General features: G+C 39.2%; 3 protein-coding genes and 2 long non-coding RNA genes across 8 annotated transcripts; 3 read left to right on the plus strand and 2 right to left on the minus strand.

The window, feature by feature from the left end:
- The first annotated feature begins 3,404 nt into the window (after positions 1-3,404).
- Positions 3,405-128,662, plus strand: LOC118624726 (activating transcription factor 7 interacting protein). Of its 3 annotated transcripts, none has more exons than XM_036253199.1 (15): positions 3,405-3,503; positions 47,352-48,955; positions 60,781-60,858; positions 61,465-61,610; positions 63,482-63,619; positions 75,405-75,470; positions 80,941-81,020; positions 82,132-82,220; positions 85,283-85,921; positions 96,841-96,905; positions 105,614-105,692; positions 107,662-107,817; positions 109,622-109,801; positions 113,430-113,542; positions 117,198-118,080. In XM_036253199.1, the coding sequence occupies exons 2-15, from the start codon at positions 47,359-47,361 to the stop codon at positions 117,615-117,617; spliced, it is 3,846 nt and encodes a 1,281-aa protein (XP_036109092.1). In that variant the 5' UTR covers positions 3,405-3,503; positions 47,352-47,358; the 3' UTR covers positions 117,618-118,080. The 3 variants fall into 3 exon arrangements, with proteins under 3 accessions (XP_036109092.1, XP_036109093.1, XP_036109094.1); XM_036253200.1 differs by lacking the exon at positions 3,405-3,503 and adding an exon at positions 37,175-37,198 and having other exon boundaries at positions 117,198-118,072; XM_036253201.1 differs by lacking the exons at positions 3,405-3,503; positions 117,198-118,080 and adding an exon at positions 128,606-128,662.
- Positions 122,653-181,342, minus strand: PLBD1 (phospholipase B domain containing 1). Of its 2 annotated transcripts, none has more exons than XM_036253204.1 (11): positions 180,982-181,342; positions 167,221-167,440; positions 155,392-155,475; positions 153,941-154,079; positions 150,259-150,399; positions 149,623-149,767; positions 129,472-129,672; positions 129,225-129,365; positions 125,924-126,109; positions 125,158-125,264; positions 122,653-122,953 (listed from the first exon to the last, which is right to left on the minus strand). In XM_036253204.1, exons 1-11 carry the CDS (start codon positions 181,088-181,090, stop codon positions 122,771-122,773), a joined length of 1,656 nt encoding a protein of 551 aa, XP_036109097.1. In that variant the 5' UTR covers positions 181,091-181,342; the 3' UTR covers positions 122,653-122,770. The 2 variants fall into 2 exon arrangements, with proteins under 2 accessions (XP_036109097.1, XP_036109098.1); XM_036253205.1 differs by lacking the exon at positions 180,982-181,342 and adding an exon at positions 180,605-180,638.
- Positions 130,968-162,690, plus strand: LOC118624729. Its single transcript, XR_004958422.1, has 5 exons — positions 130,968-131,371; positions 134,700-134,789; positions 135,082-135,156; positions 136,682-136,843; positions 162,346-162,690. It is a non-coding gene; the product is annotated as an uncharacterized LOC118624729 (long non-coding RNA).
- Positions 181,343-193,235: 11,893 nt separating the features above from the next.
- LOC118624730 lies at positions 193,236-210,454 on the plus strand. The gene is made up of 4 exons (XR_004958423.1): positions 193,236-193,352; positions 201,404-201,501; positions 202,796-202,918; positions 210,417-210,454. It is a non-coding gene; the product is annotated as an uncharacterized LOC118624730 (long non-coding RNA).
- A 728-nt stretch (positions 210,455-211,182) lies between these two features.
- Positions 211,183-275,549, minus strand: GUCY2C (guanylate cyclase 2C). Its single transcript, XM_036253202.1, has 27 exons — positions 275,333-275,549; positions 268,476-268,588; positions 267,149-267,213; positions 264,088-264,303; positions 262,881-263,002; positions 261,243-261,339; positions 258,643-258,754; positions 256,448-256,583; positions 252,349-252,434; positions 251,773-251,884; positions 245,703-245,784; positions 242,489-242,594; positions 241,631-241,693; positions 240,897-240,968; positions 240,338-240,442; positions 235,663-235,749; positions 233,922-234,054; positions 231,534-231,671; positions 230,672-230,760; positions 228,186-228,277; positions 225,355-225,513; positions 222,414-222,606; positions 220,284-220,458; positions 217,274-217,372; positions 215,777-215,871; positions 212,430-212,506; positions 211,183-211,357 (listed from the first exon to the last, which is right to left on the minus strand). The coding sequence occupies exons 1-27, from the start codon at positions 275,547-275,549 to the stop codon at positions 211,183-211,185; spliced, it is 3,216 nt and encodes a 1,071-aa protein (XP_036109095.1).
- Positions 275,550-288,358: the final 12,809 nt, after the last annotated feature.

Here is a 288,358-nt window from a genome sequence, read left to right on the forward strand (position 1 = left end):
AAATGTCCTTGAGTGAGGCTAGATAAAAAAAAAAAGTTACCAGAAAGAAGCTATTTTTATCATCTCCATTTTATATTTCAGGAGCCATTTGCATACAGAAGTTTAGAACATGCAGCAAGTAAGAAGTAGAGATAAAATTCAAATTCAGATAGTAGGCTTTTAGAGCCTATTTTTGTAAGTATCATATTAGGCTTCCTCTTATATTATAGAAACTTCAGTTTTCTTTTTCAGCTGTTTCTTTTTCGAGCTTATGATATTTTTCAAGTTCTGTTTTCCTTATTCAATTTCTTCTCAATTGCTACAGATGAAAATCATTTATTTATATTTATTATTTTAGGTATTTTTGCTTTTCGAATTGTTTTCTGTAAGAGATTCTGAGGTCTTGTTTTACTCCAGCATTTTTTTTTCCCTAGAAGCATATCCAGACAGTATGTATTAATAAGGCTATAATGGTGAATGAAATATGAAAATCCTTCATTACTGATTGGTAAGTAGCTGTTCTACCCCTGAATACTATTCCTACCATTTAGTCTGTCTCAGTCTCCAGCTGAAGAACCCTTGGATCTCTCCACAATCCTCAAACTAGATGATTAACATCTGACAAAGTAGGGGATCTTTAAGACTGGTTCCACTCTAATTGGTCAGTGCCTGGTGTCGCAAGAATTGACAATTATTTTGAATATTAGCCTACATAGAAGTTGAAGCAATGCCTTTTACTTTCTTCAGTGTCTTTGCATTTCTGTCTTACCTAATTTGAATTCTTTGTTTTGTATCTATTCTGACAGTACTTTTAGTTATACATTATAAGTCAGGTCAAATATCACCTCTTCTGTGAAATTTTCCCATATACTATGAGGAAGATTTAGGTCCTCTGGTTTTATATTTCTTTTCTACTTAGTGTATATCTCCATAATAGTAATAATCTCATATTGTTTATCTGCATATATAACTCCCCATTAGAGGCAATGTCATTTTCTCTGGGCACCCTCAGTGCTTAGAATAGTGTTAGCACATACTAGATACTGTACTTGTTGAATGAAACAATAAAGTCATTGGTTAGATCAACTAGTAGGTGAAATATAGTTAAAGAGACTATAAATGATAGAGGATATTTGGAGATATTCAAATACAATAAAACTGTTGAGTTGGAGTCTTAGGGAGGCAAGTCTAGAATATGAGCATATCTAAGAAAATTAATGAATTGTTCAGTTAATGCTGAATTATTTTTCCTTTTGTCATTAGCCTGGATAATTGAGAGTGAACTATTATAAAAATGATTCCTTTTTATTTCTTATAGAGGACATATAAACAGAAACCTAATGGACTCTATTATTCCAATCCTATTTCTCTTATTATGAGTAGAACTTTTAATATCAATATTAATATTTATTATTTACTGAGCATTTTCTAATTGAGCACCTATATACTAAATGAATTATAGCACACAATGTTAAATTGAGCCTCTATTTAAAATGTATTGAATACCTATGTTCTGTGCTAAGTACTTTACAAAGCTTAGCAATTAAGCAATGCAAATCTAGTTACGTTTTACGTAAAACACTAATTTGAAAGAATATATGTACCTCTATGTTCATTGCACGGTATTTACAATAGCAAAAATTTGGAAGCAGCCATGTGCTCATCAGTAGATGAGTGGATAAAAAAGCTGTGGTACATTTACACAATGAATACTACTCAGCCATAAAAAGAAGGGAATCTTACCTTTTGCAACATCATGGATGGACCTGGAAATTATCATTCTAAGTGAAATAAGCCAGTCAGAGAAAGACAAGTACTGTATGATTTCACTTATATGTGGAATCTAATCAACAAAATAATCTAATAAAGTGGAGTCAGACTCATAGTTACAGAGATCAGATTGACAGCTGTCAAGTGGGTGGGGGTGGAGGCTGGGTGAGATGGATAACGGGATGAAGCAAAAAAAGAAAAACTGATGGATACAAGGGTATGATGATTGCCAGAGGAAAGGGGGTGGGGTTGGGGGAAGGTAGAAGAGAGTAAAGGGGGGATACATGGTGATGGAAGGAGACTTGACTTTGGTGGTATACGCACAATACAATATACAGATGATGTATTGCAGAATTGTATTCCTGAAACCTATATCATTTTATTAACCAATGTCACCCCAATAAATTCAATTTAAAAAATCTAATTGTGTTCTTTCCTGACTTAAACCTTTTAATTGATTCCTCATTGCTCTCACAATAAAGTTCATCTTTATGGTAAGAAATCTATTAAATCAGTTCTCACATTAGAGATGACCTCTTCTGGGAAGGCATTACTGATTCTCCAAGTCTGGATTAGGTGGTCCTCCTAAAAGTTACTCAGTATCAACTAAATTGAGAGGCCCAAATTATGAAAATAAGTACTAACCACTTTGCACAAAATTTCTCATCACAAAAATTTCCTGTTTACTTTTCTGTCTCCTCCACTATAGTACAGATTTCTTGAGGACAGGCCTGATATAGAAATTGTTAAATATTAAATGAATAGCTTAATTTAACGAAGAAATTACATTAAAATTCAATAACCAAACTCTACGATCTATTTGTCGGGCTCTTTTTGCTTTACAAAACACAATCACTTTTCCTATCATTTAGTCTTCCCAATCAATTTTAACTGCAGGCATTCTCACCATTTTAGAGAGGAGAAAAACTGAGTAACACATTTATTCCAAGTAACAGGCAAGTAACCCCAAGTGCTTGGATTTGAGCCCAGAAGTCACAATCAAGTAGCACCTTTTCCACTACATCTCATTGGCTTTCATTAAGGGTTGGCTCCCAGTGTAAAACTGAAAAAGAGGGATACAACTTCTGGTGGAAGTGTATGATGGGAAGTGCCTGCTCTGGCACAAAACAACCGAAAGAAAAGATGTTTTCCTCATTACCTCATTACTTCTAGTTTAAAGCACACTTTGTGAATTTTTCTTATAAATAATGAACAAATCAACATCCTCTAAGCTATTCTGAAAAACTTTCCCTCAGGTCTTTAACTTTCACCTACCTATTTCCTTCCTTCCTTCTTTCTAAAACTCATAGAGGGCGCTCACCAAGTGCGACTCAATGGTTGAGGGAAGTTCCACTGACAAACACACCTCACACTGCAGCTGAAAGGCGCAGCGCCACCACCTCAGACCTCCTCTTTTCCACGACAGGAGGCGGGGCCAATTTTCCTCATTCAAATAAAAAACCAGGCAATTTGCATGGGGACCAGTCAGTCTGTGAGCCTATTGGCTGATAGCACAGAAGGCGTGGCAAACAGTACGACCATCTAGCCCCGCCCACATTAATTTGCATAACGGCCTCCCGCGTGCAAGGGAGAAGCGGGTTTGTTTTTGAATCTGCGGCGGCGGCGGCGGCAGCGGCAGCGGCGGCAGCGACTGAAGCGCGCGAGACACTGAGGCGGCAGCGTTGGGGACGGCTGCGCTGATCGGCGCTGTGGGAAGGAACTTGGTTCCCCCTCCCTCATCTCCCCCCGGAAAGGTATATGTGCATACTAGGGGCTGTTATGACCAAATTTTCTTAAATTACTATTGTATTTCTGAAGAGTCAAGACCGCATTATGGCGGCTGCAGGAGTTGTGTTTGCGCGTGCGCGGTTGCGGAGCTGCGGGCTGGCGCTGCATGGGAGCACGTGATCTTGCGGGGTCGGGCTCTAGCTGCAGTTGTGCAGCTGGCGGGGCGGTGGCTGCGCAAGCGCAATATTCATTTTCAAGATCTAATGTTCTTGTTGGACGCCATTTGGGTTCTAGATTTAATTTTCCTCATTCTTGAGGGGTTACATTTTGTTGCCCTCAAATTCTCACTTTTTTTAAGAAAAACGTTTCGCTTATGTTGTACTTCTATGCAGACCTTAAACTGTTTTCTTTTATTTCTCCGATTCTCTTGAGAGACTGTGGACTTAATTTTCTGTAAAAGTGATTGTCACCTATGGTTCTTGATTATAATGTCACTTTTAGAGTTTTGCTGGATTCAAGTTTATATTTAGAAAGGTGAAGATCAGCACCTAGTGGTGTTCACACAGGAAGTGCATTTATTTGAGTTGCATATTTGCAAAGACATTTTTAACCCTGTTTTTACCAGTGCTGTTATGGAATGTTTACAAAACAGAAACAACTTGAGTTTTGGAAATATGAGGGGGAGGGGGCATTGGAAAGACTGTATGGTGTTTAAAAAGAAATCTCAATCTCTTTGGGTATTTATTTTTAGAAAATATTTGATCCTAAGTCAATGAAGTTTTAATTTCAATTAGTTTGTGTCTCTTATCCTTGCATTTGAGTTTCACATTTTTTCGGTCTCTGATCACTTGTCTATTAGTGCTTCAGTTAGATCACTTTATTATTCTTTTAAAATTAAGTCATTTTCTTAGTGTTTTATTTATGATCTATAAAATATAAAACTTGGTAAATTTTTCTGATAATTCTGTAAAGAACTTCCAACTACACTGAGGCCTTTAAGAGGAAATTAAGTGAAAAATAAGTAAAAAAAATCAGTTAATTTACAAAATACACTACCAATCTACATATGTATAAGATAAACTGTGTTTGTTGTTTTAAATTGTAAGTGCGTTCCTGGTTTTACTTCATTAAAGAAGGTAGTTATAAGTATGTTATTGATTATTTTAGTTTAAAATGGTAGTGTTACTATATTTGAATCTTACATAACACCCCTGGGAGAAGTTTTATATGATTTGATATAATTCTGCCATTGTGCAAATTATTTCTTACTGGGCTAAAAACTTGTAAATGGTTTTCATATGCTCCATCTGTGGTTTGTATACATAACAATTAGTTTCTTGGTAAGTTTAAATAAGTCCCCTGTCAAATGAAGAAGTGGCTATTGCTTTATAATCTTGGTCGCTTTAGGGACATTTTTATTGCGTAAAACAAGTACTATTAGTAGTATTAACAAGATGTAGTTGAAAGGAATACTGTGCTTGGTGGATTAAAAAAAAGTGATATATATGAGGTAGAGTGGAATAGGAAATATTCTTTTTTCTTGACAGAAAATTTGTTGCTGATATATAATTCCTGGGCTTCTGGATTTTCCTACACAGAAATATATTTAGAGGGCAGTTGTGCAGTCTCTCTTCCCTTTTATGCGTCTAGGGTGGTTTACCCAGAAGACCCCTCCCCCACCTCCTTTGACATTGTTTCTGGTGTTTTTTTAGAGTTAAAAATACGTTGCATTTTCTGTATCTGTGTGTATGTGTAGACACATAACATATTTAGGTTAAGAAAAGAACTTTGATCTTAGGGCATGGTACACTTTGCATTTCCAGGAAAGTGAAATATTTTGGTTTATGTATTCAAGCTCATGTTTTCATTTGAATATACAAAGGATTGCCTCTTAGGTTAATGTTGAAGATCATAAGAGATACTTGAAAACACTGAAGAACATAATGAACAATGTAAATATTGGTGGGACAGTTTTGCTGTCATGTTTGTTAGAAAGGCAAACATAGATCTATAAACTTAAAACTAAGATTAATGAATTGTCTGAACATCTACTCTGTTCATTGATACTCTGTCAATAACAAGCTTGTTTTGAAATTTTACTTTGATAGTTATGATGCCACAAAATTTTGACACATGTACAGCCTCTATAAGTTTTCAAACTAGGTTACTCTAGGAATGAATAAAAGTTACTGGGGTTATTTTTAATCCTTTTAGTTATGTCAATTTTAAGCATTATACAATTTAGTTCAGATAAAAAGGTTTGATTAAGCCATAAACCATTAAAATTGTCCTTTTTCTCTATAATTTTATTGTGATATAAATAGAAATTTTTTTACTTATAGCACATTTGGAACATTGAAATTAACATTTAGAAATAAGTACTCTAAGTGTTTTGGTGATTTTTGTGACCTTTTCATGGTTGATAAATTGATCAATAATAATTGATTGATCTGCTTTTAGTTAGATCATAATCTTATTCCTGTACTTTTAACTTAGTATTATATTGTGGATATTTTCCCATTTTATTCTTTCAGAATGTGTTTTTTAATGATTATATATTATATTGTGAAAATATTAAAAATTATTAAATACGTTTTTAAATGGCCACATAATATTATCTCTATTTAAGAGTGTTCTGTGACTTACTAAACCTTTTTTCTTGTTGACCATTTTGCTTGTTGCCCGTTTCACTATTATAATTAATGCTAGGGTGAACATCCTTTTACATGAATCATGATCTACATCTTATAATATTTCTTTGAAATTACTGTTTCAAAGGGCTTTTAAAATAATTTACAAAATTGATAAAAAGTTAATTTTTTTGAACAGCATTTTTCATACCATTAGTTTGGTGGTTGAAAATAGTATCTCATTAACTTCTTTTTTTCTATAAAAGATGAACGTGAACTGTTTTTTCATTTTAAATATTTATTTTATTTTCTGTTTTCCATCACTACTTATCCCTTTCTGTCCTCTTCCATATCCACTAACCCCCTTTCACCTCCACACCATCACCACACTGTTGTCTAAGTCCATATATTCTTTTTTTTCCCCCCTTTTTTGCTCAATCCTCCCCTCCCCCACAGCTGTCTGCCTGCTCTCTCTATGAGTCTGTCTCTATGTTGCTTGGTAATTCAGTTTATTAAGTAAATTGCACATACGAGTGAAATCATATGGTACATGCCTTTCTGTGACTGGCTTATTTCACTTAGCATAATGTTCTCCAGATTCATTCAAATGGTTTTGAAGGGTAAAATTTTCTTCCTTTTTATAGCAGAGTTATATCCCATATTGTAAATGTACTACAGCTTTTTTATATCCACTCATCTACTGGTGGACACTTGGGCAGTTTCCAAATCTTGGCTATTGTAAATAATGCTGCAGTGAACATAGGGGTACATATATTCTTTCATGTTAGTATTTTGGGTTGAACTTGCACTTTTTTGTTTTTGTTAGAGTGGAAGGAAGGGAGTTAGAGAGAGAGAGAAACATCATTGTGAGAGAGACACATCGATTGGTTGCCTCCTGCATGACCACCACCAGGGCCAGGGGTCAAAGTTGCAACCCAAGTACATGCCCTTGACTGGGAATTGAATCTACAACCTGTTGGTATGTGGGCCAGTGCTCTAACCACTGAACTCTGGCCAGGGGCTGAACTTGAACTTTTTAATGTTTAATATATATTCAGTTTTCTCATCATTTTGTGAATTAGCTGTATGACCTTTTTTGTGGCAGTTATTTTTCTTATATATTTGTAACAGCTATTTATAGATTAGCCTTTTTTCATATTTTGTGCAGGTTTTAAAATTATATTGCTTTTTAAATTGCTCATGGTTTTATATGTTAAGTGTTCCATTTAAACATTTTTTTAAAATAATTTATTTTTTAAATTGATTTTAGAGAAAAGAAGGGAGAGAGAAACATCAATGTGAGAGAGAAACATCAATCAGTTGACTCCCCTCAATCAGGAATCGAACCCACAACCTGAGTATGTGGCCGGACCCAAAATGGAACCCAAGACCTTTCATTGTATGGGACAATGCTCCCACCAACTGAGCCATACTGCCCAGTGCGAGAAGCATTACATTTTTACATAGTCAAATGCACTGGTTTTTTGTTTGTTTGTTTTTTTTTAATCCTCACCCGAGGACATTTTTGCATTTATCTTCAGATGAGGGGCGGGGGTGGGGGGGTGGGGGTGGAGAGAACATCCATGTGAGAGAGAGAGACAGATACCAAGTGGTTGCCTCCCACACGACCCCAACCAGGGTCAGGGACAAACTGCAACCAAAGTACATGCCCCTAGCGGAAACCGAATCTGGGACTCTCTGGTCCACAGGCTGATGCTCTAACCGCTGAGCCAAACTGGGTTTGTTTTTTGTTTTTTAATCCTCACCCAAGGATACATTTTCTTTTTTTTTATCCTCACCCGAGGATATTTTTCCATTTTTTGTACAGATAGAGTGGGAGGGAGAGAGAGGAAGGAGGGAGAGAGAGGAAGGAGAGAGAGAGAGAAACATCGACGTGAAGGGACACATCTAGTGGCTGCCACCCACACGACCAACCAGGGCTGGGGACAAACTGCAACCGAAGTACGTGCCCTTAGCGGGAACCGAACCCAGGTCTCTCCGGACCGCAGGCCGACGCTCTAACCGCTAAGCTAAACTGGCCAGGGCCAAGGATACATTTTCACTGATTTTTAGTTTTTATCCTCACCTGAGGATATTTTTTCTATTTATCATCAGAGTGGGAGGGAGGGAGAGAGAGGAAGAGAGAGAGATAGAAACATTGATGATGGAGGTATCACCTCACACCTGTCAGAATGGCCACCATCAACAAAATCATCAAACAACAAGTGTTGGTGAGGGTGTGGAGAAAAGGGGACTCTTGTACACTGCTGGTGGGAATGCAGACTGGTGCAGCCACAATGGAAAACAATATGGTGTTACCTTAAAAAATTAAAAATTGAACTGCCATTTGACCCAGTGATCTCACTTCTAGGAATATACCCTAAGAAGCCTGAAACACCAATCAGAAAGAATATATGTACCCCCATGTTTGTAGCAGCACTATTTACAATAGCTAAGATCTGGAAACAGCCCAAGTGGCCATCAGTAGATGAATGGATAAAAAAGTGGTGGTACATATACACAATGGAGTACTACGCAGCTGTAAGAAAGAAAGATCTCTTATTCTTTGAGACGACATGGAGGGATCTGGAAAGTATTAGCCTAAGTGAAATAAGCCAAGCAGAACAAGACAAATACCACATGATCTCACTTATTTGTGGAATATAATGAACAGTCTGAGGAATAGGGTGGACCCAGACACGTGGAAGTAGGGTAGAGACTGATGACCCTCAGAAGAGGGTTCGTGGGGGGAGAGAAGAGATAAACCATAGACTTACATGCATGTACACATAACCAATGGACATGGACAACAAAGCCAGGGATGGGGTGGGGGGGATGGAGAGGAGAGTGTCACTGGGGAAAAAAAGGAGAAACATCTGTAACAAAAAGAAAAAAATAAAGAAAAGAAACATGGATGACAGAGAACATTGATTGGCCACCTCCTGCATGTCCCCCATTGGACATGTGTCCTGACTGGGAATCGAACCAGTGACCTCTTCATGCATGGGTCAGCGCCCAACCACTAAGCCACATACCAGGGTTCTTTTCATTAATTTTTAGAGGGAGAGAAAGGTCAGGAGAGAGAGAAACATCAGTTTGTTGCCTCCCATACTTGCCTTGATTGGGGATTGGAATCGAACCCGCAACCTTTTGGTGTATGGGATGATGCTCCAACCAACTGAGCCACTTGGCCAGGACTGCACTGTTTTCTTAGAATTTTGTTTTGGTGAGCCATCTCCTTTCTCACTGCTTTGAGTTGTTTCTTTTGATCCTACAAGGTTTAAACTAAAGCTATCAGTTCTGTTTCATTTACTAGGGATATTTAACTTGGGGGTCTGTTGGCTTTGGGGTTCTTATAGATGGGCTTAAAGAATTCCTTAGAGCCCTGGCCAGTTTGGCTCAGCGGTTAGAGCGTCAGCCTGCGGTCCGGAGAGACCCGGGTTCGGTTCCCGCTAAGGGCACGTACTTCAGTTGCAGTTTGTCCCCGGCCCTGGTTGGTCGTGCGGGTGGCAGCCACTCAACGTGTCCCTTCACATCGATGTTTCTCTCTCTCTCTTCCTTCCTCTCTCTCCCTCCCACTCTATCTGTACAAAAAATGGAAAAATATCCTCGGGTGAGGATAAAAAATAAAAATAAAAAAAAATAAAATCAATAAAAAAAAAAAAAAGAATTCCTTAGATTCTTCATGTACACCAATATTATATGAATGTGCATATGTGCATTTTTTTCTGGGGAAAGATATAGTTCTCATTAGCTTCTCACAGTAGTACGTGATACGAAATCTAAAAGCAGGTTAACAACCACTATATCCTGGGCCCTTTTCATATAGCTGTACTAAATTGTTTTATTTGCTGTAGTGTTATAAACTACATAAATGTATACTCATAATTTCTTTTCACAATTTTTAAAGCTAGTCTTCCCTGTTTTTGCACATGAACTGTAGATTCATTTGGTTAAATTTTTAAAAAGCAACTATTTGAAGTTTTATTTAGAATTGCATTAAACCTAAATTGAGGTAAGTTTAAATCTTTATAATATTTGTTTTTCTGTATTCATGAATATGATATTCTTTCTACAGATCCCACAAAAATGTATTGCTTTTAGGAACTCTGGGGAAATTTGTGATACCTGTTACTTTTTACTAAGGTATTATTTACTGGTATTGTAGTGCTGATATGTTAATAGGGATGAATTGTTAGAGTATATAGGACTACACTTCTATTTTTAATTTGCTTTAGGACATGGTGACATGAAAATAGTGCAAATATGAAGTTAGAAGCAGGAAAATAGGTTTTTATGATAAAATGTTCTATAATACTGAAACCACAATTTTTCTTCTTTGGTTAACATAGACATTTAAACAAATATTTTTTTCTTTATTGATTTTAGAGAGAGAGAGAGAAACATCGATGAGAGAGAACATTGATTGGGTGCCTCCTGCATGCTCCCCTCTGGGGATTGGGCCCACAAGCTGGGCATGTGCCCTAACTGGGAATAGAACTGGTGACCTCCTGATCAGGTTGTGGGCCTGATCCCCAGTGGGAGACATGCAGGATGAGGCCAATTCATGTTCTCTCTTATCAATGTCTCTATCTCTCTCTCCCTCTCCCTTCCATTCTCTCTAAAACGAGTAAAGAAAAAAAAATTACTTCACAGCCCTGGCTGGTGTGGCTCAGCTGGTTGGGTGTTGTCCTGTGCACCGAAAAGTTGCCAGTTCGATTCCTAGTCAGGGCACATGCCAGGTTGTAAGCTTGATCCCAGGTAGGAAGTATGCAGGAGGCAGCCCATTGTTATGCTCTCACATCAATGTTTTTCTCTCATACTTTCCCTCTTCCTTCCCCTCTTTAAAAAAATCAATAAAAATATTTTAAAAAATTAAGCACAATTAAATCCGTTTATTTAATCCTAGGTAATTTTTGATATAGTGATCTAAGTTTTAAATAATCTACTTAACACAAAATTGCACCAAACAGAATCACAGGAATCTTGACCTGTTCTCTTGATACAGTTTTGACATATATTGATTAATGGAGGTAATGTCAACTTTATATCAGAATATCTATATCCATGAGTCTCTTACATATAGAAATAGTTAAGATGATTTGGTACAGTCCTTTATAAGTATCTTTTGATGTTTATTTAGAAGATACATTTTACCCCTTAGGTATAGTGGCAGCAAGGATCTTGACTTCATTTTTGTTTCTTGAGTCCCATTGCTCAAGTCTAGCCTAGTTGTTCTCTATATCTGATACAACATTGTCTTCCTTAGAATTTTATTCACCATTGTGGGGATTTCCTTCACCTCTTTTCTGTGCAGAATGCTTGTTTTTTATTCCATGCCTTTTTATTTACTTCTGTCATCAGGGGGAGCGGATCATGTTGCTGGTAACTTTTTGAGAAACTGTATGGGAGATATATTTTTTGAGCCTGTGTGTGTCTGAAAATTGCCCTTTATTTTTATACTTGATTGATAGTTTGGCTAGGTATAGAAATCTAGGTTAGAAATCATTTTTCTTCAGAATTTTAAAGGCACTGTTTTATTATTTTCTTGCTTCGATTACTACTGAGGAATATGAAGCCATTCTTATTTCTGATTTTCCCCTCATTAGAAGCTTGTAGAATCTGTTATTAGTTTCCAGTATTCTGAAAGTTTATCATTGGCCGGCATTCATCAGATCCTTTCAGTTTGGCAACTCTTGCCTGAAAATTTTTCTTTAATGATTTCATTGGCAATATCTTTCTTCTGCCATTTTGTCATTCGAATGTGAATTTTTGGTTGGGTACTCTAATTTTCTTAGTTTTTCTCTCATTTACAATACCCCCCGCCCCCCAATTTGTTCAGCTTTATCATTCAATTCTTCTATTGAGTTTTTTGTTTTTTTTCTATAGTGTTCTTTTGTTTGTTTGTTTGTTTGTTAATCTTTACTCAAGGCTATTTTTTCCATTGATTTTTTTTTTTAGAGCGAATGGAAAAGATGGAGGGAGGAGGAGGAGGAGAGAGAGAGAAACATTGATGTGAGAGAGACACATTGACTGGTTGCCTCCAGCACACACCCCAACTGTGGTCAGGGATTGAACCTATAACCCAGGTATATGCCCCTGATCGAGAATTGAACCCTTGACCCTTCTGTGTGCAGGCTGACACTTTAATAACCATTTACCCACACTGCCATGGCTGTCATGTTCTTAATTTGTTTTTCGTTCCTTTCCCATAGTATTTAGTTCTTGACACATGAATGCAATACTTTTTTCTATTTGTGGATATTAGTTTTTTTGATGTTTTCCTGCATAGTTGATTACTTTGTGTTTTTTTATTTTATTTATTTTGTTAGTCTTTGTTGTCCATGTTAGACTTTTCTTAGTTATGTTCCTTTTCTTTGTCTGACTACATAAATACAATGGAACCTTGGTTCTCAAACTTAATGCCTTCTGGAAGTCTGTTCAAGAAGTGATTTGTTCAAAAACTGAATACTTTTTTTCCCTATAGAAATAATGTAAATTGAATTAATTTGTTCCAGACCTCCAAATGATGCTGTTTTAACCTTTTCTTATATATAGTACATGTCTAATGTACTGTTTAATCTATAAATAACCATTCATTTTCATAAATTTATCAAACTACCCCCTAACTAGCCTTAAATGAATCACTCTCAGCACTAGTTCCAAGGGTGTCTTTCAGAAAGTCAGTATGTGGCATCTTTGCTTTTTCACATGTTACTGCCTCCAAAATGCTGTCACCTGCTAACTGCTTTTCCTTTATTTAAATCAACAACAGTTTTTTAGTACCTCTTTAATTGCCTGTGATCGTTTCTTTTACACCCTTAGAAACATTAGCATTCTTGATGGCCTCTTCATGTTTTAAAATTGTACTAATCGTCTATTTTGCCAGCAACTGAAGCAAAAAAAAAACACACAAAAAAACCCCCACAAAAATATTCACAGCTCAGGTTTAGCAGTAAACTGACTCACATTCTCTCCTTTGTGGCTTGAAAGATGCTTTTTGTCTTGATGACATGTCAGCATGAAAGTGTTGTCAGGTCCAGAACTGAAGTTTGCTCAGTGACCGAGACATTTTTCTGTGAACAACTTGGTTGAGAATTCAAGATGGGAGATGCTTGAGAACTGCGTTTTACTGTATGTTGTGAAAGATTAAAAATGATTAGGCCCTGGCCAGTTTGGCTTAGTGGTTAGAGCCTCAGTCTATGGACCAAAGAGTTGAGGGTTTGATTACTGGTCAAGGGCACATACCTCGGTTGCAGGTTCAATCCCTGGCCCTATTTGGGGTTGTGCAGGAGGCAACCAATTGATGTGTCTCTCTCATGTTCATGTTTCTCTTCTTTCTCTTTTCCTTCTTCCCTCCCACTCAAAAAAAAAATCAATGGAAAAATATTCTCAGGTGAGGATGAATAAAAAATGTAATGGAACACTAGTTGAGTGAGACAGAGAGATATCTTCTTTAAAAAAAAAAGAGAGAAGAAAAAAAATTGATTAGAATATTTAAATAAAATATTTAAACTTGTCAGTTTTGAACTTCACTATAGGATGTTCTGGGTGGGCTGTTTTTGGGAGCTCCCAAGATCTTAAGATCTTGTATCTTGGGCTTGTTAAATGCCACCAGAGAATAGTCTTCCATGTTCATACATAGAGACTCAAGGTTTGATTGCCTGCATTCTTGGAGAGTAATGGAGCTAGAGGACTAAGGGTCTCTGTGTTCAGCAGACAATTCTCTCCTTGGTATGTTGCTTTCATTTTTTTTCTTTTTTCTTTTTTTTCCATTTACCTTCAGATAGAGTTGGAGGGAGGGAGGGAGAGTGAGAGAGAGAGAAACATTGATGCGACAGAGACACATCAACTGGCTGCCTCCCCCATGACTCCAACCAGAGCTGGGGGCTGAACTGCAACTGAGGTATGTGCCCTTAACCAGAGTCGAACCCCTGACTCTTTGGTCCTCGGGCCGATGCTCTAAGTGTTGATCCAAAACCCGCCAGGGCTGTTGCTTTCATAAACTCTAGATGTTGTTTTCAGTCTTTTGCTAGGATTTGGGGAGAACAAGTATTCAGTGGAATGGGATGACGGCATTTAAGGTATATTACTGCTATACAAACAGCTTTCATTAGTCCCTTTTTTAGTTATACTATTCTACTATTTGTTCCCTTCACTCCAGTTTCCAAAGTACCTACTTTGTCTAATCCTATGTTTTTTGAAGTTGCTGTCATGTTAATCAAATTGGTTCATTTTAACCTATTCCCAGTGCAGCATGGAATATAATGTTTTAGGAACTGCTAGGTTAGTTACCAGTTGATCTGCTTATTTTCCATCACCCAAAATCTTTCCCGCTATTGTTTCTTTTACTTTTCTCCCTGTTCTTGGCCATATGGGCAAATGCAGGAGAGCCCCACAAGCCTGGAGTCACACAAGTCCCAAGAGTCCCAAGTGTAGCAAGAGCACATGAGGAACACAGAGCAACAAGAGAATGAATTCCTTTTTTTAGGGGATTAAATATTTCTAATTTTGCTCCCTTGGAGTGGCCACACCCATTCTAGCCTTTGACCTTTGTTCTCAGGTGTGACTGACTGTAAGCACCTTACCTATACCACTCCAACTTTACTGGGCATGTCTATCTCCCCTTTGATGGACCCCTGGGGAATGTCAAGTTGTAGCTTCCTGGCAAAGCTTCCCAATTGACAAGACTACGATGTCTGGCTTTCCTTTTGCTCCTTTCCTATTATCAATAAGTAGGTTAATTACAGTGATATAAATAAGATAATTTAGGTTGGATCATGACTAGAATATTTGAGGGTGTGTTACATAATTTAAATCTTTTTGGTACAGACTTCCAAAAGAAGCTGCTTCCTGAATATCAGAAACTGTTCATCAAGCAGCTCTGATTTGATCGTCTCTTCATTAACCCTAGTCCTATTCCAGTGCTATAGTAAAGTCTGTTCTGTGCTAATCTTTCCCAGTTTACCAACCTCTTGCTTTGAACAAATAGATTTGAGCCACCTCAGAGAATTGGTTATAATTTTTGAAGAATTAATATAGCTTAGATCAAATATAATTTTTTTTTCTGATAAAGGACTTACATACATTATCCAATTTGCCTCCTGGAGAACAAATAAGAACCTTTTAAAAGCTGTTTTTGTTTTTTACTTTTATTACTGGAAAATGTAGAATGTATAAAGAAATAGAATGAAATAATGAACTTCATGTGCCCATCACTCAGCTTGAACAGTCATCAATTTATGGGACCGGTCTCCTTTTAGCTATACCCCTAACCCCCTGCTGCCCTTATAAACAAGTTTTAATAAGTACCTACATCAGGTGGTGAATAGATAAGAGCACAGGACAGCTAAATTTTAGGAAGATACACCAAGGAAGAGAGAAGGAAAAGGTGGATTTCCTAGCTGATGTGAACTATCAAGAAAATAGGTTCTTTCTCTGCTTTTGTCCTTCACTTTTCTTGATGAGTAGGTTACTGCCAAGACACATTTGTTGGGTTCACTCCCATATTTGTCTTGTTAATATACCCAGTTTCAGGTTGAATTTTACCCTTTTTTCTCTATTTGTACCCCCCCCTCCCCAAGGGTATCTACATTCTTTATTTTATTTGTTTTTCACTTATATTAAAATGTTGGGAGGTCTGTGGAGAGGCATGAAATTTAATTTTCCCTGGGACCAAACACTTACCTGAAGATGTCTTTTTGACTATCTGGATTACAGAAGAGAAATGCTTTCATTTTTATAGCAGATTAATCAAAATAAACTTTGTTGCCATCGTAGTTCTAATGACTAGTCCTTCCCCAGCAGTTATTTAAAATTATTGTCAAGATTCAAATATTTGATTGCAAGCTTTAACCGTTCTGCTAGATTTGAACACTTTGGGGCTTAGATTCTAAGAAATAATCTTTTTAATTAGTCTTGTAAAAATGGAAATTGACTATCAGGATTTAAATAACGTATTTTTCCAGAAATTATACAAATTGGCATTCATTTTGTGATAAAAATAATATAAAATATTTTTTAAAAAGGGCCTTGAGCAGAGTTTGACTTTTTTTTCTGGACTGAAATGGAGGCTTTCTTTCAAGCGAATTCCCTGATGTTTGCTGTGTGTGATTTGGCTCCATCTCTGTAACTGCTAATATGTGGCATGGACTTCCAGCTGTCTGGGATCTGGATGTGCCCAAGGTCTGTATTGCAAGTCCGGATTCACAGGCATTATGTTACAAAACTGGCTTGCTGCCTTCTCTGTTTTCTATGTCCTGAGTAGCTGCATTGTTTGTTGCAGTATATGCATTAGCTGTTGTCTGTGTTCAGTTTCCTGCAGGCTGACAAAGTGGGAGGGGCTTTGTTTGATACATAACTGAGTTTTCACTGTGCTAGTTCTTGAGTGCACGTTGCAGCCATCTTAATTACACTTTAGTGCAACTGAGACAGTGCAGCTGTCTCAAAATGGCTGCTAGCCTAGTCTTTGTAGCTGCTTAGGCAGCCACTATGCCAGTGTGGAGAATTGTCACATGCATCAGACCAGAGGTAAGAAGCAATTACTCTTTATTTTTGAAGACTTTAATTTAAAAATATTTGAATTTTACTGAATTTATACAGGAAAGCGAACTTAGAGCTTGCTTGCTAGGAAGTTGAAATGTTTGCTGATAGAACCTTTAAGCCTCTGTTGTGGAAACAGTGAATAGAATGGTGAGGTCAAAGGTTAAATTCCTGTAATTTCTCACCATTTTATGTTCTGTCATTGTGAGAACATTTGATCACCCAATAGTGTTTTTCTGGTTCTAATTAACAACATTCCTTTTGTGTTGGATATTTTAGTTTGCTTGATATTTATTTGTAGAGATTAAAAACAGTATGTTAATCTGAATAGAGTTTTAAAAAGCCATAATTAAATCTTGTTTTGTATGAAAGAGTGATTTTTCTTGGTGTGTGTGTGTGTGTGTTTGAAGTATTGTTTGGTAGATTTCTGGGAAGAATGTTAATTCTCTGGATATAAATCATAGCTACAGAAATAACTTTTTTAAAAGCACTGTTAGACTTTTTTTGTACAATGGATTCTAATTTTTTCTCATTATCCTGCCTCCTTCCCGCCATCCAATTCTTTCACATTTTAAATAGAGCCAACTTTGTATCCTAATTACTTTTTGCTTTAATTGGCATTCAAATGTAGATTTTGAAGTTAGAAATAAGTTCACATCATCTAGGTTTGGTTATCCCTTCTTTATAGCTAATGTATTCTAATTTAACAAAACTGAAGTATTACTCATTTGTTTTAGTTAATTAACTGATTAATTGTTGATGTTCACTTTCATTTTAGTTTAAAGTTGTGGTATATTTTAAAGTAATATAATACAATAGTTTTGTAAATTTAGTTTCAGTATTTTCAGAAGTAGAAACATTTATTGAGATATTGTATGTCCACAATGACCCAGAAAGGCAGGAGAATGAAATTCTTATTCACGTAATATTTCAGATAGCAGAGCAGTTATACTATCAGCACTAATGTTTAAATTGAAGTACTTTAAAAATTTTTTCTAAATGGTATAGTAGATTTCTCTAGCTTTGTCAATACAGTATTATGAATATATCCCTGACTAATATGACATAGAACAGTAAGTTTTGAACTTTCTAAATACAGCAACGTTTTAAAAAAACAGCAACTTTTGCACATTACATTCTTTTGAAGGCTCCCAGTATATAAAAGGATACATGTTATTTTATTTTTGTGTTCTTATTTTAGAATGTAAATTTATAACACATTATAAGTTTGATAATAAAATGAGAACATTAGGCTATGGTGAAAATAAAAATTTGAAACCAGATCACATATGACAATTATGATCTTATATTAGTTTTAGGATGTAGGCTGTTTATTTGTAAAGCTCCAGGCGCTAAGGGACTGGAATTTAGTTTTGAGAGTGTTCTAGAACATATATTTATTTATGTTCTCTTTTTATTTTCATGAGAGTATTATATCTATATTTACATGATTCAGCAATTTAAAATTGTTGCCTTCCCACAAAGTTGTGTTCATACCTGTTCTTAGTTTTTTGTTTTTTTTTAATAATTTTTTTTCTCTCTCACTAAGTATTGAGTAGCCTAAAATGTTTGGGGTCACTCTCTCAGTTTCATCAACATTTTAGCATGATCATTTCACTTTCATTAATTACTTTATGAAGTTTTTGGGACTCTTTTATGTAATATGGGTATATTCTTATAATCTGAACATTACTTTATGTAATTGTCCTAAAACAGAAAAAGAAATTTAATTCGTGTGAAAGATTCTAGCCACCATGCCTTTCAGTAAGGTTGTGCCCTGGAGAGAGTGTGACAGGACAGTGAATGTGCTGTGACCTTAATCATCCTTTATTGTCCTGCCTCTCGTAATATGAATAACTCAATGTATTTCAAAAATTTCAAAATACAAGCTGTGTATTTGGTTTGGTATTCTTTACTGCTGGAGAAAAACTGGCTAGGTTGAAATTATTGGTCATTTATGTTGATCTTCAGAGTATGACTTCAGGAAAATTTTAATGATCTACTCTTTTTGCCTTCTATTGTGGACTATAACATTTACCTCCACCCCCCACAAGATGACTCCACTGATTACTACTTGTACATGAGGAAACACCAACACTCTGGTTACTCAGCATATTATTGTTAATTCTTTCAGTGCCATGCTGTGTTTTTGCATCTATGAGTATAAACTAGACCCCACTGGGATTATTACTTTTGGGATTGGTGACAGTCTCATATTTTCAGTGCTGAATTCCAGGTTATTTATTGTGTTGAATAACTGAGGGCATAATAAATCTGGGACCGCCCTGACCGGTTTGGCTCAGCGGTTATAGCGTCGACCTGCGGTCCAGAGAGACCTGGGTTCGGTGTCCGCTAAGGGCACGTACCTCGGTTGCAGATTGTCCCCGGCCCTGGTTGGGTCTTGCCGGAGGCAGCCACTCGATGTGTCCCTTTCACGTCGATGTTTCCCTCTCTCTCTCTTTCTCTCTCTCTCTTCCTCTTTCTCCTTCCCACTCTATCTGAACAAAAAGTGGAAAAATGTCCTCGGGTGAGGATAAAAATAATAATAATAGTAATAATAAATCTGGGACCTAGATAATTGAGGTTTTATATTATTATTTTCACTTCTTGTTCTCCCCATTTGTTTACCCTTTTTCATAAGCCATTTCATTAACATAGGCCTTTAAGGGAAATGTTGAGGTAGTGTAAAGAGACTAGACCAAGAGTTCAAACCTAAGTGTAAATTCTATTTTTGCTACCTTTTTCTTACATTTGCCAATATATTCCATTTTCTGACTCTTGTTTCCTCATCTATAAAATGGAGAGGAAATTCCCATCTGTTTGGCAAGGATATGCTGAAGATCAGTTTATATGAAATTTCTTATTAGTACATGAAATACTCCACAAATATCTGGCATGCAAATTTTCCAGTAATATTGAATGCTTTTCAGTTTATTTGCTTCTCAGATGTCATGTGCTTTATCAAATGTGATTGGATCAGGGAGTATGATATGTTTATAAAGTATGAGAAACTTCTTACATAACACACTCAGAAGCAAGAAGTGCTAACTAATATATCAACTTAATAATACATATTCACTACTGGGCTCTACTCTTTTAAATAACTTAGCTAATATAGAATGTTTACATTGCACAGAGGAGTAGGAGAAATGTTTCACTTCTGGTCTGGCTGAGTTCTCCAAATATACAGTGACAAAAATATTTCTGTAAAGGGATGATTTGAATTCAGGGCCTAGAGTTTTCTATTTTGTACAGATGAGACTATTAACAGCGTAGTTCTCTTTCAGTGGTCACAAATTGGCAGCCAACAGACTTATTTTATTCTTTATCCGCTGTCCTGTTTCTCTGGTTGTTAACAATTAAAGCTGTCAGATTTTACACAAAAATGTGGGTGTTTCATCTCTTGAAAAATAGATTAGGCAGTACTAGGAGTGTGTTTCTGATTGAGAAAAATAATTTACAGTTGAGTAGCTACTGTACCCTTCAGATAGGGCCTAGTCTTCACATCTGGTTCTCTTCTTTTCATTAATTCACATTACCTGCTATGCCCTATAAGCTGTTCCTTTTACATCGTTATCCTACTTATTTGACAGATAGTTGGCAGTCTTTAATATTTAAAATAAAGCTTCTAACCCAAAGTAAACATAAGTAAAATCTAGCCTACTTCACTTAATAGGAGAGGTAGCATATGTAAAGTCATTTTACTCTTTAGAAGATATGGCACATTTACTAACCTTTAGCCTTGTCCTGATTTTTATATTAGAGTACCATATTCGCTGATTGAAACAGATACAGTAACATCAGCAAGAAGAGATTAGAGAAATACTAAGGTCTTTTAATATGTTGTCTTTTCTTTAAAGACTATCATTGTGTTTAAAGACATCATTTATCTCTTGGTATTCTTAATGATGATAGTAAATAAGAAAAAGTTATATTCATGATATGACGTTTACCACATAAATAAATGAAATATATTTTATAAAAGAATTTTGTCTAAATTGGTTGAGCTGTTAGATTTTATCACTTAAAATGAGTAAGCTAATAGACTGCACTAGACTAGATTATTTCAGAGGCTACTGTAAATGTAGTTTTTGTTAAAATTTGTATCTATATTTATATTTATATGCCATTCACAGTCTCAAGTATGTGAATGAGGTATACTGTAATATCCATGAAATACGGTAGTTTATAAACATGATCTGATGTGAATTTTTTGTTGTTACTGTTAATCCTCACTCAAGGATATTGTTCCATTGATTTTAGATGGAGTAGAAGGAAGGGAGGGAGAGACAGGTATAGAGGTAGAGAGAGAGAAAGAAACACATTGATTGGTTGCCTCCTACATGCATCTTGACCGGGGTCTGGGGTGGAACCTGCAACCAGGTCAGTGCCCTTGACTGGAAATTGAACCTGGGACCCTTTGGTATGCAGGCCAACGCTCTAACCACTGAACCACACTGGTTGATATGAATTTGAATTTCACATTTTCCAGAGTGAAAGCCAGCTTCTTAGTATTCATGTAATGCCATGACAATGGTAACTCTAGGAAAGTGCTAAAAGAATGTTGTTTTCCGGAAGATGGTTTTTAAGTTAGAGAGAAAACTAGTGAAAATTGAAAAAGCAGTTAACTTGCGCAGGAAACATTGACTCCCCTGCTTTCCTAGTTCTCACACTCCCAAAAGAGAAAGTGATTTGGGAGAAAGCTTAAAATCTATTCAAATAAGGGACTTAAAAAACTTGCTCAGGTTAGAACTTTCACAAATTGCTCTATTAGTAATTTGTAGCAATCTGTTATTAGTCATTAATGTGTGAATATGAAATGATGAAAACAGTGTTCATTGACTCAGTGAATTTTTTAGTTTAATGAAAGAGAGAGTTTAATACAAAGAGAGAAATCTGAGGAGTTGCTTTTGCATTTGTCTAAGGGCTACCTTCCCTGAAGAAGTAAACCAGACACAACTGTCCAGCAGAGCCATCTGACCTGGTGCTTTTCTTTGCAGACATTAGAAGTATCATAGCATGAAAAGTAGAAAGTATTAGTATAGAAGTCAGGAAACAATTATTTTTATCTGGTAATTCTATTGTTTTAGATAAATTACACTCATAATGCCATTCCTTGAGCATTCAATGAGGGAGGTGGTTGGACTAGGTAAGGAGCCAGGGAAGAACACAAATTTTGTTGTCAAACAGTTAAGATGAATTCATGTTCTTCCACTCACTAGTTAAAAGTTTATATGAGAACTGTATATATAGTGCTCAAAGTATAATGCCTGTTTATATTAAGTGCTCAATTAGTCTCACACGTTATGTTTTGCAGAATGAGGCTAGTTGCTTATTTTTATAACCTCAGTTGTCGTATCTTTATTTTTATGAATAGAAGTAAGGTATATTTTAATGATAAAAGGGTCAGTTCTTTAATAAGACATAATCATTATCAATGTGTATGTACCTAGTAACAAAGTTTCAAAATACACTAAGCAGCCCTGGCCAGTTTGGTTCAGCGGTTGAGCGTTGGCCTGCGGACCAGAGAGTCCCGGGTTCAGTTCCCGCTAGGGGCACGTACCACACACACACACACACACACACACACACACACACACAAAAGCAAACAAAATACACTAAGCAAAGATATAGAACAAAAGGGAGACAGATAAATTCACAATCGTGTTTAAAGAGTTTAATATCCCTCTCTTAGTAAATGGTAGAACATGGAGGCAAAACTTTAGTAAAGACACAAAATATTCCAACAATACTATTAAGCAACTTGATCTAATTGGTTGTTGTATCTTTAAATGGGGATAAAGTCTACCATACAGAGTTGCTATTGGAATTTAAATGAACAGAAGAAATAAAAAGTACCTAGTGCAATGTGTAGCACAAAATAAGATATGAATAAATATTGGATTCTTTTGCATCACAAGGTTTTCTCCACAATTTTCTTCTTTTGTGTTACCCCCCCCCCCCCAATCATTATGGAATTGGTAGAAATATAGGTTACTGGGTACTTGAGAAAAGGATCTTTAGGGAGAGGAGGTCGTTAGGGGCCTGGTTGATTTACAGTAAAAATACCAGAGAGCAAGGTGTTTAATTTTCAATGTGAAGACTTTAAAGAGCTCCCAGAGGACAAAACAAGAAATCTTGTTTATGCTAAGGCAACATGATGGAGTGAACACAAAAATGGTCTGTGAATTGATCACGTGATTCAACAAATTTGACACACTTATTATGTACCGATTATTTGCCAGGCACTATTTTCATGGTTGGAATACAAAATACAAGATCCCTGCCCTCAGTGAGTTTACATTGGGTCAGGAGACATGTGAAGACAGTAAATACAAGAAGGTTAAAATGCTGAGGGATTGAGAATGCTTGGGGTAGAGTGGAAAAGGCAGCCAGTAGCCAGATGAGTGCTAGTTATATTTGTCCTTGTCCTTTCATCTGCTGCTTGGGGAGCACAGATCCTGACAAGACAGTTATATGAGGAAATCTATTACTGCTTATCAAAGATACAACCCAAGTAACATTTAGGATTATCCAGTTATTAAAGTCTACCAATTCCTGTTGATATATAACTTTATTATCCCCTTAACTCAGAGCCAGTTTAATTTTTATTGTGTAATAAGGATAATTTAAAGACTATGTTTTAAGATGGCTGAAAATATGATTTAAAAATAAGGAACATATTTTGGATAACCCCTAGTTAGTGTATTAAATACTTTTCATTTTATCATTTTAGATGTGGCTCTAAACTAGTGACTGGATTATTATTTGAAAATGAAATTTAATATATTTACATTCAATAAAATAAGTGGAAAAATAGAAGTGGAGTTAATAGAATTATTTATTAATAGGCCATAAAGCAATACTAAATTTTTTTTTAAAGGACTTTATAGATAATGACTCAACTCTTACCCAGTCGTATCTGGCCAATTAAAACAAAACACAAAATTTAACATGCCTAAGTTTGATATTGAGTACATGCTTTAGTAATATTGAGTGGTATATATGAATTATTTAACCATCGTAATAGAGATTCCTGTAGATGCATTGTCTTTTATTTGGTGAAACATAAAGTACTATGGTTCTTAAAGCAAATCAATTTAATGATCATTAAGTGATTGATTAAAATTTAAAAGGCAGTTGTAGAGTAAAATGAGGACAGCTTTTAATGAAGGTAAATTATAATTTATATTTTAATGATTGTTAAAAAAATAGGAATCATTGGATTTATGTAATCATACTGGTCCATGTCACAAATAAACTAAGGGTTTTGAAAATTTCTGGGGGGTTAAACATTTTCCGTGTAGTGGGCGTAGAATTTCAAGTTATATAAGAATTATAAGTTGATACTCTTCTTTTACTTAGATTTGAATCATATTAGTAATAGGTAACTAGATACATTCTAGAGCCAGTCAGTGCCTGTGGGGAACGATTGGGGGAGGGTTTACTCAGCAGTATTCTCCTTTAGTTTGGTCATGAAATGAGGTCTGCTTTATGTAAATCAGTCTTACTGGCGCCAGCTAGCTGTAACTGCAGTCTGCCTGTGCTAGGGCAGCAAATAATATGTGTCATGGATTTTCTGTTTGGAGTGTATAAGAATTCAGCCTTTTGGATTGAAAGAACAGAGTTGATACTTTAGAATAAGAGTACTGAGACCTCCACAGTTGACACATAAATATGTAGAATAATGAGAAGCTATAATAAGCCTTTTAAGTATTAATTCTGCTTTTATAGATTTATGCCTATTGATACTATTGGGTAATATGTGGGAGGTACTTCACTGCACACAGTTGCTGCAGACCTAATAGTTGGCAGCATAGAAAGCAGTACAAAAGAATTCTGATTCTAGACATCTTCACTTGCAACAGTCCTTTGGAAAAATGTGCTTTGTGTGTTCTGTGAGCTTCATTGACATACTATCTGACGTTTTTTTGGTTTTTGTGGTTAATGGGATGTTTGCTGCACAAACTACACAACAGATGTTAACCACTGTTTGAAAGGAATTTTAATATGTAGCCAATCTACTGTATTCCTGTTTTTCTTAAGAATATCAACCAAACAAGGAATTTAGGTTCAAGAAGGCTGATCTAGAAGTCTGCATTAGCTTTCAATGTTTATATAAATGAACTAAGTAGCAGTGATTTACAGAAGAGGAAATCCTTTTCACAATATCAAGCTGCCCACAGGTAAGAGATTCAGGTCCTTTTTCTGTACCTCCCCCCCCCCCTTTCCTCAGGCCTTACCTCTCTGTCTCTTACCACTGGAAAGTTTTTTGTTTTAGTTTTAGTAATAGGATTTGTAGATGGTTTAATGTTAATTTTCAGGAGATTTTGAATGCCATATTTGAATTTGGTCTTTAAAAAAATTGTCTTCATCTTCTGATTTTCCTCAGGTTTGAATTGAACTAACAGTGGGCTTCAAATATGAATATTACTCATGCATACAGGATGTTTATATTACATAGAAATCAGTTTTAGATCTCTTTTCATTATAGTCCTGTTACTGTGTTCTCAGTTGTAGTGACACCAACTGGTACATACAGAGAGATGACATTTTTCTGACCTTAAACTATAAAGTTTTAGTGTAAATGTACCACTTTGAATTCACCATCAAAATCAGAGTGCTTATGTTTTCACAAGTGGCTCCTTGACATTCATTAGATAATGTATATACATACAACATGGTCAAGTTTTCCAATACCACCCTTATCAGTTCCATTTCCATTTATTCAAATTTATCACCATTTTAACAAAATGAATTTAAGAGTCTAAAACTAAAGTGAATGTATTAATTAAAAATTCAATTGAATCTAATATTTTACTCCTTAAGCTAGGTGAAGGGTGCACAGGCATTTGTTATATTATTCTTTTTTTTGGATGCATGAAAAATTGCATACAAAAAACTCACTGAAATAAAAGTAAAGAACTATATAAAATAAAAAATATATAATTAGTACTGTAAAGATACGAAGATTATATTTATAAAGAAATGCAAGTATTTGTGTGTCAATGTCACTATGGCCAATGATAAAATATATTACTGATATAATAATTTTGGAACTGAGTGTGGGGAGGTAAGTAGGATGAAGTGAAGAATGGTAGGGAGGCTAGCTTAGAGAAGTGGAGGAAGAAAGTAATTACATTAGGCAGTTCTCTGCTCTTTGCCTCCTCTCTATGGAAGTTAAGCAGCAGGTTCTTTCTGCAACCTAGAAGTGTTAGTTTTAGGTGGGACTTCTATTTCTCTTGATTCTGAAAGGCACTTGGTCATTTATTACTGCATGATTGGGTAATTAAAAATTAGAGACCAGCTGTAAAGAAGCCACACTTGTGTTTCAGGGGCACAAACTGTTTTCTGTTGACTTTTGATAGTGTTGCTTAGGCATTTAAAATTTATTGTTTTAATAAATGTTCTTTTAAATTATAAAAATTTATGTTTGTATTTTTCTTCTCAGTAAACAATTTCACTAGGATTGGAGAAATGGTGATAGTAGAAAGATAACAATTTAAAAAAAATGTTTTTATTGATTGTTAGAGAGAGAGGAAGGGGGGGTAGAGAGTGCGAGAGCGAAACATTGATTGATTGCCTCCTGCACGAATCCTGACGGGAATGAACCTGCAACCTGGGCATATACGCTGACCGAGAATTGATCCTGAGGCCTTTTGGTGCACAGGACCAAACTCAACCAACTGAGCCACACTGGCCAGGGTGAAAGAAAACAATTTTGATTAATGTGCTTGAGGTTGGATAGAGAGAAGGTCATGCTTCTCTTGGTGCGGAGAACACACAAATCTAAAACAGTTGGAAAATGTTTTCAGACTTCTCTTGAGCCACTGTTTGGGAAAATGTTGGGTTGGGAAGATAGTTGAGATGGAGTGACTGGGTTTTATATATAAGTAGAAAGACAAAGAGTTGTTAGACCAAAACAGAGGAATTTATTGAATGCGGTTGGAATTGGGGGTCATAAGACAGTGGAGTATTGTGTATAGACAAGCCTAAAAGAAAGCGATAAAAATCACAAGCATAAAGATGTATAATCTTTGAGCCCTGGCCAGTTTGGTTCAGCGGTTAGAGCGTCGGCCTGTGGTCCAGAGAGACCCGGGTTCCGCTTCCGCTAAGGGCGTGTGCCTTGGTTGCAGTTTGTCCCTGGTCCTGGTTGGGTCGTGCGGGTGGCAGCCAGTCGATGTGTCCTTTTCACGTTGATGTTTTTCTTTCTTTTCTTTTCTTTTTTTTTAAATCCTCACCTGAGGACATTTTTTCCATTTTTTGTTCAGATAGAGTGGGAAGGAGAAAGAGGGAGAGAGAGAAAGAAACATCGACGTGAAAGGGACACATCGAGTGGCTGCCACCCGCGCGACCCAACCAGGGCCAGGGACAAACTGCAACCGAATTACGGGCCCTTAGCGGGAACCGAACCCAGGTCTCCGGATCGCAGGCTAATGCTCTAACCGCTGAGCCAAACCGGCCAGGGCTCATGTTGATGTTTTTTTTTTCTCTCTCTCCCCCACTCTATCTGAACAAAAAATGGAAAAATATCCTTGGGTGACGACTAGAAAAAAAAAAAGGATGTATAATCTTGTAGACTATTGAAGTTGATCAAATGTGGATGATCCAAAAATCTGAGGGATAAAATCTGAGTTTTTAGTTTTTATGTTCCTCTTAGGCAACACAATTTATTTTGCAAAGCCATGTAGAATCATAAAATTTTCTATATGAATGGACCTAAGTGGTCAATTAGTTTAACATCTCATTTTGCACTGGAATCTACTATTTGGTTTTCCCAACAGGTAATTATCTAGTTTCTGCTTCAGCATTTCTCATGACGGAAAGGAACATCTCTAATTTCATAAGACAGTTTCTTCTTTTGTTGGACATCTGAAAAAATTAACATTTGTTGATTTTAAGACAAAGTTTGTCTTTCATTGCTTTTGTTTCTGCCCTTCCCCCACCTGTGTCTATCTATCTCTATTTTACAGACACATCTGCACTATTTAAAGAAAGCCATAACAATTCCCTTGTGTTTTCTAGGCTAAATATTCTCCATTTTCCTAACTATTTCTCATACAACTCGTTGTTCTGTTTCATTCTTTAGCCTTGTCATCCTCTCCTTTGACCTACTATTTTTAAAAGTTTCTGTTTACCTATGATGCTTAGAACTAAATGTAACAGTAGAACATGGCCCTCTTCTCTTTGACTGTATACTTCTGTTCTGCAATTTAACTTAGCATCGACATTTTTGGCAGCCACCTAGCACTGTTGAATTTTCTTGTTTGCAATAAGTTAGAAATTCCTCAGTCTTTTTCACATATTTAATGAATCAAGTGTATTAACATAGTTATGGTTATGTCTCCATTCAATTCTAATATTGTTTATTGTGTTTTCTTAGATTCTCCTTGCTATATTTCCACCTTTTTTTTTTGTCCTCACTGAAGGACGTTTGTTTTTTTTTTTTGCATTTATCTTCAGGTAGAGTGGGAGGGAGAGAGGGAGAAAGAGAGAGATAAACATCGATGTAAGAGAGACACTTGGAGTGGTTGCCACCCACGGGACCCCAACCAGGGCCGAGGACAAACTGCAACCGAGGTATGTGCCCTTAGCCGGAACCGAACCCAGACTCTCTGGTCCGCAGGCCGATGTTCTAACCACTGACTGAGCCAAACTGGCCAGGGCTGTTTCCATCCTTTTAATAGTGGTTTGAAAAACTGGCTTTTGGTTTTTGGTTTTAATCATTGCTTGATGTTTTGAGTTTTTTCTCATAATTTTCTGCTTTTATTGTAATTCCTTGCTTCGGGTTTATAACTTTGCTCCTTTACTTGTTTATGGGTTTGTGCTTTTTAAAAATAATACATGTATTTAGGGCTATAATTTTTCCTTTAAGTATCTTTTTAGTTTAACCCCCCTAGTTGTATTCTGTTAATACTTACGGAAATACTTTTCCTCTCATATTGTTCTAATTTTATTATGTTATAGCCAGAGAATGACCATGTGTGACTTTTTTTGGTCTTTGAATTTATTAATTCCTTGTCACCACATGCTGGTCAGTATTAATGTATGTTGGATGTGTTCATAAAAAATGCATATTCTGGGTTTGTTGTATATACAGTTATATTTATTTTTCTACCATGTTATTTGACAATGCATTTTTTTTCCTTTATTGATTTTATAGAGAGAGGAAGTGAGAGGGAGAAAGAGATAGAAACATCGATGAGAGAGAACATCTATTGGCCACCTCCTGCATGCCCCCCACTGGGGATCAGGCCTACAACCTGGGCATGTGTCCTGGCTGGGAATTGAACCGATGACCTCTCGGTGCATGGGTTGTTGCTCAACCACTGAGCCACACCAGCTTAGCTCTTCCTGAAATTTTTAAATCTGTTTTTGTTTCATGTGATTTGAAGTGACATTATTTAGGTACATCAAAGATACATGTTTTTAGTGGATTGTACTTTTTATCAATAGGAAATACTGCCCTGGCCGGTTTGACTCAGCAGTTAGAGTGTTGGCTGGCGGTCCAGAGAGTCCTGGGTTCGGTTCCCGCTAAGGGCACGTACCTTGGTTGTAGTTTGTCCCTGGCCCTGGTTGGGTCATGCGGGTGGCAACCACTTGATGTGTCTCTTTCACGTCGATGTTTCTCTCTCTCTCTCTCTCTCTCTCTCTCTTTCCTTCCCACTCTATCTGAACAAAAAATGGAAAAATGTCCTTGGGTGAGGATTAAAAAAAAAAAAAAAAAGGAAATACCCTTTTTTGTCCCATTACTTGATTTTCAATTTGAATTCTTTTTGTATGTTATATGTATGTTTTATATGTATATTTTATTAGCAATTGCTTAGTATATCACTTTTCATCCTTTTTTTTTTTTTTTTTTTTTTTTTTAATCCTCATCCGAGCACATTTTCCCATTTTTTTTGTTCAGATAGAGTTGGGAGGGAGAGAGAGGAAGAGAGAGAGAAACATCGATGTGAAGGCACACATTGAGTGACTACCTCCCGCATGACCCAAGCAGGGCCAGGGACAAACTGCAACCGAGGTACGTGCCCTTAGCGGAAACTGAACCTGGGTCTCTCTGGACCGCAGGCTGACGCTCTAACCACTTAGCAAACCGGCCAGGGCACTTTTCATCTAATTTCAGTCTTTCTACATTATTTTATTATAAGGTGTGTCTCTTGTTTATAGTACATATCTGATGATATTTTTGTTATTTTACCCAGCTTGAAACCTGTTATTTTTAGACTGATAGTTTCCTTTATTTTTGCTCCATATTCCACAACTCCTAAATCTGTTAATTTTCATTTTGTAATTATCTGGAATTTTAATTTCAGAATATTTATTTTAAAGATGATGGATCATTAATTGCTTAGGCCTACCTATGAGTTTTTACTTAATTTTTGGAGCATTGCTGTTTCCCTTATCTGAGTTTCTTCTTAGGGTCTTTGTTGTTTTTATCTGTAGTATATCTTTAAAATGGTCTGTTTTCTTAGTCTTTGCTCAGAATAATACTTTTATTTTTTTTTTATCATTAGTGATTGCTAGTTTTTAACAGTAGCATTTTAGGCAAAAATTAATTTTTCCCCTGAACTTTGAGGATAGTTGATTTTAGCATTCAGCATTGCTGAAGACAAGTCTGATGCCAGTTTGTTATTTTTTTGTAGTTAAATGATTTTTTTTACTCTGTTGTTGGCATTTTCTTATGCCTGTGTTCTGAAATCTTATCACTTTACATCTAGGTGTTAAAAATATTTTCAATTGTTTTATTAATATTTTTTTTTTAATAATTTTTTTCTGTCTTCAATATCAATTCTTACAAGGATGTTGATTTTAATTTTTTTTCCTTTATTCATTTTAGAGAGAGGGAGAGAGAGAGGGAGAGGGGGAGAGAGAGATGAACATTGAGGAGAAAGAACATCGATTGGCTGCTTCTTGCATGCCCCCCACTGGGGATTAGGCCAACAATATGGGCATGTGCTCTTACCGGGAATCTAACCAGCGACCTCTTGGTGCATGGGTCAACGCTCAACTACTGAGCCACACTGGCCGAGCTAAAAAAATTATTTTCGATTGTACTCATTTTCGTACTTGAGATTTCCTATTTTACCTTGGGTGGATGTTGACTCAGGTGGTTGTGAGGAGTGGGCAAGTAGTACTTGCTACTTATGGGATGTGCTGGGAATTTGTTTTTTGGATGTTACCCTTCCTTCTCTGTCTCTTCTGGAGCTTAGTGTCTGTGTGGGTCACTACCCTATCCACATTCATAAATGTCACTGCTGCCCTGGCTTAGCATTAGCATGGAAGAGATTGAGGAAAGTTGAATGAGTTTAACTGTTAAGATACAAATTACTCTATGAATGTATTTTCATTGTGAGAATTGAAATGGATGTATCAAGTCTGAGTCTCTGTTTGTTCTCTTTGCTTCACCCCAGTGAACTGCTACAACTAGTTTGTCATTTATCCTTCCAGACTTTTAAACATCAGTTGAATAAATACATGTATAAATGTTTAGAAGGAGAAATTATTTTATGTTTTAAAACATAACATAAAACTGGAAACATTTATTGACTGCTTATATATGTATTTAAGCACTTTTTATTTATTTTCTCATTTAATCCCCTTAACATTCATCTGAGAGCAGGCATTATTATAGTCTCAGTTTCATAGATGAGGATACTGAGACAAGGAGAGGATTAATATCTTGGATAAGTAACTTAACTAGGAAATGATACTGATTAATAAATATAAGTCTGGCTCCAGTATTTGTATTCTAAGTACTATGTGTTCTTTTTTTTTTTTATTTTTTAATTTTTTTTATCCTCACCCGAGGATATTTTTCCATTTTTTGTACAGATAGAATGGGAGGGAGAGAGAGGAAGGAAGAGAGAGTGAGAAACATCGACGTGAAGGGACACATCGAGTGGCTGCCACCCACATGACCAACCAGGGCCGGGGACAAACTGCAACTGAAGTACGTGCCCTTAGCGGGAACCGAACCCGGGTCTCTCCGGACCGCAGGCCGACGCTCTAACCGCTGTGCCAAACTGGCCAGGGCAGTACTATGTGTTCTATAGCTACTTTGTTGTACAGTTAAATTCATGCCCATGAAAGAGAGGTACTACATTCTTAACTTTCGTGTCCTTTACTCTTGAATGTGGATGCTCTAGTGTTTTAAAAAAACTGTTAGTGATGGGTGTTAAATCTGTTTTGCTATTAAGTGCAGCAGTAGTTAATCCTGATACATTATCTTTTAAAACATGTTAGTGTATCTTGATATATATATATATTAAATTGTCTTTGGTGTGTCATAGTGATGCACAATTCCTGCCTATTTGCCCTTAAAATGGTTATGACAATGAAGTCTCCTACCAATAGTGTATGAAACTACTCATTACTATACATTGTATAACCGTAAATAGTTGCCAATCTGATGTATAAAAATGTATTTTCTTTTTGTTTTGTCGTTCCCTGGTTATTAGTGATATAGAACTATATTTGTTGTTTTACGAATTGCCTGTTTATGTTTATTTTTCTTTTGAATTGTTTGTCTTTTTTTTTTTATTGACTAACATGTTATTTTTTATTTTGGATACTAATCCCATATCACTATGGTTTTTCTTTTTTCTTTTATTGATTTTAGAGAGAGAGAGAACATTGATTGGCCGCCTCCTGCATGCCCCCCACTGGGGACTTGGCCCCCAACCTGGGCATGTGCCCTGAACCAGGAATCGAACTGGCCACCTCTAGGTGCATGGGTCTATGCCCAACCAGTGAGTCACACTGGCCGGGCTATTTTTTAATTCTTTCTCAAAATTTGGTTACTTGTACTACTTTCTGTGCTTTTGAAATGGATGTTTTTTTTTTCTATATTGAATCTTAGGTCCAACATAGATATCTAATATTTCACATATTTTCATACCTTTTTTCATACATGTAATGTTTCTAGATACCTTTTTATTGCTATTTTGAATTAAATGTTTTCTTCATTGTATCTTCTGACTGAGCTCTTACTGCTTTCCAGGATTTCTAGAACAATATTGAATATAGTATCACACTTTTTGTTTTTGTCCTTAGTGGAAATGCTTATGGTGTTTTACAAAACAATATGAAGTTTCCTGTTGATTTGAAGTAGCCATTATCAGTTTAAGGAACAATCTTTATGTTTTTAATTTTTATTTTTATTAGCAAATGAGTGTTGAACCATATTCAACATCTTTTCAATTTCTGTTGAAAAATGACCATTTTTGTAACTGTTTTGGGTTGTTAATACATTTTTGAATATGCTTAACTTTTGAGTAGAGGTGTGTAAAATGGAAAAACTACAGTTTGGGGTAGAAAATTTAACTTTTTTTTACTAGTTAACTAGGCATATGGGAATAAAGGAATTTGAACAAAATGTATAGTTTTTCTGTCACCTGGCCTAAAAGATCCAACATAAAAAAATCTGTCATTCCCCACAGACTGCTCTCCTAGTCTCTCCAAGGGCTGTTCTTTACACAATATATTTGTGTCAGTTGTTACCACATTAACAGTGATGTGTCTAATTATAATGTCTTCTGTTTTCCAGGAGAATAGCTTCAGAGTCTTAATTTCAACATTAGAAAGATGATAAACTTAGAAGAGAAATATAATAAATACTTATAAATAGAAAATAAGGTTTCTCATCTGAATTTGTAAACCCATGCAAAGAACTTGGTGTGATGTACAGTATCTATCACTGTATCATTATATTTCTTTGGTATTCCCCCCACCCTTCTTGTCTTTTTTAAATTCTGGAGGCGCTAGGCTCAGTTAAATATTTTCATGTGGCAGAAAGCCAGATTTTCAATAGCCCTGAACTCAGCATGTTGCTGTTGCTTAGCAACTACTTGTGAAGTCTTGTGGATATAACTGAATTATAAATAGAGTTATGAGCAGAAGTGCAGTTGAAATTGAGATCGGAAAGAAAGGCATACTCGTTTTTCCCGCATCCATTGGAATTTGAGTGATTCTTCATGCAATATCAGTTTTCAAAAAAAGCACTGGCTCACAAAAATTGGGAATAAGTACTAACCCTATTAGGAAGACAGTAAGGGCTCTGTAGAGGTATTGTTCGTAATTGCACATTTGAAAGCATGTTTTTTTATCATTAGGACTAAACAATCTATATTGGAGAGATGTCGGTAAATAGAAAATAGAGAACTTCTAATTTCCATGGTCTTTCATGTAGAAAGATATCTGTACATTGTATTACTGTTTATATTTCTCTTCCACATTCATATATATATTTTAAAATTTTTTTCTTTATTGATTTTAGAGAGAGAAGAAGGGAGAGGGAGAGAGAGATAGAAACATCGATGAGAGAGAATGTCAATTGGCTGCCTCCTGCATGCCCCCCACTGGGGATCAAGCCCACAACCTGGGCATGTGCCCTGACCGGGAATCGAACCCGTGACCTCATGGTGCATGGGTCGATGCTCAACCGCTGAGCCACACCGGCCGGGCATCTTTGACGTTTGTATTAAAATCTACGTGCAGTAACACTTTAATGTTAGTCTGTATTTTTTGTACTTTTGATCACATTGTTTTTTAGTGCGTCTTCAATATTATCCTATAATTGTGACCTATGTGGCATTTGATAAATATTGAATACATGAACACAGCAATCTTTCTTTATCATTCCTCAGTAGAGCAGTGTATTTTGGAGTGGAATTTATTAAAATTTCATGTAAGAATCAAAACTTAAAAGATCCTTTCAGGTCTTCTAATAAAATTTCTATTTAGTCTAAACGACATAAAGATGTTAAATGATGTGCCTAAACCAAACCTCATAAGCTGTGTTTTTTCTGCATCAGTTTTTCTTACTGATGCTTAACTAGCAGTTCTTTATTTTTTATACTCATATTTCATCAGTTTACACAAAATTTAATTATATTCGATAATTTATAATAAAACTGTACAACTGAATTCGGTAATGAGCTCAACTAATATGAATAGGTTTAGATGAGGGCAGAGGAACATGGGTTCTCAGTGTATTTGTGGTTATCAGTCAACATGTGTATAGAAGGGGTAGAGAGTATTGGCTCATTGGGTCAGCAGTTAAACGAGTTTCCAAAGTGTAGTGTTATTTGGTCAGATGTCTGCAGATTTGTTTAGGTTCTACAAAGATGAAACAGAGGGATAATTTTGGTTTTGGATAATGGAACTCTGTATTTGCTTAAAATACATCATAAATGTTTGATAATAGCTTCTGACAACCCCAACCTATGAAACTAAAATCTTAGGAACATTTGCCAGAAAAGCAGATTGTAGTCTCATGCATTGTTTGCCCAGAAAATTTTAGAATGGGAATGTAATTTTTCTTCTTTTGCTCCCTGGGGAAGTACTGGTCCCAACTGAAGGAAGATAAGATTTATAAATAGGATTAACTCAGAAAGTTGTGGCAAAAAATTTTAATTAGATTTACAAGGAGTGATAACGTACCAGCAGTATTTCTTGACTACAGAATAGAAAAATAATAGCTGAAAAGAGGAATTTGAGTTTCCTCCGGGATATGAAAGAAGATTAGGGTTCTTCCTTTGGTTATATTTGGTTATTAAAATTAGGCTTTTGTACACGTAGGTGAGGGCCGTGGAACTTCTGGCTCTTAGCTGACATTTTGATCACCTGTGGGTTCTTGGGGGAAGGGTGAGAAGGAGATAATAGATGGAATGTGAAGTTTCTGGAACTATTGAAATTTTACAGGGCATTTTATTTGCTGTACTAATTGTTAATACAAAGCTGCCATTTATTATTCAGTCTACCTAAAATTCAGAATGATGTGACTACTTTAAATAATATTTAACAGACATTGTGTTTTTTCTCTTCTCTTGAAATAAAACTGGACAGTATAAGTAAAAATTAAAATGTATATAACTGGTTTAAATAATATCTAAGAAAATAGGAAATGTGCTTTATATTTAAAGTGATATTTGATTTACATTATAAATTTTCCCATGTGTAGTGCCTTGTTCTACAGATTGACCCATTTGTTATAATCTTCCCCACTAGATGTGACTCAGGTTTTACTTCATATTACTTTCTTTCCCATGAGATAAGATCATAGTTTATTTGTTCAGATATGTAAACAAGATCTATGTATATAAGATTTAAGTTACCTTAAAGATGTGAATACAATTGTAGTTAGATTCTGGATAGCCAAGTCACATATGAATACATTAAGAAAGTAATTAAGACAATAAGCTAAGTTTCTTTTCATCCAGGCCAGTGTTAAAGTAACAGTATAGTTCAAAAAGCTTGGTTACAGTTAATTTTAAAATCTACTTATACTTAAATATTGACTAAGGAATTTTTAATCAGTGGATTGCTCACTTCATTTTTCTCCCTCCTCACTGGAGTTCCTTTAGTTACTTAAGACTGTCTACGTTTCCTCTATGTTTTAAAGGCATTGTTTCTAAGCTTTTTTCATGATTAAAGTAAGTCCTTTATATATAATTTTCTTAACTTTCCTAGTATTGAATATATGAATTCATTTTGCATTTTTTATAATAGTGACCAAGAAAAGATCTTAAAATTAATTTACAATTTCATTAAAACAAGTTGAAGGAAGTTGATGTAAGAAATGCATACACCATATACTTTAATAAATAACTTTGTCTTGATGTGACTTAACTGGTTTAACCAGTCTTTCATTTTAGAAGCTATAACTTCAGTTCTTGAAATTAAAAAGTTTTTTTCCCTGTGCTTTTTTCTCCCCATGATTAGTTCATTTTTTACTGGTGCATAATCCTCATAGTTATTACATAGTCTGCATATTGTTTGCTTCAACAATTTGTTCTCCTCACTGACAGGAATTATTTTCAATAGATTGAGGAAATAATCACTGAAAGTCTGTGTAGAAGATATTACTATATGTTGGAACAACGTTGTGTTAAAAATGAATAAGGCATAATCCTCACCCTATTTAAAGATCTGCTGTGATAAGTTATTTAATCTTTGTATTTTTAATACATAGCAAACAGTCTCTTTTGTGTAACTCAGATTCCCAAATAATTGCAGGGGAAATGGGCTAGAAAAAAATTCAGTGCTGTTCAGATTTTGAGAGATTTCAGATATTAGAAAACTATGATTAAAGTACTGTATTATTTTCCTGAAAAAAGGAAAACAAATATTTATGTACATGTACAAACATATTCACATATTAAATAATTTAGACAATGGTATATCACTTGAAAGTGCCTATTGATTTAGCTTAGCATTTATTTTTCTATAATTGCCACTTAGAAGAGGTGCCAGGTTAATATTTTAGATGATGAAATGCAAAGCACATTTTTCCCCCCTAAGAAAATAGTGTTAAAAAAAAAATAGAGTGTTTTTTACTGGTAGTTTTGCTCTTATATTTACATCTATTCAGGGATTCATACTAGCTTATTTCTATTTTTAGGCTGTTGCCAGGCAGATTTAAAATCTCTCCTCTTATGAGCTGTCCAGTTTCCTTCTTTCTGATTGGTTATAAGAGCTTGCTTTCTTTAGCCAACCACAGTGACTATGCAAATTGTGTTTCAGTTTCTGTTGCTGTGAGAGAACTGGTAAGATGGCTGCAGGGGGCTTAATTTGTGGTATGTTTATTATTTTAAAGAAGATTTCATCATCATGTAGTTACAAGCAAAAGTAGATTTCTTTGAAAATGGTGTTTTAGTTTTTTGAAATATGAATTCAAACTACTTAAAAAGTTTTATAAAGACTGAAAAATGCTTCTCATGTTATATTTGATTAATTTTAATGGTGCTATGTATTGTACTCTGTCAGAGGCAGCATAAGTGGGCATATGTTGTTACCTTTTTTTTTTTTTTTTTTTAAGTAAATAAGGATCCTGAACTCCCCAAAGAAAGGTATCTTCTGTGTGTAAATTTACTGTATATTAACATGCCATCATGTTAGTTTACAGTTCTGTCAAAAATATTCTAGATTACTACCTTTGCTTCCTAAAAGAATCATTTAGGTTTCTCATTTAAAAATTATTTTAGATATTAGTTATGTATGTATAATTCATCGTTCTTTTAACCAATATTTACTAAGTATATCTATGCGCCACACTATGTAGCTCATTACTATACCAGAATACTTACTTTATTTTTATTTTTTTGTTGAAGTACATCATATCATAATGATACAAACATATTTTAAGATGTTTTATGAAAACAAAACTTTAGACACTTAAAATGTATTAATCTTTTTTTTTATAGCTGAAAGTTTACAGATGTCCCCTCCTTCCCCCCAAATGTATTAATCTTATGATAGGTATGTGATGAGATGTGCCAAAGTGTTTGATTAAACAATACATAAATATAGGTATTAAAGTCCATTTATGATAATTATTTCTAAAGAGATACATGTAAAATACTGGCAAATACAGTAGATGGTGGCCAGATACATTATATGAATAAAAACAATATTGATAAAATGTGACTAAGCCTTATGTTACTCCAGGAAGTCAATCGCATTTTAAAATTAACTTCTCAGCATTAGTTACATATAAAGGCTTTGGTTGTAGTGCCAGTTTATAATAGAAGAGAATGCTTTTTTTTCCACTTAAAATTGTCCAGTCCATCTGGTAAAAGATAGTTAATTGCATTTTCTGTGTGTAGAAGACTTCCTTAATATAGGTAACGGAAGGTTCATATGCACCATGCTCAGCACTGTTTTTTTGTTGATAAAACTTGTGTTCTTTTATGTGTATCTCATGCCCACTATTACCATCATGTGAGATAAGCATACTATAGATTATGTCCATTTAGGACAGGAGAAAAGAGTAATTGTCTTATCTAAGACGAGCACATAGAGAACAAGGTTGCTGTTATTTAACATGTATTCCTTTCATTACCATTAAAGAACAGATGTACTTGTTGGCCTAGAAACGTAAACTCCCTAAAGTATGAACCAATGCTCAGTTCTCTTAGTATAGTTGTTTTGTCCATGTTAGAAGTGTGATCCAGTAAAGGGAGATTAGGTTAAAAACAATTGGAAAAACAAAAATATAACTGCAGTTCTGCTGTACTTAAAAATAAAAAAAACAAAAACCCCCAGATTTATTGAGATACCTTACAGTTTACCTGTTTAAAATGTATAATTCAGTGGGTTTTAAATTTTTATTTATTTTAATACAGTGGTTTTTAAAAAAATATTCGTTTATCACTACAGTTATTTTTAGAACATTTTTATTACCCCATAAAGAAATCCTGTACCCTTTAGCAGCCACTTTCCATTTCTTCTCCAACCCCTCATCTTGAGGCAATTACTAATCTGCTTTCTGTCTATAGATTTGCCTTAGTACTTATATTAAATGATTTCATTTTCAAAGAGAGCAAGAACAAAATTGTGGCAATATTATATAGTTTATTGCTTAACATTATCATACAGTTTATTGCTGATAAAATAGTATACCCCATGGTAGCAAAATTCAAAGGCTGAAATGCTTAAGAAGGGTGCTGATGCTGACAAAAACAACTTTATGCTGAATTGGATGTCTGGTTGACTTTACTAAGCTAATGTAATGGAATGCATGATAGCAGTATGGTTATTGATCTATCAATTCAGATCATTTGTAAAGTTGAATTTATATAAATTGTCATTTAAATGAGGAAGGAATATGCCTTGATATAGTGTTTGACATATAATTGCTCCTTGACAAGTGTCAGTTAAAAACATGGCCTTTTGTAACTTCCCTCATGGTCAGCATTGATGGTATTGGAGTTTGGTAAGTGGGACAAGCTAGAAGACAGGGCCTTGATGAATAAATAACTAGCTAATTTTTCGAAGATGTAATTTGATAAATGTATTCTAAAATTACATTTTAAAAAATAACAGCCTATATCACAGCATGATCCCCAAAAATACACTTGGAAAAGTGATTTTAAGGTATCTTGAATTTTTTCTTGTACACTATCCTAGACTTTCTCAAAACAGAGCTATGGATACAACAAATTAATGTAGTGACCATTCTTGTTTTGATGTAACCAAAATTTCAAGAGCATGATTTGCTCCTTCTTTGTTCAGGGAATTGTTGGTAAATCAAATTTCCTATTTCCTTCATTGTTGATTATTTTAAAAAATTTAGTTTGAGGATATTCCATTCCACATTTTGGTGCCCAGATAATATCATTAGGTTGATGACAGGCAGAATGGGTTATTTGTTGAGGTGTCAGATATCATGATCACTCAGTACTTGACTGAGTGCTCTCTTCCTCAAGTAAATATTGCCAAGTGCTTTGTGATTGGGAGAGAGAACATCTAGAAAGCAAGAGAATAGAAATATGATGAAACAGAAGTAATGAAAGTAGTGATCATGTTTTACTAAAGCTTTAGGAAAATAACTATTAACAGAGATGATAAGATATTTAGTGTTTAAGATAAAAAATTTGAAAGTCTATAGACTAAATTTGAGCAGATAAGCAATCAAGTGGATGAACCATTTGATGTCTTTTTTTTTTTTTTGGTACGTGACCCTAGCAGGAACCGAACCCGGGACTCTCTGGTCCATAGGCCGATGCTCAACCACTGAGCCAAACTGACCAGGGCGGATGAACCATTTGTATTATCAGGTTCACCAGTCTCATCAATGTGCAGGAAACAGTAAATCAGATTATTAGCATTTATTGTGCAGTACACTGATTATTCTTTATGATTTTATTTTCAGAATTACTGCAAAATTCTTAAAATTTAGGGATGCAAAATAAAATCACAGTTTTCAACTGGGCACTTAAAAATCTAGTAGCAGAGTTGTGTTTTTTAAAAAGTCTAGAAGTCATGAACATAAAGCAACTATTTATAAGTAGGCCATTATTAGTCGGATCTAATATTTATTTAAGCCATTTAATGAAAACTCAAAATTTGAATTAAAATTATTGTTAGCATCCCGTTCAGAATAGTGCTATAACTGATGTCACTTAACAATATGAATGTAATTGGAGTGCCTGTGTCAAAGATGGAAGTGTCAAGTCCACTCAAATGGTTTTAACATTTTGTTTTTGCTAAGTTTTATTTTTAAGTATACCTTACCAAGTATCCAAAACTTTGGTTTAATATATTGTTTGTATGTGTGTGAATTTTGAACCAACAGTCCTGGTACTTGCTGTTTTGTCAGCTAAGGCTGCTTGGAAAGCAGTCATACAGGCCCTTTTCATTTAATCAGAAAAACCCTGCTTTAGGAGATGTTATTCAGACAAAGAATCTTGGGGTATGTTACAGATTGTTTCAGTTTAATTTTTCACGTATGTTTTCATATTTCACACTCTTTGGAATCTTGGTAAATCACTTGCCCGCATCTGCTTCCCCTGTTGCTGGGCAAGCTTCTGCTGCTTATATCTGATTGGTTTTAGCAAGTAGGGCTTTAAGCCAATCAGACAGTGAATGTCATGTCTCTCGCAGGACTGAAGCATTGAAGCAGCTGCTGATTTATTTTGCCTATGGGGAGATTATGTAAACCAAGAGTATGGCTGCAGCACGCTCCCTCTTGGGTATGTTTTGAAAAAATGACGAGGCTCATCTGTAACAAAAGGAGAAAAAAAAAAAGAGGTTTATTTAAAAAAACTTGTTTACTAAGGAAATTTGATAGTGAATTTGAGAAAAAAATATATTCTTAGGATGGATTTCCTATTTTCATTTTACAATTATACTTTTAAAGGAATGTAGAATATTGTAACAAGAGAAAAAAATTCCTTGCAATTTACATGAATGTTTGTTTACTGTGTAATATACACATTTGCTTCACTGCTTCCAAAGGGGAAATCTCATAAAACCTTTTTGCAACTTGCTGTGAAAGGCAGGTATGGAGAAAAGGTTGTAGTAATTGTACTTACAACACTTAATATAGGTTGTCAGTAGACAACAAAACATAATGCTATCCATAATAAACCTTTGGGTCCACAGTACTGTTGATTTTTGGAATTGGAAATCTTTAACAATAGTGATAGGTGGGTATGAAAATAATCTTTGCTATGTGGATTTAAGGTTTCGCTGGAATTTTAGTTATAAATGTTTTATAAGTTTTAATGACCATGGATTTAAAAAAATAAATCTACATTTGAATTTTGCAGATTCTAACCCATTGTGTGGGAAAGTAGGTTCTTGTTATGTATTGTCCATGTTTCACTCATTCCCCAGGTAGGGAATTAATTTGTATTTCTGGAAACATTCATGGACACTTAAAGGAAGATACATTAAAATAGCATAAAAGGTATAAATCTTATTTATTTATAGGGTATATTTAATGTATTTTATATGGATTTAGGATTTTATGCGGTTATGTTCTAGATTACTTATATCAGACAAAGAAAAAGAACCTTACTGTAGTATTGCAGGTCCAGGGTTTAACTATGTTTCTCTAACCTTATTGTCTGTCTCCTGTTGCTGGGCAGGAATCAGAATGCTGGCTCCTGATTGGCTGGGTTTGTGAGCAGCTCTTGAACAGCCACTTAAATTCTTGAGCTTTCTGAGCAGGCAGATTGTAGGCTAAGACATTACAGCTTTTGGGAATACTTCCCTTTGTTGTTTCATAGCTGTGATCTCTTTGCTAGAAAGAAGAGTGAAAGGAGTGGGTGGAGGGGGGGATGAAGCAGAGAAGAAAATATTTTCACTTAAAGAAGAAGAGGCTCATTGGGCTTTCCTTTAAAAACAATTTACCCAAAAATTGAGAAATAATTCCAAGACATAGAGACTTATTTGCAGGTAACACACCCTTCTTGGTTATTTAAATATAAATTCCTCTGGTAAAGGTGATTAATGCTGTACAAAAAGATTTTATTAGTGGTGGTATTTCCCTAGAGTTCTTGAATCTAAATATATAGAGTAAGGACTTAAACACATTTAAAAAAAACTATCTTCTTTATGAAAATACATTTACCTTAAAAACATTTTTTTATTATCTTCCTCATGAAAAAATATTTTCAGCAGAAAGTTCATCACATTTTACACATTTACTTCTAGATATGGCAGACATTTTCTACTGTAAAATATAAATGCTTCTTCCTGGAAAAATGTATTATAGGCATATAAGAGCTTCAAGATTGTAGTTTTGCCACCTAAAAAAGTAGTATTTCTTTTGCAGAATAGTTTTGTGAATGGCATCTTAGTTACAGATGACAGTATTTAAAATGATTCTTAGAAATGTTTTGCTCCCGTAATATAGCCATGGAGATTTGTTTGCAGTTAACACGCCCTTCTCTAATGGGTGTCTTTCTTAAATATATTTTGCTTATGCAAAGTAGATTTTAAAAAACTTACTGCTGATTGGTTTGCACGGATATGGCTGAACTAGTTTGAACTGGTTGTTCATGCTACTTCCTTATTGCTTTGTCTGTTTTTCATTATACTTAGAACCCATAAAAGATCTAGTAAATGGCTGTAGTATGCTCCCTTGTGGGTATAGATGGTAGTTATTCTGTAATTCTTTGTACAGTACTTTTATTATTTCTGAATTGAATGGCAGTTTTGCTGATCAAACTAGCTTGCTTGGGTTGCATTTATTTTTATTGTGTTATTTGGTGGTGGCAATTTATTAAATGTTATTTGGTGGTGATGTTTGCATGTTGAGTTTTCTAGCATACAAAATATTTAAGAGAACTTTGTCTCAGATTATCTACATTATGCCTTAAAACATTCTGAATATGCATAGACAATTATAACATTTTTTGAGTGCTTACAATATTCTAAGTGCTTAAAATATACAGCTTCATTTAATCACCACCACAACCTCTGTTGCAGGTACTTATATTCTCCTTTTAAGGTAGCTGAAACAAAAAACTGAAATGTTAGGTAACTTACCCTGTGTCACATAAACACATGGGAGAGCTGGAGTTCAAATCCATGTTTCTGTCTGTAGAATTCATGTTCTTAATGGGGTTACTAAAAATTACGAAAATATACTTTTTAATTTTATTTTCCCATTGATTTTTAGAGAGAGTGAAAGTGAAGTGGGGGGAGAGATAGAGAGAAACATTGATGTGAGAGAGACACATCCACTGGTTGCTTCCCACACATGCCTGACCAGAGCCAGGGATTGAACCTATAACCTAGGTATGTGCCCTTGACTGGGAATCAAGCCAACAACCCTCCGGTGTGCAGGCCCATGCTCCAGCTGCTGAGCCATACCGGCCTGGGCAAAAATATACTTTTTTAGAGGACGGCTTGCCTTTTTTTTTTCTTTCTTGATTTTTAGAAGGAGAGGGAGAAAGAGAAAGAAACATTGATGAGAGAGAACATTGATTGGCCGCCTTCTGCATGCCCCTCACTGGGGATTTGGCCCACAACCTGAGCATGTGCCCTGACCAGGAATCGAACTGATGCATCTTGATGCATGGGTTGATGCTCAAACACTGAGCCACATTGGCTGGGCTAGGACTGTTTGCTTTTAATGCTACTGGTAATGACTGCCAACTATTCATGTAACAGCTGAGAAATGTGGATTTTATGAAGTCAAAGTCCAAAAGAATTGTAGTTTAGTATTTGAAAATATTCACAGGGTAACCATACTCCTTCTGTTGTAAATGTGATTATTTTGTATCTTTGGAGTCAGCAGAAAAAAGTGACTACAGAATTTACATTGTATCTTTGCAGAAAATTTTTCAGTTAGCATGAGTTTGGAGTGGATAGTGGGGTGGGAAAAAACTACATTTTAGGCTATAATTAATCTTAAAATAGTGCCTATAATAATATTGCATTGATGTTTCTGCTCACTTGTAAGATACTTTTTCTAAATAATTTTACTCAGTTCTATAAGTTAAAAGCCTAGGAAGACTAAGAAAAATGTAAGTAATTTTCTTAACATGACATAACAAATGCAGAATGTGCCACAATCTAGAAGTACTGCGGCAAACTGGTAGGTTCTCAAGCTGTACTGGTCTTTAGCAAATAGGCTAGGCCATTGTTTTATGCCTTGCAACCAAAGGAAGGAACAATGGAACACCAGAAACATAACTGTAATTGAACAAGTTGGGTTTATTTTTTGTTGTAGTGAGGGAGAATGCTCACCATAGGGAAACTGAGGCACATTAGTAAGAGAGTGTTAGAAAACCTAGAGTTGGATTTGGTTATAGGTTAGGTTATTTTGGGGAGGGTTTCAGGAAATAGAACCTCAGTCTGGAATGGGTGCTGTCAGAAAGTGGGAGCTAGTCTATGCTTGGGTATCTCAGTAAATCTTATCTATAGTGAGGACAGACTACAGTGAGGATAAAGCTGCAATTGATAAAGAAGTAGCCATCACTCATTTGTTTTTTTGTTTTTTGTTTTTGATTGTTGAAAGTATTAGAGATGTCCCCCTTTTGCCCCTTTGACTCCCTCCTTCCTGCTCCCACACGCCATCACTCATTTTAGTCAGAGAGGGGGGTGTTTGATATTTTATGGGTTGCACTGTGACCTTACCTAATTTTAATGGTAGTGATGGTTTTATGTCCAACAGAACAAAATGACTTAGCCCTAATCATTAAGTCAGTTTATAATAACATTAAGGCCTGCCTGTGGGCCTCAAATAAGTTCCAGTACCTCAGCTTTTTTTAATTTATTTTTTTCTTTTCCAGCCAAAGGAAGTGTATCCTGCTATCATTCATACTAAGTAGAAGAGTGTGAAAGCAGTATTCATGCTCCCTGTACATTTTAGTCCTTAAAGGACTCTAGTTTTATTTCACTATAGACTGGTGACATTGTCCTTTTCTAGTTCCAAATCCTTGTCCTCTTTTGCTTGCCTTACTACACTGACCAGAAATGGTAAGAGAGAGAGCATCCTTGTCTTGGTTCTTATCTTATTTCACAATTCAGTATGATATCTGTAGTTTTCTTTGTAGATATCCTTTATTATATTTGAGTTGTTTCCTTCTATTAAGTTTTCTGAGCATTTTAATTATTAGTCTATGTTGATTTTTTTCAAATGAATGAATATTCTGTATCTGTTGAGATCTTTTATTTCACTATCTATTCTGTTTATGATGAATCACATAGCTTTTTCCCCTTAAATAACAGAAATTTAGTGTCTCACAGTTTTGGAGGCTAGAAGTTTGAAATTAAGGCTTTGGTAGGGCTGTGCTCCCTCTGAAGGAGCTAAGGAAGGATCTGTTCCATACCTTTCTCCTAGCTGTGGCCTGTGGCAGCATAACTCCAGTCTTCACGTGCTGTTCTTCCTATGTTTGTGTCTCTGTACAAAACTTCCCCTTTTTATAAGGACACCCATCATAGTGGATTAGGACCCGTGCTAATGACATTATTTTAAATTGATTATCTCTGCAAAGACCCTAGCCAAATAAGGTCACATTTGGGACCTAAGGGCTCCAATTTTTATCAAGTGGATACCTTGGTTGGGCCTGGGGGCGGAGAAGCTATAATGCTTTATGATTCATTTGTAATCTATAGTGCTTGCTTTTTGAATATGAGACCATCCTTATATTTTTTTAATGAGCCATAATGTGTTAGTTTTTAAAGAAATGTACTTTTTTTTTTTTTAAATAAATTTTCTTCTTTATTGATTTTAGAGAGGAAGGGAGAGGGAGAGAGAAACATTGATGAGAGAGAACATTGATTGGCTGCCTCCTGCATGCCTCCCACTGGGGATTTGGTCCACAACCTGGGCATGTGCCCTGACTGGGAATCAACCTGGCGACCTCTTAGAGCATGGTCGTTGCTCAGCCACTGAACCACAGCAGCCGGGCAAGAAACATATTTCTAAATAACTCACCAAGGAAAGAAATCATAATAGAAATTAAAATATATTTCAACAGAACCACAATGAAGAGATTACACATTAAAATGTGACATGCAGCTAAAGCAGTGCTTAGGGGGAAATGTATAGCTTTGCATACATACCTTACCAAAAAAAAAAGAAAAAGATCGAAAACAAATGATGAATGTTTCACCTGTTTATTGTTTATTCTTTTTTTCTTAATTAATTTTTGTTACAGATGTTTCTCCTTTTCCCCCCACTGATTCCTCCCTTCCCCTCCCTCCCTGCCCTTTTATTGTTTATGCTTTATTGGCTATTTGTACATCTTTTAGAGAACTGTCAATTCAAGTCCTTCGCCTATTTTTAAATTGTGTTTGTGTATGTGTTTTTCTTTTTTTGATTGTTGTTATTGAGCTGTAAGAGCATTTTATATTTTCTAGATGCAAGTTATCTCATCAGATACATTATTTGCAAATATATGATTTGCAGATAATTCCCTCTATTGTGTGAATTGTCTTTTCACTTTCTTGATGGCAATCTCTTATTAATATATTTTCAGTTCTGTTCATTTAGATATACTTGGTTACAAATAAAATCTTTCCATATGTGTTTCTTAATTTTTTCCTTCTTTCTTCCTATCTTTCTCTTTCCCATTCCACTACTGTTTTCATTCTCTTATACTGTTATTTTTCTTTCTCCATCTGTTTTTTATTTCCATCCACTTTCTTAAGCTTTTATATTACCACCAGGCTTTCTGAACCCATTAGCTTACTGAGAATGAAAATTAGAAACTAGTCAACTTTTTCCTAATGCTTCCAGTAATTGATCTTCTGTGGACTATATCTGTTATCAGTGTTACATTACATAAGTCTAATAAATATGAAAATTAATATATAAGAAGGATTATTATGCTTTCTATAGATCGTTTCAAAATACATGGAGTGCTGCTTGCTTATAAGATCAGTTTGCAATAAGTCTATAATTAGGTGGTATCTGTTTTGATTATTAAACACACTCTCTCTCTCTCTTTTTTTAAGATTCAAAATGGATAGTATAGAAGAACCTCAGAAAAAAGTCTTTAAGGCCCGAAAAACAATGAGAGTGAGTGATCGTCAACAACTGGAAGCAGTGTACAAGGTCAAAGAAGAACTGTTGAAAACAGATGTCAAGCTCTTAAACGGCAGTCATGAAAATGGAGATTTGGACTCAACTTTACCTTTGGAAAATATGGATTATATTAATGACAAGGATGAGGTGAATGGCATTGAAGAACTTTGTTTTAATCCTGAAAAAAGTAAATCAGAATGGAAAGAAACACCTTGTACCTTAAATGTTAATGTAAAAAACAAGCCAGATGATAATTTAAAGTATGAACCTTTGTCTCCCAGTAATATAACTCCTGAACCAACCTCTAAAGTGACCACTGAACTAGCTTCTGGTGATCAACCTTCAGGTGATCTGGCTATTGGAGATACGCTGGTCTCTGGAGATCTGGCCTCTGAACTATTAACCCCTGGTGATTCCACCTCTGGTGATTTCACCTCTGGTGATCTTGCATCTGGTAATCCCACCTCTGGTGATCGGGTCTCTTGTGATCCAGTATCTTGTGAGCCGGTTTCTGGTGAGCCAGTTTCTGGTGAGCCAGTCTCTGGTGAGCTGATGTCAGGTGAACCTGTCTCTGATGAACTGATCTCCAGTGAACCAGTCCCTGGTGAACTGGTCTCCAGTGAACCAGTCACCAGTGATCCAGCCTCTGATAATCTGGCCTCTGATGATCTGGCCTCTGGAATACTGGCCTCTGATGATCCAGCCTCTGATGATCTGGCTTCTGGTCAGCCAGCCTGTGGTGATCTTACCTCTGGTGATCCGGTCTCTGGTGATCCGGCCTCTGGTGATCTGGTCTCTGATGAACTGACTGCTGATAAACCAACTTCTGAATTAGCCTTTGATCCTACCTTTGAACCAAGCTCTGTACCAGTTTGTGAGCCAGTTCCTGACACTGATAATACAGAACCTAGTAGCAATAAAGGTGATGATTTTCTTGAGAAAAATGGAGATGATGAAAAGTTAGATGAAATTTTCTCATTTGATGAGAAAAATAAAGCAGATAGTAATATTGATGCTGATGAAGAAACTCTAGAAGCACAGGATACAATTATTTGTTCGGCTCTACCTCCTGAAAATGAAAAGAAGGTAGAGGAAGATTCTGTCCCAGAACCTGCTCTTGGAGAGGAGGCTATATCTAGCAGTATGGAAATTGACCAAAGTGAAAAGAATGAAGATGAGAATTCTACAGACCTTGCAGAAACCATTAGTGAAAATGTTATAAAAGATGACAAAAATGAGGATATCTTAGAAAATACAGATTCTATGGAGACAGATGAAATTATTCCTATTTTGGAAAAGCTTGCACCTGCTGAAGATGAACTTACTTGCTTTTCTAAAACTTGTCTCCTTCCAATTGATGAAACAAATCCAGATTTGGAAGAGAAGATGGAAGGTTCTTTTGGTTCACCATCTAAACAAGAAAGTAGTGAGAGTTTACCAAAAGAAGCCTTTTTGGTCCTCTCTGATGAGGAGGATATTTCAGGTGAAAAAGATGAGCCACAAGTTGTATCACAAAATGAGACATGCTCTCCAGGTTAGCATATTATTTAAATTTAAAATTTTTTGATTCGCTTTAATAAAACACTCAAATTTATAAATTCTTTTAGTTGCAGAGAAAGTTGGGAATGATGGTGGCTTGAATGATATCTTAACTTGATTCTTAACTTCACAGAATTCAGAATTACAAAGTATCCACTCTGTGAGTGGCATTGTGTGAAGCGCTAAGAAGATACATAAAGTAAGAAGAAAAAATGGCCCTTGACCTTAAGGTATTTATGTCTAGGAAGAGAGATAAGATGGACCAACATAACACAATGAGATAGCAATTTCAAGTCACTGCATACTTGATTAAAGTCCTAGCAGTTGTTCTTGCTATCACTTAGCAACCAAATAACTTAGAATATAAAAACCTACTGGTTTATTTACTTCAAGTGTTAGAAATCACATTTTACAATTAATATTTCCATTGACATCTGATTTCTTTTTTTTTCTTTCATTAATCCTCACCCAAGGATCTCTTTCCATCGATTTTTAGAGAGAGTGGAAGGGAGAGAGAAACATCGATGTGAAAGAGACACGTCAATTGGTTGCCTCCTGCACAACCCCAACTGAGGCCAGGGATAGAGCCTGCAGCCCAAGTATGTGCCCTTGACCAGGAATCAAACCCGCAACCCTTCAGTCCGTGGGCCAGTATTCTAACCACTGAACAAACTAGCCAGGGCAGCATCTGATTATTTAAAATATTTTTTTGTTTGGGGAATGACACCAGTGTTGCTGAAAGCCAGAAACCTTGAAACCTGGTTACCTATTGATGAAGACCTCATCCATTTGCTTCCTCACCCCTCTTGATTTTACCCAGTCTACTCTCTTCCCTGTCATCTTCTGAATGATTTCTCTATAACCTAAATCTCTAGAGAAAATTCAGAAGAGAATCAGAAAAATCCTGCTCTGCTTTTGTGGTCAAACTCAAATATTCATATATGAAACGTTCTTAGTTCCTTTCAAAAGGTGCTCCCTTTTATGTTCTGTTGCATCACATTCTGTTAGAGTGTTCTTTTAATTAAAAAAAATTATTACTGCCCTGGACCATTTGGTTCAGTGGTTAGAGCATTGGCTGCGGACCAGAGAGTCCCGGGTTTGGTTCCCACTGAGGTCATGTACCTCTGTTGCAGTTTGTGCCTGGCCCTGCTTGGGGTCCTGTGGATGGCAGCCACTCGGTGTGTCGCTCTCACATCGATGTTTCTTTCTCTTTCCCCCTCTCTGCCTCCCACTCTGATGCAAAAAAAAAAAAAAAAATTATTGATTTGTGAGAGAGAAGTCAGAGAGAAAACAATTCGTTGTTCCACTTATTATGCATTCAGTGGTTGATTCTTATATGTGCTCTGACTGGGGGTCAAACCCACAACCTTGCTCTATCAGGATAATGCTCTAAGCAACTGATCTACCCAGCTGAGGCGGTTAAAACTTTCTGAGAGGAGTGACCTTATAGCGTGAAACACCGCATCTGGTTTTTAGTTTGTTTAAAGAATGAAACATGAGGCAGACCTAGGAGACAGAGAGGATGCCCCCCCCCCCCAATATATCATGCCAGCGTTGGGAGGTAGAAATTTTTTTATTATTAAAAGATGGCTTTATTTCCAAAGAGCATTCATTCATTCTGTAAACCTTTATAGTGACAAGTCAGGCTCTTTGTGATTCTGGGATTTATTTTATTTTTCTCTCTTTTTAAAATTCATCTTTATTGTTGAATGTATTACAGATGTTCTCCCCCTTTTTCCCCCATTGACCCCCTCCTCCTCAATCCCACTCCCCTTTAGCCTACCCCACACTATTGTCAGTGTCCATTGGTTATGCATATATGCATAGAAGTTCTTTGATTTATCTCATCCTGCCCTCCCTCCCCCCTTCCCTTTGAGGTTCATCAGTCTAACAACCAATTTGTACTTCTTACTTCCTTCATCCTTTTCACCTACCCTCAGCCCCCACCCTTCTGGCAAGCAACAAAAAGTTCTCTGTATCGCCCTGGCCAGTTTGGCTCAGCGGTTAGAGCGTCGGCCTGCGGTCCAGAGAGACCCGGGTTCGGTTCCCGCTAAGGGCGCGTACCTCGGTTGCAGTTTGTCCCCGGCCCTGGTTGGTCGTGCGGGTGGCAGCTACTCGATGTGTCCCTTCACGTCGATGTTTCTCTCTCTCTCTGTTCCTCTCTCTCCCTCCCACTCTATCTGTACAAAAAATGGAAAAATATCCTCGGGTGAGGATGAAAAAAAAAAAAAAAGTTCTCTGTATCTATGAGTCTCTTTCTGTTTTGCCTGCTCATTTTGTTTGTAGATTCAATTGTTGATAGATATGTATTTATTGCCATTTTATTAATATTTTTGTTCTTCAAGAAAACCCTTCCACATTTCATATAATATTGTGGTGGTGATGAACTCCTTTAGTTTTTTCTTGTTTGGGAAACTCTTGATATGCCCATTGATTCTAAATTATAGCTTTGCAGAATAGAGTAATCTTGGTTGTAGGTTGTTGCTTTTCCTCACCTTGAATGTCTCTTGCCACTCCTTTTTGGCCTGCAAAGTTTCTTTTGAGAAATTAGCTGACAGTCCTATGGGAGCCCCTTTGTAGGTAACGAACTGCTTTTCTCTTACTGCTTTTAAGATTCTGTCTTTGTCTTTAACCTTTGGCATTTTGATGATGATGTGTCTTGGTGTGGACTTGTTTGGATTCATCTTGTTTGGGACTCTGTGCTTCCTGGACTAGTATGTCTGTTTCCTTCACCAAGTTAGGGAAGTGTTCTGTAATTATTGTTTCATATAGGTTTTCAATTTCTTGTTCTCTCTCTTCTTCCTCTGGCACCCCTGTGATGCGACTGTTGGCATGCTTAAAGTTGTCCCAGAGGCTCCTTACAGTATCCTCATTTTTTTGGATTAGTTTTTCTTTTTTGATGGCTTGCTTCTTGGCTTTACCTACTCTACTTTTGATTTCCTGTAAATCATTCTTTGTTTCAGTTAGTGTATCCTTCATTTCTGAGTGGTCCTTTTTTATGTTGTTGATGTTCTCACTAAGTTTCTTGGAATTCTCCTTAAGTTCCTTGAAGGTCTCACTGGTTTCCTTGAATGTCTCACCAAGTTCCTTGAAGCAACCTTTTAACCAGTGTTTTGAACTCTGCATCTGATTGATTGCTTATCTCCATTTTGTTTAGTTCTTCTACCAGAGTTCTGTTCTTTTCTTTCATTTGGGACATGTTTCTGTCTTCTTATTTTGGCTGCTTTCCTATGATTGTTTCTATTTATTAGGTAGAGTTGCTATGTCTCCTAGGCTTTGTAGGGTGGCCTGTTGTTGTAGGTGTCCTGTAGGATTCAGTGGCACAGCCTCTCTGATACTCCCAGCTCCGCCCTCGAGGTGCACCCCTAGTGTGGACTGTACAACCGTCAGTTGTAATTGAGTCTTGATTGCTGTTGGCACGTCAGTGGGAGGGATTTACTCAGGCTGATCAGCTGTAAGGACTGGCTGTGCCCACTGACCACTGGGCCCTGACTCTCTTGGAGGATCAACTGTGTAGGGACCCATGATACAGAGCAAGACTTACTTCATCAGGGCTCTGGTACCCACTGAGGCCACTCATTGAGTGTGTCACTTGTGGAGGTGGTTGGGTGGTGGTGTTTTGATGTGGTCTGAAGCCATTCACTGGGTGTGCTGGCTCTAGGGCAAGGTCAGCCGCTACCTGTGTTCTATCCAGGGCCACCCATCATAAGCTACAAAGTGATCTTCAGATGGCTGCTTCTTATGTTAGGCTTGGAGGTGCCCAAGAAAAGCCAAGTTGTGAGCCAAGACTGGTTGCTTCTAATGCCAAGCCTGGGGCCACTTAATGAGAGGTATGGGGCTCTCTGAAATCAGATGCTGCTTGTTTGAAATATTTAAGGAACTTCTGAAGCAGGAGCCAAGACAGGCCAATTCTATGGTAAAGCTTTGGAAGCAGCTTGGGTGGGTCTGAAAGGTGGGTGTGGCAGGACCTCAGGGAATCACCAGGGCAGGGCAGTGTGAGCCAGGTTGCTGGAGTTCCAGCCCCCCCAGGGAAGGGCTCACCAAAGGAACATCAGCCTCTGCCAGCATGTCTTTCCAAGAGAAAGCTGCCCCTCCAGCCCTTGTCCAGAGACCAAACAGCTCAGTTCTTCCCTGTATGTCTCTGGTGCCCCTCCAGCTGCCTCCCTTTCGAGCTTAGAGGGAGCAAGTCTGAGTAAATTGGTGTGCGGGCCATTTAAGAGGAACTTCCTGAGGTTCCATCAGCCTCAACTCCTCTCACTCTCAGTTCCCCCTGGTTTTTCCAGCCAGAAGTTATGGGGACTTCTCTTCCTGGCATTTGAACCCTGAGCTGGGTGCCTGGTGTGGGATAGGGACCCCTTACTCCTCAGGGAGGACCTTTTCAACCGAAGTGTCTCTCCTGGTTTTTATGTGCCACAGGTGGGTGTGAGACCAGTTGGTCTGTGCCTCTGCCCCTCCTACCAGTCTTAACGTGGCTGCTTCTTTAGATTCGTCGTTGTAGGACTTCCATTCAGCTCGATTTCAGGCAGTTCTGAATGATGGTTCTGTTGTAGTTTAATTGTAATTTTGATGTGGTTGTGGGAGGAAGTGATACCTTGTTTACCTACACAGCTATCATGACTGGAAGTCCTCTCCTCCTGTCCTTTTGATTCTGGGGATTTAAAGATAAAATTTAGTATTTGCCCTCAGGGTGCAGATAAAAAGGAAACACAGGTCATTAAATACAAAGGCTGCGAAGACAGTAATAATGTTAAATTGGTATTCTGGGAGTTTATAGGAGGATAACTTCATGAGGATATAAGATGTATTCAGGAAAGTACTTGCCTTTCACTCTCTGTATAGCATAGGGCTTTAAGGAAGATAATCCCTCTTTGTTCTACTTGCTCAGGCCATAAACCTTGGAGTCATTCTATTTTCCCCCTTCATATCCTATATCCAGTCCAATCCTGTTGGCTTTACCTTCAGAATAGATCTATAATCCAGTGGGTTTTTTTTTTTACCATCTTCGCTGCTCTTACCCTGTACTGAGCCTCTACCATCAAGCCAACATAATTCTTTAATTAGAGTAAGTGCTCAATCAATATTTGTGGAGTGAATTGGTGCTATAAGAGAAGTATATCATGGAGACCTTGGTTGTTAAATGCTGAAGTGTTCAGATAGCACGAGGGAGCCATTGAATGATTTCAAGCAGAGGTGAATGACATGGAATTTATGTTTTATATAGAGAATGATACTGGGCAAGTCCTTTAAAAAACCTTTTGGTAGTCTGTATAAGAAAGTCATAGGAAATTGTAGCTTATTATTTAATGAGTTTATACATTTTCTTTTTATGTCTGAATCTTTATATTGGAGACCATCTCTCCCATACAATGCTATAAAATTCAGAGAGATGAATATTAATCCATCCATGTTGCATACTTCAAAAATTCAAAGTTGGTTTTATTTTTGGTTACTTACTTTTAGACTTTTATCTGATTGTATGCAGTTATAGTAACTTTACTGATAGATTTTAATTTCTTAGCTGGTAACAACTTTGATTTATTTGTTCTCTCCCAAAGAAATATTGTGTATTGTGAATTGAAGTATAGTTTCTTCATTGGATCATAAACTATACTCTGTTCTCTTTATTTGGTATCAGAGTCTATGTCCTATATATTGTTGTGCAACTGCTGAGGTATTTCTTTAATCAGATTCTTTATTCTTATCTATTAATGTTTTCAGAACACAGAATTATAAATGGAAGTACTGAAGTCTTGCTCTTCCCTCTAACTATTAAGATTTATGTACTATACTAATTGAAGATCTCTTATTTCAGGCACTTCTTTAGCAAATTTGTTTTAAATAAAGCAGTTATAATGGGTCTGAGCAGCGACAAAATATAACGAAAGATATTAGAAAGCACATAGAAAAGCTATTTTAATTGTACTAAGTTGGAAGAAAGACATAAAAAAGTATTGCAGATGTACCTTAAGCGTGAAGACACTGTCATATTGTTGTACAATAGTATATAATAACTAATACTCACTAAATGTTTAAAATAATCTAAGAAGCCAAAGGAAACAGATTTCTCTCTGGGAAAGTTCAAACAATACTAGAGGAAGTACACATATTAGTTGTACCCTCCATTGTATGCTCCATATCAGGTATTCTAACTACTGTTCCAAGTCTTTCCTCTCTTTTAGAGCCAACAATCTTCAAATTATGTTAACAGAGTTAGCACCATTTCTTCTCCTCCCATTTACTCTTTAACTTAATTTAATTTTGATTCCACAATACCAGCTCCCCTCCTAATTGTTCTCAGTGAGGGGACACTGATGTTCATGTTGTTAAATCCAGGGGCACCTTTTTTTGTCTTGATTCTCTAATAAAGTGGTTCTCAACCTTCCTCATGCCGTGACCCTTTAATATAGTTCCTCATGTTGTGGTGACCCCCAGCCCTAAAATTATTTTCGTTGTTACTTCATGACTGTAATTTTGCTACTGTTATGAATTGCCATTGGAAATATGTGTTTTCCGATGGTCTTAGGGGACCCCTGTGAAAGGGTCGTTCGACCCCCAAAGGGTTGAGAACCACTGCTCTAATACTTGGATAATCTCTTTAATTTATTTTTTTTTCCCTTTATCAATTTTAGAGAGGAAGGGAGAGGGAGAGAAAGAGAGATAGAAACATCGATGAGAGAGATTGGGTGCCTCCTGCATGACCCCCACTGGGGATTGGGCCCACACCTGGACATGTATCCTGACCGGGAATCAAACCTGCGACCTCTTGGTGCATGGGTCGATGCTTAGCCACTGAGCCACACCAGCTGGACTTGATGCCCTCTTAAATAGTCCCTCCTTAAGACTCTCCTTAGCTTTTGGGCTACTGCATTCTTTGTTTTTTTTCCCCACTCCTTTTTAGGCTTCCTTATTCTATTTCTTTTGGAGAATGGGAGGGAGAGCTCTTCTCTACTTGCTTTATACTTTTTAAACAATGCTATTAATGTTACTGAGAAAAATCTGTTTTAGAGTAGAACAGATTTTGTATTAAATTCTGACATCATTTTCTTCCAGATTTTATTTTCGTTTAAAAAATATCAGTGCTTGATTTGTTTTTCCCTGTTCATTGAATATTTAAGATAAATAAGATGAGCATAAATGCTTATGGGGATAATTGCATGGGAATAGAATTCAACTTTTTTTTGTATTTTTGCTCTAGGTTAGTAGTGATAGAATTATCTTGGTTTAGAAATTAAAATTTAATAATTTGTTGTCACTATTGTGTTCAGCTGCAGTTCTTAATTATTTTTACCCATTTATATTCAACTATTTGAGGAACCTGTTATTCCTTACATTAATATGTAAGCTCCAGGTTTTTCTTTTCAGAGTGGAGGAAGATAAAAAATGAAACAGGTTTTAGAAAAGGGAGTGAGTATAGGAGGAAGAGCAGTTTCAAATGACTATTGTTTCCCAATATATATATGTCTGAATTTCAGGGAAAAAGCCTTGGACTATCTAGAAAACTTGGGAGTAGACAGCATATAGTCAGACATTAATTGAAGTTGATTAACAAGATTAGATCAGCTCAAAGTGAATAAAAATGGAGACAAGAGGATATCCAAGAAGTGAGCTCTTGGTATTCCAGCCTTTACTAAAGGTTGGGAAGATGAGGAGGAACCAGCAAAGGAGACCAATTGAGCAGCTCTTCAGGTAGAAAGAATAACAGGAGATTTGTTGTCTGAAAAGTCAAGAAAATGTTTCAAGGACTACGGCATAGTTAACTCAATGTATCAAATGCTGCTATTTGTTCACGTAAAGTGAAAGACATATTTAATGACTTAACAAGGGACAGTGGAATTGAAAGCCTAATTGAGATTGGGTTTCAGAGAGACTAGGAGGAAATGAATTGAAGACAATAAAATAACACCCCCCCCCCCCCCCCCCAGTTTTGCTTTAAAGGAGCACAAAAATTTACTATGAACTTTGTACCAGTTAAGTAAAAATTCAAAAAATTTTCTGGAAAAGTTGTATTACTAAGTAATACCACCATATTTTTTTCTATATTGTGTGGTTGAGAATCTTTATATGTTTATTGGACAATTGTATTTCCTTTTATGTAAATTGCCTGTTCATCTCCTTTCCCCATTCTTTTAATGATTGTATTGTCTTTAATTAATCTGTAGGAATTTTTGTTTTGTTTTAAATGTTTTTACAGAGCCAATAATCTAAGGTGGAGGATTGGCAAACAATGGCCTGTAGGCTTTGTGTGTTTCGTCAGTGAAGTTTTATTGGGACATAGCCAGACCCATTTGTTTACATATTATCATTGATTAAATAAAAAACAATGTTTGCCAGTCCCTGATCCAAGGCAATAATAGTTTTGTCCATATTTCCTTGGAGTAAAGTTCTAGAAAGGGTAATTCTGAAAATGGGAAATTTAACTCTCTGATGTAAATTCTGTGTTCTATCCTCTACAACATGCTTTTTCTACCTTTATTTAATGGAATCTTATTAAAATAACGGTCAACAGATAGATATTAAACACCTATTTTGTTTCAGCTCTTTCCCAAAGATTTTAGGACTACTGAGATTATAAGATGTGGTATCTACTCCTAATGAGTTTACTGTCTAGTTCAGTGATTCCAGCCCTTTTCATCTCATGACACACACAAATTACTAAAATTCTGGGGCATACCAAAAAATGTATTTTTTGCCGAGCTAACAACAAAAATAGGTATAATTTTGATTCATTCAGACACATATTGTGTTGGCTGTTATCAACTTTATTTAGTTAGTTATTTTTATCATCACCTGAGGACATTTTTGCATTTATCTTCAGATAGGGAGGGACGGGGGAGGAAGAGAGAGAGGGAGAAACATCTATGTGAGAGAAACACATAGACTGGCTGCCATCCACAGGACCCCAACTGGGACCAGGGGAAAAACTGCAACTGAGGTACATCCCTTTGGTGGGAACCGAACCCAGGTCTCTCTGGTCTGTGAGCCAACGCTGTAACCACGGAGCCAAACTGGCCAGGTCGGCTGTTACCATTTTTTAATTTGACAGTCTAAGGGAAAAGAGGTCAGTGCACCTGACTAAATAGTAAGGTATTGCATGTTTTTAAAATTCTTGCAGCACACCAGTTGAAAATCACTGATGTAGTCTGACTGAAAGAATTCCACACATAGAACTGTATATTAAAACATGGCAACTTGTAATGAGGCTATACTCAATACCAGAAGAATTATAACAGAAACTATCTGTGAGTGAAGGCAGATTTTTACTTAAGCTTTCAGATGAATTTCAGAAGTCACAGGAACTACTTGAAATTATATATAAAAATGTATGTGCATGGGCCTTTGGTTATTATTTCTGGTTGAAGGAGGTGCACTCAGATTCTCTTGAGATGTTGGGAACAAAAAAAAAATTAAAGAAATATAGCACCTTACTCCATTCTATAGAATCTGTTAATGCCATTTTTCTTATCCAGAGTTCTTTCCATTAAATAAAACTCGAGCATACATTTTAATTCTATGTGTCTATTCTAAAATTCTAAGGAGTGTTTTGATTTGTGTTGAGAATCCAGTCATACCCTCTAAGCATATCTAGAAAATGGAAATTAGGTGAGAGGAGGAGGTTTTTGAGTAAAATGAGGGAATCTTAAGCTAAGCTTGACGTTTCTATTAGACAAGAGGGAACTAACATGCATATAAGAGGCAGACCAAACCAGGCCAATTGGCTCTACTGTGTTCTGGATTATCTGGCTTGCAGTTACCCTAATTGGAGCTATGGCTTATTTTATTCTTTGGGTGGTATGACAATTTGCTAAATAAAGACTGTAAACGTTCATTTCAAGTAACCCAATTATTCTGTGTCTCTGGGAACTTTGGGGACTAGGAAACGTAGGAGTCATCATTTTCAGTATTAAAATCAGGAATATTTGGGAAACTACTATATACAAAAAATGCTTTGTAATAAGTTTGCAGTCTACAAGAGAGCAAAACAATTTATTTAATTGGAACGGGTTGAAGCATGAGATCTTAAAAACATTTCTAATGAGCATAGGGTGGTAGATGAAAAGTTAATATTCTAAAACTTACGTTAAAGTTTAAAAATAGCTTTAATACTATATATGTACTGTACTAGCTTTTTTTTGTTTTGTTTTACTATAGTCATGTTTTACAGTTTTATTGTTTTAACTTAGTGTGAAGAACATATTTGTAAGAGCCTTGATAGATTCATCAGTGAACCTGGTCTTTGCCTATTTTCACTTGAAAGATCTTCTAAGTTTTTTTTTTTTAATTTTGTTTCTTTATTGATTTTTAGAGAGAGAGAAAGAGAGGGGAGAGAGAGAGAGAGAGAGAGAGAGAGAGAGAGAGAGAAACATCCATAAGAGAGAATATTAATTGGCTGCCTTCTGAATGCCCCCCACTGAGATCGGGCCCACAACCTGGCCATGTGCCCTAACCGGGAATTGAATTGGTGACCTCTTGGCGCATGGGTCTGTGCTCAACCACTGAGCCACACCAGCTGGGCTCTTTTAAGTTTTTTTTTAACTTGACTTTCTACCCTCAGGGCTGTTGGGATTAAAACACTGGTGTTTTCATAATAAATGCCATATCAAAATTTTTATATAGTGTTATATACTTTGTGATTGCTTACTTAATTTTGGTTTGGAATATGATTAAACAGCATGCCTTATTAAAGCCACTAGGGAACCAGTTGCAGTGATGTTGGGGAATAAACTAGAAATCCAAACATATTTGTGATTTGTTCTGTCCTATTTAATAATTGATTAGTTGATGAGATGCAGGTTGATTGGCCAAAAGCTATTTCTGATACCTCTGGGATTTTGTTGTAGCAATGAAATTGTGTAGGCACTTTCAGCAATCTCTCTCTCTTTTTTTTTAATCCTCACCCGAGGACATTTTTCCATTTTTTGTACAGATAGAGTGGGAGGGAGAGAGAGGAAGAGAGAGAGAGGGAAACATCGATGTGAAAGGGACACATCGAGTGGCTGCCACCCTCATGACCAACCAGGGCCGGGGACAAACTGCAACCGAGGTACATGCCCTTAGCGGGAACCGAACCCTGGTCTCTCCGGACCACAGGCGGACGCTCTAACCGCTGAGCCAAACCGGCCAGGGCAGCAATCTCTTTTTTGATAGCACTCTTTAATTGTTATATTTTAAAATACTTCTTGTGAAAATACTTTTTTGAACTTTACTTTTCTCATCTGTATGATGGCAAAAATAATGTTTATTATCAAGTAAGATTATATTGAAGATATGAAATAATATATGTTAAGCACCTAGCTTGGTTATTGGCACTGGTATCAAAGTAGCTATTACTTTTAAGTAACACTTTTCATTATCTTTAGAATAGCTTTTTCATTCCTCTTTTAGGAACTGTCCCATGACCATTGAGTAACAGTGAATAACCTGTCTGGTCAAAAATAATTCGGTCTTTTGACAGTTGTTTGCCAGTGGTTTGTAATTGAATGTAAGGAGTCTAAGTGCTTTATGGTAGCTGTTTTCACATTTTATTAATCTGTGGGTGACAGTAAATTATTAATTCTAAATAAGAGTGTTTTAAAAATTCTACATTATTAATTTTTTTTCCATGGTAAGAAATTATTATGAGTTTGCAGCAACACTTAAAAGTTAACTTGGTCTTTCATTTCTACTAGTTCATGCTCCCTTTTCATTCCCAAAATTTTATATTTTGAGACTCTAATTTCATGAAAAATTATTAACTGGATAGTTACACCAGAAGTGTAAATTACAATGTGCTGTTATGAATTCTAATGGAAGTAAGGTTTCCTATTCTCTTTTTGCTAACAGAGGTAGAAAATAATGACAGGGACAGAAAACCAGAGGAAGAAGAACAAGCAATACATGAAAATGAAAGACCTAAGAAAAGTAAGCATGTACAAAAAAACAACTAGTTTGAAAAAATAGTGATTCATTTATTGTACTTTAAAGACTGTGGAATATACTTTTATGTCCATAAGACGATTATAAAATTTTGCAATATAAGTAAGCAACTGTTAAATTATTTTGTTGATGGCTAACCCAAGAATCTTTCAGAGTATTAATTATTTTATAAATTTCAGTGTTTATTTTGTTTATACTTTTTATTGTTCCATAAGAAAGATTTAAGCTTAATATTTAGTTAAGTACTATCTGAATATCTTGAGGGAAATTGTTTTAGATTTATGTTTAAGTCATGGGACTATAAGACTTTTGTCTGGGGTGATATAAGTGAATGAAAGTATGTGTCTCAGCCTGCTTAAGCTTCATGGGAAGGGGAAGTGATGGGACTGAGTGTCATTAGGTTATAGGAAAGTCATTGGACTAGGAGTCAGGAAACCTGGATTCTGTAAGTCTCCCTGTCATACTGCTCTCTCCATGTCTAACTCTGTAAGTCACGATTATAAGAGAAGTCAGAAGAGGACTGGATAGAGCATAGACATTAAGGTCTATAATAAAAAACATCTGACAGATCATTATGCTTTTTGTTTATAGTTGAATTTTCCAGAAGAAAACGTTCTAAATCCGAGGACATGGACAATGTACAGTCTAAACGTCGTCGATATGTGGAAGAAGAATATGAGGCAGAATTTCAAGTAAAGATTACAGCCAAAGGAGATATTAATCAGAAGCTACAAAAGGTGTTACAGATTACATATTAAAAATCCTAAGTAACAAGCACACTATCTTTATTTTTCTAGATTTTTGAAAATTTTCTTTATTTTACTGACATACTCAGGTTGTTCATAGAAAAAGAGAATTTGAAGAAAGTGATTAAGCTTATTATCCTTCATAATTTAATTTTTTTTTTTTTATCCTCACCCGAGGATATTTTTCCATTTCTTGTACAGATAGAGTGGGAGGGAGAGAGAGAGAGAAACATCGACGTGAAGGGACACATCGAGTGGCTGCCACCCGCACGACCAACCAGGGCCGGGGACAAACTGCAACCGAAGTACGTGCCCTTAGCGGGAACCGAACCCGGGTCTCTCCGGACCGCAAGCCGACGCTCTAACCGCTGAGCCAAACCGGCCAGGGCCATAATTTAATTTTAAAATTTTCTTTTTTTAAAACCTATATAATTTATTTTAGATATTGTAGTAATTATCAAATTGGAAGAGAAATAGATGATGTCTTTTATTTGATTTAGTAACTAAGGTGAACATTAGTTTTCAGATTTTATTTTTTCTCCCGTATAAAACATTATTCTAATAGAAACATTAGTTAGAGTCTTATATGTTAATATTTTAATCTTTATAATAAGATGATTTCATGGTTGTAAGTCCCTACATTCTGAAATCTTTGTTATTACTTTAGGTTTAGTATTAAAAATGGTAGAGACAAGGCTTTTAAAGGACTCGGGAAAGGGAGTATAAAGTGTAAACTTTGACTCCCCGCCCCCAGTCTGCTAAACAATACATAGAACTGAAAATATGAAGTATTTAATATATTTTTTAAATGTTTTTACAAATTTTTATGACAAATTCCTTTTTAAGAGAGGAATATGAAACTCGTGAAATTTATTTTTCAAGGTCTTATCAATTTAATGATAAAATTATAAATCTAAGTTTTAGACCAATATTCTTCTGCTAAAATAAGTATAAATATTCATACTACGAAAAGGAATGTGAGGCAGTATAAAAAAGTGGTCTTTTTTTTTGTTCCAGTTTTTTTATTTGTCATATGTAGATAAATAATGTTTATTTACTGTTTCTTTTTTCTTTTTTTTTTTACTCCTCACACGAGGAAATTTTTTCGTTTATCTTCAGATAGAGTGGGAGGGAGAGGGAGAGAGAAAGAAACATTGATGTGAGAGAGAGACATTGATTGGTTGCCTCCCGCAGGACCTCGACCACGGCCTGGGACAAACCGCAACTGAGGCACATGCCCTTGTCCGGAAACGAACCTGAGACTCTTTGGTCCGCAGGTGGACACACTAACTGCTGAGCAAAATCAGCCAGGGCTATTTACAATTTCTTATAGAGTTGGTGGAAATATGAAGATAGCTATGTGAAAGAATTTTGAAAACATTGTGTACTGAGAGTTTACTCTTGAACAGTATCATTCATGTATGGTTCATGGATGTGTACCATGTGTCCTCTTTGTTATGGGTCCATAATGAAATAAATATGGAAATTGTGATTAGGCATTTTGAAATGTTTTATTGTGTAGTGATATTCTTGTGTTTCACAAAAATATCTGGAACAGCTTAGAAATGTAAAAATCTGGTTCTTGTTTCCGTAAATCACGATTGAGTGTATGGGAAGAAAAGATTTAAACTTCAATTTAAAATTATTTTAAATTTAACCCTCTGGAAATTTCCTACTTTTGTATATATTATTCTTTTGTGGCAGATATTATATATGTAGAAGTGGAGGCTTTCAGCAGATAGCATTTTGTTATGGATGCCAGCCTGTTTTTCTCATTAAGCTAGTTGTACATAGTATTAAGAATATTTACTGTTTGCTGAAATGCCTTCTTTGCTATAACAAAGGAATATATATTTGTTTAGGTTGTACAGTGGTTGCTGGAAGAAAAATTGTGTGCGCTACAATGTGCTGTATTTGATAAGACTTTGGCAGAATTGAAAACACGAGTGGAAAAGATTGAATGTAACAAGAGGCATAAAACAGTTCTTACCGAATTACAGGTTTGTATACTGATGTGAATTGTATACCCATTTTATTGCTTATTTTTCATGGTACATTTTTGAAGTAGACAATAAAATGCATTTAACTTCTGATTTTTTTTTTAATTAATTATTTTTTCAGATGTTTCTCCTCCCCCTCCACTGATTACCTCCTTCGCCCCTCCCCGCTCTGTTCCCAGCTTTGTTGTCCATGTCCATTGTTCATGCATTCATGCATATAAGTTCTGTGGTTTATCTCTCCCCTACCACCCCCTTTTCTGGGGATTGTTAGGCTGTACCCCACTTCCATGACACTTAGACTATCCCATTCCTCAGAATGTTATGTTCATTATATACCACAAATAAGTGAGATCATATGATACTTGTCTTTCTCTGTTTGGTTTGTTTTGCTTAGGATAATACTTTCCAGGTCTCTCCATGTTGTATCAAAGAATAAGAGATCTTTCTTTCTTACAGCTGCATAGTACTCCATTGTGTATATGTACCACAGCTTTTTTATCATTCACCTACTGATGGACATTTCGGCCGTTTCCAGATCTTAGCTATTGTAAATAGTGCTGCTACGAACATGGGGGTACATATATTCTTTCTGATTGGTGTTTCAGGCTTCTTAGGGTATATTCCCAGAAGCGGGATCACTGGGTCAAATGGCAGTTCGATTTTTAATTTTTTGAGGTAACACCATACTGTTTTCCATAGTGGCTGCACCAGCCTGCATTCCCACCAGCAGTATACTAGACTCCCCTTTTCTCCACACCCTCGCCAACACTTGTTGTTTGATGATTTGTTGATGGCCATTCTAACAGGTGTGAGATGATACCTCATTGTTGTTTTAATTTGCATCTCTCTGATGATTAGTGATGTTGAGCATTTCTTCATATGTCTCTTAGCCATTTGTATGTCCTGTTTGGAGAGGTGTCTGTTTAGTTCCTCTGCCCATTTTTTAATTGGGTTCTTTGTCTTCCTTTTGTTGAGTTGTATGAGCACTCTACATATATTGGAAATTAACCCCTTATCTGATAAATTATTGGCAATTATGTTCTCCCACACAGTGGGTTGCCTTTCCATTTTGATGATTGTATCTTTTGCTGTGCAGAAGCTTTTGCGTTTGATGTAGTCCCATGTGTTCATTTTCTCCTTTGTTTCTGTTGCCTTAGGTGATGTATCAGTGAAAACTCTGTTGCATCTGATGTCTGAAATTTTGTTGCCTACATTTTCTTCTAGGATTTTTATGGATTCACAGGTCACATTTAAGTCTTTTATCCAATTTGAGTTTATTCTTGTGTAGGGTGTAAGGTGATGGTTTAGTTTTATGTTTTTGCATGTATTTGTCCAATTTTCCCAACACCATTTATTAAAGAGGCTCTCTTTACTCCACTGTATGCTCTTGCCTCCTTTTTCAAATATTACTTGAGCATATTGCGTTGGGTCCATTTCTGGGTCCTCTGATCTGTTCCACCAGTCTATATGCCTCTTCTTGTGCCAATACCAGGCTGCTTTGATTTTAGTCGCTTTGTAGTATAACCTGAAATTTGGTAATGTGATCCCTCCAACTTTGTTCTTGTTTTTGAAGATTGCTGTGGCTATTCGAGGTCTTTTTTGGTTCCATGTGAACTTTTGAAGTATTTATTCTAGTTCTGTGAAATATGTTGTTGGTATTTTGATGGGAATTGCATTGAATCTATAGATTGCTTTGGGTAGTGTGAACATTTTAATGATGTTAATTCTTCCAATCTATGAACAAGGTATGTGCTTCCACTTTTTTTTTATATCTTCCTCTATTTCTTTTTTCAATGATCTGTAGTTTTCTGTGAATAGGTCCTTTATTTCTTTGGTTTATTCCTAGGTATCTTAATTTTTTTGCTGCGATGGTAAATGGGATTGTTTTTTTAGTTTCTCTTTCTGTGAGTTCATCATTGGTATATAAGAATGCCGTCGATTTCTTGACATTAATTTTGTATCCTGCTACTTTGCCAAATTAATTTATTAAGTCCAGTAAGTTTTTGATGGAGTCTTTGGGGTTTTCTACATACAGTATCACGTCATCTGCGAATAATAACAGTTCACTTCCTTCTTTCACATTCGGATTCCTTTTATTGTTTCTTCATGTCTGATTGCTGTGGCTAAGACTTCCAGTACTATGTTAAATAAGAGTGGCGAAAGTGGGCGTCCTTGTCTTGTTCCTGTTCTTAAGGGAAATGCTTTTAATTTTTACCCATTGAGTATGATGTTGGCTGTAGGTCTTTCATATATGGCCTTTATTATGTTGAGATATGATCCCTCTATTCCCAGATTGCTGAGCCTTTTTATCAGAAATGGGTGCTGGATTTTGTCTAATGCTTTTTCAGTGTCTATTGATATGATCTTTCATTTTGTTTATGCGGTGTATTGCATTGATTGATTTGCGAATATTGTACCAGCCTTGCATCCCTGAGATGAATCCCAGTTGGTCATGGTGAATAATTTTTTTGATGTATTGCTGGATTCGATTTGCTAGTATTTTGTTCAGGATTTAGCATCTATGTTCATCAGCGGTATTGGTCTGTAGTTTTCTTTCTTTGTAGTGTCTTTTTCTGGTTTTGGAATTAGAATTATGCTGGCCTCATAAAACAAGTTTGGAAGTCTTTCTTCTTGAATTTTTGGAAATAGTTTGAGGAGAATGGGTATTAGTTCTTCTTTGAATGTTGGGTAAAATACCTCCGTGAAGCCGTATGGGCCTGAGCTTTTGTTTGCTGAGAGAGTCTTGATTACATCTTCAATTTCATTTGCTGTTATTGGTCTGTTCAAGTTTTCTATCTCTTCCCGGTTCAGTTTTAGGAGACTGTGTGTTTCTAGAAATTTGTCTATTTCGCTTAGATTGTTGAATTTGTTACCGTATAATTGTTCATAATATTTGTTAACAGTCCCTTGTATTTCTGTGGTGTCAGTTATTATTTCTCCTTTTTCATTTCTGATTTTGTGTATTTGGGTTCTCTCTCTTTGTTTCTAGGTTTGTCTAGCTAACGGTCAATCAATCTTGTTTATCTTTTCAAAGAACCAGCTCTTTCATCCATTGATCCTTTGAATTGGGTTTTTGGTCTCCATGGCATTTATTTCTGCCCTGATCTTGACTTTGTCCTTCCTTCTACTTGCTCTGGGGTTTTCTTTCTGTTTGCTTTCTAATTCTTTAAGTTGTGAAGTTAGATAGTCTATTAGAGATTCTTCTTGCTTCTTGAGGTGGGCCTGTAGTGCTATGAACTTTCCTCTCAGGACTGCTTTTGCTGCATCCCATAGATTTTGTGTTGTGTATTCATTTTCATTGGTTTCCAGGAATTTTTTAATTTTTTCCTTGATCTCCATGGTAACCCATTCATTGTTAAATAACATGCTATTTAGTCTCCATGTGTTCAAATGCCTTTGCATGTTCTTGTTGCAATTGATTTCTAGTTTCATGCCATTGTGATCTGAGGAAATGCTTGATATGATTTCAATCTTCTTGAACTTGTAGAGATTTAGTTTGTGCTCTAACATGTGGTCTGTCTTTGAGAATGTCCCATGTGCACTTGAGAAGAATGTGAATTCTGCAGTTTTGGGGTGTAATTCTCTGCAGGTATCTATTAAACCCATTTGATCTAGAGCTTCATTTAGAGTCTGTGTTTCCTTGTTAATTTTTTGTCTAGAAGATGTATCCCGTGATGTCAGTGGGGTATTGAAGTCTTCTGCTATGATTATATTGCTGCTGATTTCTTCTTTGAAGTCCTCCAAAAGTTTTTTAATATATGTTGTGCTCCTATATTGGGTGCATATATGTTTACCAAGGTTATATCTTCCTGTTGGATAGATCATTTCAATATTATGTAGTGGCCTTCTTTGTCTCTAGTTATGGTCTTCATTCTGAAATCTACTTTATCAGATATGAGTATTGCTACCACAGCCTTTTCTTCCTTTTCGTTTGCTTGCAGGATTTTTTTCCACCCCTTCACTTTCAACCTATGTGAGTCTTTTGTTGTGAGGTGGGTTTCTTGTAAACAACATATATGTGAGTCATGCTTTCTTATCCAGCCAGCTACTTTGTGTCTTTTTATCAGAGCATTGAAACCCGTCACATTTAATGTGATAATTGATATGTACTTACTTATTGCCATTTTTGTTTAGTGTGGTTCTATTTCTTCCTATTTTTTCTTCTAATTACAGCAGTCCTTTTAGCATATCTTGCAGTGCTGGTTTGTTGTTAATATATTCCCTTAGCCTTTTTTTTTTTTTTTTTGTCTGGAAAGCTCTTTATTTGACCTTCTATTTTGAATGATAGCCTTGCTGGATAGAGTAATCTTGGATTCAGATCCTAGGTTTTCATGACGTTCATTACTTCATGCCACTCCCTTCTGCCCTATAGTGTTTTTGTTGAGAAGTCACCTGGGAGCCTTATGGGGTTTCCTTTGTAGGTAACCTATTGCTTATCTCTTGCTGCCTTTAGGATTCTTTCTTTTTCTTTAAGCTTTTGGTATTTTAATTACTATGTGTCTTTGTGTGGGCCTGTGTGGGTTTTTCTTACTTGTGGCGCTCTATGCTTCTTGAACTTGAATGCCTTCTTCCTTTCACCAAGTTAGGAAAGTTTTCTGTCACTATTTCTTCATATATATTCTCCAACCCTTTTCCATTTTCTTCCTCTTCGGGGACTCCTATGATGTGAATGTTATTACGTTTCCAGTTGTCCCACAGTTCTCTTAAGCTGTCTTCCTATTTTTTAATTGTTTTTTTCTTTTGGTTTTCTGATAGGTTGATTTTTTTTCTACCCTGTGTTCTAATTCACTGATCCTCAGCTTCCTCTACTCTGATGGTTTGTCCTTCCAATGTTTTTAATTTCTGGTATGTCATTCCTCATTTCCACTTGGTTGGTTTTCAATGTTTCTATATCTTTACTCATGCTGTTGAAGTTCCTCAAGATCATGGCTCTGAACTCTACCTCTGATAATTTACTTAGCTGCATTTCATTGATCTCATCTTTGATAGAGTTCTCTTGTTCTTTCCTTTGGGATTTGTTTCTTTGTTTCATCATTTTGGCTATCTCAGTGGGTTTTGGAGCCTGCCAAATTTTTCCTGTGTGTGTTGGTGTTCTGCTGTTTGTGGCTCCCTCTACTGGATTTGGATGAACCTGTGTGGGCCCACGTTAAACACCGCTTTGCTGTCAAGTCTTACTTTCCTGGGTAGATTTGCAAGCCCAGGAAACATTCAGGTATCCTCTATCTTTTTCCTGGTGGCTAGTTGTCTTAGTTATTCAGTGCCTTGGAATGTAGCCCCTGGTGTTCTGTATAAGAGGATTTCCAGAGAGTGGGATAGATGCTGGTTGTTAATGAACCTCAATTTGCATTTCTTTGTCTCACCTGGGAAAGGCTGAATCTCCGAGTGGGGGGAGCTGCTGCTTTTCCCCACAGCTCTGGGAAGGAGCACTCTGGCCACCGTCCTTTGTGGCCGCAACTCAGCAAAAACTCTGAGCGCCCTCCAAATCCCGGGTGTCCCCACAGAGTTCCAGCCCAGTCTGCCCTCCTTCTGCCATAGACCCCAAGTGAGTGGCTGTGGCTATTTTAGTGCTCTGTCCCGGCTCTCTGTTCTGTGGATCGGGCTTCATCTTCATTCCCCAAGGGTGCTGGTCACAGCTAAGACTGCTGCTGTCTGTGGGCTCCTAGCCCTCCACCCTGTCATGTTTTATAGACAGTTGTTTTTAAATCTATATTAATTATTACTACTTTCATTGTAGTTATATATTAACATACAGTGCTAGAACTCTTAATTGGCTGTAATGGTCACATGATAACATGCTGTAGTGGTTCATTTTATTCCAAAACTAAGAAACTGGAACTTTTAAAGAAAATCCTCACCCAAGGATATTTTTCTGATGATTTTTAGATAGAATGGGAGCAGGGAAGGAGAGAGAGAAATAGAGAGATTGATGTGAGAGGGACAATATATACTGGTGCCTCTTGCATGCCCTTGACTGGGGTCCGAGGATTGAACCTGCAACCGAGGTATGTGCCCTTGACTGGGAATCAAACCCGTGACTCGTTGATCTGCGGGCCGATGCTGTCAACCCTGAGCCAAACTGGCCTGGGCAGAAACTGGAACTTTTTATTGGTTCATTCAGTCGTACATAAATGTGTGATTTCTTTTAGGCTACCTGATATATGAGCATAGTCTGCAGGTGCTGAGTTGCCAACCACTTAATGAGCTTTATTTTACAAATAAGGGAAAAGTGGTCAATGAAAATAAAGTCACTATTTCCCAATTATGTTGCAAATTGCAACCAAATGTTGCATTATATTATGTTGTAAATTATATAGAATTTATGCGTTATATTTTTCTTTTTGAAAATATATTTAATTGCAGTGTTTGAAATGTTGAAAGTTTAAACAGTAGTACAGTCAACATCTATAAACTCATTTAGCTTCATCAAATGTTAATATTTTGATGACATTTAAAAATTTTTTGTTGTTATTTTAAGTATTAGAGATGTCCCCCATTTTTCTCCATTGACGCCCTTCTTCCCACTCCCATCCACCTCCTACTTTCCCCAAACTGTTGTCTATGTCTATTGGTTATGCATATATGCATATAACTTGTATTATATTTTCCAATCTAAAAGTTATTTTCTTGGTTTTATGTTGTTAATTTTGTTCGAAGTGAAACTTTATTAATGGTAAGGTCTTTGTAGTAATTATGTAATGAACTATTTAAAATAACTCTTGTTTCATACCTTTAAGAGGTCTTTCTATAATGATAGTATTATCTAATTATTAAACTTAATTTATTGCTACTGTTGAGAATTTTGAATTTGAACTTGAAAATGTCTGAATAGATTCTGTGTTTTTAGAATCTGAAAGTTTTTACTTCTATATTCTCACTTAAGGTAAAAATCCAGATCTCTTTTAACATTTAATAAACGTTCACACCTGGAGGTTTCTTTGTAGCCTCAGTATCTGAATCTAATACCAAACCAATCTTTTCCTCCACAAACAAATCCCTATTCCCATTATTATTCTTACAATTCTTGAATTCTTGGAAAAATTTTTAAGGACTATCTTCCCATTGCTGTTATTATTGACAGGTTTTGAATTTTGGAAACGGATTCCTCTCAGTCATTTCACATAAACATTGCCATACTACAACTTATTTATTTCTTATAAAAGTCAATCTTTTGCTCACTGTTACTTTTCACAAGACTGTTGTTACTCTTTTTCTTAATTATAGTAATAGCTTTTTATGTAACTACTCTGTCATAAAAAAAGCAAGTACTACTTTTAAGTCCTTGTTGGCCTTTCCAAGCATTATACCTATCTTTCTAAAATACTGCTTGTTTGATTCTCCTGTGTGTGTCTCAGTTGTGTACCATTTTAAGTCAGTACTCATTTTCTAATTTTTAATTGGGATCTCCTAGTTTTTAATCCACTTTTCCTAATACCTACCAGTTGCTTCACTGTCCTACAGAGTTACCAGTGTTCAGAGTATTTTTATTTCAGGCTTCCGACTTTATATTGATTCTCTCATTCACTCACCTATAATGGTTTGCCCTTACCATGGTGCTTATTTAAATTTTACTAAGCCTAATTTAGTTTGTGGCTCTTTCTCTGTTGTTCTGATATTTAGTTTTTATTGGAGTAAAATTCAGATAGCAAAATAACTTTTAAAGTTTACAATTCAGTGGCATTTAGTACATTCACGTTGTTGTGTGACCATCATTTCTATCTAGTTCCAAAACATTATCATCAACCCAAAAGAAAACCTCGTGCTCATTTCAAAAGTCATTCCCTATTTCTTCCTTCCCCAAGCCATTGGCAATCACTAGTCTTTTTTTTTTTTTTTTTGTCTCTGTTGATTTACCTATCCTGCATATTTCATATGAAAAGAATCATACAATATGTAAACTTTTGTGTTGGGTCTCATTCTCTTAGCATAGTGTTTTCAAGGTTCATGCATATTGTAGCTCATATCAGTATCATATTCCTTTTTATGGCTGAGTAATATTTACCTATATTTCTATACTATTGAAAATATTGCCCGGCCAGTATGGCTCAGTGATTGAGAGTCGTTCCATGGACTGAGAGGTCCCGGTTCGATTCCCAGTCAGGGCACATGCCTGGGTTTCAGGCTCGATCCCCAGTAGGGGGCGTGCAGGAGACAGCTGATCAATGTTTCTTTCTCACATGGATGTTTCTTATCTTTCTCTCCCTTCCTCTCTCTCTCTAAAAAGATCAATAAAAAAAGGAAATATTTGTTATATACTGTTTGAAATAAGTAGATAATTCAAGATATTAAGTGTAATTCCCAGAGAAATCACTAAAAACTAAAATATATGCTATATAGATACGTACAATATAATATATAATGTAATGGATACACACATCTTGTTCATGAATTCTTCCATCGAGGTCATTTGGGTTGTTCTTTTAGATATTGTGGCTAGTGCTGTTATGAACATTCATGTACAACTATTAGTTTGAATACATATTTTCAAGTCTTGTGCATATACCTAGGTGTGGAATTAATAGATCATATGGTAATTTTTTTTTTAGTCCTGAGGAAATTTTACCATTTATCTTCAGATAGAGTTGGGGGGGGGGGGAGAAAGAAAGAGAGAAACATCGACAAGAAAGAGACACACACACACACATCAATTGGTTGCCTCCCTCGTGACCCTGATCAGGGCCAGGGACCAAACTGAAATTGAGGTATGTGCCCTTGACTGGAATCAAACTCGATACTCTTTGGTCCATGGGCTGACGCTCATGCTGCTGAGCCAAACTGGCTAGGGCTCATGTGGTAATTCTTTGTTTAACTTATTGAAGAAGTACTCATTGGTTTTCCAGAGCACCTACCCCAATTACATATAAGTGTGAGGGTTTGTCTACTTTGCTAAACAAGGCCCAATGTGTATGAATCCCAACAGTTATTCGACTTATAATTAAATAGCTACCATTATTATGCCATTATCAAGAAATTATAGATGTGCCCTAAGGGAGAAACCAAGAGCAAATGAAATAGAAGTAGTAATCAAATACATATTAGAATATGACTTACCCGAACTAAAAAAAAAGTTTTTTAAGAAACCTCACAAAGCACTTGCCAAAATAGAGATCCAGTCTTAGACATATGATGATAGATATTTTGAATTAATATTTAGAAAAAAATTGTACATTTGATTAAAACAACAAAAAGGCTGTTCTTTGATTTTCTCTTTTAGAATATTAAATGACAGAAGACAGTCAATGTTTAGACTTTGGTTTTATTTCTCTGCTAATAGTTTAGTTTTTTAAGAGCTACAGCTCTTTTTTTTTTTAAATCCTCACCCAAGGACACTTTTTGCATTCATATTCAGATAGAGCGAGAGGGAGAGAGGGAGGAAGAAAAAGAGAGAAACATCAATGTGAGAGAGACACATGAACTGGTTGCCACCCACATGACCCCAGCTGGGGCCGGGGACAAACTGCTACTGAGGTATATGCCCTTAGTGCGAACTGAACCCAGGTCTCTCTGGACCACGGGCCAATGCTATAACTGCTGAGCCAAACCGGCCAGGGCAGGTACAGTTATTTTTTTTTAAATGTTTGAATACTACTGATGTATATGATGTGAAAATGAAGTCCTTCTCTTTACATTCTCCCTCATTGTCTGCTGCTGATCCTGGTCTGTGGAGTAACTACTTTTACTTTGGTATTTATCCTTCTAGACCTTCCCCCATATATAACAAACATAAAAGGATTTTTTTAAAAAATTCTCACCCGAGGATATTTTTCTGCTTATCTTCAGATAGAGTGGGAGAGTAGGAAAGAAGAGAGGGAGGGAGAGAGAAACATCAACATCACAGGGACACATTGACTATTTGCTTCCCACATGACCCCAGCCAGGGTGGGGGACGAACTGTTACCAGAACCGCAACCAAGGTACATGCCACCTTGACTGTAATTGAACCCATAAGTCATTGGTCCATGTGCAGACGCTTTAACCACTGAGCCAAACCAGCCAGGGCACAAAAGGATTTTTTAATTTGTTTTCATTTTTAAGTAAAATTAGTGTAATATTAATATACATACTATGCAATTTATAGACTGCCCACCAGATAGTCTGAGTCTGACTAAAATAAAAATGAAGGATTCTTTTATAAGTTGGGCTACAAAAGAACACCTTCCTAGAAAAACTAACTTGAAATATTTTAGTCACAGAAAGGTAAATCCGTATTAAGAATAAAAAATTATGCTATATATCCTTGGGTGTCAATAATATTTATAAATAACTAAATCCTGTGGAAAATCTTCATCTTGGGAATCAGGTAATTGCTTGGGCTTTATCAGTGGACTTAAATAAGTTGGAAAGTTTGGGATCTACTTTAAACTGATGACTTTCTGAAAGAAACTTTAAAAATAAATAAATAAATAATACCATTTTTAAAAATGATATGTTCATATTAGATATATTCTCTCGAGGAGCTCTTCCATAGGTCTCATGAATAGAAGTTTAGTTTATAAGTTTTGAAATTATACTTAATATAAAATGGCAGTAGCAGTAATGGTAAAAAGAATTGACTGCCCAGCTTGGTGGATCAGTTGGTTGGAGCATCGTCCCATAGACCACAAAGGCTGCAGGTTTGATTTCTGGTTCCATAGCAGTCATGGTGTGTACAGGAGGCAACTGATGGATGTTTCTCTCTCTCTCTCTCTCTCTCTCTCTCTCTCTCTAAATCAATAAACATATGCTCAGGTGAAGATAAAAAATAAAAAATAACTGAATATCACATCTGTGCCTTAGTAAAAGACTTAAAGGAAATACAAAGAAAATATGCATGTGGTAATGTGATAACTTTAATTTTTTTTTTCTTTCTGCTCTGTCTTCATTTTTCAAATTTTCTGTGAATATGTATTTTGGCAAAATATGTGATCAGGCAGTTTATGTAAGTAGTACAAATGATTAATAAAATAATTTCATTGACAGATGTTAACACTAACAAGGTAACATTTTTGTCAAATTATTAAAGAGTAACAGAATAATGAAATTAAATGTTTCAAGGAGTAATATTATATGAATACCTATGTAAGTGCTATTGAAAGTATTAACTAGCAAAACCTTTCTGAGAAACAGTTAGACAAGAGCCTTAAAAGTGTACTCTGTTTTAGGCATTCTATATCTGTGAATTTTACCTAAGGAAATAATCTGAAAGAAAAAAAAAACCTCACAATGATTAATTGCAGTGTTATTTGACTATAGCAGTACATTGAGAAACATTGATATGTCTACCAGGAAAGTGGTATATATATATGATATCATTTTATATATATACATATATATATATGGTATATATTGATTCAATATATTATACATATACTCATAGGTAGTACTGCCAAGGTATCTTTATGACTTACAGATATGCTTATTATAACTACTACATAATTCTCTGTGAGAAAGTTAAGTGTGATTGCAGCTATGTTAAAAATAACAGAAAAACAGTGTACATATTCAGAAATGTACTGGTTTGTGAGCAAACATCCTCAGTTCTAGGAGGAAAAAAGCGAACGTTAGAAAATTAAGAGTGTTTACCTGTCGATATCAAGTTCAAGGTCATTTTAGTTTTCATTACAATTTTTTGTATTTTTCAGATATATATTTTACTATCTGTTTGCCTTAAAAGATAATTTTTTTTTTTTTTTGCTGTTAGCCATCTTTAGAGGATCCTGTTACCTGTGAATTTCTTGTTATGTATGCATGGGTTTTATTTTAATGCCATACCACCACTTGATTTCTGTATTGTTTTTGCTTTTTATAGGCCAAGATAGCCAGGTTGACAAAACGCGTTGGAGCAGCTCAAGAAGATCTTAAGAAAAGACAAGAAGTAAGAATTTTTGTTCTTGCACAATTAATATTTAGGCCTAAGTGATAATCTTAGGAAATGCTAAGTTAGGAGGAAAATCTTTCTTTATTACAGGTCTGAAATTTGCTTTTATACTCTGTACTTCCTGTATATTGTTTCTGGCACTGTAACTCTAGAATTTATTTTTATCCCTTTTCTTTCTTTCTTTTTTTTTTTTTTAATCCTCATCCAAGGACATTTATTGTTCAGGTAGAGTGGGAGGGAGAGAGAGGAAGAGAGAGAGAGAGAAACATCGATGTGAAAGGGACACATCGAGTGGCTGCCACCCGCACGACCGACCAGGGCCGGGGACAAACTGCAACCAAGGTACGTGCCCTTAGCGGGAACCGAACCCGGGTCTCTCGGGACCGCAGGCCGACGCTCTAACCGCTGAGCCAAACTGGCCAGGGCTTTATCCCTTTTCTAATCCTTATTTACTGTTTTCATAATTCAACACTTATATTAATTAATTTTATCTTATCATTTTTGAAGCTGTGTTTTCTATGCATCTTTAATACTGTTTTTTGGAATTTTTCTTACCATGTTTCTTTCTTTTTACATTCTTGCCAGCGTCCTAGTCTCATCCCTTACCATTTTCCCCAAAGTATTTTAGTTTTCCACTGCCTTCAGTGGCCCTGTTCTCTCCTTCCTTTCTTATGCTATGTAAAGTTCAAACATCGTAGCATAACATAAACTCTAGTCTGTAGTCTAGCCCTGCTTTTTGTTGTTTCCTTAGTTACTCTGTAGTAAAAAAGATTTTTAATATGTTTTCATTGATTTTTAGAGAGAGATGAAGGGAGAGGTAGAGAGAAACATCAATTAGTTAGTTGCCTTCCACATGCACCCCCATGAGAATTGAGTCCAAAACCTGGGGATGTGCCCTCATCAGGTATTGAACTGGCTACTTTTTGGTACAAGGGGATGCCACTCAATCATCTGATCCACACTGGCCATAGCATGTAGTACATATTTTTAATATAGCATTTGTATGTTGCTTTATAGTTTTCAGTTGAATTCCTTTCTCTTCCTCTTGACTTTTTTTCCCTCTGGGCAATTTACATTTTTTGTATCTTGATAGTTCCATTGTCTGGCACACGATAATTGCCAATAATGATTATTTCAGTAATAACCACTATTCCTATAGGATTTTTCTTATTTTTTGTTGTTAATTCTCACTCAAGGTATTTTTCCAATGATTTTTAGATAGAGTAGGAGGGAGGGAAGGGGAGTGAGAGAGAGAAAGGGAAAGAGAAAAAACATTGATATGAGAGAACACATTGTTTGGTTGCCTCTTGCATGCACCCCCAACTAGGGCCAGGGATTGAATCTGCAACCCAGGTACGTGCCCTTGACTGGGAATAGAACCTGAGACCCTTCAGTCCTCGGGCCTACACTGACCACTGTGCCAAACCCGCCAGGGTGGATTTTTCTGTCTAGATTCACTTTCATATCTTCACTAGATTTAAAAATTTATTGTGAAATAACTGTAGACTCACAGGAAATTGCCACAATACATAGTTATACATGTGAACCAATCCTTCACCCACCTTTCCCCAGTGGTGAAGTGTTATATAACTGCAATATCAAAACCAAGGAATTGGTTTAATTCTCTTAATTAGTTTATAGACCTTATCAGTTTTTACATGAAGTAGCCAGTTCCAAAAAGTAGCCAGTTCAATACCTGATGAGGGCCCATCCCCAGGTTTTGGATTCAATTCTCATGGGGGTGCAGGTGTGTGTGTGTGTGTGTGTGTGTGTGTGTGTGTGTGTGTATGTGTGTGTGTTGTTCTGCCTAATTTAATTTTATGTATAGATTTATGTTATCCCACAAGATATCAAACTGTTCCATCACCATAAAGGCACTCTCTCTGCCTTCTTAATAGTTTCAACCTTATCTTGTACCCCCATCCCCACTCACTCCCTTGTCTCCTGGCAGCTGATACTTTGTTCTTTATCTCTATATTGTTTTTTACTTAACTTAAAAATATGTTTTTCTTTATTGATTTTAGAGAGAGAGAGAAAGGGAGAGGGAGAGAAATAGAAACATTGGGATGAGAGAAAACATCAATTGGCCACCTCCTACGTGCTCCCCATTGGGGATTTGTTCACAACCTGGGCATGTGCCCTGATGGGGAATGGAACTGGCGACATCTTTGTGCATGGGTCAATGCTCAGCCACAGAGTCACACAGGCCAGGAACTCTGCTATCTTCTTTCTATTCTTGGACTCCCATATTCATGTATTGGTTCATTCAAAGTATCTTATAAATTCTAGGCTCTCTCCACTTTAAAATATTTTTTAATTTTTTTCTCTGTAACTTAATAATTTTAAATGACTTTTCTTCAAGTTCACTGATTCTTTATTTTGCTTGGTGCAATCTGGTGTTGATCTCCTCTAGTGAATTTTTTTTTCATTTCAGTTTTCCTTTAGCTTCAGAATTTCTGTTCCATTTTAAAGTTTCTCTTTGTTAGTGTTCTCATTTTTTTCATGCATCATCTCCCTAATTTTATTTAATTTTCTGTCTGTATTTTCGTTTATCTCATTGAGGCATCTTAATGTCAGTTTTTTGTTTCGTTTTGTTAATCTTCACCTGAGGATATTTTTCCATTAATTTCCAGATAGAGTGGGGGTGGGAGGGGCAGGGGTGGAGAAAGAGAGAGAGAGAGAGAGAAACCCTGATGTGAGAGAGAGACATCAATTCATTGCCTCATATACAACTGCAACCGGGGCCGGGGATTCAACCTGCAACCCAGATACATGCCCTTGACTGGGAATTGAACCCGCAACCCTTTGGTCCACAGGCTGACACTCTAACTGCTGAGCCAGGGTGTCAGTTTTTAAAAATTCTTTGTTAGGTAATTCATAGATCTTTGTTTCTTTAGGGTCAGTTCCTAGAGATTTTTTTCTTTCATTGGGCTATATTTTTCTGTTTCTTTGTGTGTCTAGTTCTCTTTTGCTGAAATATGGGCATTTGTAAAAACAGCTACCTCTCGGCTTTTCATAATGTCTTCATACAGAGGAACACCTTTACTAATCAACACAGGTGGATAATCTGGGATCTCTCAAATCTTTTATAGAGATTCTTTGTCTCTGAACTTGTGCATGTAAATCTCCCATCTGAAGAGGTTTGTCTGTTTATAATATGGAGCTCCCTCTGGTATCTGTCTTCCATATTGCAGTGTTGGTTTTGTAAGCCATGATTTTGGAAGTCCCCCTGCTGTCTGTCTGTGTATATAGTTATTCTGTTGTTGTACCAAGCTGAAAATCCTGGCTGTGTTCTTATCTGGACTCTAGACATTCAGTGTGTGCCACTTTCTCCAGGTCAGGTGAGACAGAAACCAGTACCTTGGGTAGTTCCCCAAAAAGCCAGAATATTACCTGCATGTTACACTTTTGTCTTTCTTTCCTGAGGTAAAAGCTACAAGTGGGGAATTTTCTCGTGATTGTGCCATCTTTTGTTGGGAGGGGGATGGGTTATGGTGGGGCAAGTGCAGTAGACCCTTCTAACCAATATAGTGCATTTATACTTCTTAGCCTTGCTCTTGCTTGGAATGTAATAACCTCTGAATTGTTTCTGGAGTTCTCACAAAGAAAATTTGGACTGTATATTGTTAAGTTATTGTCTCGGTGAGAAATGGAAGGTGTGTGGGGCTTTCTAGTCTGTCATTTTGCTGATGTTGCCAAACAGTAATGTATAAGGTCCTTTGTTTAATGACTCCATACTATGTTCTAGGCCAGTTGTATTTACTGGTTTATTATGCTTTACTCCTTTTTTTTCTTTTGGTTTGTCTTCCTGAAATGTTTCTTATCTTCATCTTAACTATTTTGAGTGTAGTAATTACTCAAAAGTGCATTTGGGGGAAAAAGTGTTTTTCCCCCAAAAGTTGAAAAACATTTTTCCCATTGACACTACACTGTTATTTTAATATGCTATTCTATTGATTTGAAATGTGTTTGTGTCCATAGCCAGATTTCAGACACCTTTAGAGCAGTTTATTTTGATTCTATCATTTGTCTATTTATATACATAACTAGTATAGTGCTATCATGGTTGGTTAAAATTATCTTATTTCCTTATAAAATGCAGCAGGATATATTTGCTGTTCAGAAGGGAAGAGTGATTTTTTAAAAAATTTTTATTATTATTTTTTTAATCCTTACCCGAGCACATTTTTTGCATTTGTCTTGAGGGAGAGAGAGAGGGAAACATTGATGTGAGAGAGACACATTGAGTGGTTGCCACCCACACAACCCCAACCAGGGCCGGGGACAAACTGCAACCGAGGTATGTACCCTTAGCAGGAATTGAACCTGGGCCTCTTTGGTCCGCGGGCCAACGATCTAACCGTAACTGCTGAGCCAAACAGGCCAGGGCTAGTGGTATCTTCTTGATGTGATCCTCAGCACTTACACCTTTGGTTTTAACATGTATTATTATTACACTTAATTAAGTCTTGAGTGGAATTATTTTGTTTTTGTCAATTTAATATATATACATGGTGATAGTGTCATAAATGATGGAGACCCAAATAATGGTAATTAGCATGTAGATATTACAGTTTCATTTCTATGTTCCCTGTTTTGAGGGAAAGGCTAAATTTAGTTGGTAAGTTTAGAACTGAGACATTTTTATGAAATTCTCACACAGTGACAATTGGTCATTTTTTAAACAAAAGTTGTAAAAATAATTTTTTTTTTGTTGTTTTTTAATCCTCACCCGAGGACATTTTTTCCATTTTTTGTTCAGATAGAGTGGGAGGGAGAGAGAGGAAGAGAGAGAGAGAGAAACATCGATGTGAAGGGACACATCGAGTGGCTGCCACCCACACGACCAACCAGGGCCGGGGACAAACTGCAACCGAGGTACGTGCCCTTAGCGGGAACCGAACACGGGTCTCTCTGTACCGCAGGCCGACGCTCCAACCGCTGAGCCAAACCGGCCAGGGCTGTAAAAATAATTTTGATTTGAGAATTTTTAATTGTGACCTAAGATGCTACTTAATTGATAACCCATTGCTTCTAAGGAAGAATAAATATATCATTGAGTTTCTGATGGTAGACCAGTGCCTGCTATGCTTAGTATAGTATATGTAGACATTCACTAGATAATTATTGAATGAGTGTGTCTGGTTTATTATTTATATTTTTATTGTTTTGTTGAACCCTTACAGCATATAAATCATTTTGATATTTTTTATTTTATTTGTTCATATCAAAGAGCTGAGGTATTAGAGTTATTATATTAATTTTTCATATGATAAACAATTGTTTCAATTGATTTATACTGTGCTTAAGACAGCAAGAGGCAATTGCAAGATTCATATTCTTAACTCAATATTTTTCAATATATTATAGAAGTTACTATATTGATAAAGCATCTAAGGTCTTACTGTATTTTTAAAAATTTGTTGTATATTGGGCTTTATTTTACTTTGGTATTTTTGTCTCTCAGAATCCACCAAACCCACCTGTACCTGTATCACCTGGAAAGTCTGTAGTTGATGTCAACAGTAATAACAACGTGCCCTACAGGTGAGAATAATAAGCAGTCTATTTGTCAAGTTTTTATTTCCTCACTCATTTCTGCCACCCACCAACCCCCATCTTTGGTAACCACCAATCAGTTCTCTGTACGCGTTTACATTTTTTCTTTTAGATTTCACATATAAGAGTGATCATATGGTATTTGTCTTTCTCTGATTAAATTTACTTAACAGAATGCCCTCAAGGTCCATCCATCCATCCATGTTGGGTCATATGGGAAGATTTTATTCTTTTTTATTGCTAAGTTATATTCCTGTGCATGTAGGTATAAAAGGTTGTTTATCCATTCATCCATAGTTTTACACTTAGGTTGTTTCCATTCTTGTTATTTTAAATAATGCTACAATGAAAATAGGGGTGCATATATTTCTTCTAATTAGAGTTTTTGTTTTCTTCAAATAAATATCCAGACGTGTAGTTGCTGGATCATATGGGAGTTCTATTTTTAATATTTTGAGGAAGCTTTGTACTATTTTTCGTAGTGGCTGCACCCATTTACATTTCCACCAATAGTGTGCAAGAGTTTTAAATAACAAGTGTCAAGTTTTTGAATAAGAGAACAAGGTTCTGATTTTATTTTATAGAAACATCTTGGAATCTAATCTTATGAATTTGTGTAGAGATAAGTGGCATACTGGATTAAGTATATTTCCTTCTTTTTGCTTTGTTACAATTACTCATCTTTGGACATTGGTTTTGCCAATCTATTATAAGGCTTTCTTTGGTCATTGCAGATTTCTTTCATCACTTGTACTAAATAATTTTCTCTCAAGTAATTGAGAGATGCTTTGGTCAGGGGTGATAAAAACTAATGTCTGCACATATTAGGACCTACATTTGGTTTTCAGATAAAAGTATTGAGGGCATTGGAATATAAGGGGAAGAATCTTTCCTAATATCATAGCCCCCCCCTCTCATCCCCCAGCATTCTGAAATCTTTTGTGTTCCTTTCCCTCAGTGCATTCACTTGAAATTTAGTGCTGCAATACCCAAGTCTAGCCACTCTTTTTTCCTATGGGCCACTGCTTTATCTGTACATAAATTGATGTTCCTCAGAATGGCATATCCATGACTATTTTTTTGTGTATATATTTCATAGAAATACAGGTACAGTGAGACAGTTGCTGGAATCCAAAAGAAATGTAAGCGAGAGTACACCGCCATCCTTTCAAACCCCTGTGAATACAGGTAATAATATTTTTTAACACTGAAATACATATTTTAGTAATTGAAGGCGTTGGTTTTCTTTTGACTTTGTTTTGAGGATGAAATTTGTTAAGAAACAGCATGCTGATCTAAAATTGAGTGCTAAGTATAAAATGTTATTTAAACATTAGGATTACATATACATGGAAGTACAGAAATTGAAATCTCTACTGTAGTGGTTCTCAAACTTTCTACTCACTATACCCCAAAGTTTTTGTTTATGTGGGTTAACATTTACTATAGTAAAAATTAAAACAAAAAGTTTAAATGTTTGCTTATTCATTAAAATAATAAACACCTATTTTTGGAACACATATAACACGTTTTAATGAAAAATAACTTTTCTGAGCTTAAAAAATAATGAAAAGAGTGTAATTGCCTTACACTTTTATAAATTTCTTTTATACCGCACATAAAAAATTAAAATGACCTATGAAAGCTGGATTGTCATCTATATCTGCATTCAATCTGTTGCAGTTTGTTTTGATTGAAGTATGAAGAGAATTCAGCCTCATACAAATATGTAGTTAGAAAAGGATTAGCTCTTTTAGAGAATTGTGGTTATTTTCTTTGAAAGTCAGCTATTAACTTATTAAAGGTTAGTTGCAAAGTGGATTCTGAAATCATGACAGTGAATTTTCCTAACTTTTTTATTATACTGCGTTTATCTTTCTGGTATATGCGTGGATCTTTTACTAATACCATTCATTGATCATTTGGAAAATGCTCACTGACTTATATAAATTGTCCAAATGTTGTCACACCTCATTAATAATTTTTAAAAATTACATTAACTTATTTCACTATTGATTCTTCTCAGAAGAGTCTTTAAATATTTGGAAAGCTGCCATGCTCTCAGTGGCAGATAGAAGTTTTTCCAAAGTTCTAATTTTTGTTTTTAAAACTCATATTTTATTATTGTCAATAAATACTCTTGGTCGTTCTCTTTTAAGTGACTGTCTTTCTTGATCTATTTTCAAGAAATGATTTGCCACATACCCAAGTGTGAACCACAGTATGTCTGTAAGTCATCCTTTCAAGTGAAAGTGGTCTTCCATGAAAAAGGCTGTTAGCTTAGCCTTCAAGTTGTACAAGTACTTTTCCTCGAGCCAGCCATCCCACTTTGTCATGCAGCAGCAATGCTTTCTGTGTGCTTTCTATTTCTTTACACAAAATGTTAAGAAGACCTGTACTCAGTGGTAGAGATTTAGTAAAAGTAATATTACTACTTCATCCTGGACATTCTTTGTTTTTTTTTTTAATTTAATTAATTTATTTTTGTTACAGATGTTTCTCCTTTTTCCCCCACTGATTCCCCCCTCTTTCTCCCTCCCCGCCCTGTCCCCAGCTTTGTTGTCCATGTCCATTGTTCATGCATACATGCATAAAAGTTCTGTGGTTTATCTCTCCCCCACCACCCCCTCTTCTGGGGATTGCATCCTGGACATTCTTTTTTTTTTTAATTTATTTTTTTAATCCTCACCCGAGGATATTTTTCCATTTTTTGTACAGATAGAGTGGGAGGGAGAGAGAGGAAGGGAGAGAGAGAGAGAAACATCGACGTGAAGGGACACGTCGAGTGGCTGCCACCCGCACGACCAACCTGGGCCGGGGACAAACTGCAACCGAGGTACGTGCCCTTAGCGGGAACCGAACCCGGGTCTCTCCGGACCGCAGGCCGACGCTCTAACCGCTGAGCCAAACTGGCCAGGGCGCATCCTGGACATTCTTAAGTGAAACTAAATTTGTTTGCTTTTTACTGGGAACATATGATAGTCAAGAATGTAGTGATAGTTTAGTACCACTACCTTGATTTTTGTACTGAAGCATCAGAAGTTTTACTCACCATTGCTTTTGTTCCATCAGTGCAAAGATGTATGTGGTAAAAAAGTAAAATAAAGCTTTATTATTGTTATGAAAGTAATTTTGATATTGCAAGCTCCTGAAAGGGTCTCCAGTTACTCCCAAGTGTCTTTCCCCTGGACTATACCTTGAGAATTGCTGCTTTAAGTGTGCCTGTGATTTTGGAAGAAAGACTAGAAATCAATGAGAAAGATACTTGGCCATATATTTCAAACCTTTTCAAATGAGAATAAACACAAATAGATGAACCAAAATTACCATAAAACTTTAGAGATCATTATTTTGATTTTGTCTGGTTTTAGGGATTAGCTCCCTTATTTCTTAGTTCATCTCCAATCTTCACTCTATCTTCCATATCATATAATGTCAATAGAGTGTCAGTACAGGCAGCCTTCTCTCTCTAGTTCCTGTCCCAGTACAACTTGAGCCACAGATCAGGTTTCACATATTCCAAATGATAAAATACATGACCTATCATTCATTAATACTTATGATGCTTACTAGATTTTCTGTTTGAGATTATATATTGCCAGTGTCCTAAAGCATTAGTGATGTCTTTAGTGTGGTTTCAAAAATATCTATACAGCCCTGGCCAGTTTGGCTCAGCGGTTAGAGCGTCGGCCTGCGGTCCGGAGAGACCCGAGTTCGGTTCCCGCTAAGGGCATGTACAGTACTTCGGTTGCAGTTTGTCCCCGGCCCTGGTTGGTCGTGCGGATGGCAGCCACTCGATGTGTCCCTTCACATCGATGTTTCTCTCTCTCTCTCCCTTACTCTCTCTCCCTCCCACTCTATCTGTACAACAAATGGAAAAATATCCTCGGGTGAGGATAAAAAAAAAAAAATTTATCTATACACTTTTACCAAGTTTTCAGTGTTTTTAGTTACTTTTCCAGTTGCTCTGTAGTGATTATAGTAATTTTCAGAAACTGTTTTGATAATGAGATAGCAGTCCTCCATATTAAACACAAACCATGTGATGTTTTTGTAATGTACCAGTCATAGATGCAAAAAAGCTTCTACAAATTTAATTCTAAGAAGTACAAGAATTTAAATCTGGAAAAAATTGTATTATGAAGGACTTTACTGTATCTACTACAATGCATTAAGTTTGTATTGTACTTTATTATCCTAGCTGATAAATGGCAATAGACATTTAAACTGAGACTTATTTCTTTCTACAGTGTCTTCAACCAATCTTGTCACTCCTCCAACAGTTGTCAGTAGTCAACCTAAATTGCAGACTCCAGTGACTTCGGGTTCTCTGACAGCAACATCAATTCTTCCTACACCCAACACAGCTACAGTAGTTGCCACTACTCAGGTGCCTAGTGGAAATCCCCAACCTACAATCTCTTTACAGTCATTACCAGTGATTTTGCATGTACCTGTTGCGGTATCCTCCCAGCCTCAACTCCTACAGAGTCATCCAGGGACTTTAGTGACTAATCAACCATCTGGCAATGTTGAATTCATTTCTGTCCAGAGCCCACCTACAGTGAGTGGTCTTACCAAAAATCCAGTATCCTTGCCGTCCTTGCCAAACCCCACTAAACCAAACAACGTTCCTTCTGTGCCCACTTCAAGTATTCAAAGGAACTCTCCTGCCAGTGCTGCACCATTAGGAACAACACTTGCTGTACAGGCTGTTCCAACAGCACACTCTATTGTACAAGCCACAAGGACTTCTTTACCCACAGTAGGCCCATCAGGACTTTACAGTCCATCAAATAATCGAGGTCCTATACAGATGAAAATTCCAATTTCTGCTTTTAGTACTTCGTCTCCTGCAGAACAGAGCAGCACTACAACCCCAAGAATTGGTAAGTCACTGTGTAGGTTTAATACTAGAAACAAAAACATGTTAATGACCTATAGATAATTGAATTTTTGTGTTTCTGCGTTTGTGGAAGTGGCTAGCAGTAGTGGAAGAACAGAGTAAATAGAATATCCTGGAGGTCATTTTTAGGAAGTTTTCAGTTACATAAGAAATGAAGTTGTTAAAATGAGAGTTTATTTTGAGTGAGAAGCTAGCGTTTGTATTTATCTTTTAGGAATTTTTCTAATTTGGGTGAATTTTGTATTTAGGCTTTGTAGCAAGCATTATGAATTACTTTTATAATACATTTGCCAGGAATATCTGAATAGAACAAATTTATTTCAAAGTATCTAATTGATGTAATATATGTTTATAAGAGGAAAGTAAACATCACATATTTTCCCTACCCATTTGGAAAAATCGTTTGTGTGCTCATCACTCACATGCTTTAAATTTGAACAGTTTAAAAATAGATTCTGGCCCTGGCCGGTTTGGCTCAGCGGTTAGAGCATCGGCCTGCGGTCCGGAGAGACCCGGGTTCGGTTCCCGCTAAGGGCATGTACCTCGGTTGCAGTTTGTCCCCGGCCCTGGTCGGTCGTGCGGGTGGCAGCCACTCGATGTGTCCCTTTCACGTCGATGTTTCTCTCTCTCTCTCTCTTCCTCTCTCTCCCTCCCACTCTGTCTGTGCAAAAAATGGAAAAAAATGTCCTCGAGTGGGATAAAAAAAAATTAAAAAAATAAAAATAGATTCTGCGCTCTGTAATTTATTATGAAATGTTTGATTTCTCAGTTGTGTATTTTTCCCTGTGACATGATTAAGTATGTATTTATCTGTATACTTTGAAATGTTGTAGAATCTGTTAAACTCTTTTTGTTCTTAGAAAGCATACATTCTGTTTTCTTTTAGAAAGCATACATTTTGTATGCATTCTTTTTTTTCAATTATAGTTGACATTCAGTATTATTTTATATTAGTTTCAGGTACAGCATAGTGGTTAGACATTTATGTAATTTATGAACTGACTCCCTTGACAAGCCTAGTAATAACCACCTGGCACCATAAATAGTTATTACAGTATTATTGACCACATTCCCTATTCTGTACTTTACATCCCTGTGACTGTTTGTAACTACCAATTTGTATTTATTAATCCCCTTACTTTTTCACCCAGCCTCCCAACCATCCTCCCATCTGGCCGCCATAAGTTTGTTCTCTGTATCTGTGAGTCTGTTTATTTTTGTTCTTTAGATTCCACATATAAGTGAAATTATATGGTATTTGTCTTTGTCTGATTTATTTCACTTAGCATAATACCCTGTAGGTCAGTGGTTCTCAACCTTCCTAATGCCACAACCCTTTATTTATTTTTTATATTTTTTTAAATCCTCACCCGAGGACATTTTTCCATTTTTTATTCAGATAGAGTGGGAGGGAGAGAGAGGAACGGGGAGAGAGAGAGAGAGAGAGAGAGACATCGATGTGAAAGGGACACATCGAGTGGCTGCCACCCGCACAACCAACCTGGGCTGGGGACAAACTTCAACCAAGGTACGTGCCCTTAGCGGGAACAGAACCCGGGTCTCTGGACCGCAGGCCGATGCTCTCATGCTGAGCCAAACCAGCCAGTCTTCTGCCTATTTTTTTTTATTTTTATTCCTCACCCGAGACCATTTTTCCATTTTTGGTTCAGATAGAGTGGGAGGGAGAGATAGAAACATCAATGTGAAAGGGACACATCGAGTGGCTGCCACCCGCACAACCCAACCAGGGCTGAGGACAAACTTCAACCAAGGTACGTGCCCTTAGCGGGAACAGAACCCAGGTCTCTGGACCGCAGGCCAACGCTCTAACTGCTGAGCCAAACAAGCCAGGGCTGCCCATTTTTTAAATTGGATTCTTTGTCTTCCTTTTGTTGAGTTGTAGGAGCACTCTATATATTTTGGAAATTAACCCCTTATCTGATGTATCATTGGCAATTAAGCTCTCCTGTACAGTGGGTTGCCTTTCCATTTTGATGGTGATATATTTTGCTGTGCAGAAGCTCTTGAATTGGATGTAGTACCATGTGTTCATTTTCTCCTTTGTTTCTGTTGCCTTAGGTGATGTATCAGTAAAAATTCTGCTGCGTATGATGTCTGAAATTTTGTTGCCTACATTTTCTTCTAGAATTTTTACAGATTCATGAGTCACATTTAAGTCTTTTATCAATTTTGAGTTTATTCTTGTGTATGGTGTAAGTTGATGGTCTAGTTTCACTTTTTTTGTTGTTCTTGTTGCATATAGCTGTCCAGTTTTCCCAACACCATTTATTTGTTTTTTATTAATTAATTTTTGTTACAGATGTTTCTCCTTTTCCCCCCACTGATTCCCCCTTCCCCCTCCCTCCCTGCCCTGTCCCCCAGCTTTGTTGTCCATGTCCATTGTTCATGCATACATGCATATAAGTTCTGTGGTTTATCTCTCCCCCACCACCCCTTCTTCTGGGGATTGTCAGTCTGTACCCCACTTCCACGTCTCTGGGACTACCCCATTCCTCAGACTGTTATGTTCGTTATATTCCACAAATAAGTGAGATCATATGATACTTGTCTTTCTCTGTTTGGCTTGTTTCACTTAGGATGATACTTTCCGGGTTCCTCCATGTAGTCTCAAAGGATAAGAGATCTTTCTTTCTTACAGCTGCATTGTACTCCATTGTGTATATGTACCACAGCTTTTTTATTCATTCGTCTAATGGTGGACACTTGGGCTGCTTCCAGATCTTAGCTATTGTAAATAGTGCTGCTACAAACATGGGGATACATATATTCTTTCTGATTGGCCAACACCATTCATTAAAGAAACTGTCTTTACTCCACTGTATGCTCTTGCCACCTTTGTCAAATATTAATTGAGCATAATGTCTTGAGTCAATTTCTGGGTTCTCTGTTCTGGTTCATTGATCTATATGCCTGTTCTTGTGTCAGTATCAGGCTGTTTGGTTTACAGTGGCTTTGTAATATAACCTGATATCTAGTATTGTGATCCCTCTTACTTTTTTCTTCTTTTTCAAGATTGCTGTGGCAATTCGGGGTCTTTTTTGGTTCCATATAAACTTTTGGAGTATTTGTTCTAGTTCTGTGAAATATGTCATTGATGTTTTACTTTTTTTTTTTTTAATCCTCACCTGAGGATATTTTTCTATTTATCTTCAGATAGAGTGGGAGGGAGAGAGAGGGAGAGAAAGGGAGAAAGAGAGGGGAACATTGTTGTGAGAGGGACACATTGACTGCCACCCGTGTGACCCCGACCAGGACCGGGGATGAACCACAGTTTGAGGTAAGTGCCCTTGGTCGGTATCAAACCCACGACTCATTGGTCCGCAGGCTGATGATATACTGCTGAGCCAAACCCGCCAGGGCTGTGCTTCCACTTTTTTATATCTTTCTCTGTTTCTTTTTTAATGTCCTTTAGTTTTCTGAAAAATAGTTTTCTTTACATCTTTGGTTAAGTTTATTCCTAGGTATGTTAGTTTTTTTGCCACGATGGTAAATGGGATTTTTTTTTTTTTTTTTGTGAGTTCATAATTGGTGTATAAGAATGCCGTTGATTTCTTGATGTTAAATTTGTATCCCTGGGATGAATCCCATTTGGTCATGGTGAATAATTTTTTTAATGTATTGCTGGATCTGTTTTGCTAATATTTTGGTAAGGATTTTGGCCTTTATGTTCATCAGGGATATTGGCCTGTAGTTTCCTTTCTTTGTAGTGTCTTTATCTTATATTGAAATTAGAATTATGCTGGCTTCATAAAAAGAGTTTGGAAGTCTTTGCTTCTTCTTCAGTTTTTTGGAATAGTTTGAGTAAAATGGGTGTTAGTTCTTTGAATGTTCGGTAAAACTCCTTTGTGAAGCTGTCCAGGCCTGGGCTTTTGTTTGCTGGGTGTTTCTTGATTACCTCTTCAATTTCCTCAGTTGTTGTTGGTCTGTTCATTTTTCTGTCTCTTCCCAGTTCAGTTTTGGGAGACTCTGTGATTCTAGAAATTTGTCCATTTTGCCTAGATTGTCCAATTTGCTGGCGTATAATTGTTCATAGTATTTTTTAATGATCCTTTGTATTTCTGTGGTGTCAGCTGTTACTTCTCTTACATTTCTGATTTTGTTTATTTGGGTCTTTTCTTTTTGTTTCTTGGTGAGTCTGGCTACCGGTCCATCAATCTTACTTACCTTTTCAAAGAACCAGCCCTTTGTTTCATTGTTTTTTTTTAATCCTCACCTGAGGACATTTTTCCATTTTTTGTTCAGATAGAGTGGGAGGGAGAGAGAGAGAAACATCGACGTGAAAGGGACACATCCAGTGGCTGCCACCCGCACGACCAACCAGGGCCGGGGACAAACTGCAACCGAGGTACATGCCCTTAGCGGGAACCGAACCCAGGTCTCTCTGGACCGCAGGCCCACCCTCTAACCGCTGAGCCAAACCGGCCAGGTCTCATTGGTCTTTTGAATTGTTTTTGTAATTCTATGTCATTTAGTTCTCTTTTGTCCTTTACTATTTCTTTCCTTGTACTTGCGATGGATTTTTCTTTTGCTTTACTTTCTAGTTCTTTAAGTTGTAAGGTTAAAAAGTCAATTAGAAATTTTTCTTGTTTCTTGAGGTAGGCCTGTAGTGTGCTATGAAGTTTCCTTTCAGGACTGCTTTCACTGCATCCCATAGATTTTGTGTTGTTGTATGTTCATTTTCATTGGTTTCCAGGAAGTTTTTAATTTTTTTAATTTCTTCTTTAATCTCCTTGGTAACTCATTTATTGTTTAATAACATGCCATTTAGCCTCCATGTGTTTGAATGTTTTTGAGTGTTTTTGTAATTCTTTTCTAGTTTCATGCCATTGTGATCTGAGAAGATGCTTGATATGATTTCAAACTTCTTGAACTTGTAGAGATTTAGTTTGTGTCCTAACTTGTGGTCTGTCTTTGAGAATATCCCATGTGCAGTTTAGAAGAATGTGAATTCTGCAGTTTTGAGGTGTAATTGTCTGTAGACATCTATTAAATCCATTTGTTCTAGTGCATCATTTAGAGTCTCTGTTTCGTTAATCATTATTTTAGAGGATCTATCCAGTGATGTCAATGGGGTGTTCAAGTCCTCTGCTATGACTGTATTGCTGTGATTTTCTTCTTAGAAGTACTCCAGAAGTTTTTTTAATGTATTTTGGTGCTCCTATATTGGATGCATATTTTTAGCAAGGTTATATCTTTCTGTTGGATAGATCCTTTCAATATTATGTAGTGGCCTTCTTTGTGTCTAGTTATGGCCTTCATTTTTAAGTTTATTTTATCTGATATAACTATTGCCAACCCAGCTCTTTTTTCATTTTTGTTTGCTTGCACAATTTTTTTCCATCCCTTCACTTTCAACCCATGTGAGTCTTTTGTTGTGAGGTGAGTTTCTTGTATACAACATATATATGAGTCATGCTTTCTTATCCATTCAACTACTCTGTGTCTTTTGATTGGTGTGTTTTACCCATTTACTTTTAAGGTTATTATTGATATGTACTTATTTATTGCTGATATATTTTTCTTCCTATTTCTGCTGCTAATTACAGCAGTTTTTTTTGTTTTGTTTTTTAACATTTCTTACAGTGCTGGTTGGTGCTAATATAGTCCCTTAGCTTTTTTTGTCTGAGAAGCTCTTTATTTTATCTTCTGTTTTGAATGATAGCCTTGCTGGATAGAGTAGTCTTGGGTTTAGATCCTTGTTTTTCATTACCTTGATTACTTCTTGCCATTTCCTTCTGGCCTATAGTGTTTCTGTTGAGAAGTCAGCTGATAGCCTTATAGGGATTTCTTTCTAGGTATCCTGTTGTTTATCTCTTGCTGCCTTTAGGATTCTCCCTTTGTCTTTAATTTTTGGCATTTTGATGATGATGTGTCTAGGCGTGGGCCTCTTTGGGTTCCTCTTACTTGGGGCTCTCTGTGCTTCCTGAACTTGTATACCTTTTTCCTTCATCAAGTTAGGGAAGTTTTCTGTCACTATGTCTTCAAATATATTCTCTCCTTGCTCTTTTTCTTCTTCATGTGCAACTTTTATGATGTGGATGTTGTTATGTTTCATATTTTTCTACACTTCTCTTAAGTTGTCTTCCTGGTTTTTACTTGTTTTTTCTTTTAGTTTCTCTGACTGGGTGATTTTTTTTTTTCTACCCTGTCTTCTAATTCACTGATCTAATCCCCTGCTTTCTCTACCCTGTTGGTTATTCCTTCCAATGTATTCTTTATTTCTGCTATGTCATTCCTTATTTCTGCTTGGGGGTTTTTAATTTCCAATTGGTTGATTTTCAGTGTTTCTATATCTTTACTCATGCTGTCACGCTCTTGACTCATGCTGTTGAACTTCCTCATTATCATTACTCTGAAGTCTACCACTGATAACTTGCTTAACTTGGTTTCATTTATCTCATCTTCTGTAAAATTTTCTTGTTCTTTCATTTGGGATTTGTTTCTTTTTTCACCATTTTGGCTGTCTCAGTGGGTTTTGGAGCCTGCCAAATTTTCCCTGTGGGTATTGGTGTTCTGCTGTTTGTGGCTCCCTCTACTGGGTTTGGATGAGTGTGGGATGATCCATGTTAAATACCACTGTCAAGTCTTGCTTTCCTGGGTGGATTTTCAATCCAAGTAAAGTTTCATTTATCCTAGCTTTTTTCTGGACGCTATTAGTCTCATTTACTTGATGAGCTTTGATTTGTAGCCCTCGGACAAATGAAAAATCAGGTGTAAGAGAATTTCCTGCGGATGCGGCAGTGGCTTGCTGTTGGACTCTGTATGTTAATGAGCCTCAATTTGCTTTTCTCTGGTTTGGTCTGGTGGTGTTGAATTCCTGAGGGTGCAGCCCTTGCTTCTCTTCAGGGCTCTGGGAAGGGGCTCTTTAAGTAATATGGCTACTGTCCTATGAGGGAGTGATTCAGCACAAAACTCCTGGTGTCCTCTTCTCCAGCTCTCTCCTGAGCCAGGAGCCTCGTACTCTCTCCACACAGTTTCAGTACAGTCTGCCCTCCCTTTTTCGGGGCACAAGGTGAGTGGCCGTAATGGATTTGTTGCTTTTTAAAACCCCTGCTTACTCTGGAAACCTCTCACAGCTAAAACAGCCCTCAGCTGCTGTTCATGGGTTTCCAGCCCACCCTTTTATGCCTCTACTGTTTCTACCAGGCTCAATTTGGCATCCGCTTTCTGTCCCTGGTTATACAGGTTCTCTCCAGCTGCTTTTCATTTGTTTTTTTCCAGATGAGTTTTCTTTATTTTAGTTGTAATTCCAGTTTGGTCCTGGGAGACGGTCTGTGTACTTTCATTCATTCTGTCGCCATTTTTCCTCTCCTCTTTTACTCTTTATTAACTTTAAACTTTTAAAAGCTTCAGAGGTCCTGGTAGAATCAAAAGCTCATTAAAATATCAAGACAGGTGAGCCTTTTCAAGTGCATATTATTTCATTTGTTTTGGTTACCATGACAAGGCCCAAAAGAAACTTAGCAGACTTTTGTAGATCAAAACAAAGGTGTTATGAGAGAAACCCTTGGCCTATGCATTGTCACCCATAGTGGAGAAAACAGCAGGCCCTATGGAGCCTCCCTCAGCAGCAGCTCTGATGGGCAGGTAGTCTCAGTGGAGAGAGCACAATTGGGGAGCTGTCCTTCCTTGCCTGCCTCCTCAGCGAGGCCTGGCTGGGCTCCCAGGACTTTTGGCAACTTTCTCTTGTTATTTTTAAAAAATGTGTCCTTTTTTTTGAAAGTACTACAGATGTCTCCCTTTTTTTTCACACATTGACCCCTTCCACCCCACTTTGGCCCCCCACCCCAGGCTTGAAGAAAGGGGCAGGGGACTATTAATTGAAAATCTAGCTTAAGGAATATTATTATAGTTCGTTGAGTAATTAAGTCTTAGCCTTGAGACAATTAGGTGAAAGAGAAGATCATGCTGGGTAACAAAACTCTTATAGTTATTTTAAAATACAAATATATGTGTATGTATGCATGTCTGTGTATATTAAAACTGTATTAATCAGTCTATGTCTTTTCTGAGTGTTGAGAAATTTTTTGTATGAGGATATTTTAGCAGAAAATAAAAATGAAGCCCCCTTTATCTGTTTTTCTGAAGTTACTTTTTATATTCACTTGAAAATGAAAATAAGTTTCAAATGTAAAAGAATGTAGTCTAACAAACTTCAGTAGTAAATTACTGATGTTGTGTTAATGTCATCAGTGTATTTTAATACTTTGCCATGTAGGATCAGTAACCTGGGATTCGTTTTTTATTTAAGTAGTATTTCAGAAACTCCACAGTCCAACAAAACAGATGTTGATTCATTATAAATGAATTAACTTACAGATATTTTTAAAAATAAGTGTAATATAGTCCTGGCAGGTTGGGCTCAGCAGTTAGAGCTTCAGCCCTTGGACTGAAGGATTGTGGGTCAAGGGCACATACCTGGGTTTCAGGTTCAGTGTCAGGCCTCTTTTGGGGTCATGTGGAAGGCAACCAGTCAATGTGTCTCTCACATTGATGTTTCTCTCTCTTTCCCTCACTCCCTTCCACTCTCTCTAAAAAAATCAATGGAAAAATATGCTCAGGCGAGGATTAACGACAACAAGAAAAGTAAATAATATATTACCATTTTTCATACAATAAGAACTAAGATGCCCTGGCCGGTTTGGCTCAGCGGTTAGAGCATCGGCCTGCGGTCCCAAGAGACCTGGGTGTGGTTCCCGCTAAGGGCATGTGCCTCGGTTGCAGTTTGTCCCCGGCCCTGGTTGGTCGTGCGGATGGCAGCCACTTGATGTGTCCCTTTCACATCGATGTTTCTTTCTCTTTCTCTCTCTCTTCCTCTCTCTCCCTCCCACTCTACCTGAACAAAAAAATGGAAAAAATGTCCTCGGGTGAGGATTAAAATAAAATAAAAAAAAAAGAACTAAAATACTTCAGATAGGTTAGGAAGAAATTGTAAGGGCCTCCTTTTCACTTCTGTAGCCCAGAAAAACCTCTTCTAACAGGTAGGTGTTTATTCTGATTATTTTATTTACTGGTTTATATATGTATATATGGAAATACATAGTTCAGTCTCCTGTGTGTTGTTCTTGTTGTTTTTTATTAACATAAATGGTTTACTTTGCATGTGTTCTGGAGACTTGGAAATGAAAGGAATGGCATATTATGACTTGCAATTTTATCTGTAGAAAGCAAGGATGGGATGTTTCAACATTAGAAAACTCCTATTAATGTAATTCACCACATCACTAAAGAGGGAAAACAAAATAATCATCTCAGTAGATTCTAAAGACACTTGATCAAGTTTAATACCTTCTCTTTGTATATTGAGACAGAAAAACATTGGTTTACTTTCTGTGCTGTACTGGAAGTAACTTTGTGTGTACACCACAAACTCAGTTCAACTATTTGAAAGATGAATAAAGAAAGAAAAGTCATCTGTGAATACTGAGATTATGCATGTATATTTTCTCAGAATCTATTTTTCTAATGAATTACATTTTTGCCACATCATAAAATGTTTTTCTAATGGTTTATTTATACTATAGAAGCAATGGTACTTTATTGAACCATTCACTCATGTTACAACATTTGTTTTGCACATCTTAAATTATTTCTGTAAGTATTTCTTAGAGTAAGAGTTAAAATTTCTAAGTCAATGGGTATGTGAAATTTTTTTTCTGTTTTGGCTTTGCCCCTCTGAAATATATTGTGGCAATGTTCTATGAGAAAGTCCATTTACATACATGACATGTTGGTAGACAAAAAAAAAATTGGAAAAAGTTATATGCATTTTTACATATAAAGCGCAACCCAGGGTTTCCCACTCTTAGGGGCTTTTAAAAGTGGCTGACTTGCCCTGGCCGGTTTGGCTCAGTGATAAGAGTGTTGTCCACGGACCAAAGAGTCCTGGATTCGAGTTCAGCCAAGGGCACATACCTCGGTTGTAGTTCATCCCCAGCCCTGGTTGGGGTTATGCAAGTGGCAACCAATCGATGTGTCTCTCACATCGAAGTCTCTCTCTCTTTCTCTTTTCCTCCCTCTCTCCCTCCATCTCTGTCTGAAGATTAATGTAAAAATATCCTCGGGTGAGGATTAAAAAGAAATAAATAAAAAATGACTGACTTGCCCTGGCCAGTTCAGCTCATTGGTTGGAGCATATGCCTGCAGACTGAAGGGTCGAGGGTTGGATTCCTGTCAAGGGCATGTACCTTGCCTGGCTGGTGTGGCTCAGTAGTTGAGCATTGACCCATGCACCAAGAGGTCACTGGTTCAATTTCCAGTCAGGTTGTGGGCCAGATCCCCAGTGAGGGGCATGCAGGAGGCGGCCAATTGATGTTCTCTCTCATCGGTGTTTCTGTCTCCCTCTCCCTTCATCTCTCTCTCAAAGAAAAAAATGTTTAAAAAGGGGGAGGAGGGATGTACCTTGGTTGCAGGTTTGATTCCTGGCCCTGATTGGGGTTGTGTGGGAGGTAACCAATCGTTGCGTCTCTCTCTCTCTCTCTTTTTTTCTTTAAATCCTCACCTGAGGATATTTTTCCACTTATCTTCAGATAGAATAGAAGGGAAGGAGGAGGCGGGGGAGAGAGAAACATTGATGTGAGAGAGACACATTGACTGGTTGCCTCCCACACTACGTCGGGTGACTGAACTGCAACCAAGGTACCTGCCCTTGACTGGAATCAAACCAATGACTCTCATCCGTGGGCCAATGCTCTAACTGCTGAGCCAAACGGACCAGGGGTAGTGTGTCTCTCTTACATCGATGTTTCTCTCTTTGACTCTCTCCCTCCCCTCTCCTACTCTTTCTTAAATATCAATGGAAAAAATATCCTTGGATATGAATTAACAAAATAAATAAAACAAAATAAAAATGACTGACTTTATTTTTTTTTGACTCCTCAGAAAACCAAACAAACAAAACAACAGATGCTTCTGTTAATAAGAAAGCAGCTGATAGCACATCACAGGTAAGATTTCCCTTCAGTTTCAAATTACAGTTATATTTATAGTCCACAAGAAAATGGATTCCTATCATTATTTTTGAATACAATGAAAATTATTCTGTTCTTTACAAATCTTCAAAGATTTTCAAACAACGTCTCTGTAATATCTGAAAATTGAGTTTCTTTGCATAGTAATTCTCCTAGAGATAATGTTAGTTTACTATATTAACTAAATCTTTGGCTGATATAATTGGCAGCTTAGTTATTTGCCTTCATATACTGTAAAGATTCATTCTGTCAGAGCCAGTGTTGCTCAGTGGTTGACCATCGACCCTTGCATCAGGAGGTTGCCCGTTTGATTCCTGGTCAGGGCACATGCCCAGGTTGTGGGCCCAATCCCCAGTGTGGGGCATGCAGGAAACAGGCAGTCTGTGTTCTCTCTCATCAGTGTTTCTATCTCTCGCTCTTCCTTCCTCTCTCTAAAAATCAATAATGAAAAAAAAAGATTCACTCTTGTAGTTTCCTTCTGCCTCATCTTATTAAGGGTCTCACTGGCTCACCCCACCCCACCACACACACACTCCCTGCACATGTTATAGAGGCAGTTTTTTAGTTTCTTCAAAGCTGATCAGAAACAGCTTTTTAGGAAGAAAATAATTTTGATAGCTTATTAGCACTTCGCTATTCATGGTACTTTTTTGTTTTAAATCTTAATTATCCAGGACTAGAGTTACTACTTTTTTCCTGTATTACCAATGTTATTTCTACATCTTTCACAATATTGTTTTAGGTATAATAGATTTTTAGAAAAGTTTTTGGGTTATTGATAGTTTTATTTTCTGCCCTTCCTCTTAATCATTTCAAGAAACTTATTTTTCCTAGAATAAATCAGCCATGAGTAAATGACATGAATTTTAAAACAAGGACATAATGATCTTTAGTTATGACTTTTGCTTTAAAATGAAGGATTTTTTGTTACCAAAGCTGAATCTACACCGTGGTTTATAGATCAAATTAAAGGTATGAGAAATATTTCAGTCTCAGCTTCCAGTTAAGATGGTGCCATAGGTAAATTTGTACTTGCATCATTCTACAATCACATCAGAATTACAACTAAACTACAGAACAACCATCATTCAGAACTGCCTGAAATCTAGCTGAAGAGAAGTCCTACATCTAAAGATATAAAGAAGAAGCCACATTAAGACTGGTAGGAAGAGTACTGGGCATCCTAACCACAGCAATTAGACATGAAGAAAAAAAATAAAAGAGATCCAAATTGGAAAAGAGGAAATGAAACTGTCATTATTTGCAGATGACATGATCTTGTACTTAGAAAACCCTAAATATTCCATCAAAAATCTAGATTTAATAAACAAATTTGGCAAAGTAGTAGGATACAAAATTAACATCAAGAAATTGACAGCATTCTTACACATCAATAATGAACTCACAGAAAGAGAAACAAACAATCCCATTTACCATCGTGGCAAAAAAAACTAAGATACCTAGGAATAAACTTAACCAAAGATGTAAAGGACCTATTTTCAGAAAACTAAAGGACATTAAAAAAAAAGAAACAGAGGAAGATATAAAAAGGTGGAAGCATAGCCCTGACTGACTTGGCTCAGCAATAGAGCGTCGGCCTGTGGACCAGTGAGTTGCTGGTTTGATTCCGGCCAAGAGCACTTACTTCAGTTGCCATTTGCCCCCAGGGATGTGAAGTACAGCATAAGGAATATAGTCAGTAATACTATTAATAACTATATGGTATCAGATGTGTGTGAGATTTATCAGGATGATTACTTAGTAAATTATATAATATTAATCACTGGGCCTGAAATGAATATAATATTGTATGTCAATTGTAATTGAAAAAAAATTAAAGTAAAAAAAAGTTTTATTTTGTATAAATTTTGGTAGTCTTTGTGTGTGATATTAAAGATCAACATTGTGATTATTTCTGAGGACATTTTGTGAATTTTAGCTATATATATATATTTTTTTTATCCTCACCTGAGGATATTTTTACATTTTTTGTACAGATAGAGTGGGAGGGAGAGAGAGGAAGAGAGAGAGAGAAACATCGACGTGAAGGGACACATCGAGTGGCTGCCACCCGCATGACCAACCAGGGCCGGGGACAAACTGCAACCGAAGTATGTGCCCTTATCGGAAACCGAACCCGGGTCTCTCCGGACCGCAGGCCGACGCTCTAACGGCTGAGCCAAACTGGCCAGGGCTTAGCTATATTTTTAATTAAAAGTATATAGGGTACTTTTTGGAAGATATATGTGGTATATAAAATGTTGATATATTTAGTGGCTTCTAGGTGACATTTATTGGAAGTCTAGGTTTATTTAATAAAGTAAACCTAAGACTAAACCAAATATTCCTAAACATATTTTTTTCCCTCAGTGATCTTTGTTGTTTTGACAAACTAAGTAACATTTTCCGGACAGGAAGATGGACATTGTTATGGCTATGTTTATTAGAAATGATGGTTCTTCTAAAGTTATACTGTCTTATATGATAGTCACTAGTCAAGTGTAGCTTTTCAAATTAAATTTAAATTTAATTTAAATGAAAATTTTGCTTCCTCTGCCACAGTAGCTCCATTTCAAGGCTCAGCGGCCACGCGTGGCTAGTGACTACTCTACTGGAAAACACAGATATAGAACATTTTCATCATTGCAGAAAGTTATATTAGATTACTGAAATGTAGTGTGTATGTAATATTGTAAATATTTAAGTGAAATTAAAATTGATATAAAAGTTGCCATACTTTTGAAATTTAAGAAATTAACAAAATTATATAAAATCCATTTACACTCAACTGCTTATTATATTCTAGAAAATTCAAAATATTAATGTATTATTTCATATTTCACAGGTTTTAGAATCAAATATTTTGCTTTATATTCTGTACTATATAACTGACATGTTTGATGAAACAACTTGTACCAGGCAAAAGTGACTGTATCAGACAACAAAGAGTCTGTACAACCAAATATATTGAGCTCTCAGTGGATATTTTATTTGGCTTAGAGGAAGAGGAATTCAATACCAGTGAATGAAAAACACCACCAAACAGTTTGCTACACAGCTAACCTGCTAAAGAAATGCTTTGTGAAAAACAGCAAAGTTTTGCCTTGGCTGGTTTGGCTCAGTGGTTAGAGTGTCAGCCTGCCCACCAATGAGACCTGGGTTCGATTCAGGCCAAGGGCATGTACCTCTATTGCAGTTCGTTCCTGGCCCTGGTCGTGGTCACTCGGGAGGCTGCCAGTCGATTGTCTCTTTTGCATCTATGTTTCTCTCTCTTTCTTCCCTTCCCTCCTAATCTGACTAAAGATAAATGGAAAAATGTCCTCGGGTAAGGATTAAAAAACAAAGGGCAAAGTTTCAGCTTTGAATGAGTGCCAGTTGTGAATATGAGGAATAATAAAGTTTTATTATATAATGAGAAACGATTATGGAAATAGATATGTGCTGCCAGTTATGAATCAATGCTTTGTTGGCTTGACTTTTCTGGTACAAATATAATTTTTGCCATTGTGCTAAATTAAGTTACCACTTGGTTTTTTTGAAGATTTATTACGAAATTATTGTTTGCTATATGCCACTTACTGGCAAATAGAAAGTAGTGTGAAACAGCCTGTGCTTCTTTAGAATATCACTTTCTGAGTACTTGTGGTCTACTTATTTTTCTATGACAAATCTTACTTAGTTGTACTTCTGAACACTTTAAGGTTAGTAGAAATTAGAAGGAATCTGAATGGCTTGTATGGAAATTGTTGTTTAATCATAACTAGTTTGGAACTTGTTAAATATGTAAAATACTATCTTTTTTGTAGTTATTGATTGAAAATTTCTCTAACGTCCTCCAAATAAGTATCTGCTGACATATTTCACATAGAATAACATATTTCACATAGAATGCATTAGTACATATTTTATTCATATATCTCATTTCATATAATACATCATTAATGTATTTCATATAGTGAAAAAATTATTTACTTATTCAAATTATCAGCATACACTAAAACATTATAGGATTTTTTAAATGCTGCTATCTGTAGTTAGAGAGCTATTTTGAGGGACTCAGGCTCACTCTCCAGTGTGTTGATTTGCTAGAAGGACTCATAAGGCCCACGGCAGGAGACTCACACTTTGCCCAGCGAAAATAACAGGAAAAAGATATGCATCAGGTAGGGTTCAGAGAGGTTGGGCACAGGCTTCTAAATCTTCCCTTGTCCAACATTGCATGGGATGTGCTTTCTCATTATCTTCAGGGACAAGTGCCAAAAGTCTGTGGCCAGAGACGCCTGATTTGAGTCTCAAGGTCTGAGGTATTTTAGAGGCTGGTTACATAGCTATATCTTTCCATATAATCATCCATAACAGTCAAAACGCAGGAGCACAATTGTAAAATCATATGTACATCAACAATCTTGATATTTGTGTAAGTCAGTCTTGACAAACCAGTATGACACAGTCCACTTTTCAAGGTGTACATAAGAAAATTATAAATCATTAATGGAAACTTCCCAAGGGCCACATTCTTGGTAGCTAACCAATTCTTAGTTATGGTGCCAGGTTCCCTGGAAGATCTGCAAAGAGGGAACAACCAGGTCTTCTGTGTTAACTTTCTTCACAATTGTTGACATGTCCTACTATATAACCTTTCATATATGTTCTTTTTGTTTCATTACAAAAAAAAAAAAAAAAAAACCCTACAAAGCCAACATCTTTGCTCTCTTCAAACTTAGTGTTCACTTGAGAGTGGTCATTTTGAAGAATTAGAAAACTATTTTTTTTTTAATCCTCACCCGAGGACATTTTTCCGCTTTTTTTTATCAGGAGGGAAATATAGGAAGAAAGAGAGAGAGAGAGACATCGACGTGAAAGGGACACATCAAGTGGTTGCCACCCGCACGACCTAACCAGGGCGGGGGACAAACTGCAACCAAGGCATGCACCCTCAGTGGGAACCGAACCCGGGTCTCTCTGGACCATAGGCCGATGCTCTAACCGCTAGCCAAACTGTCCAGGACTAGATAACTTTTAATAAAATAGATTTTTAGTATTAAAACCTACTTGACAGCAACTAAGATTGTTTTTGATAGTTTCAAATTGAGAACTTCAGTAATATTTGTAAATGCAGATATAAATGTATGATGTCTCTGATTAGAAAGTTTTCTCAGACATGATGTCAGAAGAAATGTAAAGACACATCTAGTGGCCTAGAAACAGTGAGCTCTAGAGTCAGACAACCTGGCTTCTGTCATTTAGTGGATAGCCTTTGGGCAAGTTATTAACACCTTGCATTTTTCACCTATAAAATGTGACTAATGCCTTACTACCCACTCAGGATTATTGTAAAGATTAAATTTGTTAATGAATACAAAGTATTTAACACAGAGCCCAATAGCAATAGTGCCAGTTATCATCTTATAATTGCTGTTAATAATTATTGATTAATAAAATTACCAATTTTATTTCTCAAGAAGAAAATACAGCCAGGAAACTACCTGTAGTATGTGATAATAGATAATAAATTGGATGTTAGGTTATGACCCATAAAAATATAATTCAGCATATTAGATTTGATTGTAGACCTTCTTGTTCTATTATAGAGTATACATTATAGAAAATATGCATCTTATAATAGAGCATCAAAACATGAAGGCAATAAAATTAATGGGAGAAATAGACAAATAGGCCATTTTATTATTATAAAGTTTCCCTCTTTGTATCTTGTCTAGTATTTACATAGTCACAGCAGCTTTTTTTATGCTTACATTTTTCAGTATATTTGTGTCTTTGTATTTAAAGTGAGTATCTAGGAGAAAAATTATAGTTATTTCTTGATGTCTTATCCCATCTGACAATCCCTATATTTTGATAGGAAATTTTTGTCTATTTACACATAGTATAACTATTGATATGGTTGTATTTGGGTCTGCTGTTTTGTAATTTTTTAAATTTGTTTCATCTAGATTTTGTTTCTATGTGCTTTTTTATTTGCTTTATTTTGTATTAATCTTTTGTTATTTTAACATTTTACCAAATTATTCTGTTCTTTCTATATTTTTCCGTTTCTACTTTTTTTTCCAGAGTAGGAGGGAGGTGGGGAGAGAGAGAAACCGATGTGAGAGAGACACATTGATTGGTTGCCTCCTGCAAATCCCCACCCAGGCTGGGGATGAGCAGCAGCTGAGACACATGGCCTTGATCGGAATCAAGCCCAAGACTCTTTGGTTCATGGGCGTACGCTCTCACTGCTGAGCCAAACCCTCCAGGGCCAGTTTCTACTTTTTAATAGCGAACTCATTATTGTATTTCTTTTAATTCTTTGAACGTATTTTTAACAGCTTTGCAATCTTTGCTAAATTCAACATCTGGCTTCACTTGAAATCATTTTCTGTTAACTATCTTTTGTCTTTGGTTGTATTCTACTAGTCTTTGCATATTTGTCTAGTAAATTTTGTTGTTTTTGAGGCTCCCAAATCCCCTCAGTGAATGTCCTTGGGCCTCCTTGGACTTGAACAATTCTCTTCTGCTCTCTACAGACACTCTCATTGACCCTCACCTACTTACCCCACCTTCCTTCAGGGCCTCCGTTTAAGATAAACACTAAATCTCGGGTCTCTAGAGGGGGCTATCTGTGGTGTGTGGAGCTCCAGGGGTAGTAGTAGTACTGTGCAGGAGGCTTCTAGGTCAGGAAGGCGGTTGTAGTGGATGGAGTTCCAGGTTCGGGGTTTAAGAGTCTAGATTACCGAAAGGGCTCAGGATGGAGGGAAGATAGAGTTCTGGACAAAAGGTCGGTGACGTCCAGATTGGTGGTGGGGAGAGGAGTCAGTTGAAATCCAGAATGGGAGAGTATGGGTTCCTGAGGATTGCCTTGGGATCTGGAACCCCTGGATGCTGGAGTCTGAGCCCGAGGCTACGTTGCAGGGGAGGGGGTAGAATGGCAAGCAGCCAAAGAAGGCGGTACGGGCGGCTAAGGGTGGGCTTTGGGGCCCCTGGGGATCACGCAGCGCGCAGGGGGCGGTCACGCAGAGCGCGGCCACGCAGAGCGCGGGAGGTCACGCAGAGCGCGGGAGGTCACGCAGAGCGCGGGAGGTCTCGCACAGTGCCGAGGCAGTCGCTGGGAGTCGGAGCTTTTTCTAGAGATGGTGAGCGGTTCCAGCTGCTTAGTACGAATCTCCAGTTTACCCAGCTCCTTGGGATGGGAGGTGGAGACGAGCCTAGAGGTCTGAGGCCTGGAGGTCCTGAGGTGTGGGGCCGGGGCCTGGGAGCCACCTCGGGCCTGCGGCGAGTAGAAGCGTACAGAGGCTCATAGGAAATGGAGGCCAGCCAGAGGGCAATGGACACGGGCGCTTGCTGGGGGCCACCCAGGCTGGGCGGCGGAGGTGTCGGGCCAGGGTGCTTGGGGCAGGGACCCACGTTTAGTGGCAAAAAGAGCTGCTTCCCGACATTGAAGTCGCTGAGTGGAAATGAGATGCCACGTGGTAATAGAGGGGCGGGGCTGGTCCCTTGTTCTTTGTGGGGCTCTTCTAGTGATTTTTGATAAATTTAAAACTTAGTAAATTTTGAAAAGTGGACCTTAGACATATGTTGTAGTGACTGGGTTATGCTACATTCTTTGAAGATTTATTAAATATTTTTAGTATTGGATTTTACAGACTTGCAGTGTTAAGTAATGTATAGGAAATCATTGTAAAAGAAAGGTTTGTAATTGTAGTATTTAGAAGTTATATCTTTTGGGATTGGGCTTGAATTTTCTAACTTCAAGAAGTTACTTTCTTTTCTTTTTTTTAATCCTCATCTGAGGACAGTTTTGCATTTATCTTCAGAAAGCAGGAGGGAGAGGAAGGGGGAGAGAGAGAGAGACATCGATGTGAGAGAGAGAGAGACACCGACTGGTCGCCACCCACACGACCCCAACCGGGGCTGGGGACAAACTACAACCGAGGTTCGTGCCCTTAGAGGGAACCGAACCTGGGTCTCTGGTCTGTGGGTGGATGCTCTAACCACTGAGAAAAACTGGCCAGTTATTTATAAAGAAGAAGTTATTTTCTTATTAAGATCTCTTCTATCCCTTTCTGGGGAGTCAGGAAAGCCTCTTTTCTTTTTTCTTCTTCTTTATTAATTTTAGAGAGAGATGGAAACATCAATGAGAGAACATTGATTGGCTGCCTCCTGCATGCTCCCCACTGGGGATTTGGCCCACAACCTGGGCATATGCCCTGACTGGAATTGAACCAGTGACCTCTTGGTGCATGGGTTGATGCTCAACCACTGAGCTATACAGGCCAGGCAGAAGTTATTTTCTTTAACTTTATAAAATTTTAGTTTTGCAGGTGAAAACTTGACTCTAGTTGATCTGCAGTGTAATACTTTAAGTAATTACAATTAGCATTTACAGTCATGTGCCACTTAACAACTGAGATACCTTCCGAGAAGTGTGTCATTAGGGGATTTTGTCATTATGCGAACATCATAGAGTGTGCTTACAAAAACCTAGATGGTGTAGTTTACTCTACGTGGTATGCTATTGCTCCTAGGCTATAAACCTGTACAGCATGCGATTGTACAAAACAACGCAAGAGAAAATGATTCAGTCATTGAACCAGGCTGATGTCTTCATTTCTCCTTAGTATTATTTCATTTATCCTTTATGTCTGCCAAAGTTTCTTTTGCAAAATGAAAGTTTTGTTTTTCAGAGTGGAAAAGCCACAGGCAGTGATTCAAGTGGTGTCATTGATCTCACAATGGATGATGAAGAGAGTGGAACTTCACAAGGTATTTAAATATAAGTAATCATACTAAGTGATGTTTTGATATCATTTTTTTCTCTTAATTCAGTATAATATTCAATGAAAACAGCTCATGCTTGATATATTTATAGTCTTTCTAGAATGAGAATTTTTTAGATTAGAATGAAAATGAAATCTTGAGTGAATATGAACAGGCATGGAGGAAACCAGAGCAATCTCTTTTTCATCTGTTATCTCACATAATCTTTATAATAATAACCCTGTAGAGTTGAGGATGCCCATTTTAGAGTTGAGGATAGATTCATACATAGATCATAGCGTATGAGTCAGTAAGGGAACTGGGAATCCAACCCAGGTCTTCTGACTCTAAGAGTGTGTGTGTGTTTTAATGTAGTTACTTTTAAGTATGTATACATTTAATTTTGGTTATTTGAATTAATTTCCTTTAGTGTTATTTAAGTGAAAATGAAAGTAATGTTAAAAAGCATCCACACCCCAAATCCTCAATATTGTTCTGAGTTTACAATATTTAAAAATAATATTGGATAGATATTAACCAGTGTTCCAAATTCTTCTGCAGTATTAATAGGAAATCTATAAAAAGTTTTATCTTAGTAAGCAAAATTATGTTTTTTTAATATAGACTTCTCTGAGCCTTTTCTCTGCTAATGTATAATGTAATTATCAAAGAACAATTTAAGGTACACAGTATTTCTCAAACTTATTTGACTGAACAAAATAACTTCTTTCACAGACGTATCTGTAAAACTCTGTGATGATAATTATATAATATATGTGGAAGATCTAGTATGATAAGGTGCTAAGTTGATTATTACCTTAAAGAAAGATGTTAAGTTTAAGAAACCTAAACTTTTAAAAAATTATATACTAGAGAGTAAGATAGTTCATTTGGTTTTAAGAAAACAAAATTAGGTAACTAATACAATTCACTATGTGACAGTAAAGTCAGTTACTTTTTTGTATAAAACTGCTATAAAATTAGAATTTTTATGCCATCATTTGTTGGGGTTGAATTCATACCAGTATGACTATTCCTAAAAAGTTTAAAATTATCTGTATTGTTTTTACCATATTTTATTTTTATTTTTGTTAACAAGTCTAAGTATAATGAATTCCTAGAGGACAAAAATAAATACAGGTCATTTTTGAGAGGACTCAGGTAGGGCTATGCTGAATAAAAAAGTAAAGTAAGCATAGTTTATTGAGGTCTTTTTCCATTGCTCTATTTTTGAATGTACCTTAAATTCTTACTGTAAAGTGCCAGCACCCAATGATAAAGCCTTAAATTTTATTTACAGTTTAAAATTTTATTCACAGTTTAGAATTTTATTCGCATAAGAAACTTACTTACATTTTAGAATTTCATAGGACAGAAACCAATGGGAATTATTTTAGAAAGAGGCTTACCCTCTTCATATTACACTGTATTAGTGGTTACCTGTTTTCAAGAGTTTTTTCTGAGATGCAAACATTATTTCATAGGCTATTGTAGACTGTTTTTTTATTTTAAAGACTGAATAATGTAAATAAGCAGCCATCTGTGTTATTAAACAAAATAATCTAAATAATAGAAATTGGAATTCAAGATATCTGGTGGAAATCTCATCGGTTAATAGGTATGAATGTCTTTGATATAGCTACATAGATACATATTAATGAAGGAAGTGAAGTTACTCTACTTAACATGATATCGTATTGAGTTCAGAAAAAGGATTCTTCCATAATAAAACAAACAAAACATAAAACTATATTTCTGTAAATGTGAATTAGAATCTGTGATAGCATCAACAATGAACTATTTAAGGTCTTGACTTGCTTATTAAATTGGCAAATATATGTAATTAAAATAGAAAGAAATTGTACTCTAAGTGTGACTTGGTGGCAGACAAAAGTAAAATTTACCCATAAAGGAAAAACCTGTTTTTCTAATTTTTTCCTATCAATAATTGTAATGTCTCACTTTTAATTAACAGACACTAAAAAGCTAAATCACACTCCTGTGTCAGCCATGGGTTCTTCTCAGCCTGTCTCTCGACCGTTGCAACCTATCCAGCCAGCACCGCCTCTTCAACCATCTGGGGTGCCAACAAGTGGACCATCTCAGACAACAATACACTTACTACCTACAGGTAAATTTATTGAATTACTGAACTGAAGCCTTAGTTTTGTCTACAGTGAAATATGACTATGGAATCAAGTGGAAAGATTGGACAGAGAATTCTCATTGTTATTTTGAAGATAATTGTCTTTTTGAATGCAGTATAACTTAGTTTTCCTGACTGAAGTAGCAACACTTATTTAGAATGGTTATATAGAAGACTTTAAACTATTTGCCTTTGTCATCTGCTACTGTAAACAGCAGAAATGAATATTCTTTCTCTGGAAGGGATGAGTGTAATGATTCATTCTGATGATCACCAAGAAGTTCTAACTAATTAAATAAGAATTTAAAAATAATTCTTAAATTGAACTGGTTTTAACTGGCCTAACACTACCAATAGGAGATATACACTAACATTTTATTTGTAGTTTCAAGAAAGTGTAAATGAGACATTTTCAAGGTGAAGCCTATTATCTCCTAAACTGTTTGGAAGTTGATCAAGACAGTTTTTTCTTCATAAAATAGCTCATTGCTTAGAGATTTATCTTCAAAATACTTACGAAAGCACATTTCTCATTAAGGAAAACATTGAGTTCACATGAAATTGTATCCAGTGGAATTAAAATGGTAGTCATCTATTTTAGATAATTTAGAAGGAAATGTCATTATGCAAACCCATGTGCAGTAAAGATAATAAGACAGGGAATAAAGAGATGAAGAAATCAATATTCATCCTTGTATACTTTCTTACATTACATTTACGGCTCAGTTTTGACAAATGTATATTAACATCACTCAAGGCATTAATGCTGTACCATAGATTAGGAAGAATGTCACAGTAGAGAAAGAAGACATCTGTATTTCAAAGGATATTCTAATGTTTTGAATAAGAGATGGTTTGGCTCACCTGAAGAAAATGTCAGTTACAATGGCCAACCAGTTTCTTTAACTGTGGGAATACAGAGTTACTCTTTTGGATTTATACCCATTTGTAGACTGTCTGGAGGGCCTAAAATTCCACTCTGTCAACAACAATTTAATATCAAGGAGGTAAAATCTGCTCTTTTTTTTTTTAAACCCTCACCCAAGGATACTTTTTTTGCATTTTTATCTTCAGATAGAGTAAGGGGGAGAGAGAGAGAGAAACATCCATGTGAGAGAGACACATCAATTGGTTGTCTCCAGCATGACCCCGACCGGGGCTGGGGACCAAACCACAACCGAGGTACGTGCCCTTGACCGGAATTAAACCCAAGATGCTTTGGTCTGCAGGCCGACGCTCTACTTTTGAGCCAAACTGGCCAGGGTGGTAAAATCTGCTCTTTTAAGTCACTCGCTGGAGTCTAAACGTTTTTTTAATCTTCATGCTTATTATCTAGTCAAATTAAAGAGTGGAAAAGGCATTGGATATTGTCTTTTTGTCTGAAGTTTGTGTTGAAGTAATATTATTAATTCTGATTGGCCCTATCTAGATTGCAAAAGGAGCCCGGCCAGTGTGGCTTAGTGGTTGAGAAACGACCCATGCACCAGAAGGTTGCTGGTTTGATTCCTGGTCAGGGCACATGCCCAGGTTGTGGGCCAAATCCCCAGTGGGGTGATGCAGGAGGCGGCCAATTAGTGTTCTCTCTCATCGATGTTTCTATCTCTTTCTCTCTCTCCCTTCCTCTCTCTCCCTAATATCAATAAAGAAAAAAATTTTAACAAAAAGAAAAAGATTACAAAAGGAGACTCTTTCTCTATTAGAGTTAGTGCACAGTTAATTAACATTTAATACTTTTCATTTAACATAGAATATACTGCATTTCTTATTAGATTTTTCTGCTTTATATTAGCTCCCACTACCGTGAATGTAACACATCGTCCAGCAACTCAGGTGACCACGAGACTTCCTGTACCAAGAGCTCCTGCAAACCAGGTGGTTTATACAACTCTTCCTGCACCACCAACTCAGGCTCCCTTGCGAGGAACTGTTATGCAGGCTCCTGCTGTTCGGCAGGTCAATCCCCAAAATAGTAAGAGACTCTTTTCTTGTATGTGGTCCAAGTTACATGTAGTTCTTAAGCATTTAGTTGGAGTAACTTTTCATTGGCATTAGATTTAGCAAAAAGTATATCTAATATTGTATGAAAACTATTATTAATTCATTTTTCCCCAATTAGGACAGTTAACCAGTAAAACAGGACACGTGTATTATATAACTTGTTTTCTATGTGTTGTCTTTAACTTTAATTATTTATGGCCTGTATAATTATAATGTCCTGTTTGATGTTGGTCTACACTCCACTCTATTAAGAAATACCTTGCCTAATTAAAGTGAGAATGACTAAATGTGACTTAGCCCAAATGATGGAAATAATGGTAATTGATACCCTCTAATGAGAGAGAGTCTTAAAGGTGTGGAAGATAGCTGAGAAATAAGAGAAGGGAAAACGTTAAAGGAAACTTGTTTCCACGTGTAGATGGTCCCTGACTTAAGAGTGTTTTACTTTATGATGTTATGAAAGCGACACATATTCAGCTGAAATCATACTTCAAATTTTGAATTTAAATATTTTCCTGGGCTAGTGTTATTTTCCTGTGATGATAATACTCTCATGTAATTCTGGGCAGCAACAGCAAGACAGCTCTCGGTCACCCATGTGTTCATGTTGGTAAACAACTGATAATCTACAGTGTACTGTGTTGCCAGTGTTCTTTGGATACCGTGTTTTGTGTTTTCACATGCCATCATATCCACAAAATGCCCATCTATGTCTCCTGCTTCTGGTGAGAAGAAGAGGAAGGCAATTATTCTTGAGATGAAACTCAAGATAATTGCCAGACTGTAAGCTTATGCACATTTAAGCTAGACTAAGCTATGATGTTCAGTAAATTAGGTGTATTAAATACATTTTTTGTTTTATCCTCACCCGAGGACATTTTGCATGTATCTTCGGATAGAGCGGGAGGGCGAGATGGAAGAAAATAGAGAGAAAAATCGATGTGAGAGAGACCCATCGAGTGGTTGCCACCCATACCACCCCAACCAGGGCCGGGGACAAACTGCAACCGAGGTACATGCCCTTAGCAGGAACCGAACCCAGGACTCTGCCGTCCATGGGCCAACACTCTAACCGCTGAGCCAAACCAGCCAGGGCTTAAATACATTTTTATAAAAAAATTTTTTCCCCTTTATTGATTTTAGAGAGGAAAGGACGGAGAGAGAGAGAGAGAGAGAGAGAGAGAGAGAGAAACAGAAACAGAGAGAGAGAGAGAAACATCAATGAGAAAGAACATCAATTGGCCGCCTCTTGCATGTCTCCCACTGGGGATCAGGCCCACAACCTGGGCATGTGTCCTGACCGGGAATCAAACTGGCAACCTCTTGATGTGTGGGTCGATGCTCAACAACTGAGCCACACCAGCTGGACATTTTTAACTTATGACGGCTTATTGAGACATAGCCTCATCACAAGTTGAGGAGCATCTGTATATATTTACTATAACACTAAGATAATATTCAGATACATCAGATATCTTTATAAAAAATATATTTAGCCCTGGCCAGTTTGGCTCAGCGGTTAGAGCGTCGGCCTGCGGTCCGGAGAGACGCGGGTTCGGTTCCCACTAAGGGCACGTACTTCGGTTGCAGTTTGTCCCCGGCCCTGGTTGGTCGTGCGGGTGGCAGCCACTCGATGTGTCCCTTTCACGTCGATGTTTCTCTCTCTCTCTCCCTTCCTCTCTCTCCCTCCCACTCTATCTGTACAAAAAATGGAAAAATATCCTCAGGTGAGGATAAAAAATATATATATATATATATGTATATATATATATATATTTAAAGTTTTTAAAAAAGAGTAAAGTGAACCAACAATGAGCTTCCGCCAGGCTAAGTAATAGAGCTTTATCAGTATCCTACAAACCTGTTATATGTTCATCCTTAATTGCATCTCTCTCCCTTTCCATCAGAAGTAACCATCATCTTTACTTTGTGCTTTTCTATATGCTTTCGCCACTTAAATAGGTTTCACTGAAAATGTTTAATTTTTCAAAATTTAATAGCAAGGACAAATTTGCTATTTAAAGGTACCACAATAATGCCATTATTAAGTGATGGCTTCCAGGAGAATATAAACTAAGCAAAGTCTCTGGTTCATAGTTGGATTCAACTTTCTCAAGATTAAGGTGTTCTCTGGGAAATCATTCAAGAGGGAACGTGAACGAGTTCTAGGAAATTGGGCTCACCACAGTCAGAGTACCTGGCAGAAATGTGGTATGGAGCAAGTACTGAATATATGGCAGGACTATGGTTGGGGAAGTAGGTGACTCTAAACTTTCTGCTTCTGTTGCCCCGATGTATGCCAGAACAGTTTTCATTTGGGTAAAGTGAGTATCCTCAGCTGATTAGTAGAGGGTGTAGAGGGAAAGAGAGGAACTTCATAACATAAGGCAGGGATAACTTAGTGGAGTTTTTTTCTGTTCTAGTTAAAAAGATGAGACAACAGAGACCTCTGTGAAGGCACCTTCATTTTTTTCTATCTATAAAGTCACACAGCTCCATTCTGGCCTGTTTGCTTCTATGAAATGTGTTGTACATCAATGTTCCAGTGTTTTAGGATTTTGCTCATAGTCCTTTTGGTAGGGATTCCATTTATTTCTCTCCTGTGCTGGATCTCTTGTTCCTTGTATTTTATGATTTCCTCTTTTATTTTCTCTCCTATATTTGTGGTGCATACACATCCTCCAGTGGCTCCTTAAGAGGTAGATTTTTCTGGGGGGTTGCTTGCATATATAAACACTTCTTTGTCCTCATGCCGGAATGATACTTTGGCTGAGTGTAGTCTTCTAGGTTAGAAGTATATTTTCTTTCTTTTTTTTATCCTCACTCGAGGACTTTTTTTTTTTTTTTTTTGATATTTTGTTCAGATAGAGCAGGAGGGAGAGAGAAAGAGACATCGATGTGAAAGGGACACATCGAGTGGTTGCCACCCACACGACCCAACCAGGGTGCGGGACAAACTGCAACCCAGGTACATGTCCTTAGCGGGAACAGAACCTGGGTCTCTCCAGACAGCAGGTCGACACTCTAACTGCTGAGCCAAACCAGCCAGGGCTTTTCTTTCATATTTTAAAAATATCATTTTAAAGTTGCTACTGCTGCCTGGTCACGTGCTGCTCGCCAGGGGTGTTGCCTCTGAGATCTCCACAGGCTGGGCTTGCAAGAGGATCAACATGCCTTTGGCTAGAGATTTACTACATCTGTTCTTGGAAGAGGAAAAGAAAAAACATAAAAAGAAATGGCTAGTTCAAAGCCCAAATCCTTATTTTATGGATGCAAAATGTCCAGGTTGCTATAAGATTACTATGGCTTTCAGCCATGCTCAGACCGTGGTTCTTTGTGTAGGTTGTTCAACAGTGTTGTGCCAGCTGACAGGAGGAAAGGCTAGACTCACAGAAGGGTGTTTTTTTTAGAAGAAAGCAACACTAATGATCCACACAACTTCCTAAATTTTGTGTTATATCATAGAGAACCTTATTCAGTAAAGTTTTGATAATGAGCCAAAAAATAAAATATATAATTTTACTGACTTCAAGTGTTTAATTAGCATTCTACCAAATTTAGAATAGAAGTCTAATTCATTTTTTCATTTTCTTTTAAAGGTGTCACAGTTCGAGTGCCTCAAGCAGCTACATATGTTGTAAACAATGGACTAGCCCTGGGATCCACAGGGCCTCAGCTCACAGTGCATCATCGTCCACCACAAGTGCACACTGTAAGTGTTGATCTTGGCTTTATAAAATTTTTATGGATTTTTATATTACTTAGCATTTCTTTCTTTAAAGTAGCTATACCAAAAGGAAATGATAGGTCTTTTGTTTTTCCTGCAGAAGTTTACTTAAGAGAATAGATCTTATCATTATGAACAAATATTCCTAGGTATTATGGTCATCAGGGATCATAGAGCTTGTGGTGGCTTACAGTGTACACAAAGAGTCCACAGATGGAGCATGTGAAGTGAAAGAGATCATTTTAATTCATGGTTAAATTAAAAAGAATATTTTTGAATATTAAAAAGCATATTTTAAAAGCCACTTTTTTGCCCTGGCTGGTTTGGCTCAGCGGTTGGAGCATCGGCCTGTAGTCCAGAGAGACCCAGACCCAGGTTCGGTTCCCACTAAGGGCATGTACTTTGGTTGCAATTTGTCCCCGGCCCTGGTTGGGTCGTGCGGGTGGCAACCACTTTATGTGTCCCTTTCACGTCGATGTTTCTCTCTCTCTTCCTTTCTCTCCTTCCCACTCTATCTGAACAAAAAACGAAAAAGTGTCCTCGGATGAGGATAAAAATAATAATAAAAAAAGCCATTTTTTGATGCTGTAACTTTATTCTTTTCCTCAAAACATTATACCAGTTCTCACTGCTTCATTGCCATCACTTTATTTTTTAAAATAATTTGGTGGCATTTAGAATTCATTTGTTCAGAGGTAACAGAAAATCAAAGATTTCTCCTTAGGTATAGCCTCCAAAACAGTCCCATTATCCTGTGATGTACTAATAATAATATTTGGTATGGTATACCATGTAAATGGAAATACTGGCTTTATGAGGCGGGAGGAGATTGAAACATACACTTTCTAGCAAGCAAAACATTGTTTTTTATTACATGTAATAATGGCTAGCATTTGTCAAGTCCTTACTACATGCCAGGCACTGTTAATATACTTAGTCCTCACATGGGAATCCTTTAGGATTCTTGCTCTTATTTTTTTTATGATATGACAGCTAATGCACAGAGAGAGAGGCTGACTAATTATCCCAAGGTCATAGGGCTTATGCTCTTAATAGTTATTACTTTCATTGTCCCACTACAATAAAGACATTAATATTAATGGAACACTTAATGTATACCAGGCACTCTAGTAAGTTCTTTACATGTATTTTAATTTAATCCTCACAATTTTATGAGGATTATTAATTTCTTTTTGATAGAAAAGCGTACTGTATCACAAAGAAACTAAGTGGTTACTCAGTGTCGTTACCGAAGCTAGTGTCAGAGACAGAGCCATTTTACAACTCAGGCTGTTTAATCACAACACCTCCAGAGTGTTTTCACAGTGCTTCAGTCTAGCCCTATTAGGGTATGTGGTAAATTACCATTACTGTTGTTTTCATCTGCAAATAATTTCTTTCACTCATTAGTCTTTCAAAAAATATAAAGCAATAATCTTTTATTTATACCATAGTTCTGCAAATTTGATGATCCACCAGTTTTTTTGTTTGTATCTCACAGGAGGAACATTGTTTTAATTAATTTAAAAAGTATTTTAAAATAGCAATTTTCAAATGTATATGAATGTAGAGAAAATAGTATAACAATTCATATACATACCTGTCGCCCATCTTCTACAATTACTAGTACTTGGCCAATCTTATTTTATCTGTGGTACCAGCCACTTATTTCACTTATTTCCACAACCATGTACACACCAGATTATTTTGAAGCAAATCCCTGATATTGTATTATTTTATCTGTAAAACTTCAGTAAAAACCATTGCAACAACAAAAATAAAACTAACTCAATTCACTTAGTTTTGGGACATGAGCAGATTCAGAATCCTAGAATTTTAAGAACTAGAAGGGATATTACGGGCCATTTAAGCTAATTGTCAAACTTCTTAAATTCCTGTGTTCCCTCCAGTTAAGTTCATTACTTCAGTCATCTTCTCTTAGATTGTTGTATGTTTATTTAATGTTATTTATTAAAATGCTTAAGTCATTTTAGGAAAAGAGACAATTTGAGAGAGCAAATATAGCAACATAGCCAGTATTCAAATAAGTTCTTCTTCTTCTTTTTTTAATGTTTTTATTGATTTTAGAGAGAGAGCAAGGGAGAGAGAGAGAAACATTGATACGAGAGAGAAACATCTATCGGCTGCCTCCCGCACATAACAAGACCGGGGATCAAACCCACAACCTGTGGCCAGGACTTAAATTAGATCTGCTTCAGCTTTCACTGTTTTATCTATTTAAATTAGATTTTCTCCCCTCTGACTTTATATTTATTTTAGCTTTTTAACTGGGATTGTTCATTTTTCAGACGTGTATGAATTCTTTCCACTAGGCATAAGAATTTCCCATTCCTTGAAACTATTCAGCATATCCTTTCAGAGTTCATCCTGTGTGCATGTTTCTGGTACTAAGCTTTGAGAAGGCATGGAAATTAAAAAGATAACATGATAACATCAAACCATCACAGAATTCACTATTTAGTATATGCAAATTATCCATTTAATAAAATACATATTAAAAACTATTTTTGTTAAATGAATTTTCAGTTAAGGAAATCTTGTTTCATGACTTCCAATCTAAAGTTAGTGAGCAGTGATGTTTCACTAGAAAAATAAAGATCACTCATATCCCTATTTCCTGCCTCTCACTTGAATTTTTTTGGAAAAATTATCATTGTAATCTTAAAACCCAGGTATAATAAATAGTAATGTCCAGTGTTAGATCAGTGAATTTGACTTCTTAAGCTTAGTGTTAATGCTTTTTCATTATCTGGCTTTAACCTACCTTTCCAAATTTATCTTTTTTTCTTCACATATCCTATGTCTGAGTAAAAAGTTAACACTGGTTTTTGCCCATAAATCCCCGTGCCTTTGCACATACTTTATCCCTATTTCATTGTCTCATTTAAATGTCACTCTCTTCGTGCAGCCTGACCAAGACATATTATACATTCATCATTAAATGTGCTTATTTATAAGAATATGCTACTGTCTTTATATGGAAAAACAGCTTTAAAAGGAAAGCACAGTCAAATACTCAATTTTCTATGATAGACTGCCACACATATTTTATTTTTAAAGTTATTTTTAAAATGTTTTTATTGATTTCTTTAGAGAAAGGGAGAGGGGGAGAGAGAGAGAGAAACATCAGTTGGTGGCTTTCCATACACACCCCAACTGGGGATTGAACCTGCAACCTGGGTATGTGACCTTTTGGTGCACGGGACAATGCTCAACCAACTGAGCCACGCTATCCAGGGCCACATCGTATTTTTAAATGTTACATTATTTTGAATAAGAAGCTGTAGCATACAGAATTAAATCATAAATTATTTTAAAAGTATGTGATTATTTCAGTTTCTGTCAAGATAGTGTTCCATCAGCAAGGGGTTTTATTTCCCAAGGAAAACTCAATAGGTCTAGAAAGTATAGCAGAGGTTACCTCAGCACCGTTGTTTGGGGCGTGATTGGTTACAAATGACCAAATAAAACTTGCAAAATATAGTCTGATATTTGGTATTTCCCTGTATTCTTGACAAAAAATGATCTCAGTAAGTGACCTCTAAGATGTCTTAGTTCTAGCTCTCAGAAACAGCCCTTTCTGTGGTCATTATAAATCAACATGGCTCTTCTTGGTTAGGAGCCCCCACGCCCTGTGCACCCAGCACCCTTACCAGAAGCCCCACAACCACAGCGTCTGCCCCCAGAAGCTGCCAGCACATCTCTGCCTCAGAAGCCACACTTGAAGTTAGCACGAGTTCAGAGTCAAAATGGCATTGTACTGTCATGGAGTGTCCTGGAGGTGGATCGAACCTGTGCCACTGTTGACAGCTACCATCTCTATGCTTACCATGAGGAACCCAGTGCCACTGTACCCTCACAATGGAAAAAGATTGGAGAGGTAAAGGCACTTCCTTTGCCTATGGCATGCACTCTCACCCAGTTTGTATCTGGCAGCAAATACTACTTTGCAGTACGGGCCAAGGATATTTATGGACGTTTTGGACCTTTCTGCGATCCTCAGTCAACGGATGTGATTTCTTCTTCCCAGAGCAGTTAAACCTTGGAGCCTTTATTGATTCCTCTTTTAAAAGTTCCACTTTTTGGTCTTGTTTTAATCTTGTGCATGATACCCATTGTAAAATCTACATTGTGCAAGATTTCTTGGACAATTATGTATATACACTACATTTGTTTATAATCAGAGAGTAAAATAAACTCAGCCCATAAAGCAAGAACCTTTTCCTGAACAATTCAAGCTTCAAGGTTTTGAAATGTAAATGTGCACCTTCCTTTTAGTCTTGAGGCTGGGGAATATGTGTGGATGTTTGTGTGGGTTTTTTTCCTCCTATTTATATGTTTATTGCAGTGGAATCTCCTGTTTTCACTCTCAAGTTTACCTCTCTTCTAGTATAAAGTAGAGCAAAGCATCTGAGGTATGTAACTGGCATGATTCTGTTCTACGTGATCTGTAGGTGCATAGTTAAAAGATTTAAACAGAATCTAAACAAGATCCAAAGGAAAAAATAAAAAGCAAAATGGTTAAAGAGTTTAAAATAGGTTAATTTCTACAAGAAAAGGATCTGTTTCTCTCTCTCTCTTTTTGGTCTCTTCTGGGTTGTTAATTAGGCGAAAACATCTCAATGGCCCCTCCCTTTTTAAATCTTACTTTTACATTTATTTTGTGCCTTAAAGATTAACTGCAAAAATAAACATGGCCATTCATCCATTGTTGTTTACTCTTCCCTTTCAGCCTTTAAACACTTCATTTTTCCTTTATCTCCACAAAATATAGCACACTCCCTAAAGTAAATTTTAAACCAAGGCTTTTATTTATATTCTCATCAGTGGCATTACTACATTTAACTGCAAACATTTTACTTGCTATTTTCTTCTAAGAATATAGATGTTTTAATTTTTGGTCACTATTTAAATTAGCTTTAAGTAAAGTGGACCAAGAGAAGACCGCATTGTGTAAGAAAATTTTCCTTCAAACATATTTCAATATCTGTGTTCACACTGTGTTAGAAATTATGAAAGCAGTCCTAGTTTACTGTGTCACCCAAAGCATAATATTCTTTCAAAGGAAATAGTCAAATTCACAAAATACAGTGAGTTGAAATATTAAAGGGAAAGAACTATTATCTCTTTGTTCTCGTATCATTTTTTTCTTTTGTTAACAACTTTTAATTTAGTTTTGATGGTGCCATGTTTTGTCTAATTTACCCTATGTCAGCTTTGGATAGAATTTAAAGTATATCCTTTGGGGTCATTTTATGTAACAATTAGATATAGCTTACTGTGCATCTCTGTTCCTCTTCAAAGTTCATCAGATTCAGCTTAGGTCCTGCATTTTCAATATGAGTGCCAGCTCTATTGGTATCAGGTAATTGTTTGAGTGTAGATAGTTTAGGACAGGACTGCTTGGGGGTACTTTTGGGGTTGACAGTGTGGTTGGGAATATTTTGAAAGGAATTCACAGAGTGTGTGTCATAATTTATCAAGTCATCTTTCCTTACCAAATTTGAGTTCATATTTCTACCTTCTCAAATTATACCTCCTGGAATTATAGGAGGAAACTCTCCCTACCATTAATGCTGCTTTGTTCGCAACATTGATGGCTTGTAACCAGAAGCATTCTAGTTGTAAAGTCTTTAAAGACTTTCACCGGTCAGTGTATGTCATGTTAGGTGTGAAATTTGATCCTGAAGAAAGCCTACAGACTGCCAAACTTAAATGCTCCCAGACATTCACTTTCAGAAAATAAGACCACAATGAGAATTAAAGAATCAAATTTGCCAACCATCTAGGTAGAGATTACTCATTCTAGGACTAATGACAATGGTAAAGAAGTTGCCAATGTCATGCCAATGAAAATTTCAAAAGGGAGATTTCTTCTTAGATGTATATCAACACTTATCTGTATCTACGTGTGTATATGTTTCTACCTGCAATGGATGCAACGTTAATTCTGTGTTCAAGATCATTCCTGTATACAGAATAGAAAGCTCATGTTCAAAATTGTTCTTTATTGGCCGGTTTTATGGTCACGTGATAACAATTTGCTTACCTAGCCTTGAGAAAATTACCTTGGTGAATGTTTTTATTTTTAGTAATCCTTTTTTAAAATGCTTTTATAGCATTATATAATCATGTGAAGAGAGCCCAGTAGAATGAAAATATTTCGATATTTTAGCCTTATATTGTTTTCTGTCAAAAAAAGTCTCAAATAGTAATCCTAAGAATAAATTTACTGCAGCAAAATAACTTTTTATTCCAGATTGTGAAAGGAAGGTGCAAAGAAATATTGTAACTATTTGAGGGAAAAGCATATTACAGAATTGTCTCCTCAAATTAGCCTTCCATGGGATTTATGGGCAACAGTTATATTGGATGAATGGAAAGGTGCTAGGCTAGAACTCTTTTATTTTGGGCAGGTTTTTTTTTCCTCACTGGAGGACATTCTTGTATCTATCTTCAGATAGAGCAGGAGGGAGAGAGGTGGAGAGAGAGAGAAACATCAACGTGAGAGAGACACATCGAGTGGTTGCCACCCACACGACCCCAACCAGGTCCAGGGACAAATCGCCACCAAGGTATGTGCCCTTAGTGGGAACTGAACCCAGGACTCTGGTCCACAGGCCGAAGCTCCTACTGCTGAACCAAATCGGCCAGGGCTATTTAGGGTAGGTTTTAATGTAGATGAGCACTTTTTGTTTCTTTTGGGAGAGAGAATGGAAGACTCAACTAGAACCTTTTGTAGTAATTCACACCCTGTGATACCTTTTTTATTTCAAGGTACCTTTTCACAGAGAATTACAAATAAGCTTGTTTATCCCATTTTGGGAATGCAAGTTTACTAAAATTTTAGCCCGACATTACTTGTGTTAAATATTGCTTTGTTGAAAATCCTGGAAATTTCAACACAAAATGTAGAATGTGTGGCTTTTAAAGGTAACAGTGATGTTTGTTACTCCTTACTTTGTGCTTTGTTAGAGTAATTTTCACCCTATTTGAAGTAAGCCTCTTTTCAAAATTGTTATTGCCAGTAAATTTATAAGTTACATGCAAAGATAACATCTGTTGTTAAAAGTTAACTTAATGAGGTAACTAGATCCTCTGTTTCTCTAGATTCACTTTAAAATATGCGGAATACTGGGTGCTGTTTAACACAGTAGAAATCAATGAGAAAAGGGAAGAGGAGAGCTTTCGTCCTTAAAGTATTTATTGGGGTACCATTTGCCTCACAGTGAGGTGTTCCCCACTCTCCCCACCCCCAATATCAGATAAAGGAAAGGTTTATTTGCAAAACAAGTCATAGAGCAAGGAGCTTAGAATCTTAGGTACATCTCTCTGCAGAATTCCTTAGGCAGGCTGTACCATACAGTTCTCTTACTGTATTGCATAAGTGTTAACTAAGTTTTTGTTGTTCTCCTTTGCTTATATTTTCTAAATTATTATTTATGCAACAAGGTGAGTGTTAATATTGCATGACAATGCATTTATCTTGTTCCACGAATTTTCCAGTACTGTACAAGATTAGCAAAATAATGCCTGTGGTATCGTCCTTTCTCACTTTTATACACTGATCTTAGCACTGTAGAGTACTTGCAGAGATCTTCCGAATCCGACTTTTCTTCTTGGGTTATTTCAGTATCTTATGATTCATTTGTTATTTTATCATTGACCACTTGTTGTCATTGGCCTGTTTTATTCTAATTTCCAGAAAAATCATGTCTCAGTATTAGATTATTACAAATAACTTTATCTAAAACCAATGTATGATTCTCCCTTCCTTACTGGGCAAATAGTGCCCCCCCCCCTTTTTTTACACAAAGAAGATTAGAACAATTCTTACGAGGTGTTTTGTTAGTGTGGCAGACTTACGTAATTCCTAAAGTCTATTCCTCTTGAGCCATCCAGTGGGGAGGAATAGGATAATACAGTTTTATCGTGCTAAATAAGTTTTTTTTTGTTTTGTTTTGTAGAGTCAGCTAAATACCGATCATTTATATTTAAATAATGTCCTTTTTAAAAAAAAAGTTTTGTTTGTAAATAAGGTAACGGGGCAATCAAACAACTTCTGGGATCCTGGCTTTAGTATTTCATCAGCCATTTTAAAGTTAAATATAAAAATAAATCCTTTTTAGGAAACTTGCATTCTGATTTTTCTTTATTGCAATTGAAAGTGTAAATAATAAGACAATGTTAAGACCTTCCTAATGTCTAGTATAAACTGGGCTATAGCAAGTTGCCCTATTTTTATTAGGTTTTAAAGGTTTTTGTGTTTTTTTTCTTTTCTTTTCTAAATGTACAGTAGACTGGTGTCTGTATAAGTGTTAATTGTAGTGGGATTTGTCCAGCAAGCCTGAAATTTATACTTTGAAATAAACTACTGGGTTTTTAACATTCTGAGTACTCTGATTCATTCTGATTATTCTTGCCCCTTGTGTTTCTTTCTTTTGAAAGTCTCTCACCTTGTTGTTAAGGATCACTTATCAGACTGTACAATATGGTTTATTTAACCTATTTGACGATACCACAGCACTAAAACCACACATTATTCTCCAACTTTGAAAGAAAAGTTATGCAAAGTTGCTCCCAGATTAAATATGCTGCTTTTTAGTAATGGGAGACAGCGTTAAGGTTTGCTATATTGTGTGCCTCGCCTGTACCAAAAGAGACTCATTTAATACCCATTAATGCCCAGAAAAATCACATTGCATTTCTATTAGAGGTTCCTTCGAAAACACAGCTCCACCTTTCCCTAGGGCTTTCTCATTTAGTATATCCAGCCAGGGGAATGAAGAGGAAAGAGCATGGAGGAGTACAAGTTCTTAGGGGCCAGGCCTGAAATTGGCACTCACCTCAGATTCCATTGACAAGAACTAGTCATGTACCTAAGGGAACCTGGGATTTGTGGTCTGTGTGGCCAGGCATTAAAAAATACGGGTTTTGATGAGGGAGGGAGCAGTTTCTGCCATACCCTCTTTTATGTAAGTTTGTATGGTGAAGCCTGGTATTGTTAATCGTATATAATTCTACAGTGCTTGCTACAGTGAATGCTTGTTAACTACAAAACCAACAGTGGGGAATGATAGGAACAGACTAAATGTAATACATTTTATTAAGACTAATTTTGAATGGAAAAACATAGCTAAAATAGTGCCTTTGGTATCTTATTTCCAGCCTTCCATTTCTTCATCTCCCTCTTCATTTTATGTCAGTTTTCAAAACTGGTCTCATGGTAATAAAATCAAAGTTGTAGGCCTCTGGCATGCCCATATGGAGAGTTTTGTTGAACCGCTTCCAGTGAAAAACAGGAAGGCCACCTTGTACCGTGGGACCACTAATGGCATCTGCTGTGTATTCTAATGCTAGGTATATATCTGCCACCTGGAAAGAGAGAAGAAAGGGTCATTTTAGGAAAACCACTTGGAAAAAACTTGACTACATTTCTATTTTTTCTTTTTCTTCTCTTTTTTCAAAATCACATTATCCCTTTTTAAACAAAATCTCCCAAGCCTCCACAATCTGCTTTTCTGTGTTCATTTGGCATTCAAATATTAATTGACTAGTAGGAGGGTATTAACAATATAGCCAAAAGTGTGAGATCTGTAGTCACTCAAATCAAAATTCTTGCTCTAAAATTTATTGAAAAATAACCTCCATATGGCTCAGTTGTTTCAGTTGTAAAGTGAACTGACAACACTACTTCAGAAAAGTCATGAAGATTAATGAAAGCAAATGCTTGGCACAGTGCCAAGAAAATATTAATTCCTCAAAGTTTTTATTAATCAGTATAGTGACAAGTTAAAAAGTGGAACTCAATATAAAAAAATACCCATGTTTCTCAAAAACACCTTGAACAGTGGGTAGCAGTAGAGCTTAACCTTAGAGGGGAAAAAAGAAAATGTTTCATATCTTATGAGAAATATTTTTAAAGCATATCTTCAACAGAAACTTTTTTGATAAAAACTTGGCAGGCTCCTCCTGTCAAGAAGAAAGTAAAATCTGACAAATGGCAGGTTGGCTTGGATTCTCCTAGGAAAGAAAGGCAGCAGAGGTAATTCTCTTTCTATATTCTAGAACAGATACAACATGTCACACACTTCACTGAATGTTTGCAAATGCCATAAAAAGAAATAAAGAAATATTCATTGGGGCTTCATGTGTACCAAGTAATTTTTTTTCCTTTTTACTGAATTTATTGAGGTGACATTGGTTAACATAATTATACAGGTTTCAGGTGCACAATTCCACAACACATCATCAGAACACTATCATGTGTTCATGGCCCTGAGTCACTTCCTTATATCACCATTTATCCCCTACTCTTCTCCACTCTTCCCCCGCCCCCTCCTGGCAATTCCCACATCATGTCCTTATCCATGAGTTTTTTTCTTTTTTCTCAATCCCTTACCTCCCCCCCTCCCCCAGCCCTCCAACAACATCCCCCTCGCAACAGCCTGTTTTCTGCCTATGAATCCGTCTCTGTTTTGCTTGTTAGTTAATTTTGTTTATTAGATTCAACTAAAAGCTTTGCCATCATCATATAGTAAAAAGTAGGGTGACTTGGAACTCAGACTACTTCTAGAGCATCTCCTATTTACGCATTAAGCTAGAAAAAAAAAAAATGTGTTGGTGTCGGGGAGTGGTTGTTGGGGAGAGGGTGTTGGCATTCTTACTGTTTCAGAGCTGAAGATAGAACAGTTAACTCCTAGCAGAGTTCTTCAGAATTTAGGACTGGAGTTGCAAATGAAAAGACACATGCCAAACCAAAAGTACAGAAGGATTCCCTCCACAAACTAAAACAACTAGTTTTTGTTACCAGTGGATACCCCAAATCCAAGAGTGTCCAGGTAAATTTTTAATAACTAGCTCTCCGAGGAAAAAAAGGCCCTGATTTGTAGTGTTTGCTGATTTACACGGTGTAAATACTCCCACCATGGCTGATTTCAAGCTATCAATACAGTCAATTGATTTTAACAACTAACTGGTCCTCACAAGCCTATATGAGCTAGCTTCAGACCACCACTGCAAACATATTACTTACAAGACACATTATAGCACTTATCACTTCTAACATGGTAAAAACCCTTTAGTGATTTGACATCTGGTCCAGTACTTGTTCCTTCAGCTAAATTAAATTTCTATCTGATGTGAAATCGCACTGCTCTCAATAATATGCTCTTGGACTTCAGGCCAGTCTGGTAAAACTTGAGATACAACATTATCACCATCATCATCATTCTGATATGTACACTTTCAAATAACCCACTAGGTACTGTTCTAAACATTTTATAGACATGAAATGTTTATTCTTCACCACAACCATGTGAGGCAAGTGCTGTTATTTCCAGTTTACAGATGAAGAAACAGTGTTACAAGATTATGTGAGTTACTATTAAGTGTCAGAGCAGGGACTTGAAGTTAGGCAATGGCACCTATCACCAAAATATCTGAAAAAGCTGAACCCTGAAGTGAGTAAGTGGATAGAAACATTACTGTGCTTTATGCTACTAAAACCTTTGCAACTTTGCCTTTGAATAGGCGTAGGTGCTGGTGAAAATTAAATTCAAAAGCTAGTAGCATGTTACCTTCGTATCATAGCAGCCTCCAGGACTGGGGTCAAGTGAGTTCAGGTCTTCACGGCAGCAGATGGTATTGCATGGATCACCCTTACTGTAAGGATCCTTCTTATAATCTAGGAAACAGACGAGGACAAGAGTGAGTACTGACTATTCTGGGAGAACACTGATCCACAGTACATTTTCTGGACCTCTTAAAGCCTAGGTAATCAGAGTGAGGCCTCTGCAGCCCCGCGTACTCCCAGATACAGAAGTCTCCTTTGGCTTGTACTAGGAAGGGGCAACTGCAAGTTCCCTGCTCCAGGCCTACCTGCTGTCAAGAACCTTGTACAGTGAGGAGTGGATGGAAGAAAGATTAACAGGATAAATGTGCATCCATTTTTTTCCCAACAAAATAAATATAAATTTGACTTGGATACTATTAAAAAATAAACTATTAATAATTTTTGTTTTAATGGCTGCTTGTCCTTGGAAAGAAACCTATGTTTGGGGGGGTGGTAAAAAAAAAAAAAAGTACCCCATATGGGTTATTTCATCTGAATTTCACATAATTTTTTCAGTGAAAAGTCTAGAATCTTCTCTTTGTCATTTTATAAAGATGGACAAAAATTCTACTTGTTTGTAAAATATGTATAGTATAGAATACAAAATATTTATCAATGCAATAACTTCTTATAATTCCTTCTAGTACAGAGATGATGAACTACATGGGTTATTTATCCATGGGGAAGAAAAGGAGTTTTGAAGAAAGATTCTTGAGAAATATGCTACGTACTGTTGTATCGCATGATGTATTTCATGGTTTCCATGTCAGTCACTCTCCCTTGGTCACGCCGGAAGATTTTGGCTCGTGGAGCCAGATCATAAGAGTAGTCCAAACCCAGCTTCTGAACTAACATAGGATAGCCACTCCAGTTGTAGATGTTTTCATGGAAAGGAATGTTGTAGGAGGCCCAGTATCCTGATTTTGAATGGAGGGAAGGTAGGGTGGGATTGACAGGGAGGGAGAAAAAAGGAAAGAGAAGGAACAAAAGAAATGTTATTAATGATAGTTTCTTTTGTAACCTGGCACAGGTGTGTAATTACAAAATGATATTATATAGAAAATAAAACTGAATGTGAACTCGCAGTCAAACCAGTCCTTACGATTTACAGAATTGGTATACCTCTAGATTATTCCATCAGGGGGAAAAGAACACCGAATTCTTTGGTTTTCACCCCAAATTCTTAAAGCAATCCATTAACTAGAAAATACTAGTATTTGTAGAGTAAAGTGAAGTATAACACAAAGTGTTCTGGGGAGCCCATTTCAGTGGGTTTGGTTAGTGAAATGCCAAAAGATGGTTTCCCAGTGTGGTCCTAACAGGGAGTATGCCAGGTGCCAGTCATGGAAGACAGGAAGAACACAGTACAGGGGATCGAAAACCTGAATTCTGGGCCCAGGGCTGAATAACTAGGTCTTAGGCAGTTAACTTCGTTTTTGTTCTTGAGGTTTTTTTTTTTTCTTTAGTAGAGGGAGGGAAAAGGAGAGTCCATAATATGAGGGGATTGTAGATGATCTTTAAGGTTCCAGTAGGCTTTCAACTCCTTTGACTCTAAGCTTTCAGAAAGGCTCAGCTTCATTCAAAACTGGGTAGTGTGCCAAGGCCACTAGTCACTCAGCATCACACATGTGACACAACTGTAGGAAAATCAACATTTCAAGACCACTGCAGATTATAGTGGCCTGGGTTACTGCCTACAGGACAGGCAGTCCACACAGGGCCATCCATCATTCAGACATCACTCTCCGGAGGTGTGCTGTTATTGTCCGGCTCTTGGGCGCTGGGTGGACCAGCCTTAAGGTCAGACTGCCAGGGGTCTCAGTTTTGAATTGCATGCCAACCAAGCAACCACCTAATGATTTGATTTCTTAGGTGAATTTTCTTCGCAGAAAAGGAGGTAAGTCTGCTACTTGGTAGTATGTGATCTGCTTGGCAATGGAAGTTTCCAGCTTAATTCTGCGTTATGCATATTATGTACATGTCATTGGTGTGAGCCATTCCTGGCTGAGGTGGTTACTCTAGGTCATTACAAAGTTGATTTGGGGACCTGGTGAACTAAGGATCAGGCCATGATCCCCGGGGTCCATACCTTACTTTGGTTCTGTTACTACTCATCAATCAGCCCATTCATTTCAGTAGTTTCTTTTTTTCTTTCTTTTATTTTTTATCCTCACCCAAGGACATTTTTCCATTTTTTGTTCAGATAGAGTGGGAGGGGGAGACAGAGAGAGAAACATCGACGTGAAAGGGATACATTGAGTGGCTGCCACCCGCACGACCCAACCAGCGCCGGGGACATACTGCAACCAAGGTACGTGCCCTTAGAGGGAACTGAACCCTGGTCTCTATGGACCGCAGGCTGACGCTCTAACCGCTGAGCAAAACCAACCGGGGCTTGCTTTATTGATTTTTTTAGAGAGAGAGGAAAGGAGAGGGAGATAGAAATACCCATGAGAGAGAACATCGATTGGCCGCCTCCTACACGCCCCCCACTGGGGATCTGGCCCATAACCTGGGCTTGTGTCCTGACCAGGAATGAACTGGTGACCTCTTGGTGCATGGGTCGATGCTCAACACTGAGCCACACCGGCCGAGCAATTTCATTAGTTTCTTAATTAGTCTCCTGTCTTCTCTCTGATCTCCAGTCTACTCTCCCTTCTCAGAAATATCCATATCCTAAAGGATAAAGGCTAAGCTGCTTAGCAGGACATACAAGGCTGGTATTTCCCCTCGACTGTCTATCTTTCACAGCTTTTCCTTTGGCTATCTTGAGACAACAGTTTCTCAATCATCGGTTCATGCCTTTGATTGTTTGACCCTATCCCCCTTGTCAAATTAGTGAGCTCCTTTTTGGGCCTTTAACCCTCCACTCAAACATCTCAAAACCCTCCACTTCAATTTCATTTATTCAACAGGTATTCAGTGAGGACTTATTGTGTGTGCGCTTAAGTCCAGCAATGTGCTCAATAATTTATATGAACTTTCTCAAATTAATTTTCTTTACAACCCTTGTGAAATTGTCAAGGTCTACACTCCCACATTTAAAAACGCTCTGGGGGCAGATGTGTTTCGGAATTCAGGGTTTTTCAGATTTAAGAACAGCAGTGGAGTGCATGTGTTAGATGCGGCATTGCAGTCTGTGGGAAGCACCTATAAAAGCTACCGATGTTTCTGTAGCCTACTGTATAAACAGCCTCTCTAGAGGAGAGGAACAAAGATGTAAATAGACAGTTCAGGTTAGCTCTCGCTACCAAATGGGTTCAGATCAGGTCATATTTTCCTATCAAGTGATCAAGGCTCGCCCCTCCCCCAAGAAAAACACACAAAAACCTTTTGGTTTTAGAGTTTTGAGGTTTTGAGAATTCAAAATTATAAATGTGATTGTGGACCTGTCCCATTGTCATGTTTTACAGATGAAGAAAGTGAGACTTGGAAAGACTGAACAGTTTGCCTGAGCTTGTGAGGAGCAGAGATTCAAGTCGAGGCAGTGTGACTCCAAAACCTGGGCTTCAGCTGGGCTACGTTCTCATTCTCGTCTCCAGAACCGCCTTCTCTGACCCCTCCCACTGGGCTTTGTGAAGCCTCTGGTTAAAACAGAGCTTACACCCTTCTTTGGTTTCCGGGTGCTAGAATGGCTGCTTTCTGTGCCTTGCTTCCCTCCTAGACAGAGGTTCCTAAGGTCAGGGACATTGTACCTGCATCGTGCCTTTCTAGTCCTTGGGCCAATGTAGCACTCCCATAAACATTTGCTGCATTGAACTAAAAGCTTAATTTGGGAACCCAGGGGAGAAGGTAATATTAGAAGCATACAAGTGTTAAGGTGGTGAATGTCTGCACACAGCCACCTGAGAGTCCAAGGTGCAGGCTTTACATGCGCTAAACCTGGAAGTTCTTTCCCAGTGTAACTGACAATGGCATTCCCATCCTTTTCCCCCAGTACACACTCCTCCATCACACACACACCACACATTCCCCACCATGTACTCGCACACATGCTCATTGTATTTCCGAATTCTAGCATGAAGAAGATACCTTTCCGTAGAACATTGGTTTGTTCAGAATATTCTACATATGAAGGAATTTGCTCCACAATGTACAGAGTGCCTGTGTCAAGGCTGCACCTCAGCTTCACCTGCTTCAGGTCCAGGACCATGTACTGATTGTTATAGGTACCTGAAATATTGGGGAGAGAGGAAACGGCGTGGGGATGGATTTACTGGTTAACTTGAAATCTAAACATATGCACATTCCTAAAAAGTTATTCTGCAGGGCCACTTACCAGAGTTGTATTTTGAAAATATCTCTGCCCACTGCTTGCCGTCATTGGCCATCATATTGGCCACACGAACTCTCTGCCAGGCCAGGAGAGACTGGGGTGTCACAAGCTGTAGTAGGGTTTTATTATACACACTGTTTGTGGTCTGCAGCAATACCAGACCACTGCTAAGAATGTAAAAGTCGTCCAGAGACTCTAAAAACCCTACAGGAAAGACAAATATACCCATCAGCATACGTACACATGAACTATTGAGCCATTATTATTAGCATAGAGCTTTACATACGCAATACATTTTGCAAAGAGTATTAGTTATTATTACTCGTGATCTGCAGTACTGTCTCCCAGTGTCAGTTCGCCTCTGGGGCAGTTACTCAACTGTTGCTTAGAAGGGTGCCAGTGGACCCCCATCCATGCATTCACATTGGAAATTTTTTCCTTAAATCCTCACCTGAGGATATTTTTCTATTTATCTTCAGATAGAGTGGGAGGGAGGTGGGGAGAGAGAGAGAAACATCAATGTGAGAGACACATCAACTGGTTGCCTCCTGCACGACCCCAACCAGGGCTGGGGATGAAATGCAACCGAGGTACATGCCCTTGACCAGAATCGAACCCAAGACTCTTTGGTCTCTGGGCCGACGCTCTAACCATTGAGCCAAACCGGCCAGGGCACCGTTGGAATTTTCTGATTTTATGATTTGGGATGACAAAATTCTATTCAATCAGGAATATTCCGATTTTCTAAATGCTGAATGGAAATTGATCCCCACTTGCTAGGATTTTGCCGGACAACTTCCATTTAGGGAGGGATTTAAGCAGGGTTCATCGTTGGATTGTAAGAATATGGAGGCCTTCTTCTGCTTTTCTGTATTTCCCATATTTTACATGAGTCTAGATGATTTTTATAAATAAAAACACCTACATTTATAAAAGTGAACACGGTTTTGAAACTAGGATATTGACACCCTGGATCCATGCTTTTATAAATGATGGAGGCAACACAGAAAAATCAGTGAAGCCGTAAGTCTCTGTTAAAGACCTATTTGGTGCTTTATACTGTGATGAGTGTGGTGAAGCTCAAGCAATATCAGACACAGCGGTAACAAGGAGAGAGGACATATTGTCCTCAGCCACTAACAGTGATGGACACTGTCAGTGCTAAGCAGGTGTGAGCCAAGGGCCCGGGGGCAGAGGAGGGAGCCAGCGCTGAGTCCCGCTGGTACGCCACACACGTCCATCCCTTCAGTGCGCCTATCACGCCCACCATCTCTGATTACTTGTACTAGTGCTTAATATGTTTCTTTTTAAAATTTGGCCAATTATTTTTATTTTTTTCCAATTTTTATTAATTTATTTTTGTTACAGATGTTCCTCTTTCCCCACCTCCCCAGACACCTTCCTCCCCATCCCGATATTTTTTTTTTAAATCGACTGTCTTTTCAAACTTAAGATATCTAGCCTTGTCACATATAATAATATTTAGGGAACTATGGGTTTAATGTTTTTTCTTCTTCTTCCAAAACCAATATATTTAAACAGATTAATTTCTACTAACATGCCTAAAATACTTGTCCACGAACCCCTTGATACCAGCTCACCAGCACTACACCTGCCACACACTGAGCAACAAACACCAGTGCAGCCCAATGCTTTCATGATCGGGAAGGGCCCGATGAGGCTCAGACGGTGAGGGCATCCGTTCAAGATCAACCACCTCCGGCTGACCTACAATGTAGGTCCTGGACCCAGGCCACTGGCCTTTCCACTATGTCCGAACACCTCTGCTCAACTTCATGGCTCTTCCTTTTCTGGCTTAACGAAGGCTGGAGGAGGACAGCTTCATGGAGGAAGTGGACCTGGAACTACGCACTGACCAGGTCAAGAGCAGTGAGCATTACAGGTAGGAACAAGAATATGAAGAACGATGTTTAGTAGGAATAGATGTGGCAAACGAGTGTGGAAATTTTGGGAGGTTGGGGCAAAGAAACATTAGAAAATACAGCTGGATAGTCATTCATTCATTCATCAAGCACCCAGATAGGTTGGGTGGAGTCAAATACAGGGATTACCTGAAGCTAAACGTAAGACCAGAGCATGCACTGGGAGTCAGAAGGCCTATGTTAATACAGAAGGCCCTGTATTGCCATGAACAAATCTGGCACTTCTCCTTTTGCCTCTCTGTTCCTTAATTCTTTCCTCTGATAATCTGGGACTAAGTGATACCATTCAGCTCTAACAGTCTTATTTTAAAGTTTCTGAGTAGGAATGTGACATGTGGAGGACAAGCTCCAACTAACACGAGGCTGTACAGAAGTCTATAAAGGAGAGGGGGTTGCATACTCTAGTTGGTACACGGCTAGAGGGCAGGTACCCTTGAATGAAATTTTAATGGGCAACCCCTCTGGGAAGATACAGCCTGGATATAAGATGCTTGGCTCGACAAACAAAATGTGGACAGATTTCAGTGACCATTCCTGTACCTCGGGCTGGGGTTGTTCTGCAGTGTTTAAGCTGTACAACCATACTTGGCAGCCTTGAGGAAGCTAAGGAGAAAAATTCCTGTAGGGTGCAATGCTGTATTTCTGGCACAATAAACTTGCTCCTTCACTCCTTACTGTAGCAATCCCTATGGACACAAGAGGGCAGGCGTTCTTTAATAGTTCGAATGAAAAATACAAACATGTAATAAGTCGCCTTTCATTCAAGAGCAAGACTGTTTATTAAAGATGGAAAAATGTAGGCCACCCAGAATTCCAGAGCAAAGAGGATGAAGTGGCTTGTAAACTTTCTAGTCAAGGAGTCCAAATCTATAGTGTAGAGTTTAAGGTTGAAAAAAAAAAAAAAAAAAGGCCCAGACCAAGTCCTCAAACACTGCATTGTAAGAGAAATAAATGTTCTTTGAATAGGTAAATTTCTATTTTTGCTCTTATCCGTCACTGGAAGTTTTTGAAGGTAGACTGTTTTATTTTTTTCTTATTTAAAGTTTTTTTCAATTGCAGTTTACATTCAATATTACTTTGTATTTGTTTCAGGTGTATAGCATATACTTTATAAAGTGTTACTCCAATATTTCCAGTACCCACCTGGCACCACACAGTTATTACAATATTATTGACTATATTCCCTAGGCTGTACTTTGCATCCCCTGGACTATATGTGACTACCAATCTGTACTTCTCTCCCAGTTCCAACACCCTCCACTCGCAATCAGTGTGTTCTTTTTTTTAATTTTTTATCCTCACCCGAGGACATTTTTCCTTTTTTGTTCTGGTAGAGTGGGAGGGAGAAACAGGGAGAGAGAGAGAGAGAGAAACATCGATGTGAAAGGCACACATCGAGTGGCTGCCACCCGCACGACCAACCAGGGCCGGGGACAAACTGCAACCGAGGTACGCGCCCTTAGCAGGAACCGAATCCGGGCCTCTCAGGACCGCAGGTCGACACTCTAACCGCTGAGCCAAACTGGCCAGGGCCAGTCTGTTCTTTCTATAAGTCTGTTTCCACTGGAAGGCAGACTATTTCAGATCAGGAGAAGATGGAACATTCCAGTATAAAAGCCACCCTGCAAATATCATTTCATAGTAAGCTTCTTGCTTAATTTAATTAAGAACTAAAAGGGAACTCTTATAGCTAATAAATCACATTTCAAGACAAAACAAAACAGAAAACACCCCACTTGAATCACAAAAGTGGTATTGCATTAGGTACTGCTCAGCACAACCCAGAAATATTTACCTGTCTTAGCCTATCGAGTACATTTAAAATGTATCCATTTGCACACCTCATGCATTAACTGCTCCAAAGACCAAACACACTACTTCTTTCCAAAAGAGTTAATCAGTTTTGACCAAAGAAATAATATACAACTTGGGGTCAGTGGAATGACTCATGATTGTAAAAACAGCATCGCTGTACCTCTGGTCCCTCTCACCCTTATTCTCTGCAATGTGACTCTGCAGCATGTGCCATCAAGAGGTGTTGACTATTTCCCATCTCTTAAATCTGACCTGGATTTGGAACTCGCTTCACATAACAGAACGTACCAGTTCTGAGTCTAGGCCTCAAGAGACCTTGCACGCTTCTCACTCTGTGTACCTGATATCACCATGGGAACAGCCAGTCCAAGGTGGTCTCCTGGGTGAGAGACCACGAGGGAGGACCAGTCATCTCAGGCACCACCGAACTCTGGCCAGCCAACCCCCAAAATGTATGAGAGAGTAAATCCAAGAATAGTAGAGCTGCCCACCCAACCCACAGCCAACCACAGATGCAGGGAATATGCCAGCTTAATTCTCTAGAAAGAACCACTTAGCTATCCTGCAGACTCCAAAGCAGTAATATTCACATACTGTTTCCAGCCACAAAGTTTTGAAGGTTATTTTTTATAACCTTTAATAGCTAACATACAATAATAGTAGTCCAATCATACAACACTGTTTTTTAAAATGCCTTGCTGCCATGTGATTTTAACATGGGAATGGGACACTTTGGGAACTCTCCTGTTTTTAAAAAAGGAAAAACAAAGTAACAACTTTGCACCATACTCAGCCTTTCCGCTCAGCTTTCTAATGCTGAAGGAAGACAGTGTCACTTCTCAGACCTGTGGAAAGGGCCCACCTGTGGTGGGCTGTCTGATTTTCTCTGAGCCAGCCTGCCAGTTAGTCAATGAATGTTTATGAAACACCCACTATATCCCAAGCACTGTGCAGCCATTCCCAGCCCAGAGACTGTATCAGAATCCCTTCAGGAGCTTTTTAAGAAGGCACATGCCCAGACACCCTCCCTGCCCACCTCTGCTCCCTCTGCGTCTCCTCCAAAACTGTTCTAATGTTGCTCTCTGCAGCAGGAGAACCTTCACTTTCTTGCTCTAAGAAAAAGAAGGATGCCTTCGCCGGTTTGGCAGCGGTTAGAGCGTTGGCCCGCAGATCAGAGAGACCTGGGTTCGGTTCCTGCTAAGGGCATGTACCTCAGTTGCAGTTTGTCCCTGGCCCCAGTTGGGGTCGTGTGGGTGGCTACCACTCGATGTGTCTCTCTCTCACATCGATGTTTCTTTCTCTTTCTCCTTCTCTCCCTCCCGCTCTATCTGAACATAAATGCAAAAATGTCCTCGGGTGAGGATAAAAAAAGAAAAGAAAAGGAAGGCTATGGGCACCCTGTTATCCTGGGATGTGAAACCCTACAGCTGTGTATTTCATCGTCTGTAATGAACCTATCTTCCCACCTTCCAGCATAGCATTTATTTGCTTCTCTTCCTGCCAAGACCCTAACTGGCACCAATCAATCCCCACTTCTCCTTCCAGTGATGATTCTTCAATCAAGTAAGTATTTATTGAAGACATTTCTGGTTCATCCTGCTGTAGGAATGTGATCAGTGGAGGATTCATACTATGATGTATTCAAGCACAGGAAGCCCACTGTGGACTCTTCCACTACAGGAAAGAGTAGGTCTCTTATAGGTTATATAGAATGAATATAAAGAATATGGGTTTATATTTAATCAGCATTCTATTATCATCCACATCAAAATGAAATTTGTTTTTGGTAAATAATAAATTATTTTATCTACTTTAGATTATATTATTTGTTTACTATTTTCTATTTCTCCCATAGCATGTAAGCTCCATCAGGACAGGGATGTCTGTCCTGTCACTCCAGCCCAAAGAAAACGGATTTAACACAGAGCAGGTGCTCAATAAATTACGGTTGAAGAGAAGATGTTGGTGACTAACATTTATCGTGCACCTACCACACACAAATACCTTGCGTTAGAAGGATGGATATGATTATTTGATCTTCACAAAAGAGTGATTAGATGAACTATTTTTTATTTTTTCTTCATCTTATTTTTAGATGAGCTGTTTAAAAAAATATTTAGCGCCCTGGCCGGTTTGGCTCAGCGGTTGGAGCGTTGGCCTGCGGTCCGGAGAGATCCGGGTTTGGTTCCCCCTAAGGGCATGTACCTCGGTTGCAGTTTATCCCCGGCCCTGGTTGGTTGTGCCGGTGGCGACCACTCGATGTGTCCCTTTCACATCGTTGTTTCTCTCTCTCTCTGTTCCTCTCTCTCCCTCCCACTCTATCTGAACAAAGAATGGAAAAATGTCCTCGGGTGAGGATGATAAAAATAAATAAATAAATAAATGAATGAATATTTAGCTATTTAAAGCTAATAAACAACATGATCAGAAATACATCTAAGACCAAATCTCAACACACACCTTTCCCACTCCGCCATATGCCAGACAAATGTGATGGGAACAGATGTGCAGTCGTGTGAACGGTGATAACACACTGGATGGAGCACATTCAGTAGAAGCAATTAGGAGAGAGTGAGTCATGGGGAGTTGCATGTTTAGATAGGGTGGAGTTGGAGAAAAGCACCTTATGACCAGTTAGTCAAGAAAAGTATGGAAAATAAGGTGGGATTCTGGAAAGAGAAGGGAGGAAGCGCCAGGAACTAGACGGGGAAAGATGATCAAGACAGGTGTGGCCTGGCTGAAGTCATTAGTGTCCTGGAGTGGTGACAAAGAGGACATAAAGAACAACAACAACAACAACAAAAATACTTGAGAAAGTATAAAATTAAGTGCTATAAAGTCTCTAATACTTTGAAATAGGTGCCCTGGTTCTACTTTTACTTCTTTTCTTCCCTTGGTTCTACTTTTTGAAGGTGGAAGACATGGGTCTTGGCATGTATTAACTCGTACATTGTATGCATTTCAGCTTCATGTCCAAAGAATCTACCGTAAAAGTAGTAGTGTGAAATGAATAAACGTAAGAGTACATGAAAATGTTAACAACAGCCCTGGCCGGTTTGGCTCAGCGGTTAGAGCGTCGGCCTGCGGTCCTGAGAGACCCGGGTTCGGTTCCCGCTAAGGGCACGTACCTCGGTTGCAGTTTGTCCCCGGCCCTGGTCGGTTGTGCGGGTGGCAACCACTCGATGTGTCCCTTCACATCGATGTTTCTCTCTCTCTGTTCCTCTCTCTCCCTCCCACTCTACCTGAACAAAAAATGGAAAAATGTCCTCGGGTGAGGATTAAAAAAAAAAAAAAAAAAAAAAGAAAATGTTAACAACATACATAGGCAATCTTATAACCTATGAAAGTAATAACATTATGGATTATGAAGGAGACTTGAACAAATTATCTGGGGGCTTTGAGAGTATTCTTTTATCTTCCTGTGCACCTACTTTCCAGTATATACTTTCCAACAGGGAAAGTCTTTACTGCCAGAGTCCGAAAGAAGGGACTTGGATCCAGTATGTTAGAATCACCTGGGGTCTTTGTTACAAATGCCCCAGCCCAGATGGACTGAACAAGAATTTCTATGGATGGCACTCAGGAATCTGCATTTTTAGCAAGCTCCACAGGAAATTGTAAGTTTACGGGCTGGGTTTATCTGTGTGGGGGAGGTGATGAGATGCCTGGATGTAATGCAAAATAGGAACACATGCATGCTTGGTGAAACACACACACTAAGTGCATTCCAGAGCGCCTCATGGACAGATCATTAAGCTTGAAACCTAAGCCTCATATAGATAATCATTACTGGAACCCTCAATTAAAGCACTGAATAGATTCCAGCTTTTGTTGCCATGCAAAAACTCCACCCACCTGGTGTGCCAGGAGGCCCTTTGACTTCATGGTTTTTCAGTTTGAATCATTTAACTTAAATGCAAACTGAACCACTTCTGGGGAGGAAAAACGGATATTTCTAGTTTGATATATTGTGTTTGAATCCCAATCCCCAACCTCTGAGTGGCGTGATTTTGAGCATGTTGTTTAACTTCTCTAAACCTGTTTCTTTATGTGAAAAATCTAGAGACACTACCCTTCTTGCTAGGTTTTTATGAAAATGAAATGACATAGCAACTGTTTAGTAGAGTGTCAGTCACAGTGCCAGGCACATAAGTAGGAACTAAACCTAAAATATTAGTTCCTTTTTTCTTTTAATTTCAGTAACAAGTGAGCAGAAACAAATTTACAGTAATTTATTTAAAACTTGGGTGCTGCCTAATTCCCATAAAATTAGTTAGATCCTATTCATGTCGCCTCTCAAGAGGGCAACTACAAAGGGTTAGCTTCCAGGTCTAACTCTTGTGCTGAACAGACAGGTCTACATCTCCAATGCTTTTTTTCCTTTTTGGTATGTGCCCCTAGCGGGAACCGAACCCAGGACTCTCTGGTCCGCAGGCCGATGCTCCAACTGCTGAGCCAAACCGGCCAGGGCATTTTTTTTTTTTTGAAGTCCAAATAAGAACCGTTTATTAGCTGGCCAGCTGCTGATTCCAAACATCCCTGTGACAGAGTCTTCGGAATCAGCCATATATATATATATATATATATATATATATATATATATATATAATATCCCTAGTGTTTATAGAAGAAATGATAGAGTAAAAGAATTATTAGTAAGGGTAAAAGTGGAGTTCAATATGTAATGAGATATGGGGCTTTTACATAGTCTCAAGGTATTTCCAAACAAATTATTTATTAATTATAAAAACAGCAATTTTAAATTGGAGAAACCTGGCAGAACATCACTTAAACTAAATGATCAAAATCAATTATCACCAGCAATGATACAAATAGATATCCATATGCCACTAATACGCTGCTGCCAAATGACCAGAAATAAAAGCAAAAAACATAATCTTGGGGATCAGTCTGAGAAACTTTTGTGGTTTGGGCTGGAGCATGATTTTTAACTTAAATACTCTAACTGTGACCCATTGTGACACAAAGTTATTGATAGTGCTATCAGATTGATCTGATATCCTAGATTGTTCTGTCTAGTGTACAAAAGGAGGAACTGGCTTTTTCCAAGAAACTAGCTCTTTACAGAGGGACTTTAAGATTTCTTAGAAATTTGGAGATACCAGGATACCAGGAAGAAATACTTCACTTCCCCTGATATCAACAGGTGACTATTTAGTTATTAGAGAAATTTGAAATATTAAATTATAATGAGGAGACAGAGGCAGGGTAGGCAGTAGAGGATGGTGTTGTAGCGTGAGAGAACCGAGAGACCACCAGAGCCAAATTAAAGCCAAATAGAGAGCAAAGCCGGCCGGCGACTGACCCTGAGTTCTGAGACCAGCCCTGCGGCCTCCAAATGTTGTGACGCGACAGAGTCAAAGAAAGACCACTAGAGAATTGAAGTCCAAATAAGAGCTGTTTATTAGCCGGCCAGCGTCTGATTCTGAACACCCCTGTGACAGAGTCTTCGGAATCAGCCCCAGTGCTTTGATAATAATCCCTGAACGTTCTGGACTCTTGTTTTCAAAGCAAGGGCATAGAAAGGAGGGCAGCACGGACAGAAAACAGTGAAGCTGTGATAGAGACGATGATGTCTCAGGCAGCCCTCATCTCTCTCTCCCTTCTAGTTCCCACCATGTGCACTTCAGAGTGGGTGATCCATGAACTGTCTGCCTGTTTCCTTCCTTCTCTTTCTCTCCCATTTTCTTTGTTTCCTTCCTTCCTTTCCTCCTTCCTTGCATCCATAAATATTTATTCAATGATTACAACGTGCCAGGCTCTGTGCTGGACCCAAGGAAGTAAACATGATGTGGAATATGGGCAGTATGCCGTTAAGACTTGAGTGGGCAGATGTCAGAGTTCAGTGCTGCAGAGCAGCAGAGAATTTAAGGGAGAAATTTTGGGAGGAAGAGGGAACTATAGAAGATCAGAGATCCAAAATCTGAACATAAATTTCCAATTCTCTGGCTGATCACTAACTTGGCAAGAGTGTAAGCGATGCCAAGGACCCTAGGGTAAAGAGAGAAAGCAGTGAGAGTTCTACCCTGATAAGATCCTTGTCATTGTTCCTGGTTTGATATGCGAGTTCGCTGCAACTCCGACAGCGAGTATTATTGCCCAGCTCACATGCAGCTCAGACTGCTCCAGCGGTCAAAGGGCAAAATTCAGAGTTGGAAGAGCAAATGGAAATAGAGAAAACCTTAGAAACAAGCAAACCACAGGTAGAGTTAACTATAAAATTTTAGTTAACCTCTGCCAAAATCCTTGGCTGTCTACTAAACTAGATACAGGGCAATCTCCAGCGAACCAGGCTGAAAAAGGAGCCTCCGGAAGTAAATCAAGCACACATACAAAACAAAACACTAAGCAAAGAAATCGGCTGCTGCGCACTGCATGGGAGATCTATTTTAGAGTTTGAGTACAAGCACAGTGATTACCTATGATAGCAAAACACTAACAATTCTCAGAAAAACAAATTCTACAGTCACTGTAATGTACTAATCTTCAGTGTCCAATTTTCAATAAAAAATTATTAGATTTGAAAAAGAAACAAGAAAACATGCCCCCCCCCCCACACACACACCAAAGGTCACTAGAAACTGTCTCCAAGTAGGCTTAGATACTGGCTTTAGCAGACAGACTTCAAACAGTTCAGAAACGGAAAATATGGCATTACAAGTTACCAGAGGGAAAGTTAATAGAGAAATGGAAACTAAAGAAAGAACAAAATGGATATTCTAGACCTCAAAATTACAATAATAGAAATAAAAATGTCACTGGATGGATTCCATAGTAAATTTCATATGGCAGAAGAAAGAATCAGTAAATTCGAAATAGACAATGAAACGATCCAATGTGAGGACAAGAGAGAAAAAAATAAAAACTGAAGGAAAATGAACAAAGCCCCAAAGACCTGTGGGATAAGATTAAGTATTCTGACATATAAATAACTGGAATCTCAGAGAGAGAGGCCTAAATTCACATTTATAGATATGAACATTAACTATAAATGGACCAAATGTTCCCATCAAAAGTCCAGTCTAGTCAGGCTTGATTTAAAAAAAAGCATAAGAAAACTGTAGTGGCTTTATTAATATAAAACATATAGACTCTAAGACAAGGGGTTTTACTAAAGACAGAGAGAGACATTTCATAATGATAAAAGGATCACTATACTAGGAATATATAATAACTATAAATATATAAATGCCTAATGACAGAATATAAAAATTCATGAAGCAAACTTCCATAAATGAGAAATAGACAAATATAAACATATATGTGTGTGTGTATTTTTTTTTAAAATCCTCACCCAAGGATATTTTTCTATTTATCTTCAGATAGAGTGGGAGGGAGAGAGAGAGAAACATCACAACTGCTTGCCTCCCACACGACCCTGACCAGGGCCAGGGACAAACTGCAACTGAGTGAGGTATGTGCCACTAACTGGAATCGAACCTGTGACTCATTGGTCCGCGGGCCGACGCTCTGACTGCTGAACCAAACTGGCCAGGGCCAAATCAATATATTATAGCTGAAAGTGTAAATAGTCTTCTCTTAGTAATTGGTAGAACAAGTAGACAGAACAAGTTGATAAGGACATAGAAGACTTGAACCACACCAACAACAAACTTAACCTGATTAACATTTTTAGAATGTGGATCATTCTCTGAGATATACTTCATACTGGGCCATAAAACAGGTATCAATAAAGTTTACAAAAAAAATGAAATTTTACACAGTATATTTTCTAATAATAACATAATTAAAATTAAAAAAACATGTATCTGGAAAGTCTTCAAATTTTTGGAAACTTATATTTCCAATTAAGTCACAGATTAAAGAAATTGTGAGAAATTAAAAAACATCTTCAGTTGAATGAAAATAGAAACAAAACATACCAAAAGTTGTCAGATGTACTGAAAGAAGTGCTTAGAGTGAAATTTATAATTTTATTTTTTTTATAGTAGTAAGGAAGATAAAAATCAACTAAGGTTCTATCTTAAGAAGCTAGAAAAAAGCTGGTAAATGCAAAGTAAGTAGAAGAAAGAAAATGATAAATAACGGAAATCAATGAAGAAGAAAAATAGACAAATAGGAAATAAAGAAAATAAAACCTGGTTATTGGAAAATATCAATAAAATTGATACACTTCTAGCTAGACTGATAAAGAGAAAAAAGACAATATTATGAATGATTAAAGGAACTTAACTACAGAAGGAGACTTGACTTGGGGTGGTGAACACATAATATAATATACAGATGCTATATTATAGAATTGTACACCTGAAATCTATATAATTTTTTTAACCAATGTCACCCCAATAAATTCAATTAAATAAATAGACGGAACAACCATAGATCTTGCAGACATTAAAAGGTTAATAAAAGTATCACTGAAAACTTTGTTAATAAACATGCTAAGTTAGAATGAACAAATTCCTTGAAAGACAAATTTTTAAAACTGACTCAAGAAGAATTAGAAAACCTGAATAGTCCTATACAAATAAAAGAAATTGAATAATTAAAAACTATCCCAACAAATAAAACTCGATGTCTAGATGACTCAATCAACGAATAGTATTAAACATTTAAGGAAAAAAATACCAGTCATCCACAAACTTTTTCAGAAAATATAGAAGGAAAAAATAATTCTAAATTCAGATTATAAGGACAAGGTTACTCTGATGCCAAAACTATTACAAGAAAAGAAAACCACAGACTAATTTCTCTCATGAATATGGATGAAGAAATCCTTAAAATAGCAGTAAGTTATATTAAAAACAAAATGTTAATAATATATAATGACTAAGTGGTGGTTATCCTAGGAATGTCAAGTTGGTTTAATATCTGAAAATCAATCACTGAAATTACTGAAATCACATATTAATAAAGAAGAAAAATTATATGATCACTTTAATACAAGCAGAGAAAGAATTTCACAAAACACTCATTCATAATAAAAACATTAAGCTAAGTAGGAAGAGAAGAGATCTTTTTTTAAATCCTCACTCAAGGACATTTTTGCATTTATCTTTAGATAGAGTGGGAGGGAGAGAGGGAGGAAGAGAGACACACATCGATGTGAGAGAGACACATTGACTGATTGCCGCCCACATGATCCCAACCGGGGTCTGGGACAAACTGCAACTGAGATACGTGACCGCAGGAACTGAACCCAGGTCTCTCTGGTTCGTGGACCAACTCTCTAACTGCTGACCCAAACCAGCCAGGATGAGAAGGGATCTTTTTAACCTTAAAAAGAGCATCTATAAAAATCCTACACAAATATCATACTTAATAATGAAAGAATACTTTTCTCTTAAGATCATGAACTAGGCAAGGATTATCATGCTCTGCTAGTCTACATTGCCCTAGAGGTCTTATCCAGTGCAATCATGCAAGAAATCAAGAACATACAAGGGATGGAAGAAGTGAAATTGTGTTTATGCAGAGATGGCATGTTTATGAATATAGAAAAATCTCAAGAAATATATAAACAAGCTGTTAGAACTGATCAATGAATTTAGAAAAATCCTCAGGATAAAAACTAAATATACAAAAAATAATAATATTTCTGTATTGTGGTGATTTTTATATTTCCACAAATTGTTTGACTGTGGGTTGGTCATAATAATGTGTTTCTAATAAATAGAATGTGGTAGAAGTGACAGTGTATGACTTCTGAGACTAGGTCACAATAGGCATTGCTATTTCTGCTTTGTTCTTTCGGATCACTTTGTCTGGGGAAAGCCAGGCACCTTGTCATACTCAAGGACTCCTGTGGAGGGACCCAAGTGGTGGGGAACCAATTTGCCAGCACCTTGTCAACCATGTGAGTCACCTTGGAGGTGTATCTTCCAGCTTCAGTTAAGTTACAGAGCATTCAGCCCCTCAGTCTTTGAGTCTTCCATTGGAGCCCCAGATCTATATCAGACATGCCATCCTCACTGCACCCTGTCAAAATTCCTGATCCATAGAAACTATGAGATACTAAATGATTGTTTTTCCAAGCCACTAATTTCTGGGATGACTTGTTATGTAGCAATAGATAATTAATGCATATATATAAGCAATGAACAATTGAAAAAAGGAGTAAAAAATAAATACTGATTATAGGAGCATCAAAAATTATTTAGGATTCAAATGAATTAAAGGGTATGCAAGGCCCATATACCAAAAACTACAAAACATTGTTCATATAAATGATCTAAATAAACAGAGATATATTCATGAATTGGAAAACTCAGTATTAGTGACACTGATTTTCTCTGAATTGATTTAGATTCCCTGTAATTGAATCAGTAGACCTGACGTCTTCATTGGCTACATTTTCAATGCTGTCATTCCCTATGAGATTTCACTCCATGTCTTACTTCCTTGGCTCGACTTGCATAGCCAAAATCAACACTTGGCTGTGTACAGTATCCTGCGGGTAGGGTTAGTTGTGGGACTTTTATCTTCATTAGCCTTATCAGTTGTTAGATAAAATTGACCTGCTATTCAAAACCCTTGTGAATGCTATAAAGCTTCTAGAACAAGGTCATCTGCGGTCACCTTCCTTGAGTTTTCAGAGCCTCAGGCAAGTATGTCTTGCAGGGCCCCTGCCTACATAAACAATTAGCTTTAGAAATATATTCCAAAACGCATTGGCCAAGGTGAGGTATAGTGATTGATCAATGAAGATTTAGAATAATGGGTAGAGAAAAGTACAACTGTAATTGTCCAATCAGTGCATGTAAAGATTCTTTACAGGGTCCAGGTACCACCTTTCCGTATTGTTTATTATTGAATGCATTGCTCCCAGATAATTTTATATCTCCCACCATGAGAAAAAGGTAGCAATACTATTATTACTCACAAAGCCACGACTCTGCAACCTTCTTGTACTGAGACATGGTTTCTTTGCCTCTGCAGTTCCCTATCACCATTTACCTAGTGACTCTGCAATCTCTGTTATGCCACCTGTGAATATTGGCTCCTAATGACTCTCTCAAAGATCTTTCCTGTGCTTTGTTCATGATGACCACAAATTCAAGTCTTACACCAAGTGTTAAGAGAAAAGCAAATGATTATTTATGGTAATTAAAATTAAATTCAGAATATTATAGCATAAACATAGATCAGCAAATTTTCCACCTCTCTGCTCTTGGCTCCTTCAGCTATAACCCTTGCATTCTAGAATGTAATCTCCTTCCACACCCACCCTTCACATACCCCCACCAGTGCACGATTAGGAGAGAAGCCTGTGGGCAGAGCCAAAGGAGCAGTCCCAACTGCACAAGGAGTATCCAGGCATCTTAAGACTGGCCTGTGACTGTGGGGCCACCTCATTAACTAAAGGCATAAGATCTGTTGAAAGGCCCACTTGGGCTGTGGAGCAAGGTTCTCAAAAGCCCCTGTAGGGGCCAGGCCCAGCTCTCCCCAGAGGACTGCAGTGGGATGAGGTGACAGGGGCCAGCAGTGGAGCACACAGAGTGAAGCTCACTTGTCACTCCCCCTGCTGCCCTTGGGTGCTGCAGAAGAAAGGGGAATGAGAACATGTGCTGAAGCCCAAGGGTAGGCATGGCCTGTGGTAGCCAGGGCCCAGAACACATGCTGTGTCTGACATGACAGTCGGCCTGACTCATCACGTTACCAACATTCTGTCAGCTCAATGATGTAAAAAATATACTCTGAAGGCCAGCAGAAAAGATCTCATCAGGACCACCTCCTAGGCTTCAGCCCCAGAGATCTTCATGGCATTTTGTTGAACTTGCCTGTAGGTGTGGGCAGAGGAAAAAAAAACTCCCCAAAATGAGAGATACAGAGAGCAGGACCCATATGGGACCCTGCCTGAACTTGGCCAACTGGATGGCATTACCATGCTGGCTGGTCGTAGGCACTGGAAAGATATTTAGAACATTTCTGGAAAGGTGCTTCCTAAACCAGATACACATGAGACACAGGCTGGGACCAGGATGCCCTAATACTTCTAGCCTGCTTGGTCTTAGGGTGCTGGAGAGGGACTTAGGATATTTTGAGGAAGGCAGCTGGAAACTCACTGCCTGGGCTTAAGGGTGCTGCAGAGGTCATCAGCACCTGGCATACTTTTGACTTACTTGGGACATTTCATGTTAGCATCTTCAGGTAGAATAATTTCCCCAAGGGTAAACAGAATTCCTACTCTGTTTAAAAAACAAAAAAACAAACAAAAGCTGACTAAAAAAGGCTGAGCCTATGAAGCTACCAAATCACTTAAATCCTCTCTAGATTAAGATGGGGTTATTAAATTAATGCATTTCCTTGACTGAACCACCTCTGCATGGAATCAGCTGGGGCTCTGGTACACAGGGAGCTGAGATCAGCTTAGATAAGTCTGGGTGTGCTGGAGACAGTAAATCCTTTAGTTCTGATGAATGTGTTGTGAGGGATTACTACTCTTCCTTCTATTCTCCTGTGGTGGAGCACAATTTGGGGAATGTTCTTTTGGCAATTAAAAATAATTTTTTTCCCCCCAATCCTCACCTGAGGACATTTTTCTATTTATCTTCAGATAGAGTGGGAGGGAGGGAGAAAGAGAAATATCAATGTAAGAGAAACACATTGACCGGTTGCCTCCCACATGACCCCAACTGGGGCCGGGGACAACCGAGGTACATGCTCTTGGCTGGAATTGAACCCACGTCTCATTGGTCTGCAGGCTGACACTCTAACCACTTAGCCAAACCAGCCAGGGCTAAAAAAATTTTAAATTGATTTTTTTGAGAGAGGAAGGGACAGAGAGATAGAAACATCTATGTGAGAGAGAGATATTGATCGGCTGCCTCCTGCAAGTCCCCTACTGGAGGCAGTGCCCACAACCTGGGCATGTGCCCTGACTGAGAATCAAACCAGGACCTCTCAGTCCATGGGACTATGCTCAGTTCACTGAGCCACACCAGCTGGGCTCTTTTGGCAATTCTTATTAGGTAATTATCCCTCAAATATTCTGGCTAGGATAGCAGGACCACACAGAAAGTCGCTATGTGCTACAGTAATTCAGCAGTCATTTTTGGCATTTTGTTTTCTTCTTTTTTTTTTTCTATCCTCACCCGAGGACATTTTTTGTTCAGGTAGAGTGGGAGGGAGAGAGAGGAAGAGAGAGAGAGAGAGAGAGAGAGAAACATCAATGTGAAAGGGACACATCGAGTGGCTGCCACCCGCTCGACCGACCAGGGCCAGGGACAAACTGCAACCAAGGTACATGCCCTTAGCGGGAACCGAACCCGGGTCTCTCGGGACGGCAGGTTGATGCTCTAACCGCTGAGCCAAACCGGCCAGGGCTCTTCTTGAACATGTATATCAACCTTCCATCCTTACATTGACTGACCATCTATAAAACATGTGGTCTGAGCCTGATTACTGTATCAGCCTTCTAATGTTCTGTTGGCAGCCTCTCTTGTCCTCCTTTCATGGGCCAGATCATTCTAAAATGCAAGCCTAACCTTTGTTACTTTAACGATCTTGAATTGCCCTTCATTCCCTCTCCGGCCTTCTCCACACTTTCTGTTGCCTACAGGCCTTTACACATGCTATTTGTTCCCCACGGAACCTGCTAACCACCTCACTATCCCCAGTGGTCTGGCTAATTTATACTTGTCTTTGGTGCCTCAACTTGAAGTTTCCTTTCTCTTAGAGTCTATCTCGACATCTCCAAACTAGACTTTCCTGTTATTTATTACACAAATCACACTTTATCATCATTAGTTTTTTTATTTGCCTCTATATTTCACTAGAATGCACATTTTGTTGGAGTAGAAACCATATCTATCTTGTTCTCCATTGTAAATACTTTGCCTCGCACAACAATTTAACAGGAAATTGTTGATGAATGAATAAGTTACAGAATGTTTACAACTTTATGAAGTCAGCATTATATTAGCCTCATGTTATAAATAAGAAAGTAGGTTCACCAGAGTAAGACAGTTGGATGTCATATGTTGAGAAGCAGTTTAGCAGCTGTCCAAGCTCTACATTTTTCCTTTTTGGAAACTTCAAGGAAAGGTCATTGTATCTTGACGTTTTAGAGTTTGTCATAGCACATCTTGGTGGTCAGAATTTGCAGGAGGTCATGGTATATTGTAAAGGTATGGACAGGTACATATGAGATCTTCAGAGTTAATCATATGTTCAGTATGACGGTATCTGTCCAGTCCCAGTTATCATCCTTAATGTGAGCCTCAACCAAATCATGAATGTTTCATGTCTTGATCTGTCTGTTCTGATGCAGCAATGCTTAATCTCCTTGTCTATATTATGAAGAACCTTTAGGTCCTGCCCCCTTCCATACAAAACCAACACCACGCTTTTAATCCACTTAATCTCCTCCACCAAAGAAAAACAAACAAGTCATCCATCCATCTTTGTTCCCATGGCAAAGTTTGGCTGCATATCTATGGGAAGAATGCAATGTGGCAGACCCCTCAATCAACTCTTTGTAATATAAACGAGCCTACGTGTATTTTCCTGTGCGCTGTTGAGAACAAAGCTGATCAGTGAGAGAAAACATGAACCACGTTGCTCCACTGTTCCTGTAAAAACACGTTGGGGTTAAAAAAAGTTTAACTGCTCTAAGAATAGTGTCTACATATCGATTCTGGAGGGATATACATAGAAATGTTAACAGAGTCACGAGTTTCATAGGACATCCCTCATGCCCTTCCCCATCACTGCCTTTAGGGTCCAGAACTTTTAACACGATTCCCCAGAGATTTCAAAGCAGTGCAGGTAACATCTGAACACTGCATTTTATCACAAACAAGAGGGACAGTAAGAATATTTGATGGGTCTCAGTCTCTTGTTGTCCTTAAATTCTGGTCTAAAAGAACACAAAAGAATCAAAGCACAGAGCAAGGAGTCCCCAGACCCTCTCAATACTAAAACAATTAAGCAAACTATGACAAAGATGAAATCAAAATGATCTCAAAAGAAAGGTCAGGTCACAAGGACAGAAAAATACCAAGTTATACCCCTCATCAGCATTCCTGATTGGGGGAGGGTTAATACTATCGGGAGCAATAACACCAGAAGGGGCAAAACACTCTGACAATGATAGAGAACTAGGACAGGTGGTGGGTATAACCACCCTGTGAGTTACAGATATGGAATGAAAGGTCAAACGTGTCCATGTCACATCCTCCTTAGACTCTTAGGTGTTTGGTAAGGACTTCCCCCTTGCCTTTGCTCATGATGTTTCCCGAATCTGCAGTTGAGAGGGCAGTCCCAGGCAGCAGACATGTTTTGTTGGGTTCACACAGTGGGTTTTGTTTTTCTCTTGAGAAGTTGGGAGTGTCTAGAAACACTGATCTCCACATTGCTGGTGACAACGGTCAGTGGGAGCTGAGCAGTTGGCCTCCTTTCACTGCTCATGTGTTTGCTACAGTTATTTTCACTTGTATTTTCTTACACTAGCCCCCTTTATTCATTTGCATCATCTGCCAGGCAGTCTCCTTCAGGCACAGGAGTGTACAACCCCTGCAGAAACTGTCCTTCCCATCATCCCTCCCCATTCCGATCCTGGTCATCCTCTTTCCTTTCCCCAGCAATCTGATGTGAGTTCTTCCTCTTTTTGTAGCATACACAGTGTCCAGTAATAATATCGTTCTTATCTGTATTGTATTTATCTTGTTCATGCAACATTTACAAGCTTACACACTCATTCATCCATCCACTCAGCAAATATTTATTAAGTATGAGAGGTGCCACACACTAGGTCAGGTGCTGTGGATACTGCAGTGAATAAGAGAAACAGAGACAGACCCTCCAGGAGAAAGGGGAGCAGGATCTGGCTTGCTTATCTTTGCTTCCACAGCAGAGCACGTTAGGCGCCTTGTACTTAATGAATAACTCAGCTGCATTTGTTGAAGTGAATTTTTTTTTTTTTTTTTTTTTTTTTTTTAATCCTCACCCGAGGACATTTTTCCCATTTTTTGTACAGATAGAGTGGGAGGGAGAGAGAGGAAGAGAGAGAGAAACATCGATGTGAAAGGGACACATCGAGTGGCTGCCACCCGCACGACCAACCAGGGCCGGGGACAAACTGCAACCGAAGTACGTGCCCTTAGCGGGAACCGAACCCGGGTCTCTCCGGACCGCAGGCTGACGCTCTAACCGCTGAGCCAAACCGGCCAGGGCTGTTGAAGTGAATTTTTGACAACTCTATTAACTAAGCTTATGCCATTCTATTTATAAAAGCATTAGAGCCATATTTCTTCAAAAAGCATTCTCAAAATTAAATCTCATCAATGTTTACTAACCACTGAACACTTCTCCCATCCCAGTTACTCTGAATCCCCAAGGTTTCATCCTGAAACAGGACTCAGAGCACTCGGGTATCCCTCTACGTTTTTTTTTTTTTTTTTTTTTTTTTTACCTGGATAACTGCTGAAAGAGAGGCGATTACTGCTGGTGTTCTGATCTTTGATGTTGAAGTCCCAGTGTTTGTATATCCGGAGCATGGCTGCATACGTGTACCAGCTTGAGTGAGCAAAGTAGATGTTCTCAAATCCAGGAAGAACCTATAGCCAGAATCATAGAAAGGTGGAGAGAACTGACTACAAGTGATATATGGATATATATCATAAATGGTTAACACAACTCTGACGCAAATGGACACAATCCTTATACAGTAAGGGTACAGGGAGATTATAAATATGTGTATAACTGACGACAAGTGAAGTGCAGGAATTGTGTCAATTCAGATGTCTATTGCTATATTTATTACCAGATAGACTCTATCTTAGCATGCAAAATAGAACGTTATGGAAAGTGGGAGTGGCAGGTATACACGCAGCGTGGGAAGAATGGTGGAAGAAACAGAGGTAACATCACATACATCCAATTTCCTCCATTGGTTCTTTCTAGCTCTTGACATCTACAAAAGAGGAGCCCATGAGCTGATCTGCAGCTATGACCAGGGGTGATGAGATGTTGCCATGCGTGGGTGTCATGCAGAAAAATCTGTGTGGGTCAGAACAAAGACAAAGAGAAAGGCTGCCATGTGTCTCACCTTAATAAGAGCAGAGCAGTGTCCCTTGTCCCATCGCTTAAAAAACTTCAGGCTGAAGTTTTTTGCGGGAGAAAGTGAGGGAATCAGATCCAGCAGGTCTCCAACAGCATTCAGGAACTGAATCTGGAACAGCGTCAGGGGCTGGGAAGAGAGACTGCACTTAGCACTGATCGGCTCCGGTCAGGTGTCCTTTTCTCTTGTTTCTCTTTACCAGGGATCCATTAAATTATTCCTTTGCGAAGGAATAATTGTCCCTAATGTAACAGATGCGCGAGATTTTACTGTAACTTGTGAAAAAAAATTTTTTTTTACTTTATAGTTTATGAGGTATTTTAGTTTGCTTTAATATCCACAGATTTGGGGAGATTCTCCTAAAACAGCATGCCTCTTCGGGTTTTCTCAGTCTCAGCACTAGTGATATTTTGGGCCCAATATTTTTTTAGGGGGGACTGTGCATTGTAGGACATTTCACAGCACCCCTGGCCTCTAGCCACTACATATCAGTAGCACCTCTCAGTTCTGACAACCAAAAATGTCTCCAGGCATTGCCAGATACCCTCTGGAGGGAAATCACCTAGCTGAGAATCATTGCTTTACAGTATAAACTTTCAACTACGATGCTTTTTATTTTGACCATGTGTTTAACATGGGCTGACTTGACAGCATTAACCCTGAAGCAGTTATCAGCCTTGAACATGAACTTTGTGCTGACTCGCTAAGCATTTCTTCCAGCAAGATTCAATCCACCCAAGTAGCCCTGGACTGGGCATCTATGTACACACTGGTTTTCAGGCACAGGTGGTGGGAGGATAAACACAAAAGATATTTGAAACAAAAAACAACCCCCCCAAAAATAAAATAAAATAAAATAAAATGCCCTGGCCAGTTTGGCTCAGCAGTTAGAGCATTGGCCTGCGGACCAGAGAGTCATGGGTTCGGTTCCCACTAAGGGCACGTACCTCGGTTGCAGTTTGTCCCCGGCCCTGGTTGAGGTCGTGTGGGTAGCAACCACTTGGTGTGTCTCTCTCACATCGATGTTTCTCTCTCTCTCTTCCCCTCCATTCCCACTCTATCTGAAGATAAATGCAAAAATGTCCTCGGCTGAGGATAAAAATAAAAATAAAAAAACCACCCAAAACCCCCATCTAATTATTTAACTTTAAAAACTACAGGGTTTTTACTTCATTGATTTTTCTTATGCTGGAAATCTTGATATCCAACACACAGGGTGGGGCAAAAGTGGGTTCAAAGTGGTTTGTACAAAAAAGAATACAATAATTAATAAGGAATAATAAAGAATATACTGTTTTGAGTACTCACAACCATAAACCTATTTTTGCCTCACACTGTATTTCTTATTTGCTTTATCTTACTATATCTATCTATTGAACTCTATCAAATTTCAAAATAATGATACCAATATTATTAAGTAAGATTACTGAATATAGTTTAGGGTTGTTTTGTCTTTGTTTTTCTGATGATTCTTCTTGTCCGTAGGCCCTGCCCCAATAAGGACATACAATAATCACTGTTAAAGGCCATGTGCAATTCCTGCTCTCTGCATGGTTAGGCTTGACAGACAGTTAAAACTGTGTCGACTTGCTTTCAGATTTCAAGATTGCGTTTCTTCTTTGTGATTAAATTGTATTTTATAGTTAGGAACAGCATTTACCTGGTTCCAAAGTCACAAGATAAAGCGAGTTACATTCAGAGAAATGTAGCTTTCATCTCTGTTCCCTCCACTTTCTTTTCACTCTTCTTTTATAAGTAATCATTTATTTTTCAGTTTTTTGTTTTTTCTTTCATTGTTTTTTTCTGAAAAAGATAAGCAATATCTATCTATCTATCTATCTATCTATCTATCTATCTATCATCATCTAGCTAGCTCCATTTCTTATGTAAGAGACAGCACACAACACACAGTCTTTATTTTTTGCTCTGAGTAACAGGTCCTGAAGGTCATTTCATAATAGTATTTGGAGATCTACCTCAGTCCTGTCTGCAGCTATATCATTAATGCAGACAGCCTTTTTTTTTTTTTTTTTTGGTTGTTTTTAGTCTTTTGTTATTACAAATTTTCTGCAATGAATAGGCTTGTATTTGTGCCAGTGGACCTGTTAACGGAGGGGAGAGGTACTTGTCTCCTCCAGTTGCTAGCGAGGGTAGAATTCTTGCAATACTTGCAATATCTCTGGAAAAAGAATTTTCGGAGACTCGTATGGAAGAATGAGATATCGTAGAAAGCTCTATTTCATGGAATTAAATCCCTGATTTTCCAAAGTCCCATTTCCCTTTTTTCAGTCATAGAAGATGTGTAGCTGGGGCTTCAGCAGAGCTAAAATCAGAGCCAGTGTCCAGAGTTCCCATGTCGGAGCCGGGTCCAGTACAGCAGCAGGCTAGAATAATTTTTGTTCCCTGCTGCAGTCCATCAGTCTATTGCGTGTGGGGTCTGCAGGGCCACATGGCTATGGAGGAAACATGGGCAAATGCAAGGAAACCAAGAACGAGCCAAGAGCACAAGAGATCCATAAGAGCTACAAGAGAGAGAACTCCTTTGTTTAGGAGATTATGTATTCCCAAATTTTCACACACTTGTAGTGGCCATGCCCATTCTGGCCAATGATCTTTGTTTCCAGGTGTGACTGACAGGCAAGTGCCCTCCCTGTGCCACCCCAATTTTACTGGGCATTTGTCTGTCTTCCCTTTGTTGGATCTCTTTCCCCAGTGCTTTGCAGGGAATAGGTCAATGGTTTCCTGAGGAGTGTGAAGTTGCAGCTTCACCATACCTATCGTGTCTGGCTTCCCCCTTTGCTCCTTTTCTATCATTAATAACTAGCTAATTACAATGCTATCAAACCTTTGTGATAATCCTTGAAGTAGGATTACTGCACCAAAGAATCAATGAATAGGTGATTTTGGTAGAGTGTCCAATATCCTGTCTAGATTGGATGTACTGCTCTGCATTCTCACTGGTATTTTAGGAAAGTGCCTTCCCCCCATAGCCCTGCCAGCAGAGTATGCTTTCATACTTTGCAATTTTCGCCAGACTGACAAGTGGAAAAGTATTATTCAGTATGGTTTTAATTTGTATTTCTAATCTTATGAGCAAGACTGAGCTCATATGATTCAGAATTTTTTGCATCTCTTTTCTATGAAGTGTCTTTTTGTATATTTTTGTTCAGCGTATGTGTATAGGTGTGTGTGTGTGTGTATATATATATATATATATATATATATCCTCCAAGAAACAAGATTTTCATAATTCTAGAAGTATATTAAATGCTACCTTTGAATCCTCAATAGATTAAAAAATATGTGTGGGCATGTGTGTGCACACGTATGTTGTGAAAGAGGGAAATAAAGAATTTGTACACTTAGACATCTTGCTTTAACAGTCATATCATCTAAAATACTAGCTTTATTAAGTTATTTAGATAGCCAGTACACTCCCACTAGGCTCTTTAACCTGCTCCAGAGGACAGTATAATGAAAGAGACTGAGAAAACACAGAAACAAGTAAGTTTGAATTTTGTGTCAGACAGTGAGTCAGGATAAATAAGATGGTGCTTGTGTGCAGGAGATGTATACTCTCGCCCTAATCTGATCTACTTCTAAATGGGAATGTAATTTTAAAGGTTATTTTTAATACATCGTTAATAAAGTAGCTTGTTAAGAATCGTACCTTTACCCCTTTTATTAGAGACTTCTTCATTGCACCCACGTACAGCCCATCCATTTGTGCCATCACATAGCCAGCATGTCTCCAATATGGGTCGGCCTGCCCAGTTTTGATGTTATCGCGTGCCCACTCTTCTTGTTTCCTGAAAGAGAAATTAGACGTGTACTAGAGGACTCTATGACTGCTCACTGCAAGCTTAATGAAACCCAAGCACTTAGAGATACATATTAAGATCATTAGGATAGTATAATTTACATTCTGGACCTTGCAACATTCCATTCACTTTGAATAGACTATCAGGGCAAATCCAAAGTGATTTTTAATTTCTCCCTAGAACTATGTCTCTTGCTTTAGAGCTTCCTCCAGACTCTGTCTGGAACCAAAACCCAGGTGCCATGTTTACCTTCCTGTGATACTGAGACCTAAGAAAGTCAAGGACAGATGGTCCAAGTGCATTCATATCAAGTCATAACATCTCACTAAATCAGTAAGGATACGTTGATTAACTTTACTTTTGTATGCACGAGAGGTAAAGTTCAACAATAGGGAAGAAAAAAAAAACTCCTAAAGGCAGGATCACTTGTATGTGTTTATATTTCATTCCGATCATTTTGATAGTTTCTGGATCATTCTGTTTCAGTTGTTGCCAACAACTGCCTCAAGTCTCTGGACTAACATACTTAGCAAAAAAAAAGTCTTGTTTTTCATAGTCCTTTCATTCCATCTCGCCTCTTTTAATTCTCTGCACTTCACAGGGGGTGATTTGACATAACTGTATAGTGAAAGGCATTTCTGATTTGTTCAAACTATCTCTAGATCAATTCTAGAATACAGTGTTACTGTGCCTTTTAACGATGCTCTGTAGGACTTGGGCATGTAATCTGGAGGGCCAAACCTAGAGCTCTTCTAGCCTCAAATTAATCCCACAGTTCATCATCCACAAACATATAACACATTTTCTGAATATTGAGAATTAGTAGCCTTCAGAAAATTTTATTAAAGTGGAAATATTCTCAGAGGATGCTAAGAATTATGAGTTTAGATATAAGCTAACACTCCAGCTTGGATTAGTCACCAGGTGGGTGAAAAGGAAGCACTTTACAGAGGGAGGAGGAGAGCTCCCTGCTGGAAGGAGGGGCCCCCGGGCTGGGGGGAGACCCAGGGATTTAATTTTGCCTGCCGTACACTGATGGTGTGCTCCCCCCACTGTGCCAGCAATCGATAATGTGATATTCGACCTGACCTCTGAAAAAGCCCAAATTAGAGGGCATGTTGTCTGCAACCAATTTTCATGTTCTTACCAAAAGGTGCTATACCTCACTACAAGAACAACTCCAGGGTCCTGCCTGAGCAACAGAAAAAGAAATTGGCAAAGGAAAAATCACCGTTTGCAATGACACATTCAGGCCCTGCAGCCTCAATAACAATGAGAAAAGAAAAGCTATTATACATACTGCATGAACTTCTGCACTTTATTCACGATGGAAGGTTTCCTAATCAGCTGTGGGTAGAGGTTTATGAAGTGGTCATTTATGTGTCTGAAACAAAAGATCAAAATGGTTACATTTCTATTTTTTTCTTGGATTTCTCCATCACAGTCAATTACCCAATCTTTTAGCTAACTAGGATGTTCCCTATTGCAAAACTCCAATATATATATATATATATTAAATAAATCAAACACAGAGTTTACAATTGGGAAATATTGCCAATGTACAGAGAAGCACAGAATATGCTCTGGCTGGTTTGGCTCAGTGGTTAGAGCGTCGGCCTGCGGTCCAGAGAGTCCCAGATTTGGTTCCCGCTAAGGGCATGTACCTCCGTTGCAGTCTGTCCCCGTCCCCGGTTGAGGTCGTGTGGGTGGCAGCCACTCAATGTGTCTCTCTTACATTGATGTTTCTCTCTCTCTCTCTCACCCCCTCTCTCCCTCCTGCTCTGAGGATAAATGCAAAAATGTCCTCGAGGATAAAAAAACAAAAAAACAAAAAGAAAAGCACAGAATATAACAAACACCCAAGTATCCATTATATAACTTATTAAATTACTCTATTTTGCCATATTTGCTGCATATATATTTTTTCATTATATAATTTACTTTTTATTTTTATTTTTGAATTTTAGAGGATGTTTATTAAAGCTGGAGACAGTGAAACAAGCAAGGGCTGGGGAGATGAGCCTGGGCTGGGCTGCTCTGGCTCACCAAGAAGTCAGAGAAAAGGGGGCCCTTGGGACAGGTTCAGGGGTTTTGCCTGGGAGGACCTGCCACTGCCCATTGCTGCCCTGGTGATAAGCCTCGTGGGTCCCGTAGAATTTAGGAGATGCGTGCCTCCCACATGTGTCCCAACCGGGGATAGAACCCGCAACTAGCTATGTGTCTTGACCAGGAATCGAACACTCAGTCTTTTTGGTGTACAGGATGACACTCCAACCAATTGATCCACCTGGCCAGGACTCTAATTTTCAACTTTTAGAACCAAATTTCATTAACCTCTTTGTTTAATGGAAGTCTGTGGGTGGTCAAACATTTTGCTTTGTATATTTGAAAATATCCTTTTGTGACCTAAAGTCTTTGTTAAAACATTCTATAAAATTAATCTGGAGTATAGTCAAGACATTATTGTTGAATTTTTTCTTAGCATTCAATTTGTGTATTTTGGAACTTTGGTGTGCAGGCATTTTTATTTATTTGTTTGAGCTCTCTCTCTCTCTTAGTGACTCCCTAAGAACTAGATCTTAGAGTGACCCTTGGAGACTTCTTTCCTATGGAACACTGCAGCTGTAGCTGTAATTGAACCAGCACATGGATGATTTGGGTTTAAGTTGCCCTGCCCCCCTCCCCAAGTCATGGTTTCTTACAAATCTGTAGGCTAGGATGCACGCCAGTCGAGGTTATTCTGTGGCTGCCTAGTTTATAAACAGTCAAGGTAACTTCAGCTTCCCAGCCTTGACTCAGCTCCCTTAGGGCACTGAGGCCTTCACCCATCAGCAGGGGTGGCTGTCTCTGCCTGCTTCAGACTATGGGCCCAGCAGATCCACACTTCATCACGGGTTTCTGCTCCACTTCTTGTTCAAGAGATGTTTAATCTTATTTGGGGGCCCGGCGGCATCACGATGATGCTCTATGTATTTTATCTACCATTTGCTCTAAGTTTGGAGCAAAGTCAGTCAAACTGTGAACCCCTTGCATTCTCTGGACTGATAGCATACCTAAAGTCCCACTTTTGGTTTTCATTGGATGCTTTTTACTGACCTAGGAAGGTCAGCATTGTGAGTAGGAAGTGACTTAGATTCCAAGATTGGGAATCTGGCTCCCTGTACTTTCGAAATTTGGATATCCTTTATCTAGTACAGTAGGTCCTCAAATAATGTTTCCTTAACGTGATTTTATTATAACATTGATGAGAGGCAGTAGGATCTTAACTCTTGTTTATGTCCATTAGCCTATGGTAAAATTGGTTTCCTCATAAGTCGTTCCATTGAGTCCCAAGACCCTATGGATGATGTTAAGTGAGGATGTACTGTAGTTTCCAGAACTGAAACTGACAGAATGAGAATAGTTTTACTGCCAGTCAGGTAAACAACTTTAAAATCCTTTGAACTCTTCTATTTTATAGTCCTTGAATTCAATAAGCTTTTCTTTCAAATTACTTATAAATATTTTAAAAAATTTTTTTTTTCTCTATTAATTTTGAGAGAGAGGAAGGGAGAGGGAGAGAGAGATGGAAACATCGATGAGAGAGATCAACTGGCCGCCTCCTGCATGCCCCACACTGGGGATTTGGCCCAGGAATCGAACCGACAACCTCTTGGTGCATGGGTCCATGCTCAACCACTGAGCCACACTGGCCAAGCGTAAATATTTTTTTAATTGAATAATCTCATTTAACTTTTGTGTCCGTATCTTTTATGCTGCCATATCTATTCCACGATCAAGTTGGTCCCTTTTCCCTTTCCACCACCTCTACAGCTGGGGGAGGGAGCAGCAGTAAAACTAGACAGGTATGTGGGTGACACGGAAGGAACCCTCCGCGCTGGTCTCACGCTTCAGGTGAATGCAATGCAGGAATTCCACGTCAATTTGATGACTGATTTAGTTGCTCCGTGGGGGGTGGGGACAGCAAACCTGCAGTCCCCCACTCCAGGATTGCATGGGGAAGTAGAGATGGCTGTCTGGACGGTCTGAGCACCCCTAAACACCTCAGTGAGTTTTGGGGCACAGCCAAATGTTTTTTGTGTGGCCTAGGGTGAAGTAAGTGGCCCCTGGGAGCTGAAGGACCTGGCAGGAGCAGAGGACTTATGCTTGCGATGACTACTGATTATGCAGCTGGAGACCATGGCATCTCCATCAGATGTCAGACAGGGAAACACCTGAGCCAAAGACTAAATGAGACCGTTTCCCTTCGATGGATGCCAGGGAAAAACACAGGACAGCCACTGATTAAACATCTCCCCCTCCCTCCAAGAAGCCTCAGTAACACCAATCCATTCTGGGGAAAAGTGGAAAATTCTGAATTAACTCCGCTGAAAGGATAAATTATTTTGTTTATATAGAATTGACTATGGTAACATTTGTCTAGCTATCAAAAGGAATGGACTCTTAAAATGAAAATGATTTATATGAAAATAAAGTTCTATTTCTTGGAAAAACATAATTTGTGGGCTATTGACTTACCGTGCTCACTCAGGTAAGGGAAAACAATCAGACCTTTTACCCAAAGTCTCCATCACTGCACCCTGCCTAGCTCTATCCCCTCAATTCTATTTCAGCATTGGGCAGTGTTTCTAACTGCAGTGATTTTTTCCTCCAGGGCATTTGGCAATGTCGGGACACATTCCTGGTTGTCACACTAGGGGGTAAAGTACAACTGGCATTTGGTAGGTAGAGGCTGGGACGCTGTGCACCATTCTACCATGTACAGGACAAAGAATTCAGCCCAAAATGTCAATGGGGCTAAGGCTGAGAAACCCTGGAGCAGATGAACATTAATCTTGACCAGTGGGTGGTCGCTGAGGATGCCCACGTAGACAAGGCAGATGGAGATATGGGAAGGTAACTGGGCTAGAACTACTGAAAATATTTTTTATAAAAATAGTTTTTCTTTATTTATTTTAGAGAGAAAGGAAGGGAGAAGGAGAGAGAAATAGAAACATCGATGAGCGAGAACATCGATTGGCTGCCTCCTGCATGCCCCCATTGGGGATCAGGTCCGTAACCTGGGCATGTGTCCTGACTGAGAATCGAACTGGTGACCTTTTGATGCATGGGTTGACGCTCAACCACTGAGCCACACCAGCCGAGCATGTTTTCCTTTCTTTGCAGAGACTAGATTTTTCAATTCTGACATTCAGAGCAGGGGAAGAGAAGCTTCCTCCTCGAGATCACAAGTGGAGTCCTCAAAAGACCCTGCTCCACTCAGGGGTCCTGAGGAATGCAGCCCACTCGCAGGCTCCTCAAGTTGAGGCCCTTCGCTAAGCCCTGAGTCTGGGATCCTATATTTCTTTCTTTTTTTTTTAATCCTCACCTGAGGATAATTTTCCACTGATTTTCAGATGGAGGGGAAGGGAAGGAGGGAGAGAGAGAGAGAGAGAAAGGTCAATTGGTTGCCTCCTGAATGACCCCAACCAGGGCCAGGGATCAAACTACAACCGAGGTATGTGCCCTTGACTGGAATTGAACCCAAAACTCTTCAGTCTGTGGGCTGACACTCTAACCACTGTGCCAAACCAGCCAGGGCTGGGATCCTACACTTTTGTGTAGTGGAGTAACAGAGTATAATAGTTAAAAGCACAGGCTTTGAATTCTGAGTAAAACTCAATGACCACTAGCAAGATTGCTAATTTCTCCATATTCTGAATTCTCATCAAACAGAGCGAAGGCTAGTATCTATGTCACAGATGCGTTAGATTCAGGTTCAGCTCCTTGGTGGATATAATCGGTAAATTTCCCCTACGCTGGGGAAAGTTTTGCTCACCTTTACATTTCTCAGACAAATTCTTTTTTTAATTTCTTTTTTTTTTTGGTTAATCCTCACCTGAGGACATTTTTCCATTTATTTTTAGACAGAGTTGAAGGGAGGGAGGGAGGGGCAGAGAGAGAAACATCGATGTGAGAGAGACACATTGATTTGGTTGCCCTCCAGACCAAGGCTGGGGGTCGAACCTGCAACCCAGGTACATGCCCTTGACTGGGAATTGAACCCATGATGCTTTGGTCCTTGGCTGATGCTCTAACCACTGAACAAACAGCCAAGTCATCACACAAATTCTTATGAGAACCAAGAAGACACATGCACCCCCACCTGTTCCTGACTCGCCACACTGTGCTGATGCCACATTATTCAGCACTCACTTGTCATCTGCAGTCTTTTACTGTTTTCTAATGGTTTTGACTTCCTGGGTCAGATACCATATTGGACTTCTTTAGTATTTTCCATAGTGATGCATCCATTTGAGCGTGTGTCTGTGTGTGTGTGTGTGTGTATATACATGTGTACACACATGCATGTGAATAAACTCTGTAACGAGATAGCCTAGTTTTCAACCCTGGCACCTGCTCACTAGCTTTGTGACTTTCATATCAATAATATGGAGATGATAATGCTAAATACCTCATAGCATTGTTGTGGATTAAATAGTGTAATATATGTAAAATGCTTTGGACAGTGTCTGGTATTTTTTAAAGCCATATAAATGCTAGGTATTGTCATCGTCTCTCTGATCATCATCATCATCATCATCATCATCATCATTTTCTGGTTCATGTTAAGTTCCAAATACTTACTAGTCAATGGATCTTTTGATATTTTTGAGGGTGAGACTGTATCTTACTTACCTTCCTTTGCCCATAGTCTTGACCTGGAAGCATATTCAGTTTCTAACATAGGAACCTGTTTTCCAAGGCGGGCTTCGTTTTACCCTCCAGACTGCTAATAAGTGAGCTATTTTGGGCAGTAGGCCAAACACGAAAAAGGTACCACTACTGACTACTCTCTCCTTGTGCCATAATTTTGCTAACAACCTTTTTTAATCATAGTTTTAGCAACTGTTGTGTCAACATATTAACTTAAAAGGAGTCGTCTTTGAAGAATGTACTTCAAAGGTAACTCTCCCCCTACCTTTCTCCCTATCCCCGGGGCCTGATACAGGGAGTGTAACCAGTATTTGGTTGCATTGGCTCATGCTTACGGGGCAATTCCAAAGGTCGTTTCAGCAGCCACTTCATTCAAAACTAGAGCAGACCAGGTCCCCACACCCTCGTCATCATTCTTTCCAGAAAGATTTCATGACTCATTTTATTAAAAATCAGCCCTAGCCGGTTTTTCTCAGCGGTTAGAGCGCTGACCCATGCGTTCAATTCCTGGTCAAGGGCATGTACCTCGGTTGCAGGTTGGATCCCTGGCCCGGAGTTGGGGTCATGTGGGAGGCAACCAATCAATGTATCTATCTCACATCCATGTTCTCCCTCCCCCTTCCCTCTCCCCACTCTATCTAAAAAAAAAATCAATGAAAAAATATTCTTGGATGAGGATTTAAAAAAAATCAATCTATGACTATTTAGCAGCTTTTACATCATTAGTGAAACACCAGAGACTAAATTTGCAGCTCGTAGGGAGCCACCCCACAGAGTTTAAAACACAGGAAGAAACTCCACTTGGTCGAGGCTGCTGGACACTGCAATGCATGGAAATATGTACCTCTCATTTGATTCATCTCTAACAGAATTGGAACAACAGGATTCAATCAAACCTAATAAACATATAATTAAATAACTGCTGGGGGCAGAAGCGCCGGGCCAGATGTCTGGGGTATACAAAGATGGATAAGATAGGGACCTGCCTCAAGGCACTAACGGATGGGTGCGGGGGAGATGGGTGTGGGAATGCAATCAGAGAAACCTTCCTCAGGAAGATAGCCTCTGAGATAGGCCTAGGAAGTTGAGCAATATTTCAGCTGGTGAGGATGAGAGAGGCAGCACCTGGCTCTCAGGAATCATATTTATAGGAGGTGGTGTGTGAGGGGGAGGGGCATGGAAGCACAGCTCAGGGCTCCATGGGAATGAATGCTGGCATGGGGAGGTTCACAGCCTGCAGGGAGTGATGCTCAGGAACTGGGGGCGGGACAGTGGAAGAAGAGGGAGAAGAGATGGGAGACGTGAGAGAAGCCTCTGAAGACACCTAGTGCCTACTCCACGCTGTGGTCCAGCTGCTGCTGCTGCTGCCTAGGAGAGAACTCTGCAAGGGCAGCACCGCTCCATGGCCTTGAGCTTCACGAAAGTACAAAGGGCTGGGCCCAGGTCCTTATTGTTATCTGCAAGTGTTGTAAACGTTTGAGCAAACAGCAAATTACTGAACACTTCAAAGGAAGGATAGAGGATTTGAGAATAGTTCTTTGTGTGTTTTCATTCGCAGATTGAAAAGAGCAAATTGTACCTTTGGAGATGGGTAAACCACTCTCTTTATCTGAATATCTCAGCTGTTCTCCCCACAATACCCATCCTCTCACACCTCCTCCTGCCAAGAATCGGGAGAATCTCAGGAACAGCACTCCACTTCAAGCGTGGGGATGTGGGAAGAGGCGGCCCTACACCTCACTCTTGGCAGCGGCCTGAGCAGCTTTCCAAGTTGAAAGGAAACCGAGAAAAGATGGCTCTTTCTTTTGGCCTCTGGCACGACCCACTCCCTGCTCCAAGGCTGTGTTTTGGTATGTGGGGTCAATCATACCTGGCAAATCACCACAAGTAACAGTCCTCAGCAGTACAGTAAGTATATGGTTTAAGTTGATGAAATGATATTTGTGTATGAAGATGCTATTACTTTGCAGACAACTGCCCATGTGTAGCTGAAAACAAGCCAGCAAACCTACAGAAAGCCTAGCCTGTGACTCGTATTCTTTCTCTACTATTGGCTCTGTGGCTACAGTCACAGCTTCCAGATGGTTGACATTTAAGCTGTCCTGCATGGCTTCAGAGAATGCTGGGGACCTTTGCTCACTGGGAACCGCACGGCCTCTCCCCACTCAGGCCGGACCCTATGGGGTGCGGCTGCAGAAGGTCCTCGCTGGTGCCTTCGGTCTGGGAGTCACAATCCCACAAACCCTTCCAGCATCTCCCTGTGCTATCTCCCTGCTGGAGTTCCTGTCACTGTGAGCCCAGCGCCTTGACTCCGCTTGACAAAATAAACTCTTGGGCATCAAAATGTATAATAAACCATCTCCCGAACCGTATCAGAGGAAAGAAATTGATAGCCTCCTTCCTCTGTCCCCTCTTCCCCAATCCATTGCCAGGGGTCTGTTTTAAGCATGCTGGGTCACATCCCACTAGTCTGAGGGTTTTTTTTATCCTCACCCTAGGACATTTTTCTATTTATCTTCAGGTAGAGAGAGAGGGAGATAAAGGAAGAGAGAGAGAAATATTGACGTGAGAGGGACACATCAACTGGCTGCCTCCTGCACGACCCTGACCAGGGCTGGGGATGAACTGCAACCTGGGCACGTGCCTTTAGCCGGACTCATTGGTCCGAGGCCGATGCTCTTCCGCTGAGCCAAGCTCGCCAGGGCTAGTCTCAGCTTTAAGCTAGGCACAAGGTAGGCCCTCTAAATGCATGCTGATTTGGAAATGCCTCTACTTATTTGACTTTTCAGTAAAGCACTTAGAATGATAGCCTCCGAAAAGCAGCTTATGGGAAATGTCCTTCTAAACAGAGTTGTGATTGCAATTCCTCCTCCTCTCCTCCCTCCCTCCCTCCCTCCCTCCCTCCCTTCCTTCCTTTCCTCCCTCCCTCCATTTCCTCCCTTCCTCCCTTCCAGTCCTTTCTTCCAGTCTTTTCTTCCTCCTCTTTCTTTTTCTCTTTTCCCTTCTCCTTCTTCAATATACAAACACTGGTCTCTCCCTCCCAGCCCCTTCGGTTCTTTGTCACGCGTGTTCCTGCTCACCAGCACCTCCCATCCAATGTGCTATATCAGTCTTCACAGAGCAGTGGTCCCTCAGACTCTCGGCACCACATATGCAACAAGCCCATCCTTGAGCAGACAGGCAGACTTACTACAGTCATAAATACAATACGAAGATGAACACAGAGGTTGTCTTTCAAATTCAAGGAACCTCTGGGCACTTTACACTTGAAATAGAGGACGATGACCGTGGAACGGGCCTCCATCCAAAGCCTTCCACAGCATGGCCCCTCTCTGCCTTTTAAACCCGCTGCCCTCTGCTGGCTGGATCGGAGCCCCCACACCTCGCTCATTGTAAACGCAATGTGCTCATTTCAGACTTGGTGCCTTTTTCAGGACTGTCTTCTGTCACTGGCTGCCCAGAATGATTTCTTCCTTCGCAACCACGCCAAGTGGTCTCATCTATCAAGCACCAGGCCCACAACTCACTCCTTCCACAAAGGCTTCTTTGACTGCTCCGGCCCATTGGGTGCCTTCCTCTCAGACTCCCCTGGTACTCAGGATTAAAGCACTCTTCTGTGCAGCAGAAATGCTGCCAAGAGTTTCCCAACTCTTCCTTAGGGCCCAGCATTGACTGAGATTGCTAGCCAGCCCCTCCCTCACTCCTGATCCTTCGCCCACGGGCTGCTGCCGCTGTCTGAAGGGAAGACTCAGTGGCCAGAGCCTCCAGATGGCTCACAATACGCAAGGAGTTGCTTCTTTTAATCTTAAAAGACTGACTTATACATGTGGAATTGTCTTGGAGAAGACATGGCAAAAGGCAAAGTAAACAATAAAACAGTGAATAGTAGCTAAGTGGGGTTTTTAAACAAATAAAACTTAAGTAATTTTTACTCTAAAATAGAAGTATTTAAAAAGTTATTAATAAAATGGCCCCTTTTCCTATGGATGTTCTTGGCTGGTGGATAAAGGTGATCAAGGATAGGTCACTGCTTTATATTAATAAGGGTGACCTGGCCGGTGTGGCTCAGTGGGCTGAGTGTCATCCCATGGACCGAGAGGTCCCAGTTCGACTCCCGGTGAGGGCACCTGCCTGGGTTTTGGGCTTATCCCCAGTGGAGGGCATGCAGGAGGCAGCCGATTGATGAGTCTCTCACATCAATGTTTCTATCTCTCTCTCCCTTCCTCTCTCTCTAAAAAATCAATAGAAACATATCTTTAAAAATTTTTTTTAAAGGGTGAAATGATAAAGTCACCCCAAAAGTGAAATGTAAACACACATATTTCCTGAGACATGAGTATCTGAAGTGCCCCCTTTGGGAGAACCTCCGTCTCCTGAGTTCTGTGGTAGGCACATGGCTTCCAAGGCAGACATGCTGATCCGCAAGACAGTCTTGGACACCAGAGCTGCTGCCTTTCAATCGCAGTTTCCCTGAACCATCCACAACGTCTAACATTCACGAGTTCCTCCAATATATTTACATTCACAACTTCAGCCCAAATTATTTCTCCAAATCTGCACCTCAACTTAAATAACGCAAATGAGTGGTTACAAACATGGATAAAGATTTGGAGTGAAAGACGAAACATTCAGATTTGTACATGCATAATATAGTCTTAAACATGTTTTTAAAATCATACTCAGGCCCAGCTGGTGTGGCTCAGTGGTTGAGCATCGACCCATGCACCAAGAGATTCCCGGTCAGGGCACATGCCCAAGTTGTGGGCCCAGCACCCACTGGGGGCATGCAGAAAGTGACCAATCGATGTACTCTCTCATCAATGTTTCTATCTCTCTCTCCCTTTCCCTTCCTCTCTCTCTAAAATCAATCAATCAATCAATCAATCATCAATAAAATCATACTCAGTTTATCAAGTTTTGCCCAAATCTGAGTAGCATTCTATATGAAGGGGACTCCAATGGTAGGGTAACAAAAATTTGGTATAAAAATGAAAACAGGAACTTCTGGTTTAAATTATAAAAAAGCAGCCAGAGCCCAATAACTAGTCATTCAACATCTGATATACTCTCCAGAATGCAGAGGCAGATTAAGATCACCACCGCACTTACTATGACTAAGCCTGTAACAGCGCAAAGTAAGGTTTGGTTCAACTGCACTCGACAATCTAGGTCACAGAGAATTAAAACAGAGAGCCAACTCAGCAAGACTCTTTACATCAAAGAAAGAACGAAGCTTGATTAAATGCATTGCAACTTTTTCCTTAAAGAACTTTTCTCTAAAAAGGATGGGTCCTGATTGCATTATCATTAAATACAATTTTTGTTATTTTTATAAGACAAAGGAAGGGTACAAGAATCAAGTAACAATAGAACTGGAAGGAACATTTATATTAGACATTAAAATTTCAATTTAAAACTCTATTCATTTGAAAGAGTTCTAAGGCTGTTGAATGTAAATGTTCTTATATTTTTTTTGTAGTTGTTAATCCTTACCCAAGGATATTTTTTTCCATTGACTCTTTTTAGAGAGAGTGCAAGGGAGGGAGGGAGGGAGGAGGGGGGACATGGATTAGAGAGAGACACATCGATTGGCTGACTCTCACACATGCCCCGACCGTGGCCAGGGATTGAACCTGCAACCCATGCATGTACCTTTGACCAGGAACTGAACCCAAGACCCTTTGATCCATGAGCCAATGCTCTAACCACGTAGCCACATAGGCCAGGGCAATGTTTTTACTTTTTATTTTATTTTATTTATTGATTTGAGAGAGAAAGAGGAAGGAAGAGAGAGCGAGCGAGAAATCAATTTGTTGTTCCACTTATTTATTCATTCACTGGTTGATTCTTATATGTGCCTTGACGGGGCATAAAACCCACAACCTTGCCCGGCCGGTGTGGCTCAGTGGTTGAATGTCGACCCATGCACCAAGAGGTTGCTGGTTCGATTCCCAGTGCGGGGCATGCAGGAGGTGGCCAATCGATGTTGTCTCTCATCGATGTTTCTGTCTCTCTCTCTCTCTCTCCCTTCCTCTCTCTCTAAAAATAAAGAAAGAAAAAACAAAAACCCACAACCTTGGCATATTGGGACAATGCTCTAACCAACTGAGCTACCTAGCCAAGGCTCTTACATTGCTTTCTACTGGACAATAAATAATAAGATGAGATGGCTTAGCTGTCTCTTAATACAGTTTTAGGAGAAGCAAAGATTAAAAAGGTAATGCCATGAGGACTGACTAGGGCCACAATTGGGGGCGTTGTTCCTTCTAGGCAGGCACTGATTATAGGTACAAATGCAATTCTGATAAATGTTTCTATCTTATGAGAAGGACCTCAGCTACTAATGCACAATGCCAGGAAGACAAGGGCTACTCTGCTGGACAAAGCAAGAGACAGAGACTGCCTGATGCTCTCCCGTGACTGGAGTACTTACGAGGCAGTGAGGTAACCCTCCAAAAAGCCGGCCACAAACATGATGATCTCGTTGCTCAGGGACTGAGAACCATACCCTGCTCTGATCTCCAGGATACCCCAGCCTGTGTCGTTCACAGAGTTGTTATAAAAGCCATAGGCATCCCCATGCTTGTCAAGTACGTCTCTGACTTCTACTGTCTTTTCAATAGGTACCCAGTACGCAGTTGCATAGTCGACTCCTGGAAAAATAAAAAAGGGAATAATGATAGGACGCTATTCAACTGATTTCCTGATGTATTTTTTTTTTTTCCCTATGTCACCAACAATTCCAACACACTTACTTTCTAAGGAATTTCAATCTATTAGAATTGGGAAATCTGCCACTATAGTTTATCTTTGTTGCAAGTGAAGGGAAAAAACAGAGCCTTGATCAAGGGGATGAGCCCATAGCAAAGAGTAAGTTAAAGGCAGGGGCGTAGTTAGAATACCACAGAGGTGGGTTTAAGAGCTCCATCCTTAGAGACGGGATTCTGGGCAATACCAGAGAGGGAGCCCTTGCCCACCTCTTCCTGCAGCCAAGGACAGGCGTCGCATCCCTGGTCAGCAGGGCCTTCCATTCCCCTCCACAGCTGGGCCAAGGCATTCACACTCTCTGGCTCCTTAACCTTTTCCTCCTGCTTAGTTCTTACACATTACATTAGATTCCTTTTTTGTAGAAAAAGAAAAGCTATCACCTGCGACCCCCTCAACTTCTTGATAATTTTGTGAATTCATCCTCACAATTCTGTATTCATGTCTCTCTTCTTCACTTCAGTCCCTCCACCCATGCATGCTCTGGAGCCCAGCCCTCTCACTTTCTTCCCTATACCTTCTTGCTCCTGTATGAAGTTCTCTCTCTGCAGTGGCTCCGCCCCTTCTGTAAATTAATGTGTTCCACTGTCTCACAGATCAAAGCCAGCCAGCCGCAGAAGCGCTCTCTCTAGATCCCATGAGCAGCTTCAGCTACTGCTAGAATCTCTCCCTTCATAAAATTATTATGTTTTATGGAGCACACTGAGTCGGGGACTCTGCTCAGTGCTGGTGACGATGACAGGCTCAGTTCCAGGTGCCATCCACTTCGCTTCCTCACTTTGGCCTGCGGTAGGCTGGTATCCACCCCCACCATGCCACCGGCACTGCCCTGGCCGGGTCACTAATGAAACCCTTGAATCCCAATGTCACATGAATGTCTGAAAGTGTGACCCTGGTGACCACTTATTCTTAAAACTCTTTCTTCCCATGTGTCTGGGAAAACACTCCCTTCTGAATCTCCTCCTCCTTTGACTGTCTTGTAGACCTAAGAGCACACTTGATAACCCCATCTGGATGATTCCATAAGCACTAGAAATTCAAAACAGTCTAAACAAAACTCATATTTTCTCCCAATCCATTCTCCATCTTCTGCTGTCACCATGATTTCTCAGCCTGAAACCCAAGCCCACACAGGCCTCCTCTCTCTCTCTCACATAACTCATGTTTATTTATTTATTTTAATTTAGAGAGAGAGGAGGGGAGAGAAAGATAAAAACATAGATGTGAGCCCTGGCCGGTTTGGCTCAGCGGTTAGAGCGTCGGCCTGCGGTCCAGAGAGACCCGGGTTCGGTTCCCGCTAAGGGCGCGTGCCTCGGTTGCAGTTTGTCCCCGGCCCTGGTTGGCCATGCGGGTGGCAGCCACTATATGTGTCCCTTTCACGTCGATGTTTCTCTCTCTCTCTCTCTCCCTCCCACTCTATCTGAACAAAAAATGTAAAAAATGTCCTCGGGAGGATAAAAAACAAAACAAAACAAAACATAGATGTGAGATAGAGGTATCTATCAGCTGCCTCCTGCACCGACCCCTCCGGGGGATCGAGACCGCAACCCAGGCATGTGCCCTGACCAGGTATCGAACAGGGACCTCTCAGTCCATGAGACGTCACTCAATCCACTGAGCCACACCAGCTGGGCTCTCATGTTTAATTAAAACCTCCTAAATATCTCTCCTTCCCATCTTTGGCTCGACATTTCTATGCTACTTTATATATCACAACCAACCTACTTTAAAGATGACTTTCCAAGGTTCATTCTTCAACCCCTGCCAGAGTGACCTTTCTAAAATACAGGACTGATTTGTTGATTTGGATCCCAAAAATCTTCAATGGCTTTTATTTCCCATAAAATTCTTCTGTTCATACTATCTGCCTCCACAGTCTGGGTTTACCTACCTCTCCAGCTTCATCCACCACCCCGGGCACTTTGTGATCTGGACACCATTACATACCACTCTCCAACCTGCCGTGAGCTGGCCCCACACCTGTGACTTTGCGTATGCTGTTTTCTCTGTCTGAGAGTGCTTTTCTTAACCACCTAGCTATCTCAAAATTGCTAGTTAAGACTCAGGAAGCAGCACCCCCTCTGAAGGGGCTGACTTGCTCTATAAGCTCAATGTACCTTGTATATACATCTTCTTTAGGTCTTAACACTTTGGACTGTAACTTACATGTCTGCGCCTGCTCCCAGCCTGTGAACTCCTGAGGTCCAAAACTGTTTCCTCAGCATTACCTATAGCGCCTGGCCCAGAACAGATACTCAATAAATGTTTGTGAATGGAAGAAAGACTTAGAAAGAGAGAGGAAAAAAAGAAAAACAGAAAGAAGAAATGGGGAAAGGAAACTGTATATAATGCATTCGTTTCTCTGCCTAAGAAGCCACTGCATAACCACTCAGGTTGAAGACAAACTTTACATTCAGGTCATCGAAGAGGTGGAGGAGGCCAGGATGACTGTCAGGTTTTGGGCTGAGACTCAGTGGATGAATGTCCTATCATTCACTGAGAAAGGGAGCAGATGAGGAACAGGTCTGGGAAGGAACGTAAGTATAGTTTTGGATATACTAAGTTTTTAGTGGTTAAGATGCTAGAAATTCTAGCTCAGATTAAATATTTATATATATAAGGTTATGTGCTGTCAACATGCAAAACTGATTTAACATTTTGGGTTTTTTTTTTTTTGATGCAACAACTGTCTATTAAATAAACACGAAAAGCATAATCTTAATCCTAGACCATCATGACCACTCTTTAAAATGGTTAAGTGGAGGTACTGACTATCATAGGGTAGGTGCAGAATATTTTGTCAACAGACTCCTGATGCCGAACAATTTACAATTCGACAACTGTGAGCAGCATCCACAGACACTTCCCTTCTTCTCCTCCCAAGTATAATAGATAAACACGCTTTCCAAATTGATTATGGACTACAAATGCCAGCCCTTCCTCAGCCTTTCTCACACATTCCATCCACGCCGGTCCAGTGTCTTGCAGGGAAATGAGGCAGCGTGGCCGACTAAATAAAAAGCAGCCATGAATGGCTGCAGCAGGGTGGGGGTCATAGACAGGAACTAGAAAAAAGGGAAGGTAAGACTTGTCAGTTTCTTCTGTTTCAGTTCTGTCCACACAGCATGAGTTCAGCTTTGTTCCCGTCTCCAGAATGCTGGCCTTTCTCGCCCGGCACCCTGGCCTTCCTTTCCCTTCACCGTCTCTTCCAGCAGCTCCTTTTGCTATAAACGTGGCTTGCTCTCAGTCTAAGCCCTCAAGGGCCATGTTTTCGTCATTACTGGTACTACCTAATTTCCTGACCACAAATAAACTTCTGCAAATCTGTGGGGGTTTTTTATTTTTTTTTACACTAGTGAGTTCCCATGCATGAAAAATCCCTTACCCAGTCTTCATGAGAATTCAATGATAAAAATTTACTGTTAACAAGCTGACCGACTGAGCAGATACTTGGAGAATGAAGCCAAAACCTGAGTTTCTCTATACACCCCTAACTGCTGTCCTCTATTCCTCAATGTTTTCTTCACGTATCATCTCGTTCTGGTTTTTCCAGTACCACGCTATTTTATTTATTTATTTATTTTAATCCTCACTAGAGGATATTTTTTACATTAATCTTCAGTTAGAGCTGGAGGGAGGGAGGGAGAAAGAGGGAGAGAGAAAGAGAAACATCGATGTGAGAGAGACACATCGACTGGTTGCCTCCCGCACAATCCCAACCTGGGCTGGGGATGAACTGCAACCCGGTACATGCCCGTGGTAGGAATCGAACCTTGGACTCTTTGGTCCGCAGGTGATGCTCTTACCGTTGAGCCATACCGGTCAGGGCAGTACCACGCTATATTTTTTTTTTAAAGTTTTCTTAAATCCCTTAATAGCTTTGAAGCCGTTATAATTTTTTTATTTTTAAAAACCATCTCCTTGATCTGGCCAGTTTGGCTCAGTGGTTAGAGCGTCAGCCCACGGCCTAAAGGGTCATGGGGTTGATTCCTGGTTAAGGGCATGTACCAGGGTTTCAGGTTCCATCCCCGGCCCCAGTTGGGGTTGTAAGGGAGGCAATCAATCAATGTGTCTCTCTCACATCAATGTTTCTCTCTCTCTTTCCCCCACTTCCTCTCTTCCACTCTATCTAAAAATCAATGGAAAAATATTCTTGGGTGAAGATTAACACACACACACACACAAAATAAAGAACATCTCCTTGTTGGGAAGCAGATTATGTAAAAAGTATAATAGCAAAAAAATATAAAAAATATTACACAATCCTAATCCTAACCTAGCTTTATTCAAGCTCTGTGCAGGCAAGGACCACCTCTGCTAACCACTGTATATTATGGGATACTCTACCTGGCACAATAATGTTCCTAGGAATCTAGTTTAACTGCGTGTGTTCATTAAATAAAAGTGAAGTTTATCAGAACATTCACAGAGTTAATCTAAAAGAACTGAAGCCATTATGTCTTCAAGTTCCGGTGAGGAGACTAGAGAATGGTCCAGATGCCCAGGGGGCAAGGGCCATGTATTGGTCTTCTCTCTAGAGTTGTGAAAATGGAAAATGAGATTTAAACTTTTTTTTTTTTTTTAACAGCAACATCCTCAAAATCAACACATTTGATAAATATTTGTTGAATGAATGGGAATGTTACTTTATAAAAACAAGGTATTTTTTGTCTATAAATAAAGAGGGAAGAAGCACAATTGTCTTAAATTTTATTTTATTTGCTTGTGTATTATACTATTTTCTATGAGTTGTCTTCGGCTGAAAAAAATTCCTAACTCTGTCTTAGAATTTACAAAATAGTTATAAATGACCTAAATCACTCTCTCCCATATTTGGAACCTAATATTTCTAGCACCTCATTTATGATAGAGTAAGTGGTATTCAACCCTGAGCAATACAATTTTGGCTAATTTATTCAGTAAGTTGGGGGGGGGGGTAGGAAAGAAACATGAGAGAAAAGAGGTTCAGAATATGTGAGAGAAAATGTATAAAGATTAAGGTTACAATTTAGGCCTGGCCGGTGTGGCTCAGTGGATTGAGTGTCGTCCCATGGACTGAGAGGTCCCGGTTCGATTCCTGGTCAGGGCAGGTGCCCGGGTTTCAGGCTTGATCCCCGGTGAGGGGCATGCAGGAGGCAGCTGGCTGACTGATGTTTCTCTCTCACATCAATGTTTCTATCTCTCTCTTCCTTCCTCTCTGTCTAAAAAATCAATATAAAAATACTAAAAGATTGCAATTTAGTCTATTCCAATTGGGTTTAGCAAATATTCACTGATTCCAATCCTTGAACTGCTTTTCCCTTTTATGTCCAGTGAGCATAGTCTCTCATGATCTCTCTGTGTACTTGGCATTGCACACCCCTTCTTTGAAATGGTTCTCAATAAACTGGTATCTGGTTTTTAGATTTCCTTCGACTGTTCATCAGAGTCACTAAGAAAATAATTGATTCATGAATAAACAATCTAGGCAACAAAATTATAAGTAGGTGTTTCGGCCCTCACTCCCAACAGAAATCAGATTATTTGGGGAAGTGTTCCCAGGGAACAGGAATGGGGGACTGGCAGAATAGAACAGGGAATGAGGGAAGGCTATCTTAAGGGTGCATTGTCAGATGGTCTGAGTAGGTGTGTAGAATAAAAGCCCATCCCGGGATGGAGGAGGGAGAATTTATCCACCTGCGCCCTCCCTGCAGGAGTCAAAGGCTGTCCTATATAGGGTTAAATCCCCCAGTCCCAGCTCTGCATGTGTTCCAGTGCTAAATGGTTATGATTTCAGAGAAGCTCTGAGTTAGAAAGCAACGTCGCTGAGTGGAGATGCCTCAGGTTACACTTGCGTGAAGCTAGAATAAAAGGCAGATGAGAAAATGTGAGGTGGGATGCATGATGAACATGATACATTTGGTAAGGAGTAAAGGATATAGTGTTTAAAAAATAGTTTCAAAGCAACAAAACACTAACGCAGAAAAATGCTGTAGATTTACCTGAAACTGGAATGATCCCTTTTCTTCTTCCCCTCAAAACAAAACTCTTCTTCACTACTGGATTAAATCAAAGTTCTTGCCAAAAGTCCTACCAATAGGAGGTGAACTTTGCCCCATTCTAATTCGGCCCTCTTAGCTCACTCTTCATCTAGAGTTATCTTTAGTTATGTGTATTTGTATGTACTTGGTCTAAAAGATTTTACTATAAAGTCCTTGAGAATCAGGAGAGGTATAGCATATTTAATTGGATTGACTTCTTGGACCTAAAACAATGCTTTCTTGATGATGTGGCTGCCTAAGTCCCAAATTTTTACACTAGCTGCGAATGTCACACTTAGATTTGTATCAAATTTGTAGTATATTAATTCTTGATTTCTAATTGTGAATTAGAATTTTGGTATATTTGGTTTGCAAATGCTGGCTTGAATAAGTTGGTACTGCCTTACTTTGTCATTGTATTTACATCTGCAAGTCTGACAAAGTTCAGAGCAAACCTGTGTCTTTCAATCAAGAGACTTCCACAACTTCCCATTGGAAGATAATAACATGACATTTGTTGTTTGTTTAGACACAGAGTTTTAAGTTTTAGACTAAAGGTTTCCTCATAATTTCACTACCCCTATTGGTTTTACTTTTTACCACATTGAGTAAATTCCTATTTTGCAGTAGTGCACATAAGGCAGGATAGTAAGAAGTTATAACAATTTTTTGGCAAGTGGAATGGGGAAATCGAGACAGATAGCTGATTCAAACTGGCTTCATCCAGTGCCCTGACTCACCTGCCACCTTCTCCCTTGCATGACCACTCCCTTAAGCATTAAGCCCTCAGGACAAAAAGGTTCTGATCAGCATCAAATAATCTTAGGAACAAAGCTTCTGGTCTGCTGACCACAGAGAGAGTTTTGGTCAAACTAGAGATAACGTCTAGGCCTCAGTTGTGTTTCAGTTCTTGGTTCAGAAAAGCAGCAAAACCAGATGGCATGAAAAATGACCCCTTACATTAGTGCTGACCAATCAGAAGAGACCATGACTCTGAAAGGACACACCTGGAAAGTTGATGAATATTCTATTGAGATTCTTCCCTGAGACTTCTCCTAAAATCCACTTTAGAAAATAGATAAAAACCCTCAAGGCAAGGGACCCAGTGCAGGATCTCGGGCACTCTCTCTCTCTGGAGCATGCCCACACCTTTCTCCCCGCTTCTTTCAGATGTATACCTTTGCTTTCTGTCTCCTAAGCTCCAAGGACCCTTGTTTCGCCTCTGTAACTAGTTTCCTGAGACCACGTAGCACAGTTGGAATTTCAACCTCTGTGACTTTCTAAATAAACTTTCTCTTTCACCAGAGTTTCTGGCTCTGAATTCTTTCTTAGCCGAACTCAAGGACCAAGGTCTAACATTCACTGCTAACACAAAGAAACGACATAACATTATTGTATTTTCTAGAGACATCTTAAAGCTAAACTTACAAAAGATTGTGAAATATAAGTTAGAAACAACTGGAAACTTTTCCATTAAAAAAAAAAAATGAAGCCCTGGCCAGTTTGGCTCAGCGGTTAGAGCGCCGGCCTGCGGTCCGGAGAGACCCGGGTTCGGTTCCCGCTAAGGGCGCGTACCTCCGTTGCAGTTTGTCCCCAGCCCTGGTCGGTCGTGCGGGTGGCAGCCACTCGATGTGTCCCTTCACGTCGATGTTTCTCTCTCTCTCTCCCTCCCACTCTGTCTGTACAAAAAATGGAAAAATATCCTCAGGTGAGGATTAAAAAAAAAAAAGATAAAAAAAAAAAAATGAAGCTTAAATACGTTTAAAACCTTAAAATATTGAACAAAATAAATCCTTAAGATTCATTGCACTAATGGTGCTGCTTCCTCATTTGCTATCTCAATAGGCGATGCTTTATAATTTGGAATCCAACAAAGCAAAAGATAGCAGGTGACAAAAGTAAAAATAGTGCCTAAAAAAGTATGAAAACCAAAATTTCTGTTCTGCATATCAGAACAGAGTTTCAAGATGAAGTTCACATGATTCATTTAGTTAACGTATTATGAAAAGTAGTCAAATCACCATGAAAAAGATTTTTTAAATGTTCTACTTCTATTTAAAGACTTACGGAGGATTCTTTCCAATTTTATTCTGGAGAAAGTTTTTGATCTTTGTCATCAGATTCCCATTCTCAGAAGGACCAAAAAACAAAGTTTAATAATAGAAATCAATGAGCACGTCTCCCAGGGGCTGTTCTGGAACTTACCTTGAACACATTTTTATAAAACAAACTGATATAGGGAAAGCATAAGGAAATGTCTGAGTTCACAGAGAGCACTTCTTTGGGGTTTGAGACACCAAGACAGTGGAGGTGAGCTGTAGGAAGACTTAGTGAGGCTCAGAAAGACAGAAAAGAGTTGGAGAGTTCTAATGCAGCCACGATTAAAGTAATCAAGGTGATTTCAGTCAGACAGTTATAACCCAGGAAACTGACCGATCAAGGGCACTGGTCACTGTTTTCTGAAACAGCTGCTTAATGTGTGTATCCCAAATCCTCCAAAAGCTGGGCCAGGACTAAGGAAAAATCCTGACTGTGTAAATTATTACATCACAGCACACAGATGATCATCTGCAATCCTGGTTGTCTTATAAAGAGATCCATGATGCCTTTTCAGACAAAAGCAACTCCAATGGCCAGTAATAATGGCCACTCAGTTACAGTCACGCACCGCTGAACAGTGGGGATACAGTCCGAGAAATCCATCAGTAAGTGACTTGGTCATTGTGCAAATAACACTGAATTCACTAAACAAACCTAGGTGGTATAACTTACTACACACCTAGGCTATTATTCTGTAGGGAAGAAAAAATAAATTTCCCTCTACTCTTCTAGGTTCTTGACTGAGCCATCCAGGAAATAAAAGCCAAATTAAAAAGAGAAAAACAAACAAAAGTCTAATAACGTGTACCTCCTATGTACATGAGAGAGACCCAGAAAAAACAGTAATTCACCAAAATGGCTGAAATAACCACCTAAAATACCTTCTTCAGCGGGAAGACAAAAAAAGATGTTGGAGTGGGGGATTCAGTTATCGAAAGTTATCAGGAAAAGTACAGTGTCACAAGGGTAAGGTTGTTGTGCAGATTTAAGTTATTGCCTTCTGCATAGATAAGAATTTCTAGAGATAACCCCTCTTCCTGGTACAACGAGGGAGACACCCTTACAAAAGGAGATTTCCCTTACAAATGCATAAGTTTTTTAGAAACGGTATCTTCTACTTGGTTTTCAGACTTCTCCATGTCTACTGTTTCTTTTTTTTTGCTTTGAAATCTATATTTCATTTTACTTTTCCATCACCATTTATTCCCTCTATGCCCTCTTCCACCTCCACCCACCTCCTTCCCCTATTACCCCCGCCCCAAATCACCACACTGTTGTCCATGTCCATGAGTTCTTTGTCTACGGTTTGTTTTATTTTTTTTTATCCTCACCGAGGACATATTTCCATTTTTTGTTCAGATAGAGTGGGAGGGAGAGAAAGGAAGAGAGAGAGAGAAAAATCTATGTGAAAGGGACTCATCAACATGGTTGGATCAGGGGGCCGGGGACAAACTGCAACCAAGGTACGTGCCCTTAGCGGGAATGAACCCGGTGCTGAGCCAAACCAGCCAGGGCTCTGTCTACTGTTTAAATTAACCAAGTTAAGGATTCTTAACCATGGCTGCAAAATAAAATGCCATGTCTCAGTAAATTGTGAGGTGTGTTGAAAGTAGAAAGTTCTTACTTGTGCATACTTGTGAAGAATCTATTCTTTGTACAAATACTTAGCAAACAGATGCACAGTTATTATTATACACCTTTTCTCTCCTGGATTCTGACATCTGTTCTGGAGTGAGAGAAACAAGTAGAGCTCCATCAAGACATTTGCATAACAGAGTATTTGAACTAAAGAAAAAAATCCGTACAGCCTGAGTTTAATAAATTGGTATACTTTCAATGAAAGATTATAAAAGAGTTTTTTGACCACCATGTTTCATTTTCATTTCTATTATGGAATTAACAAAGCTAGGCTTTGACAAGTTTAAAAATAAATTGTGGATGTTGAAAGGAATAATAGCATTTGATGAAAAGATTACTAAATATAAATATTTTGTCATATCTACCATTTAAAAAATCTTTATCAAAAGGCTAATTTTGTAAAAATAAGATTAGTAGTACCACACGATTAACAACTATATGGGTTATGTATAATTATACTATAAACTCATGGTTATTAAAGATCAAGGAAATTTTAAAAATTAATTAATTAATTAATTAACCAAGTTAAAATAATCCTTATGCCAAATAGACATGTTTGAGAGGGACAAAGCCTGTGCCCCTGCAGCTCCTAGGCTACAAACCTGGACAGTATGTTATTTTGCTGCATACTGTAGGCAATTGTAACACAATAATCTGTGTGGTGCACTGCACTTTGAGTTACAATGGCTACGATATCACTAGGCAAAAGGACTTTTTCACCTCCTTTATAATCTTGTGAGATCACCACTGTATATGTGGTTGACTACCACATTATTATGCGGCATATGACTGCATATAGTCCTTATTGTATATAGCCAGGCACTGCTCCTCACAACCATTTTATGAGATAGATAGTATTATAACACCCATTTTACAGATGAGGAAACTGAAGCATAGATTAGATCATTTACATAAGGTTGCACAGTAAGTACTGGAGCCAGGATTCAAACAGAGATAGTCTGGCTCCACAATGTCTGTTTGTGGAATTCAATACTACCCTTCTAATACTACACTTCAAAAAATGAAGAACAGCCACAGAGTGAATGTATGGAGCAAACATTGTACATGAATTTGGAAATAAGAATGCCTTCAGAGTTAAAGGAGCAATTGAGATTGCTCTCAACCAAAGGTCTTCCAAGTCATCTTAAGGAAACGGAAACACTCCTAGGACAATAAACTCATCAACAACCACATAAAGGTATTACCTATCTAGAGAAGCAATCTGTTAGTCTCAAGTGGGCACTGGTGAGCCAAGGAAGCCTGGAAAAGGCAGTGCCCCATAGGGGCTAGCATACCAGGTGAGCACTGTGAGTGGAGGAGCACCCCTGAGCTGACTGAGGTGTCCAGTCCTACTAGGAGGCAGATGCATCAGACCTCTATCCTGAAAATCCCTCGTATTATCTATCCCATGTATTTTGGGTACAAGAACATGCCTGGAGCAGGCTAGGCAAATATCTAGTCTGCTAAAAATTAACAACTGATATTTTGGTGAACAGACTTGTGTGCTTATCTGGGCAAATCAACTTCCTTGTATCCCATTAGCTCTGGAGCTCTGGAAAAGATGAATTTCTGGAGTCTAGCCCTGCAAGTGTGAGGGCCAGATTTGGAACCAGTTCTACCAAGGCTCATGCCATCTTACATGTCTCTTGGCAATCAACCCATCCCTTTCCCTACTGACAACCTGACTTCATTATACAAAGAGAGCTTTGAAAAATTATGCAAGACATCCTAAAACAAATAGGGGGTTTTTCAATCTGGAAAGACAAAGGCAACACTATTACACATCTAAAATCTGTAATAGTTTGAAAGATATGGCTAGGATGAATATACACTTGTTTGCCAATTTCTGGAATAATAAAAAGTAATCTTTAAAAAATTAAAGAAGTTGTTTGTGGATAAATAGGTGCATCTTAGTGGATACAAAATTCATTCCAAGGGGAGAAAAATACATTCCTTTTAGTGTTTATTGCGCACTCACTAAATTCAAAGTACTGAGTTGGGCACTTCAGAGAGAACATGAAAAGCAAGTGGTAGCAAAGACCCTATTCTCTGTCATCAGTTGTTGGCAGTCTAAGTAGAAGGTAAGACAAAGTGCCAAAAGCCTGCCTTGGAAAACAGGTTAACATGGGTGGAACAAAGGAAATAGAGATCACATCTTTTCAAAGAGCGTGGGCATCACCAGCTCTCCTTCGACGCCATAGTAAGTCTTTCCGGATTGCTGGGCACAGCCTGGCAGGACAGCTGGCAGCAGAAATGCCTTCACTCTCTATCTTGACTCCCAACCCACCTGGCAAGGAGTCAGCTTATTTATCATTTGGGGAACTCAGTGTAAGAAGCAGTTACTTGCCCGGTGGTATCTTCTTAAATAAACAGTGTCCTATCTTCAGAAAAATAATGTCTCCTCCTCACTCCTCAGGCTGTCCCACCCCCATCGACAGAACTATTTAAAACAATCCAAACACTCCAAAAGAACAGCAAAAGGAGGAAAGTTTCAGCCAGCATTCCAAACACAAGAACCCTTTCTATTTCTGGGCACTCTAGTCCTCCCAGGTATGTGTGAATGAACAGTCTCTCTGGGCTATAAGGTGATGCCAAGGACATCTCCACGGTCCTGAGAAGGACCAGAATGTACAGTTAAATCTAGAGTCAGGAGCCTGGGGTGCATCACTTCTGATCTCAGAAGTCCAGGCAGCTTAAAAGAGTGGAAAAATTTAAGAGTCATAAGTGAGCAAGTTGCGAAAACAAAGGCCTTGAAATCTGATGGAAGGTGATGTAACAAGAATCACTTCCCTCATTTGGAAAGGGGTATGCTCTCCTAAACACCCTATTCTTATTCAAGGTCAATTAAGGAAAGGAATTATGAAATAAAACAAAATAAATCCTCTTTATATTACTTTTGAAGTCTTTCAAGTTTCTTTAGTTAGCATTGATTTTATTCATTGGGAGTAAAAGTGACAAACCCAAGGATGTTTTCTTTTTGTTTGCTTTTTGCAAAGGGTACAAATAAGTGCCAATACCTGTAGGGGATAAAACCTGTTTTACTAGGAGGGGAGTAGTTAAGTAAATGCCCTTTAGTGTTTCAGCTCTGCCTTCATGTGCTGTGTACCTAAACTACTGAATTTCTCTTAATCACAAATTTTCTCATCTGTAGAATAAACAATATATAAAATATAAATCCCTTTAGCATACTGCTTGGCACCTATCAAGCTGACAAGATCAGGTTGCACTTTTTACCACTTTAAACCAGTTATTGACAATTAAGGGGGTCGTGGGAATGGCAGCCAGAAATCATACCTCTCTGATGTGAATACATTTTATATTTAGATGTCCTCTGGCTGGCGCTTTTAGGACCAGCCGGGGCTCAGCAAGCCCAGTCGCGCAGGAGTGAACCGATTTGTTTGCCAAGAATTCTGGCCAGCACTTTTTAAGTTCGCAGGAGCACACACCCATGCCCTTCTCACCGGCGGTCCTGGGGCCACAACATCGCTAGAGCGAGCCTGTCCGTCCCCACAGGAGCGTTTCCTCGGCGCCCACCCAGAACCCGGACAGCCGCGGGAAGTCAACTTGGCGGGTCCCCGGCTCGGCGCGAGCGCACGGGCGGCGGCAGGCGCAGCGGCGCGGGCGGGCGCGGGCGGGCAGCGGGGTCCCCTCCCCGGGCGCGCTCTGCTCACCTGCCAGGCTCGGCGACACGGCGGCGGCCAGCAGCAGCAGCAGCGGCGGCGGCAGGGCCGACAGCGCGGGCAGCCGGAGGCGGCTCCCGTCCAGGCTGCGGAGGGACATCGCTCTGCGGCCGCGACCTCGGTTCGGCTGGACCAGGCGGCCGGCAGTGGCAGCTGTTGGAGGAACGGCTCGTGGGCCGGCAGCGTGGCGCCGCGTCTCAGAATTGGAGCGTCTTTAATTTTCCTCTTTCATTAGTTCTGCTTGTTTGGGGCTTTTGAAGACGAGGAAGCCTCACGTGGCCTTGGGAACAACCTTCGCCCTATGGTGCCCCCGTCTGGGAAAGGCGGGTCCTTTCTGACCCTCTAGCGCCCAGTGGGCCGGGCTGGGAAAGTTCTCCAGCTGCACTTCTGGGCTCCGGCAACGTTACGCGCCGCTTTCTCCGCACCCGCCCGGTAGTTTTGCAGCACCAGGTTTGAAAAGATCCGTTCGCGTCCACACCGCTAGCCCCCGTCTGCGGGCCACTCCAATGCAGCAGCGGGATGAGGCCCCCTGAGCAATGGGGAAATGCATGCCCCTGCCTAGGCGCAGCCCTGACTCTTCGCCATCCGGGAGAGGTCTTCACAGGTCCTTGATCCCTTCTGGATTAGCGCCCCTCCAGCCCAGGCTGTTTAGCCTAAATTCATGTGCTGCAGCTCAAGACTTTTGACCCTTTGCTTGTCTCTTCTTTGGCTGGAGCCACCACTGGACAGTGATTCAGATAGGGCTGTGAGGTCCCCATTTCTGTGCAGAGTCCGTTGATAGTGACATTGTGAAGTAGGCACAACTATGCCTTGAGTGACATTGTGAAGTTGGCAGAGGGTGCCCTAGGTGACATTGTGAAGTAGGCAAAAGGTATTTTATTCATTCAATAAGCATTCATTGAGCCCATCTTGTGGGTCAGGTACCAGTGGTTTTAAAAAGACAAGAGCATGCCTTACCGCAGCCAAGAAGGGACAAAGCCATATAAATACACAGGTACTCGGAAGGTGCCATTAGTGCTAGAATAGGGCTATGCTGAAGGGACAGTGAAGGAACCCAGGAGGGGACGAGCCATCACAAAGCTGGGGGCCCAAGCACCCACTCTTCTCTCTTGGTCTTTCTTCCAAGCTTAACTGAAATATTAAGGGGAGATGTGAAAGGATCACCTTTCCTATAGCAGGAAACACGTGGGAAGGAGTCTTGACTTGGGGTGGTGAACACACAATATAATATACAGATGATGTAGAGTTGTACACCTGAAACCTATATAATTTTATTAACCAATGTCACCTCAATAAATTCTATTTAAAAAATTGTTAGAAAAAACACAACAATTACATCAAATCTCTGTGCAAATTGTTAAACACAAGTCCTGAGTCATAATTTTGTTCAGTGACAGCTATCACAGTACCTGGATAGTAATAAAATTTAATGAATGGAGGAATTGAGGACAGTGTGGAAATTGCACATTTTTCTTCAAGTTAGAAAAGAAAAGTGAAGGAAAATAATGAGTATTTGGTTGTGCCGTTTGGGAAAACTGCATTAGGGCATCCAAGGAAGTTGTTCCACCCGAATACTGCAGTCCCGCTACCCTCTGCCTCCGTTCTCCCTGACTAACCCTTCCATCCCACGAGCCAAGTGTTCAGATGCCAGCATGTATACACGAATGCCTGATGTGAACCACAAGACCCTCATTTTGTTGACTTCCATGTTCCAGGCATAGAGCAGTAAGTAAACAAGACGGTCAAAGTTCCTGCCCCCACAGAGCTTGCATTCTAGTGGGGGAAGCAAATTATACATATAAGCAAATTAACTGGACCAGGGTTTCTGAACCTCAACACTGACCTTTCGACCCATACAATTCTTTGTTGGGGGGGGGCGTTATCCTACACATCCCCTGGCCTTTATCCTCTGGGTGCCAGAATGACCCCCACTCCCAAGTTGTGACTATCAAAAATGTTTCAGATATTACCATATTCCTCTAAAGGGCAAAACTGCTCTCAGTTGCGAATCACTGAATTAGATGCTGATAAACCTTGCCTTCTTTAAATTGTGTAGGGTTTATATATCTGGGAAAGAAATGAGCAGCAAAACTTATATCAAAGCTGAGAAGAGGACTAAAGATGTCGACTGTGAAATGTTTTTGTTATTTCTGTAGTAGACATGCGTGGTTTCGGGCTGCTTACCATCCATGACCCTATTCCTGGTATCAATTTTTCATGAATCTGGACTCCACTGGTTTAGAAGTTTCAGTCAACAAAGAAGGAAATATGTTTACACCAAGAGACACAATAGTAGTTACACGGAATTAGGATTTGAAATCGCTGCCTGGTCTTTATTGGGTTCCGTTGGGGGATGGGGGGGAGAATGGGCAAGAATAAGATAATAGTGTTGGTTAGAGTGAAGGAGTCTGACTATTGAATCAACATTGCTCCACGGAAGGAGACGGGAGCATTAAAAGGAGCTCAGGGGAGTTTTTTTAAAAAAATATTTTTTCTTTATTGATTTTAGAGAGAGAGGAAGGGAGAGGGAGAAAGATAGAAACGTTGATGAGAGAGAACACCAATTGGCTGCCTCCTGCATGCCCCCCACTGGGGATCGGGCCTACAACCTGGGCATGTGCCCTGACCGGGAATTGAACTGGCAACCTCTTGGTGTCTGGGTCTGCGCTCAACTACTGAGCCACACCAGCCAGGCTCAGGGGAGCTCTTTATATCACAATGTCCTACTGAAATGGTTCACAAAAATGCTGTCACTCCACCTAGGCAGCACCACCAGGGACTCAGGCTCCATATCCAATGGGCAAAGAACCCCAACAAGCTGAAATGCTGGTGCAAAGCAAGGGGAACATAGAAAGAAGGTGGAGAGATCATGAATATCTATAGCTGGTGACCAGTTGCAGAAACTGTGACAGTGGTCTCTATACTTCTTTCCTTGCTGTAACATATATACGGTAGATTCAAAATTTTACAGTTTCAGAATGAAATGTGTATTTTGTTTTGTAATTTGTTTCTTTCCCAAAAGGTATAATTAAGTTAGCATTCAAACACTTATCTACTGATGGTAGAAATTTTATAATTCCAAATTTAAACTTATTTAGTCTCATTTGGGCTAAATCCTTATCAGCCTTTGCCTCCTTCTTAACCTTCTCCCTTTTCTTTGAGGTTGATCTTAGTTTAGGGGCTTATGCATTGACCTGATATCAGATAAAGGGCATCTACTCTGTGAATCATCCTTTTGGCTTGGTGGCCTCCGTTGAAATGTAGCTTATCTCGTCCGGACCTTATTGTGGTGTGCAGGAATCTACTGTTGACATCTCCGGCTCTTGGCCTCAGGTCTCGATTTCTACACACTCTGTGTATTAGTCAGGGTAATGCTAGGGTGAGCAAAAATTCCAAAAGAAATTAAAAATTTTATTCACATATGATTTGCAAATTAGACAACATAGCCCTCAGAATGAATTGAAGACACCCTCTAAGGTGAGAGATGAGGGGGTGGGGAAAGAGAAGAACATAATTTTTATTTTATGTATTTATTATTTTTTATCGTTGACACTATTACAGATGTCCCCATCCCCCCCTTAGCCCACCTCCACCCAGCCCCCAGTTCCCCCTCCTCCGGCCTTCAGTGCACTGTTGTCGGTGACCACAGGCTATGTATATTTGTTCTTTGACTAATCTCTTCATCTTCTTTTATTTGGTACCCCCCAACCCTCCTCCCTTCTGACATTTGTCAGTCTGTTCCATGTATCCATGCCTCTGGTTCTGCTTTGTTCATCACTTTATTTTGTTCATTAGTTTCCACATTTAGTGAAATCATATGGTATTTGTCTTTCTCTGGCTGGCTTATTTTGCTTAGCATAATAATCTCCAGTCCATCCATGCTGTTGCAAAGGGCAAGAGCTTTTCTATCCACTCATCTACTGATGGGCCCTTGGGCTGTTTCCAGATCTTGGCTATTGTAAATAACACTGCTATGAACATAGGAGTGCATGTGTTTTGTTTTTTTTTTGATTAGTGTTTCTAGATTCTTAGGACATATTCCCAGAAGTGGGATCACTGGGTCAAAAGGCAATTCCATTTTTGATTTTTAATTTTTTGAGGAAACTCCATGCTGTTTTGCACAGTAGCTGCACCATTCTGCATTCCCACCAACAGTGCACTAATAGTGTTGCCTTTTCTCCACATCCTCACAAGAACATAGTTTTTAAAAGGAGAAGCATTGCTAGGACAACAAGGTTGTAAACTTCTATCACTATTTCTGATTGGTGAGGCAACCGAACTTCTAATGGTAAGAACAATGGGTAACATGATTAAATGCTTATCAATGTCCTAATTTCAGTTTGGAGTCACAGAACAAAGGCTTTTCATCCAGCAGTTCCAGTACAGGGGGTGTTGGTTATCAATTGCACAGGGGGTTTGATGTATCAAACTGCACAATCAACACAGCTTGCCCTGCAGGTGATTTCAGAGCCCCAAAGGGCAAATTTATGACTTGTAAGCAGCTTTAGAGCCCAAGCTGCAAAAATCCAAATGTTGGGCCACAAGTTATGGTATTAAGAGCTTCTAGCCCTGGCCAGTTTGGCTTGGTGGCTGGAGCGTTGGCCCGCGGACCTTAGGTTCCTACTAAGGGCACATACCTCGGTTGCAGTTTGTCCCTGCCCTGGTTGGGGTCCGAGTGGTGACAATTCAATGTGTCTCTCTTACATCGATGCTTCTGTCTCTCTTCCTCCCTCTCTCCCTGCAGCTCTATTTGAAGATAAATGCAAAAATGTCCTCGGGTGAGGAAAAAAAAAAAGAGTTCTAAGTTATCAGTAGCTACTATGACAAACTTATCTAAAAGTTCAGTGGGTTAATGTAACAGAAGTTCATTTCTGGCTCATGTACCAATTTAGTGTGGGAGTCTCTAATTGGCAGGTGGCTTTCCTGCATGTAGAAATGTTGGGACCCAGCCTCCTTTCATTTTGTGGTTCCACTATTTCCTAAGGCAGAGGTTCCCAATCTTTCTTGGTTTGTAGTGCCCTTAGAGTCTCAATAATATATTCTTAGGGCTGCAGGCCAAAAGAAATATCTAAACATTTCTTTAAGTAGTTAGGGACAAACAATTTAATACTAGTAGTAATTTGCTCAGTGTCCTGATAGTACTATGTTTTCCTCAAAAATTTATAATGCCGCCCTGGCCAGTTTTTCTCAGTGGTTAGAGCATCAGCCTGCAGACCAAAAAGCCCCAGGTTCAATTCCAGCCAAGGGCATGTACCTCGGTTGCGGTTTATCCCCAGCCCTGGTTAGGGTCGCGTGGGTGGAAACCAATAGATGTGTCTCTCTCACATTGATGTTTCTCTCTCTCTGTCTCTGTCTCTCTTTCTCTCCCTTCCACTCTGTCTGAAGATAAATGTAAAAATATCCTCGGGTGAGGATTAAAAAAACAATTTTTTTTTTTTTTTTAATTATAATGCCTCCTTATCTGTGGTTTCACTTCCATGTTTTCAGTTACTTGCTCAAGTTGTGGGCCTGATCCCCAGTGGAGGGCATGCAGGAGGAGGCCAACCAATGTTCTCCCTCATCGTTGTTTCTCTCTCTCTCTCAAATCAATGAAGAAAAAATATTAATAAATAAAGAGGCTGGGAAATGCTGCCTCCAGCCAGGACATCATCTCTCAGTATGAAAACAAGAACACACATTTTTGGTAGGCACACAGTTGTTTCTGATACTCTTGGCAACTTTTTCATTCAGACTTAGATTCTATTGGGTCCTTTGGCTCATTCTCAGGTCCCTCTGAGCCCTGGGCTATGGCAGTAGGACTCTGATCTACTGTATGGCAAACAGTGAAACTACCCTCAGGCCCTCTCCCCAAACACCTCCCTCAGTCATTGCTACTTTACAGCGCAGGTGGGTGTGGGGGACATAATGCTTTTTCAAGATTTACAAGTTTATGGCTACATTCTGGGAAGTTTAAACACAATCTCCACAGCTCTGGTATTTCTAGACCTACCTTGAGTTTCTATTACCAAATATTTCCACACCGTACCCCACCCATCAAGTAGGCAACTCATCTCCTGGAGGAAGGGTGGTGCTGGCCTTGCATCAATGCACTGTGTATTTTCTTAAAAATTTTTTCTTCAAACCTACAACCTTGGCATGTTGGGATGGTGCTCTTACCAAATGAACTACTGGGCCAGGGCTGTATTTTTATATCAGTACTTCAAACATTTTACTTGTGTGGACAGAAATGAATTCAACCCTGTTATACATCCCTATTCCAATTTATTGTTGTTGAATATACTTTATGCTCTTTATGTCAATCTGTGTCTTTCAATTTTCCAAGCCAAGTTTTAAATATCTCAAAATATTTCTCTCTCTCAGATGCATAGATTTTACATTTTAAGGGCCTTGAAAACTATGGCCTCTGTCTACTCAAGACCTGAAAAAGCCACACACTTTACTCTTTGATCTTTCCATATTTTTTGTTTTCTCCTCCCTTGAGCCATAAGCCTTAGACTCTTGGAGTTAATCTAATGATGAGAGATTTACCAGGTTAAACAATGACTTCTCGGAAGAAAAATGTGCAGGGTAATATGTTAGACAACAATTCTGTATATTTACTTCTATAATTAGTTTTCATTTTATGTGCTATTTTTTGTCCTACATTATTATATGTAAGTTGTTTTGTAGTTAAACTTAGCATTTGGTCCTCAAGTTTCAGAGTACTGAGTCCAAGTTGCTGCCGAACCAAAGAAAGGACGGGCATCCTTCAGAAGTCCTGGGCGTGCGCTTGATGTCGTGGAGCTCACTTTGAGCACTTACAACACGTGCCTGTACTGACTTCCTAACCTCTCTGCTTTTCACTCGCCTGCCTTTTATATAAGCTGCCCTCCACTATAATTTCCAGACTGCTGCTGTCTCGTAAGTTGAGTCACAAAAGAGGGTCTGTCACTGGTCAGTGATTGTAAGGCTACCAGCATGTCTCGGCCTCAGGACCACGGTCTAAGGGTGCGCAGTGAACCAGAAATGGGTTGACTGCAGCAGGAGAGCGGGTGGTTGAGCGAGGTTTCTGTACACGTTGAATACTGCCTACATGGTTTAGCAGAATTTTTTTCTCTCCACATGACACGCATGAACTTTTTCTCCCTGCTAATACGCATATTCATTCCCACCTTTTACCTCCAAAGAAGCTAAAGAAAAAGAATTGGAATAGTTTTAGGGCCACGAGCATTTTCTGCATTGTTTAAGGGATGTAATTTCTGCCCAACAGGTCTTTTTTCAGAACTTTTCTAAACTCTTTTTTTTTATCCTCACCCAAGGACATTTTTCCATTTTTTGTTCAGATAGAGTGGAAAGGGGGAAGGGGGGGACATCAACGTGAAAGGGACACATCGAGTGGCTGCCACCCACACAACCAACCAGGGCAGGGGACAAACTGCAACCGAGGTACGCGCCCTTTGAGGGAACCGAACCCGGGTCTCTCTGGACCGCAGGTCGACACTCTAACTGCTGAGCCAAACTGGCCAGGGCTAAACTTCTTTTTTACTTTTTTGCTGTGTTGAGTAGCTACATCCTGGAGTAGCTGCTGCTGACTTCCTCTATGTACCTGTCTTCCCCACTCTTTTTTTTTTTTTAATCCTCACCTGAGGATATTTTCTCTTTTTATCTTCAGATAGAGTGGGAGGGAGAAAGAGGGACAGAAAGGGAGAGAGAGAGAGAAACATCAATGTGAGAGGAACACAACAACTGGTTGCTTCCCACACGACCCCAACCAGGTCCAGGGATGAACTGCAACTGAGGTATGTGCCCTTGGCTGGAATTGAACCTGCAACTCATTGGTCCTCAGGCTGATGCTCTACTGCTGAGCCAAATCGGCCAAGGCTCCCCCACTCTCAGTAGCTTATTATCCACTTTCATGCTACTGATAGCAGTACAAATGCCAAGTAAAAACAATGAGCAGAACACAATTCTTCCATAGTGGTGTTCGACCTTGACTGCGGATGAAAAATATTCCCATATTAAATGTCCCCATTCTCTCTTCGGGTTATAAGAGAGGATTGAAGCCTGAATCGTACATCACATAGGAAAATAAGAAGTGCTTGATAAATATTCAATGAATCTGGTGCTACTGATACTTTAAAATGAAGACAACAAGAAGACAAATCTTAGGCAGTTAATTCTTGGAAAGTGGCTAGAAACTAACATTTAAATATAACCCAGGGTCAAAACTCCAGGAAAGGTGACCAGGCAGAGATCCTATTTCAGTCTAGTTGAGTAAATTAGATGAGCATCTCCTGGATACCGGGAACTGAGTTAAAACTGTGCGTATCAATCTTCCAGACAACTGTAGTCCGAGAAGCGAGTTCTGAGGCAGTGCCAGGAACAATCTGAATACGCTCTCTGTTGAGAAACACAAACTGTCTGCTAGCCCTTTCAATCTATAGATGAGTTATCAGAAACGAAGCAGCACAGCAGGGAGTGTTTGAAAAGTATTGCAGAGCCCTGGCTGGTTTGGCTCAGCAGTTAGAGTGTCAACCTGCAGACCAAAGAGTGGCGGGTTCAATTCTCGGTCAAGGGGACGTCGTACATCAGTTTCGGGTTCAATCCCTGGCCCCACAGGGGTCGCGCAGGAGGCAATCTATGGACATGTCTCTCTCACATAGATCTCTCTCTCTCTCTCTCCCCCCTCCTCCCTCCCTTCTTCCCTCCATCTAAAAATATCAATGAAAAAATATCTTTGGATGAGGATTAAAATAATAAATAAATAAATAAATAAATAAATAAATAAATAAATAAATCTAAGAATGAGGGGAAGGACACATCATCTTGAAATCCCAGATTTAGAAAAACCACCAATTTTTGCACCCAAAAGAAAATTTTAGAAAATGTTTAGCATCTTCTATGGGTTATGAGACACAACCTCTGTGTACTGAGAGAAGAAAGTGTACAAAGAAAACCAGGTTGAGAGGAAATGCATGAGATGAAAAGGGAGATGGATAGAGTAAGAAAGGGTTGATAGAACACTAACGTGCCCCAGTGAAATCAACATTTCCATTGGAGGTGATACAGTAGAGTAGAAATCAACGCTGTTGAAAATGGAGCCAGTAGTTTGAAGGACAATGGACCAGGCTTTCCCAAAAATAGAGGGAGAAGATAAAAACAGAAAGGAAGGTAAAGATGGGAGACACAAAAGACTCTAGAATTCAACCGAAGAATGATACGTATTCCTAAAGATGAAATTGAACTAATTAGAATCAAAGCACTGATTAAAACACTCTCAAGAAAACTTTCCTGAGCTAAATAAACAAACCTGAGTGTTTCTCTTGAAATGATGTAATGGGAGGCACACATCACCTATGTGGTCATTTTGGCAAAAATATTTAACCTGTAACAAATAATGAAGATACAACCTGGCTAGGGCCAGCTTCCCAGACACTTGGCAAGTGCCGTCAAATACACTCCACCCTTAGAAGGGACCCATGCTTGATTTAATGGCCTCTTTTCACTGTCTTGAAATTCTCACTAATTTCTGAACAAAGCATCATGCATTTTCAATTTGTACCGGGCCTCACAAATTACTTAGCCATTCCTGAATCTGGTAAATCAAGATTGTTGGACATTCTACAAGATAACTGGCTTATTTATTTTTTAATCCTCACATGAGGATATTTTTACATTTGTCTTCAGACAGAGTGGGAGGGAGAGAGAGAGAGAGGGAGAAAAACATCGATGGGAAAGAGACACATCGATTGGCTGCCACCTGCACGACCCTACCCAGGGCCAGGGACTAACCACAACCGAGGTATATGCCCTTGGTCAGAATTGAACCCAGGACTCTTTGGTCCACAGGCCGACGCTCTAACTGCTGAGCCACCAGCCAGGACAGTCTGTCTATCTATCTATCTATCTATCTATCTATCTATCTATCTATCTATCTATCTATCTATCTATATTTTTTAAATGTCAGTTACTTAATAGACATGTCCTTCCCCACCTCCTCACCACCCCAAGAAATAATGTGAAGGAAATACTCATCTAGTTTAAAAGCAATTAAAGAAATGTGACAACCAAAACCATGTGTGATGTTTAACTGGATCCTGAATGGGGTATGTGTATGTGTGGATATCTACAAAAGATACATTTTGGGAGAACATTTAGAGAAATTTAATTAAATAAGGACCGTATATTAGATGGTATTGTATATTTTTAAAATTTGTTAGGTGTGAAAATGGTATTGTGGATATGCAGAAGGATGTCCTAGTTTCTAGGGGACATACATAGTGTGGTGAAATGTTATGGTACCTACAACTGACTTTCAAATGGTTTGGTAAAAATAAATATATCTATGGAAAGAAGTAAAATAAATGTGGCACCCCCCGCCCCCACCCCAAGTATCCTTCCAGCAAACTTTCTTTTTAAGAGGTAGTTTTTTAATGGCTATTTTTCATTGGCTTCCTAGCTGGCTTTTTACATCTCCTGAACCCCCTTTCTGCGCTGCCACCAATACCTAGGCTCAGGGAACCTCCTACCTCTCCTTTCTGGGCAGCCGCACTTCCTTCTCGGAACAACTTATCTCCAGCTTAGATCCATCAGTCCACTGGCCCTGCAGCCTAAACCTTCCTTCACCTTTCAGTCTTGACAAAGTCTTCTCTCAACGAAGTTGGGTCTCCCCATAGGAGTGATGAGATACTAGTTACTAAGAAAATAGTAGGTCCTGAATAGGTACAAAGGTAAAACAACGAAAACAAACAAAAACACTGTGAACATTCCAAGTGTGTGTGAGGGTGGAAAACGTTGCCTGCAAAGTACTAAGACTCAGACTGACTTTGCCAATGGAGATTCAGCTACAGATTTTTTGAGGGGAAAGGTTGTAATCATGACATTTTATACAGAGTTAATTTTAGTTCATGTGTTAAGGTAACATATTTTCAAGGACTCAGAAAATAGAACTTCTGTGAATCTCTTTTAAAAGGGTTATTTTGGCCCGGCCAGTGTGGCTCAGTGGATTGAGTGTCGTCTCATGGACTGAGAGGTCCTGGTTAGATTCCCGTTCAGGGCACATACCTGGGTTTCAGGATCGACTCCCAGTGTGGGGTGTACAGGAGGCAGCAGATTGATGTGTTTCTCTCACATTGATGTTTCTATCTCTCCCTTCCTTCCTCTCTCTCTAAAAAAAAAATCCATAAAAACATATAAAAAATAAAATAATTACTTTGATATATTTTATCTGACTGAGTGATAAGTCCAAGTTAAAGCCTGAAGAAGAGGGAAGTCGTGATGTAAAAATGTAGAGGAGAATCTCTCACACAGTTTAATAAATTCAGAAACTCAAATTCAAGAATCCAGTTGGTTCTCTATTCTTAGGAGATTCTGCAACCTAGGGGGCAGCTTGCCCTCGGTGCTGCCACCAGCAGGACTGTGTTTTCTGCCTGCTTCCTCTTCTCGCCTGTGACACAAGGTGCATTTCTCAAGCTGAGTTCTTCACAGCACATTGCAAATTGGTTCCTTTGGTGGTTGATGACCACCTGAAGCACTTCCAGGTGCTCTTCTACTCAGCATTTACAGTCAAGTTACATGGTTGAAACACTGTGTCAACAAGAATTACATAACAGAAGCAGTTGCATAAAAAGCACAGTGGCCATTGTCATTGCCAAATAAATTGAGCAATGATTTTCTACATCCTGACAACTCCTCTTTAAAAAAAAATAATAATAATTTTAGAGGGGGTTGGAGAAAGAGAGAGAAACATTGATTTGTTGTTTCTCTTATTTATGATTCATTAGTTGCTTCTTGTATGTGCCCTGAAGTATCTAATCAGCAAACTTGGTGTATCAGGACAATGTTCCAACCAACTGAGCTACCCTGCCAGGGCCCTGACAACTTCTCTTTAATAATAATGAGTCATGTTTTTCAAAAATTGGCTATGAAAAACAAATAATCATGAAGCCCATCTCTTATTGATCATCTTGTAGCGGACTGATCCTATTACCTGGGCTTAGGTAGTGTGGGATCTTTCGCTGAATTAAACTAGGATTTATGTTTGGATGTGTCTGATGAGTCCATATGCATCAATCAATCTACCTGAGTTGGTGTGTACTGAGAAAGGGAACTGGAGAAGTAGATTTGTATGTGGGCACTTGGGGGCAAGCAGAGTGGATGGGGAGAAGGAGGAAGGGATGGAGAGAAAAGCATGATGTCTCTTATATGACTTGCCTGCTTTGTTCCCCTTGTTTGAGCTCTTGGAAAAGAAGGAGCCTTCAGGCAGAGGCAGAAGAAAGAAGCAGATTTCAAGGAGTGTGCGAGACTTGGGGCCATTAGAGCGTTGTTCTGATGCCAGATGTCAGCCAAGCTATGGAGTGGGGTAGGAGAAGCCTATTTTCCAGGTCAGCATAGTTTCCACTATGTAAAGCCTGCAGGGAGGGCCAAATAGCATGGAACCGGTTACAAAAAAATAAATACGTTTGGTAAAATCCCACCATAATGCTATGAGCAGAGTCCAAAAATGAAATAGTTTAACATGAGACACACTTTTGCTAGGTTAATGAAATAAAAATGGTGGCTGAGTGGAAGGTGGGTATCAATTGCCTGTTGTATTATAACCGAATTTGCTTAACTGCATGTATGTTTGTATACACATTGTTATGTATCCAAATGGATACAATTTTTCAGTAAGGCTGGGGGAAGGAAGGGAAAGAATTATGTGAGCATATTATAATGGATATCTCTGTGTTATGGGATATTTTCCCCAAAATTTCTATGACAAGAATATAGTAATTTTCTAATTTAAAAATTTTATTTTTATTTTAAAATATCCATAGAACACTTCACAACACAAAGTTTATTTCAGATCAAGCTTTTTCACTTTGGAGAAACACTTTCATTAACAGTTCCGTTTATGTCATTTTTGTCGTTGTTGTTACACATTTTTTTTTTCAAAGCCTCTCCATTGCCAAAAGCCACAGTTGGGTGTATAAATCATGCAGGAAGAACTTTCAAAATACTCATCGTTGCTTAATGCCTTACTGTCAATCTGATCTTCTTTGGGCTGGGATTTTAACAACCTTCCCAGAAGATTCAAATTCCTCCTAGCCTGGCTTTCTCTTTATCTCGATCTCTATCGCTGTGTCTATGTTTATCTCTCTCTCAGTCAGTCTCTAGTTTCTCCCCCTCCCCCCCTCCCCCCATAACCTGGCTAGGTTATCTTGGCAATGTGCCCCTGGCATGCTTTGTAAACTCCAGGAGCTATAAGTAATAATTTCTTTTTTCTTCTTCAACGCTTCCTAGTAGTTATTGTCTAAGGGTGTCTTGCAAACATAATAAGAACCACCAGGTTCAGTCCAAAAGAAAAAAGGCATCCCTCTAGACTGCACGATTGAAAGCCACCAACCTATATGAGAAAGTTCATATTTCATAGCTTAACTTCACAATATGACTCTTGGTGCCTTTCTATGTCATTTTATCTCTCCTGGGCAAACCCTCTGCTGGCCTACTACTGGGTCTGAAATAGCTTGCCTTTACTTTCCGTTGTTTGATGAGGTTGTTGTTCTAAATTTTTCTTTTCCTCTCTTCCTCTTTTCTCCCTTTCTCTCTTTTTTTGTTTTTGTTTATCCTTACCCGAGGATATTTTTCCATTGATTATTTTAGAGTAGAAGGGAGGGAGGGAGAGAGAGAGAGAAATATTGATTGAGAGAGACACATCGATTGGTTGCCTCCCACACAACCCCGACCCGGACCAGGGCACGTGCCCTTGACTGGGAATTGAACCTGAAACCCTTCAGTCCACAGGCTGACAGGCAGTCTAACCACTGAGCTAAACCAGCCAGGGCCTCTCTTCTTTTTGCAAACCAATCTATCATTGAAGGCTCAGCTCTAGCCTCAAATTATATAAGTTCAAGAGGCACTTTGGAGGGCTTAGTAAAAAATAAGTCCTTATGCTAGAAACTGTAGATCAACTGGAAAATTAGTGGTAACTGCCTGGTGGAAGAACTCAATATCTGGATTTAGGTAAGTACACAAATCACTACGGTGCAAGACAATAATACTAAGTGCAACATGCCAAATGTGAGCTCTGTGAGGTTCAAAGAAGAATGAGCCCTACCCTGAAGCTGCTTTAATCGATGTTGACAGTTCCTTACCTGAATTCTTCTTTTTAAAAAAAATTCTCATCTGAGGATATTTTTCTATTTTATCTTCAGGTAGAGTGGGAGGGAGGAAGAGACTGAGAGAGAAACATCTATGTGAAAGGGACACATCAACGGGTTGCCAGGGATGACCTGAAACCGAGGTACATGCCTTTGGTCGGAATCGAACCTACAACTCTTTTGTCCGTATGCTGATGCTCTAACCACTGGGACAAACCGGCCAGGGCATTACTCGAATTATTCTTGCAATTATTATTTATACCACCAATTCTGGCCATTTGTATCTATTTCATGCATGTTTGATGTGTGTGTACTCTCCTTAAAGATCTTGAAATTGAGAGTAAATCTTAAATGAATTTTGTTTTCCCCCAGGGTAGACCTAAACAGTGAGGTATCTGGGTGTATGGGATTGAATTTCAGTGTAGGTGGATTATCCAACAGCAGACAGATAGACAGATCATCCAGCAGATGGACATGCAATGGCTTCACCAGGAGAATGACTTTAATGCCTATGCTCCAGAAAAGGGACTCCACCAAGCCTTTCCAAACAAACAATAGGCTAAGCAAAGCAGCAAACTTGCCCTGTGATCACCAAGACTCTTCCTCTCAAACACGCAGAGAAATTCTGATGCTCTTAAGGCAGCAGGTTTGCCTTTTGACCCATGGTGCTCTCCAGGCCTCACCTCTGGCTGACCCTGGGATCTGACAGCCTAGGACATAACACATTTTTACTTCCCTCCTTACCTGCCTCAATCAGGTGAAACACAGTGGTTAAGATATTTGATTTCTCGAACCAAGCCATATGGTTTTAAACCTTCACTTTGTCACCAGTAGGAGAGTGACTTGATATTTCCGGACCTTTGTTTCCAGCATGGGAGTGATAATGTTAGTGCCCACGCTACAGGTGTGTTGTAAGTACCACGTGTTAATAGACTTAAGTGATCTGACAATACCTGTGTGAGATATTTCACAAGTGCTCTCTTGATCTAATTTTGAAGTCAGGGCTAAATGCGGTTCATTCCTCTTGCAGGCAGTTTGCTAAAACCCAGCCCTGATTACCTCCTGTCAGGCTCTGCCACCCCTGGGTTACAGTCCAATGCCCAGCTGCCTGAGGCCCCAGATACCAATCAGTTAGGGATGGCCTCTTCTTTCTTGGGCCTGCAGAATTATTCAAAATATCCAATCTCTAGGAAGTCACAAAACCTACCTAACCCCACCTCGCTTGCTACAGAACTGCCCTCACAGCCCAGCTTGCTCACCTGTCCCAGGTGCAAACCGCTGTGTGGCCCTTCGTGGCAGCCTCCTCTAGTTTGGAGCTACAACAAAAAGTTCTGCCTTTCACCCAAGTGTCCCTGTGCTGTGTCTGGCCATCCAAGGAATCTATAATCAGACCTAATATCATATAATTTTGAAATAACCTGACACTTGTTAAGCACTCAATAAACATTACCTTTTTTTTTTTCCCATCCTCACCTGAGGATATTTTTCTATTTATCTTCAGATAGAGTGGGAGGGGGAGAGAGAGAGAGAAAGGACACATCAACGTGAGAGGGACACATTGAATGGTTGTCTCCTGCACGACCTCAAGCAGAGCCGGGGATGAACCACAACTGAGGCATGTGCTCTTGATGGGAATCGAACCCGAGACTCATTGGTCTGCGGGCCAACGGTCTAACCACTGAACAATTGGCCATGGCTGAACATTACCTTTTTTTTTTTTTTTTTTTTTAAATCTTTATTGTTGAATGTAGAATGTATTACAGATGTTCCTCATTTTCCCCCATTGACCCCCTCCACCCCCCTCCACTCCCCTCCCGCCCCCCTCCCACCTTTTCCCACACTGATGTCTGTGTCCATTGGTTATGCATAGAAGTTCTTTGGTTTATTTCTTCCCACCCCTCAACTCCTTTCCCTTTGAGGTTTGTCAGTCTAGCAGTAAATTTGTGCTTCTTAATCCCTTCACCTTTTTCACCCATTCCCCCAAACCACTCTGGCAACCAACAAAATGTTCTCTGTATCTATGAGAATGTTTCTGTTCTACCTGTTCATTTTGTTTGTAGATTCCATTGTTGATAGATATGTATTCATTGCCATTTTGTTTGTTCATATATTTTATCTTTTTCTTCAAAAAGACCCCTCATCATTTCATATAATAATGGTTTGGTGGTGATGAACTCCTTTAACTTTTTCTTGTCTGGGAAACTCTTTATATGGCCATTGATTCTAAATGACAGCTTTGCAGGATAGACTAATCTTGGTTGTAGGTTGTTGCTTTTCATCACTCTGAATATTTCTTGCCACTCCCTTCTGGCCTGCAAAGTTTCTTTTGAGAAATTAGCTGACAGCCTTATGGGAACTCCCTTGTAGGTAACTAACTGCTTTTCTCTTGCTGCTTTTAAGATTCTCTCTTTGTCTTGAACCTTTTGCATTTTGATGATGATGTGTCTTGGTGTGGGCCTCTTGGGGTTCATCTTGTTTGGGACTCTCTGTGGTTCCTGGACTTGTGGTTCTGTTTCCTTCACCAAGTTAGGAAAGTTTTCTGCCATTATTGTTTCAAACAGGTTTTCAATTTCTTGTTCTCTCTCTTCTCCTTCTGGCACCCCCAAGATGCGAATGTTGGCAAGCTTGAAGTTATCCCAGAGGCTCCTTACACTATCCTCATATTTTTGGATTCTTTTTTCTTTTTGCTGTTCTGATTGGGCATTTTTTGCTTCCTTATATTCCAAATTGATGGTTTGCTTCTTGGCTTTACCTTCTCTACTATTGAATCTGTGTAAATTATTCTTTATTTCAGTTAATGCCTCCTTTATTTCTGACTGTGCATCCATCATTTCTGACTGGTCCTTTTTTATGCTCTTGAGGCCCTCACTAAGTTCACTGAGGTTCTCACTAAGTTCATTGAGAATCCTTATAAGCAGTATTTTGAACTCAGCATCTATTAGGTTGCTTATCTCCATTTCGCTTAGTTTTTTTCTTGGGGTTTTGTTCTGTTCTTTCATTTGGGACCTGTTTCTTTGTCTCCTCATTTTGGCTGCCCCTCTGTGTTTGTTTCTGTGTATTACTTAACGAGAGGTATGGGGCTAGCTGAGACCAGATGCTGCTTGTTTTCAAGAATTTAGGAAAACCTGAAGCAAGATCTAAGACAGGCAATTCTATGGTTAAGCAAGTGGCAACAGCTTGGGTTGGCGTGAAAGTTGGGTGGGGCAGGGCGGGGCCTCAGGGAATCAACAGGGCAGGGCTACCAGTGTGAGCCAGGTGACTGTCTGCCGCCCCAGGGAAGGGCTCACCAAAGGAACAAAGGCCTCTGACAGCACGTTTGTCCCAGAGAAAGCCCCCTCTTCAGCCCTCGCTCCAGTGCCAAACAGCTCAGTTCTTCCCTGTATGTCTCTGGTGCTTCTTTGGCTGCCTCCCCTCCAAGCTTAGAGGGAGAAAGTCCGATAAGTCCATGTGCGGGCCCTTTAAGGAGCTGCCTGGGGCTCCACCCGCCTCAGCCTCCCTGAGCCTCAGCTCCTGCTGGTTTTTCCAGCCAGAAGTTATGGGGATTCTCTTCCTGGCACTGGAACCCTGAACGGGGCACCTGGTGTGGGGCAGGGACCCCTCAGTCCTCAGGAAGGACCTTCCCAGCTGAGGTGTCCTCCTGATTTTTATCCACCACACGTGGGTGTGGGACAGCCTGTCGGCCTCCGCCCCTCGCGCCTCTGCCCCTCCTGCCTCTGCCCCTCCTATCAGTCTGGATGTGGCTGCTGCTTTAATTCCGTAGTTGTAGGACTTCCATTCAGCTTGATTTCAGGCAGTTTTGAATGATGGTTGTTCTGTAGTTTAGTTGTAACTTTGATGTGGTTGTGGGAGGACTCGATACTGCGTTTACCTACCCGCCAACTTGACCAGAAGTCTGAACATTACCTTTTTTAAAAAGGACTTTCTAGGGGGAGAAAGGGAGACATCTCTAATACTTTCAACAATAATAAATAAGTAAATAATAAAATAAAAGGACTTTCTATTTTTAATATCTGTAAAATTCTGTGCATGAAAATGTTGCAAGAGTATTTCTTTAAAGAATTCAAACTATCTAACCTTCAGATTGGAGCTAATCTCAGTAGAAAAATACCTTTTCAGTTTCAATTTAGTTTAACTTTATTGTATTCCCATATAAGAACTGAAATATATTGAAGGAAGCCAGAATGTCACCCCCAAATATGCATCTTTGACATAAAAATTATTTTAAGTTGAAGGCAATTAAGAAGCAGTACATGCAGGAAAAGGGCCTCCTTTTCTGCTTAAAGGCAGGAAATAAATTCTCCTGTTACTGGAGACAAACTCTTACCAGTCCAGACAGGGCCCTCGAAGAATCTGCTCACCAACCTTGTGGGTTTTTTTTTTTAATCCTCACCTGAGGATATTTTTCTATTTACCTTCAGAATAGAGTAGGAGGGAGAGAGAGGGAGAGAAAGGAAGAGAGACAGAAACATCGACTGGTCGCCTCCCGCATGACCCCGACCAGGGCTGGGGCCAAACCACAACCGAGGTACGTGCCCTTGGCCAGAATTGAACTCAGACTCATTGGTCCAAGGGCTGACGCTCTAACTGCTGAGCCAAACTGGCCAGAGCTAAAATTAAATTTATTGGGGTGACGTTGGTTAATAAATTATATAGGTTTCGGGTATGCAATTGTATGATACATCATCCGTATATTGTATTGAGTTTATCACCCCCATCAACTTTGTTACATTAACCCTTATCTTCTTAGACAAAGGTGACTTAGCTCCAGCTGCACTACCCCAGCCCAAACTCCTCTGTCGGTTCTTCATAAGTGTATTGTTTCTTTGTCTAAAAGGTATGAAAACTTTCTGCTCTGGTCACTTCTTCGGGTCTTCGTTCTCTTGGGAAGGCTCCCATGCACATGTGAAAATTCAATAAAGTTTGCCTGTTATTCTCCCGATAATAATGTCTTTGTCAGTTTAATTTTCAGACTCAGCGACCCTAAGAGAGTTGAAGAAAATGTTTTCCTTCCTTACAAATACCACAGTGGAAAATACAGTTTATATATCTAAAATATAATTTATTATAGCTAAAATACAGTTTAATGTAATTTAAAATTTTATTATGGAAAATTTTACACCTAAACAAAATTGGAACAAACGCAAATGCAACTATCATCAGCTTCAATAATTTGACCAATATTCATCTGTAGCTTATATCCTCATGTCTCTAAATGATAGACTATTTTCTGGAAACATAAGAATATCAATATAATATGTAAAAAATTGACAGCAATTCCTTAATATCATCCACTGCATACTCAGTCAGTTTCTAAATTTCCCCAATCATCTCATAGATTCTTTTTTGTTGTTTGATTTGTTTGGAAAGAAATCCAGAGTCTACTCTGCAGTGCTCACATTTCATTAATAAGTATAAGTCACAACCCAGGTCTGTGCTCTGATTGGGAATCAAACCCACAACCTTTAGGTGCACAGGACAACGCCAAACCAACTGAGCCGCTCCAGCACGGTGTCACTCTTCTTTGTAAACCTTTTGGTGACGTCCTGAGGCTATAACGTCAAAATCCATGATGCATCTTAGAGTAACATGTCCCTTGCGTGCCCCCCACCTCCATTCTCCCTCTTGCACCCTTGCTGCAGCCACAGGACTTCCTCCCTCCCTCCCTCCCTCCCTCCTTCCCTCCCTCCCTCCCTCCCTTCCTTCCTTTCTCTCTCTCTTTCCCTCTCTTTCTCTGTAAGAGAAAGTTTATTTAGAAAGTTATAGAAGCAAAAGAAGGGCCCTCAGAGTTTAGGAGAGCAAGGTGACCTGCCTGGGAAGAAGGTGGGGTGGGGGGGTGCTCCTGGGAGGAAAGCCCGGCCACAGGGCTTTCTTGATGTTTCTGTGACAAAACAAGTATGCCACTGAGGGATGTGCCCTTGCTGTTCTCTGCCTGTGAGCTCCCCTCAAACAGCTCCGCAGCTTTGCTGCTCACCTGGCAGGATCTCACCCCGCCTGACGGCCTGCCGATGAGCACTGCCCCAGTACACGCTAGCCCTTCTCCCGCTTCATGTCCTTGATAGCACTTACGTATGTATGTATGTGTGTATGTATGTAAGTATGTATGTATATTTTGCCTCCTTCCGTTTTGTCCCAGCATGTAAACACCTACAGAGCAGAAGAATTGTCGTGTTTGTTTTATTTTCTCTGCTGTATCTCCAGCCCCTGGAACAGTGCTTGACTTTTATCAAGTGTAAGTACTTATAGTAAGTACTTACTGAATATATAAAAGAATGATGCATTTTCTCTGTTATCAGGGGTTCTGCAGAAAAGTGACAGCACACTCAAGTCAGGGGAAGAGATGATTAACCGAGGTGTGAGCATGGTGCAGGGAACCAAGGTGACGGGCTGTAAGGTGAGTAACAGCAGAGGCTCCCTGGTCCCCCTGGACCTGGTGCAGTGAGGGGAGAGAGCTGTGTGGAGAGGGTACAGAGCTGTGACCTTGGCATTCCAAACTCACTCTGGGATTGGCTACATAATTCGGGACCCAGTGCAAAATGAAAACTTTTGAAAAATTCTAGCTTAAAAAACACTGAGGATTTCAGGACAGTGACAGCAGAACATTGAGACCATTAAGACAAGTATAACACCCTTGGAAGCGCGAGACCCTGTGTGACAATACAGGTCACACATCCATGGAGCTGGCCCTGCTCTCCTCCCTCCTTCCAGTCCTTTGCTCTCGCTCCCTGTCACCTAACCCGGCTAGTAGCCAGAAATCAAATAAGCTATTTACTGAAGGCCAGATTCCTGGGGACACAGAACAGAATAGAGGAGGGTGCAGATCAGATCTGAGGAGCAGAAAGAAGCTATGTAGCCTAAATAAGTATGGGAGATATTTATCTCTCTAAACTTCTGTATCTGAGTAAGAGCAGCACAAAGGAAATAAGACAAATATCTTGCCTGCAAGAAACTTTTAGGCTAGTCAGTGATAATAGATAGATAGATATATCTCCAATATGACTAAAGAATAAATATAAATACCAAAGGAGTGGTATTAAGACAGAGTAAATAATAACTCCAAGGTTGCAGTTGCATCATGGGCTTTTGGGTCCAGCCAACCTATGTCCCAATACAAGCCCTGCCTTTCAGCAGCTCTGAAATGTTAGGCAAATGGCTTATTTTTATTGCTACAGAGTCTGTAAAGCAGAGATAACGGTTACTGCAGAGATTGTTGTGCATTAAATTAAAGGATGTTCCCTAGAACCTAGTAGTGTTTACTAAACACAGGAAAATAGAAGAAAGTTGGAATCATACAGAGAGAAATGCATGAGTTGTGGAAAGGTTTCTAGTTCTGTGGGATCTCCAGGAAAGAGGAGATGATTGTCTCACAGACAAACTCTCTTTAGGAAGTTTTGCCTCACAACAGCATAGAGGGCTATTTCTGCTGAGTATAGCCATTTTTCAGAGAATGCTATTTAATCTTCACCCAAGGATATATATTTTTTTCACATTTATCTTCAGATAGAGTGGGAGGGAGGGTGAGAGGGAGGAGGAGAGAGAGAGAGAGGGAAAGAGAGAGAAACATCGACGTGAGAAAGACACATCAACTAGTTGCCTCCCGCAGAACCCCAACCAGGGACGGGGTCTGAACTGCAACTGAGGTACGTGCCCCTTGACCGGAATTGAACCTGTAACTCTTTGGTCTGCAGGCCAGCGCTCCAACCGCTGAGCCAAGCCAGCCAGGGCTCAGAGAATGCTATTTAATTTCCTGCTGGTCTTGACTGAAAGAATAGAGACCTGGTTTCAAATCCCGTCTCCACCAATAAGTAGTGGTAAGTAGCTTTAAATTTTCCGAGCCATAGTTTCCTCAGTTACAAAATGCAGTATCTCTAGGGCAATGTATGAGATAATGTTGATAAAGTGCCAAAGAGGTGTTCTCGTTTCTATCTAATCTGTCACTTTTTTTTTTTTTTATCCTCACCTGAGGACATTTTTGCATTTATCTTCAGATAGAGCAGGAGAGAGAGGGAGAAAGAGAGAGAAACATCAATGAGAGAGAGACACACGAGTGGTTGCCACCCACACAACCCCAACTGGTGCCGGGGACAAACTGCAACGGAGGTACATGCCCTTAGGGGGAACCGAATCCGGGCCTCTCTGGTCCACAGGCTGATGCTCTAACCGCCGAAGCAAACCGGCCAGGGCTAACCTGTCACTCTTATTAGTTGAACTGAATTGGTTGAACTAAATTTGCTCTTCTTCTCTAAGGCTAAGCACTTCCCAGCTGCAGCACTGTGGTTGTCTGTGGGTTTTACCCTTGTCCCCTGGGTCTTCCTAGTCACAGAAGTCTGGAGCAAAGAGTCAAGAAGAAGAAAAAGACCAAAGATCTGCATTCACTTCTTCCAGGGGTCCTTATGACTTTGATTATATTTAGTTCTAAATCCTAGCTCTAGAAATCATCTCTCTCTCTCTCTCTCTCTCTCTCTCTCTCTCTATATATATATATATATATATATATATATATATATACACCCCTCAGAGACCTAACCTTTCCCCCAGACAATCAGCAGCTGGGGCAGCAGATAACAGTTGCGGGACCTGACTAATGGTCACAAAGGCTCAGACCTCTGGCAGGCTAAAGATAACATCTTGACCTAAACTACGTTTCAACTCCTGAGCCCTAAGGTGGAATGACTCCCAGTCTACTTTCCCATGGAACCAGACAGAGGGACACCAGAACAGACCTTAGGACAGTCCTCAAAACTTGAAGATGCTATTTATTACCCTCACCTCCGACCAATCCGTTTCCAGCATGATCCCCTCCCCCTAACCACAGTGTCTTGTGGTTTTCCCCTAAATAATGTTACCAACATGCCATTGGGGAGTTCAGGCTTTAGAGCATTAGCTTCCTGTTCTCCTGGTTGGCCCCATTCATAAGAAAACAGCCAATCTTTTTACACCGCAATTTTCGCTGGCTAGTGCTTAGCTCTGCGAGCCCCAGGGCGAACAAACTGTTTCAGTTCAGTAACACTGTGGGGCACTCTAGTTGCTCATTGGTCTTCACCCAGACCTAAACTTCTCTGCTTGGAATGAATGAAGTAAACTGAGACGCCTGTGGCTCCTTTTTTGAGGTGATATTGTTACTGGACAGGTCTGCCTAGGGCCAGCCTGTAGTGTGTGGGTTCCAGACTTCATGCAGGAAAAATTGCACATGAGTCCAGGTGACTAGGAGGGTATGTTGACTAACGCTGGGGACAGCGAAGCAAGGAAGGCTTATCAGAGAAGAAGCACCAGAGAGCTCACTGGGAAGTCAGAGAAAAAAGGGCCTTGGGGACAGGTTTGAGGGATTATTAGCCTGGGACCAGCTGCCATTGCCCATTGCTCCCCTGTGGTAAGTCTCATGGGCTCCCTTAGAGTTTCAGAGATGTACCTGTGGGGGAAGGAGTGGGGGAAGAGAATGGCAGGGCTGCTCCCCAGAGGAAGCGCGCACACCTGGGTCCTTTATCTTGAGGCTTTTATTTTTCTTTGCCTCTTTTTTTAAATCCTCACCTGAGGATATTTTTTCATTTATCTTTAGACAGAGTGGGGGGGGGGGGGGGAGAGAGAGAGAGAAACATTGATGTGAGAGAGACACACTGACTGATTACCTCCCACATGACCCCAACCAGGGCTGAGGACCGAACCACAACCAAGGTACATGCCCTTGACCAGAATCGAACCCTCGACTCTTTGGTCCTCGGGCTGATGCTCTAAACGCTAAACCAAACTGGCCAGGACTTATTTATCTTTTGCAGATAGGAATCTTAGGGGAGGTCTCAGGGCATGGTTCACCAGAATAGTCATCGTTTTCTAGGTGTGTTCCCTCAGGGTTGTGGTCTCCACTGATTGGTCAGTGTCAGGGCAGGGGACTTTCATTCATTGCACCTGGTCCTGGTGTTGCCAACCTGGTTTGCTGCTTTTCTGTGCGTGGAGCTGAAATACAACTGAGACCTGGATGTTACTTCCAGGGAGGTGACCTTTTGCATCTGCTGTAAATGCTCAGCCAGTTTGTTCAGCACTCTGTCTGTTTCCCTATCCCACTTGTCCTGGCTTACTGGCCTGTTCAACGTAGAAATTTTCTTTGAGGAGATCTTACACTTGACTGGAATCTAAACACCAATGCATATCGTACTGATGATAATCTACATAATGTCTAACTAAGGTGGGATAGAAAAGTAACAGGAAGTTTGGAAGTTCAGAGCTCAAAGACATATTTACTATTTTTTCTCAGGCTTCAGGTTCTGTTAATAATTTAGCAGCAAGACCCTTCTAGTTTATTATTTCTGTGTTTTGGCTTTTAATGTTGAGGAGGTCGGCTTGTGGTTAAAAACCCGTGTGCAGTGTTTCCGGCCTGACCACAGGCAGTTACAGAGACTTTGTACCTAGCAGGCCTCACAGGGGAAGCTGCCCTCTGGGTACAACTGCAGAACCAGCTCAAAATGGTCCTATCCTGCTTAACAAGATGCTGAATTGCTTTTCAGGGACAACAGACCAAAACTGAAAGTCATGCATCTGTAGAGGAGAGAGCTTTGACCTCCAACTTACCTGCCCAGTCTTACCCCCCTCCCCAAGTAACCAAAGGACCAGAATTTGAACACTGGAACTCCTCCAGAAACCAAGGGTCTGTTGTCCAGGAAGATCCAGTGTTGACACCCTTTTACCATAAATGGCCAAGTTCCGAGGTCCCTCAATTAAAACTTGCCCCACCAGCGATTCTCATAACTGTCCCCCAACTCCTTAACAACCCTTAACCTAGTCCAGTGAGTAAGATGGACTTGAGACTTTTTGAGAATTAGAACTCCCATCTTCCTGGTTGGCACCTTCTCAATCAATAACCCTTTCTTAGTCCAAACTCTGGTGTTTTGAATTTTGGCCTTTTGAAGAGTTGGGCACATGGACTTTGGTTTGGTAACAGCCCATGCATTGTAGTCTCTGGCCCTCCTGGCTAGTCATGCTCTGGGCATATTTCATTCCGAGCCCTGCTTCCTTCATTCCTAGTCTTTTATCTGAGGCTTTGGCCAGAGGTCCCCTGCAGGTGTCTCTGCGGAGACCTCTTCATCAGGAGGAAGGAACCTTGAAGACACTTTTCCCCACTGTGACTCAGGACCCAGTAATTTCCCACTCCCAGCCCCGTCCCTCACTCTCCAGCGAGTCACTGGTTTCTCTCCCAATCCCAGAATCCTTAAAACTGCCAGAGCTTTTGTTTGGGGCTCCCTCAGCGGTGAGACTACTCCATGTCTGAGCTGAACCACATGGCCCCCAACCAATGTCCTATTCCACAGGGGAAAATGGAACAGGGGAAGCAGTGTTTTCTGGTTTCAGACTCTTGGTTATATCATCGCAGAAAGTGAGAGGCTTAATTAACTCTTTCATTTTGGGTTTGCTACTTTAATCAGCTACAACAGGCAGCTCAGCTCTCCCTCTCAGCCCATTGTGGAGCTCCTGGCAAATCTCGGGCCCAATTCACCTTAAGCTAAAGAGCAGGTAAAATCAAACAGCTTAAGCCCTGGCCGGTTTGGCTCAGCGGTTAGAACGTCGGCCTGCAGTCCGGAGAGACCCGGGTTCGGTTCCCGCTAAGGGCACGTACCTCTGTTGCAGTTTGTCCCTGGCCCTGGTTGGTCGTGCCGGTGGCAGCCACTCGATGTGTCCCTTCACGTCGATGTTTCTCTCTCTCTCTCTCCCTTCCTCTCTCTCCCTCCCACTCTATCTGTACAAAAAAAAAGAATGGAAAAATATCCTCGGGTGAGGATAAAAAAAAAAAAAAAAAAATCAAACAGCTTAAACCATAGTTAGATTTCAACGAACATGTGTGAAGTGCCTACTGAACCACAGTACCTGCTTTGAAGTGTCCATGGTCTGAAGGGGTCTAGAAGGTCAACGGTTCACTTTGACAGTGCAGTGGGTGCTGTGGTGCAGGTAGGCACAGGGTGCTCCCACAACCACTGCTCTGCACTGTTCTTGTTCCTGAGCAGGACGGGTGTCTGGATAATCTAGGATCTCTTTAGAAGCTGCAGAAGGCTCCTGTACAATTTCCACTTTTACAAAACATCTGTTCTTTCATAAACCACACGTTTTGATTTATTTCCAAAGAAATATAGAACTGAAAGTGATGCAGACTTTTTGTGACAAAGGTGTCATGACTGTCCAAATATTAGGATGCAATCCAGGAGCGAGTCACTGGTTTCTCTGCCATGAACTCTATCTACCCTGGGCTGGGTTAATACCTTAAACAATTTGATGGAATTATTTAAAGGTGCAAGATAAAATGCATTTTATATTGGGATAGATGCATTAAACTGGGATTGTATTGTATGGTATATGTGTATGTGTAACCACGTGAATAAAGTTTTGTATTCTCTAAAAGTACAGGAAAAAAATAGCAGCCCCCCCTTATCCATGGTTTCACTTTCTGCGCTTTCAGTTACCCACAGTCAACGTTAGTCCAAGAATATTAAATGGGTTATTCCAGAAATAAACAATTCATAGTTTTAAATAGTTGTCCTGTGTAGTGATAATCTCCCACTGCCCCATTCTGTCCCTCTGGAATGTGAATAATCCCTTGGTCCAGTTGTATATGCTGCATGCCTGCCCATTAGTCACTTGAGTAGCCTAATGCTATGTCACAATGCCTGTGTCACTCACCTCACTTCATCTCATCACATAGGCATTGTGTCATCTCACATCATCACAGAAGGGTGAGTCGAGTACAATAAGATATTTTGAGAGACAGAGAGAGAGAGAGAGAGAGAGAGAGAGAGAGAGAGACCACATTCACATAACTTTTATTAGGGGATATTGTTATAATTGTTTTCTTTTATTTTATTTATTTATTTTTTATCCTCACCTGAGGACATTTTTCCATTTTTTTGTACAGATAGAGTGGGAGGGAGAGAGAGGAAGAGAGAGAGAGGGAAACATCGATGTGAAAGGGACACATCGAGTGGCTGCCACCCGCACGACCAACCAGGGCCGGGGACAAACTGCAACCGAGATACATGCCCTTAGCGGGAACCGAACCCGGGTCTCTCGGGACCACAGGCGGATGCTCCAACCGCTGAGCCAAACCAGCCAGGGCGGTTTTATTTTCTTATTAGTTATTGTTATTCATCTCTCACAGTGCCTAATTTATAAATTAAACTTTATCATAGGTATATATGTATATGAAAAACATAGGATGTATATCGGATTCTGTACTATCCACGGTTTCAGGCATCCATTGGGGGTATTGGAATATATCTCCTGCAGGTAACAGGGAGGGGGCTAATATAATGGCACTTTTAGCTACTATAGTTGATCCTTGAACAACATGGGTTTGAACTGTATACACATATTTTTAAAAATAAATTTTGGAAATTTTTTGGAGATTTCCTTACCAACATGAGGCAATCATACCAATTATACTAAGTTACCACAAGGCAATCATATTGCTGCTGCTGTGTTATCAATGCCTGAGTTGTTATTCCTGTAAATATAAATCTCTTTTTCATATTTAAAAACATTTTTGATAATTCTTGAAACTGATGATGACCACATGGGGATTCATTAGCTGTGTTTCGTCTACGTTTGTGCACATTTGAACAATTCTATAATCAATTGTTAAACTGATTAATATAATTATGAATATAATTATATATAAATTATAGTATAATTATATATTAAATATAATAAATATGATGAATTATAATTATATAATTAATTATAATTATCTATTGTTAAATATAAATCATGCATACTTCATGCATATGGAAGTCCTGGGTTTAAAATTTCTTAGTTCTGATACAGCAAGTAGAGAGAGGGGAAAAATGGAAGGTAGAGGTTATTTGTTGAGAACCTAATGTGACTGACATTGTGCTAGGTACTTGGCAAATTTTAATTTCAAAAATATCTGTAACAACTTCTTGAGGTGGATATTATAATTCATGCTTTATTAATGAAGCATCAGGAGCTTGGAGAATTTAATTAATTTATTCACAGCTAGAAAAGAACACTGCAGGAATTTGACCCTTGCTTGGGTCTCATTCTTAGAGTCACTGTCATCACTGGTATCACATAACCATATTGCTAAGTGGACAAGCTGAGGTCACATATCTGTTAAAAGGTGGAGAAATTTTTCACAACCATGTAGGTTCTGAAAGACAAACATGAGCCTTCAGCTGAGATGTTTTATCAATGTCCCTTATCATTAAAGATGATTTTGAGTTTTTCTGGTTGACGCTGAAGTTGCTAACTTTGCCTGCTGTCAAGAACATTGCTCAGTACCAAAACCCACTTATCCCTTTACATTTCTCTCTCCCCTGTAAGATTCAAAGCTTGGCAGAGACCATGTTTCTAGAATTCTAATACCATGCCCAGTGCCTATAATAAGAACAGATGGATGATATGCATATACTAAATGAATGACCAAGAATGTTCATGTCACCACCGCATCCCCAATGCAGAAAATCCCCTTGTGCAGAATGCTGAGGCACAGATAGATTATAAACCTCCAGATTCCAAGGAAGAACTCTTGCTGCATATTAAATTCTCAACCTGTAAATCAGGAAATAATTTATTTTATTACTTTTTGGTTTTCAGCTTTTTCAGGCAACGAGAAGACAAACAAGATGTTTCTTCGCTTGTCTTGCCTTTGCTGATTCTAGTCTGCTCAACACCAATTGACTTTTTGCTATTTCCCCAGAGATTTCAAGCAACTGAGTCATGCCGGGGTACCATAAGAAGGGTCAGGAGATGGCTGCCGTATGTCAGGAAAGGGATATCTGCAGAGTTTGAAGTACTGTCTTTAAAGTTCAACAGGATTTGACTTAATCTCAGACCTGAGACAGCTGCAGGTTCTCCCTTCCATGGTGGAGGGCTAGACACAAAGTCTCCTCACGTGTAGCAGTGATATTGAATGTCAAGGTTCTTGGCCCTGAGCAACAATGCTAGCTTTATCCTGCTTCAGTGTGGGTGAATTTAGTCAGTTATTCAGTGAGCACAAGATGGGGCTGGTACACTTCAGGAAAATGGGAGGAATAGGTGGAAACACATACACAGACTCAGTAAACTTTTAACTATTAAGTGTATATTAGCCCTGACTAATATATAGCATATTTTCTGGAAAAACTATGAGTTTAATATAATTTAATAGAGATAAGATACTTAAAATGTAATGTGACAATTTAAAAAATTCTATCATGGATATAGAAGGAAAAAGAGCCAGTAAACAAAACAAAACAAAAACAAAAACAAAATAATTAAATGAGAACAAGATCTCAACTTCAAGATAGTGTGTTCATTTCTCCTCTTTCCCAGGTTGAAGCTCCCTGAAGCAACTGTTGAGATCAAGCACCAAAGTAAACGGTAATTTACTTTTCCAGAATGTTCCTAAATATTTTTATAAAATGTTACAGACAGGGAAGCCAAGGGTTGTAACCAGAACCCAAATTCGACTGCCTGCTACCACAAAAACTAAACTCATGAGACAGATGCTGGTGAAAAAGGAAAGAGGTTTATTCAAGTGCCAACTTTATCTGAGGAGATGGGGGACTCTTGTCGCAAAGCCCATCTCCCCACCTCAGTGCAGGCAGAGGTTTTTATAAGGAGAAAGAAGAAAAACAGAACAAAGAAATCAAGGGGAGGGAGTTGAAAAGTTCCCTATATGAAGGCCAGTACAGTCCATTCCAATAAGGATCTTGAAGCTGGTCAAGTGATGGTCTGGTGTGCATCATTCTGGTCTTTGTCACCCTAGTCTTCATCATTCTGGTTCTATGGTTGAAGGTCAGTAAATCTCTTGGAACTGGGATGACTGAAGGTCAGAGTCTTTATCTTCTGAAATTAGTTTCTAGGATTCTTATACAAACATGCTGTTTATAAGTTATATATTAGTCAGAGTCAGTTTTTATAGAAACAATGTAAAAAAAAAAATGGTGGAGTGGGTTAAAATTTCCCCTGTTATAAACTCAGTAGAATGCATGTCTTCTGTTCCACTGAGGTCTTAGGGAAGTGGAGGCTTTGGGACCCTTGAGGCCCAAAGTGCATCTGTACTTCATTTGCCTGAGTCCATGGACACCACTTAGGTTTAAAAATAGGTGCTCTCCTTGTCTGTTGTGTTCAGCTGCATGTATTCCAGAGAGCCTTTCTTGTAGCTAGCTACTCGTGTAGGTCTTTGGTTTCTTATCCCCGTGGCCTGTCTTTTTTGCAAAGAGCTGGCAATCATGTCAGAAAATTCAGCTTGCAAGCGCTGTTGATTCTCCCTGAAAAGTGAGTGGGGAGGGAAAATGGAACTTCTCAGCAATTCATACAGAATATTTCTTAGCTCTAGAACAATCAGTTCACTTTACCCAATGCTTATCGAAGGCTTCTTCTGTGCTAAACACAGGAAGCCCAGATAATGAGCCTTGCCTTGGATAAGCTTAAGGGACCATCATCCTGCTCTGTGCAGTTGTAGAAAAAGCAGAATATATTTCAAGCTGAAAATTGTATTTCAATTTTAAAGTGCAACACCATGCTGCTAGAATTTGGAAACACTGTTAGGTTTACACATGCCACTGTAGGGAGAGGAAAAGAAGCCAGAACAATGCCAGGCTCCTGCAACACAACCCTGAAAATGTGTTTGTTGGTCCCACACATGCCTAGGAGTGTAGATATTTTCAAGAGGGTGGGGGACTCAGAATTAATGGAGGGTTTTAAGAATTTGGAATGGACTTAGAGCACTCCTAGTAAGAGGCCAGGTCTCCTGTGCCCCAGGGAAGACCTGGGTTGTTTTGGCACCTCCATAGGCTTGTCATCTGGGTCCAGCATCTAGGAGTCTGCAAGACAAGGCTTCTCTACCATAGCAAAGGCCACAGCAACAGCCACATGACTGACTGCAGCAACCAATGTGCAACTTGGTGACCATTTGAGTCAGCTTTTAGGGGAACTGAGACCTGTTAGTTAGATCTGAAACCTTGACTTCCTCATCTCAGAGAGAACACAAATTTCACGGGAAGACCCAGAACCACAGTCTTGGGTTGGGAGAGGTCCCGTTTTCAACATGTGGCCCAGCAGAGAGCTGTAGGCAGGGGTGGAAGTGCAGAGTGCCTCTTCACCTCCAGCATGCTTTACTCATCAGAACGCAGGAGGTGAGCTCTTCTTGTCCTCTGTTCCCCGGGGCATGCCTGGAACACCCAGTTTCTAGCAGCCAGAGAAGGGAGGTTTCTAACCTTCTCACATATGTAATCTTCATGTTCAATGCAAAGCATTTGCCAACAATTAAAATTGGCTGCATGTAGCAGTTTACAAAGCCAAGACCTCCGTTCTTTTTCCCTCCCACACCCAGCAGCTTACACAGTAGGAGGGGTTGGCAGGTTGTACTCCTGGTCCTTCATCCCAGTCAACCAGTAGGTGGTCTCAGTTCCCTTTCCCTAGTGAGACAAGAAAGTGTATACCAGGAGGTCAATGAGATAGTTCAGTTCTAGCCCGCCATTCTGACAAGTATCCATTTCCAGGGAACATTTCACCTCTGAGTTTCATCAGTGCCCATATTTCAGTGCAGCACACGTTTCTGATATGATCTGCATTATCACTGGACAGGCCTTTAGTTATAGGTGCCTTTTTACTTTTTTAAATCCTCATCTGAGGATATTTTTCTATTTATCTTCAGATAGAATGTGAAGGAGAGACAGGGAGAGAAAGAGAGGGAGAGAGAGAGAAACATCCATGTGAGAGGGACACATCGACTGGTTGCCTCCTGCACGACCCTGACCAGGGCTGGAATGAACCACAACCGAGGTATGTGCCCTTGCAGGAATAGAATCCGCAACTCATTGGTCCGCCGCTCTTCTGCTGAGCCAAACCGGCCAGGGCTCCAAGTACCTTTTAAAAAACAAGTCTCTTGCCCTGGCCAGGTAGCTCAGTTGGTTAGAGCATCATCCCAATATGCCAAAATTGCAGGTCCGAGCCCTGGTCAGGGCACATACAAGAATCAACAAATGAATGCAGAAATAAGTGGAACAACAAATTGATGTTTCTCTCTCTCTCTCTCTCAAATAATAAAAACAAAACAAACAAGTCTCTCAATCACCCAACATGTGTTTTTCAAAGCAGAGTTTTCCCCCAAAATATTGCAAAATAACTCTATAGCAACATCACAAGAACTCTAAATTTAAAAGGAAGACAATTCATCTACATGGTTTTCATCATCCACATTTTCTTCTAGCTCTTTTTGCCACGAAGTTTGCCACAAAACCTTTGCCATAGCTTCCCCATCTTAAGTATGCAAATTATAAACACATGTGCATCATAATAAATACTGATTAAGTGACATTTTCTGGGCCCATTTAGAGGCTATAAAATAAATGGAAATTTACTGGTAATCCTACTTTTGCTAGAGCTGGTGTTTGAAAAGGAGAGTAGATAGTTATATATTATTTTTAAAATCACTCATCTTTAAAAATAATGTTTTTTGTTTTGTCTGTATTTGAACTGTAGTAATCCATAGACCACTTCTATTTGGGGAGAAATACTCTGTTCAGAAAATATGTTCATGGAGGATTCAAAAAGCGAGTGCAATGCTAGGACCCTACTACATGAGAGGAAGCTTTTTCCAAGTTGCAGTCACAGTGTAAAGGCTAGAAGTGCTATGGCTACTGGAGACAGGTAATCTTACAGTCAATAGTTGGCTTCATACCAAGTGTGAAAAGATTGCAATGACCTTCAAAAAGCAGCCTGAGAGCCAAATGGAGACATGGGTGGCTTTGGAGGGCAGCTGTTCTAAATGTGAGGAACAGCATGGAGAGTCTAGACCAGCGGTTCTCAAACGTCAGTGTGCACTGCAGTCACTTAGAGTACTTGTTAAAAAAATACATTCCTGTCTGGCCGATGTGGCTCAGTGATTGAGCGTCAGCCCATGCATCAAGAGGTCTCCGGTTCGATTTCTGGTCAGGGCACATGCCCAGGTTGTGGGCCAAATCCCCAGTGGGAGGCATGCAGGAGGTGGCCAATCGATGTTCTCATTGATGTTTCTCTCTCTCTCTCCCTCTCACTTCTTCTCTCTAAAACCAATAAAGGAAAACAAACAAACAAACAAACAAACATTCCTGGCCCGTCTGGTGTGGCTCAAAGGTTGAGCATAAACCTATGTACCAGGAGGTTCCTGGTTTGATTCCCAGTCAGGGCACATGCTTGGGTTGCAGGGTCAATCCCCAGTAGAGGACATGCAGGAGGCAGCCAATCGATGTCTTCCTCATCATCGATGTTTCTAATTCCCGCTCCCCTCTCTGAAATCATTAGGGGAAAAAATATATATATACATAAATAATATATATAAATAATATAATTTATATTTATTATAAATATATAACATATTTACTCAGTAAACTGGTGGAGAGTCCAGGCATTGGCCTTTTATTTATTTATTTATTTATTTATTCCTCACCCAAGGATATTTTTCTCAAATATCTTCAGTTAGAGTGGGGGTTGGGGGGGGGGAGAGAGAGAGACATTGATGTGAGAGGGACACATCGACTGGTTGCCTCCTGCATGACCCCAATCAGGGCTGGGGTGAACCACAGCTGAGGTACATGCCCTTGGCTGGAATCAAACCCAAGACTCTTCGGTCTGTGGACTGACGTTCTACTGCTGAGCCAAACTGGCCAGGGCCAGGCATCGGCCTTTTTTTTAAATCCTCACCCAAGGACATTTTTGCATTTTATGTTCAGATAGAGTGGGAGGGAGAGAGGGAGGGAGAAAGAGAGAGAGACATTGACATGAGAGAGACACATTGACTGGTTGCCACCCATGCAACCCCAACTGGGCCAAGAACAAATTGCAACTGAGGTACGTGCCCGTAGTGGGAACCGAACCTGGGTCTCTCTGGTCTTGCGGGTTGACATTCTAACCGCTGAGCCAAACTGGCCAGGGCCAGGCATCAGCCTTTTAACGAGCACCCAGATAATGCTGAGTCAAGTCTGGGGTAACATCTTTCTTTTTTTTTTTTTTTTTTTTTTATCCTCACCCGAGGATACTTTTCCATTTTTTGTACAGATAGAGTGGGAGGGAGAGAGAGATAGAAACATCGCGTGAAGGGACACATCGAGTGGCTGCCACCCGCACGACCAACCAGGGCCGGGGACAAACTGCAACCGAAGTACGTGCCCTTAGCGGGAACCGAACCCGGGTCTCTCCGGACCGCAGGCCGACGCTCTAACCGCTGAGCCAAACTGGCCAGGGCTGGGGTAACATCTTTCAATGATAAAGCAACTGGCTGGAGAGGTGGCCTTACGGAGTAGCAGCATCTTGCAGTAAGAGCAAGAACGCAAGGAGATGGGGACTTTGACTTAAGTTACATTAGTCCTGGACCATAGCTCTTGAATATGGAGGAGGAATTGGGGACAAAACTTGGGTATAAGTGGAAGAAATGGTGGCAGCATTTTATAATATGGTGGTCATAGTTCAAGATATCAAAAGGGCTCTTTGAAATAAAGTTGAGCTCATGTTCTTTGGTGGTGGCTTCTCCTACAAGGGATAGTGGATGATCATCGCAGGGACATAAGGTGATCAATGCAGGGAGTACAGAAAAGGACCCATCTTAATGCTCCTCCACATACTGACCATTGGGTGTCCAGTTTCAAAGGAGGTGGCCCACAGGTGTCTCTGAGTGGTTTTGCTGGGCACTGTCTCTGCAGATCCCTTACCTTTAAGTATGTTTCTCCTCTCATTTCATACAAGAACTGGCACTCAGTTCTCTTCAGGATGGCTATGGTGGAGCCACTCACATGAATTCTCAAGGCTGGAAAAGCAAAACAGATCAGTGAAAATCTTGTCCATTTTGAAATCTATTATATGGCCACATTTGTTTTTCCTTGATTCAGGACTTTTATTTCAGGTGTTCTTGACAGCTTGGATATTTTAGTGAAAGAAAACTTAAAAACACATTCAGTGAGATAAATATGATCACACATGGGAATAAATAGGGTCTGGCACTGTTTTCAGGGTCCTTAGTGATGGGGCTCCCAGGCTTGCTCCACAGATTCTCATTCCAGCTCAGAGTGGTGGCCCAGGTTTTAGCTTTAGCTCATGGTGCTGAGCTTGAGACCTGGAATTTGAGTCCCCATGTAAAAGTTCCAATAAACAGCCTAAGTGCTGGTGACAAGGTAAAGATCCAGAAGACAGTGATAGGGTCTTAATTTTCTCAAATTGTACTCTCCTGGGATACTGTCATCTTCCTGACAAATAAGTGGTAAGGGTATATTTCCTTCCACAAGTTCATTGCTGTATATCACCTTTCCCATTATGATGCCACAGACAATAACAATAGTAAGAATAATGGCATCCTCATATTGTATGCCCACCATGTATCACGGATTACTAAGTGCTTAACATATACCATCTCAGACCCTTCTAGAAAACCTTCCAGCAAGGTTGGTATCCCATCCTTAATTTATATCTTCAAATTTTTGATGCCTAGAAAGATGAGGAAATTTCCCCACTATCTTATCAGTGATTTTCATAGTTATGATTTTAACCGAAGTCTGTTTGGCCCCAAACTTACTCTTTCCTTTACATCATGATTTTCCAGTATAAACCAGTATCAGGTTGTCAGTAAACTGTTCTAACACTGGTGTGTTTGCAATCCCTGCCCATACCTACCAGTGCTTTCATTCTCTCTTATATATATTTCTATTACTATCACTGTCATCAATATTTATTAATCATCTACTACATGCAACACACAGTACCTCTACCTTGCCAGGAAAATGCAATATAGGTGTTTGCATGTAACAAGTACACGTATTTTTCTTTACTAAACCAATTTCCAGGAAAACCAATAAAAAAGGAATAGGAAATTGAACCAGGATGTAGACTCCATACCTAGCCTACTGAATTTGTTTTTTAACTTACATGGATCTATGCTGAATTTTATGACTAGTCCAGGTAGAGCATGGCTGAATGCATTGCAAATGAACCCAAACTAGTAGGAACAATCTAAAACTGAGCCAAAAGGAAGAATAATTATCGGTAAAAGCCACAACAAAAGCAAATGTAGCAAGGTCTGGCGTGACACAGGCTCATGTTCAGTCAACGTGAAGAAGGATCATTCTTATTGACACTTCCTATTCATTTACCCTACAAGTCCCTTCTGCCAGAAGACAGAATCTTTGTTCTCTAAGAAAAACAATCTCCCTTCTTACGGAGGCCAGTGGATTCCATCCTAGAGGCTGTGTTGACGGTATCTCCAAATAGGCAGTAACGAGGCATCTTGATCCCCACAACTCCAGCGGCACAGGGACCTGAAGAGGGCAGAAAGCAGGAAATGAAGGGATGGAAATCACAGAGTGGAGTTAAGGTGGTTTAGACTCTTCTCGGGGCCATAATACTGAACACTTTGTTTTATGGAGAAGTGTCTGAGGGTGTGAATAGTGAGCTTGGATTTTTTGTTTAAATGAATGTATTCAATCAGGTAAGCATCATTATTCAATCAATGCATGCTTTCAGGAAGAAGTTTGCTCTGGCACAGAAAAGCACATTTGCACAAAACAAGAAAGCATCGGATCCAGGCTGAAAGGTGGGAAGTCATTCTTGATGTTTTCAGTAGAAGCTGTCAGGGAGGCTGAAGACTCTCCCATTGCTTGCTCACTGTGCTGAGACACACAGCCCTGAGCTCTGAACTGCTGGGGAGCCCAGTCCACTTGGAAGCTCAGTGGCCCAAGTTTGTTTTATTTTTATTTCGTTGGGTAGCATTTCTGGGATCAATGGCCTGATGCTGGAAGACCCAGAAGACAAGGATTTGGCATCACCTTCCCCGAGCATTTCATGTGCCGTGTGAATGCAGAAGGGTGGGGAGCACAAGGACACTCTAAGGAGAACGAAGGTGACGAGGGCTGCGCTGTGGCCCGGTGCGTAGGGAGGAAGGGTTGTTCCACCAAGCACTGGTGTGGAACGACTGAATGTGATGAGTTACAGATTTTAGAAGTTAAATTAACTCAGAAATCAACTGCAAAATCAGGTTTTAGATACAGGTAACCATTGATTTTCTAGTTTGGCCGATGTCTAGTTGGGTTTTGATTTATATACGTTGAGTTTCTTTATAGATTTATCCTATAACTACTCTGTGTTTACGAACAATGAAAACGAAACAAAGAATATTGATCTTCCCCTGCGTGCTGAGATTTTACCTGTTAGGTTTGATGTAAACCATACCAAATACACACAAAAGAAGCAAACAAAACACAATCAAACAAAAAAAAAAAAAAAAAAAAAAAGGAAAAACTACAGCGGGAGCAGCTGCTTGATTAGATCTCTGATCTGAGCCTGAGGTCTACTCACAGTGGCTCTTCACTTCGGAAATGGAGTGATGAAGCTGGGCAGGGCCCAGAAGGGGAAATCCCTGCAGATATTTGGTGTTTTCAGCTATCACTACTTAACTTCAACCTTTTCATTCCTTAGGGCTAAACCCTAGGATAACAACTGGATATTAGGTATGTGTACCTAATATCTACTCTCATTGCAGCTCAGTAAGGTAGCGCTGGGGCCCTGATAGCTCAGAGCCTGAGTAGGTCACAGGGAAAGAGACAGGGCCAGGACCCAGAGCTCCATTCTCTCTGACTTGGTTCAGTCAGACCTATTGCTGTCCCTTCCTCTGGCAATTTGCAGAAAACGAACGGTCTGCTAAGGAGAACCCAGAAAGTACCCTCATGTGTGTATAGAAGCATCTATCTATTTGGCTGTGGACGTGATCTGGAAAGGCCACAGCTATGTTCCTGTAAGTGAAAGATATGGCAGCAGTTTTTAAGTCCTATTTACTGTCACTTTGAGAATTAACTGATTTTTTAAAAGTATGTTTTTATTGATTTTAGAGAAAGAGGAAGGGAGAAAGATAGAAACATCGATGTGAGAGAGAAACATTGATCAGTTGCCTCCTGCACACACCCCCACCAGGGATGGAACCTGCAACCCGGGTATGTGCCCTGACCAGGAATAGAACCAGAGAACTTTCGGTGCATGGGATGATGCTCAACCAACTGAGCCACACCAGCCAGGGCTTCACTGATTTCTTAATCAATAACTGTTTACTGTCAGGCTTTGAGACAGGCACTGTGCATACAGGATGACTTTTGTAAATGCAGTTATCTGGTCCTTGCCACAAGGGTGTTCTATACTTTGGCTCTTCTGTGAGACTTGGAAGGAAGAAAGAGGAGCAATGACAAGAAATTATAGAGATGTGATTTAATTTAACACAGGGAAAGACTGTGATAACAACTATTTAATAGTGAAGTTAGTTGGCTTGGCCGGTGTGGCTCAGTGGTTGAGTGTTGACCCATGCACCAAGAGGTTGCAAGTTTGATTCCTGGTCAGGGCCCATACCCAGGTTGTGGGCCCGATCCCCAGTGGGGGGCATGCAGGAGGTGGCCAATTGATGTTCTCTCTCATTGATGTTTCTATCTCTCTCTCCCTCTCTCTTCCTCTCTCTCTCTAAAATCAATAAAGAAAAAATAATAATGAAGTGAGTTGGCTTTGGAAACAGTGATTTTTTTTCAGGAAATCCTGGGATTGTTCTAAAAGTGGCTATGTTATTACTTACCTTGGAATATGTAAAGATAATGTATGGCCTATAAAGGATTAATCTAGATAATTTCTGAGTTTCCCTCCAACTATGTTTTTCTATAACAAGTGTAACTCATCTTCTCAAATCTCTGTGTTCAAGGCTGAGTAGCTTTCATGGTTTTTGAAGTGGTTCATGTACTTTCTGTACCAATGAGAAGGGTGGGAGGGCATAAATCCCTTTTATTATCAGAATTTGACAAGCCTTTTCTGCCCTGTAGGTAATGTAATCCATTTAAGATATCATAATATTTCAGTAAGAAATACAGAAGTTGAGGATCAGGGAGAGGGAGGGAATGGGAAGGAGATAAATGAAACAGTAAATATAGTGACTTAAGCAGGAAATCTGGAGCTTGTTACTTTAGTAAGTGGTTGGTGTTTATCATTCCAGGAATCAAAGGTGATGTCAAAGACGCTGTTTCCTAGGACTCTTTAGGGATGGGTCTAATTACGTCAGGATGTATAATGGGACCTCACTTTTGGCAGATTCAAGAGTAAACATCATTGAGAGCTGATTACATTTGAAGACTCTACACTTTGATTTAGTGGGTGCGCAGAGATACATATGGTTCCCATTTGCTACAATGCTCAACTCCATACCAGAGTGAACTCCAATGCGAATCCATATTGGGAGGCCGGGAAGGTGCTCCAGCTCGAAGGTCCCCATGAAGCTGAGAATATCCAAGGCCATCTTGGCAATGTCTACTGCATGCCGATTGCCATTTCTCTTGGGCAAGCCACTAGCTACCATGTAGGCATCACCAATGGTTTCCACCTGTGGAAACAGTATCTCATCAGTGAATCTGCCCCTTCAAAAGGCACAAGAAATTAAACAGGAGCAGTTAATTACACATCAAATACAGTTAATTACATATCAAAGAGAAAGTATGAGCATAGCCCTGTACACTTGTTCTGGGACCAGTTTGAGACCAGTTCTATGCTATTTCTTCAGGGTGTTTATAGTCTAGTAAAATGATATGCAAGTCTAGTACCATGATATGCAAGTACTTCACAAATAATGTACATCATCCAGATGTGTTGACAATTCTATAAATGTTTGTTTATTTATTTATTTATTTATTTTGGCATTTATCTTCAGATAGAGCGGGAGGGAGAGGGGGAGGAAGACAGAGAGAGAGAGACATTGATGCGAGAGAAACACATTGAGTGACTGCCACCCACACGACCCCAACCGGGGCCAGGGACAAACTGCAACCGAGGTACGTGCCCTTAGTGGGAACCGAACCCGGGACTCTGGACTGAGGGCCGATGCTCTAACCACTTAGCAACTGGCCAAGGCCAATTTTATGAATGCTTAAATAAGCTGAATAGCTTTATGTTATTTTAGAAATACCATAATTACCAGGAAAGTCATTTTCAGCACTTACCATTTCTCACATACTATTTGAAAAAAAATATTGTAGGTTCCTCCAAGATATAATACATATTCTTGTAGTATGGTGACTCCACACACTATTCTTATAAGTTGTTGATTTATATTATCAGTATTGTATAAACATTATTCTTTACTAAATGTCCTCCCTTTCAGTTTATTTTCACAGTCATATGCATAGTTCTGTTACTGGTTACTGGTAGTTAACTTCTTTTTGTCAGCTATCTCTAAAATGCATCATCACTTTCTGTCCAACAAGAACTATTGTTAATATGGCTTTCTGACTTACATAAGGTGAGGACTGGGCTATGACAAACCCTAAAAGGGAAGTCCTCTCTGTGAGTAATAACCATTATGACAGTGTTATATGAATGACTTCTAAGCTTTACTTAAGGATACAGTGTTTCAGGCACATTGTTTATATAAAGAGTCTTTACAATAACCTATTGAGGTAGGTATTATTTTGTCATCCCATTTTATAGATAGACAAACTGAGACTTAATGAAGTTAAATATATTTTACAATGTCATATGGTTAGGGGCAAATTGGGATTTAAACAAAGAGCTTCATTTCTTTCTTTTTTTTTTTTTTTATCCTCACCTGAGGACATTTTGCATTTATTTTGAGATAGAGTGGAAGGGAGAGAGGGGGGAAGAGAGAGAGAAACATCGACATGAGAGAGACACATCAACTGACTGCCACCCATAGGACCGCAACCGGGGCCGGAGACAAACCTCAACCCAGGTACATCCCCCTAGTGGGAACCGAACCCGGGACTCTTTGGTCTGCAGGCTGATGCGAAGAGCTCTATTTCTGAAGTTACTTGTTCCATACGGTGTATGCTTTTCCAACATGAGAGTGTGGGATTCAGTTCTCCTTTAGTCTTCTGACTCAGACTAGAGCCGGTCAGCACTCCAGTCAGGTGACAGATCCAGCTCTGAACTTACAGAAAGTTCTCCCTGTTCCTCTTCAGCCTTCTCTAAATGATGCTTACTATTTCAACAACAACAACAAGATATTCCTATTTACTTATTATAACTCCGGTGTCTTCTCTGCTTCACTTGCAATCGTTTTTTGAAGATGATTTGAGAGTATGTCATTTTCTCTAAACTTTATGTGTTTTTTTTCTTCAAAATGCTTCTTAAAGTCACATGGTCATTTTTGACTTCTAGCCTTTCTTATTCTTCCACTTCCCTTCACTTTTAGCTCAGATTCAACCACAGATTCATTAAATTATAAATTAGAAAGGACAAGACCTGGGAAATAACAGGAACAACCAATTCTGGCTCTGCTGACCTGGGGCCTTACAATCTCAGCCCGTCAGGTGAAGTGGTTACCTTGTACACGTCATGGTGATCAAGGATGTGGTCAAAACTCTTATAGATGTCATTCAGCATGTCCACCACTTCCATGGGGGTGCTGTACTTGCAGATAGTGGTGAAACCTACAATGTCACTGAAGTAGATTGTAACTTCCTCATAGAGTTCAGGCTCCACTATGCCTTTCTCCTTCAGAGACTTTACCACTAGCCTAGATGGAAGAGAAAAACAAATGCCGTCAACTTTAGTAAATTTTTTTCTTCTCTTAAATAAGTCTTTGAGACAGTAGTGATTTTCCACCAGGAATTCTAGAATTTGGGATTTCCAGTGAACTGGGTTGTGGGTTGGCAAGAAAGCAAAGATAAGTTGCATACACCCTATATATGAACACATTACATACATATACGTATAATACATGTATTTGAACTCAGATGACTATAAGCAGGTTCAGTGTCAACTTAGTATTTGATGGATGAACCTAATACACATATACACATAATACATATACATACTTGCCCACTTTTTACCTCTCTACTTATAGTGTCTTTTAGATACAGCTCTATATCCAGAAGCTGAGGAGAGGGTGTCATTAATGTAGGAGCTTGAATGACTATCAGATCTTTCTCGTCCGAGTCAATGGCTTTACCTCCCTGACATATTTAACATGGCACTGTTAGTTATCACTATGAAGGGATATGCATTTAAAAACTAACCTGGATATAGTCTGAACCATAATTTATTTGATACGATTTGGATCCTTTAAAAAGCAAAGTCAATTACTATGTAAGTAAGTTTAAATTATACTAAAACTGAAGTCAAATAGAAGGAACTTGGAATATCTTTGTTGAAGAAAGATAAAGAACAGTTCATCAGACTCAGAATTAAGAGAAGAGCCACAAGAAGGGACTCCATATTCCTTCGGGTGCCAAGTTGCCTTTCATCAACCTCAGCGCCCAGATGGGCTGCACTCTCCGTCTGCCCTTGGAAGCACTTTGTAAAGGATCCAAGTGTGCAACCACTAGAATCAGAACCTGGAAGCTGGGAGGTGCTATAGAGGTCATTGAGAATAAATCCCTGATTTTTACAGGTGAGAAAGCTGAGGCTTAAAAGTAGGACTTTTAAGTCACTGAGAGCAGAGCCAGCCCCAGGACTCATCGACATCCCTCCCTCTGTCTTTCGGCTGCACGCAGTCCCGCCACCACCCAGGCCTGGCACTGTCCGAGAGGTGATCTGGAGGTGTGCTGACTGTGGCAGAGGAACAGTGTCTGGCACTTTCCTGGAAAACAGTCAATCAACCACAAAAATGATTTAGAGAAGCTCCAGAGCTTGGAGGGAGTAGTTTTTCAACTGGTGCAGTGACGGAACTCGGGACCTTTGAAAAACAACCCTTTGGTGTGGCCGTTTGGATCTGCAGGGGCACGTCTGGGGTGGTGGTTCCAGACACGTCTGCTATTAGGGTGCAGACTATTTTGGAGGCAACCTAGATGTAATGATGAAATTGGATATTTCACCGTCTTTACCCTTCATTTTACTGATTATATCTGAAAAGTCTTATGAGCTTGGAAAATAGTAGTGAGAGAGAAACTAACATTGGTAGATAAATGAAGGAAGGGCTATGACTTCACATGGTGAGTTTTCATAAGCAGGTTGCTGCTGACACAGAATTAGTGTACAGGTAGATCTCTTAAAAGGACTTCCCAAAGAAGAAACAAACTTCTATTTAAATCTGTTAAAAATCTCCAAAGGGAACTATTTTAAGTAGTTATCTGGTTCCTACATGCAGTCTTAAGTTTATTAATAATTTTGCTGTATTTCTTTTTAATTCTTATAGTTATTGTTAGTTTTTTGTTGCAAAGACAAATGATTTTTACATAAATTATCAAAGTGAGTTGCATTGGAGTCATAGAGTATTGCAGCTATTGAAGAGATCTGTGCCCTGCAACCTTGGCAATCCGATAAAACCATCTACCATCTCGTGGTCGAAGTGACACGTTAAACCAAAGGGAAGAAAAAAATCTGAGGTGGTGAGCCAGCTCTTTGAAATCATTTGAGTGACAGTCTTGGTTAAAACCACTGAAGGTGACACCCTGGAAAGGCAGCCAGATAATCAGGATCTTGTTTTCATCACAACTCGGCATTAAAGGCCAGGTATTATGTAACTAACATTTATGGAGCGCTGACGGAAATTGCCTAGTAGGGTTCCAGCCATTCCCAGGCTGTTCCTAGGCTCTCTGCGGGCACGTGGGTTCTATGTTAGGCTCTCTTGAGGTTCGGGTGACTGAATAGAGCATGTGTGTAACTTACTTCTGCACTCAGGCTTGTAGCAGAAGAGAAACTATTTATTTATTTAGAAAAGTGCTCATACAACCTGAAATCCATTCCTTTACTAAGGTAGGACTGATCTTCTAAAGTAAGCATGGGTTAAAAAAAATAAAAACTAATACAAGTTATATATAAGTCATAGCTACTGTTGTATAACAACAACCATGGACATTCTCACTTTTATGTGGAATCTAATGAACAAAATAAACTGATGAACAAAATAGGTCCAGAGGCATGGAAGTAGAGAACATACTGACAGATCTCAGTGGGAGGAGGATGAGGGAGATGGGAAGAAATTAACCAAAGAGCATATATGCATATATGCATAGCCAATGGACACAGACAATAGTGTGGGGAAGGCCTGGCGTGGGGCAGGGGCTGGGAGGATAGAGGCAAAGGAAGGGGGGAAATAGAGAACATCTGTAATGCAGTCAACAATTTATACACACACACACACACACACACACATTTATATGTATGTGTATATATATATAAAACAAAAAGGAATATGCAAAAAGGAACAATCCTAAATACAAAGAAAAACAATGCTAGATGAATATGCTAACGCTCTCAGCTTTAAGTATGAGGCGGGGCTGTGTTGCCATGGGAAACCACATCAGCAGGATGACTGCCTTACCTTGGGAGCAACATAAAGTTAAGTCTGTCAGCTCTGTCCCTCTCTGCCTTGTACAGCTGTGTCCTTTCCTCCACCAGATGTTCCAGGTTTCGAGAATATAGCTGTAGACGTCGAATCAAGGTATCCATATAACTTTCACTTTTCTGGTCATGAAAAAGGCTGTGGGTAGTAATAGATAAAGAGCTCTTCTACGTTGTTAGGAAAACATGACATCCATTATAACAATGGGCAAATACGATGGACAAGTAATTAAAGAAAGAAAAAATAAAAATGACTGAACACACACAAAAATTTAACCTCAGGAAAATGAAATGGAAATAAAAATAATATTAAAAAAACAAATGTTAGAACAATGGTAATCAATGTAGGTAAGAAGGAGGAAATATATTCATACAACCTTCCTAGAGGGCAATGTGGTCAAATGTATCATAACTTTAAGAAAACACATACCAATTAGCCCATCAACTCTGCTTCTAGAAACTATCCTAAGGAAATAATCATGAATGTGCTGAAAGTTAACTACAAAGAAAGTCACAGCATTCTTTACAACAGCAAACATTTGAAAATAACCTAAATGGGTTACCAAAAAGTAGTTAAACTATTATGGTACAGTGGAGTACTGGTGTGTAATTAAATATGAATTAGAATAGTTAAACACAGAATGATACTACCTCTACATCCCTCAGTGAAAAAACTCAGTTTATAAAATAGCAAAACCTATAATCTCATGTTTAATTTTTAAAAACTGGTGGTCATCTACTTAATAAACAGGTGAATGTTTGTACTTTTGTGTTTGCATATTCATTTTCCAAAATTTTAATAATACATAATTTGCAATAAATAAAAAAACCTTAAAAGAAACACAAAACTCTAGAGGTGACAAATGGAAGCATATGACCAAGAAAAGCAAAGTTGAGCCTTATATTATCTCCTCAGAATGGAGAGCCAGGGTCCTAAAGCAAAATACCTAACTCCAGATTATTTTGTCAGGCCAGGGAGACTTAGAGGAGATGTCAGCTTTCTGTGACCTGTGGCATGTAACAAGCTTTGATGCAGAGCTGTGTCACAGGCACTCTGAGATCCTGCAGAGTCCTGGGGGTCGATAAAGTTTGTAACCTAGATGGCACAATTGAAGGGGCTGAACAAATCATACCATTTCATTATTGCTACAGCAACAATTATGTTGCCACTCCACACTGTAGGAGAAGATGGCCTACATCATGATCCCCTGGGGTGGGGAGGGATGTTTGTTAAAATCGACCTTTGAGCCCTGGCCAGTTTGGCTCAGCGGTTAGAACGTTGGCCTGCAGTCCAGAGAGACCCGGGTTCCTTTCCCGCTAAGGGCACGTACCTCGGTTGCAGTTTGTCCTCAGCCCCGGTTGGGTCAGGGCTGTGCGGGAGGCAGCCACTCGACGTGTCCCTTTCACATGGATGTTTCTCTCTCTCTCACTCTTCCTCTCTCTCTCTCTCCCACTCTATCTGAACAAAGAATGGAAAAACGTCCTCAGACGAGGATTTAAAAAAAAAAAAATCGACACATTGCAGAGTCCTGTTACAGACCTATCTGACTGGAAACTGCTAGGCTTGGGATTAAGAAATGGAATTTTAAACATGCTCTCCAGGGGCTTCTTACTAGAAACGCCTAGTATCCAGTCTAGTTGGTAGAAAGGGAGAGGGTGTAGTGTAAGGGATGAAGATGGATATTTTACTTCAAGATGAATTGATCCAATTAAAAGTTTTTTCAACCTTGGCTGCACATTTTAGGGATCTCAGGAGCTGTTAAAAGTCCGGATGCTGGCCTACTCCCTAGATCAATGACATCCGATTCTTTAGGGTAGACATCAGGGGCCCAGTTTATCTTCAAGACTTTACATTCCATTGATCACACACACACAATCTCACCTGCTCTTAGTAACAGGTTTGTGAAGCAATGAGAAGTGGGCAAGAATTACACTGCTTATTATTTCCTGCTTTTTTCCTCCAAATGACAGTTTAGATCTACCAAATCAATGACCTCACTTTGATTAACTTCCCTCTACCTTGTCTCCAGCCCTGGGCTTTTATCCTCGTTAAGTATCTGAATAACTTAATGAGAACTACAGAAAGTTAAGAGCTTGAAGGAACTGTAGAGATGATCTTGCTTCAGTTCAATTTTCCTAACAAGAAAACTGACACCCAGTCAGGGTAAGCCCGTGTTTTGCCCAGGGTCCCACAGCACGCTGGTATTAGAGCTGAGGGCAGACACTGCATCTCCTCTCTCACCCAGTGTGATTTTCTCACTCTGCACCGTGTCTAACAGAAAACACGAGAGATCTGGCATTCTATCTTACTGGACAGTTGTGTGTTATTTTTTTTTTTTTAAGATTTGAAAATTCTAAGAAATGTGCTGATTGTAAGAATTACCAGGCACTTTACAGTACTGACTTAAGTACTTAGGGCCAAAGTTGCCAATCCTAAGACAATTTTTTTTTTTTTAAGATTTAAAAATTCTAAGAAACGTGCTGATCGTAAGAATTACCAGGCACTTTACATTACTGACTTCTAAATTCCAATTATCTGCAGAAGGGGCAGGGAACTATGTTTTTAGACATACTTATGATTAGTCAGTTTTTAATCAGGCAAGTTTTGCCCTTGAGGATTTTAACTTTTCAAGTGGTTATTTCCCTGAGAAAATGGTGTTAGTCTCCAAATCGTTTTACTTTTTTGGAGACAGGCGCTGCAGTCTGGGCTTTTCATCAGAACAGGCATTCTCACTCTTAGGTGCCACTGAAGGTCAGCTGCTGTTAGGAAAATCTGAAATCAGTGCGAAAAAGTAAAAATGTCAGCCATACCCAAATATCTTGGCCAGTGTACTCTCAATTTTCTTGAAATCTGGTCTCTTCTCTGGGTCTTCCTCCCAGCAGTTTTTCACAAGTAGATATACCTGGAAGAAAGGAGTGGAGTAGCTCAGGGGTGACATCTTATCCCGTTTTCTTCTTTGATGGGAGTCACTGAGTCAGGGACTATTTTAAAAACATCTCAACTCCGACAAGGAGGAAGCTCTTGAGGAAGGTCGATGAGCTGTCTGCAGTGTGTCAGCCTCCTGCCCGGTCTTGCCTAAGGCCTTCCCTTGGACACTGATTTAATGACAAAAGGCATATTGATTTGGAAAAGGCTAGATCGATGGGAGCGAAAATCTTTACATGCATGTGCAGGGTGTATGCTGGGGAGAACGAGAAACAGCTGTGCTCAGTGAGGGAGACAGTGACTGAATGAGAACGAGGCACTTTGGAGCGTCTTTCTCCCTGGCTAACAGCGGAATCACCGGGGAGACTTTACAACATTTTTTTGCCCAGGCTCCACCCTGGGAGGTTCTGATTTAATTGGTTTGGGAAGGAGCCTTAGGGCTCTTAGATTTACCAAATAAAAATATTAGGACACCCACTTAAACTAGAATTTCAGAAAGAAATAATTTCTTTCGCTTAAGTACATCCCAAATATTAAATGGGTAAAGGACAATACGATGTATAATAATTATTACTACATATTAATATATAATGTTTAGTACATATTAAAGAATATAATTATATTAATTATATATGATAATTAATATAATTATAACTATATAATATAATGATAATTACAGATAATATAATTATAATTATGATGATATGTATTATACATATTGTTAATACATATATATAAGAGAAGTGAGGAAGGGGTGGTCCAGGGGAAGAAGAAGACATGAGGAAGCTCATGGAAACATCATTTACTACTACTGGTTTGCAGCTTTTGTTGGATCAAAAAGCATGGTGAAAACCATATCTTATATAAAGTTTGTTCTTCATTTTGGCCAAAAATAGGATAGCGAATGGTACTAGATGCAGTCCCTGCCTGTGTTCTTTTCCTTGGCGAGTCGCTGGGACATCTAGCTGCATGGTGTAGCCGCTGGCTGCTGATTCACCACTGCATGAGGCCCCTGCCTTGGTGACTGACCTACTGCGGCCTTAGAGAGGCCTGGGCAGACGCAGCCCACCAACGGGCTGATGCAGCAGCACCCAGGGAAGCAGCAGTGCTCTGGGGGCATTGCCAAGCCATCTAATTTCAGGCCTGTATTCCACTGGAACCAGCTACTAGATATGAAATCTTTTCTGACGTCCAATTCCAGAACCATCCAACTACATGAGTGAATGGAGGAGAACGCTTTGGTGAAAAGGTTTTAAGCAACATTTGGCTTTATGCCGACCAGAAAGGAGTGTTGTTGAGAAGGGATATGCTGGCGTGGGGAGGAATCCCAGGAACTAGAAAGGCAGGGCTGGGGCATAGAATAAGACCAGGACAGGAGCAGTTCGGTTTTAGAACCTTGGGGCTACAGCCTGTCTTTAATGTTGAAGAAAGGAGAGGAGAGGCAGAAATGGCTTATCCGTCCCCAGCTAGGCTGGCCATAAACGTCACCTGGAAGGGTTCTTATAACTTGAAGGAAAATGTTTTTATCTTTATCCATAAGGAACAAACACGATTTTTTTTTTTAAGACCATAAAAACTTTTAAAACACTTTATTGACTATCTTTGGGAATTATAAAAGCTCAGATAAAATTCTAAAAAATAATTTAGAAGCCTTTGTGAGGGATTATTAACAAACTGAACAAATGCAGGGAGAGAAGCTGCATTTTCTTCACATGAAGAACAGAAGGCGCGTAGCACGCTTCCTGCTGCTTCCAGATGTTGGCAGGCTTATTTGTCAATCACGAGGTAGTATTTATAAGCCTAGTCAGTGTATCACATGGAGCTCTGTTAGCTCCTAGAAATTAAGACTGTGATGGGTGCTTAAGGATCCAGCTCTCTCCTGAGTTGGGGGTGGGCGGGGGGACAGACAAGGGCAGGTGGCAGGCTGATGACGGCTCCCAAAGATATGTCCGTGCCTCAACCCCTGGACCTGAGGATGTGACCTTATTGGGAAAAAGGAACTTTGCAGGTGTGATTCAATTAAGAATCCTGAAATGGGGATGTTATTGTGTATTATCTTGGTGGGCCCAACTGTAGTCACACGCATCCTTAGACAGGAGGGAGAAAGAGGGAAATTAGACAGAAGCGGAGAGGGGAGAAGGACGGGGCTGCCACCAAGTCAGAGACGGAGTGTTTGGGCCACAAGCCAGGGAAAGTCAGCCAGCAGACGCTGCTGGAAGTATCAAGGCAGGGATTCTCCCTTGGAGCCTTTAGAGGAAGCATGATCTTGCTGACAATGTATGTCAGACTTCTGGCCTCCGGCAAATACATTTCTGGTGTTTTAACCCTTAACGGTTGCGGCCATTTGTTCCAGTGGCCCAGAGAAACTCACTTCCAGCTCTTTCTCCTCGGCTGTTTCCAGGAACAGATCTGGGCGGAAGGGCTTCACTCCGTTGTTACTCTCCACACGGAAAATCTTCTCTGATGGGACGAGAACAATTCAAATGACAAGAAAGAATGCAGCATGAAGAAGTCTTCGCAGCAGTCAGATTCTGAACTGGTGCACCGACTCCGCACGGCGCCCCGCGAGGGCGCTGCAGAGCCTCGGCCAGCAGTCAGCAGGTGGGAGCTGACGAGCAGATGGACCACCAGGCAAAGGGGTCTCATACCCACTCATGCCCAGGAGGCTACAAGTTAAGGCTACTGACCCAATACGACTCAACTCGGATACCACTGCCGTCAGTGGGCTTCCTCCAGCCTGCAATCCCGACATCCCTTAGCCTCCTCGCACCCCAGACAGTGAAGAGCTGGCACGAGTAAGTGCTCAGCAAGTGAGGAGTGAACGAATGGAATGAAACGTTGAAACATCCGGGCCCCAAGAGCACATGTGACAAAACCCACAAATCTCAATAGGAACTTAAATGTGTATGTTGTCCCACTCGAGTGATCTAGTTCAGGTGTTAAACAGACACATGACTGGAATCAGAAGGAAGAGGGAAATTGCAGGGATGGTTCTTTAACAGTAATTCTGGCAGCGGTGACACGTGGCAGTGGAATATGGTCTTATGCTCTTCAGGGCACTCTGAGTCATTCATCCGACCCTTCCCAAACCCCTGAGAAACGTGGGGTGCAGACGAGCCACTGCTTTTGCAGCCCAGGGACAGAGATGTGGTCACAGAGCGTGGGGTCTCTGCAGCCTAGACCGCAGGCTGGCCGGCTGCCAGAGCGGGGCAGACAAGGGGCCAGCCTCTTACCATTCTGGTCCCGGCAGCTCTGTGTGTAGAAGGTCTCTCTCCGCAGGATGATCTCCTGCGCGATGATCCCGAAGCTGTACACATCCCCTTTCTGAGAGATGCTGGCTTGGCGGAGGTGCTCGGGGGCGGTCCACAGGTCTGGGCATTCGGCATGGAAATGGCAAAGTTAAGGGGGTGAGCGGCCCATCGTCTCTAACCTGCTTTTGTTCTTGAAGTCACTACACCATGCACCTGAATGTGAGGGGCCTTGAGTTCGTATGTCCCAGACTTTGGGGGAGTTTATGCTAATCATGGTGAAGGGTAGAACACACACTTACCTTTTATGCTGACTATGTAATGCCAGGATTGGTGTGAGGTCACGTGGCAATGTCTTCCCTAACACTGCTAGCACCATAGTCCTGAACACCCTAAGGTCTTCCTAGAGTAGCACCTGGTGTACAGGAAGTGCTCGTGAGGATTTGTGGGATGAATGCACTAGAATGCGAGTGGCTGAGAGGATTTAACAGCTTGTGGGACATAAGGCAGAAACCTAGGAAAGCCTTTGTAAATATTAAATACATTTCTGTATTTTATATTATATAAAAATCTATTTACTAAAAGAATAAAGACAGCACATTCAAACAAGAAGACTATGACTGATGTTTTCCAAATGTGACATCTTGGCTGCCTCCATAGAGATGCTTTGGTTCCCACAGTATTCTTCAAAACATGCTGCAAACAATGGACTCTCCAGTGCCTGATACTCTCCAGTGCTTCCCATCTGGTCCACGTCACACAGGTGAAGTGCTCCTCGCTTCTGAGTTTGGCTCGTACAGCTACTTGGGTTTTGGACCCCTATCACATTACCTACTTTAGTGATAACAGGGCATATAATTGTTCTCCAGCATCCCTTTAAGTTTTCCTAGGATCCCCTAACTCCTTGTGAACTTTTTGAGATTTGCTTCTTTGGCAGTTTCAATGAATAAAATCTATAGAATCGTGTTGCCGGGTATAGTGATAGGCTTATGATAAGGCATATTTTCCTCATGTGATTTTGCATGCAAATGTTCATTGCCTTTTTGAATTTATGTCTTGTGGCTTTGTGTGACTTGTGATTCATGTACAATTGATGCTATTGGGTTGGAGTTGTAGGAAAGGTAGGTACATCTACTTATACTAAAATTCAGGTGACTGACAGCACAGATAGGTTATTGTAACTGAATGATGTTCAGGTGGACAGGATTTGACCTGTAATTCATGTGATTTTCTGTCATGGTGAGTCATCTAATGAAGGAGATTTTTTTCCCACTACATGATGAACCATGGTTGGCACACAGTAGGTCTTCAAACAAGCACTTACTAGGTTGAATCTAAGGTCTAGCATGCTGGATGTGACTGAAGAAATTAGGGACAGACTTGTAATTTTATTCTATTAGGGAAAAACTAAAAAATTGCAGAATATAATTAGATGTGGAATTCACTGTTTGGATCTAGGTGGTATGAGTGCTAGATTTCTGAGTCTATAACCCTGAGTCATCAAAAAGAATGTGTAAATGTTTGTTCGACACAAAAACTCTATACTTTACAAATCATCTCTTTGTGCTACGTTTTTTGGACCCTTATCACAATCTTAAAAGAGATAAGAATACATTTTACTGAGAAGAGGTTTTTCTTATCCTTACCACAGATAAATAAACGATGTTTAGAATTTGGAAATGGGTCTTCTGCTTTGTGCTCTCTTTGCTTGGGCAAATCTCCCTCTCTGAATCTTTATTCTGTCTTTTTTGTTTTTTTTTATCCTCACCCAAGGACATTTTGCCATTTTTTGTTCAAATAGAGTGGGAGGGAGAGACAGAAAGAGAGAGAGAGAGAGAAACATTGACGTGAAAGGGACACATAGAATGGCTGCCACCCACACGACCCAACCAGGGCCGGGGACAAACTGCAACCGAGGCACGCGCCCTTAGCAGGAACCAAACCTGGGTCTCTCTGGACCACAGGCCGATGCTCTAACCGCTGAGCCAAACCAGCCAGGGCTATTCTGTCTTTTATTAAAAAAAAAAAAAAAGCAGGTTAGACTAGATGATTTCTAAGACCTCTTACTACTGCCATCATCTCCATTTTTTCACCCAGTTATGCTTCCACAAGCTAATAAATTCTTCATGATTTCTCACTGATATGAAGGGACACAGATAAAAGAAATCCACAGAGGAGATTCAGTCAACTCAAGAAGCACTTGTTGAAAACTGGCCAGGGTGAAGTGTTGGAGAACCAGCCAGCTGTTGCCTCTTGTGGCTTCAACTATTAACTTTCTGATCTGTCTCTCTGTTTCCTGAGCTCATTATATGGGCTTATGAAAAAAAGAAAAAGATCAGTGGGAAACCAGTTAACATTTCATTCTTTCCAGACCTTTCCTCGGAGGTAGAATGGAATTGCAGCCGAAATCCGTGATCTTCACCACCATCCTGCTATCCACCACACAGTTGGTGGATTTCAGACGGCCGTGCACTTCTGTCTTGTTGGAGTGCAGGTATGACATCCCCTGTAATTTTTCAGATGACAGCAAAGACATAAGACACTGCCTCTGCTTGATTATTTTAAAGAAAGAAATGACCTTTTGAAATTATTTCGGCATTCAGATAGAATCACACTATCAGATTTTAAACTTAGTGCTATTATTTTACTTTAAAAATATTAAGGCCCTAGTATTTGCCTAAGCAGTACATCTAGTTTAAAAATCTATTTAGGTGATACGGTAAAAAGCAATTGTCTTTTTTTTTTCCCTCTTTTTTTGCTCAATCCCCCCACCCCAACATCCCCCCCTCCCTCAGTTGTCTGCCTGTTCTCTATCTATGAGTCTCTCTCTATTTTTGCTTGGTAGTTCAGTTTGTTCATTAGATTCCACATAGGAGTGAAATCATATGGTACTTGTTTTTCTCTGACTGGCTTATTGCACTTAGCATAATGTTCTCCAGGTCCATCCATGCTGTCGCAAAGGGTAAAACGTTCTTCCTTTTTACGGCTGAATAGTATTCTTGTGTAAATGTACCACGGCTGTTTTATCCACTCATCTACAGAGGGACACTTGGGGTGCCTCCAAATTTCGGCTATTGTAAATACTGGCGCAATGAACTGCGGGGCTGGAGGGGGTTGGATGGAGGTGGAAGAGGGTATAAGGGGGATAAATGGTGATGGGAAAAAATGATAAAATAAAATAAAGGGAATTATAAAAAAGGCAATTTTCTAAAGACTGATTAAATAGTTATATAGAATATAAAGCAAAAGGTTGATTCTATTTTTTAAAGTGTTTTCTCTTGCCACTTATTTGGTCTGTGACCTTCAGTATATCTGGTCCTCTGCTACCTCAATTCAATTAAAAATACGCATAATAAGGCCTTGCTAGTCTGAAAGGAGGGGCTGGGCTAGATTAGTTCCTAAAATTGAATGGGTTTCATTCTATTTTGAAAGGGAAAGCCTGTTTTTCGCTGGTGTGCTTCCCTCTGCTGGCCAGAGATGTCATTGCAGACACTGGTTTTCAGCCTGGATCCCAGGAGTGGTATGTAGCAAACAGGGTATCATATAACATTTACAAACTGATTCTGATCCTATGTGGAGGGGAGATTTAAGACTGTACCAAAGAGCTCACTACACTTCTGGGACCGACTTTTCTTCATTCTTGAACGAGGCCCTGGTTACTGATATTCCGTGTCTGGGAATATACTAGTCCAGATTTATTTCTGCCTCATGCAAGATGGTTGCCTGTCTTTAATATTTTCTCTTATGAAGTGAAAGATTGAGTTCTTCTCCCTGAAGCTTTATATGATTTTGATTTTCAGCAAGTCTATGAAAATGTATGCCTCAAACCCAGATTAGAAAGCATATAAGAAGAATAAGAAACAATATATTCAACAATAAAGATAAATTTTAAAAAAAAGAACCAATATATATATATTGAACATTTACTTGTACCAGGCCTATGCGAAGCATATGTATCATTTCCTAAAATATAGCAACCCTATGACCTAAGTACTATTTTTTATTATCAGTTTACAAATGAAGAAATCATTGCACAGAGAAGTTGAGTAGCTTGCTACATCTGTTTTTCTAAATGTAATTTTATAGATGTCTTTTGTGTTTGTAGGTCTCTCACCTTGGCAATGTCATACAGGACAGAGATCTTAAACTCCCAATCCATGAATGTACCATCAGGGTAGGAAATTGTGTCATTTAAAACTTCCTGAACAGGAGAAAAAGGAAAGGAAGATGAGTTATTGCAAGGAGGGATATTGTGGAGAGACTATTACAGGCAAAAAATGATCTTCTAATCATGAGGTCTTGGACTCAGGAATAAATTGGAACTCTGTTGTCCTGGATTTCCTGAACATACATAGGGTAGGGAAAAAAGCAGATTTACAGTTGTGAGTATGAGAAACACAGAGTTTATTCTTGTATTATTATTTATTAACTATTGTATTATTTTCCATACAAACAGCTGTAACCCTACTTTTGCCCCACCCTGTATTTCTTTTCCTTCCTACTTAAAAACACTGGGTGGTCTGGCCAGTGTGGCTCAGTGGTTGAGCTTTGACCCATGCACCAAGAGGTTGCCAGTTCGATTCCCGGTCAGGACACATGCCCAGGTTGTGGGCCCAATCCCCAGTGAGGGGCATGCAGGAGGCGGCCAGTCGATGTTCTCTTCCATCGATGTTTCTCTCCCTCTCTCCCTCTCCCTTCCTCTCTCTCTAAAATCAATAAAAAAATAAATAAAAAATAAAAACACTAGGTGGTTTTCATGACAAGGATGTGAGCCGGAGATACCAGTAGTATCCCAAATCCTGGTTCTTTCACTTGACAGGGGTGAATGAATGAGCAGATGAGCAGACACCTGCCTGGACCGTAGGTGGTGGGCCCAAATCAGGGAATCGGCGGCAGGTCTTGTCTCATCAAAATTACACAAGTGTTTTTTATTTTATTTTTTATTTTTTTATCCTCACCTGAGGACATTTTTGCATTTATCCTCACATAGAGCGGGAGGGAGAAAGGGAAGAAGAGAGAGAGAGAGAGAGACATTGATGCGAGAGAGACATTGACTGGTTGCCACCCGCACAACCCCTACCAGGGCCGGGGACAAACCACAACCAAGGCACCTGCCCTTAACGGAACCGAACCTAGGACTCTCTGGTCCGCGGGCCGATGCTCTAACCGCTGAGCCAAACCGGCCAGGGCACACAAGTGTTTTTTAAACAAGCATTTACACGAGTGCTGTTAGGAAATTCATTCACTAGGCTTATGTTTTTACTTACATGATCAATTGCATCCTTTGGCTTTATAGTTCTAAGTTTTTTGGGTTTTTTTTCTAAAGTTTACTGAGTCCTCTGTCAATAAGACAGAGTTCTTAGATTTTGTGTGAATTGTATGAACTAGAATTTTGAACTCACTACCTAAACAAGATGATGGTTTTGAGCTAATAACAATTCTTCATATTAAAATTCTAATAACCTAACAATAGTTCCTTGTTTTGGGAAAAAGTGCAATTTGACCTTTAGTTTTAACTCAGGCACTGTACCAGTAATTTCCAGCAAAGGGTCCACAGTCATAATTCATTTCAGATAAGGCTGGCTGGGCTGGAGGTACCAGATCAAGTTAAGGGAGGGGAATTATGAACAGACAGACTCTAAAGTAATTCTTTCCCTTAGCACCTGACATATTCTATATTTTGTTTATGTTTATCTCTTCAGCTCATGAACATGTAAACTTTGTAATAATTTTTGTTCACTGCAACATCTCGGTCAGTGTCTGGCTTAGAATAAATATTTGTTTAATAAATACTTGTTGCATGAATGAATCAACTGTTCCTAAACAAGATTAGCCAAGGTTATTACATATTTCTAAGATAGGAAGCCGACTGTCTTTACCCCATCTAGGGAGAAACTTTCTTATTTGTTTCCTCACAAAAAAGTAGGTTCTGATGGGATTTGCCATGGTTGGAGCCTAAAGGGATGACCCAGGGAGGGGACTGCCATTTGCCTGTGCAGAGTCTTAGCTTTGAGGTTCATGGTAGGAAGGAGTGGTTTCCTGGAGAAACTTCCTTTGTCTGAGCCCAGGGTGAGTGAGCATGTCAGCAGGGGGCCCAGGACCACTCATACAACTGAAGTTTCCCACCTGAGAGTAGAGAGCAAAAAAAACAAAAACAAGAACAAAAAACTAAGGGTATGATATCTAAATGTTCACTGGGCATTTTAGGGAATAAAAGACTGTGAAACCCTTGACCAGGATTTGTTAACTGGTATTCTAAAATATTTGTAAAAATAAATAAATAAATAAATAAGTGCATAATAAAAATAAAAAAACAAAAACTGAAACTATCTACTGAAAAATGTTTTTCTAATAGAGCAAAAAGTTTTTTTCTTTAATGTAAAATAAAAGACGACATTGGAAAACTACTAAATATGTGTGTGTGTGTGTGTGTGCATGTGTGTGTGTATTAATAAGTGATATTGTATTTAATTAAATTAGCAGGGTTTTTTTCCTTAAAAAAATACATTAAATGAATTGGAGTATGGTATAGCCCTCATATTATCATTATCATTAGGAATGTTTTATTTAAATGATAAAATTTTAATTTAAATGATCATTTTCAGCATCAGTTAAAATGATCATATGGTCCTACTCCAGTGACGTTTTTTCTATGACCTTTTGATATGATGCATTAGAGTAATATTTTGTCCATTCATTGAATTAACCACATCTGATTGTACTATGCTCCTTATATACAACTGGCTTAGAATTCCTAGTTTTCTATTTATAATTTTTTCATCAATATTCCTAAATATAGTTAGTCTTTAATCATATTTTATTATCAACTATATGCTAGCTTTGCTGAATGTTAAATGAATTTAGATGTTCATGTTTTTGCTTAACTTTAGAACAGTATTTATGTAGACACAGAATTATTTATTGAAGTTTAGGATTAAGCCAAAGCTGCTCTTCTTTGTAATGGAAATTACAACTTTTTCTATTGTTATTGGCCTACTTAAGTTTTTACTTTTTGAGTCAACTTTTCATGATAATATTGCTTCTAAAATATATATATATTTTATAATTTAATAGTCTTGAAGTAGTCTTTCACAATTGAAAGCATCTTTTTAATAGCTTTATTTTTTTATTTCCACTTATGCTTATTTTTATGTTTGTTTTGAGTTTTAATTAGAAGTATGAGAGGCTTATATGTTTTATAACTTTAAAAAAGTAAACAACTCATAAGTATACTTTATTATTATTCTTTTTAATCCTACCCTGAGGATATTTTTCTATTTATCTTCAGACAGAGGGGGAGACACAGAGAGGGAGAGACAGGGAGAGAGAAACATTGATGTGAGAGGGCCACATCAACTGGTTGTCTCCCACACAACCCCAACCAGGGCTGGGACGAACCACAACCGCGGTACGAGCCCTTGGTCAGAATCGAACCCGGGACTCTTTGGTCCACAGGCCAATGTTCTAACCACTGAGCAAAACCAGCCAAGGCTAATAAGTGCACTTTAAAATTCTACCTATTTGATAATGATTGAATTTTGAAAGTTTCTTTTCCTTAGGCCATAGTTATTCTTCTAAATTTTGTATTGAATACTTAGATTATTTTATTTTTATAAAAAAGAGAGGGTAGCATTTAGGGCTATGATTCTTTTTTTTTTCTTTGAGGATAGATTTGAGTTTATACCATACAATTTGAAAATGACTATTCTTGTTTTTTTTTGTTTTTTTTTTTTGATGGAAGCTTATTAAAAAATTAAAAGTTTCTAAGGGGCTAGTTTAAATTTTAAAAATTATTTTTAAATATTATTGAATTATGAATATTTGGACCTCTTGGAAGCTGCTGCTGCCCCCAATCTTAGGATTCTGGCTTTGTTATGGGGGAGAATACTGAGGTTATGAAGAGATACTGAGTCTGAAAATAGTCCAAAGGCACATCTTGGTTTGCTTGAGGTCAGTTGCAATTTATGTCTGCTATTCCAACAATTGTGATAGCACCCCCTTTACTCTCAAAGTATCCTGATAAATTATGCAGTCACCAACCCAAAGGTATTTAAAAGGCTGAAAGCCCTCAAAACAAATGCCCAGAAACTGCTCAAGGTGAGGTTCAAATATTTCAATGACCCTCATTCCTTCCTTCTCCTCTGCTTTTCCCATTTAGTCCTGTTTCTGCTTCACACATGGTTTTGTTTCTTGTAAATGACTGTTTCTTGTATAGGCTTGCCCTTCTGAACTATTTAATGATTTGATATCCTACTTGATGCTTGGTTCTTTCCCAAGAACTTGACTTAGTTGTCTTACCTTCTCATTCTGCTTTGAACTTGCTCAGTCAGAGTACCTGACCCCACCTGGCGACACCGGGGCCAGCCTCAAACCCTCACAAGGGAAAGGATGGGAGGAATTTATACAGTGGTAGAACCAGGATTTAGGAGCAAGTTTCCTAACGCTTATTTGGTGCTATCATAATGACCATCAATTTTTCTTTGAATACATATCAGGTAGCTGTGCAAGTAAAGTAAAAATGAATTTAGAAGCAATTGATCACTTATCCACATCTGTTCTCTGTTTTCTCAAGTCTACACTCCTGAATACTTATTTTCACTTTTTTGGTAAAGATATAATAAGACTGATTGACAAAATCTGAGCGATCTAGTTTGGTAACACATGGACACACCAACTTTTCCGGATACCTTTCTGATACTATTCCACTGGGTGGACATCTAAAACTTCTAGATTTTTTTTTTCTATATGGTTGACCAATTAGGAAATTGGAAATGATCACTGTTCCTTACCCGGAGGGATCCTCTCTCGCAGTATTCAATCACCCCAAAGATCATGGTATCAAGCTTCACTGTTCCGTAGAATTTGGTTAGGTTGTAATAGTCGATCTGAAGCAACTAAGATAACATGTTAATTTACAAAGCAAGTCAGCCAGAAAGGAGTACCAGAGAAAAAATTAATATGCTAATAAAACATGGGATTTAGATCTTTGGAAAGGAGATTTGGAATGTCAGTACGCTTCTTATTACACATTGCAAAATGCATCTTATTAAACAGTCTTTCGTCAGCAAGCGGACTTGAATACAAACCTTTGACTACTCTTAACAAATATCAGGACCATTTAGTAGACATGCTAGTAGATTTCCAACACATTTTATACCATCAAACATCACTCTTCAACATCTGTTGGTAGAATTTTCAACAGGAAGAAGGATAGCCACCTATTTCTTGACCTGAGGGCTTCTGTGTCAGCTTCCCCAGTAATGCCTTGTTCCGCCAGGGACCTCAGTGCTTAGGGAAAATGCAGTGAAGCTATTTCTCACTCAAGGGTTTCAAGCAAGGGACACATACCTTGTTCAATTCTATCTTCTGCTTCTCAGTGAAATTGCCATCATTGTGCTTGAGATCCTTTAGAATCACTCTCTGCAAACACCAGTTGAATTAAGAACATAATGTTGTAGCGTGACTATTTCTGTGCATATTACCATATTTTGTTTGTGTGTCTACCTTCCCACTCTGTAAGCTCTTGAGAGCAGCAGCATTATTTTGTTGATGTTTGTGTCCCTGGTGCCTAGTACCTCGGATAATGAGAGGCTCAGGTTTGAATGTTTCTTTAAGAATGACTAGATGTGCCCTGGCCGGTTTGGCTCAGTGGTTGGAGCGTTGGCCTGCGGACCAGAGAGTCCTGGGTTCAGTTCCCACTAAGGGCATGCAAAAAAAAAAAAGAATGACTAGATGAGAAGGAAAGAAGAAAGAAACCCCATGTGAAATTGTCATATGCCTGTGGAATGAGCCGAAACAATACCAGGATTGCCTGGACTGCTCTGAATTGCTTTCATTTTTCCTCTTGCTTCCTACACTCCAGCTGCCTTAACAATTCTGTGTTCTTTAATTTTCCAGGATTGTGAGTTTGTTACCCTTGAAACAAAGCCCTGCCCGTCTCTGTGAAAGGGCCCAAGAGCAGCCCCTGGGCGCAGCCGGGCACCCACCCGGCCTTTGCCCTCCCAGCATCAGACGTGAGGCAGTGATGAGTCAGAAGGCCCAGGACCCTGAGGGTTCAGAGAAGCAGGGGAGACTACAGTCACCTTTTTGTCGTATTTGCACTGTCGTAGTCTCTGAATTGTATCTCGTCTCTTGTCATCATCGATCTGGCACAAGAAAAGGCGAATTATTCCAGAAGCTGACACCCGACTTGTGTTTCTCACAACTTGCCTTTCCTCCCCAACAATACCTTCTTTCCCGGTGTCTACCACTCTCCCGATTAACTCCCTTCCCCATGGAGTCCCACCGTCCCTCCCTTCCTGTGGTCTACTTCAGCCAGGGCTGCTCTGGCTTCCATCTCTCCCTGCCCCTCCGATTGGGAGGCAGCTGCAGACAGCTGCAGACAGCTGCCTCAGGGGAACATGTTGTGCACTAGAGTTGCAAACCGCACTCTCTAACTCCAGGCCGAAGTAGCAGTGCAAGTGAGGACACTGGGCAAGGAATCTGAGGGGAGCAGCCCCATCAGCTCCGGGGTGCTGGATCATCTGAATTGTCAGAAGAAGCTGGTAATACGAATTCTTCTAGGCCATTCCAAGACTTTTACATTTGGCAATTAATTTTAAAAGATCACACACACACACACACACACACACACACACACACCCTTACAGGCCAGACAAGCCCTTGGTCTACCCGACTTCTCAAGGCAGAAGAAAGGTTGAGAACTATTGCATCTTTCAATTTGACTCTCCTAAAAACCTGTGATCTATCATAATACTGGTTAAAACTTACCACCTAGGGACGTAGGGACGTTTCAAGCTGTGAGTGAAATAACACCTAAGTCTTGGGTTCTGAAACAATCCCTGCTTGGCACATTTCCTACCATGCTACCAATCTTGTCAATCACCTGGCAAGCTGCCCCAGCTCCAGACAGAATTCTTCAGAAGGGAAGGTGCGCTTACCTTCAGGCTAACATGGTTGGTCTCATTGGTCTCCAGAGGAAAGATGTTTTCAGGAGGAATGTGGGCCCATTTTTTCTGACGAAGTTCATATCCTTTTTTATATTGTCTGTAAAAGGAATAGAACCAGTCAATAGGTTTTTTATTAGTATTCATGCTGAACATTGGGAGAAATTAAAAACCCTGATATTCTCAGGCAGATATGGATGAGAGGGGCTAGCCCAATTCTAACTCTGTGTTCTCCAATCTGGAGAGTGCTGGCCATTAGTGAACTTGTAAGAATTTCTGATGGCCTTTTATATTCTTTTTTTTCCCTTTTTGTTTCACTTTCTCGGGTCCTCCACGAATACAGTCCTTCACTATAATAAAGAATCTGAACCGATGGCATGAAAATAGTAAGGGGGAAAAACAGGAGAGAAAAATTTAAAACTGATAACCTTGAATGGCAAAAACATTAATTTTTAAAGCAACAGAGACTATATCAGATTCCTAAATGAGCCGGTGTCTCTCATACATCTGTGCCTTTGAAAACGTGTACAAAGAAAATACAAAAGCACAGAGAATTTGTACCAACATGCATCCCAACATTCAGCACGTCAAAGTTTCATAATTGTTTTCCCGGATAATATGGATAAAATAGAATTCTCAGGTTGTAGGCGATGTTCATTTTCATGTTTACAGATATTGCCAAAAATCTTCCCAAAGTAACCTCCCATTGTGGGAGTTCCTGTTTCCTCCATGTTCTTAACAGCATTTGGTATTGGTAAGCCTTTTTTGGACCATTATAATGTGTGTAAAATGGTGTTTAATTATTGCTTTGTACTTTCTTTTCTTTTCTTTCTTTTTTTTTTTTTTTATCCTCACCCGAGGACATTTTTCGATATTTTGTTCAGATAGAGTGAGAGGGAGAGAGAGAGAGAGAAACATCGACGTGAAAGCGACACATCGAGTGGTTGCCACCTACACGACCTAACCAGGGCCAGGGACAAACTGCAACCAAGGTACGTGCCCTTAGCGGGAACCGAACCCGGGTCTCTCCGGACCGCAGTCCGATGCTCTAACCGCTGAGCCAAACCGGCCAGGGCTGTACTTTATTTTCTGTATCATTGAAGAGATGATCTTTTCAAATATTTTCTAGCTATTTTATAGATTATGTAGAATTACAGAATTATATAGAATTGTCCATTCATAATTTTGCCTGTTTTTTCCCATTGAACTTCTGTGAGTTCCTTCTATAGTTTGCATAACAAATCCATCATCTTGTTACGTGTTGCAAATACCTTCTAGTTTGTTCATTCTAATGTTGTCGTGTAGAACTGATTTTATGTCTATGGTTATATGTTTTTCTTTTATGACTTTTCTTTGTTTTTTTTGTTTTTTTTACTTTTCTTTTTTATCTTGACTGAGAAATACTTTCCTAATCTGAGATCATAAAGTCATTTTCCATTCATTTATTCTACATTTTAAAGTTTGATTTTCACATTTACATCCTTATCTATTTAAAACTCCATATGGAATTGACTTAATCTTTGTGTATGATTTCAGAGAGTATTTTATTTTTTCATATTAAAAGCCTACTGCCCAACATCATTTCCCAAATGACTTGTAATGTCCCCTCTAAAGTATTCCAAATGCTCATGCTTGCTTGTGTCTGATTCCAGAATCCACATTCTTCTCCATTGACCTATTTGTATGTCCATGAGTTTGCCTTTGCTTTGGTCATTTAACAAACTCTTACTCACCTACTCAAGGTCATTCATGACGTCTTTCTTAATGTCCCTTAAGCAGAAATAATTATTCTCTCCCATGCTTCCATCTAACTCTGAGTAACCCTTTATTAAATACATATAAACTAGCACATTATTGACCAATAATTATGACCCTAAGTAGGAAGGTCTGCAAGGCTTCCAGGCTTTCATCTGTGTACCCCGAGAAACTCTGGGGACCCTTCAGAGCCAACAGTCATTCACATTGAATTAGGGAGTGCTATAAATTGCTTGCTGCTTTTCTCGTATAGGTTGTTGTCATGGACAATTACAGGAGTGACATCCGTCTTCCAGATTTCCTCACGGACACACTATTGCTCTGACTATTAGGAAGCCCTGCCTCTGCCTCCCACGCTCAGAGAAAATGGAAAGTGCCCATTTCCTCCTGTCACCGTCTCTTACCTGTGATTCACCCCTATCTGAAGCTGATACCCAATTTGGATTTGGTTTTTAGGTCATATCTGTGACCCTACTATCACCTGGCATTATTCTCTCCAAATTTTGGTTTCTGCTCACCCTCAAACAAATGGCCACCACACACTGTAGATCATGTCCTGTATTTTTAAGCAATACGGAATTACAGGACTCTTCAGACCGAAGGGAATGATCTACGTCCACTGACATGAAACAGGCTGGACTCTCATTATGAGAAAGTATAGTGCCACAGACCAAAACGTGATATAGAGAGAAAACTATTGTCTGGTTTGGCTAGGAAACGGGAGTGATCCTGATAATATAATAGGATAGAGAGTTCTGTGTGTCTAACATACACAGATTAGGATGTCGTGTAATATTCATTCATCAATTTATATATTCAACAAATACTTCTGAGTATACACTATGTCTCTGGCACTGAGTTAGGCACTTTGTATGTCCAAGTCAAATAGAACAATCATGGAACTGCTGGCCAGGGGTGTGACTCCAGACTAGCCACGTGGCCTTCTGGGCCTCTCTTACCCCATGCAGGCAGAGCGCTTGGAATAGATGATTTCTAAACCTTCGTCCAGCCTGAACATTATGCAATATAGAGACTTTGAAATTTCCCACACTGTACCAATAAAGCAGCAAAGGTAATTATTTCCACTTATCAAATACCTATTATATGGTAGTCACTACCCATACTTTATTTCAACCCCTTAAACAGTTCAGATGATGACCCTGAAGCTAAGTAACACGCATAAGTTGCTAAGTAATATGCTTAAGACCACACGATCGGTAAGTCACAGAACATGGACTTTAGTTCGGGTGTCTTACCCCAAAGCTCTAATATATCTGCCTGGTAATATTCTGCCTTTGATATCATCTTTGATGCAGAATGTCTTTATGATCTTGCATCTGTCTAAAGGCCTCTTTGTGAACATACATTATCAGCAACAGACATTAGACCTCTCCTTCTCTTGGCCCCTCCCTCTCGGAATGAGGAGCACAGGAGCAGAGGGGGTGGTGGGTACCTCAGCACCACGAGAGCAATCAACAGCAGCAGGACCACAGTTCCGGCAAGAGTGAAGATTGCAATCATCAGGATGTGAGGCCCTGTCACAGAAAAGACAGTGAAAAATGCATTAGTAAGGATCGTTGAAAAGAGAATAAAAGCATTTCAAAGATTCTAGTTGCATAATGTAATTTGGGGAAAGTGAAAAGTCTTTTTAAAAATGTTGTCCTTTATTCATCTCTTTCCTGCTAATATAGGTCCTGTGTCCTCGGTCTCTGAAGAAAACTGCCTGGAATGTGCAGGGGAAGTGGTTTGATGTCAGCTGTCCTTATCATCTATACATAGTTTCTTTCTTATAGGAATCGCCAAATGTTGTAAGACACAAAGTAGCTTCCAGCACACAAATAAATTAGGTGCTGGAACTCTACCTGGTGTTCTTGAAACCAATATACCTACAGAGGATTCAAAGAGGGAGACAGAGACATGTGTTTTTATTTTTATTTTTTATCCTCACCCGAGGATATTCCTCCACTTTTGTTCAGGAAGTGTGGGAGGGAGAGAGAGACAGAGAAACATCAACGCGAAAGGGACACATCGAATAGTTGCCTACTGCACGACCCCACCCAGGGCTGGGGATGAATTGCAACCGAAGTACATGTCCTTGACCAGAATCGAACTCATGACTCATCAGTTTGGGGGCTGACACATTAATCGCTGAGCCAAACCCCCAGGGCGAGACATGTATTTTATCCTCACCCAAGGACATTTTTTTTTTTTTTTTTTTTGCATTTATCTTTAGATAGAGCGGGGGGGCAGAGAGGGGGGAGAAGCATCGATGTGAGAGATACGTGCTCTGAGTGGGAACTGAACCCAGGACTCTCTGCTCCACGGGCCGATGCTCTAACCACTGAACCAAACTGGCCAGGACATGAGACATGTATTTTAAAACACAGAAAACAAATCAGAAGAAAAGTAAGTCAGTGTTGGAATATTAGATTACAGTGTTGCCTGCTGGTCCTATCTAAGCTCTACTAGGTCACTGTGGGAAGTCAGTGAAGAATGTAAGTGACTTTGTTGATTAGAATACTAGTACATGGGTGGAGTGGTATAGATGGGGTAATGTGAGAGACTCACAGCAGAGTAAGTGGAACCCAGGACAATGTGGATCAAACCCAAAGAAACATTAAAGCAGAATCTGAGTATGTTGAGGAATAAGCTAGATTGAGAAGAAAGCAAAGTAGGGACACTATCTTCATCTTACCAGATTGGGAAGCAAGAAGTTTGCTACATAGTTGACAAGAGAACACTAGAAGCTCATGCATATTAATTAAAATTACAAAAAGTACCCAATGTATATATTGACAAAAAATTTCAGCTAAGGGGAAATTCTTTTAAAAAAGATTTTGTATTGATTTTTAGAGAGAGAAGAAATGGGGGGGGGGGGGAAACATCCATGTGGAAGTGGAACATCAGTTGGCTGCCTCCTGCACACCCCTTCCCCCAATGGGGATTGAGCCTGCAGCCAAGGCATGAGCCCTGGCCAGGAATTGAAACAGCAATCTTTCGATGGACGGTTTTTCTTCTACCTCTTTCTCATCTCCCAAATTCTCCTGTATTTTTCTTTAATTTGTCAGGGCTGATAATATTTATTTGGTAACCATAATGAATCCCTCTGTCATTTACCTACAAGTTGATATTTTATAAGTTGAAAACATTTTCACGATTGTTATTATTATTTATATGAAACTCAATAGCATGCCATGATATCTTGTCTTTCTATATAGCGCCAGTGTCTCAACTTTGTGCCACACATACCAACTGATTTAGAACAGCCAGAGCTAAGGGGAAAGTTCTAACAGTAAAATGTGAACTCTGGATTTTTATTCTCATCAGGGAAGAAATAAATTAACAGGTTGGAGTTGAAATTGAATTGTGGGCACATCTAACTTTGGTGAATTCTGTTTATTACTATAATCACCATTTCCATCACCATCACCACCACCACCACCATTTTTACAACCATCATTCTCACACCCTAGCCAGAAAACAAAAGTGAGTATTGAATGTACACCTGAAACTAATATAATATTGCATGTCAACTGTAATTGGAAAATAAAAAAATATTTAAAAAAATACCATTGTACACTATTACAGATTAAGATTTGGTTATTCTAAAGTAAATTCCCATGCTTGTGTTTATTTTTAAAAATGAGTATGAGAAATGCAATTTCAACAGGGCAGGTGCTTCTACTCATCAGTCTATTATAATGTAAAATTACACATCCCCCTGGAGCACGAGTTGGAAGGCATATCTGCTGGGTCCTCAACCCATCTCACTTCCTATCTGCTTCTCACTGTGAACATCTCATTGCTTGAAATATAACTATAATATTTAAATATACTCAATATGAATTAAACCAGTATTTTAAATTTTATTTAAAAATTGTTTGACAACTGGCAAAATGAAATATAGTCTTACTTCAATTTTTCAATTACAGTTGACATAAAATATTATATTAGTTTCAAGTGTACAACATAGTGATTAGACATTTATATAACTTATGAAATGATCACCCAGGTAAATCTGGTACCCATCTGATATCACACATAGTTATTACAATATTATTGTCTATATTCCCTATGCTGTACTTTACATCCCCATGACTATTTTTATAATTAGCAATTTATAATTTTTAATTCAACATACTTTTTAGTTTTGCTTGTTAGGTAAGTCACAGGATCGCATTAGCTCAAAGATTTATCTGCTGCTGCCTTCTGGTGGCTGTTAAGGTTATCACATTTTATTTAACTGGATCACAATGAATGTAGATTGAGTTTATAACCCCAAAGTCAAATGACATGCTATTTGGAAAGAACCTTGGGATTTGTTAAATCTTGTGCTTTAACAGAGGAAGGTATTCATACTTAGAGAAGTAAACTGACTTAAATTAACACTCTATAGATTATGCTGACTAGAAGCTTATTTATAGTTACCTCTTTCCTCTCTTCCTCCCTCCCTCTCTCCTTCTTTCCTCCCTCCTTCCCTTCCTCCCTCCCTCCCTTCCTCCCTCCCTCCCTCCCTCCCTCCCTCCCTCCCTCCCTCGCACCTCCCTCCTTCCTTCCTTCCTTCCTTCCTTCCTTCCTTCCTTCCTTCCTTCCTTCCTTCCAAAGGCATTGTGTTGGAGTAAGGATATATGAATAAAGAACGGACAATACACATATAGTATAAAAAGATGTGTAAACCATTAACTGTGATATAAGTATTATGCTAGAAGTCCTGTAGGATAAGGGCAAGATCCATACCCTCCTGAAATGCTAATAAAAAGCTTACAGAAGGTGAAAGTCAAGTTAAATATTAAGGCTGAGTGGTTGTTTTCCAGTCGTATTGGACAGTGATAACTTTTGGTCGGAGGGCAAAGCATCAATAAGGGCATGACATTGTAAGACCCTTTCTTTAAGGAAGTAGGAAGAAGTTGAGAGAGTGGAGATGGGATTTCATGTAAAATGAAAAATAAGGCTGGAGATGTAGGAAGATCATAGATATTTTGGGCAATAATAAGTCATTTATTCTTCTCTAGGTAATTGAAGTGTTAGCAACAGTGCAATAATATAACTGGGTTCATGCTGTCGTTCTGGTGGTGGTGTTGGTGGGCTGGCAGGTGGGCAGCACGGAAGCAGGAAGTCTGTGGATGTTATTATAACGCAGGAGGCTGATGAAGGCCTGAGGAGAACAGAAACCTAGTCTGTTTCCAGTGCTGCGTCCCAGGTGCTTAGAACGTTGCCTGGCACTAAGTGAATCTTCCTTGAATGAATGAAAAGACAGTGATGTTGTAATCTCCAGAAGAAACGTTGTTAGTTAGTTGGCAGAAACCAGGCATGAGTATCTTATTTGCATACTATTTGGAAGATTAAGTTACTTAATTTGTAAAGTTTAAAACTAAATATGGTGGCCCTGGCCAGTGTGGCTCAGTTGGTTGGAGCATCATCCCATGCACTGAGAGGTCTTGGGTTCGATTCCTGGTCAGGATTTGGTCCCTGTTTGATGTTTCTCTCGCACATTCATGCTTTTCTCTCCCTTCCTCTGTCTAAAATCAATAAACATATCCTTAGGTAAGGATTAAAATAAATAAATAAATAAAACTAAATGTAGTAACAGTTAAGTAATGAAAAGCTCTGGGTAACTGAGTTTTCTGGTTAGCTGAGGATGAAGTGAAGTGGCCCAGGATGACGCAATGCCCCTGTTCTCCAGAATATAAATAGTTAATGTGATCTCCTTTAGGTAAATGAGAGCTCTCTTAAAAATTACTTTTTGAGAAGTTCAGCATTTCTTTAAAAAGCACAGACCTTCTATTCAATAACCTAAATATCTAAAACCTCTTAAAGGAGTATATTAAAAATCCGAACCTAACATTGTTACTGAGAGCTATAATTAAGGAGAAAGAAACAATTTTATCTTCGAAAGTTACAAAAGGAAGATGTAGAAAGTTGCAACAGCCTGCGAGAAGAGGGATATAGCTAAGAAGACACGTTTGGTTTAAAACCTAGAAAGCTTGATGATGGTTCTAAAGATTAAACAAACACACAAACACAAACCAACCAACCATGAAAAAACAAACCTTGTTAAAGAAATCAACTTTAAAAATCAGTAACAATAAATCTGAAGTCAGCTCAGGATTACCTATTGTTTAGAATAATGGGGTCCCCACATCCCACCTTCCTCTTTGCTTTAGTCAACTGCTCATGCTTATTGGATAAAACTACATGGATCATTTTTAACTAAATTTGACTCAGAGCTCAAGAGGACTAGAAACATAGTTACTATAGCTTTAACACAAGCAAACTCATGAAACCAGAACTGTTCTCTTTAAGTCAGATCAACTTTTCAGAGTTCCTGGTAGTTGAATAAGACTGGGATAAAAATATTTGTAGTTTAAAAAATGGTAAATTAATAAAGTCATTATGGAAAATTGAGAAAAATATATAAAACCAAGACAAATTTTGTAGGATTCTATTATTCAGAGGTTAACATTTTAGCATGCTTTTTTTTTTTTACACTCTTATTTCTATACATTGTTGTACAAAGTTAGAATCTCATTAACTAAAAAGCTATATTTTCCTATTACTTTATATCATACGTTGTCCCATGTCATTTAAAATTATTTGTAACTTGGGGTGGTGAATGTACAATATAGTGTACAGATGATGTGTAGTAGAACTGTGCATCTGAAACCTGTATAACCAGTGTCACCCTAATAAATTTTAAAAATCCTTTGTAAATAATTATTTTTAATTGTTTACATGATGCTCCATTTATGATTATATCATAATTTTGCTGCTCATTTTATTAATGATATTTCCACTTTTCTTCTTCTTTTGCATCTTTCGGCATAAATATTTGTCCAAATGTAAACTTTTGTTTTCCTAAAAATTGATTAGTAACATGGAATTACTACTCCTTGTGATAAGCCTTGGCCAACTCCATCAAGGACAGACTGTCCTGAGACCTCATTGCCCAGGATGTACCTGGCTGGCCCTGTGCAGAGATGGCCAGTGTCATACAGCTGCACTGACACTTGCATTGGGGAAGGCTTGGCCACGTTAGGGCTTTCCATACATGATAAGACCTCATCTTAAGTAGGTGCATAACCATCATTATAACCCAAGTACATGTCCTGTGAGGGGACGGGGGACACTGGAGGCCATGCTCAGCCTGAGGACATCAAGCATTCCTTGCTGAAACATGTATGCTTTGAGTTTACTGCAGTAAAATATAAAAGGAGTAAGAATGTGTTTCATTTTTCCTGTGGTCAAACCTAGTTTTCTACAAGGTGATTTATGTCAAAAGGTGGGTAAACACACATTAAAGACAGGTATGCCAAGTTAGAAAAGAAATATTTTCAGTGCTTGATCAGAACTATAATATCATTCATTGTGCAGAAAAGTAAACTCCACATTTATAAACCTGGCAAATATGATTGAGACAACAAACAAAACAAAAAACATAGGCCCATTGCATAAACCATAGACCTTACTTTTCTTATCAGAAAGAAACAATTTTAAGAAAAGAAAATGCACTGAGGCTATCGTACCTTGGCCTAGAGTGTCGTTAGGAAGTTGGTGATTCTTCCAGATGAATGCGGGGCTGTTTTGCAACTCACCAGTGCTATTTCTGTGGGTGTCGTAGGTCATAAGTAAACTGTACTGTGTCAGGACATGAAAAAGAAGAAGGATGAACAGAAAAAGAGATTTCAGAACAACCCATGATGAAATTGACCGTCCTGTCTAATGACGTTTGAATTTCATAGTAACAGTTCTCAGTGAAACAAGATGTTAACTAGCCAAAGGGTAGCTTATTGAGATTCATTTCTTGCTTCACAGCACAAATGTCACCCTCTCATTGGTATCCTATGAACACTCTGGTCTTTGTATCAAGTATTCTGGGCGGTGTGTTTTTATGTAGTAAATAGAATAGATAAAATGTTTCGTGGGTAAAATGCTCAAGGAATGCTGCCCCAAGTGTAGCGTAATTGTGAATCTGACATAGACTAACTTCCAGGAGTTATGTTTACATACTTCCCTAATTCCTTCACTAGTACTCCCCTCCCACATTATCCCTCCTCAGCCAATCACTTCGACCCATGTTCTTGATAAGAAGTCAGACATACTTTGTTGGTCTCCACAGAGGTATACAGAAACACCAGAGTCTCGTCGATATCCCCATAGATGTCCAAAGTCACATTACCCTTATACCCTGGAGCAAAATAAGAAAGTGTTAGAGGCATTTGCTAACATACTGATCAAAAGACCAGTTAGATCCCGACAGAGAGTATAATAGGTTTAAATTGCTCTATTTTACTGAAAAATTATTGATCTAAATGATCCAGTCCGAGGGCATCTGGATTGGTTCTTGGCCCTGAGATCTCTGAAGAATATTTTTTATGAGAGATGTTATTTAGTTAGAAGGAAAAATCTTTTTCCTTGCTTTTAGGGTGGCACTAACTGTAATAGATTCCTCCTGATTATTAGTGAGACGTTTTTGTTAAGAATATTTACTGACCTAGTATCACAGTGTGTAGGTCACTGCACAATCTAACTTAGATTGTAAGATCAAAATCTCTTCACTATCACTTACTGGTTGAAGACACTGAGAAAATTAATTTCTCTGTGTCTTGGTTTCTCATCTATGAAATAATAATAGTACAACAAATTTATGAAATGGCTGTTTAGGTTAAAATATGATCAAATATCAGCAATTTCATATGGTTTAACATGGTAACTGTTTATTTTGCATCTATTATACTAGGCTCTATGGTAAGTGGTTTATATGCATTTATCATTTTATTCTTCCTAAAATACCATGATAGAGAAACTGTTATCTCCATTTTATTGATGAGAAATCTGAGGTTAGAGATTTCTCCAGGTTATAAAGCTAGTAGGTGGCTAATTTAGAACATAAATGTCTCCTGGTTCTAAGCCTGTGTTAATGGCAATTAAGATGTTTGACCAAGATCACAGATATGATAAAATTAATTAAGAATGCACAGAAGCCCTGGCTGGAGTGGCTCAGTTGGTTGGGTGTCGTCCCATTCACCAAAGGGTCGCAGTTTGATTCTCAGGTTGCAGGTTTGATGCCTGGTTGGGGTGTGTGTGGGAGGCAACCAATTGAGGTTTCTCTCTCTCCCTCCCCCTTCTTCTCTCTCTAAAATCAATAAAAACTTTTTTTTTTTTTTTTTTTTAAAGAGTGCACATGGGAGGATTCTAAGAATATGGTAAAGTAGGAAGCGCCAGAAATCTATCTCCCTCACCTAGACAACAATTGCAACGGCAGACTCTGTCTGGTGTAACTATTCTGGAACTCTGAAGCCTATCAAAGGCTTGTGACTTCCTGGGGGAAGGCTTAGATGGTAAAGTGTGATTAATTTTCATCCATTTCAGCTTTTAGTACAGCAGCAGCTACTCATTCCCCCACCCCTCAGTCCTGTGGCAGACAGCTGTGCATGTGTTCCTGGAGCAGTTCACACACAGTTTGCAGGAGCTAGGATGAGCAAAAAAGAAAGACCTGTCATCCAAGTAAAGGGGATCTGTGCTCTCATTGCTGATTGTTGTTTATGATCACAGAGGTGCAGGCAAAGAGGTGGCAGCCATTGTTGCTGCAACTCCCCCCATGGTGGCAAATCCCATCCCTCTGCTAATGTGACTTTCAGGGGGTATAAAGGGTTGGTGCCCCTTCTACCTTTTTGTTTTTCTCTTTTTTCCCTTTGAGAGACAGCATTGATGAGGAGGACATTCAAGCAACTGCACTGGTCATACCTAGGAGAAGCCACAAGCTCAGAAAAGAACTAAAAAGGGCTTAAGTTTACTCCTCAGCATAGAGACAGCCTCCAACAATAACAACCAAAGCAAAAGCAAAAAACAGCAAACCCTGGGGAGTGGGAAATTCCCCAGGGGAGGATTTCATCCCCCATGTCGTTTCCAGATACCACATTATTATATTCAAATGTCCAGTTTTCAACAGCAACAAAAAATCACAATGCATACAAAAGAACAGAAAAATATAGTCCATTCAAAAGAAATAAAATAACAGAACTGTCCCTAGGAAAGACCTGGTGGTGGATCTACTAGACAAAGGCTTTAAAACAATTATCTTATAGAAGCTCAAAGAACTAAAAGAAGATATGGATAAAGTCAAGAAATGATGTATAAACAAAGTGAAAATATCAATAAAGTAAAATAAAATCTAGAAAAGAAACCAAAAAGAAATTCCAGAAGTGAAAAGCACAATAACTGAAATGAAAAATTCATTAAAGGGATGCACAGGCAGATTTGAGCAGGCAGAAGAATCAGCAAACATGAAACAGGACATGGCAATTACTGAGTTTGAGAAACAGAAAGAAAAACGATTGAAGAAAAGGGAACAGAACCTAAGAGACTGTGGAACATTATCAAGCCAGCCAACATAAGCACTGTGGAAGTTCCAGAAGGAGAAGAGAGAATATTAGAAGTAATAATGTCCAAAGACTTCCCAAATGTGATCAAAGACATGAATATAAACATGCAAGAAGCTCAATAAACTTCAAGTAAGATGAATTCGGAGACTCACACCAAGACACATTATAATAAGGCTGTCAAAAGACAAAGACAAAGAGAATTTTGAAAGTGGTAAGAGAAGTGATTTATCACATACAAAGGATACTTAATAAGATTGCTAGCTGATTTCTCATTGGAAACTTTGGAGGCCAGAAGGCAGTGGGCTAATATATTCAAAATGCTAAAAGAAAAAACTATCAACTAAGAGTCCTTTGTGACATATCAAACATGGATTGAACCTTGAGGACATTATGTTAAATGAAATAAGACAGTCACAAAAAGGATAATGCTGTATGATTCCACTTACATGAGGTATGTAAATAGTTCAAGGTATAGAGACAAAAAGTAGAATGGTGCTTGCCAGGGGGTAAGGGTAGGGGATAATGGGAAATTATTGTTCAATATCTATAGAATGTCAGTGTAAAAGTGAAAGGAGTTCTGGAGATGGATGATGGTGATAGTTGCACAATGATATGAATGAACTTGGTAACACTGAACTATACTTAAAAATGATTAAGATAGTAAATTTGATGTTTTATCACAATTTTAAAAATTGAGGAAAAAGATAATGTCCATAAAGTGCCTGTAAGAACTTGGGACACAGGAGACTATCGATAAAACATTGTCCCTTCCTCCTTCCCTGCTTCTTCAGGGGAGCAGAAGCCATCTCTTCCTGTCACTGTCATAACCTATGGACATTGATGCAGCCCTCGAGCAATGTGCTGGGGCCTGCCACCCCCTGGATTCAAGAGAAGACTCACTCTGCAGAAGGATAAAGGTTTCTCAGAGTAAGGACTTCAGGCAAGTTAGAGAAGTCAGCTATCATTTGTCTTTTACTTAATATACATTAATCTAAAAATAAATAGGTTTTTATAGTATCGGGGTGAGATCTGGGAAATGAAAGGAGTTTTAACAGGAGCTTGTGTGGAAAGGAAATGCTGATCCCTGTCGTTCTGGGGGACATGTATTGAGAAATTTTGGATGGTATTGTTAGGAGAGATTTTGAGTTAGAGGGATGATAACACGGAGTCCCTGATTTCTGAAGGATAGAAAGAGAAATATGAAAGGACCAAAATCAAACCACAGATGTTTTACTTCCTGCGAATCTCTAAGCACAGTCAGGACACCACGGCTCAAAGTAATTTGTGATGAGCTTGTCTGTAACTACAGGGCCTGAGCTACTTCAAAAACTCTGAAATTCTAAAGCATAAACTGGGATATAGTTATTGATAAGTCTGTATAATGATGTTTGCCTCCAATTAAGTTCAAAGGTATTTATCTGTTGATCCATCTACTGCCAAACCCCCTCTTTGCTTCCCAAAGTCCACCCACAAAGTCCATATTTCTTCAGCTTTCTGTAGGAAATGTTAGTTAAGTGTTGCTGTTTGCTCTTAGGTAACCAGTACCTTTACTTTTCTTTCTTTCTTTTTTTTTATAATCCTCACCCAAGGATATTTTTCCAATTATCTTCAGATAGAGTGTTGGTGGGGGAAGAGAGAGAAACGTCAATGTGAGAGAGACACATTGACTGGTTGCCTCCCCCACGACCCCAACCAGAACCAGGGACTGAACTGCAGCCAAGGTACATGCCCTTGACTGGAATCGAACCCAGGACTCTTTGGTCTGCAGGCTGATGCTCTAACCACTGAGCAACATTGGCCAGGGCATAACCAGTACCTTGAAAAGTGAGGTTCCTGAAAGCATGAGCAAATTCGGGGGTGTTAACATCTTCTCCATTTTCAAGAAATAGCTTCAGCACGTGTCCAAAGAGCAAGACTCCATTCAAGTAGGCAAGAGAAAAGGGACTTAGCTCCTGAATGAGAGAAAAATTTTAAATGAATTCCAGAAAAGAGATGCTGGTCTTGAGCCTGGAGCAAAATGTTGTTGGGGTCAGGAAGGGTAAATGAATATTGGGGGAATTGTAAAAATGGTGTTACAGGAGAATTTTGGAAAATATTTCCTTGAGGAGGGGCTCTTAATTATCCCTGTGTCACAGTTCTGTCTTTTCTTGTGAGAGCACTGCCTTCAGGGAAGAAACAAAAAGCCATTGTAGCCCTGGCCAGTTTGGCTCAGTGGTTGGAGCGTTGGCCTGTGGACCAGAGAGTCCTGGGTTCAGTTCCCACTAGACCCTAGTGGCTAGGGGCACGTACCAAAACAAAACAAAACAAACAAACAAAAAAAGCCATTGTACTTCCTTCCCATGAGGATAAAATATATCATTTCAACCAAGAAGGACAACATACAGCATTTTAATAATTCTTGTAAGAGTTTATACAAAACTAATGCTTGCAGTTTAATGTTTTCATTAAAGAGTAAAAGGGAATAACCACAAAGACATCCTTCTGCCTTTGAGTATCCTGAACAGGGCAGGAGGAATTCTGATTGGAAGATACCCTTGAGCTCACTTTGAAGACAGTTCTGATAGGGTGTTACTTCAGGCCATAAATGCCTGCCCAGGGGAACATAAACCAAAGGGTCAGGCCCTGGTTGGTGTGGCTGGGTTGGCTGGGTGTTGTCCTGTGCACCAAAAGGGTGCCGGTTCATTTTCCATGTCTAGGTTGTGGGCTCGATCCTCAGTAGTGCGCATGCAGGAGGCAGCCGATTGATACTGCTCTCTCGCATTGATGTTTCTCTCTCTCTCTCTCTCCCTTGCCCTGTCTCTAAAAATCAATTTTAAAAAATCTATAAAATAAAACAAAGAGGGGGTTGAAACTCTCCTGCAACAGTTGTATGCTGGTCTTCGCAGAGTTAGGCTCTGGATTAACAGCTCTGTGCCCCTCGAAACCCAGTGAGTTCTGCCAGCTGGGTATTTTGGATTGCCCACCTGTGAAGAATCACGCTTTTGCCAGAGCCTGGAAACTGTGCAAGTGATACCTGAATTCTATACCACAAAGAATATATGCTAGGGAATATAAAAAGGAAAAAATAAAATACCTCTCATTGGTTTCAGTGTCTTTTGCTGAAATCATCATTTCATAAGATGAAAAGAATTCATTTAAGACCCAGCCCTACCCAAAAGGGGGTATAGCCCCTGATCTTGGCAGGGTTGTGAAACAGAGGGCTTAGAACTGCTAGTGTAGGAAACACTGTGACACTCCCAAGGATACCCCAATTTCCTTATAGAGCTCTTTGGACTTGGCCTTTGCTTGCCGTCCCAAAACTGTTCAGGGTCCTCAGGACTCTCTTTGCCTCCTCTTCCCACTCCAAATCTGCTCTCAGCTGTCTCTGAAGGCAGAACACATCTGATGAATTTGATCACATTAAGGTGCAGGGACTGACCAAGCCCACTGTGGTACTGGAGTCAGGGGCCCTGCATTATAATAAGGTGACCATGATCTGACGTCTAATTGGAGCATTGTTTTGGGGGACAAATGCTAAACCAGATGGGATGCTGGGATAAGAGGAATAAACTAGGCCTCTCCTGGATAAATGTGGACAATGGATAACCTAATTATAATGGATGACAATGTCTTTACTTAGGAATACAGGGATGGGCTACTTAGGGTTACATTTTTGAGAACGGGAAATACAGACTTTATTCATGTAGGAAAACTGCATTTATTTTACATTGTTTAATTTCCATTCCCCCTAAGTTAGCAAGGCATGTTCTACCCTCCCACCTTGTCACTTCTGTTCCAATATTACAGACGTGTGCACTGATGTGCTGGTCTGGAGCCTTGCATACTGACCCATGGTAAGAATGCCAATAGCAGGAATCCTGCCATTACACATGGTTGGTCTCGGTTACCACTTGTTGAATGAATGGGAATAAGTTAAAAAAAAATTGCTCATCTTAGAATTTGAGTCCCAAATAGTAGAATAATATCTTAACCTTGATGAAGAAAATAATAGCATGTACATATGAAGCTTACCACTGGGAAGTCCTGGGATGAAGAGCTATTGGACTCGTTAGAATGCAGTGTCAAAACAAGGACATTTTTCATATAGTCAGGGGCTGTGACATTGTCCCTGAAGTAGTGTTTACTGCAATAAAAGCACAGTTTCTCATGAAAATTAGGTTCCTCCAAAAATAGAGATGGAGCTTCTACAATTCACACAAACTATAATATCAGCCTTGAGATAGTTTAAAATATTTTATGTTTTCCAGGAACCTGCAAAACTTTACTTTCCCCACATAGGTTTATTTTCTTCTATACCTGCTAAATTGAGCAAGAGAACTTAGCAGAAGTGCTTAACATACAAAATGGAAAAGGAAGATCAGAAGACAAATACTACTTTGAGGGAGATTTGTCTGGGCTCTGGACATGTGAGCTACTGGTTGCTTTCAAGACTTAATGACCCTTGGTTTATACCTGGGAACATTCTTTTCCTTAAGTGTTCATAACAATTTAGAGATGTTAAGATATGATAGAAATTTTCTGAGTTAAAATTACTTTTCAGATGGTGACACATAAGAATGGAAGGGCTAAACATTTCCTTTTAACATTGTAAACTTCTTGACTTTTGCTTATTGATCCTTGTATCCTCAACTCCAAGATAATTCTTGGCACATTGTAGACTCCCAGTAATGTCTGAGATTGTGCTACAAATGGTATTTAAGCTTCCTAATCATTTGAATGTTTTAATAGGTCAAGAATCTATCGCATTGGAACTGCTATAACGAGGCTGATCAACATTTAATATTCAAACATTGGTGAACACACCTATGAACAGAGGGCTGTGTTGAATATTTTGCTCATATTATCACAACTAATTCTAAAAGTACCTCTATAAAGTGGACATTTTAATTCTCATTTTACAAATGAGCAGATTTGATCTCAAAATACTAATATCCAAGAGTCAAATGACCCAAAAGTGTCAGACTTAGAATTTGAACCCAAGTTATATTTAGTTTCAAGTGAATCTCATGATTTTCCCAAAACATAATCAGCTGTCCTTCAGGAATAGTGACAAAGGATTGCCAACACTTTGGCAGTTGATTGAGGATTTGCTAACAGTAAAATTATACCAACTTGGCTACACTGAGGACACCTTCCAGAGGGCAAAACAGTTATTGAAAGAAGCTATCGCCCAGCCAGAGTGATTCAGTGGTTGAGTATCGACCATGCACCAAGAGGTCACCAGTTTGATTCCTGGTCAGGGCACATGCCCAGGCCCAATCCCCAATGGGGGGCATGTAGAAGGCGGTCAATCAATGTTCTCTCTCATCAATGTTTCTATTTCTCTGTCCCTCTCCCTTCTTCTCTCTCTAAAAATCAATCAATAAAAAAATATATAAAAGAAAGAAGCTATCAATATGGTTGTAGGGATAAAATGTTGATCACTTGTCCTCCTTCCTGAATTCCACAGCGAAAAAGTTAAATTGGTTGATTGAATTATCTTTATGAACAACCTGAGGTCAATCAGGCCTGCATTTCTTTTTTTTTTTTTTTTGTACAGATAGAGTGGGAGGGAGAGAGAGGAAGGGAGAGAGAGAGAAACATCGACGTGAAGGGACACATCGAGTGGCTGCCACCCGCACGACCAACCAGGGCCGGGGACAAACTGCAACCGAAGTACGTGCCCTTAGCGGGAACCGAACCCGGGTCCCTCTGGACCGCAGGCCGACGCTCTAACCGCTGAGCCAAACCGGCCAGGGCCAGGCCTGCATTTCTATGCTTCACTTCTCTTCACACTGTAAAAAGTACATGTAGTGTGAGTGAAATGACCAGGCAAATACGGGGAAGAGTTAATGCAGTAACAGTTTCTGGTCTGAATACAGACAGGTAATGATTAATGATCAGTCAGATAAGTGAAGTCATACGATCTAACTGATGGGGCAAAGGGCACAGCCACACCAGTGAACACCTCTTGAAGCTTAATCTGTCTCTGATATTACCTTGGCATAGTTATTTTGTGAATCTCCACATTCAAAGATGAATGGCAAAATGAGGGATGTGATAAAAAGTGATTTCTGGTTTCTAGAATTTTCTCTCTTTCATTCCAGAGAAATGCAGAGGAAAAGGTCACTACCCAGTGACTATGCCACAGTGGGCAAAGAATAATAGTGTAAATCAAATTCATTTAACTGAAACTTTCCTCATACCAAAGGTGGCTGAAGGAAAAATAATCTAGGATCAAAGGCCATTAGCAATTGAAGGCACAGATGCAGCACACATTCTCATAGATAGTATTACTGGATATAAGTTGATTTATCACTGTCTAGTAAAAGACCTTAAAATCAGGTTGGACACCAGGATAAATAGACATGTGGGTTTAATGGGATTTTCATAAAACTTTGTATTTAGATATGATAATGATGCCAAAGGAATACATCTTTACTAAGGCCATGATTAATTAAATAAGAATGAGGGCATAATAAAAATGTAAAGAAACATAGCTTAAAATATTAGCATCATCTGAACTGTATATGAGGCTGTGCAAAGCAAAGGAAAAGAGAATACACCTTTTAGAAATCCTCGGAGCATTTTCTTTCTGAAAGGAGAAGAGTTCTTCCAAATATTATACCTACTTGAATAGATCCACTAGAATAATGACAGTGTCTTCAGCCATTTCCAGGCCATCCTTGAGGAAGCTGATGGTGTCTGGTGTACCACACACAACAAACACTGGAGAGAGGGCAAGACAAAGGGAGAAATATACAAGCATCTGCACACAAACAGAAAGGGAACCCAGCACCTGAATTTGAACCCAGTATGTCCACGGTACTTTTGTTTTATTTTTGCAATTTCTATTAATTTATTTTTGTTACAGATGTTTCTCCTTTCCCCCCAGACACTCTCCTCCTGATCTCCCCTCCCCCCATAGCATTGTTGTCTATGTCCATTGGTTACGCATAAGTGCATACAAATTATTTGGTTTATCTCATCCCTCCCCTGTACTTTCGTTTTAAGATTAACACCAATTCCTCAAATTACTACCTCCCCTTTTCTTAAATTTATAGTCAAAGAGTCAGAATAGAGCTAAATGGAATCTTAAAAAGAATCATCTAGTCCATTCCCTGAATGTTACTGATTTAAGGAGACTGAAGCCAAGATACCAAAGGGTTAAAGAACGACTCGATGACAGAGGTAGCTCTCATAGTCAAGTGCTCTGAGTCGGCTTCAGTGCTTATTCCATTACACCAGGCCGGAGTCACTACAAAAACTATTTTCATGGATAACTCTTTTCACCTCACCGTTTGTAAAGTGGTTGGAAAGATATAGTAAAAGTTAATGTGAGAATTTATGAAGCGTTCCTCAGAAACTTGTAGCTTATTAACTCAGATCTTAGTCTTAGTGATCTCGGTGACAGAGTTCAGTCTGATTCTACACATGCAGCTACAATCCCCAAAGCATGGCTTTATGAACAAGAGGAGTTGGGGGACACTGCATTAGGTTTCAAAAATATATTGTGCTGCCGAGTTGAATTGTAAACACCTTAGGGATATGGATAATTTAATATTTTTTCCCCCGCCCCATCTCTTGGTCAATGTTTTGCAAGTGGTAGGTTCTTAATTTGATAAATGCTTACTAATAACAGTAGATGATGATTTGAATGTTGCCAGGAAGTCCTGCCAAGCAAGCATTTCCCATTAAATTCTCACAGTTGATTCCTTTACTTCTGATATATTCTTATTTGTGGAAAATGAAGCAAATCACCTAATAACTTAGGGAGGATGACTCGATCCCATTAGTTTTTCACACCTGACCTGTAACTCAGAGATCACTGGGCAGATGAAATACTTTGCTTACTCTTGTAATTTTGCTTGAAGCTAGATATCAGAAAATATATCCCCTTAGTCATGAGGGGAGTAGGGTTCAGCATGTTTGAGGATTTGTCACAAATCCAAAAATAAAAACCAGTTTACTGTGACGGTGGGTTGTGATATCATTGTGGTTTACAAAAATTGGATTTTAACATCATCATCACTTTCATGAAGTTAATATATTTGCTCAACACCACCTTCCTAATTTCTCTCCGAGGAGAAGGTTTTAATCAACAAAAGGAACTATAATGGAGTTGCATGTAACTGCAGATCTCCCAAAAGATAAGAAATAAATCGAGGCAATGATGTCAGCTCTGTCTGATAGATTTGTCAGAATGACTCATAAGGAAGCGGCAGTTATGAAGAAGAAGCTGGCAAAAAATTATCTTCATGTCTTCTTACCATTGCTTTTCCTACCCTGGTCCATAAAGATTTTCTGAAACTCGGCCTTTCCTCTCAACACATCCTTGAAGCTAAGTTCCTGAGAAAAATTGGCAACTCCAGCCTCCAGAGCATTGAGGTACCTAGAACAACAACAAAAAAAAGAGAAATGATAAGAAACCAGCTTAGTTTCTTTAATGCCTTCCTTGCCATTTGCTCATTGTTTACAGATCTGTCCTGGGATTGTTCATCTAAAATTCCTTTCCACTATGAACACAGCACATAATACACCCCATGAGTGTGGGCATCTAATTTAGTGAAAGTATAGGGGAAGTTTTAGGTAATCTTCATTTTTAGGTAATCTTCATGCATATATGCACACAGTGGAGATTTGGCAGGTCCCTTACAATGGCTTCCTGCTATTTACAAAAGGAAGATTCTACGCTGCTCTGTAAATCAGCCCCATTATCACAGATCAGTTGAAATCTTTGAATCTACAGTACAAAAATTCAAAGTGGATATAAATAATTTCTCCTTCTGTGTGAAATGAACTTATGTGTGTTCTAAGTTCACCCAAAAGTTTCTAGGATGAGGTCTTTGGGTTGATTCTTGCAGTTCCCAGGTGTGCAATCCCAGTGGTGCCCTAATCTCAGTCTTCTTTACTTACGTGGAGAGACCACGGAAACGAGCAGGTACAAATAACAACCCAATCAAAGGATTCTCTCTTCCACCTTTGCTGAAGGTGAGTGAACCTTGCAATTTTATGTTAGCCATGGTGCCCATTATCCTGTTCCCCACCCCTCACCTTATTCCTCTGAAAAACCATGAGAGAAATAATTTCTAAGTACAGGTATAGGCAGAAAGCACAGTCTCTGGTATCATACCTTGCACAATAATGTGAAAGCATTAACTTCTGGTTTTCATTTCCTTATCTGTAAAATGAGGATCATAGTACCTGTTCGCTTTTCTTCAGAGTATTTACTGTGAGAAATCAATAAAACTACCTTGAAGGTACTTTAAAACTAGGAAGAGTCTGAATACATTGCTGATTATGAGACTGCGTTTCTTTTGGCCCCTTGGCTTTTATATGTGTGTAAGAGAGTGGGCTGGTCTCCACTCCCAATGCTGTAACCGACGGAGAGTGCATCTGATAACAACCAGTGGCCTGCCATGAGTCTATGGCTTTTCTCTGTGGCAAATGCCAGAGAATGTTAATAATTCTGCTCACCAGAAACAATCCTCAGACTCGGTATTATTCTTGAAAACATATGCAGAGGTCCAGGAAAAAGATTTGAATGGCAATTTATTCATCTTCCAAAAGTCAACCAAGAAGTACATCAACTTCCTCGCTGGAAACATCAGCCTGGTTAACGTTTCCTTGAAGTCACATGACAGTCCAAAGCTTCCAGCTGAAATCATGGTATAGTTCAAATCTGTGTCAAGGCTATGCCAAGTGGTAACAAAGAAATCAGTATCAGGATTAACTTAAGTAGCACAAATAAGAGCCTTCTTTAACCTGTTTCAGCATGTAATGAAATAGGGTCACTCAAGCAGCTGTCATATATACATGTCCCTCTCACAGGTGCATTTTAAAACGTTTATTGAACATATGTTATGTTCTAAGAACACACTAGGTGTCTTCAATGTGTCTATGGTTTGGTTACTTTGATTTATTCTAAAATGTGTTGTCATTGGGCTGTCATAACATTCACACTGGGACATATAAACTTTGGGAGTAGGGATAAGAAAATAGAGGATGGGCCTCTATAGCCACCACATCTATAAAGTCCAAAGTATACTTTCCCTCTATTCACTGACTTATTTGTGGACTACCTTTGAGACAGACATCGGTGGAGGATTTTAGAGTTTTCCTTCCTCTGCTCAGCACGTGGGCCTTCTTGTAGCTCCTTAAACATATCAAGTGTTATTCCCCTGCAGGGCCTCACAAACACCAAGAATGCTGTTGCCCTGCCCCTTTGCCTGGCTGACTCTTACTCATCCATCAGGCCCTAGATTAAATTTCTCTTTATCCATCAGAAAAACTTTCCTTTATACCTAAGACCAGGTAATTATTTGGGTGAGTATCTGTCTCCTCCACTAGACTGCAAGCTCCATGAAGTCAGGGATCATTGTCTGGTTGGTTCACCGCAGTGTCTCCAGCAGCCAGGTTCTCAGGCAGGTGCTCACCATGCGTTTGATAAAGGAAGGACAACAGTGTCTTCTTGAATCTTCAGCATTCCACTGAAAAGTTCCCTGAGTGTGCTGCTTTCATCTCAAACTCCCCATGTTCACAGCCAAACGTATGCTATGTTTTTATTTCTCAAAATTGTTTCTTATCCTAATTGTCCCGTTCTTTTAGTGTTTTGAGATCTCAAAGCATTTTTGACTACTTTCCATCCCTAACCACAACATTCAATCAGTTATCAAATACTATTGATCCTACCTTTAAATGAGATCTCAAAGCCTTTTTGACTACTTTCCATCCCTAACCCCAACATCCAATCAGTTATCAAATACTATTGATCCTACCTTTAAATATTTTTACAAGTTATCCTCCCTGTTCATGTCAGCTGCTTTCATGCTGAACAGTCCCCTCGCCCCCGTCTCTCCTTGGGTGCTCCAGTCTTTCGTGTAAACTGTTCTCAATTCTTCTTCCCAATGCTGAGCTGCTTCTTATGGTACTTCCCCGCTCAACTTCAGTGGTTAATGAAATCGAACTAAATCTAATTAAACACAACAAATTATATACAACGAATAATCTGATTAAATATAACTCTTTCTCCTAGAACTCATGACCTCCTGAATATGGACCTACTTAATTTTTCTAGTTTTATCTCTATTATTCTCCTGTATGTCTCTTGCATGCCAGTTAGTACACACTTTACCAAATTTTCTACACTTCACTGCTCCTTGGCTTTTACACTTACTTCATTCACCCTCTGCCTGGCTGGAATGCGTATCTCCTCATCCCTACCCATTCAAATGTTACTCATTCTTCAACATGCAACTTCTATACCAACGCCTTCATGAAGTCTTTGCCTTCTTGAAGTGTAAGGCTCCCAAGCAGAGGTGGCCATTTCCTTCCAAGCATCCAGAGCATCTCGTTTGTACTTCTCCGATAGAACCTCTCTCACTCTGCCTTGTACTGGTCACCAATATCTTTGTCACCATCTCTGTCACCGGGCAAGAGCTGGGTTTTACTTATTTCTCTCTATTCCAATAAAACTAAAATGCTTCTTTGCAGATGGCAAGTTCTCATAAGTGGTGAGTCAATTTTCTCAATCCTCCTTTTCTTTTGGGCGTACTCTATAGCATTATCGATAAGTGGTCAGATAAGACGACAATCGGGAATGAATGCAAGGAAGAGCACGAGTCTGCATTTGTCTGCATTTTGATATGGAAGATGAGCTCAAAAGTGCTTCTGCGGTGTGTCTATGATGTGCAGTGGCCCTGAGCATCTGACTCTGTTTGTAGAGCTGGGTGTGAGGTATGAGAAGCACAATTTGCAACAGAAATTTCAGAGGTCTAATGTTTACCCTCCAAAATCTGTTGCAAGGGGTTCTTCAGCAATTCTATGTGGGCATGAGGTGACCCTTGATTCAGGGCAAGACTGTAACAGGTGAATGAAAAGCATTGGGAGGGATTTTGACTGGGGCAGGTGTAATCTGGAAGAACAAAGTGTTTGTGGTGATGAAATTTAATGAATGGAAGTGATGAGGGCGACTGTCCCAAAGGGAAGTATTTACCTTCTAGAATATACTGAAAGCTCCTTCTAAGCTGACGAGGACATGGTGCAAAGTACTTTAATGTGTTATTTATAATCCTCAAAGAATGCTATGATAGAAGTACTGTGCTCCTTTCCTTACTCTTATAAACCCAGAGCTAAAACCGAGCCCTGCTACTGCCCTGGGGAGCTGCCCTGTTCTTTGTGTTTGCATACACTCTGCGTGTACTTTGGTGAGCATTACTTTAATTAACCAGCCCAATGATCCAAGTGCACCCTCTTCTCTGCTTCCTGCCAGAATCTGGACTCTTTTGTTGCCTCTCCAACTCAGATGTTGGTAACTGAACCTGAACAACTACTGTCCTTCACCCCACACTGAACAAGATTGAGTTACCTGGATAAGGGAATGATAGTTACAAGACAGGTGGCAAAATATGGGGGCCCCAACACCCCTGACTGTGTTGCCTTGACTAGCCTGCTGTTTGATAAACCATTTGAACACTGATATCATGTCTCGACCTCAATTCATAGTGGCATTAGAACAACAGCAAAACAAACTACTTACTACATCTGGAAGGTGGAATATGTACACAAGGGCCCCATGAGGACACAACCCATTTTGTTTTCATTCTGTAGGAGAAAAAAGAAAGAAAAAAAATCCTTAAAACTAAAAAAAAAAAAAAAAGAATCAAAGGACAGAAAAGAAGTGGCGAGGGGAAGGCTCCCAGAAGATTAGAAAGTGAACCACTTAAATGTTAGAGTGCAGAGCAGAAAGGAGCAACGAAGGATGCCTCGGGCCGGGCAAGGGCCAGTGAAGGGATGAGATGTGTGTGCAGGGGAGACAGTCCACTGAAAGGGAGCTGACTGCAGGGGAGGAAGGGCTGGCAGATGGCACATGCACAATATCTATCTGCCACATTAGAGAAAAACTAGATTTGGAGGTGATTTGCAGGGAATGGGCAAGTTTTCAGGAGAGCTACAAGGTAGGGCTAAAGAGAACAAAGGCACTGTGATGGGTGATGGTAGACCTTATTTTCTACTATTTCTCAAGGGCAATGTGATTAGGAACATCCTGTCCTTGGTTTTAGAGAACCAGGTCATATCTCCCGCTGTGGAGATCCAGGAAAGAAGCACATAAACTTCCCTTGCTCAATCCCGCCCTCCCAGGAGGGAGGGTGACTGCTCTCATGGCTGCTCCTCCTGGCCTGGGTGTGGCCAGCTGGGTGGTGTGATGCTATTGATTCAAGCTTTGCAACCAGGGCTCTGCGCCTGCCCGGTGCCCTGTTTCACGGAGAGACTGTTTAAAGATTTCTGTGGTAAAGGGGGCGTCTCGCACACCTACTCGCCTAGGGAGAGATTGAAACACTCTTTAGTTCCATAAAACTCTGCTTGGGATTGGGAGTTGGGAGGAAGGATTAGGCAAGGATCACTCTCTTCCCACATCGATCTACCCTTTGACGTGACAGTCATTACTTTAAAGTTAGGTTTCAGTCTGACCTATGTAACCACATATATGGTGAAGACCTGAAACAGAGATCTCTGCTGTGGGGCTTTAGACTATATTTTTAACAGGCATCTCAGGTATTTCTTGAGGGACACAAAGACAAACAAGTTAATACCAACGTTTAAAGTTTTTAAAACAAAATTATTCTCCTCCATATCACTGAAAGTGTACAGATAATGCATAGCTGAGGTTCTTCCCACTTCCTTGGATTCCCCGAGGCCCTCACCACTTAGGACATGTGTAGGCATAAAGTTAGGACGCCCTGTGTTTACATCGCTCAGCATGACTAGAGATGACATGAGGGATGCTCATGAACAGATGCCCAAGTTTCACACCATGATTGTCCTGATAGGGGGTGTGAGCTGTAGCTACAGAGGCAGATACTTACTAAAATTGTTTTGAGTAGGTCCAGGCCTTCACAGGTGCTCCTCCGACAGTCGTTTGACTGATAAAACATACCCACCGAATAGACAGGGTGAGCAATCACAGTCACATTTCTGCCTGCTATCCAGAAATGAGGAAAAAGAGAAAACTAGTGTTATTTTTCAGTAGTTCATACCAGACACAAAATTTATCTTTTGCCAAATGGCCCTGGGAGAAAAATGGAGATCCGTTTTCAGGTCTAGGAATAATTACGTTATTCTCTGTCACTTCTTTTTTCTCTCTGTCTGTCTCTCAACAATTTTATTGAGGTATAATTTACCGCCATAAAAATCACTAATTTTAAGTGTACAAGTTAATGATTTTTAATATATATGTATATATAATATTTGTACAACCATCCCACAATCCAGTTTGGAACATTTTCATTTTCTTCATCCTCTTTTCATAATTCTAGACTCAGCAAATTTCCTATATGGGTCTGGGGAATGTCAGGAAAGTGATGACAGCCAAAGTGAACTGTGCCTTCCCATTGTGGCCCAGGATCTTTGGATAATGGATCATCTTCAGATGAAGGCAAGAGCATCATCAGTGCTAATATCCCTGGGTAGCACTAAACATCACACTTTAGAAGGCAATAAAGAGACAGCAGAACCATTTGACCAGACTCTTTCTCCTGCATGTTGTTTGCCTTCCAATAAAAGTTTCAGGACAAATCCCTGATTCCTAAACAGAAATATCCTAAATTTTGCCAAGCCCTTACAGTATGAGTGACTTTCTATGTGTTTTTGTACAAGCCATTTTAATTTCTCTACTTGGTTCACTCACATGTACAATGGGATTAAAACCAGGTCTGTGAAACTTCTAATTCCTTTAAAAGAGAATATCAGCAACAAAAGTTATTGTTGTTCTGAGCGTCCAAATTAGAATATTAAAAAAAAAAAAAAGACCTGTTCTTTCAGAAAATGGAAAAGTCTTTGCACTTCAACAGCCACCTCAAAATGTGCCCAACTAGGAAGCATTCTACCTCTTGTCTTTTCTTTTGTTGTGAATTCAAGAATACCTAAAAAATTTTTTTTTGTTGTTTTGAGAGAGAGAGAGAGAGAGAGAGAGAGAGAAGAAGGAAGACGAGGAGGAGGAGGAACACCATGTGAGAGAGAAACATCGATGGGTTGCCTCTTACATACACCCTGACTGGGGATTGAACCCGTAGCCTGGGCATGTGCCCTGACCGGGAATCAAACTGGTGACCTTTTGGTGCAGGGGACAATGCTCAACCAACTAAGCCCCACTGCTAGGACAAGGGTACTTATTCTGATACTTTGTTTAGTGAGAGATCTAAACAAGAGATGACAGTATTTTGTTTGGTAAGACTAGCCAAATAGGAGAGATCAGTGCCATGAAACCAGTCAGAGAAAGTTAATGGAAGATGTGGGATCAGTGACCCATGTGTCAGCTCTTTATACCTTTTATCTTATTCAATTCTCATAACAACAGGGAGGATGTACAGAACATGATCCAGGAGAATAGTAGTGTGAGGTTGTGGTGGACCTGTGAAATGGGAGAGTGCGTGTGGGAGCAGCAGAAAATCAGGGTGTGGAAAGTAGCAAGAGAGGCCCTGGCCGGTTTGGCTCAGCGGTTAGAGCGTCGGCCTGCGGTCCCGAGAGACCCGGGTTCGGTTCCTGCTAAGGGCACATACTCCGGTTGCAGTTTGTCCCTGGCCCTGGTTGGTCGTGTGGGTGGCAGCCACTCGATGTGTCCCTTCACGTCGATGTTTCTCTCTCTCTCTCCCTTCCTCTCTCTCCCTCCCACTCTATCTGTACAAAAAATGGAAAAATATCCTCGGGTGAGGATAAAAAAAAACAAAAAAAACACGAAAGTAGCAAGAGAGGTCAGGAAGTAAAGTGGAGTCCAATGCACAGTCACACGATGAACATGAGGCATGGGGAGGACGGCCATGCTTACACTGTTAATGTGCAAGCTAGCTCTTCCCCTTCAACCACCTGTTGCTATGAGGGACACTGAAGATGCTCCAATAAAAAATCCTAGGGTGAAGGCAATCCATGATGGGCATGGCAAAACCTGAGTATAAACACTGTACAGGGTCTGGGAGAAGGAGAAGCAACGTCTATTGAGTGTGATCTTGGAAAAGTGATCCCACCTCTGGGGCCCCAGTTCCTCACCCATTTATTCATAGAATAGAACTGGATGATCTCCGTTACTACATGCCTAGTGTGGGATTATGGATTTTCACATGCATTATTTCACTTAACTCTCCCCAGAATCCTATGAGGTTAATTAATAATTTACCTTCCTAATTTAAAAATGAGAAAATGGAGGTCTAGAGAAGTTGATGAACTTGCTTAGGGTTATACACTGGCAAAAAATGGAGCTGTATTTTGAACCCAGGGACTCTGAGTCTAGAACCTGAATAATATGCTGTAGAACAGCAGTTCTCAAAGTGTGGGCCACTGACTCCTGAGATGCCCTGAGACTCTTTCAGGAAGTCTAGAAGGTCAAAACTATTTGCATAATTATAAGACATTCTTTTCTCTTTTCCACTCTCCTTCACTCATGAGCATATAGTGGAGTTTTCCTGAGGCTACACAAAATGTATTATTACAAGACATTAAGTGCAGAAGCAGACATGAGAATCCAGCCATTTCCTATTCAGCCTGACATTAAAGATTTGCAGAAATGTAAATCAATACCACTTTCCCACCTACATTTATTTTTTGGTTTTGATAGATATGGGTTTTCTTCACTAAGAAATATTTTTTATATTAACTGATAAAGTGGCTATAGTTGTCATTTAAATGAATCAATGAGCAAACATTTAAAACTTCTCTCAATTTTCATTTCCAATACAGGAAATGCCAATAAATGCAACTGCATAAACAAAGCTCTTCAGATTTCACAATTATTTTTAAGAGTGTAAAGAGTTCTTGAGGCCAGAACGTTTGAGAGCCACTTTGTAGAACATACGGTTGTATGGTGCTTCCTCTCAACATTTTATGGTTATGTGAACTGTTTATTTGGGGTGATGCCTTTGATCACCCCAAATCCCAATCATTTCTCAAGAAAATACTGAATATTTTTCAGACAATGGAAAGACTTCCATGGAATGACAATTCAAAGCTTAACTTTAAAAAAAAAATAGGTTTTATTACTTTTTTAGAGAGAGAGGAAGGGACAGAGAGATAGAAACATCGACGTGAGAGAAACATCAATCGGCTGGCTCCTGCACGTGCCCCACCGGGGATTGAACCTGAAACCTGGGCATGTGCCCTGACTAGGAGTTGAACTGGGATGTCTCAGCCCATGGGACAACACTCAATCCACTGAGCACATCTTCCGGGCTAAAGCTTAACTTTAAAAATAAGCAATTACAGCAAGCATTATTTCTCATTCCTCTCTGGGCTGCGCTCTCACCGTACCATGTTATCTCAGTCCTAGGAGAATGAGTGGAATGCCATAAAATCTAGGGTAGTCTCAGAACCCTCTACCCCTAACTAGGGATTTAAGGATGGGGTTGTACCAAAGCATCTGGATATAGTGCCTGAGTCCAAGACATGACAGCACATGGAGGGCATGGACCCAGTGCCCTTAGCCATGGAACATACATCTTTGAGGATTTAATGTCCTAAGAAATATTTTTTTGAAGAAATCTTTTTTTTTCCTCAATTCCTATCTATTCTTAAAAAAATCCATAAATTTTTCCTAAGTATTAGGAAAAAATATTGATCTCTTCTATTTGAATGTCATCCACAACATTTGAACTCTTAATTTTCTTCTGTTTAGCCCTTCAGTTTAGTGTCTTAGAATTTTTTACAAATAATAATGCTCAATATGCCTAAAACATAAACCTATTTTCTCTCACAATTTATACTTCTTGTATTTATTATGAATGAACACCCATTCAACAAAATGTATCACCAAATGCAAAAATTCAGGCATCATTGTTTATTCTTTCTTCACTCTAAAATTCTCCACTTGTTTTATCCATTCAACAACTTCACAATTAATAACTCTATTTTACAAATGAGTGAAACTTTGAGAGAATAAATAAGTCATTTAATTAGTGAATGATAAAACAAGAATTCAAATTCAGGTTATATGAGTTCAGAGATCAAGATCTTACCAATACACTTTATTGTTTATTTTATATGACTAGTAACTTGTTCTCCTAACAGCAGCAACAGCCTAGCAACTACTACAACATTAGCATCCTCAGAAACAACAATAAGTGGCCTGGCCGGAGTGGCTTAGTTGATTGGGCACTGTCCCATGCGCCAAAAGGTTGCTGCTTCAATTCCCAGTCAGGACACATACCTGGGTTGCGGGTTCAATCCCCACCTTGGTTGTGGGTTAGATCCCTGGTTGGAGTGTGCGGAAGACAACTGATTAATGTTTCTGTCTCACATAGATGTTTCTCTCTCTCTCTCTCTCTCTCTCTCTCTCTCTCTCTCTCTCTCTCTTTCTCTCTCTCTCTCTCTCTCCTTCCCTCTCCCTTCCTTTCTCTAAGCATGTCCTCAGGAGAGGATTAAAGAAATAAAGAGAACAACAATAAGGGACCACAATCAAAACAACTGCCATTTATTCGGTTCTTACTATTTTCAGTCAGTATTTTAGGTACTTTATGTGAATTTCCTCTTTTAATTCACATTATATCCGTATGAGGTAACTAGTATCTATTGCAATTTTATAGGTGAGGGAATGAGGCTCAGAAAACTTAAATAATTTCCTTGAGGTCACTGGTGATAAATGTTTGGATAAAAGGCTAGAATATGAACCAAGATTTGTTTGATTCCAAATTTATACTTCTCAGCACAATGTTCCACTGCCTTATTTTAATGAGAAAGCTAGTTAATGGTGAGTAAAGATCTTACAGTGGCAAGATATATGCTTTGGAGTTAGATGGATATGAGTTTGACTCTCATTTCAAACAGACAACCTGTATGAGTTCAGCAAAGTTATTAAACCTCCACTGTGAAAGTGTCAACAATGCCAATCTTGCAGAGCTGTGATTAAAAAGGTTATACATCTTGCCTGGCTGATGTGGCTCAGTGGTTGAGTGTTAACCCATGCACCAAGAGGTCACTGGTTTGATTCCTGGTCAAAGCACATGCCCAGGTTGTGGGTCCAATCCCCAGTGGGGGGCATGCAGGAGGCGGCCAACCGATGTTCTCTCTCATTGATGTTTCTATCTCTCCCTTTCCCTTCCTCTCTCTCTCTCTAACATCAATAAAGAAAAAAAGGTTATATATCTTGCCTATCACATAATAGGTATTCAATAAACAAGGAAACCAAGGCTCAGAGAATGAAGAGAAATCACGAGGGAAAGCTCTGAGAAAGGGGCTCCAGTCCAGGTCTTCAGACTTTAAATCAAACTTTCTTCCCATTACTACACACTGCTTGGTAAACGAGATTTTATTAGATGACTCCCTAGTTTCTCTATTACATCTAAATCTTATCTCAGACAGGATTGAAGAAATATATTGCACAGAAAAAATTTATTATACATATGTGATGTATAATATCTGTTGGTATTATTACCAGACAATTTTATTTAATTTATTTTTTTAATCCTCACCCAAGGATATTTTTCTATTTATCTTCAGATAGAGTGCAAGGGAGAGAGAGGGAAGGAGAGAGAGGGAGAGAGAGAAACATCCACCCTAAAGAGACACATCGACTGGTTGCTTCTCGCACGACTCCAACCAGGATGCACCACATCCAAGGTACGTGTCCTTGACCAGAATCAAACCCAAGACTCATTGGTCTGCGGGCTGACTCTCCAGTCGCTGAGCCAAACCTCCTAGAGCTACCAGACAATTTTAAATGGAGAAAATAAAGGCATACCTTTCTCAACACCATAAATAACCATTACGATGCATCAAATAGCATTAACTCAGTAATTATACTTCTATCACTCTAGTCTGAAAAAAAATTTAAAAAACTATATACATGAAAATGTTTAGTGTGGTATGTTTAAATAATTATGCAAAATTAAAAATGATAAAATATCTAACAACACAGAATTATTAAATGACTGGGGGAAATACCTACTTCAAAAGATATTGCACATCTATTCTCATGATCTACAAAGATTATGTGGCTCTAGGAAAGTCATTTGTAGAAAAATGTAAAGTGAAATCAGAAGAATAGAAAGTTGTTTCTATACCATAGTGATCCCAATATGTTCTTAAAAACAAGAAACTGAGAAGCATATAAATATCCAGGTTGCTAGAAACTATCAGTGGTGATTTTTTCTCATATTTTACATAATATCTTATCGTACATATTTTATCTAATGTTGTGAAGTTTATTTTAATAATTAAATGATACAGTGAAAAGCTGCAACACTGAATTCGATTAGTAATTTATTATATTGATTATGTCTTATAATAATAGACACCAGAGAAGTAAAGAGTGAACAGATGGATTAAAAATTCCAGAGAAAGATTCAGCATCTGTATGAATTTTACTCTCTTAATTCACCTTCGTGACCAGTAACCCTATGAAATCTCAGGTCCAGACCAAATCTTGCCCCTGAACAGCTGCAGGAGGAAATATGATGCCTCCCTGAAACTGAGTAATAAATTTGTTTTTTACTGAAATGCTATCCGGGACATTTCACTGCTGTGAACACCTGGCCTTCCCTGAGTCTGGCCATTCCCAGAGCAGGGTGGATTATGAGTGAAGTCTCTGTGGTAGGACTCAAATTCTTCCGTTTGAGAATCTACTGCCTTGAAATAAAAAGGGGCTGTGGGACAGGCCCTTAGAGAAGGCAAAGAACACAAGATCTTCACTTAGCAACCCTTTGACCCCTGAGGTTGTAACAGGGAGGAGGAGGATTCTTACCGTCATTATTTAGACGCTTGTTTACTATTTCCACTCCCTGATCCACTGCCATTTTCAGGTTCTCCTTGGACTCTAGGAAGTTTGACTGCTCCATCAGCAGGACGGTGATCTCGTAGCGGCCATTGTTGCAGTTCTGACTCAGTTGGGTGGTCAAATACATCAGCTCTGGACAGAGGAGCAGTGACAACAAAGCCAAACCCAACAGTGGTGTCTTCATGACCTCGCTCACCTCAGAACCATACTCCTTGTGCTCAGTTACTTTGGGCTTTTAGGGAGACAGGAACTCCAGCTGGACAGCCTTTAGCTGGGACTCTCGGTCCACTCTTCCACACGTTCCTTTCTGGTCATACCCCACTGGTCACATGGGCCATAGAATACAGTCTGTTTGCCAGTAATAAGCAACTACATTATGGTAGGAGATAAACCAAAGTTCGCTTTGTGTGTTTGCTCACAGAAAGGTCAGAGTTATAAACAGGGAGATTACCTGGGCCTCACCCAATAAAAATCCATCAACTTATGACACATTACTGGGAAGAGGGAAATATAGTATGAACATAAAAATCTTTGTAATATGGAAAATAAAGGTCAAAGGCTTAACAAAAGCATAAATATGATGGACTATTAGTATTAAAACTGAATCCTTAACTTGGAAGAACTGTTTTTAAGACAATATGCTCAATTGATATTTGACAAAGGTGGCAAGAGCATACAGTGCAGTAAAGACAGCCTCTTTAATAAATGGTATTGGTAAAATTGGACAGCTACAAGCAAAAAAATGAAACTGGATAGTCAACTTACACCATACTGAAGAATAAACTCAAAATGGATAAAAGACTTAAATGTGACTCATGAATCTATAAAAATCCTAGAAGAAAATGTAGGCAACAAAATTTCAGACATCGTACACAGTGGAATTTTCACTGACACATCACCTAAGGCAACAGAAACAAAGGAGAAAATGAACACATGGGACTACATCAAACTCAAAAGCTTCTGCACAGCAAAAGATACAATCATCAAAACGGGAAGGCAACCCACTGTATGGAAGAGCATAATTGCCAATGATATATCAGATAAGGGGTTAATTTCCAATATATATAGAGTGCTCATACAACTCAACAAAAGGAAGACAAAGAACCCAATTAAAAGATGGGCAGAGGATCTAAATAGACACCTCTCGGAAAAGGACATACAAATGGCTAAGAGACATATGAAGAAATGCTCAACATCACTAATCATCAGAGAGATGCAAATTAAAACAACAATGAGGTATCACCTCACACCTGTCAGAATGGTCACCATCAACAAATCATCAAACAACAAGTGTTGGCAAGGGTGTGGAGAAAAGGGGACTCTAGTACACTGCTGGTGGGAATGCAGACTGGTGCAGCCACTATGGAAAACAATATGGTGTTTCCTCAGCAAATTAAAAATTGAACTGCCATTTGACCCAGTGATCCCACTTCTAGGAATATACCCTAAGAAGCCTGAAACACCAATCAGAAAGAATATATGTACTCCCATGTTTGTAGCAGCACTATTTACAATAGCTAAGATCTGGAAATGGCCCAAATGTCCATCAGTAGATGAATGATAAAAAAGCTGTGGTACATATACACAATGGAATACTATGCAGCTGTAAGAAAGAAAGATCTCTTATCCTTTGAGACAACATGGAGGGACCTGGAGAGTATTATCCTAAGCAAAACAAACCAGCAGAGAAAGACAAATATCACATGATCTTACTTATTTGTGGAATATAATGAACATACAATCTGAGTAATGGGGTAGTCCCAGAGACGTGGAAGTGGGGTACAGACTGACAATTCCCAGAAGAGGGGTTGGTGGAGGAGAGATAAACCACACAACTTATATGCATGTATGCATGAACAAATGGACATGGACAACAAAGCTGGGGACAGGGTGGGGAGGGAGGGGAAAGGGGGAATCAGTGGGGGGAAAAGTAGAAACATCTGTAACAAAAATAAATTAATTAATATTTTTAAAAAGAAAAAAAATGAGTGAACCATAAATGTAACAAAAAAATGAAAAAATAAACACTACATAAAATAAAAATAGTCCTGAAAACACTTCAAAAAAAAAAAAAAGAACTGTTTTTTAGTCACTCAGTAGGCAGCTATGTATAGAGACTTGACTGTGTGTTGGGTATTGGCAAGGCACAGGGCATACAGCCATGAATGACGTGGATACATTAATGTCCTTATGGTACATGCATTCAACTAGGAAAGATAAACATTATACAAATAATCATGAATACATTCAATAATAAAAAAAAAGTACAAAGTGCTGTGGGATCACATGACCTAATACCACAATCTATTCTAGAAAGTCAAGGAAGCATCCCTGAGAAACTATTCTTTAAGTTGAGCCCTGAAGGATGAACAGGAGTTAGCAAGATAGACAGAGAGGGATGGCATGTGTGGGAAGGAGACAGCTTGTGCAAAGGCCCAGATATGGGAAGTGGTATGGGTGTCTGAAGAACTGAAAGAGATACAGAATGACTGGAGTGAAGAGAGCTAGGAGTCCAGTGGCAATAAAAGATGCCAGAGGAGTAGGTAGGGTAGGCCATGGGGTTTCTTGTAAACCATTAAATATTTGGAACTTTAACAAAAGAATCAAGATTAAATGTGTAAAGACTACTTTGGGAAGGAACCTGGAGAGAGGCAGGGGTGGAGACATGGAGCAAGTTAGGAGGCTATTTCTGTGGTCCAATTCAGAGGTAAAGGAGGCCTGGATGAAGGCAGTGGTAGTGGAGATGGGTTCAAGAGATATCTAAAAGATGAAATGGGCTAGACTTGATATTGTATTAGAATGGGGCATTAAGAGACAGAGAAGAGTCAATGGTGACCGCTGATACGTTCAGATGGGTAGATGGGAAAACTGGGGACTATGTTTTAGAATTATCAAAGAGGAACAACTTTGAGAGATAAGATCATAACTTTTGTTTTTGGACATGTTGCTTTTAAGGAGACTCTGCAGGTGTGAGAATAGTCTCCTTGGAGTTTGGGGAAGAAGACTTGGATCTAAACAGGGTTTTGGAAATGGAGTCACACGTGTAGTATGATTGATCAAATAATATCATTCTTTGCATCATTGACTTGATGACCACTTATGGTAAAATTTATGTTTTAAAGTAAGTGACATCAAGATGGAGTAGTAGGAGGTCTCAGCCTTCATCCCTCCACCAAAACAATAAATTAACAATTACTAACTGATAAAAATAACTGTGAGAGAGTTTTGGAGTACAATGAAGAAGCTGCAGCCACCAGGGGAAAACAAAAACCAAGATGGCCTTACCAGTTTGAAACCCAGTGCAACAGAGTAGTCGGTGGGATCTTGTGGGTGTCTAACTAGTTTTTTCTCTACCTTGCTTGTTTGAGCTTCAGCAGAATTGGCTGGTGGTAAGGCTGGGAAGAACTCAGATTTTCCACTAGTAGAGAGCCAGCTTGCAGTTTCCAGTGGGCAGTCTTTATCCACATCTGAAATCTAGGACGTGTGGGTGTGACTGTTGCTGTGTACAACAGAGCAACCTGGAGTACCTCACCATAAAAGTACTTGAATTGACAGGAAGTGCATTAAAAACTTAAAGATAAAGTGTATTACCCCTTGTCATTTGCAACTTGCTGTTTATGGAGATACAAGGCTATTCAAGGCTACAGTTGCTGGTAGTGATGTCATTCTACACATCCACAAATCTGTAATTGGGAGGAAAGGACAACAGAAGACAGTCTAAAGGATGCCTGGATTTCTATTATCTCAGGACTCCAAATTCTCTAACAACTGTCCAGTGTTGGTGATTCCAGTAAACTGTATCTCTGTGAAAAACACAATTTTTCCTTTTTGTAATTTAACTTGAGCAGCTTGAAAGTTTAGCTTTCTAACCAATCAAATTTCTGTATTCTAGTCTTAACCATATTAAATATTACTATGGCTTCAAAGAAGCCATTGATTCTGAAGCAGTGGGTTTTGATTGAGTTGACTGTTTTTTTTAAAAAAAAATCTGTTTCGATTTCAATTGTGATGCAGAAGTTATGGTAACAAACATTTAATTTTGTACAGACATTATTTCTACTCTGGCAGATAAGCTCAATAAAAAATCATATCCCCTCAACACCACTCCCAAAAATCACACACCAAAAAACAAATGAAAAATAATAAACCCAAGATGGTCCATAAGAAAACATAGGAAGCAATTTTATGTGTGTCACGCCAGACTTCAGTCTGGCACAGTTCTGCACCAAAAGGAATCCTCTTGGCCATCACCCCCAATATGGGGAAAGGAGAGCAGGAAGACCCCAATAGCCCTCACCATCATGGACACCTGCAGCTTTTGAAACTGAGGATCTCTACAGACTTTGCCATCACTGATTCCAGATGACAGAGCTACCTATGCCCATGCTGCTGTGCCTCCTTATAGAAAGAGCTGCCACTCAATCCCCCTTGGGGCCAGAGCCACTCTCCTGTCCCAGTGCCACTGGGCTTATGCCTCAAGGCCCAGCACCACGAGGGATCTCCTTGGCCAGGACTTCCCCATGGGGAAAAAGGAAAGCAGGAATATCCCAGAAGGCTTTGCCAATGAGAACTACAGCAGCCCTTGCCACTTCCAGGGACACCTGTGATGTTAGTGCTAAGAATGTTTGCAACTTGCAGTCTTCACTAATGCTGACATGAGCTGATGGATCTACCTGAAGACCATACAACTATGCTCCCCCAGAACCAGAGTCATTGCATCCTCACATTCACCCATAGGCGAATGTTTTTTTCTACTGAAACTAACCCATAAATTCTGGAAGAAGTGACTGTTCTTTCACATGCATTGACATCAATTCAAGATTACAAAGAACATGAAAAATCAAAGAAACATGACACCATCAAAAGAACATAATAAATTTCCAGTAACTGAGCCCAAAGAAATAGGGACCTCTGAACTTCTTGACAAAGAATTCAAAATAATTGTCTTAAAGAAGTTCAGCAAGCTATAAGAGAATAGAGATAGACAACTCAATGAAAAACAATACATAAACAAAAAGAGAAGTTCAAAGAAGAGATAATTCTGGGGAAAACAAACAAATAGAAATTCTAGGACTGAAGAGCACAATGACTAAAATAAAAAATGCAATAGAAAGCTTCAATAGCAGACTTGATCAAGCAGAGAATCTGTGAACTTGAAGATAGGGGAAATTATACAGTCAAAGGAGAAAAAAAATAGAATGAAAAAGAGTGCAGAAAGCCTATGGCATTTATGGGACATAATTAAGGAATTAATTTAAGCACTTGGAAATCCCAGAGAAGAAGAGACAGAGAGAAAGGAGCAGAAAGCTTATTTTAAGAATTAATTGCTGAAAACTTCCCAAACCTTAGGAAGGAAATGCACATTCAGATTAATGAAGCACAAAAGGCCCCAAACAGGATTGACCCCAAATATGACTACACTGAGACACATTATAATCAAATTTTCAAAAATCAAGGATAAAAAGAGATTTTTTTTAATAAAAAGAGAATTTTGAAAGCAGTAACAGAACAGGAACATGTAAGGGAACCCCTATGGGTTATATCTCTCATCATAAATCTTGCAGGCTAGAAGAGAATGGAGTGATATATTCAAAGTACTGAAAGAAAAAAACCTTGCCAATTAAGCATGCTAAGTTTGACAAAAAAATTCTTTAAAAAATGAAGAAAATCTTTCACAGAAAATAAAAACTGAGATAGTCATCTAGAACTGCTCTACAGAAAGGCTTAAAGGAGTTCTTTTAAATTGAAATGAAAGCATGCTAAACCACAATACAAGAGCATAAGAAAGCATAAATTTCACTGCCAAAGTAAATATATAAACAAATACAGAATAAAGTAATACTATAATGAAGATATATAAGTTAACATTTAACCTTAATATAAAACTTAAAAGGTAAAAAGGTAAAATTTTGTTAATGGGTACACAATATAAAAAGAAGCACTCTGATTATGAAAAAATATGGGATTAGGAGAATAAAAGTATAAAGTTTTGTATGAAATTGAAGTTGTTATCAACTTAGAGTAGATGGTTATAACTACAAGATATTTTATACAAGCCCCAAGCTAACCACAAAAACAAAAAAACAAAAAAACCCAAAAAACAAAAAACAAACAAACAAAAAAAACCCCACAAACTATAATAGATATAAAAAGATAGGAAGAAAAAATATCAAAGCAAATCACTATAAAATTCATCAAATAGCAAAAGAAGACAGGAAGAAAGGAAGAGAGGGTCAAAACAATAGCAAGACAGATGGTAAACAATTAATGACATGACAATAGTAAATCCTCACATAACAATAATTACTTTAAATGTAAATGGATTAAACTCGCCAATCAAAAGGCATAGAGTGGCTGAATGGATTTAAAAAACACAAGATCCAGTGGTAGGCTGTCAATAAGAGATTCACTTTAAATTTAAAGACACAGATTGGCTGAAAGTGAAGGAATGGGAAAAGGTATTTTATGCAAATGGTAACCAAGAGAAAAGAAGAGTGGCTCTACTTACATCAGACAAAATAGACTTCAGGTAAAAAATAGTCACAGAGCCTGGCCAGTGTTGCTCAGTGGTTAGAGCATTGGCCCATGCACTGAAGGGCTGATTCCCGGTCAAGGGCACATACTTGGGTTGCAGGTCAGATCCTCAGCCCCGGTTGGGGTGTGTGCAGGAGGCAACCAATCAATGTGTCTCTCTCACATCAATGTTTCTCTCTCTCTTCCTCCCCATTTCTCCTTCCCTTCCACTCTCTCTAAAAATAAGTGAAAAAATATCCTGATAAAAGAGTCAATTCAATAGGAAAATATAACAATTATAGACATATGCACTCAACATGTGAACACCTAAATATATAAAGCAAATACCAACAAATCTGAATGAAGAAATTGACAACAATACAAGACAACAGTAGAAGACTTTAAAATTCCACTTACAATAATAGATAGAATGTCCAGACAGGACATCAATAAAGAAAGAGCTGACTTGAACAACACTGTAGACCCAAGAGACCTAACAGACATATACTGCAGAACTTTCCATACAGTAGCAGAATATATATTCTTCTCAAGTGCAGAAGGTCCATTTTCCTGGGTATATCACATGTTACAAAACCAGTCTTAAAATTTTAACATCACAATCTTTCCATAAAATTCACAAATATGTGGAAACTAAACAGTGTACTCTTGAACAAATATTGGGTCAAAGTGGGAATCAAAAGACAACTTAAAGTACTTTGAGACAAATAAAGGAAAACACAACATACCAAAACGTCTGGGATGAAGGAAAAGAAAAAAATTTAATAGTGATAAGCATCTACATTAAAAAAGATGGAAGATATTACATAAACAACCTAAACTTATGCTTTAAGTAACTAGAAAAAGAACAAACTAAACCCAAACTTAGCAGACAGAATAAAATAATAAAGATTAAAGCAGAAATGAGTCAAATGGAGAACATAAAAACAATAGAAATATGCCAAATAGGGAATAAAAAATATCCACAAAACTGAGAGTTTTTTTTTGAGAAGATAAACAAAATTGACAAACCCTTAATTAGTCAAATAAATGAAATGAGAAATGAAAGAACAGACATTACAATGTATGTCTTAGAAATAAAAATGAACATAAGGGATTATTGTAAAAAATTATACACTAACAAACTGGATAGCCTAAAAGAATTTAAATCCATAGGACCATACAACCTACCAAAACTGAATAAAGAAAAAAATGGAAAGCCTGAACAGATCAATAATAAATAAGGATATTGAATCAGTAATAAAAATATCTCTCAACAAAAAAACCCAGTGCCATATGTCTTCATAGGTGAATTTCACCAAACAATAAAAAATGAATTAAATCAATTCTTCTTAAACTCTTTTATGAGGCCAGCATCACCCTAATACCAAAGTCAGATAAAGAGATCAAAAAAGCAAACTACAGGCCAATATCCCTGATGACTATAGACAAAAAAAAATCCTCAATGAAATACTAGCAAACTGAATTCAATAGCACAGTAGAAGTATCATATACCATGATCAAGTGGGATTTCTCTCTGTAATGCATGAATAGTTCATTGTATTCAAATCAATGTATAATATACATTAACAAAATGAGAGAAAAAAAAAAACACATGATCATCTCAATAGATGGAGAAAAAGCATTTCACAAAGTTCAACACCCATTTGTGATGAAAACTCTTAACAAAATAGGTATAGAATGAACTTACCTCAAAACAATAAAGGCCATCTATGAAAATTCTTCAGCTAATATCGTAATCAATGGGGAAAATGGAAAGGTTTCCCTCTAAGATCCAGTACAAGGCAAGGATGCCTACTCTTGCCACTTCTATTCAATACAGCATTGGAAGTCCTAGCCAGAGCAATTAGGCAAGAAAAAGAAAGAAAAGTCATCTGTAAAAGAAATACTTTCTTGTGTTTCTCTTTTACTCACACTACTTCCATACGTTACTTCTGACACCAGATGTGTGGGTTTTCCATGAATCAAGTAATTATCTGATACTGGATGTTCTACAATTTAACTCAGTTGTGGCATTATATACCAGAGATGGTGTCAGATCCTACAGGTTAAAAGCTCAATCCCACAAAACTGCTGCCCCCAACTTCCTATGCACATTTGGTGGCCAAACTTGGACTCAAATCTAATGTTCTAACTATTTGTTGCTATTTCCACTTCCTGAGGTAAGAGAAACAGCAGACTATTTTTGTTTTGTTTTCATTGGGTCTGGGAATTGCAAATATGAAAGAAGTCATGTCTGGTGGTGGATGAGGCAAATAACTGCCAGGTGCTTTTAATTCAAATATAAAAATGGAAGGTAAATGCAGTTCTGGGAATTGTCTGATTAAAGCATGTGACCAGGAAAAGGTTTTTAAATGTGAAAAACCAAGATAACAGTTCTTCCTGGATCCTTTAAGGCAAAAATTATGTCTTTTTATGTTGTAAAACTACTAGCATGCAGATCATAGTTAAAGGAAGGCAGGTTCTGCTGGGAAAGTTTCAGGGATCAAAAGCAAATAATGGAACACCTTGGTTAGCAGACTCAAGAGACACACTCTTCAGTAGAACACAAAACTTCTGAAGATTCATGAAAGGAAAGGAAGGGGCAGCTGAACAATTCACCCGCATGTGCCACTCCCTAGTTTTTCGCAACACTTTGGGTCTCTTTTGTTTACTTTCTACTAAGATCCCTCCTCACCTTCTTCAGGCCTATAGGAACACATGGCATCTCTATACTCTACAGAAGTCTCTTATTTTGCTAGAGATGCAAAAATGAGTTTTTCAAAAGGATATTTTTACCAACTAATTGAACTAATGGAACTAAAACATGAAAGTTGAGGATGGTAAAATGGTGGTGGAGTGAATGGAAGCTACACAGATGATCTCCCAGGAACAAACAGGACTTACAACTAAAATAAAGATAAATCTTCAAAAACAAAAAGCAACAGAAAAGCAGCTGAAGAGGACCATATAACCAGGGACACTGGAAGAAGGCATTCAAGTTCAAGAAGCACAGAGAGCCCCAAGTAAGAAGAACTCAAACAGGCCCACACCAAGACACATAATAATTAAAATGCCAAAAATTAAAGACAAAGAGAAAAATCCTAAAGGCAGCAAGAGATAAGCAACAGGTTACTACAAAGGAACCCCCATAAGGCTATCAACTGACTTCTCAACAGAAACACTACAGGGCAGAAGGGAGTGGCATGAAGTAATCAAGGTCATGAAAACAAGGATCTGAATCCAAGACTACTCTATCCAGCAAGGCTATCATTCAAAATAGAAGGTCAAATAAAGAGCGTCCCAGACAAAAAAAGGCTAAGGGAAAATATTAGCACCAAAACAGCACTGCAAGATATGCTAAAAGGACTGCTATAATTAGTTGAAGAAATAGGAAGAAAAATAGAACCACACTAAACAAAAATGGCAATAAATAATTACCTTATCAATAATTACCTTAAATGTAAATGGTTTGAATGCTCTGATATAAAGACACAGAGTAGCTGACTTGATAAAAAAGCATGACTCACATATATGTTGTTTACAAGAGACCCTCCTCACAACAAAAGATTCACATAGGTTGAAAGTGAAGGGATGGAAAAAAAAACTTTCGAGCAAACGGAAAGGGAAAAAAAGCTGGGGTACCAATATTCATATCTGATCAATTAGATTTCAAAATGAAGGACATAACTAGAGACAAAGAAGGCCACTACATAATATTGAAAGGATCTATCCAACAAGAAGATATAACCTTGGTAAACATATATGCACTCAATATAGGAGTACCAACATATATTAAAAATCTTTTGGAGGACTTCAAAGGAGAAATCAACAGCAATACAATCATAGCAGGGAACTTCAACACCCCGCTGACATCACTGGATTAATCCTCTAGACAAAGAATTAACAAGGAAACACAGACTCTAAATAAAGTGCTAGACCAAATGGATTTCATAGATACCTAAAGAGAATTACACCCCAAAACTGAAAAGTCACATTCTTAAGTGCACATGGGACATTCTCAAAGCTAGACCTCATGTTAGAACACAAACTAAGTCTCTACAAGTTCAAGAAGATCGAAATCATATCAAGCATCCTCTCAGACCACAAAGGCATGACTAAAAATCAATTGCAACAAGAACATGCAAAGACATTTGAAAACATAGAGGCTAAATAGCATGTTATTGAAAAATGAATGAGTTATCATGGAGATCAAGGAAGAAATTAAAAACTTCCTGGAAACCAATGAAAATGAACACACAACAACACAAAATTTATGGGATGCGGCAAAAGCAGTTCTGAGAGGGAAGTTCATAGCACTACAGTCCAACCTCAAGAAGCAATAACAATATCTAATAGACTATTTAACCTCACAACTTAGAGAACTAGAAAGCAAACAAAAAGAAAACCCCAGAGCAAGTAGAACGAAGAAAATAGTAAAGATCAGAGCAGAGATAAGTGACATGGAGACCAAAAAAACAATTCAAAGGATCAATGTAACAAAGTGCTGGTCAAATAAAGATAAACAAGATTGATGGACCCTTAGCTAGACTCACCAAGACACAAAGAGAGAGAACTCAAATACACAAAATCAGAAATGAAAGAGGAGAAATATTAATCGACACTACAGAAATACAAAAGATTGTTAACAAATATTATGAACAATAATATGGCAACAAATTCGACTTTCTAAGCAAAATGGATAAATTTTTAGAAAGACATAATCTCCCAAAACTGAACTGGGAAGAGATAGAAAACTTGAACAGACCAATAACAGCAAAAGAAATTGAAGATGTAATCAAGACTCTCCCAGCAAACAAAAGCCCAGGCCCTGACGGTTTCATGGGGGAATTTTCTGAACATTCAAAGAAGAACTAATACCCATTCTCCTCAAACTATTTCCAAAAATTCAAGAAGAAGGAAGACTTCCAAACTCGTTTTATGAGGCCAGCATAATTCTAATTCCAAAACCAAAAAAAGACATTACAAAGAAAGAAAACTACAGGCCAATATCCCTGATAAACATAGATGCCAAAATTATGAACAAAATACTAGCAAATCAAATCCAACAATACACCAAAAAAAATTATTCACCATGACCAAGTGGGATTCATCCCAGGGATGCAAGGCTGGTACAATATTCGCAAATCAATAAATGTGATACACCACATATACAAAAAGAAAGACAAAAATCATATGATCATATCAATAGATGCTGAAAAAGCATTCGACAAAATTCAGCACCCATTTCTGATAAAAAGGCTCAGCAATCTGGGAATAGAGAGATCATATCTCGACATAATAAAGGCCATACACGAAAGACCTACAGCCAACATCATACTCAATGGGCAAACACTAACAGCATTTCCCTTAAGAACAGGAACAAAACAAGGATGCCCACTTTCGCCACTCTTATTTAACATAGTACTGGAAATCTTAGCCACAGCAATCAGACATGAAGTAAAAATAAAAGGGATCCAAATTGGAAGGGAGGAAGTGAAACTGTCATTATTCGCAGATGACAGTTATTATACATAGAAAACCCCAAATACTCCATCAAAAGTCTACTAGGCTTAATAAATGAATTTGGCAAAGTAGCAGGATACGAAATTAAATTAAGAAATTGATGGCATTCTTATACAGCAATGATGAACTCACAGAAAGAGAAACTGAAAACTAAAAAAAAATCCCATTTACCATCACAGCAAAAAAATTAAGATACCTAGGAATAAACTTAACCAAAGAAATAAAGGACCTATTCACAGAAAACTACAGGACATTGAAAAAAGAAATAGAGGAAGATATAAAAAAGTGGAAGCACATACCTTGTTCATGGATTGGAAGAATTAACATCATTAAAATGTCCATACTATCCAAAGCAATCTATAGATTCAATGCAATCCCCATCAAAATACCAACGACATTCTTCAAAGAACTAGAACAAATACTTCAAAAGTTCATATGGAACCAAAAAAGACCCCAAATAGCCACAGCAATCTTGAAAAAGAAGAACAAGGTTGGCAGGATCGCATTACCAGATTTCAGGTTATACCACAAAGCCACTGTAATCAAAACAGCCTGGTACTGGCACAAGAAAAAAGATAGCTCAATGGACAGAACAGAGAACCCAGAAATGGAGCCAAGACAATATGCTCAATTAATATTTGACAAAGGTGGCAAGAGCATACAGTGGAGTAAAGACAGCCTCTTTAATAAATGGTGTTGGGAAAATTGGACAGCTGCATGCAAAAAAATGAAACTAGACCATCAACTTAACCATACAGAAGAATAAACTCAAAATGGATAAAAGACTTAAATGTGACTCATGAATCTATAAAAATCCTAGAAGAAAATGTAGGCAACAAAATTTCAGACATCGTACACAGCGGAATTTTCACTGATACATCACCTAAGGCAACAGAAACAAAGGAGAAAATGAACACATGAAACTACATCGAACTCAAAAGCTTCTGCACAGCAAAA

The sequence above is a fragment of the Molossus molossus genome, unplaced genomic scaffold (genome assembly GCF_014108415.1).
Source record: "Molossus molossus isolate mMolMol1 unplaced genomic scaffold, mMolMol1.p scaffold_m16_p_10, whole genome shotgun sequence".
Classification (NCBI taxonomy): Eukaryota; Metazoa; Chordata; class Mammalia; order Chiroptera; family Molossidae; genus Molossus; species Molossus molossus.

What these genes read in the sequence shown, in the direction of transcription:
- LOC118624726 (XM_036253199.1), top strand. Translation starts at nt 47,359, where the DNA reads ATGGATAGTATAGAAGAACCTCAGAAAAAAGTCTTTAAGGCCCGAAAA. An exon ending in ATCTTAAGAAAAGACAAGAA is followed by an intron (nt 75,471 to 80,940) that starts GTAAGAATTTTT and finishes TTTGTCTCTCAG; the next exon opens with AATCCACCAAACCCACCTGT. An exon ending in CAGCTGATAGCACATCACAG is followed by an intron (nt 96,906 to 105,613) that starts GTAAGATTTCCC and finishes TTTGTTTTTCAG; the next exon opens with AGTGGAAAAGCCACAGGCAG.
- PLBD1 (XM_036253204.1), bottom strand. Translation starts at nt 181,090, where the DNA reads ATGTCCCTCCGCAGCCTGGACGGGAGCCGCCTCCGGCTGCCCGCGCTG. An exon ending in AAAGTGCAGAAGTTCATGCA is followed by an intron (nt 154,080 to 155,391) that starts GTATGTATAATA and finishes TTTCTCTTTCAG; the next exon opens with GAAACAAGAAGAGTGGGCAC. An exon ending in GAGGCTGCTATGATACGAAG is followed by an intron (nt 122,954 to 125,157) that starts GTAACATGCTAC and finishes CTCTCTTTCCAG; the next exon opens with GTGGCAGATATATACCTAGC.
- GUCY2C (XM_036253202.1), bottom strand. Translation starts at nt 275,549, where the DNA reads ATGAAGACACCACTGTTGGGTTTGGCTTTGTTGTCACTGCTCCTCTGT. An exon ending in ATTCTAGTGGATCTATTCAA is followed by an intron (nt 258,755 to 261,242) that starts GTAGGTATAATA and finishes CTTTTATTGCAG; the next exon opens with TAAACACTACTTCAGGGACA. An exon ending in ATCACCATGACGTGTACAAG is followed by an intron (nt 220,459 to 222,413) that starts GTAACCACTTCA and finishes CTGTTTCCACAG; the next exon opens with GTGGAAACCATTGGTGATGC.